Below are 224,556 nucleotides of genomic sequence, written 5' to 3' on the forward strand. Positions count from 1 at the left end.
CCATTTACAGATGCTAAAAGAAAACTGTTAATTTCTTACTTGGTAAAAGAGTTCCAAACCAACTCAGCAGAGCTGATTTGACTTGACTACTGTGAGATTGATATTTTAAGGCTAGTGCCCAAAGATTCTATTTTCTTTAAAGATTTTATTTATTTATTTGACAGTGAGCAAGAGAGCACAAGCAGGGGGAGCAGCAGAGGGAGAGAGAGAAGAGGGCTCCTGGAGGAGCAGGGAGCCCAAAACGTTGGGCTCCATCCCAGGACCCTGGGATCATGATCTGAGCTGAAGGCAGCCACTTAACTGACTGAACCACCTAGGCAGCCCTAAAGATTCCATTATTATCTCAGAATATCATTCCACTGGCCTAAAATCTCCTTGCATTAGGACTTTCCATGCCACAAGTTATCTTTCAAAATCCAAACATGCTGGGAAATGATACTCGGAAATAATAACAATGTTTAAAATTCTACTAACTTATGCGCTAGTTTGAAGGTGCTTAGAGCAATTTATGAAAAACCATAAAGACACATGGCACCATCAGATCCAGGAAGAAAAGTCTGCAGTTAAAGTAAGTAGGGACGCCCCTCTGTTGTCACCCTCTGGAAAAGGACAATATTTATTAAACACCGGAGTGTGTTCCTAGCCTTTTCATAAATTTAGACCCAGATTCAGTAACACTTGGTCTTTGTACCACATTTCGAGAACTTTAGCACACATACCTTCTTTGAGCCCCTCAGACCCCAATTACCACTGTAGTATGGATTCTGAGTGCTATAGATTCTTCTGGGGAAGGGGAAGACTGAGAGGTAATACATTATCTTGTCAGTGTCTGTCTTGCTTAATTGGTTACTGAAATGATCCCTAGTGGCCAGATTATACTGAAAGCAAATGGCTAAAATTGCAGGGGCCAGCTAGCTTTTCCTCTTTCATGACTGCAGGCTGCCCTGCTAATCTGGTCATTGTACTGCAGAGGTGTGCTTAGGTCACAGGGGAAACAAAGCAGGGGTATAGACAAGAGTGTAAAGCAAAGTGCTGTCGCTGTTGATGAAGACAAAGCAGGTAAAGTATGCATAAACCCCCCCTGCAAGGTCATTGTAAACTTGATTGTGGTAGTTCTATAACAAAGCCAAACACGAGGCATTATTATGCTCATACAAAAAAAATTATTCCACAGAGCAAACTATCTCCTCCACAAAGCAATCTGTGAAAGGCATTTTGATGAGAAATACGTGAATTAAGCAATTGCTGTAAAGACACTTTAATTTCAATAATCTAAACAGACTGCCTTCTGCTCATGGCAGATTTAATAAACATGCACTTTCCAAATCCTTTAATATGTTTGTTCAATGTCATAACATCTACGACGTAGTTATTGTTGTTTGCAGAATTTCCTTATTCTTTTATTTACAATGTCCAGTTTTTTGAGCATCCATCTTGGGGAGCTTGCAAAACATTTACTAAATAATGTATAAATAAAGGAACACCATTAAAATTCCTATGCTATGTATGTCTTGAAGATTAAACTCACATTTCTAGTTAAGAGATGACAGCTACAGCTAATCTTAGAAACATGGTGTCTCTAGAACACATGGAAAAAAAGTTTGGGATTTAATGCATGAGAGCTGAGCCTAAAATTCTTTGATCTGCAAATATCACACAGATGAGCCTACCAATTTTTTTCTTGAAAACTTTAAGTAGGTCAACTTATTAACTGCTACCAGGAATTTATATATTCACATTTGCCTATCTTTTTGATGAACTGTGTTATAATGTCTTGCATTATCAAAAACTTGGGCTTTCATTAAAGCAGATTAAACGAAGAGACAGAAACTACTATTATAAATGAAGAAACAGAACCTACTATTACCATTTAGCTTTGTTATTGTAATGGGTCCAATACTTAAAAAAAAAAAAAGTGTCATTAGTATATTTGGTTCCCAAACAAGACCTTGCAAGTCGGAATAGGTTCACTCAAGGAAAGGCTTCCACCCCAACCGGCTACGTTCTCACATTTGCAGTCAAAATCCTGGCTCACCCGTGATAAAGACGATCTGGCCGGAATAAACCTGACAAAAAAAACCAGCGAAGTGTTTGGGATATTATAAGAAAGCGCTCTGGAGGTAGGGGTGGGCGGAGAATGGGGCGAGTAGACAGAAAGGAAATATGATTTTAAAATGGGAAAAACACTCATTCTCGACTCGATTCATTTAAGGAGGAGAAAAGCACTAAACAAGGTCTTTCTCCATAACCCTGGGGCTAACCGCTTCCTTACTGCGAGGGTGACGGAGCAGCCTCGATACCCCCGCCCCACCCCGCTGCCTGCGCGCAGAGACCCGAAGCCCCGCATCTTTCCAGGTGTGCGCCCGGGAGGGGGAGGGGGGGAGGGGAGGGGGGGGAGGGGGGTTCCGAGCGGAGGGCGGTGCGGCTCCCGGTTCCGAGCCCGCCTGCCCGGGCTCGCGGTCAAGCGAGCAGCGAGTGGCGGGGCGACCCGGGCCGGGCTTGGGGTCGCTTCGGACCGCGGTCCGCCCGAGCGCAAAAGGCCTGCGTATCCGGATGGGGCCGCGGGCGGGACACCTGTCAGGGACGGGACGGGACGCGGCCGCAGAGCCGGAGCCGCAGCCGCAGCCGGCGGGCGGCGCAGGGGCTCGGCGGGCAGCACTACGGCGGCGGCGGGGACCCACCCGCGCGCTGCCGTCCGGGGGCCGGGGGGGGGGTGGGCCCGCGCCCGGGGCGCTCCGAGGGCCGGCGCAGCGCAGAGCGGGGCAGCGCCCCCGCGGCCCGGAGGACCCGCACCCGCCGCGCGAGCCCCGCTGCAGCGCCCGCCGCCCCGGCCTCCGCCCCCGCCTCCCGCCGCCTCCCGCCGCCTCCCTCCGCCTCGGGGCTGGGCGCGGAGCCCGGCCCGCCGCCCCCGCTGCCCCGCGGCCCCGGTGGAGGAGGGGGCGCCGCGCCTACCTGCTCCGGTGCGGCGGGGGCCGCGGTCGCCTCGCGGGGCCGGGACCGGCGGCGGCGGCGGCGGCGGCGGCGGCGAGGAGGGCGCTTCCTTCAGGAAGGGGTGGGACCCGCTCGCCCGCCCGCCCCTCCGCCCGCCCGCCGCGGCCCGCCCCCGACTTATTCTGGGGTCCCCGCCGCGAGGCCCAGCCCCTCGGGGCCGCGGCCGGTGCCGGGGCTGCGGCGGCGCGTGGACCTCGGCGGGCTCCCCCGCAGGGCCCGGGGACCCGCGCGCTCCGCGCTCCTCCCCCCTCGCGCCGCAGAAGCCACGGCGGAACCTGGCTCCTCCGCCTGGCGCCCACCTGCCCACCTGCCCACCTGCCCACCTGCCCGCCCCGCGCCCGCCCCGCGCCCAGGGCTTCGGCCCCGAGCAGCCAGAACCCACGTCCCTGCCCCGGCCTGGGCCCTGCCCGCGCCGCGCGCTCCCCGCGGTTCCCCGTCTCCGGCGGGCGCCGACGCGCCCACCTCCGGCCCCGCACGGAGCAGCCGCCCCAGGCCGTGCCCCCGGCGCCGCTTCCCCTCCTTCCCGCGCCGCGACTAAGTCGGCCACGAGCCCGCGCCCACCGGTGTCCCCCCCCCCCCCCAGCCTGCCGGGGCCCGCGTCCGTGGCCTCCAGCAGCCGGGACGCTGCCGTCTATACCGCGCGCTCCCCGGTGACGTCCACGCCGAACGCAGGCTTGCGCGGCTCCCTCCGTAGGACCTGCTGGGTCGGGTCGACCCGCCTCAGTCAGGACAACTGCCATTCTTTTATCCGGGGGGTGGGAAGGGCCTCGTTTCACCGGTTGCCTCTCGAAGCACAGGGTTCAAATTCTCCCACCCCACGGTTCCAGAAATCTCCCTTCCCCCACGACTCCTGCGGTCACCGCTTGCGTTGGCCTATGTTGATTTACTGTCTTCTCTTAGCCACTAGACTGGGACCCCACCTTCACGAAAGCGAATGTGATCTATCCGGTTAAAACAACGAAAACTTCATTCTAATCTAGAATCTCTTGCAAGTATGTACTAAACGCCCTGGGGTTAGCCTATGTGTATTTTTCTGAGGAGAGTGACTTTTCCGTCCCACTCTCAAGGTGATCTGTGAATCCCTCAAAGTTAAGAACTGCTTGAGTCTCATCCATGAATGAACCCCAGCTCTGATGCGAGGACCTCCCCACTCCATCCCCTCTGTGCCACACATTTCCGTCTGCAATACCCGAAGGAACCCTCTAGCTAGGCCTTCTTCCAGTCCATTCTCTTAAAACCTCTGGACCCAGCCAAACAATCCGTGATCCCTCTGGACACTGTCTGCTCACCAGAATCACCAGTGAAGGCTTTAAAAAAAAGGCAAATGCCTTGTTCCACCTCAGGCCCCCAAGTCAGATGCTGGGGGAGGAGGGGTGGAGACAGAGGGGTGGCATCTGGACATGGGTATTTTTACTTTATTTTAGCCACAGGCGATTCCGACCTGCCCATGACTAAGTCACTGCCTTTCTTGGAAAAAGGATCCCCAATTTATAGAATGTCCTTACCTTTCCATTTCTCCATGGAAAGATTTTTATTTATTTATTTTTTTTATTCATGATAGGCACACAGTGAGAGAGAGAGAGGCAGAGACACAGGCAGAGGGAGAAGCAGGCTCCATGCACCAGGAGCCTGACGTGGGATTCGATCCCGGATCTCCAGGATCATGCCCTGGGCCAAAGGCAGGCGCCAAACCGCTGCGCCACCCAGGGATCCCTCCATGGAAAGATTTTGAATCCCTGCAACTCTGTTTCATTTATCTGAACATTTTCATGTTCACTTAGAGCCAGGCCTACCTCTGCCTGAGAAACCAACTTGAATTTGTGAGGATAGCAGGCTCAGTGCCATTTGTCAGCAGCGCTAAATCACTGCCACCTTCATCTCCAAAAATGTCCATCCAGATAAACCCAAAGTGTGAAATAAATTGTTATTCCTGACAGTGATATTGACGGCTAAAATATCATGTTAAAGTATTGGCGGTGAAGGAGAGCTGGTTGCTGTAAGCAGATCTGTTCATGTCATGGGACTTCTAGAGAACTGATGACAAACAAAACAAAAAGTTTATCTATGCTTTTATCTTTCTTTTACTGCTCTTGGAATCCCACCCATGAAAATGTGCTCACCATGTCCCCAATATGACCTTCCACATTTTAAATCATGTATGGGTGTAAGATCAAACTGCTTTCCTAGAACTGGTTGTCTTCTTGAAAAAGGTACATAAAGATTCATCCTGAATTCTTAAATGATTTGTTGGCAATGTTCCAAAACGCTTCAGGCTTTGAGGAAAGGGCTAAGTACAGAACAAACAGGGTTTGAGGCCTGGCCATCGATGCCAACCACAGACATCGTGGGACAGGATAGAGATCAGTGCATAGAGACATAATCACTCCCCAGGACCACGATGAGGGACCCTGATTCTGACACCGCGCCGCTCCACCAGACCTGGGGACTAACCTCCAGTGAACAAGTGCCCATCTATCCGGGTAGGGGTGATGGTTTTTCTGATACAAGAGATCTTGTTATCTAACTGAAACCACAACAAAACATTTAGAATTAGAAAGAAATTCTATATTTTGCTCATTTCCTTTCTTTTAGGCAGCCAATTTGTGGTTTCTGATTCAAATCACTTCCCTCGTTCAGTTGGATAAAACAGACGGGAAGCGCGACTTATAAATAACACTCCCAGGATTCTGGGATCCTTGCTGCTGGTTGAATCGCGATATATCTTGTTGTAATAAAAATCTCTGTAGAACAAAGTTATGGCCAACCCTTCTCCAACCACCCATAATTCAAGTAACCTCTGACAGACAACAAAACTCTGCAAAGTTTGTTGAAGTGGCGTTTGATCTTTTCCAACATCTACCCATTAAAGAAACTTTATAAGGGTGATGGGAAAGAGAAAGAGAACATATTTGGTAACAGGTTGTTCAGATGGGAGCTATTATTTTATTTCCATTTTGACGGAGGACCCAGATACTAGTTGTGAGCCCCTCTCACATTCCAAGCAAGGCGCAGGACCTTGATGCGGGACTTGCAAATGGGTGTTCCCTTAACGTCTCACTTACCAGGAAGATGTGAAAAGCTTCAGGTGAAGGCTGGTGAGGCTTCTTGGATCCCAGAAGGGTTTCTGTAGAGGAACTGAAATGAAGGTGTTCTAAGAGGTTCCTCCCATGCACCTGCCAGGGGAAGGCTGGAGGGTTTTTTTGTTTTTGTTTTTGTTTTTGTTTTCCCCACCTTAAGTCTGGTGAGAGGTCCTTCAGGCAGAGCTCTCGGAGAGCTTGGGATGCGGCCTCTGCAGTTTGGGGAACGCCATGGGCTGGTGTCTGCCTCATGCATGAGAAATCTAAAGGGCCAGAGTTGGCAAAAGTGGCCTGAACATGGGATAGAGACCACGATAGGGGAAGTCATTTACTCCCACAGAAGAAGAGTCTAAAGAGAGTGAGACAGACAGTGTGGGCTTGACTTTGATCCTACCCAGGAGGCTTGCCTGGAAAGGCAGAGACCTCGGCAGAAAGAAGCCGGAGGTTTGCCTCCAGATGACCGGGGCCCAGAAGAAGAATCTGAGGCAACCAGTCAGAGGCAAAATGAACTTGCCCATGCCAAGGAAATGGGTGGTGAGAGATTCCTCAACAGGATGGTAGTGGTGAGAGTGGTTTTGGCAAACCTATAAAACTGCCCATGAGAGAAAGTGTCACTTGGAAACATCTGCCATGGCCAGAGAAGCTATGCCAGCTAGAGTCCCAAGGCCTTTCTTTCTCTCTCCTTGGGTCTCCTTCGCTCTCTCCCTTTCCCACTTCAACGCTAGAAAACTGAGCAGCCTCATGAGTGAGAAGGAGGGAAGAAGCCCCAGGCCTGGAGAAACACAGAAGAGGTCTACTATTACTCCCCTTTGCCACTAAAGTATGGAGTTTTTTTCTTTATTATGACCCACTCATTACTGATGTAGGACTGTATTTTTGATTAAAAGCAACCAGAGGCCCTTTTTGTTATTTGAGAGTGACCTCAAAAGTCATAAGGCCCACACTAATTCATCTAAGGAGCAGGAAAAGAAGTAGCCCCATACAGCAGAGTCAAATAGGCATGAAGGAGGAGAATAAGGCTGTTTTCTGATTATACCATGAGTCCTGCTGGGTCAGCAATACATTCAGATTTAATGCATTTATGCATCCCACCTTATGCCTTATACCTCAAAACTTCTGAGGATGTCTCATTTTGGCGTCTTACTTGAATTACAAATATGTGATATGTGTCAAGAAATCCCTTCACGTGTATGTAAATTATGACTTAAGTTTACCAACAAGAAACTTAGAAGTGGAAATACTGGATTAAAACATCCAAATGGAGGGATCCCTGGGTGGCGCAGCGGTTTGGCGCCTGCCTTTGGCCCAGGGCGCGATCCTGGAGATCCGGGATCGAGTCCCACGTCGGGCTCCCGGTGCATGGAGCCTGCTTCTCCCTCTGCCTGTGTCTCTGCCTCTCTCTCTCACTGTGTGCCTATCATAAATAAATAAAAATTAAAAAAAAATCCAAATGGATCTCAATGTTGGTTTAACCTTCTATTAAATAGTGGGCTGCCACATTTTCCTCATCTCTAAGTGGCTAGGATTAGATAAAAAGTACCTCCCACTCAGAAAATTCTGTTTTGAAAGGCTACAGCCACATCCAGCATGTCCTAGCTCAAGGACATATTAATTTTTCAGAATCTGCTCCACCAGGCCAGCAGCCCTCAAATCAGCATCTCTGCAGTGCTCTGGAGTGGTAAAAGGGAAAGATTTCCAGCATGTAAACTAATATCTACAGGGGTGCCTTCCTGTGGAGGCTGACATGTGGCGGAGGTTGATATGATCACCTTGGTGACAGTTTCCGTATTATGTACTTGGCAACTGAGATCTGGGAATCCCCAAGTACTTCTCTGTATCCTCTTGAGTGCTAGGTATCATTATCCCATTCTCTTCCTCCAGTGGGAGAACAGAGTTGCAAAGACGTCTGTGTCTGGTATTCAGAGGGAAAACCTTGAATAAACAACAGATTCCATATTTTGAAATTCACTGTGACCCCATTTTCCCTATTTGAACTAAGAGACTGTTGTTTGCTGCAAGAGAATAAGCCAGGAAGTGTGACCAGTTTTTATTTCAATCAATCCCTTCTCTTTTAGACCTTTTGCCAACATGCATTAAGTTTATGGGAGCCATCCATTATTTATCTGATAAAAAATACTTACTAAATCAGAACGCTAAAGATTAATCGCTTTATAGCATGCTAGTCTTTTGTTACAAAAAACTGTTTTTGAGGAATTTAGATCATTCTTTTTAAAAAAGATTTATTTATTTATTTTAGAGATAGCAAGTGAGCCAGTGCAAGCAGGGGGCGGGGTCAGGGGAGAGGAAGAGACTCTCAAGCAGACTCACCACTGAGCACAGAGCCCGACTTGCGGGCTCAATCCCACCACTCTGAGATAATGACCTGAGGCCAAATCAAAAGTCTGATGACAAACCAACTGAGCAACTCAGGCACCCCAGAATTTAGATCATTCTCATTTAGTCTTCTAAAGTTCTAGCCAAGAGATGTTGCTTCAAGCCCTAGGGTTTTGTTGCTCCACTCTGCTGCCTGACCTGGGCTGCCCTAGCCTCTACCCCTAGACCACACTATGACCAGCAGCTAGAGTTAACATGGAACAGAGTTGAGGGCCTCCTGGCTCCTGCTTCAGTGTACACTCTGCACTTGTTGTTAACTCTTTTATCTATTTATTTTTAAAGATTCTATTTACTTATTAGAGAGAGAGAGAGAGATCACGAGCAGGGGGGAAGGGCAGAGGGAGAAGCAGATTCCCCACTGAGCAGGGAGCCTGACTCCAGTACTCGATTCCAGGACCCTGGGATCATGACTTGAGCCGAAGGCAGATGCTTAACCAACTGAGCCACCCAGGCGCCTGACTGTTAACTATTTTAATTATCACCCCTGGATGGGGGCTTAATTTCTTTTCACAGACACACACACACAGACACACACACAAAATCTCACAAAAAAACTCTTTATCTCCTATAATTCCCTCTTGCTCTCTTCCCTCTTAGAATACAAAAGTCCTCATTCTGCTTCCAAGTTTAATTCTACCAGTTGTTATTCTTATTTCTGTCCTCTCCCAAGACTGTCTCTTAAGGGTGTTGTCTAATCTTTCCTTCTCAAGTGCCTATAAACATGGGCATATTTCCTCCATCCTAAAAACACCTTCCATACTTTCACAGTCTAATTCCTATTTCATTATTTCCCTTCCCCTTGATGAGAAATTTCTCAAAAGCATAGTCTCCTGCTACCTCCTCTTTAGTCTGGTCCTTGATGAACTCTCAGCCCCCAAAAATCTGAATTCCACACCCATTATGTCGAAAATGTTCCCTTGTAGATGCATGAGGAATGACCTTTCGGGTACCAAGTTCCACTGCCGGCTAATGGACTTCTGCTTCACCTCCCTGTCCTCTTTGAAATTGACTGGTCCTTCCCATCCTGGCATATAATTGCAATCCCCTGGATTTCCTTCTTCCTCTCTGACTATTTCCTCACATATTCCTTCACAGGAATGCAAGTACGGGAATGTGGTCTTCAATATTCTGCACTTGATCTTCTCTCTTCTAACACTGTGATCTCCCCCTCTGTATAATGTTATTGCTTTCCATATGACTCCCCAAAACATTCATCTGTCATGAGTCTTTATCTGATGAGCCAGCCAGCCAATACCTCCAACTCAAAGCCAAATTCTAGGAACACCTCCTATTTGTAGACCAGCCTGGAATCTTGAATTAGCAACAACTCCTTTTCTCTTTGAGTGATCTCATCTTTACCTGGTAACTAAGTCCTATTTCTTGCTCTACTTATACAAAGTCTTAGGAATCTGTTGCTTTGGGGCAAGGCTTCATCACCCCCAGCAAGCCTGATTGCCTTATTTCCTCTTCCTGCCTCTAATCTCCCCTACTCCAATTCCCTTTCATGCTATTCCCCAGATCTTTTTTTTTTTTAAGATTTTATTTATTTATTCGTGAGAGACAGAGAGAGAGAGAGAGAGAGACTGAGAGAGAGAGAGAGAGAGAGAGAGGCAGAGACACAGGCAGAGAGAGAAGCAGGCTCCATGCAAGGAGCCTGACATGGGACTCGATCCTGGGTGTCCAGGATCAGGCCCTGGGCTGAAAGCAGAGCTAAACCGCTGAGCCAACTGGGGCTGCCCCCCAGATCTTTTAAAACCATTTTAGTTTCTTTCTTTATTTCACCTTTTCAGGGGGATACACGGCCCTATACATGGCCCAATTAAAAAGTGAAAAAAATCCACTTTTGTATAAAGAAAAATTAATAGTCTTCCACTGTCTCTACCTTTTTCCTTCCTATCTCTCAATATTAACAGCCCAGTATAAATCCTTTGGAAACTTTTTCATGCTCATACAAACATCTATTCACATTTTTAACATAAAAATGGAGTCATAGTACCTTAGAACTCTCTTCTCACTTCAAAGTGTATCATGGTCATCTCTCTAAGTCAATAGATATAAAGCTAATTCATTTTAAAGAAAAAAGAATCATAGCTTTATTGAGATGTCATTCACACATCACATAATTTTCCATTTAAAGCGAACAATTCAATGATTTTTAGTGTATTCACAGAGTTGTGCAACCATTACTATGATCAATTGTAGAATGTTTCACCACTTCAAAAAGAACCCTCATATCCATTATCTGTCATTCCCTACTTTCCTCCAGCACCTCTCTCAGCCCCTTGCCACTACTAATCTACTTCCTGTTTCCATGGATTTGTCCATTCTGGATATTTCTTTTTTTTTTCATTCTGGATATTTCAAATAAATAATCATATAAATATGGTTATTGGTGTCTGAATTCTTTCACTTACCATGTTTTCAAGATTCATCCATGTAGCATTTATCAGTACTTACTCTTTTTTAGCTAATTAATATTCCACTGGATGGATATGCCATATTTTATTTATCCATTCATCTGTTGATAGATATTTGGATTGTTTCTACCTTTAACTATTATGAATAATGTTGAAATGAACACTTGTGTATAAGTTTCTTTTTAAAGATTTTATTTATTTATTCATGAGACACACAGAGAGGGAGAGAGAGAGAGAGAGAGAGAGAGAGAGAGGCAGAGACACAGGCAGAGGGAGAAGCAGGCTCCATTCAGGGAGCCTGTTGTGGGACTTGATCCCAGGACCCCAGGATCAGGCCCTGGACTGAAGGCAGGCGCCAAACCGCTGAGCCACCCAGGCTGCTCTGTGTATAAGTTTTTTAAATGTAGATATATTTATAAGTTTCTCTGAGGATACACCTAGGAGTGAAATTTTGTGTCAGGGTAACTATATTTAACCTTTTGAGGAACTGCCACACTGTTTTACAAAGTGACTATACCATTTTACATTACTACCAGTGGTGTATGAGGGTCCCCACTTCTTCACATCTCCCCCAATGATTGTTACTGTGTTTATTTTAAAAATTGGTTTTAAAATTATAGCCATCCTAACATCTAGTTGCCCTGATTGGACCTCCAATGGAAACTGAATAGAAATGGCAAGAGCAGATTTGCTCAATCTTGCTCCAATTGTAGGGGGAAAGCATTCAATTTTTTACCATTGAACATGATGTTGGCTATGGGTTTTGTAAATGATTACTATCAAGTTGAGAATGTTGCCTTCAATTCCTAGTTTGTTGAGTGCTTTGTCATGAAGGGGTGTTGGATTTTGTTCAATCTTTCTTCTCTATTGAGATAATAATAATTTTTGTCCTTTGTTCTATTAATATGATGTATTATATAAATTGAGTTTTTGGGTGTTAAACCTTGCATTGTTGGAATGACAATACACCCACTTGGTCATGGTGTATAATCCTTTGAATATATTTCTGGATTCAGTTTGCTAGAATGTTATTAAAGATTTTGGTATATATTATTCATAAGAGATATTGATTGGTCTGTAGTTATCTTTGCTTGTGATGTCTTTGTCTGGTTTTGGTATCAAGGTAATATTGGCCTCAACAACTGAGTTATTTTTTAACAGTTTATGAAATATTGGTAAGGATTTCTTAATTTGGATGTATCATAATTTATTTAACCAAAGGCCTATTTATATATGCTTAGTTTGTTTCCATTTTTTGCCACTATTACAATGTGTTGGGGTACCTGGCTGGCTCAGTCCAAAGAGCATGTACGTTACTCTTGATCTAAGGGTCATGAGTTTGAGCTCCACATTGGATATAGAGGTTACTTAAATAAATGAACTTTTTAAAACCCCCGAATAATGTGTTGGATATATATGCTTATGTACTTATGCTTATATTTCTGAAAGAAAATCCTATATGTGAGATTTCTGATTCAAAATGTGTATATATTTTAGTTTTTTATAGATATTTCCAGATATCTTTCCAAAAAGATTGAAACAATTTGGACCAGTGCCATCTATGTATGAGAATATCAGCTTTTCTACACTCCACCAATACTAAATGTTATCATTGTTTTAAAATATATTTTAAAAAGATTTTATTTATTTATTCATGAGAGACACAGAGAGAGAGGCAGAGACATAGGCAGAGGGAGAAGCGGGCTCCCCGTGGGGAGTCCAATGAGGGACTCGATCCCAGAACCCCAGGATCATGACCTGAGCCAAAGGCAGATGCTCAATCACTGAGCCACCCAGGTGCCCTTGTTTTTAAATATTTTTTAAAGATTTGTCTATTCATTTTAGAAAGAGAGAGGGAGGGGCAGAGGCAGAGGGAGAGATGATCCCAAGCAAACTCCATGCTGAGTATGAAGCCTGATGCAAGGCTTGATCCCGCAACTCAGAGATCACGACCTGAGCAGGAACCAAGAGTTGGATGCTCAATTGATTACTCTATCCAGGGACCCTTGGTTTTAAATGTTTTCAAATTACCAATTTGATACTTTTCCATTTTCCTCACTTCTATTTTTCTTTTTTTTTAAAGATTTTATTTTATTTTATTTGAGAGAGAGAGAGCATGAAAGAAAGAGAGCAAGGAGAAGGGGCAGAGGGAGAAGCAGACTCCCTGCTGAGCAGGGAGCCCAGTGGGGGACTCAATCCTAGGACCTTGGGATCATGACCTGAGCCGAAGGCAGATGCTTAACCAACTAAGACACCCAGGCTCAGTATGTATTTTTCTGTTAAATAATTTAAAATTTTTAAAATTTATTTTTGACATAAAAATATTTATAATTTTTTAAAAGTCAAATATTTCTCTTCTTTCCTTCCTAAGACCAAAGAGAAATATTCAACCCTAAAGAAAAATTCCCTTCCCTTCCTCCCTTCCTTCCTTCTTTCTTTTCCTTATTGCTTCTTATAGTTTACAGGTTTCCAGTCTTACTGGGGAAGGTCTTTTCCAGTCCAGTTTATACAGACATTTTCCCAGTCTTCTCTGAACATTTCTATTATTTTTTTTGGTTTTTTACTTTTAATTTTCTGATACATTTGAAGTTTTTTATTTATGTTGCAAGGTAGGGTCAAACTTGGTCTCCATCCAGTTTGATTGATAATTATGACAGTACTTTTTTTTAAAGATTTATTTATTTATGATAGACAGAGAGAGAGAGAGAGAGAGAGAGAGGCAGAGACACAGGAGGAGGGAAAAGCAGGCTCCATGCCGGGAGCCGGACGTGGGACTCGATCCCGGGACTTCAGGATCGCGCCCTGGGCCAAAGGCAGGCGCTAAACTGCCGAGCCACCCAGGGTTCCCCAATTATGACAGTACTTTTAATTAAATAAACCATCATTACATTTATCATGGACTAATTTTAATGCCAACCTGGATTTATTTCTGGGTTCTTTGTGCCAATACCATTCCTTTTTGATAATTTTAATAAAGTAAGACAAACTGTTCCTTGCCGTTCTTTTTCACAAATTTCTTCCCTATCCTTAGACAGTTATTTTGTTATATTCCAGTGAATGTTATTAGCTGACTTCTCAGCTTTCCAAACACCCTTTTCCTACTGGGCAGCAGCTATGCAGTTTGGATAGACTGATCCACTCTTGGCCATGGGGTTGGCCTCAATTGGCCTAAGCCAATCGGTTTAATCCTATTTCTCTGGCTCTGGCTCAAGAATTTGTTCTTGGGGGAGTGAGACCTAAATTGGTTTAATTAGAATGGAACTTAGGATTTTTCATTAAAGGTTGAGAGAAATAGCAAATAGCCCTGGTGGCAGCAATCTTGCAACCTGGAGAGAAGCCAGTCTGAGGATGATGCCAACACACCCACTAAATTCCCTTTTCTAAGCTCATTGGAGTCAGGTTTTCTGTTACTGCAATGGAAAGCCCTCTAACTGATATACATGTGGGGTTTTCAAAATTTTTTCTTCTAAAAACTAATATGAAAATGATCTTTCATTAACCCCAAACCCTTCCATTTCTCCACTGGATACAAAACTAGGTTACAACCATTTAACATGACCTTTGGGACTTGCTACAGTCTGATTCTATCCCACTCCCCAGCCTTGTTTCCCATTACATTGTCCTTCCCCGCCAGCGCATCACATTAAGTCCACCTCCAATGCATATCCCCATCCCCATGCCTCTACTGGCATTCTTGTATGTTCAGCATTATCTTAAAGATGTGTACAGATTTTGCCATTCAATCCCCAAACACGTATTGAATGCCTACTTCTATGGGAATAGCCTGTGCAAAGCACTGGGGACACAAATATGAGTGAAAGACAAATGCTGCTTTAAAGGACCTACTGTGTGATGGGAGAGTCAGACTCATTAACCAGAGGGCTTCAACGTGGTGTGAGGAATGTTCTCAGAGTCAGCAGTACAATGCTTTGTATACGGTAATGATGAATCAGTATTTGTTAAACAGAATGGGAATTAAGGCCACCTTAACGCAGACATGTATTCTAGATCCTTATAGTTGCATATACCCAAAGAAAAATTAGTGCATTTGAAGGAACAAAACTGTGCAGAAAAATAAACATACTAAATGAGTACAAAATTTTAACAAAGTATAGTCATTTACAACTCTTTCCTTGTGATGTCTTTGTGAGGTTTTGGTATCAAGGTAATACTGGCCTCAAAAAAGGCGAGTTGAGCTGTCATTTTTTAAAAGATTTGATTTATTTATTCATGAGAGACAGATAGAGAAAGAGAGGCAGAGGGAGAGGGAGAAGCAGGCCACAGGGAGCCCGACACAGGACTCAATCCCAGGACCCTGGGATCATGACCTGAGCCGAAGGCAGATGCTCAACCAACTGAGCCACTCATGAGCTAAGTTATTTTTTAACAACTTTATGATATTCCATGATTTGCCAGTACCAGCTCCCCTGCTCCACACACACTGTGGGACTGGGGCAGGCCCCAGGCTGCTGAAGATGAAGTGAGATGAGTGGAACCAATGGATCAAGAAAGAAGTGAGCTGTGGACACATGCACTCAGGATAGAGCCTGGGCCAGTGAAAAGATGGCTTCAGCTTGGTTCATCTTTAGCACCTCAGTCACCTTAGATACCCCAGCATCTTCGCACAGTTCCTGACACATACATACTGTAGGCACTCAGTTAGTGCTCACTGAGTTGTAAACACGCCCATCTTCCCCTCTTAAAAAGCCCTATCTTATCTCCAAGCTATTTGTTACCTTCTTCCCCATCTCTTCCTGGCTGTTTCTCCTTCAAGGCTGCATCTACCTTCAATGGAACTACGGCAACCTGTGAGAGAAGGTGGGCTGGGCCTGTTAGCAAGAAGCTGATCCACCCAGGAATTCCAAACTCTCCTGGGGCCTGTCTCCTAGGACAAAGTGAATAACAAATCTCTGGACTGTGTATTTCTGAACTGGTCCCTGAGAACCAGGGCCTGCAGTATCAGACCACAGCCCCCGCTGCGTGAGTCTGTCCAATCTTTATATGCAGCTCGGCACTGCACATACACAGTTAATTATCTTCCTCACCTTTTTGCTCCTTCAAATCCACTAATTGAAAGCTAGGCATCCAACACTACCACCTGGCCATCTCAGCCCCTGGCCTCCGCAGATTCCCCGTCTCCCCTCAGGCTGTGCCTTCAAGCCTGCAGAGCTCTGAGCCTCCAAAAGGCAGGCTGGCCAGATCCTTCCCCACGGGGGTTTGGGGGTAGGGTGCTGGCTGAACCTCCCCTTGGCTGCCCTTTGTTAACAGCTTCCATTACTCTAGATACAGTATGTGAAAATAACAGAACTCTCCTCGTTTTAAAGCGTCTTCAATGTTGCACTGGCTTAGTCTGCTCTCCCCCTGACTGTGAGTTGTTAGTGAGTTAAAGTTCGGGATTCACAAGCACGACTTTCTGAGAGGCCATCTTGCATTACAAATAGGCATGACAGGCTCCCAAGTGCTGGGTGAGAAGGAGGCCCCTGCAGGAGGCAAATCAAGTCAATTCAATTAAACTCTACCCAGCAACCTCCTGTCAGGGAACATACAAATCAAGCAACAGTACAAGTTGGTTCTTAAGCCATCAAGCTGGTTGTGTCACCTTGGGCTAGCCAAATTCTCTGGGTCTTACCTGCAAATTAAAGTCTTGGACCTTAAATGATCTAGCTCTCACAGACTATGATTTCAGACATAGGGTCATACATGCAGCATGGAGCTGAGGCCAGTCACTGTGGGATACCCTGTCCTTCCCCATTAATAGATTTGCACAGACGAAACCTGATTAAAAATCACACCAAGAGCAGTCTTAGGTAATTAATTAAAAATTCTAACACTAAAAGGGGAGGGAGCATCACTGGTTGCCAAACAAAAGACTGTCAACGGTCCTTGTCGGCAGAAGGGTGGGTCAGGCTTGGGCTTTGGTTTAGCTGCAAATGGTTGGGCTGCTCCGGCCTTCTTCCCAACCATTGCCATCCTATGGCCTCACGTGAGGGAGTTCAGGGAGACTAGTTTGCAGAGTATAGCAATGGAATCAATTTCTATTCTATAAGGGCAGCTCTACCTTTCTTTCTGTTGTATATATATATGCATGTGTCTCCTTAATACTTGAAAGACAATATTAATTAATGCAATCTCCCCCTTATCTTATGGAATTCTTCCTCACTTACTCCATCTAACTCCATCTAAGACAGTTGGGGTGTGCTCTATCTCAGCACCTGTTTCTTTCCTTTGCAACACTTATTACAATCTGTAATGATCTTGTTTATTTATTTATTAACTTATAAATTGTTGGTTTCTCCTTTCAGAATCTAAGCTCAGCAAGATCACGATGCAGTCTATCTTGTTCATGGTTTTATCCAAGTGTCTAGCTCACTGCTTGGCACATATTAATTATTCAATAAGTATTTGTGGAATAAGAGACATGCCAAGATAACATATTTTCATGTAACCACACACATACATAAGAAAATCATTCATTAGTGCGTATTATGTGCCAGGCTTTGTTCTAGGCACTTTACATGGGTTAACACATTTAGTTCTCACATAACTGTATGAAGTAGGTGTCATCATTATCCCCAGTTAACAGTGAAGTAAACAGAGGCACAAAGTGGATAATTAACTCACCTAAGGTCACACAGTGAGCTGAGTTGGGCTGGAACTGAATCCCAGCAATCTCTCTCCAGAGTCTGTGTTCTTAACCATTATGCTGTCAAAACCCTGAACAAATAATAAAATATTTAGCACATTTTGAGTCTTCACTCTTGGCTGCTCACCTGATAATCTATCTCAGCCTTCTGCACCTTTTTCTTGCTAACAGAACCTCTCTTTGGTTCAGAAAGTCAATGTGGCCAATCTCAGCACTGAGCCAATCTTGATAACTCCATGTCCATTTCCTATTTGCTCACATCCTCAGCCTCTTTTGCATATAGTAGGCATGTGCCCTCATTCTGGCCAATGAGAAACCAGAAATCAATTGAGGGATTTTTCTCTTAAAAAGAGCCCAGCAGGGAAAAAAAAAAAAAAAAAAAAAAAAAGAGCCCAGCAGGGGCTAAGAGCTCACTGATGCCATTTTTCTTCTTGCTCTGTATGTGGAGTTGTAAAGGCTGTCTGAGGATCATGAAAGGATGGATATGAGAACAAAATGCAGACCTGCTCAGGATGGTAAACTAAAAACAGAGTAAAAACACAAGTCTGGGGGCACCTGAGTGGCTCAGCAGTTGAGCATCTGCCTTTGACTCAGGTTGTGATCCCGAGGTTCTGGGATGGAGTCCCGCATCAGGCCCCCCACCAGAAGCCTTCTTCATCCTCTGCCTCTCTCTGTGTCTCTCATGAATTAAAAAAAAAAAAAAAGCTTAAAGAAAAATCACGGGTCTGATGACATCGTGGAGCTGTTGAGTCTGGGAATCACTTATTTCAACTTCTTAATATAAGGGTTAATTAAATATCTGTATGTAACTGTTTTTTTAAAAAAAAGCTTTATTGAGGTACAATTTAATTTAGGCGCCATTAAATGCACCCATGTTAAACATACACTTTTAGTAAATTTACAGAGTTGTGCAGTCACCACTACCATCCAGTTTTAGAACATTTCCATCACCCCATAAAGATTCTTTGTGCCTGTTTGCAGCCAATCCCCATTCGTACATCTCTAGGTAAGTACTAATTTGCTTTCTGTCTCCATAGATTTGCCTTTTCTGGACATTTCATAAACACCTTTTTTTTTTAGCTGAAATTATTCCTAATTGCTATTCATAGCATATGACTATGCAACTGGTAATGGAACCCACACTCAGGTGACAGCAAAATGAAAGAAACAGGATGGCCAAAATGTAGAGTAAGGGAAAAAGCCCTCGACCAGGAGATCACATTTTGGTGCCAGCTCTTTTCCTAACCAGCTGTGTACCTTCAGTAAGTTTTTAAACTTCTCTGAGCTGATTTTTCTCAATCATGAAATGGGAAAATCCCAGTGAATGGCTTTTAAGTTCCCTTCTAGATCTCAGGTTCTAAACATTTTTCTTAAGAAATAAAGGCAGTATTTGAGTTATTTCAGAAAAAAAAATCTGTTTCATTCAACAAAAACTGATTAAGACAATTCCATTCTTTATTCATCTAAACAGGCATGTTAAGGTAGATAACTGTACTAAATGGGAGAACTGAGGAATGTTATGAAATATCTGTCAAAGAAAGGGATCAATATTGGGCAGGAAGGTTGTATGGAAAAGAAAATGAATGAGTTGTTACAAAAGGTCATGTTTGTTTGGACCTCTTGTCAGAAATAAAGGTGAAGGATGCCTAGAACATGTTCTATGTATGGTACATATGAATGCCTACCCATGAATATTTCTTTTGCAAAAGGGATGCTATGAGTTGGAGAGTGTTATCTCATGATTGTAGAGAAATAGGATCATATTTACCCTTAAAAGTGTATATGTTATTTTCCATTTTTTAAAGAAGCTCTACACCCAATGTGGAGCTTGAACTGACAAGAGGTCCAAGCAAGTATGAGTCTTTTTCAAGATCAAGAGTCACATGCTCTACTGACTGGGCCAGCCAGGTGCCCCTGTTATTGTCAAAATTTTTTTTTATGATAGTCACACAGAGAGAGAGAGAGAGAGAGGCAGAGACACAGGCAGAGGGAGAAGCAGGCTCCATGCACCGGGAGCCCAAAGTGGGATTCGATCCCAGGTCTCCAGGATCGCGCCCTGGGCCAAAGGCAGGCACCAAACCGCTGCGCCACCCAGGGATCCCTATTGTCAATTTTTTTTTTCCTATTGTCAATTTTTAAAAGGTGCAATAATGTTATTATGGTTACAGATTTTTTTTTTTTTAAAAAAAACAAGAGTCCTCTAGGGGTGATGGGACTATTCTGTATCCTGAATGTAATGATGATTACATGAATCTATCCATATGTTAAAACTTATGAAACTAAACACACAGCAAAAGGGAAGTTTTACTGTATGTAAATTCAAAGATTAAAATTTTAAAAAGAGTCCTTACCTTTTAGAGACACATGTTGAAACATTCATGGGTGAAATGATACAAAATCTAGTATTTGCTTCAAATATGGGAGGGAGGGAAATGGTGGGGTGTCGATGAAACAAGATTGGCACCCCATGAGTTGATAATTGTTGAAACTGGGTTCATTATACTCTGCAGGATTCATTATGCTCTCTTCTCTCTTTCTGTTTATGTTCAAAGATTTTCATCATAAAAAATGAAAAATAAAAAGCATTGGTGGGCAACAATAAGGTTTCTTCCTGCTTTCATTACATGCTTAACAGAAGCTTATTTCTGATTTCCAGACTGGTGGCTCTCCCAAAGGGAAGGAGTTGTCTACACAGATGAAATGACAGGGAAAATACATCATCTTTCTATATAATTTATGCACATTTCATGATACGAGAAATTATTTTTATGTATATAATCCAGCTGAGCTAATTACATTTTAAAAGTTATCTTTATATCAAATGGGAAACTAATAGCTACCATCTATTGAGCACCTGCTTATGATAGTCAGCAAAACAATCCTTCGAATAAATTATCTTAAATCTTTACACCTCCCCCAGAAGATGTTATTCCCATTTTACAAAAGAGAAAACCAAGGTTTAGGGAGGACAGACTACGTATCTAGCATAGTACAATTGGAATGCAAATTCTGACCTAATTCCAGAGACTGCCTCATATCCAATGGACAGTAGGACTTCTGGAGCTGATACTCTTCTGAGTGGGATAGCTTTTTCAAGTTCTGTGCCACTTCCACCTGTTTCTCTTCTAGGATCTGGCGCCTATAACCTTCTTCAGAGGACTCCTGAGAGCTACTGGGTCAGCTTTACCCCAGCCCAGAGAGCCAAAAGTGCACAGAGCTTATATCCCCTTAAAGTGGTGCAAAGTTAGTGGTTCACTGCTCAGGGTACCAAAGTCTCTTGCTCTGATGGAGATAAACTCTGAGAAGCAGAACAGGCACCTGAAATCGCACACTTGCTCAGTGTCTCCCACTTCCCTGCCTTGCTTCCCCCCATCCCTCACTGGCTTTCCCTGGGAATGTTTGTTTAATAAGTCACTTGCTCATGATCCCCTCATGTCAGGGGCAACTTCTTGGGAGGCCAACCAAAGACAACTGCTTTTTCCTATTTCGATGCAGTTTCATTGCTAATAATTCCTTACCTAGGAAGCATTTATGAGAATGGTTATGTGTTTGCACATAGGTAAAGTCATAGATACTTAAATATTTATGTATGCAATCACTGCAGTAACTGGAAATAGGTCAAAGAAGCAGGGACAGGTATTACTTCTATAAAGATCACAGTGGCCTGTAATAAAAAGCTAAGGAATGTGCTCTCCTCTGCCACTTGTAACAGAGTTATATTAGAATGCGCTTCCAAATTGTGATCCATACCATTTGATGAACCAATACTGCTTTATCCCAGAAAGGTGGGAATAAGTGTTGGGAAGAGAGTCTGATAGTATGGGTTGAAGAGGAAAGAGAGGATGCTTTGAAAAGACTTAAAATCAGGTTGTAAATGCTTTAAAAACAACACAAGACTTTCCTGTGAGCCCCTTGCTGGAAAACAGATATTGCATTTATACAGAACAGAGCCCAATGTGTTGCATCCCCACTGAGAAAAGGATTTCAGTTTGGAAAGGATTCTTCTAGCCATCATGTTGTGTTATCCACAGGAAATGTGGTTCCATATCTAAACTGGGGGATTAGTAGTTCAGCTTCATGACTTTGCAGTTCTGTGAGGCTGCAAGTTACTTCACGTCTTGGATCTTCTATTTCCTATCCTGTAAAATGGGACAGCAATAACAACCAGCCCATATTGTTGTCTTGAGAGTTGTATACATGATATGAATTCAATGAATGATCATTATTACTATTAGGGGAGCTGTAAATATTCTTCTTGGAATGTCTTTAGTAATGACATGGGGCTGGAGAGGTTGCAAGGCATGTTTGTTCACTGCTAGGGGCACTGCTAGGGGCACCTTCTTTAGAAAGAAATATGTCAAAGGGCACCTGGGTGGTTCAGTTAGTGAAGCGTCTGCCTTCAGCTCAGGGTCCTGGGATCAAGCCCTGAGTCAGGCTCCCTGCTCAGTGAGAAATCTGATTCCCATCTCCCTCTGCCCCTCCAGCCTACTCATCTTCTCTCTCTCTCTCTCAAATAAATAAATAAAATATTTTAAATAAAGAAATCTAGCAAATCAAATACCCCTAGACAAAGTCAGAGCTTCCACAGCAATTTGTCCTCTATGATATATTGCTTTACCATGGGATATTCTGATTTTTCTGCTAACATGTCTCGCCCCATCACCATAAAGAGAACTCTTTGAGTGCCCTGGAAAATAGTTATGATGAATTGTTATGTGAAAAAGAAAAAAATTATCTAAATGATCATTATAACCCTGTAAAAATTATATGGATGCATACAAATAAGCACTAGAAGGGGATGCGGACATTTGAAAACAGGTTATTTTATTGCAGTGATGAACCTATGGATATTTTAAAAAAGATTTTATTTATTTGAGAGAGAGAGAGAGAGAGAGAGAGAGAGAGAGATAGCATAGGACGGGGGAAGGGCCAAGGGAGGGAAGAAGGAGAAGCTGACTCCCCGCTGAGCAAGGAGCCCATCTTGAGGCTCAATCAGGACCTTGGGATCAGGACCTGAGCTGAAGACAGACTCTAACCTGACTGAGCCAGTCACGCCCCCCAATTAAAAAAAATAGCTTTCCATTAGTATTGCTATAATACTGTGTGTACATGTGAAGTTAAACAATATTTTTAAACTAAAAAAAGTAGGGGACCTTCCACTGTGTAACTATCTCAGGTTTTCACAAAACAATGGCTCTCAAGGTCCACTATGGCCAAGAGTTTGGTATTTTCCAGCTCCTAGGACCACACTCTGAGACTCCTGGGACAGCTCAGTAGCAATTGCTTATGTGTAACATCTATGCTGTCAAAATCCAGTCGAAAAGTGGTTACAATAAGGTAGAGTCTGGAGCTTGGTACCATCCTAGGGAAGCCTTGTGAAAGCATTGACCCCTAATTCTAAAAGTACTATTTAAACATTTATGGAATATCTGCTATGTGCCAGTGACTCTCCTAAGTGCTGGGGATGCAGAAGATGAACAGGACAATATTCTTGCCCTCAAGGGAGTTCAAAGCCTGACCCAGGGAGGGGAAACAGCAAGAAAACAACTATACTATAATATGGTAAATGCCAAGATAGTGCTGCATGAAATAGGTGCTATGGGATGGTTAATTAGGGCGTGTTGGGACAAAGATTAGGAATGACTTTTAAAGTGGCTGAGGTCAAGAAGAGCTCATTATAAGGGCGTGAAGAAATATCATTGAACCAAGAGGAAGTGTATCCTGGCCCCTCAAGATGCAGGAATCACAATTCCTAGATATCAAATACCTTAGGAAGTAAGGTGCCTGGCTGGCTCAGTCCATGGAGGGTGTGACTCTTGATCTCAGGGTTGTGAGTTCTAGGCCCATGTTGGGTATAGAAATTGCATAAAATTAAAATTAAAACAAACTAACTGGGCAGCCCCAGTGGCGCAGCGGTTTAGTGCTGCCTGCAGCCTGGGGTGTGATCCTGGAGACCCGGGATTGAGTCCCACGTCGGGCTCCCTGCATGGAGCCTGCTTCTCTCTCTGCCTGTGTCTCTGCCTCTCTTTCGCTCTCTCTGAATAAATAAATAAATAAATAAATAAATAAATAATAAATAAATAAATAAATCTTAAAAAAAAAATAAAACAAACTAACTAACGGGGGCCCCTGGGTGGCTCAGTCAGTTAAGCATCTGCCTTTGGGTCAGGTCATGATCCTGGGGTCCTGGGCTCAAGCTCTGCATGGGGCTCCCTGCTCAGCAGGGAGCCTGCTTTTCCTCTTCCCTCTGCCTCTTCCCTCTCCCCCACTCATGGTCTCTCTCTCTTTCTCTCTCTCTCAAATGAATAAATAAAATCTTTAATTATTAGCTACTAGAGTAGCTAATAGTTTCGCCATCTCTCTCTCTCATCTCCACTTCTTTGACACTTGTATTCTCTCTTGCAATAGATTACTAATCCCATTGCTCTGTTTTCACATGGTTCACCATGGCTTCCCTAGGATGGTAGCAAGCTCCAGACTCTATATGACATTCAGATCCAATACTTAGCAGTTAATAAGAGTCACTGGGTTCTAATCCAAATTTCTGAGAAAGCGAGTATGTTAGGTGAGTCTTGAGTCAGTTCCATATATGTCGTTGGGAGCAGAGTCATGAAGTCCATTGTCCGTTTACTCGGAAAGGGCCTTGGGGACAGACTTGCTGGCAAGGGGGCATTATGAAAGCAGGCAGGTTCGCTGACATTTCACCTTGGTGGGACTAGGACACTGTGATCAGGAAGGAGGTTGTGAGTTGAGTTTGGGGGTAACAGTGAAGGTTAGACTAGAATAAGATGTGGATTTCAAATATAATTAGGAGGTAGAGCCGATAAACTTGATTGGATAATAGAAGGAGGTTGTAAATTGAATCTCAGTCTAACACACAATTGCCTTAGCTCATCATATTTGTTAAGAAACCTTTTAGGGTGCTTGGGTGGATGGTTAAGGGTCTGACTCTTGATTTCTGCTCAGGTCGTGATCTCAGGGTCCTGGGATAGAGCCAGGTGTCAGGCTCCGGGCTCAGTGTGGAGTCTGCTTGAGATTCTCTCCTTCTCCCTTTCTGGCCTTTTCCCCACTCACATGCTCTCTCTCTCTCTAAAATAAATAAATAAAATCTTTAAAAAAATAAACCTTTCAAACTTCACTGTCCTTGGAATGATCAAGGTTTTTTCTACATACAAACCCAGGGAAGTCTCACCTACTTCAGCAACCATCCCTTGTGTTCATCACTCACCCCGACTGCACTAAGAGCAGAGTTATGGAAAAGAGTGTGATTCCTCAGAGGAATTTGAGAATTCCGTGTGTAGTCTAAGCTTTTTGCCACATAACGTATTCCAAGTCCTCACGCACGCGTGCGTGCGCACACACGCACACACACACACACTGATGCATGAATGCAGCCCAAGAACTTCTACGGAATGATACAGGGCATTACAGAGCATTTCTGCCTGGTTATGCTTCTTTTATTTGTTTTGCATAATGTATGAAATAAATTCACTGCTCTATTAGTTGGAGAGAATTATAGCCAGCATATGTGGTGTGTTATACTCTGTATATATGTAAATATAGCCCATTCATAAATATGGTGATTGTATGCATATGCGTGTTTAAAGCTAGCTTTTTAAATTTTCTTAAACAGAGGATCTGTCAGCTTACAAATCCTTATTTATGTTTTGCACATTGTCCTTTCCATTCCCTCTGCCATCTGCCTAATTCAGGACATTAGCAACTCATCTTGAGTTTTTCTGGCAGCTTCCTAACTGTCTATTCCATCCACGACAACCAAATTTAGCATCTTTAGTGTCACGTGCACGATGACACTACTCCCTGTTCACAAACCTTCCATGTTTCCCTATTACCTACCAAATAAAGTCCAAAGTCTATGTCCTAGCATGAAATGTCAGTAGAATTAGTATCTACCAACCTTACAGGCTGCTTTGTTTCTCCTCCATGCTGCAGCGAAATTCAACTGCTTGAATACTAGATTCCTAAATGCACATGGATATTTTCAATAAGTATATACTTTTCCTTTTGCCTGGAATAACTACTTTTTGCTTTCCTCTTCTCTCATGAACAAGCTAATTCCATGTCTTCTACTGCATCTTTGCTAATAAATTCAGAAGGAAGTGATTCCTCTGCACCCCCAGAATATATAGCATGTACTTTCCCCCCATCATATATGTATATTTCAGTACATGTGGTCGCTTCTTCTAGATGGCATTGCATGCACTCTTTCAGGCTTCTCTGTCTTTGCATATACTATGATTCTCTCACCAACCCTCCTCCCCTGCCTAACTAACACAAGCTAACTCTTGTGTCATTCAGTCGCTTCAAACAACACAACCCAAACTTGGTTCTTTTTAAGGAATTTATTGGAATGGCTTTGGGGGAACGCACAGAATAATAGGAGGCTAGGGAACCAAGATTGGAATACAGATAGGAACAAGGGACCCAAGAGACCAAGAGCAAGAGACCTGCCACCACTCCTGCCATTGGCCACAATGGTCCTCACCACTGCACCTTCTCACATCTGCCATGGATGAGATCTGCCCATCCTGTCTTCGATCCTCTAGTACCAGGTTCAATATCCTGGGCAAGGAGTCTGACAGGTGAAACCCAGGTTGTGCACTCATGCCCCTGGAAAAGGAAAGAAGTATAAACAGAGCCTCTTACCTCTCTGACTTCCCTTTTGGGGACAAAGCTCTATGGACCCAACAGGACCACACACAATAAAGAACTTCCCCCAGAACAGAAGGTTAGGCAAGCTCACACTCTACAAAAGGCAAATAAAATAATAGCCACAACTTCTATTTACCCTTCTAACATGACTTTAATCTCTAAGAGATTGATATGAGGTTCTTCTCTTTTCAGGGGGAACTAGGGACTCCATCTCGGTTCCCAGAACATGCTGAACATTTCTCTTTTTTTAATTAATTGTTTTATTTGGACATTTTTTATTTGGACAGTCTATAAAAACACTATAATGGACTTAAAAATAATAGGTTTCATTTTTCTATCTTACAAGTATTGTTTCTTTTTTAAAGGTTTTATTTATTTATTCATGAGAGACAGAGAGAGAGAGGCAGAGACATAGGCAGAGGGAGAAGCAAGCTCCATGCAAGAAGCCCAATGTGGGACTCAATCCCAGGACTCCGGGATCACGCCCTGAGCCAAAGGCAGACATTCAACTGCTGAGCCACCAAGGAGTTCCAAAAGTATTGTAAATTTTTTAAACAGAGTATTAAGAAGAGTACAAAAGTCCATCTATAATCCCATAATTAACATTTTAGATTGTGTGTTTTCATTTTTTATTCTATTATACACATACATTATTTATCCTTTACAGAGCTTGGGCCAGACTTTTTAACATGGCATTATAATATTATGTTCATATCTCTTTCCCCTACTATACTCTAAACTCTGTAAGGCAGAGGCAGTGGTATCTTCTAGTTACATATCTACTAGCTGGTAGCTCCTCCCACAGTGTTTGGTATGTGCTTGACCAAAGCTTGCCAAATCAACAGAAAGCTCCTTGAGGACAGAAACCATGTTTTGTAAAACTTTATAATTAATATAAGACGTACCATACTGTCTTGCATATAGTAAATATTTTAACTTAAGATTTTTGAATTAAATAATTTAAGTCATATGTCAATCTTAAATTTTGAAGTTTTCTGGGGCACCTGGGTGGCTCAGTTGGTTAACTGTCTACCTTTGGCTCAAGTCATGATCTCAGGGTCCTGGGGTTGAGCCCCAAGTTGGGCTCCCTGCTCAGTGGGGAGTCTGCTTCTCCCTCTGCCCCTCCACCCAGCTCATGCTCTTTCTCTCTCAAATAAATAATTAAATCTTTTAAAAATTTTGAAGCTTTCAGTCATATGTATGCATGTTTTGTTTCTCTGGCTGCACAAATTTAGGAGTAAGATCAGGAGCATGGATACAGTAGCCATGATAATATAAATGGCCTTTGTTCCTTCTTCCTCCCCAGCAAATCATCAGGAATATTGAACTTCCCAAATTTTTTTCTTCTTCCTCCAGACACTTTCTCATTGACAACCTTCAAGTTCTACTCCAATAGCTATTTGTTCTGACATATTATGGCTGACCCTTCTTGTGGCTCATGTAGTGTATTATATTAAAGATGGTGACAAGCCTTTTTCACGTATGTCACTGAGAAGTGGGATCTGTTTCCTCACTCCACTTCATATGAGCTGGGCCTGTGACTGCTGTGATCAACAGAATACAGAGAAAGTGATGCTGTCCCAGTCTTGAGACTTGTCTTTAATAAGACTGTCAGCTTCTTTTGTCTTTCTTGGAACCTAGCTTCTTCCACACAGTGAGGGCGCCTTGGCAGCCACTTGGAGCCATAAAGGTTCATGTGGAAGAGAATCAGAGCCCCTGACTTCCAGGCCCAGCTGAGTTCTCAGCTGACAGCCAGCCCCAACCTGGAAATGGGCCAACTTGAAAGTAGATTCTCCGTTGGTCAAGATGTCCCAGCAGATGCTACATGGAACAAAGGTAAAGTGTCCCAGACTAATCTTGACTTAATATCAAAATTGTGAGCAAATAAATGGTTCTTGTTTCAAGCCCCTATGTTTTGAGATAGTATGTTACCCAGCAATGTATAGCTGAAACAATCCCTTAGGTTGATCCTGCTTCCCTCCTAGAGGTAGACACGAGACCTCTTGCCTCTGGGACAACAGCAAGAAAATTGCTCTTCCAGTTTCTAATTCCTTCTTGGTTCTCCTTCAAAGGACCCAGGAGTTTAAGTGGCACCTTTAATTATCTTATTCTAAAGAATTTCCTTTCTTTAGCAACTGACCAGTGTTTCTAGAGAGTCCTCAGGCCCTACAGCTTTGCCCTTCCACAGAGTAATCTAAATCTCTCAAAACATCCAAAGCATTGCCAGAGAGAATGAAGATAGCCTTGATGGCCCCTTCCTGTTTACAAGTCTTCATTATAACTTCTTGGGGCCCACCTAGCAATCCTCCAAATCCTCTTTGCTCTCCCCTCCCCAAAGATTTGACAGATATCTGTGAAATTAGGAGTCTATTTGGCTGCCCTGATAGACAGGGCCAGTCCCCTCTGATGCCCACATCTAAGCTATTTGTACAATTTCCAAAGTGCCTTGTCAATCCCGGGCAAGATTTGACACCTTCATTAGGTCGTAGTAAAGCAACTCAGTTATCTTTTCCTTGATTTTGCTTTCTCTACCTCTCAATTTCCTTTGCTCCATGCTTCAGCTTTCTGCGTTGAATATCACTCCAGCATTTTAAATCAAGAGATCTCTTCTGCTTCAGCAGCTTCCACAGTATAATTTCCTCATCCAATTCTGAAGGGCTGCAGCAGGATGTGCATTATCAGAGCATCCTGGGGTTAAAGGGAAGCTGGGGGAAACCATTTAGATCATTCTCCTGTCTTCAGATGGGACTACATGCACATCAGTGTGGTAAGAAATAATTTAGCACATAAAAATAACTCAGGAAATACTTAACTTTCTATAAGACATCTGAGATTCTCTTGTAACCCCCAATCTTCCATCTGAAATTGAAGGCCTCCAGGGTTCGGATTGAGCACTTATTAAAAACTCCAGCAAGCCAATTGAGTCCTCTGCAAACCTGGGCCTTCTATCAACATTGGGATAGGCATGCACTTATCCCAAATAAGGGTGAGACAGTGTTCAGAGCTTCGATTAAACTAGCTCCACTAACAGTCCTTTTAGGTAAGGTGACCAATCATCCAAATTGGGACATTTTTTTAGGGTAAGGAGGCTTGCAGTTGAGAATTATGTCATGGCAACAGTTATAAACTAGGATTGTCCCAGGCAAACTAGGATGCATAGTTACCCTATATTTGGGAGATGCTCAGAACATGATGGTGAGGGAGGTGGGGGTAAGAAAGGACTGTGGTAAGAAGGAAAAAATGTCCTAAACTATATCTTCTGCATCCTTTGGAATGGATGCTTGGAGCTTTTAGGCCAATGATGCTTACATCAAAATTGTTTGCAAACTTTAAAAATATCAAATTGCAGAGCCTGGCCTAGACCAATTGTGTCAGAATTGTGCAGGTGAAAGCCAGGCATGAGCATGTCTTGAATCTCCCCAGGCGACTTTAATGCACAGGCAAGGTTTCTTGAGATCTTAGGTGAGTACCTAATCCATATGGGTGCAGGCTGAGTGGTGCCCTTGGAGCCCAAATACTCAAAGATACCATATATAACATGAAAGCCTAAGATAGGGTTGATCTAGGCTTGCTTAATACAGTGGCTCTATCAAAAAAGTCTTATGTTCTTCTGTCTTTTCCCTCTATTATCCTAACTTTTTGGCTTTCTTCTGGGCTAGTTCCCTACATAATCACAAGATGGCTTCCACAGTTCTAAGCCTCAACCTTAGGCTTGAGGTCTGGAAGGACTGTCTCCTCCCTATGTCTTTCCCGATCTAGAAGACTTTTCCAGAAGCCTCCCAGAGGACTTTGTCTCCTGTTTCATTAGCTAGAACTGGGTCATTTGTCACCTCGAGATCAATTGTTGGCAAAGAGAATAAAGTAATAATTGACTTGGGCTGTTCAGGGCTTATAACTGAGCTGGGTGAGGGTCTTCATCCCCGAGGGAAGGACACCTGGAAAATCAGAATTGACAAGGAAGAACAAGTGTACAGGAACCAATAGTGTCTGTAGCACCTAACAGTGCCCTAAATCAGGAATGTTTATAGCAAACCTGGCCAAATTGGTTTGTGGACAGAAATACCTACCCTAATGGGGTTGTTTTAGGATCAAATGAGATAGTGCATGCATAAGTGCTCTATGTTAAGTACCATTTTTAACTGACATACTTCTTAGAATTTCATTTTACAGAAGAAAAAAGCCAAGGCACAGGAAAATGAAATGCCATTAACAAATTTACCCAAACAGTCCTGGTTAGAAGCCATCGGAAGTGTTGGCCTGTGTTCTCCACAGATGACCAATGCTACTTAAAATATGCCTAAAGCACTTCCCACCATCTGGCTTCCTGCAGCTTAGCCATGGGGTCTTCCAGAAGGTACATAAAATGAGGTACACTGTAAATATAAAATAGAAGTTGAGTCGATGTTGTTGGAGAAATACTATTTATGGTATATGAGCAGAGAACAGAGAATGGGATCATGTACAGTATTTGCTATGGCTAGGAGAAGAAGAAACAGTTAAAGATTTTATTTGTTTATTTATTTGAGAGAGAGAGAGAGAGAGTTGGTGGAGGAGCATGGAAGAGGGACAAGCAGACTCCATGCTTAGCACAGAGCCTGACAGGGGGCTTGATCCCACGAGCCTGAGATCATGACCCGAGCTGACATCAGGAGCCAGCTGCTCAACCCATTGATTCACCCAGGAGCCCCAGGAAGAAACATTTAAATTGAGGGTGAAGTAAAAACCAAAAGGAGACCCAGAGACTACATGCAGATGTCAAGAAAAAACAAAGCAAAATTAAAAAACAAAAACTCTGACAGAAGTTTCAGAAGCAGGACACGCTATTGCTTAATATCTGTCAGGCTGACAAACGGTTCATTGCACATGGTGTTACATGATGTTTTCTCCCCCTGATTCCTAGAAGTTGATCTGTCAGAACACAGATGTTGTATTAGGCTGCTTTGCCATTTAGAGGACAGCCTGGCACCTTCTCTTAAAGACTGGAGCTACTTGGGGAGTCTTTGAAGAGGAGAGGATGGGGAACCGAGGTGCACTTGAAGCTGAGATTCTGTTCTGTGGAATCATGTTGGAAATTATTAACTTAGGTCTTTGCAAATGTGTGTGTTGCTTTTCTTCCCCTCACACCATCCCTTAAAAAAAAATCTTTGTTCCAATCTAAGTTGTTTCTTCATGTTCTTGGTGTGGGCGTAATGACATGTTTGAAAATTTTGAAATCCAGACTATGAAACAAACTATTCTGTGGTTAAACCACAGTGCCAATGGGAGAGTGTCATTGAGGGTACCACCAGCAAACAGCCACATAGACCAGTAGTTACTTTCAGTTTGTACCTTATTCGGCCATTTCTAGATTCCAGTTTACAGTTGGAATAGTAAACAGAAACAAACAATACAGAGGGAAGATCCAGAGTGAAGCAAATGATGCATTCTTGGTAAACATGTCCAAATAAGCAGGGCTAGTCTTGGGTAAAATTAGAGAGGACGATGTCCCTTTTGGGACCTAGCAGACTTCTCTTCTCCATGTCTCTATCCCCCGCTTCTTTCTCTCCAAGTGGTGAGATCAGAAGAATTCTCCACCTCTGGCATTCCAGAGTCTTTCCATCTGTTGCAACCTTCTCACTTGTCTCCCCCAACCCCATTTCAAAATTACCCTGAACATCCCACCTTACCCCCACCCCAGCACACGAGCCCTCAGTACATGGCTGAAACACACTGGATGTTAGGACAGGATCACTGAGTAAATCTATTTACTTTAAGGCATGGATGACTGAAGATATTTACCTTTTAAATGAGATGCTTTTAACCCAAATGAATCTGTAATTGGTGGAATTTTAGGCAGTAACGAAGAGAAGTAAAAGTGAAGACTTTCACACAGTGACAAAGAGAAGAGAGGTGAAGGAAATCTGGGGATGTCTTTGATATCACCCACTTAGGCCACAACAAAGTCAACCTACTTAGAGTCAGTTCTAGAATCTCCTCATCTGGGACACAGTAGAGAAGAAGGTAGGGAGAAGCTGTTCCTCTAAAATTTAAGATACCTGCCCTTCTGTCTCGGATTTTGCCTCCTACCTCCCTCATTTTGGTGTCAGTGATCATGGATGTCTTTGGACTATGTCCTTAGCCAATCCAGCATAGGTTTATAATTGCATAGACTGTGATAAAGGAAACCCATATCCCAGGATATATTTTTCGAGAAGCAGTTCTTTTAATATATCAGACTTTGGGCAGTATGTCCACCAGGATCTAATTGGATAGGTAGAGTTTTAAAATAAGCAAACTGAAGACAAGATTAGTAAAAAAATGACTATAATAATGATACATCCATGGGGCTATAATTCCCTGGTCCCTCGGGGATTCCTGAGAAGACTCCATAAGAAAGGATATTTATTCTTTATTTATTTAAAGATTTTACTTATTTATTTGGAAGAGAGAGAGAGCATGCAAGTGGGAGGGAGGGGCAGAGGGAAACAGATACAGACTCCCCACTGAGCAGGGAGCCCAATGTGGGGCTCCATCTGAGGACCCTGAGATCATGACCTGAGCTGAAGGCAGACACTTAACCAACTGAACCACCCAAGTTGCCCCAAGAAGGTCTATGTTCCTTAAGTTAAGCCTGATAAACTTTATCTTGTATTAAATATCAAAAATGGGTAAGGAATGACAGCACTGAACAAAACAGGGAACTAAGAGGTTCTCCTGTTTACTATTCCTCTCATAATATACATACATAGGAACTCCGTATCTTTGTTTTTCCACAAAAATAAAATCCTGGGCTTGATTATCTGTAATAGCAAAAAATTAGGAAACAAATCTAATGTCCTTAGAGATACTATGAGGGCCCTTAGACTACATAGAGAAAGAAGGGGCCCAGCTTCCTACTTTTCCTCACCAAGGATCCAAGCACATGAATGAATGAATCTCTCTTAGACCAGCCAGGCCAACCCAGTGACAGCTTCAGTGCACATCACTGAGTGACCTATTTGTTGTACCATTCACCATTCAGCATAAGAACTGTCAAGTCAAACCTTCCCCAAATTCCTATCTCACAGGGAGTGAGCATAGTAAAATGGTTGCTGTTTTTTTTTTTTAAGATTTTTTATTTTATTTATTCATAGAGACACAGAGAGAGAGAGGCAGAGACACAGGCAGAGGGAGAAGCAGGCTCCATGCAGGGAGCCTGACGTGGGACTCGATCCGGGTCTCCAGGGTCACGCCCTGGGCTGCAGGCGGCGCTAAACCACTGTGCCACCAGGGCTCCCCTGGTTGCTGTTTTAAGTCACCAAGTTTTGGGGTTATTTGTTACATGGCACTGGACTATAACTAGAGCATGCATGTGTGCACACACACTTTAAAAACTAATGGCAGGACATTTAAACATCTGGTTATGTAAAATGTTGCAGCATGATAAAACTAAGATATAAAATTGTGAAGAGCTTGGTTCTCAGTGTGACAAAAATATTTAAGTATTTGATATTGAAGACAGCATTTTATTTTTTAAATTTATTTTAAAAAATGTTAAATTTAAATTCAATTTGCCAACATATAGTATAACACCCAGTGCTCATCCCATCAAGTGCCCTCTTCAGTGCCTGTCACCCAGTCACCTCATCCCCCCACCAACCTCCCCTTACACAACCCTTTGTTTCCCAGAGTTAGGAGTCACTCGTGGTTTATCTCCCTCTCTAATTTTCACCCCCGCTCAGTTCCCCTCCTTTCCCTTATAATCCATTTCACTATTTCTTATATTCCCCATATGAGTGAAACCATATGATGATTGTCCTTCTCTGATGGACTTACTTCACTCAGCATAATACTTTCCAGGTCCATCCACGTCGAAGCAAATGGTGGGTATTTGTCGTTTCTAATGGCTGAGGAATATTCCATTGTATACATGAACCACATCTTCTTTATCCATTCATCTTTCGATGGACACCGAGGCTCCTTCCACAGTTTGGCTGTTGTGGACATTGCTGCTAGAAACATCGGGGTGCAGGTGTCCTGCATCTGTATCTTTGGGGTAAATACCCAGTAGTGCAATTGCTGGGTCGTAGGGGAGCTCTATTTTTAATTTCTTGAGGAACCTCTACACTGTTTTCTAAAGTGGCTGTACCATTTTGCATTCCCACCAACAGTGCAAGAGTTTCCCCTTTCTCCACATCCTCTCCAACATTTGTTGTTTCCTGTCTTGTTAATTTTCCCCATTCTCACTGGTGTGAGGTGGTATTTCATTGTGGTTTTGATTTGTGTTTCCCTGATGGCCAGTGACGCGGAGCATTTTTTCATGTGCTTGTTGGCCACGTGTATGTCTTCTTTGGAGAAATGTCTGTTCATGGAAGACAGCATTTTAAAGGCAGACTGGGTCTTTTTAGTAAGTAAATTGTAATGATAAGTTGTGAAAGAATCACGTTTAGAGTCTCATTTGTTCTACTAGTCTTCATTTGGTACCAGTTTTGTTGACAAAACTATTGAAGGACACGAGACTGTCAAATCTCTTCAGAAACAAGAATGTTAGAAATAGATCCAGTCACATCAAAACTGAATGTGGATTGGTGGCCATTTTTCACAGTTTTCCATGTCATCCTTTCATTTGGTGACTCACCACAGTTCATGGAGGAGACATAGTGTTAATTGTAGTTTTATGAGCAGCCTTTGCCTCTTAACCCAGTTTAGTCATTATATGCTGGTGCAAATTGCATGTAGGTGGTGATTTCACTTAGTGGAGAGATGTCCATTTTATTTATATTCGTATGTGATGTAGTTAGCAAACAAACAAACCGGCAAACAACAAAACAAAAAAGACAGAACTTCACGTGAGTGTTGCTGTGCTAAAGAACCTGTACAGTTCACCAGATCGGGCAGGAGAATCAAACACCAGCTTTTCAATAAGGCCTCTCCCCGGCTCCCATCTGGAACAGCAACCCTCGGTACTCTATCACCTTGCTCCGCCTTACTTTTCTTCACTGTAATTACAAAGGCATACCTTTCACATTTACTTGTTTGCTGTCTTCTCTGTCACAAAAATGTAAGCTCCTCAGAGACAAGAACTTTAGACTCTTTGGGCCTGAAACATTGACTGGGACCTAGTAAATACATAACAGATATTCATTAAGTGAATGAGGATTTTTATCCCAGTTAGTCAATGATTGGAAATCACCTTAAATGTATCAATATATGGGAAAAGTTATGTAAGTTATAGTATATCCATAGGATCAAATAGTGTGCAAATTATGATGTGATGCTAAGTTTCCAAAGCAGCACATGGTTGTGATGTTGGAAGGCACTTTAACGTGATCCTAGGGGGTGCCTGGGTAGCTCAGCTGATTAAGCATCTGCTTTAGGCTCAGGTTATGATCCCAGGGTCCTGAGATAGAGCCCCACGTGGGGCTCCCTGCTTGGTGGGGAGTCTGCTTCTCCCACTCCCTCTGCTTCTTCCTCTTTCTCTCAAATAAATAAATAAAATATTTTTTAAAAAGTGATGTCAGGTACCTCTAGGTCTAGAGGAGACCACCAGCCACTTGACACGCACTTTTCTTTTTATGGGAAGAATTATTTAATAGTCATTAACTTGTTCTGAAATGTAAAAAGGCAGTCAGGCACCTGTTGCCTGAGGGAAGGACAGTATGTTTTCTCTGACTGAGCCCAGATATCTCTCCCAGTGCCTCTTAGTGCAAATCATTCCAGGAAGGAGATACTCTCATTTGCATATGGAGCCCAGGGGCCTTCTGAAGGGAAAGTGACAAGACTCCAACAGCTTCTACCTGAAACTCAACCTTAGACATATCTTTTGGGGCAGATTGCGAGGGGCCTAATTAAGGCTTATGGTCAGGTTAAGGCAAAGGTCTTTTAAAATAAGATTACCTTGGGGATCCCCGGGTGGCTCAGTGGTTTAGCACCTGCCTTCGGCCCAAGGAGTGATCCTGGAGTCCCGGGATCGAGTTCCGCATCAGGCTCCCTGCATGGAGCCTGCTTCTCCCTCTGCCTGTGTCTCTGCCTCTCTCTCCCTCTCTCTATGTATCTCATGAATAAATGGGTGAAATATTTAAAAAATAAATAAATAAAATTACCTTAAGGATGGAAAGAGATAGGACTGGTCATTTGTTGTATCCTGAGCCAACAAGTGCCAGTGATCATTCTAGGTCCACGAGCATGAAGACATGAATCTATGCTAGGGCGGTGCTTAGGAGGCAGACATATGTTGAGGCAGTAGTGGGTAAATGCTGATCTGATTAAATGGTCCATTGGATGGCCAACTCTTAGGTCAAACTTCACACTGTGACAGGGCTAAATCCACGCCATGGTCTCTGTGATTCTAGGATTATTCTGAGATTGGATTCTAGGACTCTGAGATTGGATTATTCTCCCTAGGTCCTGGATGATGTCAGAAACACCCCACCCTGCCCCCAGAGTGTAAGTAGCAGACATTCCTGGGTGGGAAGTATAGAAGGAAGCTCCAATGGACTTGGTAGGAAGAGATTCAAGTGTTTCATTTGGGATACCGCAGGATGAGGAATCCTACCACATCTTACATGGAACAGCCAAATATCTTCATCAGATGCTGTACTGGGTTGAATGGTGTCCCCCCAAGTAGTTGAGTCCATCTGAAACCTCAGAATATAATTTTGTTTGCAAATAGGGTATTTGCAGATGTAATTAGTGAAGATAAGGTCATACTCGACTAAGCTGAACTCTAAATCCAGTGCATGGTACCCTTTCACAGACGCCATGTGGGCACACAGAGGCACAGACACACAGGGGGAAAGGCCACATGAAGACAGAGGCAGAGATCAGAGTGATGCTGCCGCAAGCTAAGGAATGCCAAGGATTTCTGGCAACCCCCAGAGGCTAGAAGAGGCAAGAAAAGATCCTTTCCCAGAGTCTTCAAAGGTAGCATGGCCCTGCCAAAATTTTTATTTCAGGCTTCTAGCCTCCAGAACTGAAAGATAAATTCCTATTTGTTAAAGATACCCAGTTTGTAGTACTTTGTTATGGCAGCCCTGGGAAACTAATACACATATATTTATAGAATAATCTTACTTTTGAAAGATAGATGATAGATAGGTAGCGCTATCCACATCCATGTGTACGTGTACGTATAAGAGAAAGCATGTAGAAAAGTGGCATATTGCACACAAGAGCATGTAGCAAAATGTTACTGGTGTATATTTTTAGTGGTAGGAGAATGAATGACTTTCATTTCCTTCTTTTCTCATTTTCAATTTTTCTATAACTTACAATTATTACTTTAATAATTAGAACTAAATGAAGTGCTCACCTAATTGGTGCTTTTTACAGACTAACACCCAAATCTGTAAGTCAGATTGTTTTAAATCCCATTTAAAAAAGTACTTATATTAGCATTTAACCAATATTGCCCACCAAAAGTATTTGTCTTTCTAAGCACAGCTATAGTTTGCTTTTGTTTAGATTTTTTAAAAATTTCTTTGCTTAGATTTCTTTCTTTCTTTCTTTCTTTTTAAGATTTTATTTATTTATTTGTGAGAGACAGAGAGGGAAGCAGAGGGAGAAGTAGGCTCCCTGCAGGGAGCCCAATGAGGGACTCGATCCCAGGATCCTGGGATCATGCCCTGGGCTGAAGGCAGATGCACAACCACTGAGCCACCCAGGTGCCCCCTTTGCTTAGTTTTCTGTAAAAAAAAAAAAAATCCTCTCCAAGTTAGAGTACTTTTGAGTCTGACAGTTTCATAGAGTTTTAAATATTTCTCAATTCTCTCTTTCAATCATGTTGATGTTTAAAATCAGTTGGTGATTCTAGTCTTCTCAGGTATAAATGAAAGTATCTCAGTAATGACAATAGCCAGCCCTACTATGTGTCGGATGCCATTCTAGGTGTTCTATGCACACTGGTCTATGCCTGTACCCCCTTCTCCCAAATGTCCAGTTTGAATGATTGATGATGTGGTCACCGTGCCTCTGAGGTCCTATTATTATCTACCATTTCACAAATGAGGAAACCAAGACACAGAGAAATTAAGTGACCTGCTCAAATTCACACAAAGAGGTGAGTGACAGAGCTGGGATTTGAACCCCAGCTCCAGAATCCATGCTTTTCTAAGTGCTATGCCATACTGCCTTGCATTGTGTCTGGTAGGAGAATATGGAAGAGTATAGGTACTCTTAAAGTACCTTAAATTTCACTTTTTTCCCTAAGTATTACCAATTAGATTCTTTAGGTGTTATTGAAAATGTATTTTACATCCTGCAAATAAACATTATAGAGGGTAAAATGGATGTAATGCGTTCCCCTAAAGTCCTGGAAAATGAGTCTGGAATTGTTCTTACATAACAGCACAGCAATTAGGCAAGGACATGGTCAGAAAATCAAAAGCCTGCGGAGACCAACTGACCACAGGGCACAGATCAAACCGATCCCTGACTTAAAACCCTCTGCTTGCCTTCCTTTGCCCTTAGGATCAAGTCTAATAGTCCTCACTCAGGCTCCAACCGTGTCCACCTTTCCAGTCTTACAGTTTTTCTTTCTGTTTCTGGAACATTTCATCCTTTTGCCACTCTAGGGTCTTTCTCTGAACATACTGTTCCCTCTGCCTGAAATGTCCTTCCTTCTCCATTGAATTTGCCAGGAAAATTCAAGAGTTAAACCTCACTTCTCAGAGAGGTGTTTCTTGACCCTCGTCCCTGCCCGAGGGACCCTCTCTGGCACACGTGTCAAGGCCTCATTCTGCTCACTTTCATCACACTCACAGCTCTATGCCAGCCTCTGCCTTTTGACGCCAGAGGCGTCCTGATGCAGCTTGTCCAGTGCTGTGTCCCCAGCAGCAGCACACAGGGAGTCATCTGGAAATATTTGTGGACTGAATTCCTGACTGCCAGACAGACTAAGGGAAATACAAGGTTCATTCTCCTCCACACACACATATGCTTTGGGCTTGAAAAGTTTACAGTTAATGAAAGCCATAAACAAGAAAGCATCAGTCATCATACTGCAGAATTAAGGGGAGGGTATTGCTGTGGCTCCAGCTGTGCAATTTATTTATCCAGAAAAGAAAATGGTTAAATTCATGAAATAGGATTTCAAGAAGATGACTTATCTGTATTAATCATAGCATATTTTAATTTGCATGTAAGAATTTATATTTGTTTTTTTTTAAGATTTTATTTATTTATTCATGAGAGACACAGAGAGAAGCAGAGACACAAGCAGAGGGAGAAGCAGTTTTCCTGCGGGGAGCCCGATGTGGGACTCGATCCCAGGACCCCGGGATGACACCCTGAGCCAAAGGCTCAACCACTGAGCCACTCAGGTGCCCAGAATTTGCATTTCTTACATCTCGCATTGTGCAGAAGGATCCAGAGCCCCCATCAGTAAGACATTAAGACTTCGAACTAATGAATGATTACCTTTCATAGTGGCTAATTGTTTTTCCCTTCTGGAGAGATTAGTCATGACATATATAAATATCAGTTATAGCTATCTCTACATGGAGAGGTAAATAAAAAGCAAGCAAATTATTTTTGTAATGACATTTGTGAATTCTTTTATTAGTTTCTATAACTCAGGGATCAGCTGCCTGATTACTCCCTAGGTGTTCCAGAGTTATGGGGCTCACTCTTTTATATGATATTTAAATAAAAGTTGTCAACAATACAGGGATGTCCGAGGATGATAGGTTGATAAATGTTGGGGAGGAAAGGTAAACAGGAAAGAGGAATAGTAAGTGAGGGAACATTGCAATGTTAGAGTGGGCAAAAAAAGCCTCACCTCGCTGAGAAGATGGCTTTTGAGAAAACATTTGAAGTGAATGAAATCAAGGGTGAAGGTAGAACAGAATGAGCTTTCCAGGATACAGGAACAGCAAGTACGAAGGCCCTGGGGCAGAAGCATGCCTGGTGAGTTCAGGAACCCCATGGGGGCTGGTTTGGCTGAAGTAGACCCAGCAAAGAGGAGAGAAGCAAAAGATGACTCTAGGAGATTTGGGGGTAGGAAAAGGGAGGAGGGGACTTTGTAAGACTGTGGTAAGGTCTTGGCTTTTATTCAAGTGAGATGGAAAGTCATCAGAAGGTGTGACAAGAGGTGTGATATCATCTGATTGCTTGTTGAGCGTAGACCGAAGGGTCAAGGGTGATCAACCTGGATTCTATTTCGGAAAAGCAGGCAAGAGGTGATGGTGGCCTGGAGCAAAGAGGTGACAGTGGCTGATGAGAAATGGACAGATTATAGATCTATTTTGGAGATAGAGCTGCTTCTCTGATTACAGCTAACTCCTGAACAACATGGGTTTGAACTACACAGATCCACTTATATGCAGTGTTTTTGATACAGCATAGTGCTGACAATGTAGTTTCTCTTCCTTATGGTTTTCTTTTCTTTTTTTTTTAAAGGTTGTATTTATTTATTTGAGGGAGTGAGCGAGCAGGGGCAGGTGCTGAGGGAGAGAATCTCAAGGAGACTCTACAGTGTGTGGAGCCCGACACGGGGCTTGATCCCATGACCCTGAGATCATGACCTGAGCGGAAACCAACTGCACCACCCAGGTGCCTCTCTTCCTATGACTTCTTAATAATACGTTCTTTTCTCTAGCTTACTTTATTGGAACATACAAAATATGTGTTAATGGACTATTTATGTTATCAGAAAGGCTTCAAGTCAATAGTATTTAAAATTTTGGGGAGTTGAGGTGCCTGGGTGGCTCAGTTGGGTAAGCGTCTGCCTTCGGCTCAGGTCATAATCCCAGGGTCCTGGGATTGAGCCCCATACTGGCTCCCTTCTTAGGGGGGCCTGCTTCTCCCTCTCCCCCATCCCCGCTCGTGCTCTCTCTCGCGCTCTCTCTCTCAAATAAATAAATAAATAAATAAATAAATAAATAAATAAAATCTTTTAAAAAAGATTTTGGGGAGTCAAAAGCTCTACTCCAATTTTCAACTGTGCAGGGGGTCAGCACCCCTTACCCCCACGTTGTTCATGGGTCAACGGTACTTCCTTTTATATGCTGATACCCATAACTTTATTTTCTTCCAGAATGATTATAACCATGAATACCTCTCACCACCAATTTAGGCAGCAGTCATTTCTCCATACCTTGACCAACAATGAATTAACGTACTGCTTAAAATTTTAAAAACCAAAGATAACTCAAATTATTCCTCTCTGCCTTGAATCCATTGTTCCCTGAACTGACGGAAATGCCTCCAGGGTTGTGGGCTGCAACCTGTCACCGCATCCTGGTTCTCAGAGGGAGGGGAGGCGCTTCTGGCCTTGGCCCCAGGCCTGCAGGACGACAAGGCGCGCTGCCCTGCCCTGCCCGAGATGGCAACACACGCTGCCGCGCCCGGCCACCCTGGGTAAGGGGCCAGGTCCAGTCGCACAGCTGAAGTGCTTTACCGCTGGGAACGCTCCATCCTCCCTTCCCACAGTGAAGCAGTGTTACTTTTCGTGGATTTGCTATTGTTCTGGTGGTGTTGAACTTGAAGAACAGTTGTTTGTTTTACTTCGTACACATTTTTTTTTTTTTAATTTAAAGTAGGTTCCATACCCAGCCTGGGGCTCAAACTCACAACCCTGAGATCAAGTGGCATGCTCTACTGACCAAGCCAGCCGCACACCCCTGTTTGCTTTCCTTAAGATGCAATCATTCAGGGGATCCTGGGTGGCTCAGCGGTTTGGCGCCTGCCTTTGGCCCAGGGCACGATCCTGGAGTTCTGGGATCGAGTCCCATGTCCGGCTCCTGGCATGGAGCCTGCTTCTCTCTCTCTCTCTCTCTCTCTCTCTGTCTATCATGAATAAATAAATAAATAAATATTAAAAAAAAAAAGATGAAATCATTCAAAGTACTTTTCTTAGGTTCAGTGTTTCGAGGACTTGTTGAATTTCCTGGTCACACAGGAGACTCTCCAGCTCGTGCCTGGCAACCGCCCTTGGGCCCCCATCTGAGTGTCTGCCCCCCACCCACAGCAGTGAGTGTGCAGGGCAGTTTCATATCTTACTTCATTCTGCTGAGATAACTGCCCACTGGGGGCATGGCCTCTAAAGTACCGCCGAGAAAACAAGATGAGAGAGAGGTGACTCCTTACAGTACTTTTGTTAATTTAAGTCTTTATTTTGCTTTGCTTTCTCTCTGGCTTCTTGTTTTATGTATTTATTCCTCAGGGTTGGAGTAATTGCGTTTCTGGTCTCTCTTATTTGGGTGACCGCAGCTGGCTTAGTCATTCTACTATAACACCTCAAAGGTTTCTTTTATTACCACACGTTGGGTTTCTCCGTGTTTATCCTGCTGTCGTTTGTTGCTTCCCTGGCCCTGGCCCTTCTCACGCTGTCCACCGTCTGTACACAGGTCTCTTTCTGCCCCTGGAATTGCTGGCTGGGACATGTGGGTTCTGCAGGCAAATGGGAAAGAAGCTGACACGGGAAACTGTCACCTTCTCTCTCTCTCCCAGTGTGCTTGCATTTTTGTGACAGTTTGGGCTATGAACTAATTTCCTGGTGTTTGGCAGCACACCAGGATTGTTGAGGCACCTGGCACCCCCCACGCGCAAGGAGGTTTTTTGAAAAGAGTTGTGATTAAATCTCTCACGGCTACCTCCCATCTGCCTCTCATCTTTGCCTGGCTCCCTGCTGCCTCTTTGGGGAGGGGAATTTTGGGTTTAGATGAGAGATAATTATTTTCCAGGTTAGATTTTCCAAGATAGCCATTCAGCTGTGCTTGCTATCCTTTTTAAAAGGGGTTTCTTATTTTGGAACTGAGAAAGAAGAGAGAATCCCATGAAAAAACAGTGAGGTTTAAAACATCCACCTACCCAAACATTCATTTAAATTTAGAACTATTCACACAATATCATCCAATCACTCTTCCGTCTTCAGTATTAGAGGCTGATCATCAATTAATTGATGCCTGAGCCTATCTTTGAAGTCTGGTTCTACGGGAGCGGTTGTCAAGGCAACCTGGACCACCAGACTGGTCTCCTGAGTTCATCCTGCCAGGCTCTAACTCTGGGAGCACGGTTGTGTGCTGAGTGAGGGCTTTGTTCTGCAGCTTATTATAGTTTTACCTTGATTAAAATAAAGAATCGTTTGGTAATTTGGGGAAATTTTTTACATCTTGTGATGAGGCATTGAAACAAATGATATTATCATTTTGTTCACCAGCTAGGTTTTAATTGACGTGCCCCTCCCTCACAGTTCACTGATATTGTGTACAATTTGTCACCCCCAAAGACTTTTATATGTGAATTTAAAATGATGTCCTAATAAAAGTCTGAGTCAGGAATAACCCCCCAGATTTTCAACTCTGCAAAGATGAAAATCGTGGTCTAAATATCATTCACAGTCTCCATTTCTCTAACGATATTAATGTAAGACCCAAAGAATAAGAGGATCCTCACTCAACCTCTCAGTATAAATTTTTAAATGTTTCTTTCAGCACAACTTTTAGATTTTATTTTTTCTTAAGCCATTGTCTTCTAATGTAAGAGTTTTAAAACATACTTTTCCGTTTATTTTATTTAGGGAAAATCCATGATACTCTATTATTGGCTCTATTCTGAACTTAGCTATTCCCTAAAGTCATCTTTTATTTTTTTATTTTATTTTTATTTTATTTTAAGATTTTACTTATTTATTTATTTATGGTAGACATAGAGAGAGAGAGAGAGGCAGAGACACAGGAGGAGGGAGAAACAGGCTCCATGCCGGGAGCCCGACGTGGGACTCGATCCAGAACTCCAGGATTGCGCCCTGGGCCAAAGGCAGGCTCTAAACCACCCAGGGATCCCCCTAAAGTCATCTTTTAAATGAAACGGAGAACTTGGAAAAATAATTTTGTTTCCAATACAATAAGAAATTAGTAGAACTTTCTTAGCTCAATGACTTTGTACTAACACTTGTACTAACAAAACGATTAGGGAACATACAGAGATGAATATGATTCAGTCCCTGCCCTCAAAAGGCTTGTAGTCTATGGGACACCTGGCTAGCTCAGTCAGTAGAGCAAGAGTTGGAGACTCTTGACCTTAGGATTGTGAGTTCAGCCCCCATGTTGGATATAGAGTTTACTTAAAAAAAAGAAAGAAAGAAAAAGCTTATGGTCTACTGGAGGAGACAAAGTCTGTATTTATTCATTCAATAATTATTGAGTATTTATTATGTACCGGAATTATGTTAAATCTTAGAATGTTAAAAAAAAAAAAAACAAGACACTCATGATCCCTGCTCTCATGACATTTACACGCTACTCGGGAAGAAGTAATTATAGTACAAATTAAAATAAGCGGAAGTACAAGGAAGACTTCAGAGGGAATCTGATGTGGCAGGCTTTAAGGTATAAATAGGAATGTGCTGGATTTGCAAGGAAGGTAAGTGTGCTGTAGACCAGAGTCTAGTGTATGAGACGAGTGGAGACACGAAATGGCAGGGTGTGTTTGGGGAACTGCATGTTCGTATTGTTAGATCCTAGCACTGTGGGCAAAGGTGAGTGGGAGAGTAATCATAGAGCTGTTACTGCAGCCAGAGGGTGGGAGGTCGTATATGCAATAATCAAGGGCTTGTGTTCTTGCAGCCCATGAAAGCCCCTGAGAGATTTTGATTAGAGGAGCACCCTAAGTCACTGACAGCAGCATGAAGGATGAATCGGAGATGCAGGCGTGGAGGAGGGCAGACCGATGAGTGTGTGCGTGGTCCAGGCAAGCCTGACCCAAGGACAGGACACTCAGGACACTGCCGAGATGTTTATCAGGTGGAACTGTGGTGATCTGACCAATTGCCTGCAGGCGCAAGGAGAGGTGGCGTGGACTTCGGGTCCCAAGCAGGAGAGGAGAACAGATTTAGGAGATAGGGAGATGTGGGGCACGAGCCGCCTGGGGCCGGGTCGGGGAGAGCTGCCCGCTGGCCACCAGCTGAGCCGGGAGCGCAGGGCTCTGGGACACTCCCATCCCACTGCCATCTTCACCCTGAAGTCTCTGTCCTGGTCCTTGGCTTCACAGGCCTCATCCTCACTTTCCCAGGCCCACTGCCGTGATCTGCAAGTAGGTCTTATCCAGGTCTCAGCTCCGGTCTCTCCTCCACGAAAGTCTCTCTTCGTGCTGCCCCCACACGATACCCCTGAGGTGGGAACCTGTCAGGCCCTGATGAATTCCTTACACTACAGTTGATGTTGTTTCTTGATTCCTTCCTTTCGGTGGCCCCCACCTCGCTGCTGTGGGATAAAGGTCAAGCTATCAGCATAGCCCATGGGGCCTCTGTAAGTGGCCCTGCCTATGCCACAAAAAATCTCCAGCTCACACATTTTGCTCACATGCCAGCCACACCAAACCCCTTGCAGCTCCATGACCCCATGGTGCTCTTTTCTGCTCCTGCTGTTACTTCTTACTTGCAGGGTTGGAGAAGTAGGAACAAATGGGCTAATTCGTGTGTCCAGGACTCAGAGGAAAGAGAAAGCAAGCAGTCAGGGATCCAGGAAGAAAGGCCTCGAGAGAGCCTCTGCTGGCATTTTAGGAGAGGCCTACAGATTGTAGGGCACAAGGATGAATGTGTGGATGGTTGAAAGGGCAGGAAGTTGAATGCAGAGGAAATGCTGGCTTTGGGCCATTTCTGCCAGACACGAGCGAGATCCCTCTGATGGGCAATTTTAGCTCAGGGACTTTCTCATGACCTGACCCACATTTCATCAGAACGATGTTGCAGTCCGAGGCTCTTCCTTCTCCATCCTTCCTGCTCTCTTTTTTGCAGATGTCAGACCTGTGTCCTGGTTTGAAGCTTCTCTTAGATGACTCCTGCTCCCTCCCCCTTTATGTTCACGGGCATTTCTCCCAGTAAACTTCTCATCTGCCTGATTCCGTCGTGGTGTTTGGCTCTTTGAGGACCCAAAAGAAAATCAAGAAATAACCACATGTCTGAGGACTTGGAGGTGAGAGACACTGGTAGAGAACCATTGAACTTCAGTTGTTACATAAAAAGATCCAATAAGTGATAGGATAGAAATGAATCTTAGCATTTTGGAAGTTTCTCAAAGAATCTTTTGAAGGCTATTCTAGTCATACTTCCCCTTCCACCATTTCTTTCCCTCTCCTAAAAATGCATGAACAACACAACCAAATTTTCTGAATCCCAAAGGAAAGATACAGTCTGATCATAAGCGTGTTTTTTTTTTTTTTTCCTTTTTGACAGGAGGCCAAAATTCCTGCAATTAGAACAGATCTAGAAAATGTAGGCTTGATGTTCAGGTTCTCTAGGACATGTGCTTTTTATAACGAAGTAAATTTTATTTTTAGGATTTTGTGGTGCTCATCCTGCCTGAAGAGAATTAGAAAATGTGTAGAGTGTTGCAAGTATAGAAGCTACTCACCAAGTCATCTCCCAAAAGTGTATTAGACATCCCACGTCCCAACCTAAGCAATTCAGAGTCACCCGCCTGCAGAGAACTCCTCACTTCTTAGTCTTCTCTTCTTTAGAGCACAGACTGGCTAGGACAGGCCAAGTATCCCAGTTAGTAACAAGTTCCCAATTAGTAACAAGTTTAAGTTCCAAGGTTTATGAATAGACTTAGGGCTTTTTTCTTCCTTCCTTCCTTCCTTCCTTCCTTCCTTCCTTCCTTCCTTCCTTCCTCCCTTCCTCTTTCTTTCTTTCTTTTCTTTCTTAATTTTGTTTATTTGATAGAGAGAGAGAAAGAGAGAGCACAAGCAGGGGGAGTGGGAGAGGGAGAAACAGGCTCCCCGCAGAGCAGGGAGACCAATGTAGGGCTCTACCTGAACCCGGGATCATGACCTGAACCAAAGTCAGATGCTTAACTGACCGAGCCACCCAGGTGCCCTGACTTAGGGCCTTTCTGATGCCATTCTTGCCTCACTGCTTCAGTGACTTTGGACATTTTCCTGCAAAGGATTAGGATTAAATGCACTTTTCTAAGGTTCTGCTGAGAAAAGCCAGGGACCTATACTTCTTACTGCCATCACTGCTTATTCCCCACAGGCTGACAGGTTCTCCCCATTTCTTCAGCTTTCCCTGTTATCTGAGGATCCCATGCACAGGCCTGGCTGAGCCAAGGCAGTAGTAGCATGGACGTAGATGGTGAGGAACTGCTGGTGGGGAAGCTGGGAGGGACAGGGACTAGGGTCTCTTTGTCTACATGGGCAGGGTAGCCCTGGAGGGGCTCTGAGGCTTCTCCTCCCCAAGTCAGTATGTGAACCCATGTGAAAATCCATTCAATGGACATCAAGGTGTCTCAGTGAGGGGCCTGGTAGGGAAGATGTGCTGGGGCCAAATAGGAGCATTTGAAGAGAGTTTTAAAAAGGCATGTGTTAGTTGGATTGCCCAGGAAGCAGATGCTGAAGTGAGTGGTGTAGCTGATTTTTGGGGCGTTATGCTCGTGGAAGATAGAAGTGGGGAAGCAGGGATGAACAGGGAGAGCCTTTACTCTGATGCAGAGGAAAGGAAGAGAAAGAAGCACAATCGGGCAGGGGAGCCTCAACGCATGATTCAGATCTGACAGTTGTAGCCAGCCCAACGGGGGCTGGGAGCCATGGCTGCCAGTCAGTGGGGTGTCTTTTACTGGGTGCAAGTGGCCAGGTGCTGGTGCCCACCACATTCGGTCATGGGCTAGGGCTGCTCAGGAAGACTGTGGCAAAATACCAACCAACCAAACAACCAACCAACCACATGTTTTGAAGCGTGAAGGCAGTCAGTTAACCATAACTTTGTTTGGGAGCAGTGAGTTCTTTCTTAAGAGAAGATCTAGGGGATCCCTGGGTGGCTCAGCGGTTTGGTGCCACCTTCAGCCCAGGGCGTGATCCTGGAGTCCCGGGATTGAATCCTGCGTCGGCCTCCCAGCATGGAGCCTGCTTCTCCCTCTGCCTGTGTCTCTGCCTCTCTATCATAAGTAAATAAATAAATCTTAAAAAAAAAAAAAGAAGAAGAGAGAGAAGATCTGACAGGTGCATCTCCATGACTATCTTATGGGCCATGCACAAAAGCCCAGGCTGGGTGTCGAGCAATCACAAGCAATGCAGTTGGTCAGAGAGGGGCACTGCTAAAAAATTTTTTTAAAATAAAATAAAAAATAAAAAGAAAGAGGCACCACTACCCCTCTTAGCTCTAAGGACAGAGACAGGATGCTGATTGTCAGCCGAGGGAGCAGCCAGTGTGTATCCGCCCTGCAGGGAGGGAATCTGGAAATAAACACCTGGACCTCCCCCTCCTCCCTCTGTGCTGCCGGTGCTCCCCAGCTCGCTGATATGACATCGCAGGCCTGGCAGCCTCTCTGGGCAGAGAGCAGGGTGGAGGGGCAACCAAAATGCCCTGAGCATCCGAGGACAGCCACAGAGGAGAAACAGTCCTTCAGGGAGAGGGAATGGAGCCTTGGAGAAGGCATGAGTCAGGGGAAGAGGTTGCTGCCTTGCTGCACTGCTCCCAGCTGTCTGCTCCTGGAGTCACTGAAGCTTCTACATGATCTCTCCCCACCCTGGCAGCAGCTCCCGTGCAAAGCAAGGACCTTAGGAACAAGTGATATAGAGTGATTTATTGGAGGTGGATGAAGGGAGGGCAGGAGAGGAGGGGAGAGAAAGAGAAAGAGAAAGAAGAACAAGAGGGAGAAAGCAAAGCGGGGGGAGGGGGAAGGAAGGGGAAGAGGAGGGAGAAATAGGAGGAAAAAGGAGGAGGAGGAGGGAGAGAAGCAGATTGAGAGAGAAGAGGGGAGGGGGGAGAAAAAGGGAAGAGAGGAGAGAGATTGTACTCCCTCACACATGCCACACACATGCACACACATCCTGTTCCACTTTTTGCACTCTCACATCAGAGCTGATGAAGGGACCAGAGCCTGAAACCAGTGACACCTCTGAACTACTTATAAACCCATCTATGCTGTCCAGATTCCCCAGTTCTGCCCATCTTTCGGAGGTCTTGGGGCTTTGCAGAGTGGCCTGCAGCCATCTGTGCACTTGACCCCTTGGTTTTTTTTTTTTTTTTTTTAAGATTTTATTTCTTTGTTCATGAGAGACACACACAGAGAGAAAGAGGCAGAGACATAGGCAGAGAGAGAAGCAGGCTCCCCATGAGGAGCCCAATTCAGGACTTGAGCCAAAGGCAGACGTTCAACCACTGAGCCACCAGGTGCCTCCGCTTAGGTCTTTCTTATCACTTCCTATGAGGGCTCCTCTGTCACCAGCTCACTTTCCCCAGCTGCCTGCAGGCATTTATCTTGTGATGTTATTTCAGAGAACTTCATGGCCACAGGAAACATTCTTTCTGCTTCCAGGAGGTGGACAAGGCTGAGCAAATTACTTTTGGCAGCAAGCAGTTAAGATAATTTTTTAATGATACGAGGCCTCAGCCAATGGTGTTCAAAACAGGCCTGCTGGAGCTGAACCCAGAGCTGACAGATGGTTTCTCTCTTAACTTAGTTTGACTGAGTGAGACATTTGATTTGAGCTTCCATTAAAGGGAAATAATGTATTTAATTGTTTGATGATACTTGGCCTATTTTCAGGAAAAGAATGTAGCTCCTTTTGTCTATAACACTGACCACCTCCCTTTCCCACCCCTCATGTAATATGTCCAAATTCTGAAGTTCAGGCTTAACATATTTGTCTACAACATTTAGATAAGTTATTGTGGGGGAAAAAATGTCCAAATGATGTGATTGTCCTTGGACAATGGGATAGAAGATGGGGAAGGTTTGACTCCTTTCCTTCCAGGTGAATTTGTCTCCTCAAGAGTCAGAGGCAATATCCATTTATCTCCTCACAATACTCCATCTTATGCCTTTCCATAGTGGGAGCTAAGTAGATTCCTGTTGATTGTCAAGAATAAAGGCAAAATAGTCTTTAGTGCTGTTTTCTCTTGGGAAAGTGAGGTGATGCTGGTTTGAAGGAAGCCCTCTCCATGGAATCACTTATAGCACGAAATGAAGAGAAAGACCCTGTTGGGAAGAGGCTTACCTCAATCATCTCTTTGAAGATTCTCTCTCTATACACAGTCAGATTCTGAGGTGTGGGGGTTGGGACTTCAACATATGGACTTGAGGGGATACAATCAACCCCTCACATCATCTTTGCTTGTTTCACTTCTTAGCATCATCTTATTCTTGTGGCTCAGTGGGTGACCCCTCAGAAGGGATGTGCAGCTTTTTAACTCTGAGCTTCTCACAGTAGCTCTGAGATTGGACAGTCCTCACAAATTTAAGTGTACCTCATGCCCCTCACCATATATGCTTCTTAAAAGCTGGGAAAGACTTAAAAAAATATTTATTTATTTATTTATTTATTTATTTAAGAGAGAGAGAGAGAGAATGCACTTGCACAAGTGAGTACAGAGGGGAGGGGCAGAGGGAGAGAATCCCAAGCAGACTCCCCATTGAGTGTGGAGCCCAACAAGAGGCTTTGATCCTATGACTCTGAGATCAGACTTAAGCCAAAATCAAGAGTCAGACACTTAACTGATTGAGCCACCCAGGCACCGAAAAGTTGAGGAAGACTTTTAAAAGTTGAAACATGTTTTATTTTCTTTTAAAAGGATATTTATTTATTTATTTATTTATTTATTTATTTATTTATTTTAGAGAGAGAGCATGAGCAGGAAGGGGATGAGGGGGAGGAAGAGGGAGAGAATCTTAAGCAGACTCCCCATTGAGCAAAGAGCTTGATCCCATGACCCAGAGATCATGACTTGAGCTGAAATAAAGAGTCGGACACAACCAACTGAGCTGCCCAGGTGCCCCTAAAAGTTAAGACTTATTTTTAAAGCCTGTTTATGGAAGGAAACCTGTGCCATATACATTTGTAAAATTAAGAATTGTCTTCTAATTTTTTCTTACTTTTGTAAGTTTGGATTTCTGGGTCAACTGTTGATGAAAGTAGGGCTTCCATGTATTCCTTTTTTTTTTTTTTTTTTTAAATGCTTGTGGCTTCTTCTTTTTTTTTTTTTTTTTTTTTATGATAGTCACAGAGAGAGAGAGAGAGAGAGGCAGAGACACAGGCAGAGGGAGAAGCAGGCTCCATGCACCGGGAGCCTGATGTGGGACTCAATCCCGGGCCTCCAGGATCACGCCCTGGGCCAAAGACAGGCGCCAAACCGCTGCGCCACCCAGGGATCCCGGGCTTCCATGTATTCCTAAACAATGACAGCTCAACAAAAAATTTTGAGATCCTGCTTACAAGGTAAGCTCTCTGCTGGGAGCTCACAGTACAACTGTGCCTAAGATAGGCATGGGCTTGCCTGCCTGGGGTGTCACACTTCACAGGGCAAACAAATGAATGAGTTACAAAGATGAGACACAGCAAAGCTAAATAGAGTTTCTTTCTGCATTGCAATACATTGCCATCCACTCACCCATCCACCAATCCATCCATCCACCATCCTTCCATCCATCCACCATCCTTCCATCCATCCATCCCCATGCATCCATGTCCCTGCACCCATGCCTCCTATCTATCCATCAATCCATCTATCCTTTCATTCATTCATTCATTCGCACTTATGGAGCACCTCTCATCTCTCAGGCCCTGTAGATTGGAAAAACACTTGGTGATTAAGATCAGCACAGTTTGCACGACTCTTAAATGTGAATTGTGAATGTTTTGTACACTGTTTTTAGAGACAGTTGTAATAGATTTATAAAATTGGGCCAACTATTGCCCAAACTAGGTAGTTTGGGAAAATACTTTTCTGATGAAGACTCTTTTCTTTTTTGTTTTTTGGTCATTACTTTTTTAGTAAGTTAAATTTCAGTGACTTGAGGTGTTGTTTGCAGGCCAGTTTGCTGAGATTCTATGATACTGACAGTGGTCTATCAAGTCTGATGTGCTTTCACTTGATTTCTTTTTTGATTCAAGAAAAACTATTAAGATGCACCACAATCGGTGGCCTAGAAATTGTGATAAAGGATGTTCTACTCAATGAGAATAACCCTAAAATGCTATATATATATACATAAGCCAGGAGCATTCATCTATTTGGAGTTGGAAAGCCAAGTAAAATGGGGGTAGCAAAAAAAAATAGATAAATATGCATACTTTCAAAACAGTAATTATATTTTTATACCTCAAGCTGTCCTATTTTCTCTTTTTCTCTTCTGTGGCAGTGCAGAATTTAAAGCAAATGGAAAAACAACAGATAATATTACAATAAAATATATTATATCAATCAGATGAACAGACAAGCTTGTTGGAAAGTTTTAATTTATCTCTCTGTGCACACTCAGCCTACTTCTAACAGAGTGTAGAACTTTGGCAGCCAAATCATTATGGCATGTGATGGTTAGTGACCTTATTTTAAAGCACATTATTGTTTCCAAGGTTTATAATGCTGGAATTTCCTGGACACAGCAATGTGTCTGAGCTTTAGATTTAGGGACATCTCTCAAATGGAAACTTAAAAACAAAATAATGCAAAGTGAAACAAAAACAAAAACCCCCTGCGATTGTTGAGAAACATTTAGCCTTTGCAATGACATTCCAGGAATATCAGTCAGCCTCAGTGAATTGCCAGCCGTGTCATTGGCCACCCTAACAGGATTCTGCTTTTCCACTTACAAATGTTTACTTTGCTTCGACAGAGGCAGTTTTCTAAGTAAGGCTGTGGCCTGCAGTCTCTTCCTTTTTTTTTTTTCTTTTATAGGGATACAACGTTGGGATGGCTTCCAGCCACATGTTTTGCTCGGGTGGGGCAGAATCTAGCATTTTCCAAGCTTGCTTGCTATTGATTCCTGTAGTCTTTGATCAAAGAAGGGACCTAAGCAATCATTTGTTCGAGATCTGACATATTAGAGATGAAGAAACAAGTAACAATCTAACCATCCCTGGCTTGTGTAAATATAGACCAAGGAGCCTCATAATGTAAACAAAACCACCTCAAAATGGCTTGTCCAGAGAGCTGCTCCTGCTATGACCAAGATGCCGACATTGTGCCAGGTCCTGGTCTTAGTGTTTGAAATGCTCCAACCTGATGCTGAAGAAGCCACTCTGGGGAATATGCTGTCAACATGATGGTGTATGCTCTCGTAGTGGTGGTATTACATCCTCCTCATCACAGGAGGAATAACTTATGATGTTATTGTTGAACCTCTGAATGTTGGCTCTATGACTGATGGACATGGACATCAGAGACCAGTAGTAGCTCTCTTGGCCCACAGAGTAAATGGATGATATACTATGAAAGGATTCACATCCAGCTCCCTATTTATAATGGGAGGTTTAGGTTTCTTAATCCTGGACTAATCAGATGTGCCAAACATTCCAAAACTCAATAGATTTCCTCTTCTATTCATTAGATTTGTCTGTGTCCTATTGAGTTTTTTCATAGCTAGAGTATTCATGAAAATGGAACTGCGGGACTGTCTGATGGGTTCAAATGCCTTTTCAGAAGAAATCAGTGGATATTGGGTTTGCTCCTGTTAATAAAATTTTAAAGGCTGTATCAATCCTATGATATGAAATATGGAAAAGAACAAAAAGCAACAAAAAAGGAGCATCTAGTGAAAACCTAGGAGCATATTGACGCTTGAACTAGAATGTCTTCTTGGTATCAAAGAGACAAGCTTATTACAGTATCTTTCCTGCTGGCCTGTGCTGATGTACCAACGATGTTAAGTGGCATTTTCTTCTGAGTTTTTAATGTCTTAGAGAATACATACTCCATCTCTACAACTATAATATTGAAAAAAGTGATTATTTTTTACAGCTCCCTTAACATTTTTTGGAGATGACATTTCTGACTTTCCAAAATGAATGTAAAATCAGGAAGCAAGATCCCATAAGCTGAGAACTCTGGACACATGATCAGCTTTTACTTATGGTGCTTTGCCTTTAAACAGAATGTGTGACAGTACGTTATCTCAGACAGATATATAAGACTGTCTCCTGCCCAATAAGACGTATGAAAGGAGCAGAAATAAACGCTTTTCCTAATTAAAAAAAAAATAGCCTGTCCATTTCAGTATCTTGAAACTGATCCAGGACCCTGGCTTCAAATAGACTAAAAAGGTGGTTGGAAAGAATCCAATATACCATTGCCTAAAAATTTCCCACGTAGGTCTTCACTTTTAAAAGAGTGATCTGAAACCATTAAGGGCAACAGATGCACTTTGAGAGCATTTTTCATTTTGGTTGGCTGTAGTGTAACTGTGTATATATTCTTCCTTTTTAAAAAAAAAGATTTTATTTGTTTATTCAAGAGAGACAGAGAGAGAGATTGAGAGAGAGAGGCAGAGACACAGGCAGAGGGAGAAGCAGGTCCCATGCGGGGAGCCTGATGTGGGACTCGATCCCAGGATTCCAGGATCACACTCTGGGCCAAAGGCAGGTGCTAAACCGCTGAGCCACTCAGGGATCCCCTATATACACTCTTCCTAACGAGCTGATTTGCCTGTGTTACAAATAGTTCAGTCCAGCAGGACCTGTAGAGAACAATATAGGTGCTCATTGGCTGTCACGTCTGGACCGAGCACTTTATGATGCTGCGAAGTGCCTTGTAAATTCAGACAGCAGAGTTGTTGCATTCACGGTCAGCAACCAAGGGACCAGGAGAGAAGTGAAGTGGCCCTTCCAGATCCCTCCACCGCGCGCGAGGAGCCTGTTTGCGGGCACTGGAAAGTCCTCACCTGCGCTGATGATTCACTCTTCCTTCAAGACACTGGCTAGCCAGTTCATCCTCACTCAGGGGTCACAGAGGTCACACCATGTCCCCGACAGGGGCGCCCCCTCCTCTCGCCACCATCCTCACACATGACGTCCTACTGCCTGGGAAAAGGAGCACCCTCCACAATTGGCAGTTTTATGATCCATACACTGTGAGCACCGGCTTTTAGGAAATCTGATGATAAAAATACGACCATGTCCTGCTCCAGCAGGACCCAGTGACTTTGTCCACCCACAACACAGAGTTTGGCAGCTCTGCCCAGTGGTTGGTGCTTCTGTCAGAAAAGTAACTTTGGGGCATCTGAGTGGCTCAGGTGGTCAAGCCTCTGCCTTCACTCAGGTCATGATCCCAGGGTTCTGGGATCGAGCCCCAAGTGGGGCTCCCTGCTTAGGTGGGAGCCTATTATTCCCTCTCCCTCTACTGCTCCCCCTGCTTGTACTCTCTCTCTCTGTCAAATAAAAAAAATAAAATCTTAAAAAAGAAAAGTAACTTTGGAGATTTCTCTCCATGACATGAAAGGTAGCCTTGCAGAGGATCAAAAAAGGGAAGGACTGGGACATCAATTTAGTGAATCCTGAGTTGCAGGGATTTGAAGCGGGGGTCGAAGGCCAAGTCCTCTTTCCTGCACAGTAACTGTAGGTTTAGGAGCTGTAAGGGAGGGCACTTTCTCAGGGAAAGTCTTCCCCGCCATTGCTACCTGGGGCTGCTGTCTGCTGGTCTCTTCTTGAATCTGTGGAAGTGGAGGCAGCCTGCGGTGCCCGGGCAGAGGCGTCATGGGAGGACAGGCAAGCGAGGAGGCTGTCACCGGCCACAGTGGCCGCTGGAACACGGGCTTGCTGCCTTGCTGGCGCCAGCAGAACGGAGGCCGGAGGCCGGAGCTTTCCTTCCTCTTGCTTCTGACTTGCAAATTTAGAAATCAGGAACATTGGGGGGGGGGGGGGTAATGAATTCTACAGCCTGTGGGGAGAACAGGAGAGGAGTTTCCAGGTCATTGAGAGCATTTCCTTGACGTCGAGGAAAGGATTTTGATGAATACCCTGAACTAAAAGTGGGGAAATTAAAAACAAAAAGCATTATAAAGGTTAGGATACTTCTTTCCTTCTGTGTTCTTCACATGAGCTGCCGCTGAGAACCCAGCTGCTTCCAGTGTCTTCTGTAATGGAGCAGAGGAGTGAAATGGATAAATGAACGTCACAGATAATCCCCGAAGCTCATTTTTATCCATTAGCTTCGGCCTCTTCCTTCTACCAGTCTTCAATCCCAGCTCCCGATGAGGAGAAAAATGAGCTGCAGGAAGCACGGGTGACACCACTGGTGGGGCTTGTCCTCTGACGGAGGCCTGAAGGCGCAGGAAGGAGGCCGAGGCTCAGAACGACCCTCAGGGCTCTGGCTTCACACAGAGTCACTGCTAGCTGGACAGCTGGGCAGGACGATGCCTTCCAGTCGGGCTCCTCTACAGAAGGGCTCCCTGAGGCTCTAGGAGATACAGCCACGGAGGGGAGGTGGAACCTGCCTTCCAGCCTCCAAGGGTGAGGCTGGGCCTGAGAATTAAGTTGACAGAGACAGATTAAGAGAGAAACCTACAGATTTTATGGTTATATGCTCATAGGAGCCCTCATGGGAAAGCGAAGCCCCAAAACGTGGTGGAGCCCAAATGCTTATATACCAGATTGGACAAAGAGTACTACTGGTGAAAAAGTCCCCAGAATATATGGGGGAGCTAAAGGGAGATAAGGTTACTTGCAAACCCTTGTTTGCATTGATTCTCTGGGTGCCTCCTCTCTGTCTCTGGTAAGAATGTTTCTTTCCCTTTGGTACAGAGAGGGCAGCTCTCATATGGGGGGGGGGCAGAGTTTCATTTCCTGCTTTTAGGGAGAAAAACGGAGTCAAGAGGGTCCCTCTTGCATCTGCTGTTTCTAAGTGCTTTTCTTTCCTTTCTTCTTTTCTTTCTTTCTTTCTTTCTTTCTTTCTTTCTTTCTTTCTTTCTTTCTTTCTTTCTTTCTTTCTTTCTTTCTTTCTTTCTTCTTTCTTTCTTTCTTTCTTCTTTCTTTTCTTTCTTTTCTTTCTTCTTTCTTCTTCTTTCTTTTTTTTCTTTCTTTCTTTTTCTTCTTCCAGTATCCTCTACACCCAACATGGGGCTCGAACTCACAACCCTAAGATCAAGAGTCACGTGCTTTAGCGACTGAGCCAGCCAGGTGACCCTCAAGTGCTTCTAACTGGAAATAATTTTATGTCAAATTGGCATGTTTTGGGGCCTGTTCTGCTACCCACCATCCAGCTAGTTACTAGCAGAACCAGAACTAGAAGCTGGTCCTCTTCACTTGCAGTCTGTGGTTATTTGACTACAGCTCAGTTACTGTCTTGTGTCTGGGACATGCTACTCACCCTCAGCTGATGTCTCTTGAGGATCTACAATGCGCCAGGCCTCTTTTTGAGGCCTCTAGATTTATCTGAGCACTTAAGTGTTACTGTTCTTACTTTGTGGAAGTGCAGAGAGGATCAGTAGGTTAATAAATGGCACTTTCACGTGGTTCAGTCTAAAAATATGTGCTAGGTATCACAGTACTTTAGATCATGAGTTAGACTTTGAAATCTTGCCATTTTTGATGACATGGATGGACATAGAGGGTATTATGCTAAATGAAATAAGTCAGACAGAGAAAGACAAATAACATATGATCTTTCTTATATGTACAATCTTAAAAAAAAAACCCACAATGAACTCATAGATACAAAGAACAGATTGGTGGGGTGTAGGGGTGGACAATATGGTGAAGTTGGTCAAAAGATACAGACGTCCAGTTATAAAATAAATGTCATAGGGATGTCATGTGCAGCATGGTGACTATAGTTAATAATACAGTATGTCATCTTTGACAGTAGCTAAGAGAGTAGATCTTAAAAGTTCCCATCCTAAGAAAAAGAGTTTTCTAACTGCATGTGGTGACAGATGTTAACAAGACTTATGGTAGTGATCATTTTGCAATATATACAGACTGAGCCAGCTGGCGCCTTTTTTGCAATATATGCAAATATCAAATCATTATGTTGTACACCTGAAACTAATATAATGTATGTCAATTATACCTCAACTTAAAAAAGGAAGAATTCAAACTCAGGTCTTGAACTCGAGTCCAGTACGATTTCTACTACTCCACTAAGCCAGAGCTTTTTGTAATACTTTCTTTGATTAAATTGTTTTCCATGTATTATGTTTATTTTTCTTGTTTCATTATATTTGGGGAATGAATGAAACAGATGTATGTTCTTTATGTGTTCTCCCACTCAGACTCAATTATTTCCCCTCAATATTGACTTGCCCGGTCCCAGAAAGAATGGGCACAAACTTGAGAGGTGTTTTGAATCTGAAGTCAGGCATGTCCCTAGCTCTGTTGCTGTCGGTGACCATCACGGTTTGGTGGGACCTTAGCCAGAGTCTAGTTTCATCTGTCTTTGTAGATGAGAAAACTGGATCCAGAAAGACTAGTTTTCTCAAGGCCACACAGTTGGCTGGTAGTGCGCTTGAGCAGGCTCTGTCATATCCGACCAGCTCCATGTAACTGCCATGACACACATGGGAGAAGCACTGTTGAAATTGCTTCCCCTTGACTCCCCTCACCTAGACACATAGGTGGATGTTTCTGAAATAAACCTCATAGGGCCCTGGGGATTAAGGACAGGGCATTCTCTCATTCTAAACCTGATCCTCTCAAAAAAAAAAAAAAGTACCAACTTCTCCAGGGCCACCTTGGATAGTCTTGGGTTACTTTCTTCCCTTGGATGCTGCTGAGACCTGCAGGGGGTGCTAATATGGAAGACTCTAGAGAGATCTAACCTTCATCTACTCCTTCAACAAAATCATCCCAATTCTCATTCATGGGCACTGCTGCAGATAAATATGTGGCACTCAGGTTCAGAGGAGTGAGGTTCTGGATTTATCTGGACTAGATGGGGGACTATCCTCCTTTCGTGAGAAGATTTAAAATAGTTTTCTCCAAATGTAGCCTTTTCTATTAATTGATAAGCAATAAGATTAGTATAATTAAGGGTCAAAGAATCACAGAAATATTCTCAGTTAGAAATATTCCCAATCATTTTAGGTCGTGTTGATACAAAGCCAACTTAGAATACAATTGTACTACTAATCCTCCATACAAGGTCTCAGCAATGTGCGGCTGCAGTATGAAGCAGCTGGTGATAGCTACAGTCATACCCAAAGGGTCCATTGGCTGGAATCCCACTCAACTGCAGGCAGGCTAAGAAGTCTGTATCTGATGGCAGGGGAACAAACAGGTGCTTTGGGGCAAAAGTTAAGAGCAGAAAGTGAGGCAGCTTATGGGAAAATTTGGGAGGCAGGACTAGAGGGAGAGCTGAGCTTGTCTCCCACATCTTTGGTCACTCCTAGTGGGGCCTGGTGGGACTTGAGGGAGGAAGATGTCCTTCACACTCTTTTGGGTGACAGGTAGGAGTAGTGGTACCCATTTGTCAGCTGGAAGCAGTACAAGTGACAGTGCTGGTGAATGAGAAGTGGGGGAATGACACTACTAGGGGTGCTGCATTCCAAATAAAACTTTTCCTTGTGGCCTAAGGCAGATGGGATACAGGAGGCCTGCTCTTAGGGGCCCTGTTAGTCCAGAGCTCAAATCAAATGGGAATCACACGGTCATCATGGGGCATCAGGTACCCTTGGGAGAACATCTTCTGAACATTTAAGTAGCTAGTCAAGAACACCAACAAATTCATAATCATTTATTGTAAATCACTCATAGATGGTTATACATTATTAATGGCAAAATGGCAAAATAACACTGTTAAACACCTGCTGGATGAAGAACTTCATTATGACAATTTCCTATTGGTATCACTTCTTTCTCAAAAAACTTAAATTACTACAGTTTTCCTGAAAAGATCTATCTTCAAAGTGCTCCAACATCTTTCTTTTGCTTTAACAACTACCACAAAGGCCACGCTGCCCCATTTACTCAACATGCTCTTTACAAGGCAACTTAACACACGAAAAATTTTTAATCCAGAAGCGACATAATGATTACTGTATATTTTGCTGCAAAATCAATGAAGGCTGCATGCAGGGAAAATATTAGGAGACACTGAGTTCTAGATAACTGTCGGTTATTAAGATCTGATGGCCTGGTGTGGAAAATTAATATGCTTATTTAGTAGGAGTAGCTAAAGTACATGCATCAGTGGCTGGGATCAATTAGAATATAAATTAGGTGTCTAAACATTTAAATGAGAGCTTAATTTGAGCTTAATTTTATGTCTGGCACATCTAAGTTATACACCTTTAAAATGACAACAGCAAAGAGAATAAAATCAAACACCTATATAAGCACTGATTTATAGGGTTGGCTGGCATAATCGGGACACAGAACAAGCTGGGCAGTGGACAGATCTCTTCTGAAGCAAAGACAGTGGAGCATTAAAAAGCTGTAAACAGGGCAAAAAGAATGAGAGACTCATTTCCTGTACTGTCATTTTTTTAAATGATGAATTCTCTTATTTAAGAAAACAAAAGCAAACACACACATAGTAATTACAAAACAGAAACATTCTTTAGTTACTCTGACCCTCTCTTTTGTCTTCCGCCCTGTCTCTCAGCTCCTTCAGATAATGGGTTGAAAAACAGCACTGGGTTAACTGGTAGAAAAGAAAACAAATGCTCTCCTGAATGACACCGAGAGAATATTAAGCTCCTTCATCCTGTCAGGGTCAACATCATGTACAAGCACATGACCATGTGTGTTTGACATACTAGAACTACGGCGACTAAATTGTGTGTTCACACTCTAATGTTAAATCATAGTTACACTGACATGAAAATTTTTTTTTCATTGATAGTTGACAATTATTTTGAGACAAACAAAAAGTTCCCAAAGCACATAGATTCTGTTCCCTCTCTACTCTCTACCCCCTCCCACATCCAATGAACAAGAGAACGATAGTAACCAAAGCCATGAACTGAGATGTCGATGGCAGACATGTTGGATGGTGGTTCCAGGTTCAAGTGCTGCCATCTCCAGTCCTGGCTTTCCGGGCCTCGATCATTGGCTTGGTTGCCCGTTTGCGGTCGGTGGCTAGCCCCAGCCAGCACATGAGGTCAATGAACCAAGTGGTTGGGTTGAAATTTAAGCCAAATTCACTCGCAGAGTAGTCAAAAGGAAAGGTGTGGTGGTAATTGTGGAAGCCTTCACCTAGAAGACAAAGCGGGCATTGAAATAACCCATCTCCACTTCTTTGCAAAGATTTTTTTTCCTCCCCACCCCCCACACTTATTGAGGGTGTGCCAGGTGCAAGGCACTATGTCAGGCTCTATGGGGACCAGGAGACTTGGTGTCTGCCCCTAGGAAGCATTTACTTAGCTGGCTAGATGAAATATGAACAGAAAAATAACACTGAATTTAATCAGCATAGAGTCACGGATTAATTTCCCCACATGAACTGTAGATATGCTACCATGATTTCAGAGCTGTGCTTTGTAAACTAAATGCTAAATGGTTGATAACAGATCCTCATTTAGATGTGTGTTCATGAAAGGAAAATAGCTTCTGGGGGCTGGAGGGATTAAAGGAAGGCTCGTGAGAGAGCCTGGAAGACCCAGACGAACATCGTTCAGATAGTGAATCGAGGAAGTGGACCTTTACATGTTCCGAATCTGCCTATGTATTATTCCATCCCTCCTGGTAAATAGCGTTTCCTCTCTTACTTTTTTTTTTTTTTTAATTTTTTAATTTAAAAAAAATTTTTTTTACATTTTTATTTACTTATGATAGTCACAGAGAGAGAGAGAGAGAGAGAGAGAGGCAGAGACACAGGCAGAGGGAGAAGCAGGCTCCATGCACCGGGAGCCCGACGTGGGATTCCATCCCGGGTCTCCAGGATCGCGCCCCGGGCCAAAGGCAGGTGCTAAACCGCTGCGCCACCCAGGGTTCCCACTTTTTTTTTTAATTAAAGTGTTTTCAGGAGGGATCTCAGGGCTTCTTTCATTTGACTTTTTTTTTTTCATTTGACTTTTTAAAACAGCTTTATTGAGATATAATTCACTATATAATTCATCCATTTGAAGTACAATTTAATGGCTTTTAAGCATTTTCACAGAGTTGTGCATCCATCACCACGATGAATTTTATAACATTTTCATTACCTAAAAGGAGGCTCCACATTGCTGAGCTGTCATCTCCCAACCATCCCTCCATGCCTCCAGCCCTACTTTCTTTCTCTGTCATGGTTAATTTTACACAGCCTGAATGGCCAAGGCTTGCCCAGGTTAAAAATTTCCATGAAGCATGCCTGGGGGGGCGTCTCTGGACGAGATGATCATTTGAATCAGTGGACTCAGTAGAGCAGATTACCCTCGCCAGTGGGGTGGCCATCACTCAATCCGTTAAGAGACTGAACAGAACAAATGGTGGAGGAAGAGAATTTGTCCCTTTTTTTCTGACTCACTGACTGAACTGGAACATCCATCTCATTTTCTCCTGCCCTCAGACTGGAATTTCATCAACTGCAACCCCGGTTCTCAGGCCTTCGGACTCAGATTTAATTATACCACTGTCTTTCCTGGGTCTCCAGCTTGCGCATAGCAGATCGTGGGATTTCTCAGCTCCCATAATCATGTGAGCCAATGCCTTACAAGAAATCTCTCTCTCTCCCCTTCTCTGATCCTTCCTCTCTATACATATGCATATATACACACATAGAAACAGTAGCATATGTATATCCTATAAATATATATCTATTTATATTTATATAGGTATCCTACTGTTTCTGTATATATATGGGGATTAATAAATATATATATGAAGAATATACATATATTACAGTATATACAAAAACTGTATAATATATGCATATAATAGTATTACATATATAGATAGGTATATATATCAGTATATGTAGCATATATGTGTATACATATATATGTATACTAACGTGTGTGTGTGTGTGTGTATATATATACTGATTCTGTTTCTCTAGATAACTCTAATACAATCTCTATAGACTTGTCCATTCTAAACATTTTGTTTAAATGAAATCATACAATATGTAGCTTTTTGTGACTGGTTTCTTTCACTTAGCATAACGTTTTCAAGGTTGTAGCAGGTATCTTCATTTCTTCATTTCTTTTTTTTTTTTTAGCATTATTTTTTTTTAATTTTTTTAAAATTTTATTTATTTATGATAGGCACACAATGAGAGAGAGAGAGGCAGAGACATAGGCAGAAGGGAGAAGCAGGCTCCATGCACCGGGAGCCCAACGTGGGATTTGATCCCAGGTCTCCAGGATCACGCCCTGGGCCAAAGTCAGGCGCTAAACCGCTGTACCACCCAGGGATCCCTCTTCATTTCTTTTTATTGCCAAATAGTCTTCCACTGTATAGATGTACCATTTGTATTTCTGGATCATATGGTAACTATTTTTAACCTTTTGAGAGATTGCCAGATTCTTCCTTTACTTTTTTTTTAAATATTTATTTATTTATTTATTTGAGAGAGAGAGAGGCTTAGGTGGGGATGGGGAAAGGGAAAAGAGAGTCTTATGCAGACTCCCTGCTGAGCTCAGAGCAGGACACTGGGCTGGATCTCACAACCCTGAGATCATGACCTGAGCTGAAACCAAGAGTTGGGCACCTCCTTCTTTACTTCTTAAGTGGGTACTGGTCATCACATAGTTCTTCTGTTGACCACAATTAAAGGATTCTGCTCTTTAATGAGTACGTCAGATGGATGGATCTGTGGTTTACCGTTTTCTTTTTAATTTAGATCTTCTTTACCCTGCCCCTTCCACCGTCATCGATTTTAGTGTTTTTCCAGCCCTGGAGTATATATAGAGAAGTTCCCCCCAGGATTTTCAGAAGCAGACACTGTTCTAAGAACCCTGGATGTACTCCCCATCTACAGCACAGTCAGATGTAACAGAAGCCTTCCCAGGATCTTAATGAAGAAAACTGACTAGAAGCCCATTGTTAATCTGGGTGGATTTAAAACTGATACCCAGCTCTTCAGGGCCTGGGCTGTGGCCATATTATTTGCATTTTCTTGCCCACTGTCCCTACAGAAGAGGTAAGTCCATCTTGTCCTCTCTTCTGTCTGCTCTGAGTAAATACTGGATGGGCTCCCCACTGCAGTCTTTTCAGAAGATGAAAGGTGGGCACCTGGGTGGCTCAGTTGGTTAAATGTTCAACTCTTGATTTTGGCTCAGGTCATGATCTTGGGGTCATGGGATCAAGCCTTGTGTCAGGCTCTGTGCTTAGCTGGGAGTCTGCTGGAGGTTCTCTCTCTCTCTCCCTCTTCCTCTGCTCCCACCCCACTCTTTCCCTCCCCCCCCCATCTCTCTCCAAATAAATAGGGAAAGAAAGAAGAAGATGAGGGGTGAGGAAGAAGAGGGGAGGAAGCGGTAGAGGTATCATACTCTTTCCAAGACATTTTTCTCTCTGGTTAGCCACTGTTCCCAGAGCTAAATTTGGTGTTTATTCCACCTCAGATTGCTCTTGTCAACACAAGATCCCTGGGGTCTTAATAAGGGCATGACCCTAACAATGCAGTGGTAGAAATTCATTGCTAGGTGACGCAGATACCGTTGCTATTTAACAGTAGGATCTTCCCTTCCTGGTTTGATCTCTATGCTCAAGGCTCAGCTTGCCAAGAAGCCTGAGTTACTTCCAGAAAGATACAGCTAATGATTATTTATTACTTACTGTGTGCCAGCCACAGTGGTGAGGGCTTTAATGGGTATTAGCACCTATAATCTTCACATCTTTGAGCTAGCTGCTATGATTATCCCTGTTTTAAAAACGAGGATGTAAATGTACAGAAGGGACAAGTAGCTTGTTTAAGACCATAAAGCTAGTAATAAAAATGACATTACTGAGGCTTATTTCATACTAAGCACTGCTGCAAAGACTATGTATGAACTCACCTAACCCTCCAATGACCCCAAGAGCAGGTAAATGCTACTATTATCTTCAGTTTACAGATGAAGACACAAGGTATGAAGGAGCCAGATAACTTGCCCAGACAGTAAGTAGAGGAACCAAGACTCAAAGTTATCAGAATCCAGAGGCCTCGCTCTTAAACATTTTGTGGCACCATGAGATACCATACTCTTGTTTCTTCCTATCTCTCTGTTTGAAGTCAAATGGCACAACAGAGGCCAGAAGGGTCAGGGCAATTTGAAACAAAAGTCTGCTGCTACTCCTCCTTTAGGAAAATTTCCATAGTGAAAATAAATCACTACTATATGACAGACATTGTCCTAAGCGGTTTACATATAGGACCTTAATCTTCATGACATCCCTGTGAGGTAGACATCACTATTCCCATTTCACAGATGAGAAAACTCTAAATCAGAGAGATTAGGTGACTTGTCCCAGAGCCAGGATTCTAATACCAAAGCCCAAGTTTATCCCACCTGACTTTCACTGCATCTCTTTACAGATTCCAGAAAACCACTGGAAAGCCAAGAAAAATCTGAGCTGCTGCACTTCCCACTGGCTCTTGCACCCCTACTCACCAATGGCACCCAGAGTGACAAGTGGGTTCTGCCGAGGGCTGATGTGCTTGTCATAGGGCCGGTTTCCATACATGTGGGCAGCGCTGTTGACCAGCCAGGTGATGTTGAGTGAGATGGTATAGCGGAGAATGGAAGCCAAGAAGTAGGAATTCCACAGACTCTCTCCCCAGACGCACCAGGGCACCAGCGTGGGGATCACAAAGCACATGAGCACCACGGTGATCTTATAGTACCTGGAAGGGAGAATAGTATGCTATCATTGGGCACCTGTTGATGGTGGCAGGAATAGGCTGAGCAAGCTGCAGGAAAAGTCAGGAATTATGCCAGTCATCTCCTTCTACTATTTCTGTATAAGGAATACCCTGTTGTGTGTCACTTTGTACAGGGGTCACAGACCCATATATCTACAAGGCTAAACAGGTAACCCAAACTTGAGTGAGGCTGGGTAGAATGAATGCTGTGGGAAGTGGGAGGGCCTGTGGCACACTTCAGAGACACTTCGATATCAAACAATCAAAGTAGTGCTGGTGAAACCTATGTAGCTCAGAGTACATTTCTCCTACAGGTGACTGGTTTGACAGCTTCTAGCTACTTCTTTCACTTATCAATCAACTTGATGATCAGTTTTTCTCAAATGATTTCAAGAAATATATATTTCTTGAATAATTTCCAGACACATGATTCTGTACTAACTTAGCTTGGTAAAAAAGTAAACAATCCAATCCCCTCACAAAAAAGTTCTCTGTTCATTGCAGATTACATCCCAAGCCAGCATAAAAAACAAAGTCTAGGAACAGACTGTAAGACAGTAAGTCTAGGAACAAGCATGGCCACATGAAAAGTAATCTTTACGAAGAAATCAGCAGTTGTTTGATTTCCAGACCCATGTATCCAGCAAATATTTACCGAGCACTTACTGTATGCCAGGCCATGAGTGCTGGTGATACAAAGACAAATTTGACACGGTCCCCACCCCAGGCTTCAGTCAAGTGGAACCACTGTTCCCCACTCTGTGGCCATGTGGAACCAGCCCTATGCAGGGACAGGAAAGGGGCTGTGCTATGGATTCATAGCTCTCTCCTCCCTGGCCTCACACTGGCTAATCAAGCTTTCCAAAGGCCTCTGTTAAGATGCATAGGTACGAAATGAGAGGTGGCACAGTGTGGGAATGATATTCAGAAGGTAGAAGACTTGAACTTGAGTCTAGATCTGATTCTGGGTGTTGAACTAGCCATTAGCTTTCTTTCACCCTCCTCTTGTGCACAGTTAGCCAGTTCTCCAAAGAGCAGAGGATGAGGCAAGGGCGTGTATGTGGGTAGTCTATTTTGGGAAGAGTGAGACAGGGAAGGAGGGAATGCCAAGCCACGGGTGCCCCATGCTTTGGACCCCTGAACTAGGACCTTGATGGGACAGATTACAGCTCAGATTTATTCTCCCAAGGAATGAAAGAAGGGGCTATTTTCTCATTGTTTCAAACTCCCTCCTGGTCAAGGAATGTCACTTAGAATATTAGCTTCCTCACACTTCCAAGTTTGCTTGGGCCAGGTTCGCTGAGCATTTCTGGAAGCATCTCAGGTAGGGGTGGCAAAGAAACCAGGCAGGAAGTAAGAAGTAAGTAGTCCAGTGGAGCACGGTGCTGTTGGGTTATACCTGAGTCAGCAGGTGGCTGCAGCAACAGCTGGAGTGAAAAGAAGGGCAGAGAGTAGGAGGTAGGGTACGAGAGGGGTCCAACACAGGTGGTGATTACAATACCTCCAGGGGTTCTTGTGAGGCTCTAATACATAATGCATACTATGTGCATATTATATATCATGGATATTCTGAGACCTTTCCATGTACGGCTCATTTTATTCTAATAAAAGGTCTAGGAGAAAGTGACCATTATTATCACCATTTTACAGAGCAATGGAAAGGTTATGTAGTTGGGCCAAGGTCACAAGACTAAGAAGTAGTAGGACCACGATTCAGATCCAGGCAGAATCACTTCAGAGACTATCATCTATTTAAATGCAGCCATCTTGTATCCCAGTGACTTGGAAATGGGTGTTGATGGGTTCACCTGTTGCCCAATTAAAAAAAAAATTATGGAAACTGACACTTATGCGCAGCTATCAATCTGCAAAACACACTTACATACATGATTTGCAAATGAAGTCATTTAAGTGGAAAGATGGTGCTTGCGAGGTCAGATGAGTGGGCTGTGGCTGGAGGGGCAAAGGCAACAGACAATGAGGGACTGGTGGTCTTACACTGCACTCCCTAGAGTCACGTGTGGAAGGCTTTTGGAGAGTGCTCTTTAAAAAAAGGACACCTGGGCGGCTCAGCGGTTGAACGCCTGCCTTCAGCCCAGGGCATGAACCCAGGATCCGGGATCCAGTCCCACGTTGGGCTCCCTGCATGGAGCCTGCTTCTCCCTCTGCCTGTATCTCTGCCGCTCTCTGTGTGTCTCTCATGAATAAATAAAATCTTAAAAAAAAAAAAAGATTTTATTTATTTATTTGAGAGAGAAGATGAGCAGGGAGAAAGGGCAAACTCCCTGCTGAGCGGGGAGCCCGATGAGGGGCTGGATCCCAGGACCCTGGGATCATAACCTGAGCAGAAGGCAGACGCTTAGCCAACTGAGCCACTCAGGTGCCCCAAGAGTGCTCCTGAGAATACTTAGAAGGAAGGGAGGAAGGCAGGTTGGGCTGAGGCAGAAGCTCACCTACCATGAGTTCCAGCAGATCTAATGGGGACTTCTGGGGCTAGATGATCCCTTAAAGTTGTCCTGGGAACTGGCAGGGAGTGTGTGAAAGGGCAGAGACGGTGGGTGCTCTGAAGGGAAAATAGAAGAGGAGCCCAGAGCCATGGTCTGCTGCTGCTCCTCCTTTGCACCTCTGAGGAGGAAAGGAGGCAGCTTTACACTGCCAACAGAAGGCATTTTGTGACTTAAGAAGTTTCTTCCCTTCCTCCACTCTCTCAGTTACAGACCAGTACCTTTAAAAAGAGCCTCTCCAGGGCACCTGGGTGGCTCAGTCGGTTAAGCATCTGCTTTCGGCTCAGGTCATGATCTTGGTGTCATGGGATCAAATCTCATTTCAGGCTCCCTGCTCAGCAGGGAATCTGCCCCCTCCCTCCCCGCTCGCTCTCTAAATAAATAAATAAATAAATAAATAAATAAATAAATAAAATCTAGAAAGAGAAAGAAAGAAGAAAGAAAGAAAGTCTCTTCTATTCCTCATCTGAGCTATTGCCTTGGTCCCTTATTTTGCTCCTAAAAAGGAGAAAGAAAATACACACATTGAGGGCTTGCTCTGTACTGGGCACCGGGCTAAGCATCTCAGAGGCCTTCTTCTCTCACTTACTCCTCCCAGCAGACAGGGATGGACAGTGAGGACCCCAGGGCTTAGAGAAGAGCCAGCTCTTCTGGGACAGCTCCCCCCCAGGAAGAGGCCAGGCCCTTGCTCTGGCTCTCGGCTTTGCCCCAACCCTACAGAATCCACAGCCAGCAGGACTCTGCTTCCATTCACGCCCTGCCCAGTCCTCTTCCTTCTGAACTTCTTAGAGAAGCCACCTGCCTCTTCAAAAAAAAAAAAAAAAAAGCACTCTTTAAAAATCATTCCAATAAAGCTTTAGCATATTTAATTGCGGGCTATTCTCTGATTGTTCTTCCTGTATTCTGCTAGGATTTCTTGTTGTGTGTTCAATGGAATGAATGGAAGAGGAAGGAATTTTTAGGGGCCACAGAGAGTCTGGGTGGTGCTGCCAGTGGCATACGTCTTGAAGCTGATATCTGCGTCAAAAAAATCTCCCCAGCCATTTCAAACGGACTTGACATATCTTCCCGTGATGCTAAGGAGCCTTCCTCCTGTGCCTATTTGCTTCCAGGAGCTTAATTCCTTTCTTGCTTGGGAAGAAGGGTGGAAATGGTTCCCTGGCTTCCTTGCTTAATGACACTCATATCTGAACACCCTAGCCAGGGGTCCATCAACTAGTCCATGAGGCCTTCAGCCCCTAGTCCTTCTTCATCTGAGGGATTTCCTTTCTTCAACTGTGGTACAGAAGGAGACTGGAGAGGGGCCACTGACATTGCTCTGTGTTTTTGCTAAAGAGGATTTTTATGTGTAAAGCACCATCGAACAGTAAACTACCCAACTCCACCACTTCCTAGCTTTGTTATTTTGAGGTTATTTTGAGGTTTGTTATTACAGGTTTCTTTTCTGTAAAGCGTGGTATTAACAGACTTATGGAGTCCCCACTATCCTGGCACTGGAGATGTAAAGTGAACAAATCAGACAAAAATCCCTGCCCTTGGGGAGCTGGGGTATTCTGGTAGGAACACTTGATAAATATATATATTATGTATGTACTATATAAAAACTTATATTTATGTATATCCTGGTAGGGAAGAAAACTAAAAAACAATATAAATAAACAATATATACAGCAAGTTAGTGGTAAGTGCTAAGATAAAAATAAGGCAGAGAAGGAGAATTTGAAGTCAAGGGCAAATGCTGAAATTTAAAACAAGGTGTCTAGGGAAGGACTTTGTGACATTATAGGCTTTGAGTGACGCTGTGAAAGAAATGAGAAGTTAGCCACCTGTGGCTAAATGAGGCAGAAGATTCCAGTGAAGAAAACCACAAGCACAAAGGCCCCGCAGTAGGAGTGTTCCTGGCACATTCGGGGACAAGCAGGAAAGCTGGGGCTGAAGCAGGTGAAAAAAGAGGAGAATGCCGGAGATAAGAGAATAATAGTGGGCCTTGTGACAGAAGATCTGACAGGTCATTAGGAAGGTTTCAACCTTTACTCTAAGTGGGATGGAGGGTTGAGAATGGACTGTGGGGGGAAGGGCAGGAGCAGGGAGAGCAATCAGGAGGCTGCTACAAAATCTGGGCACGAGAGAACATCGACTTGGATCATGACGGGGCGGGGGGGGGAGGGCGGGTGTGAGAAATGGTCAAATTCTGAATATATTCTGAAAACAGAGTGACAGGACTTGTTAACAGACCAGATTGTGGAGAGAAAGGAGCCAAGGGTGACACTAAGGATGGAGATGTCATTAGTTGCCACAGGGAAGCATGGAGGGGGAGCTGGTTTTGAGCAGCACATGAGGAGCTCAATCTTAACCATGTCAGGTGGGAAATGCCCACTACACGTTCAAGGGGTGATGTCAAGTAGGCAGCTTGATGTACAGGTCTGGAGATCAGGGGTGCTCTGGAGAGAGGTTTGATGGGAACAGAAATTTGGAATTCATCAGCATATTAATGTAGGACACTCACATGCATACATTTTCTCATCTCATCTGAGCCCTGTGAAGGACTCACTGTAACCTCACTTTGTAGGACCTTTCTAGAGCTCTAGCGAGGTCATGGAACTTCCTCAGGCCATACTGGTTGTACAAAGCACAGGTAGGCTTAAAATACAGTGACTATAACCTGCTGCTTACCTGGCTTACCAAGAGCAGGGCAGAGGGGATAGGTAAATATACCTGAAAGTAAACCAGGCTGAAGTGCGTGATCTAGCCATTGCTCTAAGAGTTGCCATTATCTGATTAAAAATATTGTCACCTTGAGGTCAGAATGCCTCACTCCAGCTGGACTGAACTTCTTCCTATTCCTTAGGCAACACCTTTTCTGTCTCCTGTGTCTATGTTCTCAGCCTGCTTTCCTGACATTTCTAAATATCCTTCCTCTGAGGGGATTTCCTCGGTCCACCAGAGCACGCTCTGTCCAGGGCTCCCATTGCACATTGTACTTCTCAGCTCTCATACTTATGGACTTAGTGGGTGGCCTCACCTACTAGGTCAGTGGTCTCAACCCTGACTGTGCATTCGAATCAACCTGGTGAACATATAAAAATGACTGATGTTGGGAACCCACTGCAGACTGGCTCAACTGAATCAGAATTTCTGTTCTGGGTGTTAAGGTTTTTAAAGCCTCTCCATTGCAGACATTGACAGTAGCCTCCCTATAATTCGTCCCCATCCTCTCTTTCTTGCCAGAAAGATCTGATTTTGGTCAGATATCCAACTGTTCTCTCTGCAGCCATGTCCTTCAGGGAATGTGGACTCTCCCCAGGATGTGAGTCCTAGTTAGTTTGAAGCAATCAATGGTGATCTTATTCACTTTCCCAATAATTAATTTAGGAATTGGTCAACAGTGGTCAATAAGCTATGAGGGGGAAATGGGTATAATTTTTAAAAATGGAAATAACAAATGTTGGTAAAGATGGAGAGAAATAGGAACCTGCACACATTGCTGGTGGGAACGTAAAGTGGTGCAGCTGCTACCAAAAACAGTTTCTCAAAAAGGTTAAACATCAAATTATCATATGACCCAGCAATTCAACCCCTAGGCATATGTTCAGAAGAATGGAAAGCAGAGACTTGAACATATATTTATACACCAATGTTCATAGAAGCATTACCCACAGTAGCCAAAGGGTGGAAACAGCCCAAGTCCCCACTAATAGATGAATGGAATAAGCAAAATGATGTGTGTGTGTGTCTGTGTGTGTGTGTGTCTCTGTGTGTATGAGAATATTATTCCAACATAAAAAGGAACAAAATTTTTATATATGATATAATATGCATGGATAGACCCTGGAAACATGCTTAGTGAAATAAACCAGACAGAGAGGACAAATATTATTTGTATGAAGTACCTAGAATAGGTAAATTCATGAAGACAGAAAGTAGAATATATGTTCCTAGGAGCTGGGGAGAAGGGGAAAGGGAAAGGGAAGCTCCTGTTTAATGGGTATAGAGTTCTTGTTGGGAATGACGAAAAAGTTGGAAGATGGAAGGGTCCTTGAATGAGCTACTGAACTAACAAATCCCAGAGTGGTGTTATTCCTGATGTCTTACTCTGGGACAAGCCGTTTGAATCAGGACCTTCTGTGGAGTAGCTGAGTGCATTCTAGTATACCGTATGGACACTCACGTGCCATCAGGATCTCCTCCCAACGGAGAGCCGCTGGCAGTGCTGCTTCTGCTGGATGGAGGCGCCCTGACCTAGGTCATGCCCCATCCAGTACTAACCTTACATGAGGGGAGTAGTCCATTTCCCAGGCCTGGTCGTACTGCCTCATTTCTCAATGACTCTGAAGAGTGACCCCAACTTCAGGACCCACCATAGGGTGGGTTGAGGCCCTTGATGGGACTGATCAGGACTCAGCTTCTTCTCTTGCCCAGTTCTGTTTCCATCACTTCTTCCATAAGTGTCAACCCCAAGGACCCTCTCCAGTACACTTTTTTTACTTTAAGATTTTATTTTTATTTATTTGAGAGAGAGAATGAGCACGCACAAGCCAAGGGGAGGCGCATAGGGAGAAGGAGAAGCAGATTCTCCCCTGAGCAGGGAGCCCAAGGTGGGGTTTGATCCCAGGACGCTGGGATCATGTAGGTCATGATCTGCTGTAAGCAGACTCTTAACCGACTGAGCCACCCAGGCACCTTTCCAGTACACTTCTTACAATGTAATATCCACCTCAGAGCCAGCTTCCAGGGTAATCTGTCCTGTGACATGGATCTACTGCAGGGCTAGCAGAGTCCAGGAGAAAGCCACTCTCCAGAGCCTAGCACAGGGGCTTACACAAAGCAGGCACTCCTACATATTTGTTGAACAATTAAGTGGATGTGATTCTTTGGTTAATAAATTATGAGCTCTCAGCTTCTTAGGAAAATAAAAACACTACAGTGACTCAGTAGGACACAGAGTATGACATAAAATCCTAAGGTTTCCAAAAAACAACAGAAACTACACAATAAATATGCAGCCTGCTTTTTGGGTTCTTCATGAGATGCTTATCTCTTGGCTAGGTGCCAACACAGGATTATGAATAAGAAACCAAGAATTTGATTAAAGACATTTATACTCATCAAGTCCCAAGCCCCAGCTTCCAACAAATTTCACGTGACGCTTCCTAACTCCAGTTTTTAAAAAAATGATTTCTGAGAATGCGCTTCTAGGTCATTCTCTGAGCTGCCAAATATGGTGCAACATTGGCAATACTTAACATTAATAACCACTCTAACAGGTTTGGTCTTGGTTTGGAATAGAAGTGGCTTCTTCTCCTCCTGTGGATACTCAGACCCTGAGAAGACTTCTAGAATCATCAAGAGAGAAAAAGAAAGGAGTGGGATCCCTGGGTGGCGCAGCGGTTTGGCGCCTGCCTTTGGCCCAGGGCGCGATCCTGGAGACCCGGGATCGAATCCCACGTCGGGCTCCCGGTGCATGGAGCCTGCTTCTCCCTCTGCCTGTGTCTCTGCCTCATTCTCTCTCTCTCTCTGTGACTATCACAAATGGATAAAAATTTAAAAAAAAAAAAAAAAAAAAGAAAAAGAAAGGAGTAAGAACTAGAGAGAAGGGTTGGTAGGAATCCAAGAATGACCCAAGGATTTGAAATCGGAGATTTGAAACCAGAGACCCACAGGTTTGAGTCCAAAACACAAAAGCCAAAGCATCCAAGCTCACCCTACAAATAGCTCTGGAGCAGCTTTCTATAGCTTTAAGGTGACAGCTTACCAGAACAGACCCACAATAGATAATGAAAACCCTCCCATTCCCACCAGCAATTCCACAGTGGGAAGATGTTTCTTAGCATTTAGCTCAAGATGAGAAGTCCATTCACACAATCAAATGCCACCACACACCATGATGCCCTAATCCGAGTAAGATTCAGTGATAGCACATGAAAGAAGATATGGGCTCTCATCTTGCCACTCTGTCAACGCTTTGGAGACTATCTTTATTCCAATAAGCTGGATCACAATAAAGAGAATTGAAACACTAAAAATAGGCTTGAGACTTGGGGTGCCTGGGTGGCTCTGTCAGTGGAGTGTTTGACTCTTGTTTTTGGCTCAGGTTATGATCTCATGGGTCATGGGATCCAGCCCCTTGTAGGGCTCCGTGCTCATCTGTGAGTCTGCTTGAAGATTCTCTCCCTCTGCCCCTCCCTCCACTCTTGCGCACCTACACACTCTCCCTCTCTCTCTCAAATAAATAAATAAATAAATAAATAAATAAATCTTTAAAAAAAATAGACTTGAGACCAAAAATTTGTTCTATGGAGAAGAAACAATTTAGGATTTCTTCCTTGTTTCTCTCCCTACTTCCCCAATCTGGGTGTGCTAAGCATCTTAAAACATTTTTTCTTTAGATGAAAAAGAAATTGCTGTTCTCTGCCTACAAGCATTTCCTATTGCTTGGCTAACCCTGAGCACAGCAGTCCAGAACCAGCAGTGTGTGAGATCTCCAGAGGAGAACTATGAGAGCTTGAAGGAAGAAGAAATAATATGCCGACTGCGGACTTCTGAGGGGGACTGGCCTGAGGAAACACGAAAGAAGCAAACACTACTGTGGGTGAGAGAGAAATTACAGCCCCACAAATGTATCCTAACGATGAGCGATGAGCTGTCACCGGCATCTTGATTAAACATGTTTGGTTTTGCGATTTCACTTAAAGCCTAGCCAGAAATTCATTTTCCCTACATCTTTTGCATCTTGTAGGGAACCAGGCAAAATCATCCTATGCTCGCTAAACATTCATTTAGAGGACAGATAATATGCCCTGGCAGTTTGTAAATGGAATGGATGGAACTCTCTCTCCCACCTCCTTGTTCCCCTCTGGCATTGCCCACATGGAGGTGAAAGATGATTCCTTTGGATGCAGATCTGAAGACGGAAGCCCCCTGATGGGGGAGCCCTTTGGAGTGTTTCAGAAAATCTTCCAGACTCTGAATTGTTTAGGTTGAAAACAGGCTCTGCTGCTATGCTCTTGATTTTGCCTCCCCAGTGTTGCAGTGGCTTTAAGTGAGACAGCTCATGATTACTGCATTTGAAGTGTGCCCTGAAAGTCTTAATCATTCCAGATTTGGCTTTGACCCTCAATTAGTTTTGACATCACTTCCCCTGTGCTACTTCATGATAAGCATTCCCGTAGAAGAAAATATTTTAATTGGACTATCTAGATGCATAACATCATCTTCCGGATGCCTCTCTTCCCCCGATGGAGGGAGCAGAGATGGGGAGCGACTGCTTCACAAAAGCATCTTTGGAAATTTGCAAGGTGGTGGGAGAAAAGATGTATTTTAATTTTCTCTCTGCTTTCAGCTTTATTTGCTTTTGAGGTTTGCATGTGGAGGTTAGCTGCATCCATCCACTTGAATTTCATGGGTCTTTGTACAAACAGCTTGCATTCATTCATCACTAAGCAGCAGTTTAAGAGATAAACACAATCATTTCAGAATTTCAACACAAAGAGCATTATTTGTACCTCACTAACAATGAAGTGCTTAAAGACAAACCAGGCCTGCTGATTGCTAAGACGGAGTAAGGAGGGTTAAAAGGCCCTTTTGCCTTTTTCAAAGCTTTGATTATAAGTAGATGGCAAGTTCTTTGTGGACAGGATTTGTCTTGATCCAAGTCACATCACTCTCAGTTCCTTGAATATGAAACGCTGGTTGACACAGTGGGTCCCCAGGAAGCAGCTGGATTGTTGACTTGCACCAGAAGGAATGAGGGCGAGGATCTATCTGTCTTTGGCAGAGGCAATTAGACGAGTTCCCCTCTAATGGTTTGATACTTAGAGTCTCTCTAGTTGTCTCAACATAAAGTCAAGTTGATTAGACCCTCTTTCAGTTCTTTCCCCAGGGCTCTTTGTCTCTGCTTCTGTCTTTGTCCTTCCTTCCTCCCTCCCTTCCTAATTAGTTATCAAGTGTTCTCAATCAGTAATTGGAACACACACTAACTCCTGATGGTATATAGAACAGGATGACTAAAAGAAATACTTAAAGGCATTTCCAAAATAAAACTTTTAAACAAAGTTGCTGCCTTTCCATCTTCTCTCACCCTTAAACCTGCATTCCATTTTCATCCTTGCTACCTGAGATAAAGTGAGCACTACAGAAAGAAACATAACCACTTCTCTTAATCTGGGACCTATGGAATTGTGTACAAACTCTTTTGTGTATTTCCATTTTCTGGAGTTCAGAGTGCACAGCTTTCAACAAATTCTCAAAGAGATATTCGATTCCCAAGGCCCCAAACATTTGAGGTTGGTGTTGAACTTTGATCTTTGCTTGCTTTAGGATTTGGCGGAGGATTTAGGTAAGAACATTGAATTCAATTTAAGGAAGGTTCAACTTAGAGAATTTAAGGGGGCGCCTGGGTGGTTCAGTCAGTTAAGCATCTGACTTCAGCTTAGGTCATGATCTCAGGATCCTGGGATCAGCCCCATGTTGGGCCCTATATCACACCAGATACCCTATGATGGGCCCCCACGTGGGCTCTGCACTCAGTGAGGGAGTCTGCTTCTCCCTCTCCCACTGACCCTCCTGCTGCTCGTGCTCTCCCCTCTCAAATAAATAAAAATCTTTTTAAAAAATAAAATAAATTGAAATGCCTGGGTGGCTCAGCGGTGAAGCCATCTGCCTTCAGCTCAGGGGTGATCCTGGAGTCCCCGGATCGAGTCCCACATTGGGCTCCTGCAGAAAGCTTGCTTCTCCCTCTGCCTATGTCTCTGCCTCTCTCTCTCTCTCTCTCTCTCTCTCTGTGTGTCTCTCATGAATAAGAGGGTGAGGTCTTTAAAAATAATAATAATAAAGAATTTGCAGAACAGTACTTTTATTTTTTCTTAAAGATTTTATCTATTTATTCATTAGAGACAGAGAGAGGAGAGAGAGAGAGGCAGAGACACAGGCAGAGACGCAGGCAGAGGGAGAAGCAGGCTCCATGCCGGGAGCCGGACGTGGGACTCGATCCTGGGTCTCCAGGATCAGGCCCTGGGCTAAGGCGGCGCTACACCACTGAGCCACCAGAACTACCCAATTTTTCTGCCTTCTTAATCAGTTTATGGAACAAAACTTGACCTTCCTTGATGGTGATGAGTGTCTTATCCTGGATTCCCCAGAAGGCAGGGCTTAAGACAAAAGCTTATATGCTACTATTTTATAGAAGTTCAGTCCAAGGGAAACAGAATGTGGGAGGCAGGGAGAGTAGGGGAGCTGATAGGAATGTGTGTTACTGAGCCAGCCACTGCTTGGTGGGACCATCTTCCAAAAGACCATATGGATGATTGAACCTCAGAATACACTCCCTCTGGGAGAAGGATGTGGGAAGAATGTGTCTTCCAGCAACCTGCTCCCACAGCTCCTGCCCCCCCCCCAAACTTCTGGATTATGAACATGGCTGCTTAGTAAACATTTAACAAATCCTAATGAGTTCACAAAGCAGAGGTCCATTACAGGCTTCAACTATTTTTATCTCCAATCACTCCCAAGGAGTTTATAATTAAGATAAGGGAAATGAATTTTCACTGGTAAAATCAATGGTCGAAATATGTGTATTGGCTAGAAATACTATACAGGTGACTCTCTGCAGCATCTATTCCTTAGAGTGGCGACACTGAAACTCCTGTGCCCAACCACTGATGGAATTCTGTTGCTGGGTCTTTGCCTTGCCTCGCCTCGCCTCCCCTCCCCTCCTCTCTCTCTCTCTCACTCTTTCTTTCTTTCTAGATGTTATTTATTTATTCATAAGAGAGAGACAGAGATGTAGGCAGAGGGAGAAGCAGGCTCCCTGCAGGGATCCCGGGATCAGGACCTGAGCCAAAGGCAGATGCTCAACCACTGAGCCAGCCAGGTGCCCTTATTGCTGGATTCTGACAAGAAGGTGATACTACTGCAGCAGGCCTTCCCTGCAAGGAGTTTACTGGCATGTCTGAAAGGGCAAGATGCAGGGCTTCATCAAGCTTCCGATGCCTGGTATGGTTGATTTTGTCCCTAACTGCTAATTCTGGTAGAATTTGGTCTGAGGCAGGATTCTGCTGTAGGAAAGAGACATTTCCTTCCTCCTCCTCTCACACCAGAGTTGGCCAAGGTCCAGTCCCAGCAGACACGGCCAAAGGTGTCTCTTGTTGCACCTGTGTTTCTGTAGTCCTCTCACTAGACCTTTACGGGTCAGAGGTGCCAAGAGTCCTGGATAAGATCACTGCTGGTGTGAGGAGACGCTGTATGAATGGGCAGTATGCTCACAGACTTCCATACCTCACCCTGGGAGGTAGGACCCCAGGCTGCTGAGCCATATTGTGAGGGAATGGAACTGCACCAGGACTGGTGGGCATGTCCAGGTGCTGCGTACTTCAGCAACTGAGGGTGACAGAATCACACACAAAGTATCACCCCAAAAGCTGGTTCTTGGCTGTGGGTTGTCCATAAACTGGATAATAAACACACTCCTCAATCTGAAAGTATTTTGGGGGATGCTAGGTGTTTCATTAGACTCAATAATAGAAAGATGAATAGGACACATCATGGTCCTTAAGGAGCTTAAGGTCTAATGAGAGCAATATGAAAATGGATCATTTAAATACAGCATGATAAGCAGCAATGTGAGATATGCCCACGATTCTATAGACCTGATGAAAAGGGGTACTTAGCTCACTCTGGGACAATGGGTCTTAAACTCTTTGGTCTCAGGACCCTTTTACATATTTTAAATATTATTGAGAGCACCAAAGAACTTTTGTTAATGTGGAGTACATTTATCAATATTTACTGTAGGGGAAATTCAAACTAAGAAATGTTTTATTGATTTGTTAAATATTCAATGTTAATAATATAAAATTACAACATATAATATAAAGTAGTATCTATAATATGCAAATGCATTTAATATAAAATAAATGTGAAATTGATGAATTCATTAAATAATAAACCTATTACATATTAATATAAATAATACTTTTATGAAAAATAACTATATTTCCCAAAACAAAAAAAGTTTTAGTGTGAGGATGGCATCAGTTTACATAATTGCATATCTCTAATGTCTGGCTTTAATAGAAGTTGCTGAACTGAGACGTCTGCTTCTGCAGTGATTCTGTTGTAATATATTGTTTTGGTGGAAGTCTATGAAGAAGCTGTGCCTAATAGGGATGTGGTTAGAAAAGGGAGGACCTCACAGACCTCCTAAAAGGCTTAGGGAGCCCCCACCCAGACAGTCCTTGAACTGCTGACCTCAGCTTCCTAGGCATGAGTTTTGAAGAATGAGTAAGAGCTGTCTAGGTGAAAAAGAACATTCTAGATCAGTGCTTCTCAAACAGTCACTGCGCATCTGAATCTCTTGGGGCCTGGGGTGGGGTTTGAAATCTGCATTTCTGACAAGGCCCCAGGAGATACTGATGGCTCTGGTTCCAGAATCACACTTTGAGTAGAAGGACCTATGCCAGAGAAGTAAGAGAAACAAAGGCAGTGTCACGGACAGAAAAGCCTAAGTGTGAGAGGAATGGCATAGTTAGAGAGTGAAGTATAAGGTGGGAAATACCAGGACACGATGTAAGCATGCCAGGGAGATAATAGACTGTTGTCACTTTTCCCAAGGGGAAGTCATGAAAAGGTTTTAAGTAGGAGGCAGCTCTGGCTCACATGTAAAGCATAAGCTCTGATTCTGAATAACTTAGAACCACAATAAAGATAAAATGTACCCGCAAAAGAAGTAGGCAATAAAATGAAGTGGAGAAAGAAGAAAGATAATATTCTATACAACACAGCCTACTAGAAAGAGCACGTGCTTCGGACTCGAACAGAGTCTGCTTAAATTCCAGCTCTGCCATTTACAAAATGTTACTGAGTCAGCTTCTCAGAGGCTCAGATTCCATCATTTGTTAAGATCTGAGAGGTCCGACTTAGGCGAGGAGAACAGAGTCAGCTACCTAGTGAGGACTCACTATACTGAAATCGATATGATAAAGGATATCCTAGAGATAATAAAAAATAGCAACTGGAAGTGATCATTGTTATTCTAAGATTAGATATGGGCTTGAAACAGACAACTGAGCTTATTAGAATTTTGTATTTTCAAGAGCAAAAAGATTCATAATGAGAACCAGAGGGGAATCACCTAAAAGTAAATGTTTTGCCTATCTGCATGCCAGGCAGCATCAGCTCACAGCTGTCCATAGTGATGGAGGAGGCGGCCAGTAACTGCGAGACAAGGACCTCAGGTTTCATGTCTGTCATCCTTTCTGGCAAGACAACTTGGACTCGAATTTTCTTTTCTTTTGTCTTTTCTTTTCTTCTTTTCTTTCTTTCTTTCTTTTTCTTTCCTTCAGATTTTATTATTTATTCATGAGAGACACAGAGAGAGGCAGAGACATAGGCAGAAAAAGAAGCAGGTTCCCTGATGTGGGACTCGATCCCAGGAACCCGAGATCACCACCCAAGCCAAAGCTTAACCATCAAGCCGGATGCTTAACCACCGAGCCACCAAGGCATCCCCCGAATTTTCAATATGAAATTTGAATGGCTTAAGTCATCATTTCCCCGCTTCCCTTTCTCTTGTCCTGGTAGTACTTGGTACAGATAATAATGAGCACAGCCCCAAAGAGCACAGAGAGTCATGTTTCCATATTAAATAGAGCCACCACAGTTTTAAAGATATGTGTGTGAGCGCGAAGGACTTTTAATTTCTATTCCTCTTTTTCTCTGGAAGCACTTGGCCTTGAAGATCCAGAAATCCCCTCATCACCACCTGGGATTCTGAGACTCTTCATATCTCATTCTCACCTGGAGGCATTAGTTATTAAGTTCCAGAAGATGCATTGCTTTCTCGGTCCACTAAAACAAATATTGGTTCTCTGCTTGTAAATGAAAGTTTTCATTACCCAGGTTCTTAGTTGGACAGAATGTAAAAGCCTGTTCACTTATCTTGAAATACATGTAGATATATGGGGTTTGTCTAAATCTCTTGATAGTTAGGACACCTGAGTAATTGTTTTTCTCTATTTTAAAATGAAAGACAAGATAAGAGTAGGTTTATAAGAGAAAGCCAAATGTCAGAAGAGATAGCACACTTCAGTTGAGTCAATGAGCATGTTTTGACAAATCACATTATCTCAGCACTAAGAGTCTTTGTATCTGTGTGACAGATTTGTTATTGTTGTATATGAAAATAGGCAGTGTGAGGAGAAATTAGTGACTTGGACAGGGAAACAGTTCAAAGCTGATTTCTGACAGGATTTCCTCAGCCAGTGGGTGACAGTAAGTTCTTTGGTTTTTTTTCGTTTTGTTTTTTTTGCTGGGAATGCATCCTTTTTAATCTTTGCTATTTCAGTATTTTAGACTAAGAATTTGACTCTTAGAGTACCCTTTGCAATAAGGTACGCTCCCCAGGAAGGGAGCATGAATGCTCCTGTTCATTCATGCATGTATTTTGTAATTTTCTGAATCCGTGGAAGCATTTCTTTGACAAAAGCAAGGAGAGAGGAAAGTGAGTTTTTAATTTCTAGGGCTGATTAAGTCGGCTATCTCAATGGTGCTTCTCCATTGGAACCCTGTGCCTTGGGGCGACAATCTCAATGACAGGTGTGACGCCTGGTGGTGCTGGTGAAAAGTCTGGGCACCTTGACAGTTGTGCTGTTCACCTGGGATCTCTAGGGAGGGGAGATGAGGTGTCTATGTATCTATTCACTATCCCTCTCACGGGGATAAAACCTCAGCGATTCCTGTTAACAATGACCACAAATTTATAGAATGCCTAGGAATGCACTGAACACGAAACATATGTGTATTTAGAAAACTATGAGCACTGATTGAGGATGCAAAAGAAGTTGTAACAAAGGGATAGACTGTCCCGGGAGAATGAGAGTGTCAGAGAAGGCTATGAACCATTGCTTCATGCAGACCTCAGGGACCTCCTTCTACCCTGCTCTCCTTGGCTGTGAATTCCCTCGGCTGCTCTCATATATGAACTTGGAGGCCTCTGGCTGGTTTGTAAGTATTTGTCTTTTCCAACCCTCCCCCCACCCCTTTTTAAGAGAAAGAGAGTGAGCACAAGCGGGAGTGGGAGAGCGGGACGGGCAGAGGGAGAGAGACAATCTTAAGCAGATTCTGTACTGAGCTTGGAGATCATGATCCTGAGATCATGACCCGAGCCAAAATCAACCGACCGAGCCACCAAGGCACCCCTCTTTTCTTCCCAATTAAATGATATGATTAATAAAAGCCAAGAGTATCCCTTTTCTTCCCTTTATATCATCCACATCCCTTAATACAGAAATGCCTCTACTTACAACTTTTCCATTTAAGGAAGTTCACAGTATAAACAAAACAGTTGATTCCTGGAAAAAGGGCATCAACTCTGGAGACGGTATTAGCAGCCACAAGCAGTCATTGCCACACAGTGTTCGTTAGTCAGGGGGACGGTAGCTGGATTTGTGCTCAGAGATGAGCTATTTTGTGAACATCCGTAACATCATCAGTTTGAAAAGTGCAAAGGTGGTGAGTGCATTTAAAATGCTGCAAAAAAAGGAGACACACAGTCATGATGGAAACAAAAGTAGAAATAACTTTTCAAAACTGAAGGTAAGTGAATGCCTAATATTGCAGAGTGCTCCTGAAAGAGCTGGAAGGCTCCCAAAGGCCAAAGACCAAATAGTCATCAAAAAGGAAAGGGACAGGGATTGGTGAAATGAAAAGGGCAATTTTGGGGGGTTGTGGCTGCATGTTACCAGCAACAAATGATATCCCTTGGCCTAAACTTTGTTAATCCTGGTGAAGGCCAGGAGTTTCTGAGTGTACTTAAGCCTAAACATGGTGAAGAGAGCTCATGAGTCTGCTGTAAGGTGAGGGCGGCTCCCCAGGTTCAAAGTCGCTGGGTTCAGGGCCATCCAAATCGGCAGAGCCTCTTGTGGTGGCAAAGGAGGGTACTGTAACCACAGGAGGGCCACATGTGGGGGAAAATGTAGAATGGAATGTAAAGAAGAGAAGAGTACTCCTGGTCTAAAGCTTTGAAGGGCTCACTTATGTTTTTCTTTATGTAGGTAACATCTGGAAACTGGTAACTTAAGCCTCTCTCAGTCACTTTGCACTTACGGGCAAAAATGGACCCATGAGCGGGGTCTTAGAACTAAGGTCTTCGTAAATGGAATAGCTTCCATACAATGCTTCATGTGTGGTTAATGACACAAATATTTGTTGCACATCTTCTCCGTGATGGACACTTTCACACACATTACCTAATTTATTCACTCAATAATTTTGTAAGGTAGATATCACCACTATCACCATATTATGGCTGTGGAAATGAAGTCTAGAAGGCCAAAAGTGGGCTCTTTTGATTCCAAGATGCTGTTTTACCTCTCCATACGTAGCTGCTTCCTTGTATCAGATGAATAAATGAATGAATAAACAACCCAATGCTAATATAGATTATATTCTCCCTATGCTTCACATGGTTAAAAAAAATGGCTTGGTTTTTGAATGCACAACTATTACTTTACATAATGCCCCCAATATATACGGTATATATATATATATATACCATATATATATACACACCATATATATATGATTATATATATAATAATTATATATAATATATATAATGATTCATATATATATATATATATATATATAATGCTGTCAGTGTTACTTTGTATAATATTGCCAAGTCCCGCTGCTATGCGTCTCTCTTCTGACCTTCAAAATATCTCCCAGGGCTTAGAAGGGGCATGCAGCATCAAGAGGCACTTTGAAGAGTGGTTTCAGTGAGTACATAACAAAGTCAAACAGGACATTCCAGGAAGGGTTACTTTTCAATATGCTTCTTTGATGCAATTTACAAAACGTCTTGTAGCGCAGCCTCATGGTTGAGGACCCCTCCTTGTCTCTGGAAATCCTTTGCACTTTAAGGAATAGAGAAAATGGCTGAGCATCCTAACCAGGGCTGCTTAGCAAGGGTGTGATTTCTCCAGTGCTCCTGTGTAAATTGTGGCTAAAACAAATAGCTCATGTCTCTCAACCTAATCATTCCACAACACATTCAGTAGGATATAACATGATGAAATGAAACTGAGGAATTAGAATAAATTGTGTCATAGGAAAATCTAATAGCTCTGACATGACAACCTGCACATGAAGAATCTAAATATTCATTTTGAGTAACAGAACAGCCATCAACAACTTCATTACTTAAGGTAATATTTTCACTTCAACTGTCAGCTGACAAGGGGTCTCCATAATATATTGCCATTTGCAATTTGCATCAGTAACAGAAAAAATGTACTTGAATTTTACAAATTGCTTGAGTAACACTCTTTCAATTTTAAAAAGGGACTCAGCCTCATTGCAAATTTTCACAAAATCACTTTCACAAGGACATTAACCTCGTAAATAATTTCATGGCAAGAACTACAGGTTGGACAGTAACTAATGGATTTGTTTCCCAGTTAACCAATTTATGTCTTACTTTAAATATATGCATTTGTGCCTTCAGATGCCTCCTGTTTATTTTATTTTTTAAAAGATTTTATTTATTTATTCATGACAGACACACAAAGAGGCAGAGACACAGGCAGAGGGAGGAGCAGGCTCCATGCTTGGAGCCCAATGTGGGACTCGATCCCGGGTCTCCAGGATCACACCCTGGGCCAAAGGCAGGCGCCAAACCGCTGAGCCACCCAGGGATCCCCAGATGCCTCCTGTTTAAATGACTTCTACATCGCTCTCATTCTAGCTTAGTAGTAGCCAGATTCTTTAGAAAGAGAGTCTTCCACAAATCAAATCAGCACTAAAATGACTATTACCACTTATCGAGTGGTATATCCCAGCTCAGAGCACCATGGTAAGTAGGAGCAAGAAATATGTAAATGCTCCATGTGTGAATTTGCCTGTCTAGAACCAGATTCATCTGTGGCTGTTCTGCATTTCTGTTCTATGAAAGGTGGAGAATTCTGGGTAGGAAAGTGGGCTTTGGCATCTCACTTAATTAGATCTCTTTTCTTCAACAAAAATGGATGGAGGAGCTGAAGAGATGGTATCTTTGTCCTCAGCCAACCGTGGATTTGGAGTTGTAAGGAAAATAACTGTATGTCATGGCAAATGGCATGTGGCAAAATGGCAAAAGGCATTTTGGCAAATGGCAAAAAGACATATGAATACATATTTAGCCTCACTAGTAATCAAAGATCTGCAAATCCATTATGCTATGAGTATCACAAGTTGAGAAATTTACATATTATTCAGCTAGTCTGCTTTTTGCCAAAGGAAAATATCATAGGTATGATCAAAAATTTATGTTATTCATCTCAGCATTGTTTTAATGATAAAAAGGTAAAAATCTTTCAATGTTCATCAGAAATAATGATTCATCCTCACAATGAAATATTAAGCAGGCACTAAAACTAGAAAGATTCCACAGGATTCCACTAGGCAAAAACTGCAGGTCCTATAAAATAGGATGCAGAGTTCTGCTTCCACTTAGAATGTAGGAAGTCACAAGAGAACATTGTTTCCATAAGAACAATGAGAAAAGTTGAGCAATATAGAAAATAATAACTTCTTTTGAGCCCATCAGAGAGATGAGGTCATAAGGCAGCTAAGTGAATTGAATTCCAAAGAGTGATAGGTCCATCCATGAACTGCTTCACTTGGAGGAGCATAAAAGATGTGGCCATCATTTTAGTAGATGAGAAGAAATCAGCTAAGAATTTAATGAATCCTTAAAGGCCAAGTGTGGGCTAAGTGTGTCAATTTGGAATAGGTTAAAGCCTCAGATACAAGGGAGTTTGCACTCATCATCCAGCTCTTTTCTATAGACCTGTACTGGGTGTTCACAAGAAAGTCAGAGCAAAGTAGGAAATCGGAGAGAGCCGCCCCTCCACCATGTAGACATGCAGGAGGTCACCAGCTGCCACTGAAAGACAAGCACAAAGCCTTGACTTCTTCCCCAGGGACTTCTCTTGCAAAGTAAAAATATTAAGCCATTGGAGGAGGGCAGAAAACCTTTTGCCTCTAGGACCAGGCAAAAGCCCAATGCTTCTGTGAGAATAAGAGAAACAAAACTTGCTCATCTCTGAGGGTGAAGTAGGAAACTCTCACTCCATACCTAGACATAAGGCAGAGTCACTGCTGCTGAGGGAGAAGTGGAAGCAAAAACCTTCTGTCCCTTGGTTTGTGCCCAGGATGCTGCCCTGCTTCAAAGCAGAGACCTCTGGGTGAGAGGCAAGAATGTTCAAGAAGCCTTAACCCAAGTTTCAGGTACACAGGGCTTACTTAAGACTGATACAGGGTCAGGACAACAAAGAAATCCCAAACCCCTACAACAAGACGAGCATAGAGAGGCAAGCAATAGAAGTCCCCCCCCCCCTTACTTGGGATAGGCCAGAGCATAGAGAGACATGTCCTCTGTGGTTCAGGTATGCAGGGACAGCTGAAAGCTAATGGTAAAGCATTAATAGTTAGAAAGGCTTTCCAGGACTCAAGGGTCTACTCTAAGCATATGATAACAACAGCCATCTACTGAAGTCTGTGTACACTAAACCCAACTCTAACTTAACTCCTAATTGACTCAACCTTCACCCTCGGCCACCCTCCCCTGCTCTACTAATGTCCTGAAAGAAGAATAGATGTGGGCATTGTCAAGCATAAATTATATTTACTTTAGTACTTCGGTTCTTCTAGACATGTCCTACATATCATTTAAAATTACAAAGCACACAAAAATGTAAGAAAAATCAAACATTGTCAAGAGATAAAGCAATAATAGAACCAGACTCAAAGATGATTCAGCTGATGCAACTATCAGGGACCTTAACTATAATTAACATATTAAAGAGATCTAATGAAAAAGGTGGGCAATATGCATGAACAGATGGGAGATATCAGAGAGACAAGAAGGTATAAAAGTGTCAAATGCAAATGCTCTACTTAAAAAATAGTATCAGAGATATAGAATTCCTTTGATGGGTTCGTTGGCAGATAAGACATAGTTAAGGAAAGTATTAGTGAACTTGAAGATATGTTAATGAAACTATTCAAATGGAATATAAGTTTAAAAAGAATGAATTAAATAGAACAGCACCTCCATGAGCTGTAAACAATATCAAATGGTATAACATAAATGCCACTGGAGTCCCTGAAGAAGAAGAGAGAGAGAAAACAAGGCCAAAAATGGTTTGAAGAGCTAATGACCAAGAGTTTTCCAAAATTAATGAAAGACAACAAGGCACAGATCCAAGAAGCCCAAAGAATTTCAAGCAAGATAACTGCTTCCTCACAAAACAAACAAAAACCAAACCAAACAAAAACTCCTAATTATATATCCAGAGTCAAACTGCTGAAAAGCAAAGATAATGAAAAAATCTTGAAGACAGAGGGGAAAAGGAAATATTACATGCAGAGGAATAAGAAGAAGCAGCATAGCAGACTTCTTAAAGACTATGCAAAGTGTAAGACAAGGGATTGACATCTTTTAATCTGTAAGAAAAAGACTTGCCAATCCAGAATTTTATGTATAGTAAAGATACCTCTCAATAATGAAGCTAAGGGGTGCCTGGGTGGTTCAGTGGTTGAACATCTGTCTTCGGCTCAGATCGTGATCCTGGGGAGCTGGGATCAAGTCTTGCATCAGGTTCTCCCTCTGCCTGTCTCTGCCTCTCCCTGCGTGTCTCTCATGAATAAATAAATAAAAATAATGAAGATAAAACAAAGACCTTCAGTCAAGCAAAACCTGAGAATTCACTGCCAATAGGCATGTGATACAAGAACTGTTAAAGGTAGTTTTTCGGGCAGAAGGATAGTATCAAATGGAAACTGGAATACACACACACATAGAAAACAAAGACTAGAAGTAAAATAAAGAAGGCAAATATTAAATATATTTCTCCTTATTTTAATTTATTTTTAAATTTTATTTATTTATTTGAGAGAGAGCATAAGGCAGGTGGGGGGGAATAGTGGAGGGAGAGGGACAAGGAGACTCCACCCTGAGTGTGGAGCCTGATGCGGGGGTTGATCCCATGACTCTGAGATCATGACCTGAGCTGAAATCAAGAGTCAGACGCTTAACTGACTGAGTCACCCAGGAATTCTTGTTATTTTAGTTACTCTTATAGCATATAGAGTATGAATAAAGTTTTGTAAAAAGAAAGAAGAGCAAGATTCATTTAAACAAATTTAGAAGGATGTACAAAATTTTAACTGATTTTTCTTTCTAAATGGAAGGATTGTGGATTCTTTTATCCTTTATAAAGTTTATTTGCAATTGCTAAGTTTTCTGTGATGAACTTTTATTAAATTTTGTACTAAAAGTAGGATTTTATTCTCATGTTCTGTCTTAAATGTTTTTGAAAAATGATGTATGGATCCCAAGAGCTATGAGGTTAGAAAAATTTTGTAAAGTAATTGTTGGAGGAAATAATAACTAGAAAATAAATTTTATATTATGAAAACTTTCCCCCACTTTTTTGCCCTTCTGGTAAAAAAAAAAAAAAAAAGACAATGAAAAGGCAAAAAAGGGGTTTCTTCTCATAAGTGATTAGTAATACATCTAACTTTTAAGAGAATAAATAAGTATTAAATAAAAGCCTCTCATATGAATTATTGATGCTATCTCTCCTGGATGAAACCTTGGAGCTGGAATCACATACATAACTGAAAGTCTCTTTATTCCAAGAAAATATTAGAAGATGATCCTCTATTTGGTCTAGAAAGAGAACCAGGAATTCATAATATCTAAGTATTACTGAGAATTTATACTTGTACCAAAATGCCTTTCATAAAATTAATCTTGCTTTGACTTCTATAGAAGCAAACTATTTTTGACTTCTTAATTTTTACATTAAAACTTAGCTAAAATTTCTTCTTAGCTTTGTAGTAAAGTAGTATTTTCCTAGAGAAAGAATAATTTAGTGGAAACATTTGCTATTCTTTTTCAGTGATTAACTGAGGCCACAGGAAGCCAGAATATTGAGAATTCAAGTCCAGAATCCAGATACCATCATCTACATGATAGAGTTATTGAAAAGATCAGAGATAATGTGTAAAAAGACACAATGTGGGGGACCCCTGGGTGGCTCAGCGGTTTGGTGCCTGCCTTCAGCCCAGGCTGTGATCCTGGAGTCCCGGGATCAAGTCCCACATCAGGCTTCCTGCATGGAGCCTGCTTCTCCCTTTGCCTCTCTCTCTCTCTGTGTCTCTCATGAATAAATAAATAAAATCTTAAAAAAAAAAAAGACACAATGTGAGTACATAACAAGAGGTTAATAAATGACAGCTATTATTGGCTATTGAAGCGTATTGAAGATATATGAAGACGCCTTCACTGCCATCAGCAATGAAACTAAGATACCACTTTACAAACAGCAGTTCCAGAATCCATTGATACCTGTCAATTAGTATGTCTAACACGCTAGTCAGTGAAGTATTGAGATTCCAGACATTTAAGAAACTGTCTCCTCATCTTGCCAGGGGAATTTCACATAGAAATGGAATGGTTGGGATCCCTGGGTGGCGCAGCGGTTTGGCGCCTGCCTTTGGCCCAGGGCGCGATCCTGGAGACCCGGGATCGAATCCCACGTCGGGCTCCTGGTGCGTGGAGCCTGCTTCTCCCTCTGCCTGTGTCTCTGCCTCTCTCTCTCTCTGTCTGTGACTTAAATAAATAAATAATAAATAAAATATTAAAAAAAAAAGAAATGGAATGGTTAATGTGGGGAAAGAAAAATATTATTAATGAAGTTATATATTTTTATGCCCACAGAGGAGGGGAGGGGAGGAAGGAAGAAGACCGGGAGAGAGGCAAATTGGCAAATGCTCACAAAGTCCTCATAGGAAAAGTACCTCTTACAGAGGCAAACAAATAACAGTTTGATTTGGAAATTTTTAAAAAGTCAAAACAAGCAGTTGAATTATATGCCACACTGGTTTCTCCCTCGCCTGAATTTTTAACCACTAAAATAGGGAAATGTTGGCGTTGATCCTGCAACCTCAATATTGAATCATCTCTTTCTTGTATCCCAGAGTACGATTGAGTTCTTTGGCTATAGTAATCAGTCACTTTAGAAAGGCCAAAAGTTTAAGAGTAAAGGATCTTCTATGTCTTCCATTGATTTTTAACAAAAGAAATCTAATTAAACATAGTTTACACTTCTTTTTCTTTTTTTAAAAAGATTTTATTTATTTATTCAGGAGAGACAGAGAGAGAGAGAGAGAGAGAGAGAGAGAGAGAGAGAGAGAGGCAGAGACACAGGCAGAGGGAGAAGCAGGCTCCATGCAGGGAGCTTGATGTGGGATTTGATCCAGGGTCTCCAGGATCAGGTCCTGGGCTGAAGGCGGAGCTAAACCACTGAGCGCCACCACCCCCCCTCCCCGCCGGGCTGCCTTAGTTCACACTTCTTTAGCTGATTATATCATATCCATGGAACTTAGAAACTCAGAATTTTAACTTCTGACAACTAGGGCTGGATACAGGGACAACTATTCAAAGAAAAAATGATTTCATCCTCAAAACTCTTGCAGCGCCAGGATAAGAGGCAAAGATTTGAGGTGAGAACACAATGGGAAAGAAGATTCTAGGGCTCAAAATGTTCACCAAAGATAGATTGCTCCTCAGAAATGAAAGACAAGATTCAAGGAGAGGGCATATTTACATAGATACACAAGGAACGTGTGGAAAGACTAAATCAGAGCAAGATGATGACATGAGGAAAGAATACAAGAGGACCAAAAATCCTCATTTCCCCCCTGAGAAGAAGACAAAGTCTGCTTGAGCAATCGGCTACATGGCTTTTATTCTCTAATAAAACTATGCAACAGGAGGAATATCAGAGCCTGGAGAACACGGTGTGACTAATGAGGGAAAATGTCCCCATGCAGAGAAGGGCACAAAGGAAGAAACAAAGCCCTCTGGCAGGTGAAGACATAAGGACTATGGGAACAGAAAGAGGCAAACAGACAAGAGGAAGTGAACCAAAACAGATTCATGGGATGGGGCCTGAGCAACAGGAGAGATGGAAAGAAGAGCAGCAAAAGTGACCATCTATGGAGAGAGAAGCCCAGTCAGGCAGAGGGCAGATGCATGGTGGAGCTTCCTTCTCACATTCCCAAACCCAAACAGGGGGAACTCTAGAAAGAGGAAGCGAGTGTCCTCCAGAATCTGGTTCTCCTGTTGACTACTCCATCCTCAGCACCTAGAACAATTCCTGGTATATAGTGAGTGCCCAGAATACAGTTGTTGAGTGAAAAGTGATATATGCAGAAAAGAGGAGGAAGCTGAATCCCTGAGAAATGTCATGTGCTCATGGCTTATATTATTAATTGTGAGTTGGCAGAGAGTATACCAAAGAGCTGGACTCTGCATATAGCATAAACAAGTGATGCCTACCCTAGGGTCAGTTTGGTTTTGCTGTTGCAGGACAATCAAGGACTCAAGTGAAAGAGGCAGTGGTCAACCCAAGGGAGTAGCAGAGGATGGTTGTGCTCAGAGGGCACTGCCTCTTTGTCTGTCTCCATATCTCATCCACATGTCTAGATGTTTGAATATCTCATCATCCAGGGTCTCTCGTTTGGGGATTATTTCCATAGAGTTTTCCACAGAATACAACTAACCAACTAAGGCCTTGAGTGTACTCAGCCACTCAAAGTCACTAATATCTAGACAAGAATTGTTCTATTAACTTAGCAACAAATAGGGTAGGTCCCCAAGGAAAATGGGCTCAGAATAGAGAGACACTCCCCAGAAGTCCCACATGGAACTTTAATCAAAGAGTAATGGATTTGGTCAGCAGAGATGGGTCAGATTGGTTTTAAATTTCCAGATGACTCATCCCTCTCCCTAGGGGATCTCCCACATGGAAGATGAGGGGGCAAGATAGAGAAGTGATGAGTCAATTATAGACTTGTCTGACTGCTCTGCCCTTGCTATGTGTTGTCACCAACACAGAAATGTATGTTGGGTTTAGACAAAGGATTGGCATAAAAGTTATTAAAAAAAAAAAAAAAAGAGGGTGTCACTGAGAAATGTGATATTCATCATTAAAGAAAAAAAAAAAGACTAATGATAACAGACCAGGGGAGAAATTGAAATGAAGTAGGCCTCAATAGGTTCGAGCCATTCAAGTGTCAATCTTATTGGAATGGCAAAATTTATACATTTTCATACCTTCCTAGGGCACCAAAACAGAATTGCTTCACTCTTCTGGATCATTCCATCTATTTTCTCTCAGCTTATCCCATCACTGTGGCAATGAAGCAAGGACCTTGTTTCCATGTGTCTGGACTAGACTACTAGCATTCTTGTCAATGACCTCAAAAATGCATATGACAGTGTCTGCATGCTACTTCGAAGGAAATTTCTTATCTTAGTATGGGAATCAATGGGATAAGCAAAGCATTAAAAGGAACAATCTCTGGATTTTATCCTCACTCTGCCATCTCGGAAAAATGATGCAAGATTCCAGCTTCTGATCACAAAATGGTGGCAGAAAGGCCACTCACTTGCTTTATAATGAAAACGTCAGACTAAGTAACTTGTGATGGCCAGTCATTTTGCTTAAGTAATTAATAAAGTAACTATGAGAAAGACTGCTAATTTCTTACCCCATATCAATTCACACCATCTTCCATAAGAACAAAACCAGGATTTCATGCAAGGGTACAATGCATCAACCGAGACTACATTTCCTGGTTCCCCTTGAATGCAGACATGGCTACTGAGAGGCATGTGGATAAGCTGTGTGTCTCCCAGGAAAGCTCTTTAAAGATGACTGACTCAAGTGAGCAGTTACCCCCTACCTGCACCCCCATTTTCCTTCTGGTTGGAGCTCTAATGATCATCTTGGACCTTAAAATGGAAGGATGAAAGTCATATGCTAAGGTTGATGGAGCAGAAGATAAAGAATCCGGTTCTCAACTGACCCTGTGATGCTGCCATAACCTGGGCCTTCATGATTCTTTTATATATAAGGGAAATAAACTTCTATTCTGCTCACACAAACAAACACAACTCCTAACCAACAGACCACTGCCAACCTTATGAGTGGCCTCCTTCTAGGCTCACCCCAACATTCGGAGGGCTCAGACCAGAGGTAGAGGGCCTTAGCCTGTGGTCTGTTTTTCTCTCCACGCCTAGCTCTGCCCTCTTTCTGTGGACACCCAAGCTCATGCATCTAAGCCCATCCTCAGGCTAACATTGCATCTTGGCCACTCTTCAGGACTAGGGTACACACACCTCCCACCAGGAGGACAGAGCCCTGGGGAGACTTGTGTAGGCTCAGAGCCATTTGGGCAGGGAATTCCAGGTTCCTAGGACCCCAAGGCATGGTCTACAAGTGGGAGAAGATTCCAGGTGATATGTGCCTTTTTGCCCTGTGATCTCCTTACCCCATGGGGAAAAGCACAGCCCTTGTAGGAACATGACCTAGGGCAGGGCTCAGTTGCCAAAGTCTAAATGTGATCCAATTAGCTTCTCTCCCTCTCACCTCCTATTGCCTGTCTTCTTGCCATTCACAGCTTGACAGTAGAGTAAAAGCTGAAGTAGTCCAGTTAACTATTTGTTATTATAGCCTTGGTAAAATTATCTTTTAGAGGAAAAGTCTAGAACTATAGCTTCAATTGTGTTCTTTTCCTGTTATCTTTAATGCCACCATCTTTTCTCTTTTATTACACCGTATAAAGGAAAGCTGATTGAGCCTGGCTCTCTGGCAAACCTCTTTTTTTTTTTTTTTTAAAGTAGTCTCCATACCCAGCATGGAGCCCAACATGGGGCTTGAACTCATGATCCTGAGCTCAAGAGTCAGACACCAACTGAGCCACCCAGGTATCCCTAGTGAATTTTTCTTGGTAAGTTGTCATGAGGCTGGTTAAGTTCAAGTTTATGAGCCAACTGCAACATTTGTACTGGCTCAGGACTAAAATTAGTGAATAAGCTGCAAACCCAGGGCACCAAAATTGGGACAGGGCTTGGTGCACTCAGAGAACCCCAGAGGAACAGGTAGAGATTGTGACCAGGAGATGAGCTCTGTAAGGTGTGCCACCAAAGTGACCCAAGACTGGGCCTGTTACTCAGGGAGGGAGTCCTCCGCTCAGCTGAGGGTAGGTAGCAAGGCTGAGACCTCATGTGGCAGTGTTGCGGATGACAGGGTCCACCCTCACTCCATCTCACACCCCAAGTGCAAAGACTCAATCTTTAAGGAATCTGTGGCCTCCACATGGCCTGACCAGCAGAGGACCAGTAAAGGTGGTTTCACGGACGTAGAAATACGCAAACTGTTGCGCTATATCCATGTATTCTGGAAGCTCTCTCCTTTAGTGATCCCTGCAGTGATTCTAAGCTTTATTTTAGATTATGGATCTCTATGTTCTCCAGGCTGGATAATTACCAAAGAAAATGAGTACTCACTCATACTTTAGACCATTGTAACCCCTTTCAAACAGCAAGGTATAATCAAAAGAATATTGAGCAAATGATTTAAGATGTAGGTGGTTAGAGTAAATGTTCGGGTCCCCCCAAATTCCTATGTTGAAACCTAATCCCCAATGCAATGGTATTTGAAGGAGGGGCCTTTGGAAGGTGATTAGGCTATGAGGGTGGAGGCCTCACAAATGGGATTAGTGTCCTTACAAAAGAGACCCCAGAGAGCTTCTTCCTCCTTTCTGCCATGTGTAGAAATAGCAAGAAGATGGCTCTTTATGACCTAGGAAGAGAGTTCTCACCAGACACTAGATCTGTGGCACCTTGATCTTGGACTTACCAGCCTCCAAAACTGTGAGAAGCAAATGTTGGTTTCTATGCTACCTAGTCTATGGTATTCTAGTTATAGCAGTCCCAGAAGACCAAGACAGTACTACTATCTCTAACTTTCTATCTACATTTTGTTTATTCATTTTCCCAGAGGAAAAATGGAAGGCATGAGTTGAATGATTCACAAGGTCATTCCCTAAAGTTCAATGGCTCTATGTAGTTCCATGTATTAACAGATATTTTAAATGTCGTTTCCCCTATCTTCATCTTCTTGTCATCTTCCAGGTCTTGGCTTAGAAGCTAGTTCCTTCCATAGGTCTTCCTTCACCCTCACCATTCTGCATTGTCTTCCCATGGCACCCTGTACTACCCTATTATAGCACTACTTTCAGTAGAGTATAATTGTTTGTAAATTTATCTGTGGGTTCCCTGCTGGTCTGCAAGTTTGGGGGGGTACAGACACCAAACTTTAAGGTTGTATCTTTAGCACCAATTCTTAGCAGAAGCTCAATGATATATATGAAATGATGATATGAGTGGATGGTTTCTGATAGCTACGTCCCTTTTGGTCACTGGGCCTGTGATGAAAGATGTTTTCAGATAACTATTCAGGGAACATGCTGAAATAGTTTTTGTTCTTCTGCCTACAATTAGAAATAGTCTTTGGACATATGTACCATGAGTACACACCTAATGAATCAGATTACCACTTTTTTTTTCAAGGAAAAAATGAAAAAAATAAAAGTCTTCCATTTTATGTGGAGAGAAACCCAGATTATTATACTCAGCTCACTTCTCATTAATAGAATAGAAGATCCCTTGCCTTCTCTTCTGAGCTCTTCAAATTAATCTAAGGCCTAATTGTCCCAAAGCATTGCTAATTATATAGCAACATCATTTATATCACAGAATTGGAAATGACATACATATTCAGTCACAGAGTGATGGTTAAATAAGCTGTGACACTCAACTAGTGAACTCACACAGCCTTCAACAATGGTGCCTCCAAGATAATCACAAGTTAAAAGGCAAGACATAAAATTACATATGCAGTATGACTGCCATCATGCAAAATATATCAAATATATGGATAAGACATGGGAAGATACATTATAGATTATTAATGATGGCTGTGTTTGTGTGTTAGGACTGAACTATTTTCTTCCTACTTTTCTGAATTTTGCAAGTGTTCTTTAATGACTTTTAATATTTTATGCCCGTGGTGAAAATCAAAATGAACAAATCATTTAGCTGTCAATTGAAAACATCTTGTTATTTTCTGCTATAAAACTACTGGTGTGTCCACCTGAAAGAGCTGTGTTGAGACGCTCAAAGACCCTCAGGGGAAACCAACAGAAGGAGGGGATGGAAACATACTGAATCCTCTGGCTTGTATAAAAATAATAATTATCACTGATCTAAGCTCTTAACTATGTGCCAGGCCATTTCCCATACATTTTGCTTTATTGTGTCCTCATAAGACCTGTAGGAGATAGTGGTTAAGGGAGGTCAGATCTTTTGCTTGCACATGGAGGAGCCACGGAGTTTGATCCTAGGCAGTCTGTCTCCACCTTCAGCCACTTTATCACTAAGAGCTGTTGCCTACTCCAATGTAAAGAGAGAGACTGAAAGGAAAGCAAGCACAATTCTAAGTCATACTTCCTTTCTTACGAGAATCATTTGTGTCAGACAAAGGTACAGCCTCCATTTCTATTCTCAGGAGTTTCTATTGGGTAAGTCCTCAATGACTCCTGCTTGTCCATGGAGATGGTCTCTGGTAACCACATTTTCACCATGTTATCTCTAGGCTCTAACCAGAGCGCAATCCATAAATTGTCTGTCTTTGCACATACATCCATTACTTTAGGGCAAAAGCCCACTTATAAATGCTCATATACTGGTCCACGGTGCAGATCCAGGCCAACATGGATACATTCTATGCCAGCTTCCTGGATAAAAGGTGAAAAGTAGCCACTCTCTATTTGCCAGCACAATTACAGGCAATTTTCTCCATGTGCCTATTGAAAGTAGATTTACCCTACAAACGCTGACCGACTGAATATGCTCAGCTGACACCATTAGTACACAAAAGCACTTTGAGGCTCTCTGTTACACAGAAACCTACTGGTATAATATTTCCAGGAGTCAGGGGGAGGGAGCCCTCACAAGAGAATTCCAGCAGGACAAAGCAGGATCCCTAGAGAGAGCCCAATGCTGTTGGAGTTTCACTGAAATAAAGCAAGTCTTCCCCCTACCCCTCTCTGCTGGGAAACACGAATGGGGTGGGGAGGGGGAACTACAGAAACAGATTCCGTGAACTCAGTCATGGGGATTGGTCTGAAGGAAATGACATTGGGCTTAAAGGAAATCCATTTCGATTTAAAATTAAAATGAAAAACAAATGTGTAAACAGGGAGGACTTAAGCAAAAAAGAAATGAATAAAAAGAGGTAAATCCTAACAAGAAAGGTAAATGGTATGAGGAAAACTACTTGGGTATTACTGCACCCCATTGTGCTCTCTGTCTCTTGGTCCTGTCCCTCAAGGGACAACTCTATGGTGTCTGTTCACTTACTTTCTCTGGAATCGGACCACAGGATCAGCCAGCAGGTCAGTGACGTCAAGCTTTCTCCCCTTCTCGATGACATCTCGATGTTTGCGAACAAACAGCCACCCGATATGGGAGAAGAAGAAGCCCCGGCGGGCATTGTGAGGGTCAGCGTCAGTCTCTGAGTACTTGTGGTGGACTCGGTGGTCCCTGGCCCACTCGAAAATGTCATTCTGCAGAGAGAACACAGACCGTAAGTAAAGAGACAAAGCACCCTGGTGCCTTCTTGAAAGCTTCTCAGCCTCCCTCTATACCACATCCACCCTCCATCCTCACCACTGACTTCCGCTTTGCTCCCACAATCAACCCACAATCTCTCAAGTTCAATCCTTGGGGTTGGTTTGGAGTGGTTGCCATGAAAACAAGAGGAAATCCTTACTTTGTAGGGATCTTTGGGATGTGCCTTCTGCAGGAGGTTTGGGCTTGTTGAGTGAATGAGGGGAAACCTGAAAGTTCTGGTGGAGGCAACTGAAGTCTCCTGGGAGATCACTCATGTTAAGAAAAGACAGATCCAGTCTCAAGATGAAGTAGTGGTTGTCAGAGAGGAGGGGCAACCTCCAGTATGAAAGAAGGTTGGGGCTTGGCCTGAATCGCTCCAATCTCTTCTCTCATGCTTCCATGGCCTTCCTGTCTGACTTACAGAAAGCAGGAGGCCAGTAAGTAAAAACCCAATGAGCTACTTCACCAAATCTCTGCAAAATACCAAGACACAAATGATACTGTTTGAGGACTGCTCCAGCAGTGTGTCACAGGAAGGGAGGTGGGGTGGCTTTGGCTCCCCAAGGAGTCTGAGGTACTTGGCCTGGCTGTAGAAGCAGAAGTGTCTAAGGGACAGGCAGTACTTACTGGAATCCCAAGAGAGACTCTGGTGGCCAAGGAAGGAGAAGCATTGTCTAGCAGATTCTGCCAAACCCACAGGGAGGGTGGGGCTTGGGTATACGGTGGGGGAGGGGGACCCATCCTACAACCGTCTCATGATGGGATATTGAAGGAAGGTGTCAAGAGACTGGAGGTCCTGGGTGAGCTATCCAGGACAAGAGCCAATGGCATTGAGGAGGGTATTGGTTTTTTTTTGTTTGTTTGTTTGTTTTTTTGAGGAGGGTATTGTTAAGGAGACCTCATCTACAGTCACGGGCCGGTGAGATCTCGAGACTTGTAGTTTATACTCAGGTACGTTTTTCTCTGATACTGCTTTCAAAGCTTTGAGCAGGCAAATCACACTGAGAAGTAGGGCTTTTGATAGGAAAAATAATCTGAAAATAAAAATAAATATATATAGTACATAAGCCCTTTTAAATCAAAAGGTCATAGTGTTTTATCCTATACTACTCAGAACTTAGTCATATTTTCACTAGCAAATCTGCCATTTCACAGATATTGGCTTCATCCTGCTGATGAGAAGAAAGGGAATGGTTTTATTCTCAAAATTCTAAGTTTCCTTTTTTTTTTTTTAAGTTTTACTTATTTATTCATGAGAGACACGGAGAGAGGCAGAGACACAGGTAGAGGAAGAAGCAGGCTCCCTGTGGGGAGTCCGAGGTGGGACTGGATCCTGGGACTCCAGGATCACGAACTGAGCCAAAGGCAGACGCTTAACTAGTGAGCTACCCAGGTGTCCCCTAACAGTTTCTTTAATCAAAAGGAGGTTCGTTGAGTTTTTGGTTTCTTGGACTCATCTAATGCTGCTAGAAGGCTCCTCAACCTTGTTGATCCAATAGCACCCTGAAAACTTCTCAATCTGCTTCTCCCTCGGGTAATAGGACAGACAGAAGGGAGGTAGACAGACCTCATGAGTTACATGCTCAGCTTTGAATATCAAAGGAAAAAAGAGGTTCTTGGTAGTCTGTACAAGGCAAAAATTATATCCTGGCTTACAGAGATAAGAAAGAAGTCTTTAGATTTTACTAGAGTATTTAAACATGGTGGGTTGGAAAGAATGGAACTATTTATTAGTCATAATCACAGAATCTGGAATTAGAAAGGAATTTCAAACATCAGTCAAAGACCACTACAGCCCAAGGAATAATTTATTCCTTTTGCATTCGCTTATTGCCATGCCCACATGAACACAGCAAGGAAGGCGGATACTCTGTGCCCAGTTCACAGAAGGCAAAATGAAGTCTTACAAGACTTACTCAAGTTTGCTTGGTTGGTCAAAACAGTAATGGAAAAAAAAAATGATGTTCCTTGAGTTCCTAGTTCACTCTCTTCTTAACAAAGTATTTCCCTCCTTCTCCAAATTTAGAGGGAGGTCTTTTACAGAAAACTCTCATTTTCCTTGTTAAATGGTTATATTGGTTCCTTATCACAATGCAATTTTTTAAGAACCCTAAGTAGAGAGTTCCAAGGGACTGGAAACATTTGGGATAAGTCCTCAATGACTCCTCACACAGTCCTCAATGTTCTCACACAGTTCGGCATAACAGAATCACCACAAAAGTAGGACAATGAAGACAGGTTGGAACAAAGATGTTTGTTTGCTTTAATCCTTCTTGCCTGGATACCTTCCCAACAGAAGCCACTTATACTACAACAGTGAGATGAAGTGAGGGTTTGGGTCACTTCCCAATTGGTCAAGCAAGTAATTGAGCCCCAAATACTTTAAGATGTATTTTTTCAAAATCTTCTGTTATAGTTTTTATTTATTTGTTTGTTTGTTTGTTTATTTATTTATTTATGATTTTATTTATTTATTCATAGACACAGAGAGAGAGGCTGAGACACAGGCAGAGGGAGAAGCAGGCTCCATGCAGGGACCCCGACGTGGGACTCGGGTCTCCAGGATCACAGCCCAGGATGCAGGCGGCGCCAAACCGCTGCGCCACCGGGACTGCCCCCTTGTTTTTATTTTTAATGCGAAAGCTGATTCCAATGAAAAAGTGACTCAAAGAACAAGAGGTAAACCAACAACAGGGAGAAGGGAGCAAGATTCACATGCTTATGCAAGGGCCTTTTCCTTCCTACTTATCTGATTTTGCATCTATCCTGGAGTGATTGGGAGTGGGAGCCAACCAGGAACGGCATATGTCTTTGATGAAAAGCTGTGTGTACCTAGGGTGTGTTTGGTACAGTCAATATGTGTGCAAGGGCGAGTGGAGGGCTGACGAGGAGGGTGAGGTGGCTGAGCAAACTTCAGGAGGTGGGGAGTGAGAGGGAACAGCCCCAGCAATCTCCTGCTAATCTCTTTTCCCCCCAGTGTTCCCAAAGTGCTGACTCCTCTTGTCTGGAACACTGTGCACTGCTCCATCATCCTCGCTTCACAGGAAAGAAAAAACAAAATCAAGGCATAGAGAGATGGCAAACTTCTATCAATGAACTGACCCTCTTAAGTATGTGGATTCTCTATGGTCTGTGCGCCGTGTGCACAGTTTGGTAGGGGCATGATATTAAACTCAGCAGCAATTTCTGAAGCCTAAATACCTACATGTTCTAACAAATCAGTTGACAAATGATTCCATTTGCGACTCAGAGTTTATGCCTAACTTCTGGGAGATCACAGTCTCAATGCATAGCCCCATCACCTTCAAAAGTGGACACTCACCTTTATCGAGTTTATTGATCATTCCTGGCAAAGAATTGGAGTGGTGAAAAGTGCTACATTAGGTCTAAAAGCCCAGGGTCGAACTGAGGCACAGGCAGCTTTGGGGAGTGGGAGAAGAGGCAGAGGAAGAGAGCAAACCAGGAGTATACAGCTCAGGTGGTAGGTTTTATTTTATCAGGAGCCAGACCATGTCCTACTCCATGCTGTCCAAGAGAAATATAACGTGAGCACATATGTGATGAAAACTTTCCTGGTAGCCACATTAAAAAAAGTGAGAAGAAATAAGTAAAATTAATTTTAATAATATATCTTACTTATTAACATGTTCAAAATATCATTTCAATATATGATTAACATAAAATTATTAACGAGGCTTTTCACATTATTTTTTGGTACCAACTCTTTGAAATTGTGTGTGTCTTTTACACTTGTAGCATACTTCAATTCAGACTAGCCACATTTCAAGTGCTCAGTAGCCACGTGTGATTAGCGGCTACCATATTGAACAGTGCAGGTCCAACTCGTGGCTTGTCCACTCCTCTATATGTGTATTATCAAAAGTCTAAAAAACGCCAGCGTTAGAAAATAAGAAAAAATTTAAAAATTTCATGTTGCTAATTGATTAGAATGGCAAATTGTCACAAACATGTGAAGGGCAATGGGCTGGGCATACCTAAAGCATTAAAATCATGCCTATCCTTCGATGTAGCAATCTGCTTTCTAGAATTTATTTTAACAAAATCATCATGGTTGTGTGCAAAGACTTAACCACAAAGATGCTCATTGCATTGAAAACTGGAAAAACCCTGAATTTCCACATAACAGGATTTCATTGAGTATCTTGTGATATATTGACTGAATACTATTCGTGTGTGTGTGTGTATATGACAGAAAGTTTCTGGGGAGAGAAATACTAAGAAAAAAGTCTTAGGGTTACCTTAGGGGAGTGAGATTGGGAAAGAGGAGATGAGGAGAACCATCTTTACATTTTACCTCATACTCAGAAATTTTTAACAAAAGCATCTATTGGTTTTGAATTAAAAAACAAATAACAAAAGGATATTGTTATCCTGACATAGAGTGATGAAAGGGAAAGTAGTTAAGAGAAAAGTAGTTTTCACAATAATAAATATAATTTTTGTAAAAATGTGTGTGTAAGCATAGGAAAAATAAAGGAAGTAAGTTAGCCAACCTGTTTAGAGTGATTCTCTCTGGGAAGCAAGATGGTGGGGGATTTTTTAATTTTTTCTTTTAGTTTGCCTGCATTTTTTACATTTTTATAATAAACAAGTTTGTCTTTTATAATATGGGGTAAACAGATTTTAAAAACATTTCTATACTCCTGAAGTGAAACCACTCAGCTTCTGCCATCAGCCCCCTGTTAGGAGAAGCTCCACTAGAGTCAGATTCATCTAGTACTCCAGTCAGTTCCACATCTTTCCATCACTCTTCTTCTCTTTGTTCTTAGTAACACTCAACCAATCACACATCAACTAGTGCTACAGTGCCTTTGCTGAAATGCACCCTGTGTGTCATACCTTTAATACTTCACTCTCCGTCATAGATAACATCCCTAAACAGGGCCCTGCTGAGACTGTGGAAATTGAAATTGATCGTGTGGTGATTTTTCTCCATAAGCACAGCCTTTGAGTATTATCTGGGACTTTAGCAAAGATAATCAATCTCAAAAGCTCCATTGAAGCAGATTATGAAGCAACGGGCTCCATCAGGACTACTTTCCCCTAACTTCCTTTTATGTTCAAAGTAAATTCTTGAATCTAGTCCTCTAAAATGGTGATAGGGGAATCTGTCTTTTGAGGCTCACATAATTTCCACTGGTTAGTAAGATGAAGGCTAAATGTAAACAGCATTTAGCTTGTTCTACTCAACAGATCTGAGGCCAGAATCACTGATCAGCTTTCCCCCAGCCTAGCTGCATGCAAGCTGATGTGTGCTTCTGACCAGACACCACCACTGTGGTTGTACTGTCTCCTAGTTCAGTTCAATTGTGTCACTGACTTAATATTTCAAAAGGGGAAATTTACCAGGTGGCCTCAAAACATAGCCAAAGGGAATTCCACTTGTGTTCATAACACATCTTTGTTTCTCGTCAGTAGTGAAAAGACAAATTGGGATCAACACATCAGCTCCAACAGGCAGGTTATAGAGGAGAGAGAGAGAGAAAGAGAGAGAGAGACAGAGAGAGAGAGAGACAAAGTGTGTGTGTGTGTGTGTGTGTGTGTGTGTGTGTGTGTGTGTCTTGTGAATGAATGACATCTTGTCTGGAAAAAGAGTCATTCTATCAAGAGGGTCAAAGAGAACACTCCTGCCTCCATTCTTTAGGGACCATAAAGCTCATTTGAAATTGACTTTATTTCGGTCTCTGGGGTCTGAATTCAATCTTCTCAAGTTCAGATGCCAACATTGTACTTTTCAAACAGTGAAAAACATTCAGTGCTTTCCCCATTGTTGATACTGGGTCAGCACTGATATCCTTCCAGATAACATTGATGATCTGTAAGAAGAGCTCAGAAAGTCCCCAAGAAGGGCCTGGCAGAAATCTATACCACCTGGAAAATTGTAGCTTCCAGAGGACAAGTTCCCACCTGCTGTGTAGCCTTCATTTGGCACTCGGCTGGGGGAGGTTTTATAAGCTGGGCAGTGTGAAAAGCCAACTTGTTTGCTGACAAAACTTAAAGTTTGCAAAGAAGGAAAGGGGCATTTTGTATTTTCTTTTATTACTCCATTGTTTAGCTCTCTTACGATGAGAAACACATTTTTAACACACATTTTAAAAATGGCTTGGGTAGTCAAGCTTGGTAGACAAGTTGGCCTCCTGTGAATCTTTTCAACTTGGCTTTTGGGAGTTTTTTGAGTAAGTCATGTTCTAGTTTCCTGAGCTGTATGTCCTTCACTCGATGAGTCCAAATTTCAGAGAAGAAAGGCCTAGAAAACAATGACAGCCCAGCAGCAAAGGGCATACCTTGTTCCCAGATTTTGCTTTTTAAATATCACTCCCCATTAAAAGGAGTCAAGACTCCGATGAAATGGCAGGTGTCAGGATTAGGGCAGGAAAAGTACAAGAGAAATGTGATATATTTTGTTGTTGTACCAGAAAGTAAAGAATTGCTCAAAAATAATGGGGATGTGTCAAAAAAGGACACAGTAGTCTATTTGTGGTGCCTCAGTGGGAGGCACTGAACAAACCCGGAAAAATAATTTGGGGCATTAAGACAAATAACAGTAATGGATTTAAAATGATGTAATAAAATAAGAGTACATGAGCCCATAATAAATAAGTAAATAAATGTAGGGGTAGAAAATAATGAGTGAGAAATCACTGTTTTGCAGGTGCCATGACAATAATTGATTCTAGCAAGAATTGCCCATGTATGCTGAAACTGTTGGGCAAAAGGTTAATGAAGGAAAAATATTTACATAGGCTCTTAGTATCTCAGCATAAACTGCTTATTATTACAAAAGGAAAAATGGTCATCTCGTGGGAGAAACTGAGTAAACACTTTAAGTGATCAAAGTTCATACCACCTATAATGGTATTGGACTAAGTGATATCATTAGACAAAGTAATATCATGTGCATCTTATTTGATGCTCAGGACACAAGATCATTAATGTAGCATTTCCGACAAAAATGTACAGAATATAGGTATGAGAAAACATGAGCAAACCAAAATGGGGACATTCTACAAAATAACTGGATTGTGCATTTCAAAAATGCTGAAGTCCTAAAATCAAGGGAAGACCAAGGAGATATTCCAGATGGTAGGAGGCCAAAGGGACATCACAACTCATTGTAAGGCAGGATCTTGACTTGGTTCTTGGGCTAAGATCCTAGATATAGCATTTTATCAACATTAAATCCTCTGATTTTGGTCCATTTTCTATGTTCTTATAAAATGTCTTTGTGGGATCCCTGGGTGGCTCAGCAGCTTAGGGCCTGCCTGCCTTTGGCCCAGGGCATGAACCTGGAGTCCCTGGGATCCAGTCAAGCATCAGGCCCCCTGCGTGAAGCCTGCTTCTCCCTCTGCCTGTGTCTCTGCCTCTCTCTCTCTCTGTCCCTGTCTCTCATGAATAAACAAATAAAATCTTAAAAAAAAAAAGTCTTTGCTATTAGGAACTACATAGTGAAGTATTGAGGGATGAAAAGGCATGATGTTTTTAACTTAAGTCTCAAATGATTCAGAAAAACTAACACAGAAGAATGTATATTCATGCATATGGAAAGAGAAAGAACAATAAAGCAAATGAGGCAATATGTCAACCATTAGTGAATCTGGGTGAAGGGTAAACAGGATTCCTCATGGTATTTTTGCAAGTGTTCTGTAAGTCCAAAATTATTTCACAATAAAGCGTTAAAACTAAAAAAAACTTTTTTCAAGGGAAGCTTTCTATAAAAATCTCCAATTTTCCCCTTCTACTCCATTTCTACCCCGCCATTCTTGCTCAAGTTGTTGCCAGTCTGCCTGACTCCTGTTAACAGCCTCTTACTCCTCCTGCCTCCAGTCCTTAACCCCTGTGCAATACATCTGGTACACTGCGACCATCCTTCCCGGATTCATATTCCCCAAATACCTACCTTGCTCATTATCCAACAATCTCTTCCTACTACTTTTCTCATCAAGTCTAAACATTTCTTCTTCTTGGCAATCAAAGAGTTTCAACTGGTCTGATAATCCTTATCTTTCCCACTTTGTTTATTCTTTTTTTTTATAAGATTTTATTTATTCATGAGAGACACAGAGAGGCAGAGACACAGGCAAAAGGAGAAGCAGACTCCTCACAAGGAGCCCGAGGCAGGACTTGATCCCAGACCCCGGGATCACGCCCTGAACTGAAGGCAGATGCTCAACGGCTGAGCCTCCCAGGCATCCCTTTGTTTATTCTTTAATGTGACAAATATTTACTGACTGTTGGTATGTGCTAAGAGATAAGGAATAGGACAACCAAGGCTCTGTCCTCAAGGAATATATGTTGTATGGAGAAGACAAACATAAAGTTAATGGAGTCAAAGAAATAAAATCATTTCAGACTGAGATTAGTGTTTTGAAGTAAATACATATGGGGAATAACAAGGGGACGCTCAGCAAGGACTTTCTAATCAGGTAATCCTCAGGCTGGGAAGAGCTGGGGGCAGGGGAAGAAGTGAAACATCTGGAATAGAGGGGAGGACTGGGCACAGTCCGGGAACCAGACCAGTGTGTTGTGGGTGCAGCAGTAGGGCAAGAGTGAAGTCTGAGAGGTATTACAGCGTAATGAAGAATGTATCTGGTCTTTGTCCCTGGTGGTTCCTGGCACAGAACTTCAAAAACCCTTGGAATTTCCTGAGTGATAAGAGTCTCTTTATTATGCTAGTGGCATAACAGTGGTGGGCCCCCTATATAGCTTCCGCATCAGGCTGGTCACCAAAAAGACCCACTTCGCCAGGGGAGGGGAACTAGACACTGAGTTCAGTCCTGGGGCCAGTACAGACTCTGGACACAGACTTGGAGGAGTTTTTTGGCTGACCAATGCATGATGTGCAGGGCAGGTGGCACACCTTGATTCTACCGGGAGAGGGCACAGAAGCTTTGCCTGAGGGATCCTCAGACCTCGCCCTATGTGTCTCTTCCATTTGGTTGGTCCTGATTTTATAATCAGAATCTTTATAATCAGATATCCTTTATAATTAAAACTGCAATAGGAAGTACAATACTTTTTTGAGTTCTGTCTAGTGAATTCTCAAACCTGAGGGAATTGTGTGATTTTGGAGCCAGTAGGTCAGAGGTAAAAGGGGCCTGGAGATCCTATTTGTGGCTGGGACCTAAAGTGATGGCAGTCATGTGGAAGGTTGAGGCTCGACCTTGTGGGATTCAACACCAACTCAGGTGATTAGTGTCACAACTGTAGTGAAATATGCTTGGGGTGGAAGCAGAGCATTGGGATGCAAAAGCCTGATCACTCAGGGCCTTTGAGGCCAGAGTAACAAGCCTAGATTTCATTCCAAATGCAATGCTAAACCACTGAAAGATTCTTTCTTTCTCACTGGAGAGTGGTTTAATTTTCAATAAATTCTGTCTGGCTGCAGTATGGCAAGGGGCAGGTGCTGAAGGAGGAAGACCAGTTTATAAGGCATCTGCAGTATAGGCAAGACATGGTGGTGGCTTGGACCAGAGGGTGGCACAGATGAGAGGCGTGCAGAGCAAGATGCAAGTGGAACTTGAAGATGTTAGCTAAAAGACTGGAGTGAGGGATGATTAGGGAAATAGAGAAATCCTGAATGATGCCCAGATTTCTGGCACCATTAGGGGGAGATGAAAGACTCGCAGGTTTGGTTTTGGCACATTGATTCTGAGAGGCCTAAGAGACATCCAGTGAGAGATATCGTGCAGGTAGCTGGGTTTACAACATGCGAGAGCAGACTGCAGTCCGTTTCCTTCGTTAATCAGACTAATTTTCAACTATGCAGGGACCCCATACAATATGCCTTGATTATTCCTCTCTGTCCACCTCTGCTCTCGTGTTTCTCTTACCTTCCCCCTTCTTCCTCGCCTCTGCAAATCCTTCTCACCCTTCAAGTTCCAGCTCAAAACTCCCTTCTGCATTAGGTTTTTTGTTTTTGTTTTTGTTTATTTTAGATTTTATTTATTTATTCATGAAAAGCACACACACACACACACACACACACAGAGAGAGAGAGGCAGAGACACAGGCAGAGGCAGAAGCAGGTATGTCCATGCAGGGAGCCCAATGTGGGGCTCGATCCCAGGTCTCTAGGATCACGCCCTGGGCTGAAGGTGGTGCTAAACCGCTGAGCCACCCAGGCTGCCCCGCATTAGGTTTAATCCTAGTCATATTCACATTTCAAGCCATAGGAGTCAGTATGAAGCTTTCAAGCAATTTAACTCCCTGTGGTCTTGTAAGAGTTCCCCTTTATTATATAGAAGTCTAGCCAGCTCTATCAGATTGCAAACACCTCTGACAAGGGCCATTTCTTATACATCTCTTATATTCTTCACAAGCACGTAGGGGTTTATGCACCTTTAAATTAAAAAGGAATTAACTAGGGGATGCCTAGGTGGCTAAGTGGTTGAGCGTCTGCCTTTGGCTCAGGCCATGATATCAGGGTCCTGGGTTAGAGTCCCACATCTGGCTCCCCACAGGGAGCCTGCTTCTCCCTCTGCCTATGTCTCTATCTTTCTCTGTGTCTCTCATGAATAAATAAATAAATAATCTTAAAAAAATGAAAAGGAACTAACTAGAGATTTACACAAAAAGCCACAGAAGAGTCAATAGTAGAAAATGATCACATGTGTCTGTCTTCTAAAAGAGTTTTTAAAAGTAAGGCTAGAAATTTCTTCTGGCAAATGAAACCATAAATTTTGCTATTAATTAAAATTGTTGATTTGATGGCTCTTGTAGCCATTATAACTTCAAAGCTTTATAAAAGATGTAAAACAGCATCCCTGAAACACTCCTGTAACAAGAGCTCTGATTGGCGCTAGTAGGAATATGATAGGATGATTGAAAGCCTGAACTTTGATAAATAAGGACAAGAGATGAAAATAGCTTCATATCTAATGAAAGGTGGGGGCAGGGAGGGAAGCTAATGGAAGGCCCCAGTGGATCTGTGAGATCTATTTTTATTTAGCACCTTCATTAATGACTGGGAGCAAGGGTACACATTATGTTAATAACGTTTTTTGGTTGTTACCAAATTAGGAGGTGCTGCAGACATCACTGAAGACAGAGAAATAACACAGATGGATCTAAAGAGGTTGGAAATATGAATAGAAATTATCACAATGAGATTTGATTTAGGAAAAATGCAAATGAAGGCAGCTGGGAAAGAAATCATCCAAAATGCAAAATAATCAGTGGGTTGGGAAACCTAGAAAGCGACAACATGGAATGTCTGGCAGGAGAGTAGTGAGAATAAAGAGTAAAGAGTGACAACTCAGTGCTAGCTTAGCCCAAATAGTCAGTAGCAGGTCTGGGAAGAAACAGCTTGTCAAGGAGTTACATTTTGACACAATGTCCTTGGACATCTATACACAGTTTTGGAGACAATGTGGGGAATAAACAAAAATCAGCTCAGACATTTGAGCCTTTGTTTCTTCAGTTTAAAACAAGGGATTAGACTCTGCTTCTGAGGCCCCCTGATGTCAACCCTCTGGCAGGTTCTAAGAGAGGAATTGAGTGGTGGCAGAGAAATGCCTGGCTACCGCGAGGTGCCCAGTCTGGATGCCTCATCCCAGGATCTTCCTTGTGAAAAGTAAGCTGAATGAAACAGCTTGAAAATATATGTCAGAATTGGTTCTGTATGGACAGCCCTGCGTGTGGAATTCATCATAAACAAGTGTTGGAGCACCTGGGTGGCTCAGTCGGTTAAGCATCTGCCTTCAGCTCAGGTCATGATCCCAGGGTTTCGGGATGGAGCCTCACGTTGGGCTCCCTGCTTACCAAGCAGTCTGCTTCTCCCTCTCCCTCTGCCTGTCACCCAATTCATGCTTGCCTGCTCGCTCTCTCTCAGATGAATAAATAAAATCTTAAAAAAAAGAAAAAGTTCTGCCAATAGAGATGTGAAGCCAAATGAACATATAAAATCGGATAGCAGAAAGTTTCCAGAACACTCGGTGAGATGCATAGGAGTGGTGGCTGCCCAAGCTGAGCCCAGCAACATGCTCCATGTTCCTTCCTGCTCCCCTACACCAGCCTCGGCCCTCTCACTGGCTGTAGAAAATGGTGAAGGAAACCACTTACTGTGATGTTTTTGAGGGTCAAATCCAGTGCCACCCAGGAAGAATTGAAAAAGGCTTACAGGAAACTGGCCTTCATTGAAGTACCACCCTGGAGGATTTAGCCCCTGACTTTGGCCCAGGGCCTGATCCTGGAGACCCGGGATCGAGTCCCACGTCCGGCTCCCTGTGTGGAGCCTGCTTCTCCCTCTGCCTGTGTCTCTGCCTCTCTCTCTCTCTCTCTCTCTCATGTTTATCATGAATAAATAAATAAAATCTTAAAAAAAAAGAAGTACCACCCTGATAAGAATCCAAATGAGGGAGAGAAGTTTCAACAGATTTCTAAGCTTACGAAGTGCTCTCTGATACAAAGAAAAGGGAATTATATGACAAAAGAGGAGAACAGGCAATTAAAGAAAGTGGAGCTGGTGGTGGTTTTGGCTCCCCCACAGACATCTTTGATATGTTCTTTGGATGAGGAGGAAGGTTGCAGAAAGAAAGGGGAGGTAAAAATGTTGTGCATCAGCTCTCGGTAACCTTAGAAGATCTATAGAATGGTGCAACAAGAAAACCAGCTTGCAAAAGAATGTATTTACGATAAATGTGAAGGCCAAGGTAGTACGAAAAGAGTAGTTGAATGTTGTCCCAATTGTCGAGGTACTGGAATGCAAATAAGAATTCATCAGATTAAAAAAAAAAAAAAGAATTCATCAGATAGAACCTGGAATGGATCAGCAATTCAACCTGTGTGCATGGAGTGCCAGGGCCAGAGGGAACAGATCAGTCCTAAAGATAGATGTAAAAGCTGCAACAGAAGGAAGATAGCTCAAGAGAAGAAGATTCTAGAAGTGCATAATGACAAAGGCACGAAAGATAGCCAGAAGATAACATTCCATGGTGAAGGAGACCAAGAACCAGAACTGGGACCAGGAGATATTATTATTGTTCTAGATCAGAAGGACCATGCTGTGGGAATGTGAACTGGTACAGCCACTCTGGAAAATTGTGTGAAGGTTCCTCAAAGAGTTAAAAATAGACCTGCCCTACGACCCAGCAATTGCACTACTGGGGATTTACCCCAAAGATACAGATGCAGTGAAAAGCCGAGACACCTGCACCCCAATGTTTATAGCAGGAATGTCCACAACAGCCAAACTGTGGAAGGAGACTTGATGTCTTTCCAAAGATGAATGGATGTAGAAGATGTGGTCTGTACATACATGGGATATTACTCAGCCATTAGAAAGGACGAATACCCACATGCTTCGACGTGGGTGGAACTGGAGGGTATTGTGTTGAGTGAAGTAAGTCAATCGGAGAAGGACAAACATTATATGGTTTCATTCATACGGGGAATATAAAAAATAGTAAAAGGAATTATAGGGAAAAGGAGAGAAAATGAGTGGGAAAAACCAGAGAGAGAGAGAGACAAAACATGAGAGACTCCTAACTCTGGGAAACGAACAAGGGGTAGTAGAAGGGGAGGTGGGCGGGGGGATGGGGTGACTGGGTGATGGGCATTGAAGGGGGCACCTGACGAGATAAGCACTCGGTGTTATACTATATGTTGGCAAATCGAACTCCAATAAAAAAAAATATACAAAAAAAGTTATTTCAAAAAAAAAGTTAAAAAAAGTTAATAGTTCACTTTCACTATGTTAGGACATCAGAAAGATCACAGGATGTTAAAGCTGGACTCCTCTCCAGTGTGCTCCCTGTATCTGCAACACTAACTACATTACTATGGGTGACAGCATGCTAAGTGGAAAAACTATCTACTGTATTTTGAATCAAATCTATCTGAGCTGCAATCCAGACAACCCATTCATGGCCAATTTGTCTTTGCTCATGTTATATAAATTCTCTGAGCCTCAATATTTTCCTTTGCAAAACTGAAACAATAAAACTTACTTTGCAAAGCTTAAAAGAAAAAAAAAGGGACCATGCTGTTTTTACTCGATGAGGAGAACACTTTTTCATGTATATGGACATCCAGCTGGTTGAAGCCCTGTGAGGCTTTCAAAAGCCAATATTGACTCTTGACAACCGAACTCTTGACACTCTTGACAACCAAACCATCATCATCACCTCTCATCCAGGTCAGACTGTCAAGCATGAGGATATCAAGTGTGTGCTAAAGAAAGGCATGCCAATTGATCACAGACCATATGAGAAGGGTTGCCTAATCATTGAATTTAAGGTAAACTTCCCTGAGAATGGCTTTCTCTCTCCTGATAAACTTTCTTTGCTGGAAAAACTCCTACCTGTGAGGAAGGAAGTAGAAGAGACTAATGAAATGGACCAGCTGGAACTGGTGGACTTTGATCCCAATCAGCAAAGATGGCACCATGATAATGGGGAAGCATATGAGGATGATGAACATCATCCTAGGGGTGGTGTTCGGTGTCAGACCTCTTAATGGGGCCAGTGAATAACACTGCTGGCATTTTATATGCAGTAGTGAAGTGCTGACGGACTTAATCATAGCTCACTACCGGCTATTGTTTCTGTTTTAATATTCAACTATAGTAGTATTTTAAGAGTTAAGTGAAGAATAAACTCAGATTAAGAAAAACACCTGATAGCTATATGTTCACAAAAGTACCCTCTACTCTACCAAGTATTTCTTTGAATAAACACTCTCTGTGTGCTTTTAAAGTATTTATGGTTTTGTTTACAAAGGCTTGATCACCTCGCAATGCTTAGGAAAAGCCCATTGTACAGAGGGTGAAATCTGCATGAAGAGTCTCTGCTCTGTCTGGGGTTGGGTAACCCGAGAGGCAGGCGGCCCTCCGGATTGCGCGCCCATCCACAGGGGGACACCCCTTGCTCCGACGAGTACATTTTCATTCCCTCGAGGTGTGTTTTCATGGGTGGTTTTCCTCGTCTCCCCAGCTCTCACTGACCTAGATCCACAACAAGGAAGGAGGCGAGGCATCTTAGCATCTTAGCTGGAGCCTGCACAGAGAGCCCCCCAAGGTCAAGGATTCTGGAGCCTGAAGTAAGCATTCTGATGTTTCTCCTACCTGACTGCCACCGCGCCGCTAGTGCCCGAGGTGTAGGCGAGGGCCCCCCCTCACAGGCAAGTCTCTCTCCTTGACGTGCACATGCACACAGAGCCAGCCTCGGGCGGGGGCTGGTCTGTGATCCCGAATCTGGCACAATACCTCCAGCGTCTCATGACTGTGGTCTGAGGCTTCATTGTGTCCCTGAGATGTATGAGGCCGTACTGCTGCCCCAACTACCATTCTGCCTTGCCATGGCATGTAGGCAATACCCAGACTCGGTGCTATGTCTAACAGAGCCCTGCACTGAGGTGGCGCCTGTCCCCCTCTCTGTAATCTCTTCTACAGCCATCCCCCTCACCCACATGGACCAGCCGCACTGGCCACCTTTCTCTTCCTTGAACACACCATATCTGTTCCTATCTTCAGCTCCTCCTTCCATCTGGATTGCTCTTCCCCTCTCTGGTCTCTCCCCCAGGGCTCAGCTCTAGGGTCAGCTCCTGGGGGAGGGCTTCTCCAGCATCCTCTCGGAAGCAGCCACTTCCCTGGCACCCTGGCACATGGCTGTGTTTAAATGCTTCACATGCTTTTCTCTCTCTGAGTAACTTTGTCCATTCATTTGCTTACTTGTTGATTTGCTCTCCCTCCTACTGAAATATATATTCTATGAGGACAGGGACTGGTGTGTCATGTTCTTCAATGCCTGCTGAATGGGAGGATAAATAGACACTTTGATCCTGCTAGAGGCTCCGAAGCATTGCAGTAAGAGGGTGACCTCTTGAGTCAGCTGCCTGCACTTAAATTCCCCATTGGTGACTTCAGCCTGTATGTCCTTGGACAGGTTACACAGCCTCTTTTCTTTCCATTCTCTCACCTGTCAGAGGAGGAATATAACAGTATCTACCTTTCAGGGGTAGTGTCAGAGGACTATGTAAAGTACTTAGTGAAGTGCTTGGTATGTAGTTATCACTAGATGATTGTTTTGTTTTGTTGTAGTAATTATATAGCTGCCAACGTTTATGGCCCATGACCATGTGATTTACTTGACATATTTATATGTAAAGTTTGCTCCATTTGCAAATCACAGTGTAGCTTCCACTTTCTGGTCTGACATATAAAGAGCTTGAAAGTAATCAATCACTCTCCTTACAACAACAACAAAAGGCTAAACGAACTGAAAACAAGGGACTCTTAGATCCATCAGAGAATTGAGGTCACAGGGCAAACTGCTGCACCAGAACTAGAGAGAAAAATGGGCAGTTATAGAGGAGTACGGCCTACCAAAAGCAGAAGCCCAGAGCAGAAGCCCACAGCTAGAGCCCGGATGCGTAGGTACACTTTAAACTGTAATCGATGAATTGCTGAATGTGGGCACGCCTGAAGGTTAAAGACGACAGGGGTCCAGGACCACAGGGCCTCAACTTTCACCTACCAGGTTCCCACTATGAACAGCTGAGAAAAAAACCTCTGTTCTCCCAGTAGGTGGAAGAGAAAAGTAATGATTCTGAAATACACAGAGCTCTCTGTTCTCTTTCCAAGATCAGTCTTCAAGAGAAACTATTTTATCAGCTCCTAATCAACCAAGGTTTTAGCAAAGCCTAAGTGCCCCAGGGAAGGGAAATACCTCAGGCTCACAAACTGAGACCTAATTACAAGGCTATAGAAAGCCCCTCACATCTCCATATCAATAGTGCTCCTGTATAATGACAGAATTTCAAAGGAAAGAACTAAAAGCCTTCAATGTCATTTAAGAAAAAAAAATCTCTAGGAAGACTCAAAGATAAGGGGAGAGAGAAAAAACAAGGACACTAGAGGAAAGTTAAGCCCTTGACACCATAGCTACAGCAGACGGTAAGCACACAGCCTAATTCCTAACCAGATAAACACAAAACCTCATACTAAAGCCCTCTTTCCTCAGTTCCTTTTACCCAGGACATCGTGTCCAGCTTTCGACAAAAGATTACAAAGTATGCTAAAAAGGCAGAAAATGCCATCTAAGAAGAAAAAGCAAGCATCAGAACTAGATGCGGATATGGCAGTGATGTTGGAATTATCAGACTGAAAATGTAAAACAACTGCTATGGGTATGCTATGAGCTTTAAAAGAAAAAATGGACAACATGCAAGAACAGATGGATAATATAAGTGGAAATGGCAACTCAAAGAAAAGATGAAAGAAAAATGCTAGAAATCAGAAAAGCTGTAACAAATGAAGAATGTCTTTGTTGGGTTCACCAGTAAGACTGGATATGGCAAAAAAACAAACAAACAAACAAAAAGACTGGACATGGCTAAGGAAAGAAACAGTGATCTTGAAGATATATAAATAGCAACTTCCCAAACTGAAATGCAAAAAGAAGACATGGAGAGTTAAAAACAGCAGGGGCCAGGACCAGAGATAGAACAGTGTCTTGAGGAACCATAGGACTATTACAACAGGTGTAACAAATGTTTAACTGGAATAGCAGAAAAAGAAATAGAGAGAAAAGAAAAAACAAATAGCAGTAGAAATATTTGAAGTAATAATGGCTGGAATTTTTCCAAAATTAATTACAGACACCAAACCACAGATCTGGGAAGCCCAGAGAGCATCAAGCAGGGTAAATCACACACACAAAAATCTCTACTTACACATATCATATTCAAACTGCAGAGACCCAAAGGCAAAGAGAAAATAATGAAAGAACCCAGAGGGGCAAGGTAAGAAATCCTTATAAAGGAGCAACATGCAAGTAAGAAGAAAATGAAGTAAATTATTTAATGTGCTGAAAGAAAACTCTCAAAACCTAGAATTCCACACCCAACAAAGTTATTTACCAAAAGTGAAAGAGAAATAAAGACTCTCAGAAAAACAAAAACTAAAGGAAATTTGTTACCAATAGACTTGCCTTGCAAGAAATGATAGTTTTTTAGAGAGAAGGAAAATGGGAATCGTTAGAAACCCAGGTCTACATAAAGAAAGAAGAGCTTTAGAGAATGAATAAATGAAAGTAAAATAAAACCTTCAATTTTTATTCTTTTTTTTTTAAAGACTTTATTTATTTGAGAGAGAATGCTAGCATGCGCATGCATGAACTGTGGGGGGAGAAGGAGAAGAGAGGCAGAGGCAGAGAATCTCAAGCAGACTCTGCATGGAGCAGGGAGCCTGACCCAGTCCTCAATCTCTCATCCCTGAGATCATAACCTGAGCCAAAACCAAGAGTCAGACACTTAACAGACTGAGTCACCCAGGTGCCCCCTTCAATTTTTCTTATTCTTAATCCATCTAACAGGTGGTAGTTTGTTTGAAATAATAATAGCAACAATGTATTTGATCATAGCTTAATGACAGGGATGTCCCTTAATGGCAGGGAGGAGGAATTGGGAATGCTCTGTTACAAGGTTGCTGTAGTACTGGGAAGTGCTATAATGTTATTTGAAAGTGGATTTGGATTAGTTCTAAATGTATATTACAAACTCTAGAGCAAGCACTACACACTTGTAAAGAAGTATAGTTGATATGCTAAAAGGGGAGAGAAAATAGAATCATGTAAATGAGCAGTTAAAACCAGGGAAGACAAAAAAGGTACAAAGAACAAAGCCAATGAATAGCAAACAGAAACACGGTGGATATTAATCCAACTACATCAGTAATCATTTTAAGTGTAAATAGTTTAAACACACCAATTAAAAGACAGGATGTCGGGGATCCCTGGGTGGCTCAGTGGTTTAGTGCCTGCCTTCAGCTCAGAGCGTGATCGTGGAGACCCGGGATCGAGTCTCACGTTGGGCTCCCTGCATGGAGCCTGCTTTTCCCACAGCTTGTGTCTCTGCCTCTCTCCCTTTCTCTCTCTCTGTGTGTCTCTAATGAATAAATAAATACAATCTTAAAAATAAAAAATAAAAGACAGGATGTCACAGTGGATTAAAACAAAACAAAACAAAAACAAAAACAAGAGCCAACTATGAGCTATTCACTGATCACATTGTTGGCCATCACCCAAGAACATCCATGGGTGAGCCTAAGGCTCCCTGGCCTGAGGGTCAGGAGACAGGATGCGGTCTGGTCTATCCACCCACCAGCTGTGTGACCTTTCACAAGTCACTGACATTCTCTGGGCCTCTCTTTACCCTTCTTCTTGCCCTTTATTGCAAAATAAGAGGATTTAGACCAAATCCCTTAACCTCTCTTCCAGTTCAAAATACAAAGCCTCTGTACTAGGATCTGATGAGAAGTCTGGGCAGGCAGAGAGGAAATTGCAGCATCTATCAGGTGCTCTTGGACTGAGTTCATGAGAGACCTACCTGTAGCCAGAAGGGGTGTGTGCATGAGTATGAAAACACAAACCCAAAGTCTGGCTACTGCTTGCAAAAACTGAACTCTTGGAGACTACTGGATGGCAGGAATATCTCACTTGGGTCTATATTTGACTAGCAGAAAATGATAAGGAATTTGCAAATCATATTTAGGCTGAATTGTATCCTACTGATCAGGAAGGAGAATGGTCCAGAGAGGAACTCAGGGAGTCTCTGCTGAATATAAGGTTCAGAGGATTACCAGAGCCCCTTGTCTTGCATTCCTGGCCCATCGTCATCTTTTCAGACTAAACTTCCACCTTTCCCACTATTACCCCTGCCCCATGTACATACATCCTTTGCAGAAGAAACAGAAGAGAGAATTTCAAATGTTTAAGTTCCTGTGTTAAGTAAGTTGTTCTTGAAGATCTCATTCAGCTTCTAGCAAAAGCCCTGCTCATCTTCAAATACAGAACCATGGCATTGACTGTCCATTTTGGCCAGAGGCATGACCACTCTGATCGAAGAAAGCACAGGAGAATCCTTGAAATTATCTTTAAAAACCCACGAGGACATCAAAGGGAAACTAAATCAATGACTCTGCATTAAATCAAGGTTGCAGGTCAGCACCCTAGATGGACAGATCACAGCACATTTTTACTTTCCCAGGTTGTTCTCTGCCCAGGGTTAAGTGGTCGGGATCGACTGTATTCTGTCCCACTGACACAGATATGCACTGTATGGAAGCTGGCCCAATGCTAATCTTACATACTTCCCATCTAGTTCTTCTTTTACTTTTTCTTCTCCTTCTCCTTCTCTTCTTCTTCTTCTTCTTCTTCTTCTTCTTCTTCTTCTTCTTCTTCTTCTTCTTCTTCTTCTTCTTCTTCTTCTTCTTTTTAAGATTTTATTTATTTATTTGACACAGAGAGAGAACACAAGCAGGGGCAGAGAGAGAAGGAGAAGCAGGCTCCCCGCCCAGCAGAAAGTCTGATATGGGACACTACCCCAGGACCCTGGGATCATGATCTGAGCCAAAGGCAGATGCCTAACCAACTGAGCCACCTGGGGTCTCGAACCTCTCACCTAGTTCTAAGTGACACTGTTATAAACCTCAGACCCATGAAGTACTGACATTTCCAATGGAAAACTGTAAGAATTTTAATATTCCACTAGATGGAAGGCTGTATGAAGGCAAGGATCGTGACTATGTTTGCTAATCATTATGTCCACTGTGCCTAGCTCAGTGCTTGGCATAGAGTAGGTGCTCTGTAAACATTTGTTAAATGAATGAAAAAAATTCCAGCATACATGTGGGCCTGGACAAAGTATGCATCATTCAAATTTGTTGATTTCTAAAAATACTTTTTAAAATAATTCATTCATTTCTCATTTTTTTTAGCAAGCTGTCATTGAGTAAGCCTTCTATATGATAGGGACCAAAACACAAAAATGAATGAGACAGTATGCTGATTCTCATAAAGAAGAAGGGGACCAGTATTTACCGAGTATAGCTATAAGTTGGGCACTTTTTATTCATGATATCATCCTTCTAGCAATCCTGTGAGGTAAATATTACTTTCCCCCACCCCCCCGCCTTTGCATATAAGGGAAGAGAGGCTTGCACAAAGACCCACATCTGGCAAATGGCAAAGCCAAGAATTTATTCCAGGACCTGGGTACTTCCCTCTGTGATGTACTATCTCCCCAGAGTAAAGTTAAAATCACAGTGTGATGTTCTGCTATGAACAGATGTGCTATGATGTTCTGCTATGATACTACGTTAAGGAAACTTAGCTTATCAGAAATTGAGTTGTAAATAAATAGTTTCATGGGGAAAAGAGAAGAATTTTATGTTCTCAATTGCAAGTTACTTATGTGGGGAAAAAATTTAATAATAGAGGTGCTTTAAAACCACATCAAAAGTGAGTACTTGAAGGCTAGAAATAAAAAATTGCTCAAACAAAACACATGAAAATTACCAAGTTAAGTCCTAAATAGCATTCTAGACCCAAGTCAAAAGAGTTTCTAAATTATCATTATCATAACTCATTGTTGTGATAAACAAAGCACAGAATTGAACTAAGATGGTTGAAGTCAAAATAAACCATGCTCTCACTTGTACTACCAACGGTGAAGAAAAGAACATACAACCAAGAAGCTGCCAGCTACTCCTTCGTGCACAATAGCTTTTTCCCTAGAACCTTGGTACTAATTCCCAACTGTGCTTGAATTATAACCAGTAGATACCCATTATATGAACTGTGTTCCCTGAGCAATCTATTGTGTTACAGCCCATGTGCCTCATAAAGGCTCAAACTGTGGGAGGAAAACAGGGAAATAATCCTTAGACATAAGAAAAACTTGAGGAAACACTCAGGGTCAGGCCATCTTGTAGGGGTGGGAGGCCCCCTGCAGAGGTGGCCACGTGACTTGCACATCTGAAGGTCACAGACAGGCTCTGGGGTTGCCTGCTTCCCTGGACCCTGAAGCAGTTTTGAGAATTGCCATCTCTTCCCGATGGGTGAAAATGCATGGGGCCCAGAATTATCTGCATTCATGTCTCAGCAGAAACTTTGAAAGTAAGTTGTTCCCACCCACCTTACCTGGATCAGATGAGGAACTAGGAAAACAGAAATCCATAATCAACTCAAACTCCAGCAGCTCAGATAGTCCCAAAGGTGGCGGGGAATGATCTACTATTGGAATAGTCCTAATGGATTTGGCCCAATCCTAGCGCAGCAATGATCCTCTGTTACGCTTTTAGAGTTCCCTGCAATTTTCAATGATTTTATAACGACTCTGGAAGAGAAGTCATATTCTGATTTTTACAGATGAAGAAACTGGAAATGAGGAAGTAATTCACAGCAGCCAGCAATCATCAGAGTGAGACTCAAATCCTGTCTTCCAGCATCATATTTTTTTTGAGTTTAAAATATTTTGTATTTAAAATTTCATTCATATATGCATTATACTCGAGCCAACACTATTGTGTGCTAATGGAGTTTTAGGAATGAGGATATAAAGGTGAACAAACCAAATGCTTACATAATAATATAACATCAAGTAGAGCTAATGATCCAGGACCATATTCAATAGACCTCTCTCTACCACAAACTTATAGGGTGACCTCAGGGATGTTTTCTAGGAGCAGTGGCTTTAGAGTCATACCTACATTTGCCTATCCTGGATGTATCACTTTTAGCCATATAATCTGTCAAGTTCTTTAATGTCATTAAACTTTGGTCCCCCACCTGTAAAACGAGGACATATATAACACCAAGTTCATGGGGTTACGTGAGGGTCAAATGCAATGTGCAGAGAGCATGCTCAGCACAGAACTTGGACCCGGTTAGAGCCGGACAAATGTGGAGGGTTTCAGGGCATGGGCTTTGGGTGGAGGTATCTCCTTCATCCTAAGTGGTTTAGTATTCCTAAGGATGCAAAGCCCCGATGGGACATTTTACCATATCTAAAGCTATAAGGAGACAAACACTTAGGACAGACCACAGACGCTTGGGAACCTGAGCAGTGAGGCAGGCATGGGGCTAGAGGAATGACTGCCCCACAGGGGGCAGGTCTATGCCTTCTCCTGTGGTGCCCTCTGTGCTGGGGCCCTAAGGCAGACAGGACCCTCCATCTCCACCTGGAAAGCCATGGAGTTGGCAGCAGCCAGGAATATCCTCAGAGGCAGCTTGGCCTTGTAGGATCTGTGGCTCCACAGGCGATGGGCACCAGCTGTGACACCCAGAGCAGTCAGGAGGAAGCAGAAGTAGGCTGCAAGACACAAGTAGGGAGAATGTCAACAAATGTCTCCAAGCTTCGACACATCCCCCATGCTTTTTTTCTTTTCTGCATAGGGACCCATGGGAAACGGTGGGAGGAGAAGAATCTGCAATGTGAAGGAAGAATTGATAACTTGGGGGAAATGCAGCCTTTTTGTTGATTTGCAGCTTTCCCATACCAGGCAGATGTGGAGAGAACTTTCCTCAAGGAACTTTGACCTTTGAATGTCATTTTTTCTCTATCGAACAAATCTTTTATTTGCTAATGCTCCATGACAGTTTTGATGCAAAGTCATAATCACATTAGTGTGTATTTGTCACTCAGTCTTACATGCCCACTCTGTGGAGCTGAGATTGATCTCTGTGTTGCCTGTTGCTGGCACCCACGCCAGGAAGAGTGTTATACGAAGGCCATATTTCTAAAAGGCAGTGCCCTTATCATGGCTCCATAGGCCTTGGTTTGAACAAAATCAGGCCAGACCTAAAAGCAGTGAAGTGTGGCTCAGTACTAGTAAGAATGAAAATAAAACTAATGGCAGAGACAACTGAGATTTGCCTCCTCAAGATCCCCACTTACACCATCACTATGACCTGGGATGGCAGAGATGGCCAAGTGGTGAAATTTTTAAACCCACTCTAAGTGGAGCTTATTATCTGCCAACACTTAAATATATTATTTTTAAGCCTCAGAGCAGGTAGTATTAGCTCACTTTGCAGTTGAGAAATTGGAACTCTGAGAGTTAAATCCTGTATATAAACCCAAGTCAGCCTGGTCTCTGCCAAAGACCCCATGCTGCCCCCCACGTGGTGCCAGTGGATTGCTCTTTGTATAAAGACTTGGGAGAGGTTATAAAACATGGTGTAAAGGAGACACACAGGGACCACCCAAAAAAATTACGATTCCTGAGATTATTACAACTACTCTAGTGTTTTCACAGCAATATGCTCACACAATGTTAAATGCCTTGCTTGGATTACCTTATTAAAAACACTTCAAACAATCATATGGGTTTAGATTATTATTATTAGCCCCATTTTATAAATGAGAAAATCAAGGCTTAAAGAAGTTAACTAATTTCCCAGTGTCACAAAGCTAGGAGGTGTCTTTGCTAAGAGCCAAACTCTAGTGTGTCAGAACCAAGAATTGAGTTCCTAAGCACTATGCCTTTGGGTGATACCAGGTAGGTTTTATCTGTACTTCTCTACACCCCACTATCATCCTTAATATTGGGTCCTAATCTAAATTTAAAAGTGAGCTGCTTCCTTACTTAGGGGGAGAACTCAAAACCAAGCTCTAAGTAGGCAGGCTCAGGCAGATTATCTTGCTATTGCTTCTAGCACTTAGAACATACAGGGCCCTACAGAAAGAACTGGCAAAGAACAAGTGATCAGCTGTGAGTACATCCTTGAACAATTGTGAATTGTACCAGGACAGAATGAGTTTTTAGAGAGCTCACTATAGCACTTCTTTAGAAGAATCACTAGGGTAACTGCAGTGTCAATATATATATTTAGGGGAGAACCATATTACATCTCCCAAAAGTCAAGTCTGACAGATCTTGATCTCAATCCATATTTATATGGGTCTAAAAGCAAGACATGCCTCTGGTACTAAAATTAATGAGTCTCTGAATACATGTGGTTTTCATGAACTTGACAAATCATTCCTTACTTGAGATGTTAAAAAACAATCTGCTCATAAATCACAGAAAGTAACAGTATATAAAAAGCTCTGGTATCTTTTGTTATTATAATTTAACTTTGGTCATAAGACAATGAAATGGACAGCTATTTTCCATGTCATCCCTGGCCTTCATGTCTCTACCAAAAAATTTTTTCCCCAACTGTCAAGGAGTCATGGAACAAGTGAAATCTGTAATGGAAAAATTCAGTGTGACCCTATTTTTCCAGCAGATTAAGACACTGGACCTTGGCTAAAATAAAATAAATCCCAAGACTCATAAAAAACATTGGCAAAAAAAAAAATCTGTTCAATGCACAGTTCCCAGACAGGGCCTTATCATAGATGATGGCATTGTCTTATCCTATTTGGGATCTCCAGTATTTCAGGAGTCACTTACATAGTTGGTCTGCCATGGACAATAGAAGCTGTTGGTTTTTCATGGTCTTTCTTCTGGCAACAGGAATGTGGCCATGTAATCCACAGATGGCCTAGTGTAGTACTCTATCTTCTTAGCTCTGGGAGTAAACACCTACCCAATGCTCTCTATTCTGGCTCAAAGACTAAAGGTCACATACCAAGGTATGATTACAGCAGTAGAGAATGAGACCAAGAAAGTGAGAGGCATGAAGATGGTGGTGATGCCAAGAAGACCTAGAAGGAGAGCTCCCTGCTCTGAGCCACTGGTTGTAGCCCCTATAGTTCTACAGCTCCTTTAATCCTGTGAGCCACATGGTACTTCTCCTAGTTATGTGAGCCAGCAAATTCCCTTTTCTTTTCTTTTTTTTTTCAAATTCCTTTTTCTTGCTGAAGTTGGTTTGCTCTGGATTTCTGCTACTAAAATTCTGTAGAATCTTTAAAGAAGAAAGCAAACTTCTAGCCATCATCCAAATGAGAACAAACTACAAAAACCCTGGCCTGAGTATGAGGCTGTTCTATTAATAGGACTCAGTTTTCCTATTTGGATAGGAAGCAGATCCTTCCCCAGTTAAGCTTTCAGATAAGATAGCAGCCCACTGGTAGCATGGCAGGATACAAAATCAATGCCCAGAAATCAGTGGCATTTCTATACACTAACAATGAGACTGAAGAAAGAGAAATTAAGGAGTCAATCCCATTTACAATTGCACCCAAAAGCATAAGATACCTAGGAATAAACCTAACCAAAGAGGTAAAGGATCTATACACTAAAAACTATGGAACACTTCTGAAAGAAATTGAGGAAGACACAAAGAGATGGAAAAATATTCCATGCTCATGGATTGGCAGAATTAATATTGTGAAAATGTCAATGTTACCCAGGGCAATTTACACGTTTAATGCAATCCCTATCAAAATACCATGGACTTTCTTCAGAGAGTTAGAACAAATTATTTTAAGATTTGTGTGGAATCAGAAAAGACCCCGAATAGCCAGGGGAATTTTAAAACAGAAAACCATAGCTGGGGGCATCACAATGCCAGATTTCAGGTTGTACTACAAAGCTGTGGTCATCAAGACAGTGTGGTACTGGCACAAAAACAGATACATAGATCAATGGAACAGAATAGAGAACCCAGAAGTGGACCCTGAACTTTATGGTCAACTAATATTCGATAAAGGAGGAAAGACTATCCACTGGAAGAAAGACAGTCTCTTCAATAAATGGTGCTGGGAAAATTGGACATCCACATGCAGAAGAATGAAACTAGACCACTCTCTTGCACCAGACACAAAGATAAACTCAAAATGGATGAAAGATCTAAATGTGAGACAAGAGTCCATCAAAATCCTAGAGGAGAACACAGGCAACACCCTTTTTGAACTCAGCCACAGTAACTTCTTGCAAGATACATCCACGAAGGCAAACGAAACAAAAGCAAAAATGAACTATTGGGACTTCATCAAGATAAGAAGCTTCTGCAAAGGATACAGTCAACAAAACCAAAAGACAACCTACAGAATAGGAGAAGATATTTGCAAATGACGTATCAGATAAAGGGCTAGTTTCCAAGATCTATAAAGAACTTCTTAAACTCAACACCAAAGAAACAAACAATCCAATCATGAAATGGGCAAAAGATATGAAGAGAAATCTCACAGAGGAAGACATAGACATGGCCAACATGCACATGAGAAAATGCTCTGCATCACTTGCCATCAGGGAAATACAAATCAAAACCACAATGAGATACCACCTCACACCAGTGAGAATGGGGAAAATTAACAAGGCAGGAAACCACAAATGTTGAAGAGGATGCGGAGAAAAGGGAACCCTCTTACACTGTTGGTGGGAATGTGAACTAGTGTAGCCACTCTGGGAAACTGTGTGGAGGTTCCTCAAAGAGTTAAAAATAGACCTGCCCTACGACCCAGCAATTGCACTGTTGGGGATTTACCCCAAAGATACAGATGCAATGAAATGCCAGGACACCTGCACCCCGATGTTTCTAGCAGCAATGTCCACAATAGCCAAACTGTGGAAGGGGCCTCGGTGTCCATCGAAAGATGAATGGATAAAGAAGATGTGGTTTATGTATACAATGGAATATTCCTCAGCCATTAGAAATGACAAATACCCACCATTTGCTTCAACGTGGATGGAACTGGAGGGTATTATGCTGAGTGAAGTAAGTCAGTCGGAGAAGGACAAACATTATATGTTCTCATTCATTTGGGGAATATAAATAATAGTGAAAGGGAATATAAGGGAAGGGAGAAGAAGTGTGTGGGAAATATCAGAAAGGGAGACAGAACATAAAGACTCCTAACTCTGGGAAACGAACTAGGGGTGGTGGAAGGGGAGGAGGGCGGGGGTGGGGTGAATGGGTGACGGGCACTGAGGGGGGCACTTGATGGGATGAGCACTGGGTGTTATTCTGTAAGTTGACAAATTGAACACCAATAAAAAATAAATTTATTATAAAAAAAAAAAAAGACAGCAGCCCAGGCCAACACTGTTGCCTTGTGAGAGATCCTGGAGCTGAGGACCCAGGTCCAGTAGTACCTGCATTCCTACTCCACAAAAACTGTGAGAAAATAAATGTATGTTGACTTAAGCTGCTAAATTTTGGGTTAATTTGTTCTTCAGCAATAGTTAACAAATGCAAGACCTAAGGAGGAACTTTACCCTTAAGGGAAGGAAGGTATAGTTAGAGTCTTGGTTTAAGAAGAGTTTGCTATCTCTAGGTACAGAAAGTAGATTTGTCTTGCAAGGGGTTGGGAGGGTAGGAAGGGGAGTGGGAAGTGACTGCTAACAGGTACAAAGATTTGGTGTGAAGGGTGATAAAAATATTCTAGAACTGATTTTGGTAATGTTTGTACAATTCCACGAATATACTAAAAACCAATGAATTATATACGTCAAATAGATGAATTATAATGAGTTATGACTCAATAAAGTAGTCATTATTCCTATTAGACTTTGTTATTATGTATATTTTCTCAATGTAAAATAAAATAGACATGTCACAAAACAAAACAGAACAAAACAGACAAAAATCAACCACTTGCCTAGGATGCCACCGTAGGCATCATCACCCCTGGATACTTGGCACCACTGGACACTCATGTCATACTGTGGCCCCTTAAATCTTCCATGGCTGCCAAAAAGAGTCTCATTTGACCCTTCGCCTATGCCTGAATCTGTCAAGGCCCAAGATTCCAAAGAAGAAGCACTGATTTGTCCATGTGTAGATCACAAGCCCAGCTCTTACTGCCAGCAACAAAAGAGGAAGAATCCACAGTCCCTTTGGTTTTCAAGATGGAAGGCAGAGCCTCCCATCTATTCTGAGTCCTCAACTGGAGCAATGTTTAGAGAATTATTATAGTGAAACCCTCTGGACCACACAACCAGAGAACAGTCCTGGAGAGATGTTAAGGATCAAAAATTTAAACTCCCTTAATTCTGGACCTGATCAGAGGGAGAGACGGACAGCTCCCTTCGAGATCCATCTGTGAGCACCCGACAGAAGCAATTGGCAGAAGTCTTAACTGTGTGTATTGTCTATTTCCCTCTAGCACCAGAGTGAAAGCTACTAAATAATAATGATAGCTACTATTGACCCAGAACTCTCTATGTGCCAGGCCCTATTCTAAACAATTTATACAGATGAGCCTGAGTGGCTCAGTTGGTTAAACATCTGACTCATGATTTTGGCTCAGGTCATGATCTCATGGGTCATGGGACTGAGTCCTGTGTCTGGCTTCTCGCTTGGCAGAGTCGGCTTGAGATTCTCTCTTCCTTCTCCCTCTGTCCCCCCCTCCCCAATCATGTTCTCTCCCTCCCTCTCTAAATAAGTCTTGAGAAAAATAAACAATTTATACATAGTAACTCTTAGAATACTCACTTCAAGTCTAGGGGTGGGTAATATGATCTCCATTTTACATATGAAGGCAATTTGACATGAAGTGATGCAACCAGGTTGCAATCTAAGGCAGGAAGAGCCCACACTCAATAATACCCCTGCAGGCTGCTTGACCTCTTGGGGTTGCCTTAATTCTAATGGGAGGAGCCTAAATGTATCATGTCCTTTTAGTCAGCTCAAAACATAAGCTGGAAGTCAAGACCCTTGTTTTCTGTTTTGCCTTTGGCAAAGTTCACCAACTGGCAAGTTCACTTCCAAGAATGCCATCACCATCATTCTGCATTCAATTCAGCCACAGCTTGCCTTGGGAGCACCAGACAACCCAAGGATTCATGAGATAGTTTATTGAGCTCTTATTATAGACCATACACTCAGCTTAGCACTGGGTCTGCAAGTTGACCGTGTGAACATGGGTCTTGGTCTCTGAGTTGATAGGAGTTTGAAAAGTAAATTACTTAATATATAATTATAAATTACAGCAAGTGCTGCAGAGGAGACAAACAGAATAATATAAGAGAGATTAAAAGGGGGATAATTTAGGGGCATCTGGCTGGCTCAGTTGGAAGAACGTGTAACTCTTGATCTCAGGATCATGAGACCAAGCCCAACACTGGGTGTAGAGATTGCTAAAAAAAATAAATAAATAAAAGGGGGATAATTTAGTTTGGGGGACTAAACTAAACTAGTGGGAGTGAGAATTAAGCTAACCCCTAAAGGATGAGGAGGAGGCAAGATTCAGGCAGAGGGACCCACGTGTGAAAAGACCTGGGCTGGAGAAGGAGAGCTGATAAAAAACCTGTATCTGACCACCTTACACCCACTCAGAGTGCTACTAGAACAAAACAAAAACAGAAAATAACAAATGTTGGCATGGATGTGGAGAAATTGGAACCCTTATGAATTGACAGTGGGAGTGAAAAATGATGCAGCCACCGTGGCAAAGTTTGGTGGTTCCTCAAAAAGTTAAACATAGAATTACCATATGATCCAGCAATTCCACTTCTGGGTATATACACCCAAAGAATTGAAAACAAGGACTCAAACAAATACTTGTTCATTCATGTTAATTGCAGCATCATTCACATAGTCAAAGGGTGAAAACACCCTAAATGTTTATGAACAGATGGATGGATATACGAAATGTGATGTACATACAATGGAATGTTCATTGACCATCAAGTGGAATAGAATTCTGACCCATGCTACAGAACATGGATGAACTTTGAAAACATTATGCTAAGTGAAATCAACCAGACACAAAAGGACAAGTATAGTATGATACCGCTTACACAAGGTACCTAGAAGAGGCAAATTCATCAAGTCCCACATCGGGCTCCCTGCATGGAGCCTGCTTCTCCCTCTGCTTATGTCTCTGCTTATCTCTATGTGTATCTCATGAATAAATAAATAAAATCTTTTTTTAAAAAAAGATACAGATACACATATTTATATATGATTGTCATCACAGCATAATGGTTGAAATGAACCTGGGATTGAATCCCTGGTCTATCACTTATTAGCTTGACAATCTCTAAATCTTGGTTTCTTCACTCATAAAGTGGGGGAAAATAGTACCTGCTTTATGACAAACCTGTTATAAAGATTAAAGGAGGTAAGCATGCAAAATGCAAGTCACGCCTGGGGAGCAGTGAGCACATATCACATATCATTACGAATGCCCTTTAAAGTTGGGTTTATAAGTTTCGAGAGTCTGACACAATTTATTTCCAGGTACTATTTCAACAATTCCCTCAAAAGTGGAACATTTTCACCTCCTGCTGAAAAGCAAAGGGTTTCTCTTTACTGTTGAAACCTGCAAACTTCTACTATACTCACAATAACCACCAGCCTCTCTTTACAATTCCTGCCTCCCTCCACTAACCATCTTCCCTTGTGCTGTACGTGGGCTGCAAGAAGATATGTTCTCTCTTCCCATGGCATGAATCTTTAGGCAACCGCCTGCATCTTCTAGGAAGATTGAACAGATAAAGATGGAATAAGAGAGAAAAAAAATATATTTCATGCATTTTACATATACTGCACGTTTTCCTCGAGTGTCCTTCCTGCCTTCACTTAGGTCCAGTTGGAGTGCTCTAAAGTTCTAAGCAAATGCTATTTCTAGAACCTCATTCCATGTATACAAGGCTCATTTCAGACACTCAGGCTAAGTCAGGCAGCCATGTTGGAGGCTCTCTTGCCCTGTTTTTCAGTATGGCAATGATCACATTGTAATAAATAAGGAATTTTTATCGATCTAATGCCATCCTCCCTTTGAAAACAGAATCTCCAGGAGGGTGGAGGTCATATGTCCATCTTTCCATGTGTTCCCTACTGATACCTATGCAACTAAGAGAAAAATATACATCCATGCTGATAGGTCTCACTTTAAAATTCATGGCAATTAGCTTCATTTGGATGTAATATTACCCAACAACATCATTATATCTCCTTGGTCCACATGAGCTCTCTCTCTCCTAGACATCACTTTCACACCTGCTCCAACCCCCTCGTCCCCTACACCTCCATCCCCCCTCATCCGATAACTTTGTTTTCGATTTCATTGAGAATAGCAGAACTCCTCAGGCTCTACCACCTGTCCCCACCCTCCAGCATCCATGCCTGTGTACCTTAGATTTCTCCATTACTAGAGAGGGCCAGTCCATACTCCCTTTAAGGCTGGTCCTCCTTGTGCATCTTACCCGTTGCTATCCTCTCCCGTTGCTCTGCAACTCTCCTCTCCTCTCTCTGTCCTCAATACCCTCCCACTATATGATTCCCACCCACCTGCAACCACACTATTTCCCTCCTGTTAAAAACATTAAAGAACTTCTTTCGACCCCACGTCTCCACCTAGATCCTATTCCATTTTCCTGTTCCCCTTCACAGCAAAGCTTTCTGCAGGATTGTCTCTTAATAGCAGGAAGTTGTTCACTTCCCGCTCTCTCCTAAGTCCACCAGGTTTCTGTGCCTCTTCCCTCATGTCCATTCCCAGTCCGAACTGCTTTTGCCCAGGTCCTGACAAGACAAAGCTTGTCCCTTCCGTCATGTCTCTAGAGGCATACCGAACCTGTCATCACGTGGGTGATGGGAACAGTGAAGGAGAGGCACCTGCACTGTGAAGTATCTGAAGGATAGGAGGAATGGCATGGGGAGAAGCATGTGGGGCGACAGTTGTGAAGGCTTTGTGCATTCAAGCAGTGGCGAGTGATTTGGTTTGGCTTCTGGGGGGAAGGTGGTTGGGGGAGTAAAATGAAATGAGAAGATCGGACAGGGACCTGATCAGAAGGGATTTAAATATGATGCGGAGAGATAGGGTATATTTGATCGTGACCACGGTAAGGTACCCAGGAAGAATTTCCCATGACCAGATTTAGAACGGCAGACGTGGAAGCACTGTGGAAGACAGTCTAGAGGGTGAAGGTGGAGAAGCTGTGCTGGAAATTCTCCATGTGCCACTGCAGACATCCCTCCCCTCTCACGCTGCCCTCCGCCCTGGGAGGCTGGCCTCTATACGGGGTACTGGGCAGGGTACTGGGCGATAGCTGCGCCAGATTACTTGAGCAGCTTTATTTATTTATTTACTTACTTACTTACTTATTTACTTATTTACTTATTTATATTTTATTTATTTATTCATGAGAGACACACAGAGAGAGCAGAGACATAGTCAGAGAGAGAAGCAGGCTCCCTGTGAGAAGCTTGATGCGGGACTCGATCCCAGGACCCTGGGATCACGACCCGAGCCAAAGGCAGACACTCAACCACTGAACCACCCAGGTGCCCAAGCAGCTTTAAACTCTCTACATATATTCTAGGGCCTTACACTGACCAGGCAACTCTAGGGCCTCCAAGTGATCCTGTGACACAGCCTACTACGGGAGTGATGGACAAAGACAGTGCTTCTCAAACAAATGTGCCCACAAATCATCTGAGGATCTAGTAAAGCTGCAGCTACAACTTGGGTAGGTCTGGGTAGGGCCAGAGATGCTGTGTGTCCACCAAGCCACCAGGTCGCACCACTGCCGCTGTCGCGAGGACCCCATGTTGAGTTGCAAGGCCAGGGCAATCACTGCAGAGACTCATTTAGGACCAAGGAAACCTAGCTTCTCTCTTGGCTTAGTGATTCAGGCAAAAGGGTTTTTTTAGTGACAGAAGCCCAAGATAGAAGTCTTATCTCCCCACCCTCTGCCTTACATTCATTCTGACTTCCTTCTTTTCTGCTTGTTTTCTTTTCCCAGGTACAGAGTGGATAAAGTGTACTTAAGGCAGATTTTAAAATTCAGAAGATGAGACAAGGACTGCCTTCAAAGCATCACAAAAACAGTTCTATAATATAAAAACACAAGAACTGAGCTGCTAAAAGAACCAAGGCTAAATAAAGATCATTTACGCCTTACAGTTCCACCTTCATACCTCGGTGTGGGAAAGGGTCTCATTAAAGCAAAAATATCCCTTGATCAAATAAGAATTTGTTAAACAGATGGGGCATCTAGGTGGCTCAGTCTGTTAAGTATCCAACTTCTAATCTCAGCTCAGGTCTTGATCTCAGGTTCAGGAGTTCAAGCCCCGTGTTGGGCTCCCTGCTGGGTGTGGAGACAACTTAAAAAAAAAATGTGTTGAACAGAATGTTAAGGGCTCTTAATCATCATGGAATGGTGTTGACAACCTTTCTCCTGTAGGAAAATATGTAAAACAAGTTGACCAAAGTGAAAGATTGGGGGAAGGGAAGGGTAGAGTTATTTTCTTCTGTTCTTAAGAAAATGTCAGAGACCAGTACTCTTCTGCTTCCAGTCCACTTTTGAAAATGTTTGGCATTTGGTAAGTGCCACACAAGCGTAAGAAAAGTTATATTCAGAGTTGTCAATTGCTTAACATTTTACTAAAAATGCAAAAAACAAACAAAAATCAAAGTTACTGGGGCAGCCCAGGTGGCTCAGCGGTTTAGCGCCACCTTCGGCCCAGGACATGATCCTGAAGACCAGGGATCAAGTCCCACGTGGGGCTCCCTGCATGGAGCCTGCTTCTCCCTCTGCCTGTGTCTCTAACTCTCTCTCTCTCTCTCTGTGTCTCTCATGAATAAATAAATAAAATCTTTAAAAAAAATCAAAGTTACTGTATTATTTTGTTATCTGTTAGTATCTGTTCAGTATGACACCAAAGCAAATCCTTGAAAGACAACTGTTCTAGAACACAAGCTAGTTTTGACTTGGATCTTTCCTCTATTCTGTGTTTCCCTTATGTCTTCTTATTCTCTTCTTCAAAGTCTCTTCCTCTCCCTCAAATGACACAAAGCTTCTCTTGGGGGATGAGGAAAATTAGGCAAGGAAATCAGACCTCGCTGGAACAAGTCATGGAGGATGCAGGCTCCTTTCAGAAAGTGAGGGGGCACACAGGTAACCATATTGCCCACCTGCCATTTCCTACCTGGGAGTGGGGGGTGGACAGGGGCATCATACTCTTTCTTAGTCTCAGTTCTCTTATCTGTGAAGCAAACAAATCAACCAAAAACAACACTATCTCGAATAACTTTGAGACAAATGAAAATGTACATAAGGGAGTTAGCAAATAGTAATATCTCAATAAACATTACTGAAAACTCCATTATTCTTATCACCAGGCAACCTTTGCAAGATTGAGGGTGGGTGACCAGGAAGCAGGGCCTTCAGGGGGAAAGGGGGCACCAGGTCCAGCAGGGACCCTTTTTCCTACCCTTCCTCAGCCCTCCCAGGTTCTCTGAGGTGAATTTAGGAAAAGCAAACTCACTCAGAGTTTATGACTCAGGATAACTCCCATCATCCATCTCTCTCTGTTAACCAATCAAAATCAAACACAACTACTGAAATTAGAATTAGAGATAACAGAGCCCAAAGAGAATAATTTACTACACTATGGATTTACTTTTTCATTAAGTATTTGGTTCTAATTTTCTCTTGGGCAGTAGGTGAGAGAGAGAGGGAGGGAGGGAGGTGTGCATAGGTACATTTTGCTATAGCTACGTACATTACATGCTCATGAATGTCTCTGGACATAAATGAGAAACTACAATGTCAAAAATGTTGGTCCCTCAGGCCCCGTGGATGGCTCAGTCAGTTAAGCATCTGACTCTTAATTTCGGTTCAGGTCATGATCTCAGGGTCGTGAGATCAAGCCCTGAGTTGGGCTTGTGGACTCAGCTTAAGATTCTCTATCTACCTCTCCCCCGGCCCCTCTCCCTCCTCATTCTCTCTTTCTCTCACTCTAAAAATAAATAAATAAATCCTTTTAAAAAAATGTTGGTGCCTTGAAGGAAGACTAAAATTAACATCATGACCCAAACTATCCATTTGAGGGAAGTGGCAAAAAAAGGATCATTTCTGCCCTCATTGTCTAAATTATCTGAATTATTACAGGTCCTCCTCTCCCTCTTTTTTTTTAACAAGCAATTTCTGTAAGGAGATCAAGACAGCTAGTGGTTGGAGCCCAGGCCCCAGAAGTTTGGGCCGGAGTTAGCAGGCACCTTCTCAGCAATGAAGCATGAAGACTGGGAGACCCAGACTCTCAGAAGGCTGAGCTTTGAATGAGCATTTTGACGAAAAGTTCTGGCAAGAGAAGCCCAGGACCTCTCTGTTGCCTTGTGTCTGAGTCAAAAGAGCTGGTGATTAAAGTTTAAGTTGATGGAAAGCCCCGTGGGAGGCTTTCTGTCCCCATTTCTCCTCAAGGATCTCCTCATTCTCCTCACAATCTCTTCTGACCACAGAAATGTCCTCCCTGGGGCTTAGCATGAACACAGTGGATTTTGATCCAACTTCCCCATCTAGCAACTAGAGGCCAGACACAGATGAAAAACGTTTGGTGGTAAGGTGTACTTGGTGATCGCAAAGGGAAAAATGACAAGACACAGTCTTTGCAAGATTTTTTTTACCACAATAATGTGTCTGCCTTACATTTTTGTAGGACAAAAAATTTAAAAATTTAATTATACAGCATTCTCTCAAGATACCAAGAAATCCCCTTTGATTGTCTGGTTAGTGACTGCACCGTTGAGACAGCCTGACCTAGTTCATGAACTCTAGTTTCAAGGGTTTTCTTCACACATTTTTATTCCTGCCAAGTCTCTGTAAGTTGCTGTGAATAACCCAAAGCAGATTTTTAAATTTTGCAGCACAATCCAGGACCTGGTTTTCTGATCTTCCTTGGTTTTGATGCAACCAAAATTGGATTAAAATCCAACCTAATTCTAATAGGTTGCCTTAGCAAAATGTAATTATCCATTCATTTGTTTCTGAGCAAACATGTCTAAGTACCTCCCATGTACCAGGTTTTCTGCAAGGTATTGAGTACGGTCATGGTCAGCATCTCTCCCCAGGGAGGCTCATGGCTAACCAGCTCCTCAGAGTGACAGCCCTCTAGCCACAATCAGCCCATGGATTATTGTTTTTTTTAAACTGAGCCAACAATGAAAAATAAACAATTTAAAAAATTAAAAAATCTCTATTTCTGGCTTCTCTTTACAAATGGAAACATGTAACAATACCAGGCCACCTCACTTTCTTGTATGGCCACTTGCTACCGGAGCTAACTGCCATCTACAAGCCAAGGAGAGAGGGGCCGGCCTGGAACGGAGCCTGCCCTCACAGCCCTGCCGACGCCTTGATTTCAGGCTGCTACCATCCAGAACTGTGAGCCAATAAATTCCTGTCGGTTAAGCCCCCAGGTCTGTGGTACCTCATGACAGCAGCCCCTGCAAACTAACAAACATGCTGAAGTCATTAGGTCAAAGGATTGCCAGGAAGCAGGAAGCAGGATATTCCTATGGTGTCAAAGCAGCATCCTCCAGATTGTTTACTAACAGTCAAGGGGGAAATCACATTTTACCATGGAGGAATCTGGCACTTTACCAAGAGATGTAACAGCGTCAGTAACCATGGAAGAACTCAGCACCAGGTGCCATTTGATGTGATAAATATGAAGCACACAGCATCACCCTAAAGGCATTCTCACCAAATATGCTTAGCTTTAATATAAATATGCTCCCAGTTTACAAGAAACAAAAGGAAAAAAAGGAAACAATCAGACAATCCAAAATGTGAAACATTCTACTGAAAACTGACCTAGTCTCTTCAAAAAGTCAATGTCAGAGGTGGAAGGTCTGTTCTAAAGACAGTGAGCACAAATAAAATTTAAATGCAATGCAATAAGCATGACTGAATCCTGGTTCCCAAAAAACCTATTATAAAAGGTATTTTAACAAAAACTGGAGAAATTTGAATATAAACCAGATAATGGATTATTATTAAGTTATGATAATAATCATAGGGGATGTGTGTAGAATTATTTAGGGATAAAGGGCCATAACAACAGCAAATTACTTTTAAATGATTGAGAAAAAATTACAGATAGATTAAAACAAATCAGTGGCTCAGTTGGTTGAGCGTCTGCTTTCGGCTCAGGTCATGATATGAGGTCCTAGGATGGAGCCCCACATTGGACTCCCTGTGCAGAGGGGAGCCTGCTTCTTCCTCTGCCCCTACCCCCGCTCATGCTTTCTCTCTCTCTCTCTCTCAAATAAATAAAATCTTTAAAAAGTAGAACAGGGATCCCTGGGTGGCTCAGCAGTTTAGCACCCGCCTTTGGCCCAGGGCGTGATCGTGGAGTTCTGGGATCGAGTCCCGCATCGGGCTCCCTGCATGGAACCTGCTTCTCCCTCTGCCTCTCTCTCTCTGTGTGTGTCTCTCATGAATCAATAAATCAAATCTTTAAAAAATATATAAATAAATAAATAAAAAGTAGAACTAATGTGGTAAAATGTTAATAACTGTTAAATCTAGTAGTAGACATGCAGGTGCCCACTGTAGTATTTTTTTAAAATCCTCTGTGTTTGGGGTAACTGGGTGGCTCAGTCGGTTGAGCGTCTACCTTCATCTTGGCTCAGGTTATGATCTCAGGGTTCTGGGATCGAGCCCAAACACCAGGCTCCTCCGCTCAGTGGGGAGTCTGCTTCTCCCTCTCCTCCTGCCCCTCCCCTCTAACTCCCCCAGCTCATGCTCCTCCCCCCCCCCAAATAATTAAACACAATCTTTAAAAATATCACCTGTGTTTGAAAATGTTCGTATTAAGCGTTTGGGGAAAACAAATGTCACTGAGAGTTAACACACAGGTGCTAAATCAGCTTCTTTTACATCACACATTAATACACAGACCAAACTTGAGGATCAGAGCACAGAGGGCCAGCAGGAGAATCTGTGGGTTAAACCTTGCCTTGTGCTGGCTTTATGATACTAAAGTGATTACAGTTAAATATAAACATTCTTCTCCTCTCTGCCTACAAAAAAAAAAAAAAAAAGAAGAAGCTCTAAAATAAGCAGGAAAGATGAAGTCAGACAAAAAAAAGAAAAGAAAAGAAAAGTAAAAAAAATATGCATGTGGCTATGTTTAGCTCTTCTCTGATCCCTTCTGCTTCTGTCCCATCTGTAAAACGGAGAGAACAAACCAAATATGGGGATTGTTTCTGGGATTAAAGATGAGGAATGTCAAGGGCCTGACACACAGTACACAGGTGATCAATGTCCTTCTAACGCTGTCGCTGGGACGGGGCGGTGGGAGTCCCCAGGGGCAGCAGAAAGCTAAGCCAGACTTTCTGGCCCTGGAGCCCACCTCCAGCCTGTCCTGCGCTGTAACTACCTCTGAACACAGGGCATTTTTTCTAGTACAATAAAGGTAACTACTTGCCGTACAAACACAACAGTGGACACATCTTGCTTTACATTTCAGGTTATGCCTTGTATTTAGGATAATAATCAGGAAAAATTCAAGAACCATTTCTTGAAGGCTTAATACAGCAAAAAAAAAAAAAAAGGAAAATCAAGGCAGAATAGCTCCACAATAAGGAGGCCAAAGCTTTCCTGTAATCTATGTCAAGACCTTGGAATATTTTAATGCTTGAAATAAATAACTTCCCTGAGCTTTACGAATAAATAGATGTTTCTATTTCACATGCAGGGTAGATGGTGTTAAGAGGCTTTCCTCAGAGCTGAAGAGGCTCAAGGGGCAAAGGCTTTTGATATTTAAAATAAAACCCAGTACATAAATTCAATTCAAACCCCAAGAAGGCTTTCACTCCTGTCAGCCAGCATAAACTTCCTGAAGGTAAAATCTGGGTTTTATTCTCATTTCACCATCAACTACTCCCTGTACCTCAATGGCACCTTTTTGTCTCTCCAAACCAACAAAAATGACAGCTTTGGGTGGTGGCATAGGCCTGCTTCCCCCCCACCCCATTTGTTACTGTGACACCTTTGCTCATCCATGAAAATTCTAAGACATGCTACCTTATGAAACACTTGATTTTGACCCAAATCAAAGGGGAGTAGAAATTCAAGTGACAAGGAGAGTCACAGAAAAGAAGTGAAAAACCTGGATGGTCTCTATGCTTCTGAGGCTCGGGAGGCCCTGCGTCAGTAAAGTGGAGACAGCCTCCTTCCTGAAGGCTCTTCAGCAGAGGCAGGAGCAACTACTTTCTGTTACCAGCATGTTTGTAATGAAAAACAAAACAAAACAAAACAACCTTGGAATTTTTTCATAAGGCTAATAGGATTTTCCCAACTGGGCAAACGAGTTATGTGGACCCCAAGATTGAAAGACAAGTTACTGGGGTGCCTGGGTGGCTCAGTTAAGCAACCAACTCTTGATTTTGGCTCAGGCCATGGTCTTGGAGTTATAAGATCAAGCCCCACATTGGGCTTCTCACTCGGTGGGGGGGTGGGGGGGGAGAGGGGGAGTCTACTTGAGATTCTCTCCTTCTCTCTCTCTGCCCATCCCCCAAGCTTGTGTGCTCTCTATCTTTTTCTCAAATAAATAAACAAATCTGAAAAAAGAAAAAAGAAGAGTTACTACTTCACTTGTTAAGGAAGCAGCTGTTCAGTTTGTTTTTTAATAGAGACTTGCAGTAAAATATCATATACACTGCAACCTAGAAAACGCACAAATAGAACACATATAATTTTCATAGGGATCCCTGGGTGGCGCAGCAGTTTAGCGCCTGCCTTTGGCCCAGGGCGCGATCCTGAAGACCCGGGATAGGGTCCCACGTCGGGCTCCCGGTGCATGGAGCCTGCTTCTCCCTCTGCCTGTGTCTCTGCCTCTCTCTCTCTCTCTCTCTCTGTGTGTATCATAAATTTAAAAAAAATAAAAAAAACATCCTTAATCCTTACCTTATGCCATGCACTGATACTTTCTATTTTTTTACACTCTAATGTCAGTCACAACACAGACTACAGTGTTTCACACCCACTAATAGGTTATAGTCTGCAGTTTGAAATACTGAGCTGAATGAAGCCCATGCTTCTCCACACATTCCTGTCACATACATAACCCTCCTCATCCTGCTCCTTTCCCCAGGAGCTGCTGCAAATCAAGTTTGATTGGCCAGGAAAAAAAGGACAGTTTTTCTTTTCCCACTGCATTTGTAAAGTTCTGAAGGACATCCATCATTGCTGCCAGGCTCATCCTATAAGGTGGAGACTATCCCATTTCTTTTTTTTTTTTCTTAAAGATTTTATTTATTTATTCATGAGAGACACACACAGAGAGAGGCAGAGACATAAGCAGAGGGAGAAGCAGGCTCCTCACTGGGAGCCCGATGTGGGACTCGATCCAGGCATTCCGGGATCACGCCCTGAGCCAAAGGCTCAACCACTGAGCCACCCAGGTGTCCCGAGACTATCCCATTTCTAATGGAGTGGGGTCGATTTTTCTTCAGTCATCACAGATTACACAGGGGTGTGTTAGGCTCACCCCATCTCATATCTTTAGGCTCTCGGGCTCACATGCAAGGGGGAGAGATTTCCCCATCAAGCAGGCCCATCAGATTCTGAACTCCTCATCCTTGGATCCAAGTGAAACTCCAAGCTCTGCTATGAAATGTGGGCATTTGGGTATAACCATGGCATGCAGTGGACAAGGCCAACTGCTGCCCAACTGCCAAAGGTACAATCTGCAATGTCTCCGGAATATTCCACAAAGAGATGCCATCCATGTAGAGTACAATGAGAACGGCACCTTTGGAGATGTGGACCCTGGCCACTGGTCCGGGGGGTAGAATATATTTCCAATGTTCTGAGGCATTTGTCTTCACTCTCTTTGTGGCACAGGCCTCACCCCTGGGTTATGGTCTCTCCCAAATCAGGGTATATTGTCCCTCCATGTACCTCCGGCCTCTGTGAATAGTTTTTCTTTCACTTCCCAGAGGCAGGGGCAGCTCCAGGCTTTGGTTCCCTTTTGATTCTTTTGAGAAGTAATGGGTTTTCCTGTCTGCCCCTTGGACATCCCCATGGACAGCCAGTCAAAACTGTTCTGGTTTTATAGGTAAATCCCTTACCAACCGGTGTTGTCTTACGTCTGGGAAGGTCCAGCTTCCCTTGCGCTTCCCTTTTTTCACCTTGATGTTTTCAGTGAGCAAAACTATCTATCTCCTTTGACTCCTCTGCATCTTTTCCATCTTCAGCTAATCCAGTAGAAGAGGGCATTTAAATCGTCATCCCAGGGGCACCTGGCTGGCTCAGTGGGTAGAGCATGGGACTCTTGCTCTTTGGGTCATAAGTGCAAGCCCCACATTGGGTATAGAGACAAAAAGAAGGGGAAGAAGAAGAAGAAGAAGAAGAAGAAGAAGAAGAAGAAGAAGAAGAAGAATCATCCTGATTTTATTTATGCAGGTCTTGTTCGGCCTACCTGTCCCTTTCCCCCATTTTTTAATGAACATATTTTAATTCTCACAATTCTTCCCTGGCATAGCAGGTCCCCCAGAGATACTAATTAAGGGTCTCCTCTTCCTGCAGATAGTCACCAGGTAGCTTGGTTGGCAGCTGTTCTCAACCTGGGTGGCACATCAGAATCACCTAGAGACCTTTCAAAAGTCCCTAGAGCCCAGGCTACACCTCAGACCAGTTAAATCAGGACCTACGGGTGGGGCCCAGCCGTGATTTTTTTTTTTTTTTTTACTTTTAAAAGATTTATTTATTTTAGAGAAAGAGAGAGAGAGAGAGCAGGCACATGACTAGGGGGAGAGGCAGAGGGAGAGAATCTTCAAGTAGACTTGCCACTGAGTGGGGCTCAATCCCATCATCCACGAGATCATGATTTGAGCTGAAACTAAGAGTCAGATGCTCCACTGACTGCACAGCCACCCCCAGCTGTGATATTTTTAAAGTTCTCCAAGTGATTACAAAGTGTAGGCAAGGTTGAGAACCACTGTTTATTATTCCCATTTACAACACGTTTCCATATTCAAGACACTCCTCTCACCAGTAGAACAGAAGCTTCAACTTCCAGAGTGAAGATTATTTCCATCCCCACAGTCCAAAAAGGTCACTTGCAAAAAAAAAAAAAAAAAAAACAGAGGTCTTGCAAAGGTCACATCTCAAGCTAAAATTTGCTTCTCTGAGAAACAGTCTTTTAAGCCAAAACCCGTATTGCCTAGCACAACACAAATGGGAGGGGACCCCGGGGGACCTAATTTGCCCACCAGTGCCGGAAGCTCTGGCCCCGGGGAAGCAATACTGAGGGGGATTTCATCTCTGCGAGTGAGACCCTAAGGGCTCCAGGATTAAGATGGCAAACCAAAATGATGATGACAAGCTATAGGCAGTAGCTAAGTCCCTCTGTCTGGAGGAGTGAGGAGGCTGCAGAGAGGATGTGGTTTCTGACCTGGGTGTTTGAGAACGAATGGGAATTTCCCAGGCAGAGGGAAGGGAGAAAGCATAGAAGTGCTTGGAGAAGGACCAAGGGAGACATAGCTCTGTCAGCCAGATCTTACCAGCCCCTGCAAGTGGCAAAAACAGCTTTGGGCTTCTGAAAACTGAAACTGCCATACTGAAATTAAAGAATCCAAGCCACCAAGAGGTATCCATCCCAAAGGAGTGATAAGCAGCCAACTCTGTGAAGATGAGCAAGTTGCTGCTCAGGAGCCAGGGGGATTTGCTTGAGGCTGGAAAGGTGAAGCAGGGTTTCCTGGGAAGAGGGTTTCCTGGAAGAGAGGAGGAGCTGTACCTCAGCAGGTGAAGACAACCAAGAAAGCCATTTTGGGGAGCACGGAGATTGGGCCAAGTTGGAGGTTGGGTAGGTGGCTGTTGAACCCCAGGTTAGGACTACCGAAGGTCGTGGACAGGCACCTTTCCTCGCATCTATGCCTCGTCTGACAAGGTCCCCTGGGAGCTCCCTGAGAGCCGCAGCTCTGGATGCCCCTTCACCTCCAGGAGCACCAGCACACAGCTGTGCATCTGACAGGTCTAAGTAAAGAAAACTTTGCCAGTGGAATAGTAAATATTCCTTGGAATCAGCGGAAGTGGGAAGGACAGAAGGGATGTGTGTGAGAGAAATAATTTTAAATATACCACCATCTTTTTGTACACGACTTGCTTTCTCTCCTGAAATACTTCTAGGGAAGGTTCCTCAAAGCAAGTCTCACCTTCCTGCCTGGGATGCAAGGAGGCCTCCAGACCCACTACCAACCTGGGATGTTCAGCCCATCCAGATATCTCACTGCTTTACAAGCCTTTTGTTTCATTTTCAGCTCTGTGATAGATATGCAGAGGATCCACCAAGCCTACATTCTTGAGTGCAAAATCCAGGATGGGGTATGGAGGATACAGCGGGTTTCTTCTGGGTGACTTCTCTTGCTGGCCAGCTGGTTGTAGCTGGCAGCAGCAATTATTTTGCCTCCGTCAGGAATCCAAGGTGTGGGACGCAGCTGCTGGGCTGAGGCCTGGAGTGGGTCAAGGCCTGAAGTGGGTCACTCTGAGGAGCCCGCAGGGCCTGTGAGTGAGCCCAGAGCCACTCAACTGGAGAGAGCACCAGCTGCCTCCTCTGACCTTGTTCTAATCCAGAGGTGACTTTTTCAAAGCCTTTCAACCTCAGCACCATGAGACTTGCTGTGAGCCACTCCAGGACAGGGCTTGGGGCTGTGAGAGCCCAGAGCAGCTGCCAGCACAGCTGGCACAGAACATATCCAGGGGGGCACGTGGTCCTGGACTTGGAGTCACTTCCCAGCTCTGGCCTTGCAGCCTAGAAGTGGAAGCCCTATTTTCAAAGCTGTTCTGTGTCCCATGCAGAGCCTTCCAGGTGCTTGCAGGCAGATCAGTTCCATGAGAGTCTGGAGTCCCTCATGGGGAGTGCTGTCACACTCTGTCCACCAAGATAGAGTGAGCTGAAGAGAAGTCAGACCTCAGAGCCACACAGATATAAGGCCCCCAAACCGGCCAAGCTACTCCTCACTCTCTTTCCCTCTCCTGGTAGCATCATGACTACAATTCCCACCTTCTTCTCATGTATACCAGGCTACTCTGACTTTGGAAAAAGGTGAGCTGTCATCACCCTGGATCAGACCAAGGTGCCTCTAGTTTTTCCTTCTTACAAACTCTACAATTCCAACCATAAATGTTGTAAATTAGGGTCTCTCTCCCTCCTTTCTTCATTTACCTTCCTCATCTCCATCTTTGCTTGAAGGATCTCTTCTCAGAAGGAAGATTCTTGTCTCTCCTCTCCCAGGGTCCCTCCCACTCCAGGCCAAGTCAGGAAGTACAAGGACCCCAGGGACAGAGCTCAGGAAGAGAAATGGAACTCTGTTCGCTGGGAAAGGGGGAGCTTCTGGATCCTCTTTATCAGTGGTTCTCGGTGTGGTTCCCAGACAAGAAGCAGCGGCGGCCCCAGGAACTTGATAGAAACACTAACCATCACCGCCAGTCAGGGCGGTGGTTCCTGCACATCCACACAAACAATGGTGATGGTAATGACAATGGTCGATGTTGGTTAAGCACGGTGACCCTGCACCAGCCACTGTTCTTTTTTTTTTTTTTTAAATTTTTATTTATTTATGAAAGTCACACAGAGAGAGAGAGAGGCAGAGACACAGGCAGAGGGAGAAGCAGGCTCCATGCACCGGGAGCCTGACGTGGGATTCGATCCTGGGTCTCCAGGATCGCACCCTGGGCTTAAAGCAGGCGCCAAACCGCTGCGCCACCCAGGGATCCCTAAGGATTTTAGTAACACACTGAAGCATCACAAGAGCCCTCTGAGGAGTTAAGTACCATTTATATTCTTGCAATTTTACAAATAAGAAAACTGGAAACAGAGGGTTAGGCGAGTTGGTGTAATCACAGAGTAAATGATAGAATGACAGGTCAGCCTCTACACCCCCCTCCCCCCGCCACGCACACACACTTGCTCCTTCACCTCACTCCTCACTTGGCTTTGGTGTCTTCCTCCCAGAGCAAGGGCAAGCTCGGCCTGGCTCACTGTCATGAGGCAGTACAGCTCAGTGGCCAAGAGCCTGCACTTGGGCCAATCACTTGGGGTTGAAGCTTGGTTCTTCCATTCTGTAAACTTGGACAACTAACAAGGGGCCTGTTTCCTTGGTTGTAAAATGAAGACAACTGTACCCATCTACCTCATAGGGCAGTTGTAAAGATTAAATAGGTTACTATACAGAAGTGTGCCTGACACATAGCACACACTCAATCAATGTCACCTTATTATCTTGAAGCTTTCTAATTTGTAGGTGGTGGGGGTAAGGAAGAAAAATATAGGAAGAAGAGAGGGGGGAAAAAAGAATCTAGGAACAGCAGCCTGAGAATTCTGTGACAACTTCTCAGGTAAAAACTCACCCGGGGGCCCTGCCCTTTCTCCCCTCTACAGGAAGTGGGCATGCTAATGAAGCACTTTGTGCACACCTGAGGAAGGAAATGTGAGTCTCTTTATTCTGGGGCTCAGGCACAGATTTAATCTTTCTGTGAAAGCAGATGGTGTTGACCCAGGACCATCACCTCTGACTTTGAGAACTGCCTGGCATAAGCAGAATTCCATGTCAAAGCACAGAGACTCGTGGACGTTTGCTCTCCACAGAAGCAAGTAAGGTGAGACCTGTGAGATTCAGTGCCCTGCTTACACTGCAGCAAGGACAAAAAGAAACATGGCCATGAGTCAATAAGACGGCTAGTTTGTGTCTACACCCTTAAGAACATCTAGCCACTTGAAAGGAAACGTGTGATGCTTGTTTATTAGGCTTGTTGTCACTCTCAGAGGTGGGTAAGATAGCAATAATAACCATCAGAGGACGCCAAGCTTGCGGGGCAAGAAGAATGGGGCCCGAAGGCAAAGGAAGCCTATGATGCCAAAATGTATGGACTTAATTAAGGGAGAGATTTTTCCAAGTGGAGAAAGGAACCAACACTTTGCCTCCTTCCTCTCTCCCATACTGGGCTGCTTCTCTTCCAGAAATGCCCAAATGATCCAAGCACCAGGTACCAGTAGATAAAGCTCTGGCATCAGATGAGCCAATTAGCTAATTCAACATGATTTTCTCCTACCATCACTCAAGACTCCCAGCGATCACACATCCCCTCTGCATAATCAGCACGGCATCTATGCAGCAAGGAGATGCAGCTTCTTCTTCTTCTTCTTCTTCTTCTTCTTCTTCTTCTTCTTCTTTTTTAAAAGGTTTTATTTATTCATGAGAGACAAGAGAAAGAGAGAGACAGAGAGAGACAGAGACACAGGCAGAGGGAGAAGCAGGCTCCAGGCAGGGAGCCTGACGTGGGACTCGATCCCGGGACTCCAGGATCATGCCCTGGGCCGAAGGCAGGCGCTAAACCGCTGAGCCACCCAGGGATCCCCCGGAGATGCAGCTTCTGTGCTGCATTTTTAAGATCTGGGCAGCTGTCAGAAACCACATGACGAAGGGCTAAGAATTTATCACATTTCTGTCCTTGATAAATTATGTATTAAATTATATATTCATATTACATATAAATTACATAGAAAGCAGCCTTTAAAATTGTGTTTTGAGAGAGAGAAACACAAATGTCAAAGCAACAGAAAAATCAAATTCACTTCTCACCCTTTCATGTGACAAAACTGAATAATCTCTTGTTAGTTTTATTGTTTTTTTTAAAATATATCTATAGTCGATATTCACAAAATTTGGGTTTAACTTTTTCATTTAACCATTTAAAAAATATTTTATTTATCTATTCATAGAGAGACACACAGAGAGAGGCAGAGACAAAGGCAAAGGGAGAAGATGGCTCCATGGAGGGAGCCCAGGATCATGCCCTGAGCCAAAGGCAGACGCTCAACTCCTGAGCCACGCAGGCGTCCCGAGCATTATTTTATATATGCATTTCTATGTTTTCATAATACACAAACATAACATTCTTAATAAGATGATATCTCATTTTATACCATGGTATGCTCTTATTTCATCAGTTTTAGATATTTTTTTCCCATTTTTATTCTTTTTGTGTGTTTCAACCCGCACCAACTATTTTTCTTCTTTTGAGTTATTTATTCAGAATACAGTCCCAAGCATATGTTTACCAGACCCAAGGATGTGTTATTTCATGGCTCATTACACTTTGCCGTGTTGCTTTCCAGAAATATTGTACTAATTTATGTTACTATGAGAATAAAACCTTGCCAAATTTTTATTTTGTAATTATAATTTGCTTTTACCAGTTTAACTGGCATTGCATGACTTTGTGCTTTAAGTTCCTATAATTACTAGGGAGGTTGAATCCTTTTTCCTCACGTTTGTTTTCTCTTTGCTTTGCCCCTTGTGTGAAAGACACACATTTTTTTTACTGTGAATGCAATAGAAAGAGTATTGCCCTTGTGGGTTTGGCTTCATTCTCTAGAGATTCTGGAAGTTCATTTCTTCCATCCATTCTATTTATTACAAACAATTGCCCCCCTAAGTCACTTTGATTCAAGCAAGTTTTACTGGGTCCATGCAGGCCTCAGTCAGGCAGAAGATCATCAATTCAGGAGAGGTTCTTGGTGTCCTATTTACTGGTGGCTGCACACTGTAATCCCCTCATAAATTTTCCTGAAGGCAGCCTGATTTTTAAGCTCCCCAGCTCCCTAACATCGGTTCCCAATCCGTCAAGTATACCCAGCAATGATTCAATGTTGCATCATGTGCTACTAGAAAAAAAAAATCAGGGAAACTATTTTCATGTCTGCCTTTCTGGGCATCTCTGATTTATGGGGTGCCTTTCTGGATGGGTATCATTTACATAATGTGATCCAGAAGCATTCTGTGCCTACTGGATCAGATTCTGAAGAGAGGAGGAAGAACCAAAGTCAAGATGATATCTGTGGCATACTGCAGTAGGACGGCCGGGAGGAAAACTAGGTCAGGGACAAGACAAGATTAAATTAAATCAAAACAAAACTTAAGTATTTGAAATACGTGATGGAATGGACATAAGGCCAATTTAATTGGTTCGAAGGATATATGCCATCTAGAAATATATTTGGCGGGCATCACACAAAATTGTAAAACAACAACAAAAATTAAGAACTATAAGAAATGCTAAACATCGCACAAATTATTTGATTAAAATGACCAAAAGATATTTATTTTCTTTAAAGTTGTTATCCATCCCTTGGGGTTTTGGGGGGTTGTTTTTTGCCTATAAGAATGATCCCAAGTTGGGGAAGGAGGCATCCTGCATGCTTCTTCCCTCATTCAGTTCTTTCTCATCACAAGCTTACATTATGTAGCTACTCACTCACGCCTTCTACCACTCCATACTCCCTTCCCACTCCCTCAACCTGGCTAACTCCTGGCCACAACTTTGGGTCTCTGGAAAGGAACCTGGAAGATGGTAGACAAGCTCCTCTGCAGAGCTACATATCTAACTAGTGGAGAGAAGGGGCATTTCTCCCTTGTAGACACAACTACATTGTAGTTCCAAGTTATACGTGCCCAAGAATTGCCATTATTATTATTATTACTATTATTATTATTAATATTTATTGAGCACTTAGAATATGCTGTGATCTAAGATAAGCACTTAAATGTCTTATCTCGTTTAATCTTCACCCACACTCTTATCCCATTTTACAGATGAGACAAAGTGACATTTACAAACCTGGCCAAGGTGGTGATAACACCAGCTGGTAGAATGGGTGAATATTTTGATGGTTTTTAAAAAGGTTTTATTTATTTATTTATTTATTTATTTATTTATTTATTTATTTATTTATAGAGACAGAGAGGCAGAGACACAGGCAGAGGGAGAAGCAGGCTCCATGCAGGGAGCCCGACGTGGGACTGGATCCCGGGACTCCAGGATCACACCCAGGCTGCAGGCAGCGCTAAACCACTGCGCCACGGGGGCTGCCCCTATTTTGATTTGTAATAAATTGTAACTTTTGCCAGAAGTGTGCTATCTTTAACTATCAAAAAACAAAACAAAACTCCACACAGTTTAATTTCATCCCTGCTAGTTAAGAGTTGACTATTCCTAGGACAAATGCAAAACGCCCCAAACTGTGCTTTCCCAGGCAAACAGCAGCAAGCACCTTACTATGTTCTGTTCTTTCGTAATAGTTCCACATGCCAGTCATGTTCCTCTCAACACTAGTAAGGTATCTGAGACCACACAAGGGCTGGAAGTGGGGATGGGCCAAGAGGAGGAGGAAGAGGAGGGAGGGAGAAAGGGAGGGGAGGGGGAGGAAGTGGAGGGGAAGAGGGAGGAGGAGGAGGAAGACCACAGGAGGGTAGGGATTCCAGTGTGAAAGTCAAGATTCCTGTGTTGGTCCAACTTCTACCACTGACTCATCTCTCTAGACCAGAAGTTCCTCATGGGCAAAGGAAACCCCCAGGTGACATGGGTTCTAATGTCCTCTTCAGTTACAAATTTCTAACAATTTAACCACCACCCAGTGGTGTCAGCATACTCGAGCCACAGGTGTAGACACAACACCCCCTACCGGCAGCCTCTGGGCAATGAGGCCATGGTCACGGGCTCAACACTCTAGCCTGCCTCCCCTTTGGGGGGGGGGGGTGTCCTGCTGTGGGGACTGTGGGGGAGGGCAGCGAGGGGGGAGCGATGCAGGCACACTCTGAACTCACCCAGCTCTGCTCTAAAGTATATACCGCCCTGTGTTTGCTGAAAGAAATGTGCTTAAGATTCAGATGAGCAAAGGTTTTAAAGAGGACAGGCGGATTACAGAATAATTTAGGAGGCAGTCAGGTGGTAGAGGCCAGGGCCAGCTGTCAAAGTTTGAGCTTAGCTTTTTTGAAAATGAAAAGCCACAATTTATAAAATGCCTTAAAAAAAAAAAGCATGGGGTAGCCCGGGTGGCTCAGCAGTTTAGTGCCGCCTTCAGCCCAGGGCGTGATCCTGGAGTCTGGGGATCCAGTCCCAACATCAGGCTCCCGGCATGGAGCCTGCTTCTCCCTCTGCCTGTGTCTCTGCCTCTCTCTCTCTCTCTCATGAATAAATAAATAAAATCTTTAAAAAAAAATAATAAAAAATATTTAAAAAGCATGGAATATTCTCCTAAATCAGGCATATATCTATTCTCTGAAAGTGAAAAATAAATCCTATAGATTTTGTGTGTTCGTGTAAAATATAAGGCAGGTAAAGGGTCTGCGCTTCCCCCAAAAGGGCTTATCAGTGTCAACAATCTGCTGTGTGAGTCTTTGCAGCTGAAAACAAGCCCTGAGCACTTTATTTCTCAACAAAGTGACCTGCCCTTCCAATGTCTCAGTCTCTGCTCCCTTCCTCCGGTGGCATCTGATGGGAAACACAGGCCCTTTCAACTTAGACTCTAAGTCAACCCACATAATACATTCACATTTCAAGGCTTTAGAAATGGTTTTTAAAAATGGAAATCCTGAGCATTGAATCTGCAGCCCACAGCAGAGCAACGGAGCTGACAGCTGCCTGGGTCCCCTAGCTTCTCCCACTCACCTCTTCCAGAAACCTCACACCTGAGAATGGAGTTGTCTGCCAGTACCTCGCACCTCTCCTGGGACTCCCCTTCCCTGGGAGCACATCAGAGAAGGAAAAGGATGGGGGTAGGAAACGCATCCAAGGGGCAGGTGGGAGAAGAGGAATCCAGTCTATGGTCAAGTCTCTTTTCACAATAAGCTCCAGAAGGTCTCCCCTGCCCCAATTCACACAGAGATATGTCTGCTCCTACCTTCATGAATGGAAGAGCCAGTGTGGCCTGTTCTCTACAATAAGGGATTCTAGTTCCCAGCCTGTGGTCCATTCCCCCAGAATGCTTCCCCAAAGCCGCCTTGGCTGGCTCTGCTTCTTCTCTTGGCACTTTTCTCTTCCCTTACTTTCTACCTTTCCACATATAAGCCCATCAAACCAACAGAGACTCATTTTAATCCCTCCCCTAACCCTCCACTTACATCTGCCCCAGTTGGCAGAGGCAGAAATCCCTGTAGTGAGTTGGGGAGAGCCAAAGACTGTAAATGCTAAAGGCAGAGTCTTTTTTCCCCCAACCTGTTGAGTCTCGGCTGGTGTTGTGGTTTTACTTTGGCCAAAAAAATGTAGGATAAGTGATTCTGTGTGATTTCCAGAGCCAAGGCCTCAAGAAGCCTTATAGCTTCTGCTCCGGTCTCTTGAAATGTTGCCCAGATCACCAGGAAAGGAAGCTGGGTTAGCCTACCAGACAATGAGAAGTCATGAGAATGAGGACTGACGCACCCAGTCACCAGTCAGCACTAGATGCCAGCTGTGTGAGCGATGGCTGACCCTCCTGCTCAGTGCAGGCACTGGAGCATGCCCTGGTGAAACCAGCAGAGGAGTGACCCAGCTGGCCCACAGGAACATGGACAATGATATATGGATGTTGTTTTAAGCCATTCGGTTTCATGGTGTTAAGCAGCACTAGACAACTGAAATGCACACTCTTACCTTTTTCTCTATTGGTTATGGAATAAGAATCCTAGAATGGGAAGGATTCTTTCTGCTTCTGTTTTGGCTAAGGCATCGATATGATAGGTATCAGATACCCACAGGAATGGGGAACAGGCCCCCTTATACGGAATTCACAAAGGAAATTTTGAGACCTGGCTCCTTCACTCTTGGAGTGGTCAGGGCATGGTGTGGTGGGGAGAGACAGGCAAAGAGCTTTTTTTGGAAAGAGCTGTTAATGAGCTGTGCATGTCCCCTTAACATCCCAAGGAAAGAAGGGCTATCACTGTATCTCCCTCATCTCAAGCCCAGGGAAGCAGGCTTATGCAGACCACTTGGAGTATTTTGAAATACAGACGGGAAATAGCACACATAATAGGTCCTAGCTTTGTACCTGTGGCACCCAGAGTGGGCTGTGATAGTCAGAGGGGCATGGGAGACTGATATAGTTCTGTGGGGTTTCTCAGGTAAGGTGTATCCTATGGACCAAATATATTCATTCAGGAGAGAAGAGCTGGTGTGTGGTCAGTTTGGGTGCCATCTCACAGAACCACCTAGAAGGACAGAGAGACCCCAGCAGCCATAAGCTGGAGGTGGGCACTGGATTGCCGGGTCTTAGGAAGAAATCCAGAGGGACTTCCTAGAATAAATATGCATCAGCCCTGAGAACTGTAGGAGAGGGATAGCCAATAATGGGAGTTTCTAAAGAACCACACCACGACACTCATCAAGGGAAAGGGTCCACATGAAACACTAGCCAGGCACAGAGGGTGGTGAACTTACCTTGCTAACTCCCTTGTCCCTAACTCCCTACCTATCACCCAGTCTTGGGGGTTCAGAAACTAGCTCTCAGACAGAATGGCAGGCAGGAGTATAAGTATAAGGCAAAGACGGCACAGAGGCCGTCAACTACCCATCAACCCTTCCCAGGGCTCCCCCCCTCCCCCGCCCTGCCTGATGCAGGCTTCAGATGGGGAAGGAATGGGGGTATTGACATTAAATCAGGTTCAAAGTTTTGATCCTCATCTTGGGCTGGACATTCTGATTTCTGACTTGAGACACAGTTCAACTTAGAACAATACAAGTACTATTTCCTAAGACTGAGTTGAAAAGTCATAAGCCTGCTGAGTTTTCACATCAACTTTCCCCTATTAAATAAAATTGAAAAGGGCAAGGGAGGGGAGGGGGAAAGAAATATTCTGATTGCATTGCTAATTGTGTTTATCAGATATGCCAGTTACATTTACTTTGTCTATTCACCATTTCTCGGGAATACAGTTCCCAAGAGACAAAATTATCTTTGTGCAGTCCTATTTTCCCCAGTGACCCCAGTGTATTTCTCTTTGCTCACATTATCCTCCTACTCGTGCAAACTAGGTGAGTTTCTACCTTATCTCACCGTGTGATTATATTTATCCATGCCCAGAAAGCATCTAGCTGCTCCTTGGTTAGGACAGAGCAACCCCTGAGGCTACAAACCTGGAAAGAGGTCTCTCCGGGTGCTTAAGACCTTGGCAAACCTCACCCCAGGACCGTGGGAAGGGTCAGTACAGGTGTCGTTGGCTCAGGGCCGGTCTCACTTGTCGGGCATGCAGGACTTCATCTGGCTTCTTGCCCAAAAGCTTTCAAAGACTGAAACCCGTAGGTGAGTTTTCGGACTTCGTGCCGGGAAGTTGAATTCCAGTAGAGACAATGGGTTGGCAGAACTTATGTCAGAACTTCCAGCAAGTAAATTTTTATAAATAAAAGATGCAATCAATTATTTAGCATAACAAAACATGCTTGAAAAATTTAGGCATCAATTTCTCAAGAAATTAATGCATAATCACATAGATGCATAATGCGTGAAGACATGGCCCCATTGGGTACCATCAGCTTAGGAGGGAGACTGGCTGCGTTGAGAGGGACAGGATCACGTTTCAATCAATTATTTGCAGAGGAAGCACCGCATTTATTCATGTAGTGTAATAGAGCTCAGGTGGGAAAGCAGCATGTTTCTTTTCTCACAGACATGTGAGTCAACGAGGACATGTACTGATGAAGAAAAGGGGGCTGGGCCCTCTTTCCTACTGTGGAACACATGGTGCTCAGTGCCTTGGAAGTTTAAACGATGTTCAGTGTTGTTAATCACCACCCCTGGGAGAAACTTTGTGGGCTATCCTACAAGAAATGTCACAGCATGGACCTGGAAGATTTTTGTCAAGGTTCAGGGCACAGCCTTCAGCCTCACCAGCACTGACTCTGATCTATGACTCCATTTCTCAAGACCCACATTTTGGGGGCAGATTTGCATTATCCAGTCTCACAGCTTCAACCAGAGAGACAGGTGTACTAATTCACAAAGATACTCAAAGTCCACATACCCCATGCATTCTTTCCCAGCAGGCAGACCTCTGTGGAGAACCAAATCCTAAGCGCTTGGGTTGCTGGGTGAGCATGACACCAGAAACAGGGGAGACATGAATGGAATGTTCAAGCATCCAGCTGAAACAGGCTGATGTGTCCATCTCACAACTGAGGAGGTCTAGCCAAGGGTTTTTTCAAACATCATGTTGGTGCCCATTAGAATTATGAAAGCACTGGGACACCCAGGTGGCTCAGTGGTTGAGCATCTGCTTTTGGCCCAGGGCGTGATCCCAGGGTTCTGGGATGGAGTCCCGAGTCGGGCTCCCTGCATGGAGCCTGCTTCTCCCTCTGCCTGTGTCTCTGCCCCCCGCCCTGTGTCTCTCATGAATAAATAAATACAATCTTAAAAAAAAGAATTCTGAAAGCATTTCGTGAGCCACTCCCAGACACCATTTTAAAAACTAAAATAATGAAACATAAAATAGAATAGAAAATATCAGAGTTTTGCATGTAACTGAGGTAGGTAAGAGGCAGTATACAACAGTGGTTAAGAGGACAGATGCTAAATGCAGGCTACATAGGATCAAATACCAGTCATACAACCCTAGGCAAGTCACTGAATCTATGCTTCAGTTTGTTTGCAAAATGGAAATGGTAATAATATCTCCCTCCTAAAGGTATTGTGAAAATTAAATGGCTTAATACCTACAGAGGGCATAGAGCTATGCCTGGCTGCTAATGCTATATGAGTTTTCATTATTAGTAAGAATTGCCCTGTGAAACTGTTGCCCACCAGCTGAGAGACCAGAAACGAGTTCCTATGACAACTGGAGTCAGGCATGCTGAGCAGTACATGAGAGAAATGGGGGGGATGAGTGGTTTCCATTGTATTTGAATTAGAAAATTATGGAAGCAATACCAATTGCAGGAAAATGAGAACTCGAGGAAATTATCCAAAAGGATATCCCAGATGACCAGGCTAGGGCTCTCCGAAGCTGAGGAGTACTTTTCAGTGAATTAAGATGAAAGTGCTTTTGTTGCAAGGAGATGCTATAAATATCTTTTTCCTGGAGAGAACTCTCATTCTCTCATGTACACTTTCCTCTTGGCTTTCATCTGAGACCACGAATTGACATATTTTGGTCCACTAGAATGGATCAAGGTCAAAATTTTTTTAAAAGATTTTATTTATTTATTCATGACAGAGAGAGAGAGAGGGGCAGAGACACAGGCAGAGGGAGAAGCAGGCTCCATGCAGGGAGCCCGACGTGGGACTAGATCCCAGGTCTCCCGGATCACACCCCGGACTGAAGGTGGCGCTAAACCGCTGAGCCACGGGGGTTGCCAGATCAAGTTGAAATTTAAACTTGAACTTGAATTTCCTCTCTTAGATGTACTGATGAATAAAGGGGGGCTGAGCCCTCTTTCCGACCATGGAACATATGGTCCTCAGTGCCTTGGAAGTTTACACGATGCTCAGTGTTGTTAATCACCACCCCTGGGAGAAACTTTGTGGGCTATCCTACAAGAAACGTCACAGCATGGACCTGGAAGATTTTTGTCAAGGTTCAGGGCACAGAATCAGAATTCTCATCTCCGTTTTTAAGAGTATCAGCTACACCAATTGATTGTTCCACTCTATACCAGTCCTTCTTTCATATATTTTTTCCACATTCCACAGGAATCTAGATAAACAGAAGGTGACCGATAAGGCAGAGGCAAGAGACTAAACTATATTTCAAGAAGAAAACATATCTTTGAAGAAGATATGTTCCCATTTACTAGTGGGAAGAATTAACACTGTCCAAATAGAAGTAAGAATAGTTACAATATTTACCATAGATTGAGAGCCTACTATGTGCCAAGCACCATGCTAAGCACTTCATAATCCACTAACCATATTTTCCCAATGACTGTGAAAGGTAAATGATGCTATTTACAACTACAGGTAAGGAGAAGGTCGAGGACCATCTGAGGCTCAATGCAGGCACATGATAGAGCAGTATTCAGACTTGAACTCCCTGACTCCGGCCTTTCACTTACCCACTGCTGCAAGGGTTTTAGAACTAGACCCCCTGGGTCTGCATTTCAGCTGTACCACTTACAAGCTACTCAACTTCTCCAATCCTCGCTTAATTTCCTCTTACAGAAAATGGGGGTGATAACACCAGCTTCCTCCCAGGATTTTGTGAAAATTAAATGAGATGTTTATTCAAGTATTTAACATAGTGGCTGGCACATAGTAAATGTTCAAATAGATGCCAATTATCATTATTGCTATGCCAGCCCTTGCAAGACTGCCTGTAATTGCAAACATTAAATATAGATGATCAGTAGACCAGACCAGCCAACAATGTGACATTTGGCCAACTGCCTTTGGACCCCTCTCTCTATTACAGGCATTTCCCATGGCACCTTGTTCCTGCCATTGGCACTAGGAGGAAACAAGACAGCAATGAGGGCAAAAGCGGGGAGCAGCAGGGTAAAACCAGGAACCCCACACCCATCTGAAAGGTTTTATGGTTCAGGCCTCTGGCATCAGGAAGAGAGAAAGGAAGAGCTGCCGTGTGAGACCACCGTGGGACTAGTCTCCTAAAGGACAAATTCAATAAACTGTGGAACGCAAGAAGATTACTGCTAGGGGAAAACAAATTACTTAGGGATTTGAGTGGAAGCTTTTGCTCATGTTACTGTGTGAAGCAGCAGTCCCACAGAAGAAGTAAAGGATTAGGGTCGGGAAGAATTTAATCAGTTTCTTGAGCCCATTTTAACCTAAATAAAGATTTAATTTCCAAAGTCTTAAATGGGAAACAGAATTTAGACAGAATCAAACTAGGGGAAGAGAAAAGATGAGGAACTCACTCACTTTCCAGAAACCAAAAGGAAAATACTTGCCCATGGGAGAATCGCCCAGGCTCAGATTTAAAGGCTAATTTGACTCAGCAAGCACAGGGAATGGAGAGAGGTGGAGGTAAGAGGGCACAAACACGAACCATCATTGTTTCCACTCTTTTTGAGGGGGGCTGGAAATCAGCTAGCTGAGGACGTCAGATTCAGCTGCGTTCATTTCTGCTTTGCCAGGCCAAGGATGCCAGGATTTTAAATTTAAGTTTAAATCATTAACAGGAAACGGCATTCATTTTAAACACCTGCTGGCTGAGAATTAACACATCTGCTGCAAAACAGTTGCAAGGCATCTCTATTATCCCAGCAATGTGGAATTTATAAATATATCATTGAATCTGCAGGCGGTTGGATATAATATATTCTATGAACCCTGTCATAGAGGGTCCTGAGCAACCTTTACTGTACTGTACCCAAGAAACAGTGCAAGTGAATTTACAGAGGTTAGTGGAAGAAGAAGAAAAAAAACAAAAACGGGAAGAAGGGCACCTGTGTCTCTCATAAATAAATAAAATCTAAAAACAAAACAAAACAAAACAAAAAAAACACCCAAAACAGGAAGAAACAGAAAGAATTGAGTGTGGTAGGGCAGCCCGGGGGGCTCAGCAGTTTAGCACCGCCTTCAGCCCCAGGGCGTGATCCTGGAGACCCGGGAGGGATCCAGTCCCACGTCAGGCTCCCTGCATGGAGCCTGCTTCTCCCTCTGCCTGTGTCTCTGCCTCTCTCTCATGAATAAATAAAATCTTAAAAAAGAATTGAGTGTGCTAACTTTAACCGTAGACTGCAAAACTGGGCTGAGTAGTGGTCAGCCAGGCAGGTGTGGAGTGAACAACCCTGTTCAGTGGCAGAGGGCAGAGGCAGGGGAGGCAGCAATTTCTGTTGTTATCGGCACCATTGGCAATAAGCATTATTCACAACAGTGTGTGTGTGTGTGTGTGTGTGTGTGTTCGAAGGACACTGTTCTCAAGAAGCTTACAATCCATCTAAGCAAACAAAGCATGCACAGAAACAGAAAAGTAAGGAACAATTCTCAGAAGCTGCTGAGTATCTTCATGTTACAAAAGCAGATATCCACCTTGCTGGTTATAAGCCTCAGGTTGATGCGAGACTCACAGGAAAAGCCCCAAATGCCAACATGATACAACGTCATTCTAAGTCATCCAACTGCGCACAGACCCTGTTTAAAGGAGAGCTGGGATGTTACAATGTGAGGAACCCCTGCTCTGGATCTCCTTAAACAACGGCCTGATGTGCTGTTGAAAAATCGTCCATTTTAGCCTCATGCTGATTTGGGAGTTACTCATTTAAAATGACATTAGGTGTGGTGCCTGCCTGGGTGGCTCCATCAGTTAAGAATCTGCCTCTGGCTCAGGTCTTGATCCTGGGGTTGCAGAATCAGGAACCTCCATGCTCAGCGGAGAGCCTCGCCTGCTTCTCCCTCTCCCTCTGCCCCTCCCCTCTTACTCTCACTCTTGTTCACTCTCTCTCTTGCAAATAAATAAAATCTTTAAAAATATGACATTAGGCTCTAAAGCCTAAGCATATCTTATATCTATTTAGGCAGGCAACAAGTAGAATAGCTTCAGAGTCAAGACTCTGGAATCAGGCTTCCTGGGCTCAAATCCCAGTTCTACACTTATTAGCTGTGAGTGTGGCAAGTTACTTCTCCCAGCCTTGGTTTCCTTGTCTGTCAGTGGAATAACCATAGGATTTGCCTCATATAGTCACAGGAGGATTACATAAAACAGTCCTTAAGGTAGGCAGCTCAGTGCATGGCACATGGTCAGCCCACCAAAATGTTTGCTTTCATTGCCGTGTGCAACCAAGGTGGCTGAGAGCCAGAGTTGGTGTGCAATGGCCCCTGCACAACCACAGATCCCATACTGATGCCACTCAGCCCCACCTCCCCGTTCTCTGTGTTTAAAGGCAGGGGCATGCACAGAGACAGGAGGAGGCAAGTAACCGTTTGAGGGAGTAACACATGAGGAAATACTCTATCCAATATATCTGCTTAAAAATTATCGGTTCATGGGCCCCTGGGTGGCTCAGTTGGTTAAGCGTCTGCCTTCGGCTCAGATCATGATCCCAGGGTCCTGGGACCCAGCCCCACATTGGGCTCCCTGCTCTGCAAAGAGCCTGCTTCTCCCTCTCTGCCACTCCCCCTGCTTATGCTCTCTCCCTCTCTCTCTCTGCGTCAAATAAATAAACAAAATCTTTTTAAAAAATTACTGGATCATATACACAAAAGGTGATAAAAAGAAATTTGAAATTGGAAGCAAACAAGCACACTTTGTGAAGATTAATAATGTGATGGGCACAATGGGTGAGAGCATTCAATAAAATTAATTCTGGAATAAGCATTCCTAAAGATCCAGGGAAGTCATGAAGAGCCCCTGAGTCTCAGAGAATACAGCTTTATTTCTGCCCACTGCCAGAGAACCATTTGTAGCAAAGGAGCTGTGAAATCAAAAGGCTGTTAATTAAGTCTGTTTTAAGAAAAAGTATGGCAGGCAAAGAGAGAAGCTCTGATAAAAAGGTCTGGGGTGGGGGGCGGGTGGACAGGTGGGGAAGTTTGGAAGCCCACGTTACACCTTACACATTTGCCCAGGGCTCCGTGGTAGGAGTTCCTCTAAAGCTCTGCAGTAAATACCAGAGCAGATGCCTGCCCCAGAGTCCCCCAGCTTAGTAAATCATGCAGGGATGGCAGGTCCAGGTCCTGCAGCTCTCTGGTCCCTCCTCCTACTGCACATACTAACTCATCTCAGCCACTGTTTGTCTCCTGTGCCATTCTTCAAACTTCATGAGAACAGGGACCAGAGTCTATTTTTGTTTTCCATCGTATCTCAACTGCTTAGCAAAGAGCTGTGTAAGCATAGCATAAAGCAGATAAAAATCCTGCAATAAATATCTGTGGAATAAATGCCTAAGCAGGTGAACAAATGTGTCAAGGAGAGCAGTAGCTTGAGGACTGAACACCTGCTTTCTAGTCCTCACACGGACATGGACTTTGGGCCTAATTATTGATATTGCTTTAAATATTTCCATTCTATCTCACAAAATCTCTGGGTCTCCCAGGACTGAGAAAAACCAGATTCTATGAGCATTACTTAGGGAGGTAACTTCTCTCTATATGCAATTTTCAAGTTACGAATGTCTGTCTCAGAGCAGAGGGCTTAACCAAGTAAATCTTTTCAATTTCTACTTTCTAAAAGGAAACCAACTAGATTAGCCAAAAAGCATCTTTCAAAACCATTTAGGGGTGCCTGGGTGGCTCAGTTGGTTAAGCATCTGCCTTGGGCTTAGGTCATGGTCCCAGGGTCCTGGTACTGAGTCCTACATCCTACATCCGGCTCCCTGCTCAGTGGGGAGGCTGCTTCTCCCTCTCCCACTCTCTGCTTGCATGCAGTTGTTCTCTCTCTCTCTTGCTCTTGCTAGCTCTCAAGTAAATAAATAAAATATTTTTAAAAAATCATGTATGGGATCCCTGGGTGGCGCAGCGGTTTGGCGCCTGCCTTTGGCCCAGGGCGCGATCCTGGAGACCCGGGATTGAATCCCACATCGGGCTCCCGGTGCATGGAGCCTGCTTCTCCCTCTGCCTGTGTCTCTGCCTCTCTCTCTCTTTCTCTCTCTGTGACTATCATAAATAAATTTAAAAAAAAAATAAAAAAATAAAAAATCATGTAATAGGTCGAAGTCTCATTTAAATAACCTCATTAGCAAATGATAACTATTTATGCTTTTTATTATAATGAGGTTTCTTATTAATGGAAAAATCCTAATAAAGGACGTGTGTGTGTGTGTGTACACGTATACATGCATACATAGAGAGGCATACCTACACAAACACGCATATGCATATTTCCCATTTCCTAGAGTTAGTCACACCCAGTAAAACCCAGCCTGCCTGGGCTATAACCAGGCCAAGTACTTCACCTACTGGTAGCTACTTTTATTGCTTGCGTAGTGTTTTCCACAGGGATGGCAAATACAGAGACAGTGTGACCCCATGCCCCTGCTGTAAGCCCATGTTAAACATTGTTAATCCATGATGGCACTTTCTCTCTGAGTCTAGACACTGCTTCTGAATTGTTTTCAATACAGTATCCTGGCCAGCCACTACAAATCAATTAACGTTGAAATACAAGATGAAATATCTTTGTCTCCTTGGCCTACAAGTATACATTCCAAAGCTCTTAAAAAGGCATTCACATCAAAGAGACACAAGATTCACTAAATAATACTAACCCTTATTTGTATGATGTATTCCGATTTTCTCTTCTATTTCATTTCCTAAAATGCTATTTGCAGCCTACTGATTCTGTAATCTATATAAAAACTGCTACAAAGGACTACTTTTGCAAATTCCACATTCTAAGGTCACGGTGAACAACACGAGGAGCCTTAGTTTTCTTAGTTGGACACAGCACTGGGCTAATGTGACCATAAGCTCACCCCCACCAAACCCTGGAAGCTCTGAGGTTCTAAGCCATCAGTGAATGCCTAGCTCTACACAGTCAACTCAATGGGGATGGGATAGGAGGCAAATCCTTTACTCTATCGGAAAGAATAATTTAGAATACCCATCCTGCCACAACAGGTCAGAAAATCACTCATACCACATGACAGACAATACTTCTTGGGAGAAATTGCATTATTGATTGCTTGGTTCCCATAAAAACTATCCAAACTATTTTCAGCTTGCTGAAATCACATGTTCTCTCACTACTGTGTTCCCTCTGCCTGGCTAATTCCCACTTATTTCTCCAGATTGGAAAATGTCTTCACTAGAGAACCATTTGTCTCTAAACTACAAGCTGGAGGAACTGCTGAAAATAGGACAGCGACAAAATCCTGCACTGTGGATTTTACCAAGAAATAAACTTCGATGTTAGAGACTTGTTCTAAAGCAAAAGAAATCCCCATAATTACATGGGGAGGAGAATTGCTACCATAGGTCTGAAGTATCCAATCTTAATTAAATGTAATTTTAAACCCAGAGAATTTGTTCCTGTACAGAATTGGTAGTTCTATAAAGATCAGAAAAAACAGAAGGCAGAATGCAAGCAACATCTTTAAGGCTGACTTCGACTTAAAAAAAAAATTATATATATATATATATATATATATATATAGCAGCCCTGGTGGCTCAGCGGTTTAGCGCCGCCTACAGCCCAGGGCGTGATCCTGGAGTCCCGGGATCGAGTCTCATGTCCGGCTCTCTGCGTGGAGCCTACTTCTCCCTCTGCCTGTGTCTCTGCCTCTCTCTCTCCTCTCTGTGTATTCTCATGACTAAATAAATAAAATCTTTAAAAAAATATATATATATATATGTTGGGCAGTCCGGGTGGCTCAACGGTTTAATGCCGCCTTCAGCCCAGGGCCTGATCTTGGAGACCTGGGATCGAGTCCCATGTCAGGCTCCCTGCGTGGAGCCTGCTTCTCCCTCTGCCTGTGTCTCTGCCTCTCTCTCTCTCTCTCTCTCTCTCTCTCTCTCCCCCTGTGTCTCTCATGAATGAATAAATAAAAATCTTTTTAAAAAATATATAATTGTGCAGAGGTTAAGCAAAATCTTGCAACTCCAAAATGGTGTCTGTGGTTCACAGCAAGGCTGGAGGGGCATGGACGTGGAAGACATGCAAAGGAGAGAGCCTCTTATTTTATTTTTTTTTAAAGGCTTTATTTATTTATTCATGAGAGACACAGAGACACAGGCAGAGGGAGAAACAGGCTCCATGCAGGGAGCCCAATGCAGGACTTGATCCTGGGACTCCAGGATCACGCCCTGGGACAAAGGCAGGCACTAAACCGTTGAGCCCCCCTGGGATCCCTGGAGAAAGTCTTTTAAAAGCAGCCAACTGAAATGTTCTTTTTTTTTTTTTTTTAAGATTTTATTTATTTATTCATGAGAGACACAGAGAGAGAGAGAGAGGCAGAGACACAGGCAGAGGGAGAAGCAGGCTCCATGCAGGGAGCCCGATGTGGGACTCGATCCCGGGTCTCCAGGATCACGCCCTGGGCTGGAGGCGGCGCTACACCGCTGAGCCACCCGGGCTGCCCTAGCTGAAATGTTCTGACCAAGAATGGCATGATTTTATTTCTGCTCCTAGGTTCAGATGATTTGAAGCCCTGCATAAACCAAAAGCTGTCACTATAATTCAAAAATAATTGGAGCAAATGGTTGCTTAGCACAGGAAAAAGACAGGGCTGAGGAGATGGACTCTTCTGGGTTTTGAGTTGTTCTGGGAAGCCAGAGCTGCACCTGAAATCCCAGCTGAGTAAAAACTGCCTCTTCTCATCTCTTCACCATAACTGGACTGGGAGAAACCTATACATCTGTCGCCCTTTGATCTTCCCAACCCCTAAGATTCATTCAACACAGAATATTCAGCCCATGAGCACTCCTACATCTCTCTCTCTCTCTCTCTCTTGCACACATACACCCACACAAGCACAGAGCCACCTCTGTCTTCCTTTTCCTCCCTAAATACCCCTGCTCCAATGTTGAAAACGGATACGACTGACCCTTACTCACCAAATATTGAATCACATTTTCCCAAAGACGATGTCACTTTGCCCCAGTGACAAAAGGGAACTCATCCCCGCTACCATCAAAATGTCTCTTTCACTGATTCCCTGCCTTCTCCCCACCAAAAAAATAAGGAACCTTATACTGTCAGAGCTGCAAAGAACTTGAAGTCCAGCCCGGCCTTTACCACCCAGAGGGTGGATGGAGGATGAGCACCTGCCATGTCACCCAGGAGCCTGCTAGAAGGGCAGAACCTCTGGCCCCACTGGAAGCCGCAGAATCGGAGTGTGCATGGAACAGGATCCCATGTGACTCCCGAACACAGTCCAATGTGAGAGCCACTGGGCTGGGCAGCACTTCTCAGGCCCGGCTGCACCTGAGAATCACCTGGGGAGCTTCAAAAGCTACCCAACCAGGCCTCCTCACCTGCGAGCAAATTCATCAGCAACGGCAGGAGCTGGTGTCAAGGCTCCCAGAGGTTCCGCTGTGCAGCTGGAACTGGGTGTCAGTGCTCCTGTCCAATTCTCCCATTTCACAGAGGAAGACACGGAATTGCAGAGAGGCCAAAGTCACCAGGTAGGCTAGTGGGAGGCTGAATTCAAAGCCACGAAGCAATGGGCTCTAGGGCTCCTCAAGAGAATGGACCCCCACAGTGGGAGTGTCTGCTTCCCCGCGCCCTCGCCCTCGGGAGCTGGCTTTCCCTGGGCCGAGAGGCCTGTGGAGAAGGCTCCATTCATAGACAGTCAGCCACATTACTCTCTTTTGAGCCCTCCTCTACTGTCAGAGAACTCATTTACTCTGGCCTGGAGTATGACTTTAGAAAACCAAAGAACCGGGGCAGCCCGGGTGGCTCAGCGGTTTAGCGCCGCCTTCTGCCCAGGGCGTGATCCTGGAGACCCGGGATCGAGTCCCACATCGGGCTCCCTGCGTGGAGCCTGCTTCTCCCTCTGCCGGTGTCTCTCTCTCTTTGTGTCTCTCATGAATAAATAAATAAAATCTTAAAAAAAAAAAAAAGAAAACCACAGAACTATTACATTTCTATGTTACCCACCGCGTGCGTGCGTGTGAGAGGCCTCCCTCTCAGCTGGCTTGCTCTTTCCCCTCCTTCCTGTCTATAGGTAAAAGAGCCAGCACACATCACCCTGACGGAAATCTCTGAGAAAATTCAACTCAGATGAATTAAAAGACAAGACAAGGTATATTCCACTTCCTTGAAGCCCTGGGAAAAGGCTTCCACTGGTGCCTGCAAACATGCAAACAAAACAGATGAGCTTCGACAAAAGAAAAAAAAAAAAAAAAAAAAAGGAAGTGTTACTACCACCTGTGGGTAGAAGGCAAAAAAGCTGGTTATGAGATTTGCTGAGGCATCAGAGATGGTTTATGGAAAGCCCAAATGGCAAAGTATCTTTGCTCCTTAGGATCATCCCACAGAGAATGTGAGTCCTTGCTAAGCACAGATGAGCCTGAAAAATGAGACCTGAGAAGATGGCAGGCGTGAGGCATCTCTTCAAATTCAAACTCTCAGAGACCCAGGGCTTTTCATGTGGAAGAAAGCTTGTCTCCGAGTTTCACAGGATCTAGAAGGGCAAGATGGATGAAGGCAAAAGGACTTACATGGAAAACTCAGAATAGAAGGAGAGAGAGGGAGGAGAGGAGGAAAAGAACAAAAGAGTTCAGGGGGAGAGAAATGTGCAGTTATTAGAAATATATCATAGGCTCTGCTTTTCACTTTCTGAATTTTGATGTCATAGAAAAAGGGCTGTGCTTCTGAGATAGCTCTAATGCAAGCATGAGGAATGAGAAAGGTGAGATCACAGGTCCTTTTGGCAAAATGTAGAGAGATTCCCCTGGAATGCCTGGTGACGTGGCTGCTGCTGGAACCGCATGCTGGGCAGTCCGGGGAGGGAGAGGGGCTCCTTTAGGGCTCCATTCCAGACCCACTTTCCCAGAAAATGGGACTGAAGCAGCTAGCATTGCCCCCCTCTCTCCTCACTCCCACAACAGGGGGGAAACCTGCTCTGTGCTTCTACCTATGACTTCCATTTAGGCCATCGTCACATTTGTGGATGGAGTCAGCTACAGGAGATAATTTCAGTTCCTCTTCTATTTTCAGGTTCTGTCTTACGTGAAGGGTAGCATCAACCAAGCTCCAAGAAGTCATTTAGAAGTGGGGGTAGTGGGGAGAGGGGAACCCCTGCCCATCTACAAACCCACAGAGCCCAGGGATGAAACCTTTATTTTTAGCACTGGATTGACCTATATTTCACTTCTCACATTGACGGAAATGACAAGCCTTGGAGGCCAGGACACGGAACCCAGCAGCCGCCCCTGGAGGGCTGTGCATAGAGGAGTAGGAGGAGTAAGACACCCAAACCCCAGCATGGACAGAGAATGGGATGAAAGCAGATGGAGATGGAGGGTCTGAGTATGGGGTGCACTCAGGTAGACCAGAGAGAAAGAACCAGATGTCAGCTTTAACTTCACAGCTGGAAATTAGTCCACAACCAGAATGAACTGCACAGCCAACAAGAAAATTGGGGTGGGGGTTGCACAGATTAAAGAGGAGAAAACTCATAGATGTAGAGAGAATTAGAAGTGAAAGAGATGAAAGGAATATTCAGGGGATGGGGATGGGGGTCCCTGACTGTCCAGATTTCGGTAAAAGAACCAGTCCAACACATCAGAGTTCCTTGATCAAACAGGCAAAGAAAAAGAAAAAAAGAAGGCAGTATGAAACAGTGTGATCGAAAAGGATTGCTTCACACCATCAGATCTGGTTTTTAAAATGTGTCATCTCTACAATTATTTTATTCCATATTTTATTTCTCCTATTCATTTCTCAAAACCTAACCCTCTAAATCATATTTGTCTGGCCAGCCTTACAGTGACAAGCCTTTAAACGAGTAATACAATGTTAAACTTAATTATATGCCTAAGACACTGAAGGTTGGCACAGCTACATTTTTTTTTTTCAAATCTTCACATTTTAATCTGTCATCCAGTCAGTAGACTGGAATCAGAGAGAAATCACATCAGCTTAGGAGAGATTTTAGACCTTGTACCACCAACTTTTTTTTTCTTATTAACTTGTCATGTAAATGGAAAGAAGAATAATAATGATTTAGGCCCCATGGCTCAATGAAGAGAGGCTCCAGGAGAAAGGGCCAGAGCTGGATTTCTTGACTGGGAGCTCCACGGGCACTTCACACTAAACACATGTAACATGAGGTCCAGTTCCTTCTCAGCCGCCTTCTGGAATCCTTGGTCAATGGCACCGCCATCCATTTGGTCACATGGCAGTGGAGGCAATGGCAGTGGTGTTGGTGGCTCATCTAGATGCCTTCCCCTGCCCCCTCTCCCCAAGCTCACTCAGGAGTGGTGCATCATGGTGATGGAGAGAGCTGAAGTCTCAGTTTGTCTCTTCTTGGCCATGACAGTGCCCTTGGGCCAAGTACTTGGCCTCCCTGTGTGTCGCCTTCCTCAACTGTAAAACCTTTAACGTCATTGTGGGGGTAAATGAGTTAAAATAGGTCATACATCTAGAACCATACCCTGCATATATCAAGCACTTGGTATTGACTATGATATCCTGTTCCTTGAGCCCACATCCACTCAATATGCATGACCTGTCAAATTCAAGATCCTCTCCCTCCCCACACTCTTTCCTACCTGAAGCCCTTATCACCTCTCACCTAGACTCACACAACACCTTCCTCCTGGTCTCTCATCTCTAAGTGTCTGTCCTCTTGCCCCCTCAAACTATCCTCCACAGAACTACCACATTGATCTTTCTACAACATGAAGCCCACATTTCACTCTCATTCTCAAAACCCTTCAATGGCTCCTTGCCCTCCACAGGGGGGGATATCCAAATTTCTTAATGTGTCATGTGAGGCATCTTCCCCATCCTGACCCTCCCCACCTTCTCTCCCATCACCTTGCCTTCCACCCTAGTTACATCGAGCTGACGACATTCAACCCCAATCTTGATGTCTTGAGCCTCCACACCTTTGTCTGTGTTATTGCTCTGTGGAGCAATCTGGCCTAGTCATCATTTCTTTCAGACAGCCGTTCCAGAACCCAAACCTGGGCAAACTCCTCATTCTGGATTCCCAAAGCCTGGTGCATTTCTCCTGTTTCATATCTACCAAGTCATACTGCAACTCTCTGGAGCTTGAGGGTGGGACTCCTCTCAAGCACCTTTATACCTTCAGCATGTCCATCCAAATCCAAACTGGCTATTATGATATGTGCCAGTTAAAAGCATGGACTCTGGAGCCAGAGTGCTGGGCATATACCCTGGCACCATCATGTACACTGGCTACGTGACTTTGGTCAAATCATTTACCTTGTAGAGCCTCATCTGGAAAATGACAATGTGTTAGTATCTCCTTCACAGCAATAACATGAAGACTGAACACAATGAACATATAGTCCTTAACTTGGTATCTGGCACACCCTAAGCACACATATAAACCTCAGGGCAGCAACGTCTTGACAAATAAAAATACCAACAGGGTGCAAATTAAAAAAAAAAAAAGATACAGCCACCAGCTTCAAACATTTTTGTGGTGCAGAACTCATTAATGGATATGGCAAGATAATCTTGGATATGATGTTCATTTGGCTGCTTCTGAAACTTCAAAAAACAAAAGAACATAGTAAACAAGAGAAAATAGTTGAGTCAGCAGGTGGGGTAAGAGTCCCATTGCTCAGAGACTGGTTAATGACAGCATCCCTGTGAGGAGCAAGTGGAGACATTCTGGAGGATGACAGTGGATCCAGAGCAAGCTACTTACTCCTTGCAGAAGCCAGAGAGTAGTGGGTGGTGGAGGGGAGTGGAGGGGGTACAGCAGTCGACAGAACCCTAGACCCTCCCTGCCAGTCTCTAGAGATCAACTCCTCAGAATTAGACTTTGCCAAAGTTCTTTCCAACAACAGCTTATTGATCTGAACTTTGTCCAGAGGATCTGCTTAACTAATAATCTCTGTTTCCATAACTTCCTTGCCCTTCAGCTCCAGCAGAGTCAGCCGCTACTGATGGTAATTGGAGATGATTCTCTGCCCTTTCTGCCAGGAATTTAAGTGAAAACCCTCACGGCTCATTAAAATGCTATATATCCCCTTGTCAAACCTGCCAAACACCACCAGGAACCAACCTTCTCACAAATCTACCACTCATCTGGCAGAGTGTATCTTGAGGTTGTACCACTTTTAGTAATGAGAATCCTCAGAAAAGCAAAGAGCTGGGAACAGGGACACACGTATGTGGCCCAATTGTCTGAAGGAGCTGAAGGCCAGTCAGTCACAATTAAACTTTTGACTGAGACTCTCAGTGACCATACTGAAAACACTGATTTCGACAACATCAGGGAGTTACACTCTATGTCGGCAAATCGAACTCCAATCAAAAAAATACAAACAAACAAACAAACAACAACAACAAAAAAACAAACAACCCAAAACTAAACATACTCTTACCATACAATCTAGCAATCATGCTCCTCGGTATTTACCCAAAGAAGTTGAAAACTTATGTCCGCACAAAATCCTGCATATGGATGTTTATAGTGTCTCTATTCTTAATTGCCAAAGCTTGGAAGCAACCAGAACGTCCTTCAGTCAGTGAATGAATAAGTAAACTGTGGTCCAGCCAGGCAATGGAATGCTATTTAGCTCTAAAAAAAAAATGAGCTCTCAAGCCATGAAAAGACATGGCAGGGGTTCCTGGGTGGCGCAGCGGTTTGGCGCCTGCCTTTGGCCCAGGGCGCGATCCTGGAGACCCGGGATCGAATCCCACGTCGGGCTCCCAGTGCATGGAGCCTGCTTCTCCCTCTACCTGTGTCTCTGCCTCTCTCTCTCTCTCTCTGTGTGACTATCATAAATAAAAAAATTTAAAAAAATTAAAAAAAAAAAAAGAAAAGACATGGCAGTACAAAAAAGTCTGAAAGCTACCATAATGATGGGTGTTGGCAGCCGCCTTGCCGCCGTCACTCGCTGAGCCCCAGCCAAAGAAGGGGGGTCAGCAAGGAGGTCTCTGGACCGTGGCTCCTTCAAAGCAAATCACCCGGTGGTAATGCACCAGGAGGCAACTGGCTACAAAAGCTGCTCGTAAGACTGTGCCCTCTACTGCACAGGTGAAGAAACCTCATCATTACAGGCCTGGTACTGTAGATTTAGATTTTTTTTTTTAAGACTTTGTTATTTATTCATGAGAGACACAGAAAGAGGGAGAAGAAGGCTCCCTGTGGGGAGCTTGATTCAGGACTCGATCCCAGGACCCTGGGATCACGACCTGAGTCAAAGGCAGACGCTCAACCACTGAGCCATCCAGGTGCCCCGCAACGTTTAGATTTCATGTGTCAAGACCCAACAGGTGCTACTGCGGGTGCTGGGAACCTGCAAAACACACTTGTCTTTTCCTACTGTGGCACTCCGTGAAATTAGACGTCCTCAGAAGTCCACTGAACTGATCCGCAAATTTCCTTTCCAGGGTCTGGTGCAAGAAATTGCGCAGGACTTCAAAACAGATCTGCACTTCCAGAGTGCAGCTATTGGTGCTTTGCAAGAGACAAGTGAGGCCTATCTGGTGGGCCTCTTTGAAGACACCAACCTGTGTGCTATCCATGCCAAACGTGTCACAATTATGCCAAAAGACATCCAGCTAGCACACCGCATATGTGGAGAATGTGCTTAAGAATCCATTATGATGGAAAACATTTCATTCTTTAAAATTTTTTTTCTCTTTTTCCTATTATTGGTAGTTCTGAACGTTAGATATTTTTTTCCCATGGGGTCAAAAGGTATCTAAGTATATGATTGCAAGTGGAAAAATAGGGGACAGAAATCAGATATTGGCAGTTTTTTTTTCATTTTAATTTGTGTGTGAATTTTTAATATAAATGCAGGGACATAAAGCATTAATGCAAGTCAAAATGTTTCAGTGATCACGTTTCAGCAGTTCAACTTTATAACAATTATGAATAAACCTGTTAAAATTTTCTGGACAATGCCAGAATTTAGATTTTTTAAAAACAAGTAAATTTCTTATTGATGGCAAAAAAAAAAAAAAGATACCATAATGATGGATACATGCTATCATACATTTGCATTTGTCCAAATTTAGGGAATGCACAACACCAAGAGGCAACCCTCATGTTAACTGTAGACTTTGGGTGACAATGATGTGTCAGTGTAGGTTCATTTGTAACAAATGGACTGCTCTGGTAGAGGATGTTGATAATGGGGTAGATTATGCCCGTGTGGGGCAGGGAGTACACGGGAGATCTGCAAATTTTGCTCAGCTTTGCTGTGACCTTAAAACTGCTCTAAAGAATAAAGTCCTTTAAAGAAGCCAAAAGCACAAATGCTGCACTTGATGGTCATCAAACTCCCTCCAGACCAACACCCCTGGGCCTGGATAACTGAACCAGCTGGACTATTTTGACTGAATCAACCTAACATTTAATTTCATTTTTGTAATACTTAAATTTAATAAATACATAGGAAGAAGGGAGAAAAAAAAACATCAGGGAAAGGACCTCACAGACTATGATGGTGGCATAGGTCAGCAGTGGGAACAGGCCCCCGGGACTCCCGATTGAAAGACTTCAGAGTTACTGACTCACTGTGTTGGTTTGCTAGGGCTGCCAAGCAAGTACCACAGACTTGCGGGCTTCACCAACAGAAATTTACTGTCTCACAGTTCTGGAAGCTAGGTGGCCCAAATCAAGGTGTCGGCAGGATCGGTTCTGCTGAGGACGCCGAGGGACACTGTGTCTCATGACTGTCCCCTAGCTTCTGGTGGTTTGCCTACAATCTATAGAAACATCATCCTCGATCTCTGCCTTCGTCTTCACATGGCATTCTCCCTGTGTGTCCAAATGTCCTCTTTTCATAAGGACATCAGTTGTACTCAATGAAGGTCCACCGTAATGAACTTCATTTTAATTTGATTACCTTGTGAAGACCCCATCTCAAATACAGTCCCATTCTCAGGTACGGGGCAGGGGCGGGGTCCAGGCCTCCAATCCATAATACCCACTTTCTTTCCAGAGACCGCTCTGTAAATGCCAGTAAGTAAGCCTTGGGTCAGTGTGACAGCACTTGGGTGACCGTGCCGGGGACACTTCTTGGTGGGTGGGCCCTCTTTGCTGGTTTCTGTCAGCATTCGAGGAAACACAGTGAGAAGCAGCAGCACCTGTAAAGCCTGGAGCCTCACCGAGAGGGATTCCGGGGGTGGGGGGGACACAGAACACGCAGGGTCGCCCATGGCTGGTTTTAGCTGCCACAGCTACGAAGATGCCTCCCTGGTGAAACCACAAGCGCCTCACCTCATCATCACGGGGCACACAGCCACGCCGCATTCAGTCTGCAGCCCGACCTGACCCTGCCTCCGGACTGACCTCTCCAACTGCTGCTTAATGAGACTGTCATTCACCTCTCACTTCCCGGCAGCACAGGCCTCTCAGCGATGCCCCATCGGAACCCTGCTCTTTTTCCCCACTTTCCTTGAACCCATCTTTCACGACTTGGTCTAATACTGCTTGCTCTGAGTCAGTTCTGAACTAGAGTGTGGCTCCGGGAGGAGGGGGAATTTAGTCTGTTCTGTTCCCTCCTGCGTTCCCAGCACCCGCAGTAGCACCTTGTCGGGTCTCGACACATGAAATCTAAATGTTGGGGGGCAGTGGGCGGCTCAGTGGTTGAGCGTCTGCCTTCGGCTCAGGGCATGATCCCAGGGTCCTGGGATGGAGTCCCCAATCAAGCTCCCCACAGGGAGCCTGCTTCTCCCTCTGCCTATGTCTCTGCCTCTCTCTGTGTCTCTCATATATAGTCTTAAAAAACACACACACACACACACACAAAGAGAAATCTAAATGTTGGTATAAACAGTCTTTTCCCCCACTAGATGCACAGTTTCTTAGAGGCAGGGAGAAAGCCTTATTCACCTCTTTTTTGCTAGGGTTCCTGCCTCATGTGGGGGTCCCTCCATAGCAATGAACCAGTGAATGGATGCTTCCCACTTACAGGTTCTGCTTCACCTCAAAGGGAACTGTGAGGTTAAATATATCTTGTACTTCCTCTTTAAACTGCCCCTCCATTCAGCTCAAGACCATCTCTGGTGAAGACACCCCTGTCCTTCCTCCTCCCCGGGACTGACCACTCCTTCCCGTAAACCCCTCACGGTACTTCGTACATGCTTCTACCCCAAAGCCTAAATCACACTTGTCTTTTCCTACTAGGCTGTGAGCTACTTGAGGGCAAGATTTTCCCCCTTTGTGATTAACAGAGGGCTTGGGGAGCATCATTTCTTTTAACGCTACAGGCTCCCTTCCTACTAACCCAGGCTCAAACCTTGACACGTCCCCCTGCCTGCTCTGCTACATGCCGTAGGTCCAAATCTACGTATCTCTGGGGCCCATCCAGTGGATCCATGCATCTACTCATCCCTTTTTTCCATTCCCACAAACTCCATGCTAACCCCTGAAGAGGTTTCCTACCCAATCTTTCTGCCTCTTTTTTCCCTCCTTCAAACCATCCCACACAGGGCTCCCGGGTTAAGAATCCCACAGCATTACTTTGCAAACGACAGCCCCCTTGCTCTAAAACCTCGGACAATCCTTCCCACTCTTGAGGTCTAAGCTGCCGTGCCCCTGAGAATCCTGACAACCTGAGCCCTGACTCTGCTTTGTCAATTTTATTTTCCGACTCTCCTCAAGTAAGTCTGCTCCTTTCCCCAAACAGACACACACCTTCATGCCTGTCTCAATACTTCTCCCGCAACTGTCCTTATTCCCCGTGACCCCAGCCCTGCCCTGCATTCAAGACAGTTCAAGCTCCTACCCCATCCCTGGGCTTCTCCCTGATTCCCCCAGCCCTGGCAGGAAACCTGCTCTTTTGAGTTCCCATGGAGTTTATTGTCTGCACCAATGATCTGGAGCACATGCCACCTTGCATTATCATTTATTCTTGTCATGCCAATATTCATCATCCCACTCAGACTGCAAGCCTCCCAAGGGCAGGACCTTTGTCTGGTTTCATTCCTTTTCCTGATTTCAATACCTAACACAGTGCTCTAAGCACAGTGCAAACACACACACAAACACACACACACACGAGTGTGGGTGAAAAAAGCAATTGCCCGTTTGGAAGATTAGAAATATTAGCCTTTATTTGCCGCAGGTCTACACAGGAAATGTAAGCAATCGGCATGCATCACGACAGTCATGCATTTCACCAGAGTGATGGATGCTTTGGGTAGAATTCGATGCAAGGTAAATATTTTATCTATAAATATTTTATCAAATGAATAAATTATAGATCAGCACGTGTCCTCTTGCTATCAAAGCCTGGAGGCAGGAAGGAAGCTGCACTGCCATTCCAACAAAAAACAAAAAACAAAAAAAAAAAACTACTGTCACCATTCCCCTAAAGATCATGAGAGGAGGGGACTGCTGGCATCCCCCATGATGGCTTGAGGCCTGACTCTAAGGATGATCTTACTGGGGCCCAAATAGCTAACCCAAATTTTGTGTACTCTTTTCTAAGATTAATCTGATTTTTCTGCCTTGGGTCCCCTCCTTCCAACTGACCCCAAGGCTCTGTCCACACAGAGAGAGAACACTTTAGAGTAACTGACAAGAGCCAGCTGAGATGCTGCCATGGAAACACAATGGCGGTTTCAGGAAAACCATCTGTTTTTAAATTGTTCTATAGACTTGCTCTAACTTCTTTTACAGATCATGTAGCTCAAGGCCCCCGGAGCCTTCTCTCCCACAGAACCTTTCTACGGCCTCCTCTTTCTTTCAAATTTCAAGTCTCATCTAGAAACCTCTTACCTCCAGAGCTGAATTGATGAGCTAGCTCCAGTCTCCTAACATATAACAAAGTGAAGCCAGAACTAGCATCTCCATGCTAGCAGAGAATGAATGTTGTCATGGCAACAGGAGGCAGCTCGTTGTGGATGGGAGAGTTGGTGGGCTCATGGAAGGGTCAGCATTATCAGCTGCTCTTCTGCGTGTCAGGAGAAACATTGTTTACTTGATGTTTTCCTTTCATTAATTTGGGAGGAAAAGATATATAGTACTTTTAATAAAAAAATATGCAGCTCAGAGGCACAATTTGTTGTTCGAAGGTTCAAGAGAATCAGCAGAGGCAGCACAAGATTCTGGGCAGACATCATGATTCTCTTCCTCCCCATTTTATCATCCTCCATTACTCCCTTGAGAGGTGAACCACACCCCTACAACTTTGGCTCCTTCCCTTCTGAGTTGATTCTTACCTCATAGTCATCGTAAGACCAGGAGGGCACTCTCTTCTCTGGACACTTGTACTGCACCGTGGAAGCCCAAAGACACTGTTCTTGTAAGGACAGTTATGATAAACAATGTCCTTAGCTGTTACGGGTTGAATTGTGTCCCCATCCAAAAAACTTATATGAAGCCCTAACCCCAGTACTTTAGAATATGACTGTATATGGAGACAGGGCCTTTAAAGAAGTGATTAAGTGAAATGAGGTTGTTATGGCAGGCCCTAATATAATCTGACTGGTGTCCTTGTAAGAAGAGGAAATTTGGACACACAGAGAGACATCAGATGTGCATATGCATAGAAGGATGACCATGTGAAGAGGCAGAAAGAGGGTGGCCACCTGCAAGCCAAGGAGAGAGGCCTCAGGAGAAACCAACCCTTCTGGCACGCTGATCTTAGACTTCTAGCCTCCAAAACTGTGAGAAAATAAATTTCTGTCATTTAAGCCACCCAGTCCGTGGTATTTTGTTAGAGAACCCCTAGCAAACTAATGCACTCCCCTTCTTTCTCCAGCTGCCCCTATAGCACCAACGTAATGCTAAGGATGGCTAAACAAAACTTCTGTCTTCAGAGGAGTTATATCTTCTTGATATCTACTTTGATATTAATATATCAACCTTTATTGATTAATGTTTGCATGATATCTTTTCCATCCTCTGACTTTTACTCTATTTGTCTTCATATATTTTTTAAAAGATTTTATTTATTTATTCCTGAGAGACAGAGACATAGGCAGAAGGAGAAGCAGGCTCCACGCAGGGAGCCCGACGTGGGACTCGATCCCGGGACTCCAGGATCACGCCCCGGGCCAAAGGCAGGCACTCAAACATTGAGCCACCCAGGCACCCCTATTTGTCTTTATATTTAAAGAGTTTCTTTTGCCAACACGTAGTTGGGCTTTGCTTTTTAACCCATCTGACAATGTCTACCTCTTCATTGAGGTATTTAGAGTTATGCTCTCTGATAGGCCACTAACCACATGTAGATATTTTAAATTAATTAACATTTAATAAAATTTAAAATTCAGCTCATGAGTCATATTTCAAGTGCTCAGTAGCCACATGTGACTAGGTATTAAAGAGCAGAGATAAAGAACATTCCATTATTACAAGAAGTTCTATCAGACAGCCTGCTCTAGACCATTTACCTTTGGTGAGATTATTAATATGGTTGGTTAAATCTACCATCTTGCTATTTTCCATTTATCCAAATGCCTTTTTAAAAAAGATTTTATTTATTTGAGAAAGATAGAAAGAGCACAAGTGGGGGTGGGGAGGGCAGAGGGAGAAGCAGACTCCCTGCTGAGCAGGGACCCCCCCCCACCCACCCAATGCGGAGCTTGAACCCAGGACCCCAAGATCGTGACCTAAGCCAAAGGTAGACACTTAAGCAACTGAGCCGCCCAGGAACCCCCAACTGCTTTTTGTTCTCTCATTAATCGTTTTCTTTCTTTTTTTTTTTAAGATTTTTAAATTTATTCATTTGAGAAAGAGAGAGAGTGCAAGCAGGAGGAGAGGCAGAGGGAGAGGGAGAAGTAGACTCCCTGCTGAGCAGGGAGACCAATGTGGGGCTTGATTCCAGGACTTGGGAGATCATGACCCGAGCAGAAGGCAAGAGCTCAACCATCTGAGCCACCCAGGTGCCCCTCGTTAATCTTTTCCTGACCACTTTGAATCAATTGAATATTTTTCCTGATTCCATTTTATTCCATTTTATCTCCTTTGTAGGCTTGTTAGTAATACTCTTTGCCTTTTTCCTTTTAGTGTTCATTGCATACATCTTTAATTTATCATCTACCTTCAAGTAATATTAACCACTTCACATATTATAGAAGAATCTTAGAACAATCTATTGTATTGCCTCTTCTTGGCCTTTATGCAATTACTTCTACAGATATTTTAAACCCCAGAAACATTGTGATTATTTTTTGCTTTCAACAGTCATTATCTTTTAAAAATATTTTTTAAATAAGAAAGAAGGCTTTTGTATTTATCCATATATTTACCATATTGATGTTGTATTCCTTTATGTTGATCAAGATTTCACACTGGTAGATTGTTCATCTAACTGAAGAACTTCCATTAACATTTCTTGTAGTGCAGGTCTGCTAGTGATAAATTCTCTTGGTTTTTATATGTCTGTAAAAGTATTTTATTCTCATGTTTCAAAGATATTTTTTCCAGATGCAGAATTCTCAGTTGATACTTTTTTTCTTTCAGGACTTTAAACATGTTCAACTGCCTTTGGTCCTGCATTGTTTCCAACAAGAAGTCTTCTGTTTTTCTTGTCTTTGTTCCTAGCTAGGTGATATATTTCCACTGGATATTTTTAAGATTTTCTTATTATTATGGTTTTAAAACTTTTCACTTTGAAGTCTATGTGGAGATTTTTTCATATTTTTTGAGCTTGTGTTGAACTTAAATCAGTGGATTTTTCATTTCAATCAAATTTGAAAATTTTGGCTAGTATTTCTTCAAATATGTTTCTTTTCCATTCCCACCTTATGGATCCCAATTACACTTAATATTAGGCAACTTGAGGTTGTCTTATAGCTCACTGATGCTGTTCTTTTTTTCTTTCAGTTTATTTTCTCTATGCTTTATTTTGAATAGTTTCTGTTGTCATGTCTTCAGATTCACTAATCTTTTCTTCTGTAGTATCTATTTTGTCATAAATCCCACCTAATGTATTTTTCATTGCACATATTATATTTTTTATCTCTAGAAATGTCTTTTTAAAATATCTTCCATGTCTCTACATTTCATGCTCAATCTTTCCTCTTATTTTTTTTTTAAGATTTTATTTATTTATTCATGAGAGACACAGACAGAGAGCAGAGACACAGGCAGAGGGAGAAGCAGGCTCCCTGTCTGGAGCCTAGTGCAGGACTCGATCCCAGGGATCCCGGGATCACAACGTGAGCTGAAGGCAGACACTCAACCACTGAGCCACCCAGGTGCCCCTTTAACTTCTTTAACATGTGATATAGTTTTAGTGTTCTTGTCCACTAATTCTATCAGAAGTGTCATTCAGGGTTTGTTTCTTTTGATTACCTTTTCTCATTATGGGTTTTATTTTCCTTCTTCTTTCATGCCTTCTAATTTTTTATTGGAGGTCTGACATTTCAAATATTGCCTGTTGGGTACTAGATACTTTTGTGTTCCTATAAACATTCTTGAGTTATTTGGAAACACTTTGGTCCTTTTGAGGCTTCCTTTTTCATGTGGGCTACTTTACCTTTAATTGTGCTGAAATACACATAAAACATAATAACATAAAATTTACCATCTTAATAATAGTTCAGTAGTATTAAGTATACTCTCACTGTTGTGCAACCAGTCCCCAGGACTCTTTTCATTTTGTAAAACTGGAACACTATGCCTGAAGGCTTACTTTTTTTTTTTTTTTTGGTTTTGGTAGGTGGAATTAGAGTAGCTTTTCTTTAGGCTAAGGCTAATTTTACCCCACCAAAGAGGCAATATCTCTAAGCAATGCACTGAATGACCCATGAATTATGTGACTTCCCACTGTGGCTGGTGGGAATACAACTAACTATTCCCAGCTCCATGTGAGCTCTGAGGATTGTTCCTTCTGCTCCTTTTGGGAGGTCCTTCTCTGACCTCAGGCAGTTTCCTCACATGCATACACTGATCAGTACTTAGTTAGAACACTTGTACTGGGTATTTTACTGTATTTGGTAAATTGAATTTAAATAAAATTAAAAAAAAAAAAAAAGAACACTTGGAGAGGACTTCCTGACATCTCCAGAGCTCTCCTTCCCTCTGTGAAACTCTCTTCTCTCTGGTACTCTTTTCTGTGAACTCCGGCCACATTGGCCTCCCTGAATTCCTACCTTCGTATCCTCAACTCAAGGAGGTGGGTAGGCTTCACTTGTGTTCCCACTCCCTGCTCTGCAGCCTGAAAATTCTCTCTAGCAGTAAGCCAAAGCAAGTGTAGAGCTCACCTCATGTGTGTATCCTTCTCAGGGATCATTGTCCTGTGCCTCCTGATGCCCAATTGCTGAAAACTGTTCTTTGAGACTTTTTTTTTTCTGGTTTTGCAGTTTCAGTCAGGAGGATAAATCCAATTCCTGTTACTCCATCTTGACTGGAAGCAGAAGTCTTAACACATTCATTCTCTCCCAGAGGATTTTCTGGGTACCATGTTTCTACATATCTTTGTCTTGTATCTGTCTTTTTCTCTTCTTCCTTACCTCTTTCTATTCTTGTAAAAATAGTCTTTGATACATTATCTTTTCCTCTTCATTCTTTGGTGGGTACTAAAAACTAACAACACATGGAAGGTGGTATCACTCTGAAATCCCATATCACAAGATAATGGCAGAATTTACCAAAAGGAATGTTAGCAGCAACAATCAGGCTGTCAACTCCACTGGCATGCTACAGAGGACCCTCTAGTTCCACCAGTTACCCACAGCAAGCTGCATAAGCATTCTACCATAAATCCACTTTTTGAAAGGAAAAGTTATTCTAGTATATTATATGATTCAAGTACCAATCTGACAACAAAAAATGCCCCATATTTTAAAGATTAGATCTTTCTCACTTATTTGGCTGAGATTAATGAAAAATTGCTCCTATATAAAAATAATAATTAGTGAATACATACCATTACATTATAGATACTCATTACATACCAGATATTCTTATTAGTACTTTATGGATTGTAATTTAATATAGCAATCATATAAAATAAATAGTACAACTATCACTCTAAATTGCACACAAGAAAAACTTAAGACTGGCCAAGAGACATGTGGTAGTTTATGGTAGATCTGTGAATCTAAAATCTGTTTGACGCTAAAGCCCATTGTATGTGGTAGTGGTGTTGCAAATTGAAAACACTATCATCTTACAAAGGAAAATTAACTTTGGTCTAAAATAACTATTAGAATAACAAGTCAGGGCAGCCCGGGTGGCTCAGAAGTTTAGCACCACCTTCAGCCCAGGGTGTGATCCTGGAGACCCAGGATAGAGTCCCACGTCAGGCTCCCTGCATGGAGCCTGCTTCTCCCTCTGCCTGTGTCTCTGCCTCTCTCTCTCTCTCTGTGTATCTCATAAATAAATAAATAAAATCTTAAAAAAAAGAATAACAAGTCAAATAAGGAATGATATTCTCTATTAGATAAAGAAGAAAACTCTGACCAATAATTAGAAAGAATAATGTAATAAAAAATAAGGTGTCATCTTTTGTAAAGCTCTTTAGTGAAGGAGGAAGGTAAGGCTTCCAAAGTTTAGTGTTCTGACTTTATAAATCAGAGCAGTAGTTATGTGAATTATTTGTAATGAAATGTATGTTTATGAAGACACTGCAATAATCTGGGAGGTATAGGATTAGGGTCCTGGCTCAAGAAGCATGTCATGGGAATCTCGGTAAGTGCAAGAATAAAGGTACATATGGAAGAAGAATGAACGGTGTAGAGGGGGTTTTGGAAAAATGAAGTCCTCCTTTGATAAGATGAATCCTTTTTTTAAAATGAGTTTTGCTCCTAGTTTCTCTGGGCAATGATTTTTTTTCCTTTGAAAAGAAGAAGTCAAGCAAGATTAACGAGAGGAGGCTCAGCAATGTGTAGATGGAGCTGAACATATCCTGGACAGAGGTGGAAGGGTCAGGTCCTCACCCCAGCTATGAATCAACTTGCTGGCTAATAATGAGTCCATGTTTAAACCTCATTAGGCCTATTTTTTTTTAAGTAGGAAGGCCCCTTTTTCACAAGAAATTTTATGCAGAAGCTCAATACACAAAACAGAAGAGAAAACCAAGCCATCTGATGGAAGCTGTAGGTTGAGGGCTGTGATCTTGGTCATCCTGCTCACCAATCACCCTTAGGATCCTGACTGATTTCAAAGAGCCCATGGGCTCCCCTTCTGTCTGAAGGGCCTTCCAAGACTACAGTGTGCATCCCCGGGTTCCAGTTCCAACCACCACCCTGAGACTGTCAAGGCAATGTCCTTCTGGTCCCAATTTTGATTAACTGTAAAGCAGAGCTAGAAGAATCTCTAAGATCCCTACTGGCTCTAACACTGCCTCTTAATAGGAATGTGATGGTTAATAAATTAATAAGATGCCTTTGCATTGCAGCAGACTATTAAGGGAAAAGGATATTAACCAAGTAGGCAGTGTTTTCCAAGGCCCATAAATATTCCATTACTTTATAGATCAGATTTTTTTCAGAATGAAATAAAATCAATAGAATTTAGAAGGTCTGTGAGCCCTAACCTGTGTTTCCGTAACTCACTGAGTAAAACCTGAAATATGCACCAATTCAAACCATTTTGGTGCATGGGTTTTGGTTGTTTTTGTTTTGTTTTGTTTTGTTTGTTTGTTTGTTTTTTGTTGAGGATTTCCTGTGGTAGGAAGTCACTTAAAAATACTGCAAAAGTGATTAAAAATAGAAATAATTGATTCTGGTTATATAAGAGAACAACCTTGTTCTTAGGACATACATGTGGAAGTATTTAATAGTGAAGGGGCCTAATGTCTCTCACTTACTCATGAATGGTTTAAAAAATACGTATTGATACACATGTATTACAGGGGGAAAGGGAAGGGAGACAAAACATAAACATGGTTAATCTGGGTGAAAGGCATACAAGAGTTCTTTGTACTATTCTTGCAACTTTATGCAAGTTTAAAATTATATCATAGCAATAAATAAATAACAAAAGTTACAAAACCAAAATGCTCAAAACAATACCTGACTGAAAATGCACCTCTTTCCCTCAAAGGCCTTATTGTAAACTTCCTGACATATCCAAATATAAAAGAGAGTATCTGTGACATTTTCCCATACATAATTTTCTCTTCCCATCCCCTTTTGTCCTCGCTTACTCTGCTGGAGCAAGAATGCCAGAGAGCCCTATAGGCTGAAGACTTGCAACTGAGAGTCTGCTTAACCCCACCTCTTCTGCTGCTCTCATACACTTCCAAAGTATAGTAAGGAAATTATTGAATTTTGAAAGATCTCACCCATCCATACTGATTATAGAAAGCAGGCCACTTGTATTTGAATGCCAGGCCTCCTTATTCAGTAAAATATTTGCTAAGTTTAAGCAAGGATGAGAAAAAATATGAGAATTATGAGAATTAAGAATATTCTTTCAGAGAAAAGGTAGTATAGCTGACGTGGTTGGTGCTCCCTTGGTTCTCACCATTCACATGGGTGCCCATGGCTTCTTACTGCAAACTCCTCCAATGCTCTACCTGAGAGCTTTCCCCAGTGCAGCAAGCTGAACAGATGTGCTGGGAATTAATGTCCCTGAAAGCGCCCCTCAGTCAGTGATGGACAGTTTGGAGGATAAATATGCCCCACTTCTTCTCCCTCTCAAGCATGTTCTAATCTACACAATCTCCCAAATGTCCCCGGAAAGGCTGACCCCCAGCCACGCACAGTGGTAGTCAATTTATTAATATACCCTGGGTTAACTCCTTTCTCATTCCTATCTCACTTACCTCCCATCCTTGGGTTTTCTTCCCAAATAAACTACTTGCAACTCAGATTCTTCTTTCAGTCTCAGCTTCTGGGGAGCACACTGCAATGGCAGGTGCCATTTCAAGAGGGAAAGAAAATAAACTAAGCTTCACTAAAGTATAACAGAGGTATAGCTATGTTTTGGATGTTCAGCTGTTACCTTGTTTGACTTTCATAGCAACCCCATAAGAAAAATATAATTACCCAATTTTTGTGGATATGGGGACAAGTGGCTCAGAAAAGTAAACGTCTTGCTCCAAATTACACAGTTTGGGGAGGCTGGAGAGGAGCTAATTTTCAAACCTACACCCATCGGACTGCAAGACACCCATGCCTGCCTCAACATTATGCTTCCTGAATTTCTTCATTAATTGGCAGCCCACTACTGATCAGCTTCTCCCCTCAAAGACAAAAAGTTTTGAGGTCATTCTTCTTTCTGGAGTCTGAGTAAGTCAATACATAAGAAAAAAAAAAAAAAAAAGGCTGCATCAGAGCATTTCGGTTCAGTTCCACACTGGAGTTGTATTGCATGCTCACTACCACATCCTGCCACATCCTATGAGTGGGACACAGTTCCTAGCCTCAGAAAGCTTCCAGTCCAGAGAGGCAGACTGCCCATAATAAACAGCAGCCACCTAAGGAGTTAAGATATAAAGCACAAGTATGCATTGGGGAAGGTTACTTAGCCCCACTTGGGGTTTTAGGAAAGTTTCCTAGGAAGGTAAAGTCCAATCTGAGTCTTGAGGAATGCAAGAATTTCCAGGGATACAATCAAAAGATATTTGAATGGTAAAATCAGCAGAATGTAGTGACCAAAGGTGAAAGTTGAGGGAAGGGTAGGAGTCTAGGGTGATACCCAGAGTTTTGGCTTGAGTGTCCGGGTGGATGATGGTACTGTTAACCAAGACTGAGAATACAGAAGAAAAAACAGGTTGGAAGACACTGAGGCGGGCAGCCCAGGTGGCTCAGCGGTTTAGCACCGCCTTCAGCCCAGGGTGTGATCCTGGAGGCCCAGGATCAAGTCCCACGTCGGGCTTCCTGCATGGAGCCTGTTTCTCCCTCTGCCTGTGTCTCTGCCTCTCTCTCTCTCTGTGTCTCTCATGAATAAATAAATAAAATCTTAAAAAAAAAAAAAAAGGAGGACACTGTGGCCTTTTCAGTTCACGCATCACTATAGTGGACAGTGGCAGGCATCCTCTGAGTCTGCCTGGCAAGCTTTCCCACAATCTGTCTTTGGTGCCAGGGCAGTTTCTTGGCCATAGGTTCTTGACCCAAGCCTGACCAACTGCTGCCCCACCCCCCTCCACACACACACTTTCATCAAGAATACCTGAGCAAGTCTCTCACCTGTATCAGCTTTGATAGCTTAACAGGCCATCCTCCCCAAAACTCGGCAGCTTAAAACAACAATTTATCATTTCTCACAATTCTGGGGGGTGTCTGGGTGGGTCTTCTTGGTCTTAGATGGTTTAGAATGCCACCACTCGGGATCCCTGGGTGGCTCAGTGGTTTAGCACCTGCCTTCGGCTCAGGACATGATCTTGGAGTCCTGGGATCGAGTCCCACATCGGGCTCCCTGCATGGAGCCTGTTTCTCCCTCTGCCTGTTTCTCTGCAGGCACAGATGTCTGTGGATGTCTAGGTCTCTCTCTCCATGTGAAGTCTCATTTTTTAACAGGCTAGACTGCTTCCTCACATGGAGGCAGAGAGGCTCCCAATAATGAAAGCCTAATTCCAATGCATAAACACTTTTCAAACCTCTGCTTGTGTCATACATATTACCAATTGGCCAAAGCAAGTCACATGGCCATGGCCAGACGTAAGAGGTAGAGAAATAGACTCTTAATTCTCAGTGGGATGAGTGCAACATGTTGTGGCCAATTTTTTTTTTTCATTCAACCACATGACCCTACAATGGCAATCAGAGCCCTTCCCTGGGAATGAAACATAACCTCTGAGAGAATGATTTCACTTTGTGCTTATATTGATAAGCAGATGCAAGCTGGGGCCATCTTTCCCACCACACAGAGAGTACCTGCCTGCAGGATGAAATCAAGCAGAAACAACCAAAGCTGTGAGATGTTAGGGGGCTTGGCGGCCTCAAGGCTGGAGTTCCAGGGTTCTAAGTCTTGGTTCCTAAAGCTATTCCATCTCTCCTATGACACCTTCCCAGCTACTTGAGCAAATACATGCCTTTCTGCTAACATTTTTTTTTTTGTTTGTTTTGTTTTGGTTTCGTTACTTATCATGGAAATAGTCTAATTCAACCACCTTCCTTCAGTTGCTTCTGATGAAGGCAAGTGCCTTCCCCAACCTTTCTTCCCTAAGGCTGTTCTCCTGAGGCAAGCTCTTCAAGACACCATCTCAGGTGTCTCAGGGCTCCCAGTATTCATCTTGGAGCACTTGTCAAATGAGGCCCAGTGAAGGTGGACAGAAGGTCTAGATTCAGACTTGATAAAAACAATCACTTTACAGATCTTGGCTTCAGGCTATAAAGTTGAAGGTTCCCATGGAGCAGATGGCTAATCTCTCCTTCTCCCTGAAGGCAAACCCCAAACCATGCAAGGTAGCCCCAAGGAGACAAGCCACTCCGGACTTATAATAGAAGACCAGTAACCCTGGGTGACTTGTCCTGCTCTAAGGGAAGCCCAGCCTCTGTCATGTAGCCTATGGGATGAGGTGTACTTTCTGGTGTGGAAGCAGGCAGTGAATGGGTGACGTGAGGAGCATAAAGGTCAGCTATCCCCAATTCTCTGACCTCAGGGGATTTGCTGGGCCTCCTTTATGAGCTTGGTTCAATTTTGCCAGCAAAGTCAAAACAATTCCCTCAGGTCAGGATGTCTCAAAGGAGGCATCTTCCACTTCAGTGGAAAATATCATCTTCATACTTCAGAACTCAAGTCTCCTGACCAAAGCTCTTCCCTTTCCTGTCATTCTTTTCTCAGTTCATAGCCTGACCATCCTCCAACTGCCTAAACTGAGAACCTCAGACCCATCTTCTCTTCTTCTATCATTCCTGAACAGAAAGAATGAACAGGACCAAAGAGCGACCAGTAGAAAGATGAAGGGTGCTACAGCCGATCTGTCCTATTTAAACTTAGGCGACTTTTTCAACCTCTCTGGGTCTCAGTTTCCTTATCTGTAAAATAGGGCTGATATATGGCAACCAACATCAAAGGCATTTTGTAAGGGCTAAAGAGTTAATATGTAAAACACTTAGAACAGTACCCAGGACATGGTAGGTGTTCAACAAAAGGAAGCTGGAATTTTGAAGTCCTTCCTCTTCCCCACTCTCGTTACCATTGCAATTCCTCTGGCTCTATTGATCTCCTGCTTGGATTGTTGAATCAGACTTGTAAGCCAGTCAGTTTCCCAGCAGGAAACATAGGGTGCACTTTAAAGCGGTGACTAAGGGGTGCCTGGGTGGCTCAGTCAGCTGGGCATCTGCCTTAAGCTCAGGTCATGATCCCAGGGTCCTGGGATGGAGCCCTGTATCAGGTTCCCTGCTCTTTGAGGAGCTTGTCTTTGCCTGAGCCTCTCTCTCTCTCTGTCTTTCATGAATAAATAAACAAAATCTTTAAAAAAAAAAAAAAAAAAAGAGGGGTGACTAAAATGACAAAGGTGTGGGCAGGGCCAGGAAAGCCAAAGAGAGTGCTGAAGCACCATAAGGACTAGCAAGGCAGGAAGCCACTGCAGCCTAACAAAGGGCATGGGCTATGTAGCCCAGGAGAGGAGCTGCCTGATGGGGGCTGTCGTCTTACAAGAAGGGCCATGGCCTCAGCCATCCTGCAGTTCAGCAGAGAGGGAGCCACAGGAATAAGTACCCTGCCTCCTTTCCTTCCCTCTGGGTCTCTGAAATTGCACGGATGTAGCAGAAGCCCAAGGGCCAAGGAACCCCTGCTACAGTCCATCCAAGTCAGTCTCCAGGGCTTAAAGCAGGGTGGGGAAGGATGGAGAGCAGATCTAGAGGGACAAACAGAAGATATTCAGCACAACTCCTAGCTAGTATTCCTCCTTCCACTTTCCATCCGCTGTATGGTCCTCTTCCACATTAGCACCATACCTATCTTTGTTAATCTTATCATATGTCTCCACTGCTTAAACTCCTTCAGTGGTTCTCATTCTTCACAGCATCAAGGATCCCGTTCTTAAGATCAGATCCAAATTCTTTAGCGTGATGTGCTCTACTTTTCCAGTTCCACTTTACACCACACCTCTTCCCCAGAACCAAACTGAACCACTCATCACTGCCTAAACCCACGAAGCCTTCTCACCACCACGCCTCTCCTCATGCCATTCCTCATATCTGGAATGCTGGTCCTTTCTTCATGAACCCACCGTCAGGTGTTCCCTGTGCCTTTCCTCCACTGTTCTGGAAACAATCGGTTGAACTTGCTTCTAGAGACTGCCAGTAGGCAGTAGGTCACTCAACTATAACACTTACTATCTTTTATTATGGACATTTGTGTGTCTGTCTCTCTCCCAAGTTATCCTCTCACAGGCAAGGATCTATCTTGACTACCTCTTAGTTCCCATCATGTTCCTGTCATGAGCAAAGCTGGTTGAATTAAGAAATGAAGGCATGACAAAACTCAGTGTTGGGTATAAGGATTCATTCAGGGCAGCCCGGGTGGCTCAGCAGTTTAGCGCCGCCTTCGGCCCAGGGCGCGATCCTGGAGACCCAGGATTGAGTCCCACGTCGGGCTCCCTGCATGGAGCCTGCTTCTCCCTCTGCCTGTGTCTCTGCCTCTCCCTCTCTGTGTCTTCCATGAATAAATAAATAAAATCTTTTTAAATAAAGGATTAATTCATTCAGCAAATTGTTATTGAACACCTGTGTGCTAGGCACTATTCTAGAACTCAATAGTAAACAAAAGAGAGAGAAACTCTTGCCCTCATGGAGCTTACATTCTTAAAAGTGGAGGTAGTAGGATAAACAATAAACAAAATAGGGATCCCTGGGTGGCGCAGCGGTTTGGCGCCTGCCTTTGGCCCAGGGCGCAATCCTGGAGACCCGGGATCGAATCCCACGTCGGGCTCCCGGTGCATGGAGCCTGCTTCTCCCTCTGCCTGTGTCTCTGCCTCTCTCTCTCTCTCTCTCTCTCACTGTGTGCCTATCATAAATAAATTTAAAAAAATTAAAAAACAAACAAAATAAGTATAGGCTCACTGGTAAAAAGTGCTAGGGAGAAAAATAAAGCAATGATAGGGGATAAGAGATGATGGGGTGCAGACTGGGGTACAACTTTAAATACAATGATTACAACAGTTTCCTGTTGTTGCCACAAAATAGTGGTTTAAAACAACACAGAGGGCAGCCCGGGTGGCTCAGCGGTTTAGCGCACCTTCAGTCCAGGGTGTGATCCTGGAGACCTGGGATCGAGTCCCACATCCGGCTCCCTGCATGGAGCCTGCTTCTCCCTCTGCCTGTGTCTGTGCCTCTCTCTCTGTGTCTCTCATGAATAAATAAATAAAATCTTTTTTTAAAAAATAAAAATAAAACAACACAGATGTATTATCTTATATTTCTGTAGGTTAGAGTCCAACATGGTCTCACTGAGTTACAGTCAGTGTGCTGGTAGGATTGTGTGCCTCCTGGAGTCTCTAGGGGAGAATCATGAATTTATTCATGAGAGACACACACACACACACACACACACACACACACACAGAGAGAGAGAGAGAGAGAGAGACAGAAAGTGGCAGAGACACAGGCAAAGGCAAAAGCAGCTCCATGTGGGAGCCTGACGTGGGACTGGATCCCAGGTCTCCAGGATCAGGCCCTGGGCTGAAGGCGGTGCTAAACCACTGAGCCACCCGGGCTGCCCCCTTTCCAGCTTCTTGAGGTTGCCATAGTCCTTCCTCCATCTTAAAAGCCAGCACCAACAGGTTGAATCCTTCTCATATTGAATCTCTCTCTCTCTTTCACTTTTAAGGACCTGTGTGACCACACTGGATCCACCCACACAATCCAGGATAGTCTCTTCATCTCAAGACCCTCAACTTAGCCACATCTGCAAAGTGCCATTGGCTCTGCAAGGGAACATAGTCACAGATCCCGGGGATTAGGATGTGGACATGAGAGGGAGGGCATTTTTCTGCCTACCTCCACGGTCTTCCAGAAAGACCTCACTGAGAAGGTGACAGTTGAGTCAAAACTTCAACGTGGGAAAGAAGCAAGCCTTGTCACTACCCAGAAGAGGCGTGTCCCAGGCAGAGGAAATAGGCTTTATGGGGGCTGCACCCAGTGTGCCTACAGGACACCAGCAAGGTCAGTGGGATGAGGCAGATCAGAATCCTGAGAGGCACAGGCAGGGAGGGGCATCAGGTAGGACCAGCCCAAGGCTGAGGGAGATGGCAGCAGTAGGAGGGTTTTGAGCAGAGAAGAGACAAGATCAGAGTTACATTGTAACAGGGCCACTCTGGATGTCATGTCAAGAAGAGGCTGAAAGGGGTGAGCGCAATAGTGGACAGGTCTTGCAGGACAATCAGCCAGGGTGCCTTGGACCAGGGCATTGGCAGGAAAGGTATTTGCTGTATTATTCTACTCACTTTTCTATAGGATGGAGGTATTCATACTGATAAAAAGATGCCTGGAAAGGACTTTGATATTTTGAAGGCATATTTAGTCCAATTGCATTCTTTCCTGGAGGACCACATTGTAATGGCCTTGGGGAGGCCGGAACATTTTGTGTTTTCAAAGATTTCCAGATAAAAGTCTATATTGCTCTGCTTTGGGCCAACTCCAATTGGCCTTCAGTTCCTGACTGAGGAGTTTTCCTGACATCAGCCCCTTCCACCCTTTCCCATACCTCAATTGGATGAGGTGCTCCCACTCTGTGCTCCACAGCACCCTGTAGGTTCCTCTTCAGAACATTTGTCCTGCTTGGTACAAATTGCTCGAGGTTCTATGCTCCATGAGGGCAGGGACTGTGTCTATCTCATTCATCGCCTCTCCTGGAACCGACATCTAGTAAGTGCTTGGCAAATATTTGTATATGAATGAATGACTGTAACACTTTCCAAAGATGAATAAATGAAGTAGCCAGTGTCAGTAAGTGTCATAGATTTACCTGAAAAAGGGACTTCAAAGATAGGGCAACATTTCGGATCTCACAGCTCTATAACATACGGTGTGCGGGGCACTGATGTGTTTCATTTCTGATGAGGTGGGGCCCTGGTCATGGTCAGCATCCCCTGGACACAAGACCTCACACTCCCTAGACTTGCTTCAGGCGAGACAATAGACTCTCTGAGCTGCGCCCTCCTTCCGCCCTCTGCAAAGGCCTGTGTTCTCCCTGGGTCCTTAGTGCCTTCAGGTCCCTAAAGAGCTGCATACAATTCTCTTTTCATTGCAACAAGGATTGCATTGTCCAGCACTGCACCACCCCTACCCCATTTCTTCCCTTTCTGCTTTTCTGTCTGTTCTACACCTCCTCTCAGGGTGCCCCTCCTTCTCTCTTGGATGCAAGGCCAGGCTCCAAGTGGCTCATATTAGTCACTTCTCAACTCTAAACAGCTTAAGCACTCAAGCCCTTCTCCAAGTGAAAGACAGGATGGGGCTGGGCTGACTTTGGTTGAGCGCCAGTTAAACTGAATACCTAGACCTCATTTTCTTTCAAGACTTAGATACTCCAGCACCACAAATATTACCAAGAATAAACATATCTGTGTGTGTGATGGAAGATTACTCAGCCATGACAAAGGAGAAAATCCCGCTGTTTGAGACAAATTGGATGGACCTTCAGAGCATGATGCTAAGTGAAATAAGTCAGAGCTCAGAAAAACAGACACTAAAGTGGTGTTACCAGGAGCTGGAGCTTAGGGGAACGGGGAGATATTGGTCAAAAGGCACATACTTTCAGTTATTATAACATTAGTAAGTTCTGGAGATCTAATGTACCTACAGTGATTATAGTCAATAAGACTGTATCAATATACTTCAAAATTGCTGAGAACAGATCTCCAGCGTTCTCCCCCCACAAAAAGAAATAGCAACTAGGTAACAGGATGGAAGTGTTAGCTAATGCTACGGTGATAATCATTCTGCAATATATAAATGTATCAGATCAACACTGTATACCTTAAACTTATACAATATTATGTAGCCGTTGTATCTCAGTAGAGCTGGGGGAAATAATGTGTCTAAAGCAGAGTTTCTCAACCTGGGTGCTAACTCACATTTTGGACTCGATAATTCTTTTGTGGGAGACTGTCCTGTAATTGTAGTACCCCGTTTCCACCTACTAGATTATAGTGGCAACCTCCCCTCTGGCTATGACATCCAACAATGTCTCTAGACATTACTAAAAGCCCCCCTGTGAAGGAGGGGTCACCCTGATTGAGATCCACTGGTCTACAACCTTAAAAATGCACACAGAAATGGAACCTATGGAAATCCATGTGGAGTTTTATTCTGAGGAAATTGGGGATGTACATGAAGTTGTTGATAAGAGGAACAACTTCACCAAGAGGATTACCTAATTTTCCAACATAGGGGAGATAAGTACATCCAAACTTCAGAATATCATATGCCATTTAAAACGATCTGTGATCCACATCTACAGGCACAAAATATGTCTATGGCCTGTCAACAAGTGAAAGAAGCTGGTAACAAAAGAGGATTATAGTATAACTGCAGAGTGAGACTACAGTTCTGCATTGAGAAAAAAAAGTCTAGGGATCCCTGGGTGGCGCAGCAGTTTGGCGCCTGCCTTTGACCCAGGGCGCAATCCTGGAGACCTGGGATCGAATCCCACGTCGGGCTCCCGGTGCATGGAGCCTGCTTCTCCCTCTGCCAGCGTCTGCCTCTCTCTCTCTCTCTCTCTGTGACTATCAAAGATAAAAAAAAAAAAAGTCTGGAAGGATACAGTCCAAAATGTTCACAGTAGGCATCTCTAAAATGGGGAGATACGGGTGACTTTTTTTCTTTTGCATTTTTGTATTTCCTAGGCTATCTAGAATGAACAAATACTACCTAATTTATGAGATGTAAAAGAAAATTCTTTGGAGAGAAAAAGAGTGGTCTCAGGCACTCCCTCTACCCTTTGCTTCTCCTAGTAGATAAAAGAAACTATTGCAGGCAGCCTGGATGGCTCAACGGTTTAGCGCCTGCCTTCAGCCCAGGGCATCATCCTGGAGACCCAGGATCGAATCCCACATCGGGCTCCCTGCATGGAGCCTACTTCTCCCTCTACCTGTGTTTCTGCCTCTCTCTCTCTGTGTGTCTCTCATGAATAAATAAGTAAAATAATAATAATAATAATAATAATAATAATAAAAAGAAATGTATTGCTTGAGGAGACTCTCAACTAGACCCAGTCTTCTTATTTTGCTTCTCTCCTACCCTGCCCACTTCTCTACCTACTCTGTCCTCCCAGAATTCCAATTAATAGTGAGAAGAAGAATTTGTCATTCAAGTGTAGGCACAGCTTTACAGATGGCTAGTGCGGGGGGTGTGGGTGGGGTCACTAAACCCATGTCCTAAATACCCCTGGTGTGGCCTGGTCACCTGGGCTCATGGTGGGCCAGCTCTCCGCAGCAGCCAATATTTCCTTTGGCACATTCCAAATTCTCAAGGCCAAAGAGTCTGGATCCTTGGTTCCTTCCTTCTCACCTACAGCCTGTCTCTTGACTGTTCATTAGCATCTCAGGCTCAGCGAGGCCACGGCGGGCAGAAGAGATGAGAGACAAAGCAATTGTTTCTGCCTCCTGCCAGCACTGCCAGTAAACTGACTGCTGGGAAAGGGGTGGCAAGCACTGGTAGGGATGAGTTTGTGGCCATCCTCCAAATCCACTGGCCTGGGGTCATCTGTTTTTCCTCTCCCATGGCTTCTCTCCCCTGTCCACTCCCTGAGTCCCTTGGACCTGGCTGGGATCTGCCTTGCAGGGATATTTATTTATCATAAATAAATAAAAAAATTAAAAAAAATACTTGGCCATTTCCATCTTAAAATTCTTTTTTTCTTTTTAATTTTTAATTTTTTAAAAATTTATGACAGTCACACAGAGAGAGAGAGAGAGAGAGGCAGAGACACAGGCAGAGGGAGAAGCAGGCTCCATGCAGGGAGCCCGACGTGGGATTCGATCTCGGGTCTCCAGGATCGCGCCCTGGGCCAAAGGCAGGCGCCAAACCGCTGCGCCACCTAGGGATCCCTTAAAATTCTTAATAAGTATTGAACGTGGGCCCTTGTATTTTCATTTTACACAGCACCCTGTAAATTATGTAGCTGGTCCTGCTTCTGGGAAAACTTCCCGGTCACCTCTCCCTATCTTCCCCATCCCCAAACTCAGTGCTTCATGAAGGTTCACAGTAAGGGATGCTTTCTCAGCAAGTGTTTGAAACCAACCCAAAACAAAATAAATAAAAGCCCCTAATCCATGCAATTAGCCAATAATGTCTCCTCCCCACCTCCCACCAAAGCTGACACTTGTTCCCTTGAAACTCACTACCTCTCCCAAGGTCTTACTATCATTTTTATGTGACTCACAGATAAAATTACCAGGGGCTCTTTTCCTCTCTGTATTTTCTGGCATAATTTTGCACCTGTTTCTGCTGCTCTTGTCTTTGTTGGGTGTGCTGTTTTCCCATCTCTGTCCTCTCACCTCTTCATATATACTGTACACACAATCATAAAGAATATTCCAGGCAGGTCAAGAATCTCTGTACCCACACCACCAATTTTTTTTTTAAGATTTTATTCAAGAGAAACACAGAGAGGAGAGAGAGAGAGAGAGAATGAGAGAGGGGCAGAGGGAGAAGCAGGCTCCATGCAGGGAGCCCCACGTGGGACTCGATCCTGGGTCTCCAGGATCACACCCTGGGCTGAAGACAGCACTAAACCGCCGAGCCACCAATTTTTTTTTTTTAAGCTGATGGTTTTAAGACCCTAAACTGGGGATGCCTGGGTGGCTTAGCGGTTGAGCGTCTGCCTTTGGCTCAGGGCATGATCCAGGGGTCCTGGATTCAAGTCCCACATCAAGCTCCTGCATGGAGCCTGTGTCTCTCTCTGCCTATGTCTCTGCCTCTCTCTGTGTGTCTCTCGTGAATAATTGAAAAATAAAATAAAATCTTTAAAAAAAATAAAAGACCCTAAACTGGCTCCAGCCAATTTTTACTAACGTATGTCACCCCAGGGACTGGGGCTGGATGGTCAAATGTTAGCATTGGCAGATGTCCTTTGGAAGGTCCCTAGAAGGGTTACACGCCCTGAGCTGTTCTTGGCAAGTGGGCCGTAATCTGTGAGATAGCCAGACCATCCACAGGAAGGGGAGGATAAGGAGAGAACGTGAACTTCAATGACCCTTTGATATGCCCATCAAAGGACAAGTCCTCCTCAAAGGAAGGTCAAATACAATTTCTGTCCAGGTGGTGCCTATAATAATCATAGAAATTAACCCAGGTTAGTTTTCTTTGGTGTCTGGGAGTGGTAGGCAGAATAATGGCTTCCTGGTACCTGTGAATATGTTACATTACATAGTAAAGCGGAAGTAAGGTTGCAGGTGGAATTAAGGTTACTAATCAGCTGACTTTAAAGATGACAAGATTATCCTGGATTATCCAAGTAGGTCCAAAGTAATTACAAGGGTCCCCAAAAGTGGAAGAGAAGCAGGTCAGGGTGCTTCTATGTGAGAAGGACTCAAGCTGCTGAGTCAAGGATAAAGGCTGGCTTTGAAGGTGGAGCAAGGGGCTACGAGCCAAGGCATGCAGGCAGCCTAGAAGCCAGGAAAGGCAAGGACACAGATTCTCCCCCACAGGCTTCTGAAAGGAATGTAGCCCTGTGGACACCTTGATTTTAGCCCAGTAAGGCCTGCATCAGACCACTAATCTACAGAACGATAAGATAATAAATTTTGTGTTACTCTAAGTTGTTAACTTTGCAATAATGTGTTACAGCAGCCATGAGGAACTAATCCACTGGCTCCTGAGGATTTTTATCACCAGAGTGTTTTGAACAAGCAGAGCTAAGCAGAGGCAGAGAGAGGCCCTCAGCAGTGCCATCACTACTCCCCTCACAATGAGGACACTATGGCAAAATTGTGAATTACATAAAAAGATTAAAAACATCCTTCACTTTTTGTCCTCAGGCTGTCCCACAACCCAAGTGGATCGCTCATATGGGAGGAACTCCATTAAGACCTACCCCATAAAGACCAACTTAACCCAGAAGCTCCCAAGTTTTCCCTTCATCCTATCAAAGCTTAATGATCTTATTTATTTAAAAAAAAGCACAAAAATGATTATATTGCCTATAGATACACTAGGGGATAATGGATGATGATATATAAATAAATATTCATTTATTGTTTATCCTTTTAGAAAATGCTGGCACGTTTAATGTGGCTCACTCTGGACCAGCAGCACTTATCCTTTTTATAGTCACAGGCTCTCCTAGGAATCCAACGGAAGAAAAATACCAACATGCACAAAATCTATTTTAGAGGCTCATGAAACCCCTGAACCATCCAGCCCCAGCCCAGAACTCTGCTCCAATTGCTAGGACAGCTGAGGAAGGTAATCTGAGGGCCACTTAAGGCCTGTGTCCTTAAAATCATTTCTCACCATTGGCTACCTACTTACTGCCTACACATTAGACAGACTCTAACTCTGACCTACAAAACTCCAGAATCATTGATAAGTATCTTTCCATCTTTCCTGCTGGTCTAAGAGACCTTAGGGATTACAGACCAGAGGCCAGTGATGGGAATAAGATGAGAAAAGGATGAAGAATTGGGGAAAGGAGCTATAAGAAATAACCAGGGGGTAGCTTTTTGACAAGCAAGAGCGCTCTTATAGACAGAGAGGCACAAAATCATCATGTCCTGTTAAATAGTACCTGACTACCACCAGAGTGAAGGTGGCTGAGCCCAGGCCAAAGGGAGAGGTCAACACTCGTATCCCTGTCACCGTCACCTAGAGGGCAGATCTCCACCACCAGGGGTGTACCCGTGCGCAATGCTATCCCAACCCATTCCCACTCCAGAGCTGTGCACATGTCTGGTGTCCAAATCACAGCTGTGTAGGAAGTCACTGGCCCTCAAGGGTGTGTGCCCTGGGGGTGGCCAGCAGGACACAGGTGTCAGACGGACCTCCATGCAAGCCCTGACCACTCCTTACCAACTCTGTGATCTTGAGCAAATGAGTCCTCCCTACATTTTACTTCCTCAAATACAAAATACAGATGATACCAGGCCACAACCACAGTCTCATCAAATCATATGCTTCAAAATTCAGAATTTTTCAGATTTTTGAAAAGTAATAGAGTACAAAGGCACATAATGGTTCTGTCATCAAATACATGAATATGAATATTCACACTAAATAGTTTAGGTAAGATTTTGCCACCAAATGAATTCATTGGGTCAAGTTTTCTCTCTAAATTAGTTGTGAAATAATGAGGTATCTGGGTGGCTCAGTCAGTGAAGCTTCTGCCTTCCATTCAGGTCATGATCCCGGAGTCTGGGGATCGAGCCCCGAGTCAGGCTCCCTGCCCAGCGGAGGTCTGCTTCTACCTTCTACCTGGCTCACTTGTATATTCCTATAGCACCTGGCCCACCCTAGGCACACATCCCCACATGTGTGGAAAGTAGAATTTAACTCGATATCTAACATCTCTCAACCTTCCTGTCTCCAAGCAGGTACAGAGAAGGGCATCCCAAAAGTGCTCCCTCACGGCTCCTAAATTTGAGCACCGATAAAAACACCAAAGTAGGGACACCTGGGTGGCTTAGCAGTTGAGCATCTGTCTTTGGTTCAGGTTGTGATTCCGGGGTCCTGGGATCGAGTTCCGCATCGAGGTCCCTGTGGGGAGCCTGCTTCTCCCTCTGCCTATGTCTCTGCCTCTGTGTGTCTCATGAATAAATAAAATCTTTAAAAAAAGCCCCACCAATGTACATATTCAGCATCACCACAAGGGTGCCTGGAGAACCACTTTTGCACTTCAAAATACTTTTTTTCAAAAACCCAATTAATATCCACTAAGAATGGCCCTGGGCGGGGACACTTAAGGGAGATTAGCCCTTTAGCTAAAATTTATTTCATTTGAGTCCAAAATCTTCCCTCCAACCTTTAGACTGCAAAAGCATCTGGCAGCCCCAGGAGGCCTGGGAAGCCAGCCTGGGCCTCTGTTCCCCCAGTGGTCACTGCCATACATCAGGTGCTCTCTGGGCACAGAGCCAAGGACAGCTTTGCTTTTAGTGTTTTGTATTTCTTCCCTATGAAGACTCCAGTCTTTAGAAGCAGGGCCAGCAGAGTTTCGAAGGCTCTCTGCCTGCCTCTTTGCACTGGCATCACTGCATGTGAGAAACCCAGGGGGCCCCCCTATGGAAGGCTGAATGAGCCCTGAGGTAAACAAACACAGGCTATAGCCTGAGAAACACACTAAAAGATTTTGGAAAGTGCCTCTCCTTTCTAAGAGAGGGGAAAGGGAAGACTCCATGGAGGAGGAACTGATGTAGCCACCTGGATTATTGTCCTCGGTGAGGGTGGTCACTGGCTCTTGTCATAACACACACCCCTACGGCGGCCCAGCCAGGCCAGTAAGACCACCCAGGGCATGCAGCCTTGTTTATAGGATGCAGGTTAGGATTAATTCTCAGTCCCTTCAGGTGTGCTGTTAATATCTCGAGCCCAGTGGCTTCCCATTCTTCTCATTTGTTGGTATGTCAGAAATGTTTATAAAGGGCATTTATCTCAGGGGGGCAGAGGAGCTTGGGTCCCAGATGTCCCCCAAAATGTCTTGCCCCAGGACAGATGCACTTCCAACCCTGAGGAGCAGGGGCATCATGAGAAGTGTGTGCTCTTCGGGAAATGGAGATGACAGTAAAGCCACTGACCCTCAGAGGTGAAAGGGGCCTTGGAGCAGGGGCTCTAGCAGCCTCTGTATGTGGAATGAACGACTGTGCTAGACCAGACGTAACTTTCCAACGGATTTCTAGCCTCGATGTCCCTGTTGGTTCTGGGAGCGATGGTGGACTGGTGCATGGGGTGGAGATGGGAATGTAGGGTACTGACGCTGGGCAGGCAGCTGTTGCACCAAAATGAGTCCTCACAGCAGTGCCCACGAAAGGAGGCTTGGGCACTCTCCCTTGCAGGTGAGGGTGTCTACGTAGGGCTGATGGAGGCTTTCTCTAGAGGTTTTTTTGTTTTGTCTTGTTTTGGTTTTTATCTCTTTCAAATAGCTTCTACCCCAGGCATCTAATCCAAACAGCTATCCTCGCTCCCACTACCAAGCCTTCCAGGTCCGATATCCCGTCTTCTTTCCTCTCTACTCTCCTCCCTGCAGAGAAACCACAATCGAACACGCTGTCAGACCCGTGTTAGAAGATGTGTGTTGTTGAAAAAAAAAAAAAAAAAAAAGGAAGGTGTGTGTTGAAAGCAATTCGCAGGAACATGTGGATTTCTAAGGGGAGGTGCCTGCAAGCTACTCACATTCCTAAAATGCTGCCTCTTATCAACCTAAGGAATCTTGGGCTGGTGGAATTTCAAGCAATACAAGAGGGAACCATAGGACAATCTGAGCTGGGAGCATGTGATGTTAAACTGCAGGGAACGCAGGGTCACTCCCAGGCCACCTGCCCCCTGGGACAGCACCTCGGACCCAAAGGGTCTAAGAGCGACCTTCGGTGCCTGTAAAGGCAGATCCCAGGGGCCCGCTCCCAAAGGCTCTGGTTTTGTAGGTCTGGGTAAAACCCCGATGACCCCAATTCAGACAGTCCACAGACCAAACGGAGAAGAACAGACAGGCCCATTACCTATGCCTGCTTCTTATTTTTCAGCCTCTCAATGCTGTTTTCCCCCAAGGAGCTGAAGGCAAGGTAGTAGGGGAACAGTGGTCCCCTCCATTTCCATGCAGACAACATAGTCAGAATTACCCCAACTAATCCTCAATACTTGGATATTTACAGATCCAAGTGTCTGAAATTTGCTTCAACCCGGTCCAAAGGAAAAAAGAAAGCTCTGAGATATTACTAGGAGACCTAATCTAATGACCTCTGTCTTTTCACCGCGGATGAGATCATATCAAGGTTAAATTCCTGGTGTTGATAACTGTATTGTGATTATATTCTTATTCTCAGGAAATACATGCTAAAGTATTGAGAGATAAAGGGCGCGATGTCTGCAGAGTTTCTCAAACAGCTCAGAAAAATAATACACACATAGATGTGTACACATACCCATACAGAATATGATCGAGTGAAGGGGACAAGATATAAACTGTTGAGTCTGCATAGAGCATAAAGGAGTTCCCCACACTATTCTTAGAACTCTTTGATGTGCCTGAAATTACAAAGTAGAAAGTTACAAGGAAAAAAATCCCAGGCCGGTAGGGGGTGTCAGTGAGTAGACTCCACTCTCTTTCCCTCAGTATGTATCTGAAATTTTCTACCATGAAGACAATTCCCTGTGCCAGGCCCTGGGTCTGGCGCCAGAGGCACCAACCCTGGACCAGCCAGAGAGCCTCACACCGTTTACAACATTATGGCCAATGAGGTGTGAGCTGGGAGTGCCACCTCAATCTGTGGTGCCACCTTGCACATCTTGTCCTCCCAACCCTCAACACTGAAAGGAAATAACTTTACAATCTGACTTTTGCAATGTTACTTTTTTCTGATGGTACAATTAATATCAATATTTTAGTAGAGAAGTCTTACATAGAAGCAGTTATAAGCCAGAAAAAAAAAATGCCTTTCAGACACACATTGCCCCTATCACAAAAGATTTTTTATTAGGGGAGTTATTTAAAACTCCAGAGTTGGGATCCCTGGGTGGCGCAGTGGTTTGGCGCCTGCCTTTGGCCCAGGGCGCGATCCTGGAGACCCGGGATCGAGTCCCACGTCAGGCTCCCTGCATGGAGCCTGCTTCTCCCTCTGCCTGTGTCTCTGCCTCTCTGTCTCTCTCTCTGTGTGACTATCATGAATAAATAAATAAAATCTTTAAAAAATAAAAAATAAAAAAAAAATAAAACTCCAGAGTTTACACTGGGCTTTAACACCTTTCCTTACATGGTTTTGGGGATATAAATTTAAGCTGAAAGGACAGATGGATTTCTTTTTTTTTTTTTTAGGTTCTCATTCAATTAGAATAGAAGCAAGAGATTAAATGGATCATATGATATATAACAAGAGGATGCATATGCAGAGGTAATATTAAAAATCTTTGACCAGGGCACCAGCCAATCAAAACCAATCAGAACGGATGTAGATATAAGTCCTGCAGCTGGGCCTGGCATTGACCCTTAAGCTCCCGGATTGTTGGAAATTCCAGTACCACGGAAGGCACCAGCTACTCAGTAATGTATACACTTATTGAACACCAGCTCTGTACACAAAGGAATATTAGCTCTAATAGCTGTGGTCTATTCCGATGCTCATGGGAGCTATGCCAAATTTAGGTTCATATCCAGTCTATACTCAGAGGGTGGTGACTTCACTCTTCCCAGAGATCCACATAGAGTTAAGACCCCAGAGTAATCTGAGTACAGCTCAAAAATGTTAATGACTTGGAGTGCCAGGGTGGCTCAGTCGGGTAAGTGTCTGGGTTAAGCATCTCCCTTCAGCTCAGGTCATGATCTCAGGGTCCTGGGATAGAGCCTGGTGTCAGGCTCCCTGCTCAGTGGGGAGTCTGCTGCCCCCTCCTTCCCCACCCCCGCCCCACCCCACCACTCATGTGCGAGCTCTCTCTCTCTCTCAAATAAATAATTTAAATCTTTTTAAAAATGTTAATGACTCACCCACTTTTCAAGAGCTGCTGAGCCAAACACAATGGATTTGGGGGTTAGAGATAGAGAAGGGAAACATGTGGATATTGTTCACACTCACTAATAAATACCTCCTTTTGCTTATAGTGACTTCAGGGCAAAACAAATGCTTTTGGGGACACTCCAGTGAGTCATAGGCTGAGAATAGAAACGAGCTACATTGTAACCATCTGCAAAACCTTCTCATAAATGTATTTATTAGAGGAGTGGGTAACAAACTACTCCATGAAACAGTTAAGTTTTAGAAATTTATTTCTAATTTCATGCACGGGACTTTTGAAGAAGTAAGGGTATGTTCTATCATCTTCCCACGCTGAGAGAACATTAAGTTGGTTACTCTACTGGGAAAAATCACAGCTGTTCCTTTGAGTTATAAAAAGTATGAGGGTAGAGACCTGGTCTTTGTTTTGTTTTTTGTTTTTTGTTTTTTTGTTTTTTGTTTTTTTTACACAGTGCCTGATTCAAGACCAGAAGTAATTAACTGCTTGCTTGATCAATACTTTTTGGTGCTGAGGTAGAGAATGCTAAGGGGAATGACCTTGCCCATTCAGGTCACAGGGTACTTTTTTTTTTTCTCCCGTAGCAATTATTGTATTTAATATAAGACAGCTGTCTTTTCCTGGCAGATGAACACGATGGCAGACCTTGTGTAGTACTTACTTATTTTTCCGGTACAGTTGCCTGTGGCAGGGTGTTCAGCCCCTGGGGAGGGGTTACACGCCTCCCAGTACTGGTCTGTGCCAGTCACAGGTAACATTTATAAGTCACTGTCTCTTGAAAATCAACACAAAATCAAATTGCGAGTGTATGATGACAGGAAGAAAATAAAATTTAAACCTGAGTTCCAAACTCTTTTCTGGTCTCATTTCATTTCAAAGTCCATTGGTATTGGGTTTTTTCTTCCCTATTTTAAGGGCAATCTCAGGAAACTTCCACAATCCCACAAGACCTGGATTCCCACCACAGTGTCGCATACATGTATGAAGAGGAATGATCAGCCTCTATGGCATCCAACAACCACCGCAGGCCATCGATGAAGCACTTCCCTTAAGTAGGCACTTCACACGCAGTGTTTGACTGGAAGGTTTTATACAATGGCCACGTGACAAGCCTTCTCTAGACATTCTCTCCATGTCTGCCTTTAAAACATTCCAAAATCTCTAGCCAAAAGCTGTGGCTTTGTTTCCTTGATCCTGTAGCTAGCAATTTCCCCGAGTGTGAGATGGCTTTTTGTAGGTTGTTTGTGCAAATAAAAGGTACCTGCTAGGTGAGGTGAAGTGGACTTCTAAATACCCTACTAAGTAAAATTCGAAGCAAGAGAACAGAAATCTGGACATGGCTTCATCACTGAGATTCTGTGTCATCTGAAGGATGAAGACACTCCAAGAAAACTATCAGCCTGGGGCAGGTGTGTCACCACGGAAAACCCTGGTTAAAAAAACATTCTAAGTCACTCGATTTCCATGTTCTTTTTAATTCAGCTCTCCCACAGCAGATTTAGCAAACCTCTCCTGCCCCACCTCAGCCCATAAAAACCCAGCAGAGCAACAGGGAGCCCTGTAAGCATCCCCAGTGAGGTCAGGATGGATGGATGCATGGTCAGAGGGGCATGTGGGTTTCGGGGGCATTGAGAAAGGCTTCTCGCTCCCCAATCCTTCCCCCAAAATCACATGGGAAGTTCTCTAACAGGGGAAAAAACATTTTTTTTAAAGTTAAAGAATAAAACGTTTTCATCCCTTAGAAAGAAAGGCCACACAGTGATTAAACTCACTCATTCATTTATTCCTTCATCCATTCACCCAACACTGATAAGTTGAGCAGAGGCTATGTGCCAGGTCCTGGGAGGTAGGAGTGCCACAGGGCCTCATGGAAAAGATGAACCTTTACAACTCACTGTAATGACAGCAGGATTTGAGAGAAGTGCGGGTGATGGAAAGTAGGGAGAGTACGCTACAACATGAAACCAGAGCCCTTTCAGGGGATGGAGGTGACACCAAAAAGGGAAAGTCAGGACAGGGAGTGAAGGAAGCCCCTGGGGTGGACGTGTTAGCTGTCTGAGCAGCCAAGCCATCTTCTTCATTTGAGCAGAGCCTGGGTTTTGTTTGCCTCTTAATCTCCACTCCTTCTACTCCTACCATGTGTGGCTTACTGGCCAACATTAGTGTTCAATCCTTTGCCAAGGCCTGATTTAACAAGGCACTGGGGAGATAATCCTGCAAGGGAGACTGGAGGAGACCTAAGCTGTGAGGTGGCCAGGAAGATTTTCTCTCTGATGAGCCATCAGGAAGGGGCATCCTCTCTCTTCTTCTCTAGGACATTGCTGTAGCTCCACTGTGCTGCCTGACATTCTGGCAACCATTTTGTAACCATGAGGAAAATTAAATTCGACAGGACAGCCATGGCAGAAATAAAATCTGCTCTTTGGTGACAAGAGTGCCCCGGACCTTGGGATTTATATCAGTTGAAATTAGAAAATTTCCTTACCATTTAAGCCACTTAAATTGAGTTTTGTGCTATCTGTGGACAAAAGCATCCTAACTGATATGATTTACTTCATGATTTTGTGGAAGACAGCCCTCCCCTGAGGCCTCCTCACCTCTTCCAGTTCATCTGTTAAATAGACAAGCTGAATTCCCAAGGGCCATGCACAGAGCCTTCCTGTTATTTTTTCCCCAGCTCTATTCATGAAAATAAAATTAATTTTCTAGCCCATGAATTAAACATTGCTGCTGCCGGCTGAAAGATTTTAGCAACAGCCTTTTGTTGGCAAGAGAAGCAAGATCCTGACATGTTCTAAAATAAGCCGCAAGAAGGCAGAAGGGTAGGAAGTGGAGGCAAAGGGGAGGAGGCCATTAAAAGGAAGAAGGAAGGATTGCCAGATCCCACTCATGTCCAGCTTCTCTGAACTGCCAGCCTGTGGCTGGACTTAAGGGAGTGCATCTCTAACTTTAGCATACAGATGAATCACCTGGAGATCTTATGAAAATGCAGGTCCCGATTCAGGATGGGGTCTGAACATCTCTTTTTCTAACAAGCTCCCAGGCGACTTCGATGCTGCTGGTCCATGGACCACAGCCTGCCAGGATCCACAGAGCCCTCTAACTCATCCTAGGAAGCTGCAACAAGGGAAGCATGATAGAGGAAGGACGACTCAGCAGGCCTGAAATGAGGACTGGTGAGAACCAGCTACTTAAACTTGGGCTCAAGGGAGGAAGAGAGGTAAGGACAAGCCCCCTTGTGTGGACACACAGGTACCTTTTAGAGACCAGGAAGAGTAGAGAACGGGGGAAAATGGGTGGAGGATGGCACTCAGGGTCTGGTACTCTAATACTTCTGGGCGTTTTAGTGTTTAGTCTCAGGACAGTACCTTTGAGTCTGTGAAATCAAATACCCAACTGAGATGTTACTCTTGGCCTCCCCTCAGATGCGGACAGCCTGAAGGAGATGGCCCAGTGGCCACCTGCTCCAGGTGTGTGCCCCAGGATCTTTCCTGGAAAACTTTAGACTAGTTTTAGTCTAAAGTGTCTAGTCTAAAAATTTTGCTCCAGACCACCTCATCGTAGCAGGAATTGGTGTGTGCGATGGGCTGAGAGGAGGAGAAAGTTAGGTAGAGGTGGAAGGGCAGGCTTCCTGCAAGCCCAATCTCCTCCTGGCCCTGCTTTTCCCTGCCATGGATTTGGTCCCTGACCACCTCCAGCCTTGCTGGACCATCAGGTTTCTGCTCTGTCTCCCCCCCACCCCCCTCCGCCTCCACTCTTGCCTGTGGCCACAATACCATGTCACCCAAACCCCGAGCAGGCCAGGCACAGGCCTCCTGCCAGGCTCAGCACAGCTGCCTCCTCCTGCAGGGAGCCTCCCCAACTTCCCCAGGCCTGCGTGCTGTAACCAAGGCCGCCTCAGCCTTACCACTGGTGTATCTGTCTGTCTCTCCAACTGACCTCTGAGTGCCATCAAGTCAGGGATTGTGCTGCCACCTGGCAGGTAATGGGTGAGTAGTAAATATTACTAAACAAGTGAATTAAATAATGGTTCTCAGCCCGTTGTGCATCAGAAATATGCGAGTGGTAAGAAATAATAATAATAATAAAATAATAGTAAGAAGAAAAAGCAGCAGCAGCAGCCAGGGCATCACTCTTAGAGATTCCAATTTAGTAGGTCTAGGTGAGGGCCAAGGCTTCCAAAAATTGTAAAGGATTCCCAAGTGATTTTGATGTGCAATCAGTTTTGACAGTCACTGGAATGGAAAAAAAGGAATGAATTTGTGGATGGATGAATACGTGACTGCATGTGCAACCGTGAGGACCTCTCTCAGGGCCACTCACACATAATGAACAAAGGATAGGCACTGAAGAGGAAGGACAGCTGGTACCTATTGTTGCGGCCACCATCTCATTAGCAGAGGAAATAAAATCAGAGACAACTGCCTTGACCGCATGACCGGGGCTTTCACGAGCTGGCAGGCTGGAATAAGGCTCAGCCTCCAAAAGATGAGCTAAACAAAGGGAAGGAGAGAAGGGAAGCAGGATACGAATGGCACAGGGCTCACACTTCCTCTGTGCTGGCTTCCAGGCTAAGTTCTTTTTTTTTTTTCTTTTTAAATTCCGGTATAGTTAACATACAGTGTCCTGTCAGTTTCAAGTGTACAGTATAGTGATTCAGCACTTGGGTACCTCTCACCCTGTGCTCACCACAAGTCAGGCCAAGTTCTTTACTATGTTGTTTCATTTCACTCCAGATGTTATACTGTTAATTATCCTCATTGTGCACTTGGGGAAGGTTAGGGGGGTGAGTGATCTGCCCAAGGCCAAACTTGGGGGGGTGGTTTTTGATCCCCGACCCTCACTCCAAAGCCCATCCTCTTAACCTCGGGGTGAAGAGACAGTACACGTCATAGCAGGGACAGGTAGACCACAGGCCTGAAACTACAGCATGTCAAAATAAACACTCGAGTATCATGTCACCCAAAGATATGGTTCTGTTTTACAAAATCTTAAAAAACCATCATGGCTGTGTCGCCTTTTGTAAATTGATCAATGGCTTTTCCTGGCAATTATTATCATTTTATACTATCCAAAACCTAGTTAAAAGGCAAAACCAAAAATGTTACAGCAAGGTCATGATTGAACATTTAGATTTAAAGGCTGGGCCTTATATTTGAGCCACAAGTGCTCCAAGCCCCAGACAGACGATGAAGCCAGGGCTGGGTTCAAGACGTAGGCCCCCATTGTGGGAGGTAATGACAACAGACGCACTGAGTGTCTACCCCCTGGCAGGCACTCTCACACGTGCCCCAGTTCTCAAAACAACTTTCAGCTCCATGTTACTGTCTCCCTTTCACAGATGAGAAGGCCGAGGCTCACAACCTGGAAGGGGACTTTGTATGAAGTTGAATCAAGTGGCAGCACCGGGATTCCAGCCCTGGTTTCTACTCAGCAGCACTGCTCATTTCAAGATCACAGTACTGTCTGCAGTGACCTTGACTGGTTTTAGAAAAAACTGAGTTAATAATGTTAACCTCAAACCTATATTTATAGTTGTTGGGACTATTAAGCTAGCAAGAGTGTACTCTGTTCTCCGGTTCTGCTGCTCTCCAGCCTCAGTGAGGCATTTGGTGCTTGCCCATTTATTAAAAATGCAAGAGTTGCAACAATGGCCTGGGAATTACAGGGCTTAAAGGGAAGATTCATTTTTGTTTTTTGGTTTTTTAAGGAGTTTGGGCGTTAAAGTGTTGGTTCATTTGTTTTAAACACTACTCAAGAAGACAGGGATGAGGGGGAAAACCAAGTCAAAATTAAGACCCAAAGAGATTCAGAGAAATGAGTGAGCCCGGTTTCTACAGCAATGCTAACTGGGCTGTGCTCAAAAAACCCTAAAGAAAACACTAAAGACCAGGTGAGTTGTCAGCTAAACAAAAAGATACTTATCTACAAACTAGTCACCTTTGGGAGGAAAATAGGAAAAAGGTAGAATCCAAGAGAAGGGAAGGGGTGGAGGGAGGAAGGACTAAGAGGGATTCATGTTTATTTCTCTGTGGGAACTTTGAGAAGGAACCTTTTAGTTTCCAAAGCCAAAGCAATCTTTTCCATTCAAGAGAGTCAACAAAGCCAAGTTCTGTGTCAGCTTCGTAGAATTTGTTGTGCTGCAGGAAGGCCTTTTTCCCTTCTACTGAAGAAAAAGAGCCAGTATCAGGACCTATAATAACGGCAGCTGATAATTACTGAACACCAACCAAGGGCTGGGTACTGTGCTGTGATTTACACATAATCTCAAATTTAGTTCTCACAACTTTCTAAGCAAGAGGTATTAATACACCCATTTTACAGGTGAGAAAGCTGAAGTTTAGAGATGTTAGCTTGTCCAAAGTCATGTGGCTGACAAGTTAGAGAGCAGGGATTCGTGTTCAGATACATCTCTCTCCTGAGCCACGCTCACCCTAGAAAAAACCTAGAGGCAAGGCAGAAGTCTGAGGCTACATCTTCTTGGGGTTCCTCAACAATTTTAGGGACTTGATAAAAAAAAACAAACAAACAAAAAAACAGCAGCACAACCCACTAAAGGCATCAAGACCAACCCAGGTCATGGAGGCAGGTAAACTCGGTGCCTGACAAGAGATAGCTCATCTTCAGTCAACTCTCAGAATTGCACAGAATCTGATTGATGGGGACACCTGGGTGGCTCAGCGGTTGGGCACCTGCCTTCGGCCCAGGGTGTAATCCTGGAGTCCCGGGATCAAGTCCTACATTGGGCTCTCAGCATGGAGCCTGCTTCTCCCTCTGCCTGTGTCTCTGCCTCTCTCTGTGTCTTCCATGAATAAATAAATAAAATCTTAAAAAAAAAAAAGAATCTGATTGGTGGACCAGCACTCTCCAAATCCCAGCCTCTCCTGATGCTCCCATCCCCCAGACGGCTTGGTTAACCCCTGCCTCCTCTCAGCTTTAAACCCAAACCCTATTTGTCCCCAGGCAAGATAGAGGAAGGGAGCAGGGCAAATTACTGCTTTTCCTGCCTCATACTTCCAATGACGTCATCCCAAGAGGGGGGGAAAAAAGCCATGATGTCACCATGGGACATAATCAGGGGACTCAGATGACACTTAGACTCCGGAAAAGTCCCTGACATTTCTGAAAACCAATAGCCAGAATGCCTGGAGACAGGCGAGGCCAAGCTCACTGGAAAGGAGCCCAGGACTCTTCACACCATGACTGCTGCTACTCGCTCTTCTGTTCCACTCATTTTGGGATTCAGGGCATGGGCTAACCGTGCCTTTGGCCAAAAACTCTTCACGTAGGCACTTTTGTGAGCTCAAGCCTTCAGGTGAAGATGTTTCTTCCAGTCAGAGTTTATGTTTTTCTGTCCTTGAAACACATAAACTCATCCCTCAGGACCTGTGGGCGCCAAGAGCATTCTGTTCTGACAGGGCCGCCCACTCAGAAAAGGGCAAATACAAGGAGGGGAAACAACTTGCTCTGGCCCCAAGGAGAGTCAGCAAAAGGTGGAGGGACTAGGCAGTGGAGGAGGCTGGACTGAACAACTTGATGGATCTTTCACAGGTGACATTCTACCACTCCACACATTACTCTCTCTGTGCTGCACACCTAACACAGTCTCTGCTGGGCGCACTTAATTGATGCCTCTTGTTTCCAGAGCAACCTCACCTAGGGCTGAAGGGTGGCCAGCAAGGGAAGGGCTAAGCCTATGTCTTTGAGAACCTATGTCTCTAAAGTGGGTGAAGCAGCCCATTAGTGCATGAACTCAGCCCTAAAGCTAGGTAGAGGGCAGCCCCAGTGGCACAGCGGTGTAGCGCCGCCTGCAGCCCGGGGTGTGATCCTGGGGACCCTGGATCGAGTCCCACATCGGGCTTCCTGCATGGAGCCTGCTTCTCCCTCTGCCTGTGCCTCTGCCCCCCTCTCTCTGTGTGTCTCTATGAATAAATAAATAAAATCTTAAAAAAATAAAAATAAGAAAATAAAGCTAGATAGAACCAGTGGCAGAGGTAGTGAAACAGGGCATCCAGTGGGGGAAATTGTGTGAGTTAAGACCCCAGGGCTTCCACTGAAAATAACCCTATATATCCTAGCAATCAGCACAACCAATCTCAACTAGTCTCTGTCTCTTTCCTCCCTCACAAGAAGTCCATCGGATGACATTCATTTGTTTAGAATGTATCGAAGTCGAAATTTTGGACTCTGAAAGGACAACAGTCACCACTGTTCTTTTCTTTTTTTCCTCTTCCTCTCTTTTCTTCCTTTCTTTTTCCCCCCCTCATGATACAATGAAGCACAGGTAGGGAGAGAATCAAGATTCAGAAAACGGAGCCGATAGAAGGTAGTTAAGAGAGAAGACTCTCCAGGGAGGTATAAGACTAGGCTTCAGCAGCATCACCCACAAAGGGAAAGCAGATTCCTGCAGTGTGTGGGCTTCTCCGGGGAAGCTGTAAGAGTCTGGGGCTGAGGGAGGTGTCCTCTGGCCAAGGTCTTTCAGAAACAAAGATTCTGTCTTCACCGCAGGAAACAGCCTGGAAAGGGCAGAGCCGACTTGGCCAGCCTGGAGAAGAAGCCTTGTTCTTGTGGCTCCCGGTGGAGTGCCGGGGTCAACAGGGTTTGGGGGCTGTAGGGAGTGAAGCCTGTGAGCCCTGTGGCACTCCAGGCAAGTACAGAAATGTGGGAATGTTTTATGTGCCCACTTCTCCCTGAACCTTGGATGGCCCTGCCCTATTAAGGCTAAGCCCCAATTCCCTAGAGGCAGGTGGGCTCTGAAGTTCAAAGGTACGGTCCCAGCCCAGGAAAGGGAGGTCAGAGCTCCGCGGAGGCTCTGAGGCTGCAAGGGCTTCAGCTGGCATGTCTAGTTAAAGGGATGTGTCCGTGAGGCACTGGCTGAACATCTTAGAATCTAGTCATTTGGAGATAAACGAAGAAGGAAGACAGAGTTAAACCAATACGTAAGGGCACCTGGGTGGCTCAGGGGTTGAGCATCTATCTTTGACTCAGGTTGTGATCCCGGGTCCGGGTCCAGGTCCGCATCCTATGTCTCTGCTTATGTCTCTGCCTCTCTATGTCTCTCATGAATAAATAAATAAAATCTTTATTTTATTTACTTATTTATGATAGTCACACACAGAGAGAGAGAGAGACAGACAGACAGACAGAGACATAGGCAGAGGGAGAAGCAGGCTCCATGCACCAGGAGCCCGATGTGGGATTCGATCCCGGGTCTCCAGGATCGCGCCCTGGGCCAAAGGCAGGTGCTAAACTGCTGGGATCCCCAGATAAAATCTTTAAAAAAAAGAGATCAATACATAATCACAAAGATGATGGTGAAAAGAACCCAGAATTGAGGTGGCGCACTGAATGGGGGAGGCACAAGCAGGGGGCTGCCAAGAGCTTTTAGGGGACTTAAAAAAGGCTTCACGGCCGGGGCACCTGGCTGGCTCAGAGGAGCAGGTGACTCTTGATATTGGGGTTCTGAGTTCCAGCTCTGGAGCTGGGCGTGGAGCTCACGTGAAGGGGGGAAAATGGTGCCATGGATTCCCAAAGACTCTGGACCCTCTCACCATCCTTCAACGCCCCAGTCTCTCTCAGCCACACCCCCCCTAAGAGTTATCAGGCTCTGGATGGATTTGCTTCCAATACAGAGGGGCTGTAGGGTTTCAAGGGAAGGCTGTCAAGGCAACCCCAGTGGCTCTTGATCTACCTAGGCATTTGAAGCTGGCACTTTACCAAATAAGCTCTATAGAAAGAAGTCCTCTTATTTTCTTCCTTTTCCCGTCTGGAAACAAAAGTAGGTTGTGTTTCTCCTGCCCCCATTCCTTGGAGATCCCGGAATGGAGAGCTAAAAGGGCTTCTTGGATTACCTCATCAAATTCTCAGCCCAGGATATCAGTGCCTGTGCCTTTGGCCCTGGCAACTGAAACCAAAAGCAGTTCCTGGGGCCAGGGGGACCTGCCAGGTGGTTCAGAGACCAGCCACCGGAGTGCTGCAGGGCAGCCGCTGAACCCCTGGGGCCCAGGAAATGGGGGAGTGGGTGGGTGCGATGGGCCTCTCCTGGGCTCCCTCCCCTGCCAGCAAGGAGGGTGGCGGGAGAGCCACGGGTGCGGCGGGGACCCGGCAGACCCGCGCTGGCCAGAGAAGGGCAGGGCCTGGAGGAGGCTCCACGGCCACAGCTACAGCTTTGTGCTGCGGTCGGAGCGCGCTCGCCGGGGCCTGGGTTTGCTCGCTGAGAAACTTCCCGGACGGTGTAAGCGCAACTGGACACAGCGGGGGGCAGGGACGTGCAGGGCGGCAGCGACAGGGCCCGTGGGGTAGCAGGGAAACTGGCTTCTTCCATCTCATGCATGAAAATCAAGACTGATTCTGTGCGGGTCTTTCCACCTTGCTCCGCTCCTTTTCTCATCCTTACCTCGGCCCGCGGAGGAGGCGGCGACCCTGAGCGGCGGCAGACGGGAAGCCCGCCGCGGCCCGCACTGGCGACAACCGTCCCTCCTGCCGTCCCTGCTGCCGTCCCTGCTGCCGTCCCGCCTGCCGTCCCTCCTGCCGTCCCCCCCTGCCGCCCCCCCTGCCGTCCCGCCTGCGGTCCCGCCTGCCGTCCCGCCTGCCGTCCTCCCTGCCGTCCCGCCTGCCGTCCCGCCTGCCGTCCCCCCTGCCGTCCCGCCTGCCGTCCCCCCTGCCGTCCCGCCTGCCGTCCCGCCTGCCGTCCCCCCTGCCGTCCCGCCTGCCGTCCCCCCTGCCGTCCTCCCTGCCGTCCCGCCTGCCGTCCCGCCTGCCGTCCCCCCTGCCGTCCCGCCTGCCGTCCCCCCTGCCGTCCCGCTGCCGTCCCGCCTGCCGTCCCGCCTGCCGGCCCCCCCTGCCGCCCCCCCTGCCGTCCCCCCTGCCGTCCCGCCTGCCGTCCCGCCTGCCGTCCCGCTGCCGTCCCGCCTGCCGTCCCCCCTGCCGTCCCCACTGCCGTCCCCCCTGCCGTCCCGCTGCCGTCCCGCCTGCCGTCCCCCCTGCCGTCCCGCCTGCCGTCCCCCCTGCCGTCCCGCCTGCCGTCCTCCCTGCGTCCCTCCTGCCGTCCCCCCTGCCGTCCCTTCTGCCGTCCCCCCTGCCGTCCCGCTGCCGTCCCGCCTGCCGTCCCGCCTGCCGTCCCGCCTGCCGTCCCTCCTGCCGTCCCTCCTGCCGTCCCTCCCGCGACGCGCAGTTTGCCCTCTGGACCCCAAGTCCCTCCCGCTCTCCCGCCGGGAGCCGGCCAAGGCGCCCACCGGGCCAGAGGGCGCGGGAGGCCGAAGCTGCAAATCCCTGGACAGAGAGAAACGCCAGCGGCCCCGAAGGAGCGGCCACTGCAGGTCCCGCGCGGGGCGGGGCGCGTGGCAGAAGCGAGCGCAGGGCTGGGGGCGGCCTGGCCTGGCTCGGGGCTCGGGGCTCGGGCTCGGGGCTCGGGCCCGGGCCCGGGGGCGCCGGCGGGACTTACCCCAGAGCAGGGTGAGCGGCTGGGCCGCGGGGATCAGCGCCAGGGAGTACAGGGCCGCCAAGTGGAGCAGGCTCATCAGGACCACGTTCCTCCAGACGACGCCGTGCCGCGGGCCGCCGCCGTCCCCGGGGCCTTCGACCCTCGGCCGGATCTCCTCCTTGGCGCCGCGGAAGGGGACCTGCCCCCCGTCGGCGGCCGGGCCCGGCATGGCTGGGAGCGGTGGGCGGCGGCGGCCACAGCGGGCGGGTCCCGGCCGGCGGAGCCCTCCGGGGGCGGCGGGGGGAGGTGGCCCTCTCCGGTTCCCTCCCTCTTCTTCGGCCGTTCAGCGCGCACTGAGGATGCAGGTCCCGGCGCGCGGCGTCTGCTGCTGGCGAGCCTCCCGCGCGGCTGCAGGCCGGGCTCGGCTGCGAGGAAGGGGAGGCGAGCGCCGGGGCGGGAGCGGGAGCGCGGGGGGGGGGGGGGGGGGCGGAGGGGGAGCGGGAGGGGCAGCGGGAGCGGGTCCCGGGGGAGCGGGGAGGCAGGCCCTGCAGAGCCACAGCCAATCAGGATCGCCTGTGGACTCTTAAAGAGGAAGGCGCCCTCCTGGCCTGGCTGGGCTGCCGGGCTCCGCGGCCCCGCACCGTGAGCCCTCCGGGCGGGCGGTGGGATGGGGCTCCCCTGACCCGGAGCTCACACAACTTTTGTCGTTTTTGTGTGCTTCTCCAGCTCCAAAAATACCTTTCCCTTTTGGAAGGTCTTTTTTTTTTTTTTTTTTTTTTTTTTTCTTTTGAAGGCAAAGTCCACTAGTATTGGAAAATTTAAAATGACCTGTCTGGAGTCGCAACACAAGTGAAGGCCGAATCCGTATCCGAGATGAGAATGAGAAGTCCAAGTGTCTCTGCCGGTGGAGGGATGGAGGGATGGAGGGATGGAGGGATGGAGGCAGCTGCTCAACTTTTAATTAGGCAGCTGCAGCCAGATGCCCAGGAGGTGCTCAGTTCAGTTCGTGCCTATCAGAGGACGCACACACGGTGTATCAGCCCACAGTGCCCTGCCTGCCCACCGCGCAGCCCCAGATCTGCGCAGCTCTGCTTCCGGCCTATTCTGGGCTAACCAACGCACTTCTGGACTATCTCCTTCGTTCTCAGTTGATGGAATATTGTAAATTCAGCACCATTGTGAATGGGGCTTTAGAAAAATCACCCAGAATGTTTCAAGGAAAATTAACCCGTGAAAAATGTGTGTGTGTGCACTCTTCTCTTTGCAGATAATTTAGAGCTGTGAAGAGGGGGCCCTAATTGCACAGAAGTGCTAGGAGGGGTGAGCTGGTCCTGTCCCAAGCAGGCATGGTTGCACCTAAGGCTGGTGCAGAAGAAAAAGGCCTTAGGACTGGAAGTCCGGGGCTCTGAGTTCTAGTTCTAAGTCAATGTGACCCAGCTTTGCCCTCCAGACACAAATTTCCTTATGGGGGGAACAGAACTAATTTTTACTCTTTTCTCCCAACTTGCAAAAGTCTATGAATGTGAGTTTGAAGGAGCACCATTATGTTGACAAATAAAGCTGATGTTTGGGTTACCCATTGTTAGGAATCCTTTCCAGGTTTCTGGGAAAGGGGGAAAAATTAGAACTGACTGCATAAAAGGGCCATACATGAGTATCTTACTGTTAGCAGACCTGAACCAGTCCAATCAGCTACATTAAAATAATGTCTGATTTAATGTGGCTGTGGAATTGGGGCCACTGAGGCAGTGTTACAGTGGCACTTCAGATGGAGCTGAAATTATAGAATGAAAGGAAATTTGCCTGGTGACCAGCTGGATAAATATTGGTACTGAATAATGACTAGTGAGACAAGGGAACATGAAACTAAAGGATGTCAATTTCATTAGCCTGCTCAACCTGGGCTTTATAATGAACCACTTTTTCTTCACACCAGCCCTCTCCTTCCCATTCCTACCAGACCCACATGCTGCCTGCAGGTCTTTAGTTCAGACTGCCCTTTCTCTCAGAGATGGGCTAGTTACTTAGCCAAAAATCTCTGGGTATTATAATGACTCTCCTCACACTCACTCTAACCATTCAGTCATTTATTTGGGATTTATTGGGCACCTGCTATATGCCAGGAGTAGTGAACACTGGGGATGCAAGGATGAATAAGTTTTGGTCCCTGCCCCTAAAGGAGCTCCTCACAAGGGAGGGAAGAGATTCAAACAAATGTAACTTCTTGGCTATGACTTTGGAAGGATAGGAAGGTATAGTCCATTATCAGAAAAAAAAATTATTATACATCAAGCATAGATCCCAAGAGTCCAAGGGAGACAGCAAAACAGTTCTTTACTTGACCCCTGGGTACATTGTCTATTGGATAAACTACTCCGTCTTGAATCTATCTTGAATGAATATCTTCCTCTCCTCCCTCCATTGAGTCAGACTGCATTGGCCAATCATTTGAGCAGGTTGGACTCAGGATGGAGGAGGGGATGTTTGTAGGTGTTGGGGGTGGGGGGAAGTGCTCTTTAGGTCTTTCAGACCCTGCCCACAAAAGGATAATTGAAGGAAAATGATTTTTCCAGATCTAATCTCAAAGTGAAGTCTCTACAGATACAAAATATACTTTTGTTGATAGTGACTGTCCCCTGTAGCATATTATGCCATCAGGGCTACTGTCTCTTCCCATCTAAGGTCTTTCTAAAAGACCTTAGTATATTTTCTTAGCTTTGGTCTAGAACCCAGAAGTGAATGAGTGTTCCACTTACTCCTTAATGGGGGCAATTGGGAGAGTAAACCTTATCCTGTCAAATAAATACTTACCAAAAATGTGGTTAAGAGCCCTAATAGTAATATATACAAGATAAAGTAGAGGAACAAAGGAAGGAATGGTTACAGAAGGAGGGAGGAGGAGGGGTAATATCCGAGTAGCTTTTTTTTAACTTGATTTTTTAAAGTTTTTTTTTATTTGTGGTAAAATGTGCATAAATCTTAACCATTTTTAAACGTTCAGTTCAATAGTGTTAACTATTAAATAATAAATATATAAATCTCCACACCTTTTTCAACTTGCAAAACTGAAACTCTATGCACATTAAACAATAATCCCCTATCTCTCCCTCTCCCTAGCCGGACAACTGTCATTGTACTTTCTATTTCCATGACTTTGACTACTCTAGATACCTGATATAAGTGGAATCATACAGTGTTTGTCTTTTTGTATGACTGGATTATTTCACTTAGCACAATGTCTTCAAGGTTCATCCATGTTGTATTATGTGTCAGAATTTCCTTCCTGGGATGCCTGGGTGGCTCAGTGGATGAGCGTCTGCCTTTGGCTCAGGGCGTGATCTTGGGATCCGGGATCGAGTCCCACATTGGGCTCCTTGTGGGGAGCCTGCTTCTCCCTCTGCCTGTGTCTCTGCCTCTCCCTGTGCCTCTCATAAATAAATAAAATCCTTTAAAAAAAAAAAAGAATTTCCTTCCTTTTCAAGGCCAAATAATATCCCATTGTATGTATTGCCACATTTTTCTTACCTATTAATCCTACAATGGACATTTGGGTCCCTTCCATCTTTTAGCTATTATGACTAATGCTCCTATGAATATAGGGATACAACTATTTGAAACTCTGCTTTCAATGCTTTTGGGTCTATACCCAGAAGTAGTATTGATGGATTTATGGTAATTTTATTTTTAATTTTTTGGGGGAACTCCTTCCCATAGCAGGAGCAACACCATTTACATTCCCACTAACAGTGTGCGAGAGTTCCATTTTCTCCACATCCTCGCTAACGCTTGTTATTTTTGTCGGGGTTTTTTGTTTTGTTTTTTGGATTTTTTTTTTTTTTTTTTTTTTTTTAGATTACAGCCATGGTAATTGATGTGAGGTGATATCATATTGTGGTTTTTATTTGCATTTCCGTAATAGTTAGTGATACTGAGCATCTTTTCATGGTCTTGTTGGCTGTTTGTATGTCATTGTTAGAGAAGCATCTATTTTAGTCCTTTTCCCATTTTTTAAAATTATTTTTTAAAAGATTTTATTTATTATTTATTTCAGAGAGAGAGCACACAAGCAGGAGGAGGGAGAGGGAGAAGCAGACTCCACCCCCACTGAGTGGGGAGCCTATCTGGGGCTCACTCCCAGAATCCGGAGATCATGACCTGAGCCAAAGGCAGACTCTCACCCTACTAAGCCCCCCAGGCACCCCCCTGTTCCCATTTTTTAATCGGATTTGTTGTCATTGTTCAGTTATAAGAGTTCTTTATGTACTCTGGATATTAACCTCTTATATAGATAAATTGTTTGGAAATATTTTCTCCCATTCCAAAGGTTGCCTTTTTACTGTTGTTTGTGCCCTTTGATGCATAGAATTTTTAAATTTTGATGTAGTCCAATTTACTCATTTTTACTTTTGTTACCTGTGTTCTTGGTATTGTATCTAAGAAATCATTGTGAAATCCAGTACCATGAAAATTTTCTCATTTTCTTCAAAGACTTTTTTAGTTTTAATTCTTATGTTTAGATCTTTGATCCATTTGGAGTTCATCTTTAGATCTAGTGTAAGATGAGGGTTTAACTTCATTCTTTTGCCTGTAGATATTCAGTTTTCCAAACACCATTTGTTGAAGAGACTCTCCTTTCTCTATTGAATGGTTTTGGAGAGCATTTGACCATATACTTGAGGGTTTATTTCTGGATTTTATCTTCTATTCCATTGGTCTGTATGTCTGTCTTTATGCCAGTGCCCCACATTGTTTTGATTGCTGTAGCTTTGTGATACATTTTGAAATCAAGAAGTATAAGACCACCAACTTTGTTCTTTTTTAAGATTATTTTGGCCTTTTGGGATCCATTGAGATTCCATATGAATTTAGGATAGATTTTTCTATTTCTGCAAAAAATTTTCATTGGGATTTTGATAGAGATTGCCATACATCTGAAGATCACTTTGGCTAGTATTGACATCTTAACAATATTAAGTCTCCAGTCCATAAACATGAGATGTCTTCCTATGTGTCTTCTTTAATTTTTCTCAGCAACATTTGTAGTTTTCAGTGTACAAGTCTTTTGTCTCCTTGGTTAAATTTGTCAAGTGAGGACTTTCAAGGAAGCTATCTAATAGAAATATAATGCACATCACAAATTTAAGCCACGTGTATAAATTTAAATTTTCTAGTAGCCACATTGAAAAAGTAGAGAATAAATTTTGATAGTTTCTTTAACCCAATCTATCCAAAATATTATCTTTTCAATGTGTGATCAATATAAAATTATTAAGACTTCTATACTTTTTTCCCCACACTGTACCTTCAAAATCAATTGTTTATAGTTATGGCAAAGCACATCTTAAAATTCAGGTTAGCCCTATAGCAAGTGCTTAATAGCCCCGTGTGGCTCCTGGCTACCATATTGGAGAGCACAGTTTTGAAGGATGTGTAGTTTATTAGACAAATAAATGGCAGAGGACATTCCAGCAGAGAAAGTAGTGCAAGCAAAAGCTGTTGCATTTGGCATTTAGGGAGGTATCTGGAATATCTAAAGTGAAAGTAGGGAAACAGTGGGAGATGAAGCTGAAATGTCATGTAGTGGGCAGCACATGAAGGTAGGTGGGTCTCATGAATGTCATGCAGAAAGAGCTATGTGGTAGGTGAGGGGAGCCATGGAAAGGCTTTATGCAGCATAATAAGCTAATCAAATTTGTATGACAGAAAGACCACTCTAGAGGAGGTATAGAAAATGACTGGATTGGAGGTAGAGAGAGGAAAGACTGAAGGCAAGAGGACCGGTTAGGGCACTATTTAAAGAGTCTGATCAAGTGAAGAAGAGGGTCAGAAGTAAGGCAAAGTCACAGATTCTGGAGAAGAGGGATAAATCCAAAGAAACTAAAAGAAGAACCAACAGGACTTCATGTTTGATTGAACATGAAAGAGGAAGAAAAAAGAATAGAAGATTCTTTTTGGCTCTCTGGATTTGGTATTCAAGTGAAAGTGTCACTTACTGGGATACTAAATCTGTGCTTATTAGCATCTTTGTAAAATGGGGATAATAATAACTACTTTATAGTATTTTTGTGGCAACTAAAGGTTAGCACAGAGTCTGGCATGTAGTAAGGAGCCCATAAATATTAATCATTATTGTCACCATAATCATTCAAATTATCATTTTGGAGACTGGGACCAAAGAAACAAGAGCAAGTTAAAAAAGGAAAAGAAGTCTTGCTTTATCAGACATCCAAGTAGATGTGTTCAGGTCAAGGCTGGAAGAGAATTTAGTCATAGTTCAATAGTAAAATACATGGCGATAGAAGTAGTTGCCCTGGAAGGTAGAAAAAGTCTGGGTGGAATTCTTGTGAACTACTACTATTCATGAGAATGGTAAAGAAAGAGAAGCCCCTGGTGTAGACTGAGAAGACGAAAAAGGTAGGAGAATCAGCAAAATGTGGGAGAGGATTCACAAAATTAAATGTTACAGAAATGCTATCAAGGAGGGAAAATGAGGAGCTCACTACATACAAAGGTCATTGCTGACCTTTGCCAAGGCCTTTTCAGTGAGTTATAGGAACAGACTTTACACAGAAATTTAAGAATAAGGAGGAGGAGACAAGCATAGCATATATATATAAATCATGGTTTCAAGAAGCTTGGCAGTGAGGAAGGATGGAGAAGCAAAACTGAGTGTGTGTCTAAGGGTTCAGATAAGAGGAATTCCAGCACAGTTGTTGGCTAGTGGAAAGATCATGAAAGGTCAAAGGTCAAAAACAGGAGGAAGAGGATGCTTGATGGAGCTAGTTTTCTAGGGTTAGGGAGGGGGTTAGGTAAGATGATCAGGTGATCAGATGGTTGCATTTTGAACAGAGGAACAGCTTATTCTTAGAGACTGGAAGGAAATGAGACTGAGGGCAGATAGAGCTTCTGGAGTCAGTAAAGAGAGGGAGGGTGCCACGATAGCCTGTTTCTTTTGCAGGGTGTTGGGCTGGCTGAGAGACAGGGGCACCCAAAATGGTGGACATCTCAAATTGGGCCAAAATGGCTGATCTTCCCGCCAAAGCAGCCATGACCACCACATCATCTCCAGTAAATCAAAGCCTAGACAGGAAACCGAAACTTTCCATCCTGGACTTTCCAGCCAGGGACCACCTCCCATCGTCTGTACTATCCCTACCCCCAGCCAATCACCTAGGGACAAGGTGTTAGGCAAGGGACCCACCCGGATCCAGACCCGGAACCAATAAGGCTTAAAAACCCTCACACTCCCCAACTCCGGTGCAACTTCCCTGACTCGGGCCACCTCTCTGAGTCACGAACCTCGCCCAGGAGTGCTCCCCATTGAAAGCACTCTTGAACCTATTGCCTGGCTCTGCTGTTTTTTTTTTTTTTTTTTTTTTTAATTTCTCCCCATTCATTTTGGAAAAAACCTAACACAGGGTAGGTCAGGTCATCTGTGGTGTAAGCAGAGTAGGAATTTGGTAGAGAGCTGGAAAAAGTGATGAAGGCTTCCAAGAGCTGTTGAGCAGAATGAAAGGGGAAGCTGACCAAGGACTCTTTAAAAGTTGTTGAGCCAAATTAAGGGCCCAACTCAGAATGGGTGCTCCAAGCTTATAATGGCATCAGTCTGCACAGTTACAGTTACACAGCCTCATTCAGCAGTCTGATGCAATATCCAAATTGAAGTAGGTATAGGGATTTGATGGGAGGACAGGAGAGCCAGGTAATCAAGGTGTTGGTGAGAGAAGTTTGTGCAGAGCCCAGGCTGGGGAAAGGAGATGTGATCAGAAGGAGGCTAAAAACTCATATACAGTAGAGGAATCAAAGGCATCAATATTTTGAAAAAAGTTGATGAGCAGATTTCTTTGTTAGGGAATGAGAATAAAGTTACTAATGGTCAATGTGCTCCAAGAGTAAGATTTGGGACTTAAGATCTCTAGTGGTAGAAGAGTTTCCAATGATCCACTCCAAGGTGAAGCTACAGGATTATAATAGGAGTGGCTGTTTTTTTTTTTTTTTTTAAGATTTTATTTATTTATTCATGAGAGACAAAGAGAGAGAGAGAGAGAGAGAGGCAGAGAATTAGGCAGAGGGAGAAGCAGGCTCCACACAGGGAGCCCGACGTGGGACTCGATCCCAGGTCTCCAGAATCATGCCCTGATCTGAAGGCAGGCGCTTAACCGCTGAGCTTTCCAGGCGTCCCAGGAGTGGCTGTTTTGGAGATGAGAAGGTCAAAGGAACACTGGTGCTGAGGAGGTTGATATTTACTGGACAAGACCTTCCCAAGAGTTTGAAATCACACATGATGGGTGCCCAAATTTAGCTGAAGAAGACTGTGAGCCAGGTGCCCAATGGTTTGAGGGGAGGCTTCCTTCACAAGACCAAGTAACAGCTTTCAATTGTCAAGATCATGTGGGTATTTCATTATTTTTTAATCACGCTGGAGAGATGGACTTGCTGCAGTTATAAAACCTGCCTGATCTAGAAGCCAGGGTGCATTTGAGGGGTCCAGACTGGGAAAAGAAGCATAACTGGGTAGGTTGGAGGGATTCAGACCTTCAAAGAACAAATTGTAGCTGCAGCAGGGAACTGTGAAATAAAATCACCTGCTCTATCAGAGGTAACCATTTAAGGCAACTCCCTTAGCACCAGGAAGGGCTACATCTGAAGTTCTTGTGGAATTAAACAAGGAGGCAGGGGACGCTGCCTTTTGGATGAGATCCATGGACAACAACTTCAAATGTAAACAATCTTTGTGCACCTCGGGGTGAAAGAAACACTCATAGGCTTTAGGTTAATTTCAGAGTAGCATAAAGTTGGGAAGTTAGCATCCAAGATTACTAGATTGGTTTTGAGAGGCAGTAACACTATGGGCTTAATAGAAAATTAGTCTTCTCAGCTTCTTCTAGTCACAGAAGGGTCGGTCCCTTTTTCTGTATTAAATGGATTGGAAACATTTCTCATTGAGATTTTATAGCAGTGGATGAGAGGGGAACTTGTTGCTGTAAAATGAATGATTCTATTGCTTTGGATGTGAAGAGAGTGGGGAGTATTTTTTTTTTTTTTTAACAAAAGCCTAGCTTTATTACTTAAAACTTCCCACATTTCCTGACCACCCTTAATAAAGTGCTACAATTTGGCAGCACGAAACCAGGCATGGGAGATGGCCAGATTTAAAGGCCTTTACTTCCTAATTTTTAGTTAAGAGTGTCTACTTGATAAAAAATGCACTGGAATACTGAAACCAATCAAAACCTGTCTCATCTGCTGCTCTTGGCATCTTCCCGAGTCATCTTCAGTTTGAATCTCGTAACATTCTTTCATTCAATATCTATTTATTGAGCCTCTTCTAGAAGCCAAGCATAAGCTCAGCTGCATGGACAGAGGAGTATATGGCTATGCTTATGGTCCAGTAGGGAAGCCAGATAGCAATCAAATACTCACTATAAGAAGACTACAACACAAACTCTAACAGATGCTGTGGAAGGATCACTGATCATCTTTTAAAGACCTGGTTATGGCAAGGTAACATTTGTGAATACCTACACTACATTCCCCTTTGATCAACACGTGGCTGAAACCAAGGTGCACAAACCAAAGCAAATCCCCCCCCCCATGTCTCTCTCTCCCCCTGCTGTGAAATCCCAGCTCTCTGAAATAAATGAATAATCCTTATTATTGTGACAGAAGAAAGACAGTATTGACAAGGTTTTCACCCACATCTCTTCCAGCTCTCCAGTTCCCCTTCACCCACAAACATCTGCCCCATTTTCTTTTAGGATCCTTATTTTGGTTTCCAAGGGCAGATAAACGTAGAGAAGTTCTTATTTACTTTTCAGTATTAGCAGCGTGATTGTTTCTGTTTCAATGACCTCTTTCTCTCCCTGCTGTGTCAATGACCACAGGCTGCTCTTAAAAGGCAAAGGCCCCTGTTGTTCTCAGGTGGGAAGGGGGCATTTGTAAATAGAGTTCAGGAATGTCAAAAGGGTGACCCAGATTTGCAGCACCAGAGAAAAAACTCGTTCATTGTTGAGTATCTGTCGTATGTAATCAAACGTGGCCTATTCTTGATGTGGGGAACAGGTGTGTAGAAGGGTTAATTTCATGGTAATATAGATCATTACAGAGGGGAACTCACTACTTAAGGACCTCAAGGCCGAGCAAATGTATTTATTCCAAGTCCTCAAATTAGAAACATTTTTTTTTTATTGCCTGCATACTTATTTCCAACCAAGGAAAGTGCTGCATTGATTTTTCTCCAAATTAGCAGTGAAATTAATTCTACAAAAGGAAAAAAAGGTATCCAAATATAAATAGGCCTGAGCTCTGTCATCTTTCTTCAAAGCTTTGGTGCTTATCCAAATTTGTTTTCCATTCCCTTTGAGGGAAAATACAAAGTTAATATACAAAGATGCTGTAGGAAAGATAGATGGAAAACAGACTTCCAGAGCTGGAAGTGAAATTAGAGATCATCTAGTCCTACCTCTCATTTTACAAATGGGAGGCAGAAGTGGTGGCATTTGACTGACAATGAGTGGCAGAGAAGACACTCAAACTGTTTTTTGACTCTCAGACAGGTGCTCTTCTACACTACCCCCTATGCAACTTTTTACTGTGACCATCCAGGGCTTCCCTCCAGTAGGTAAGGGTTGTTTTGGTCTACTCTCTCCCTGCTTTTCTCTAAATTGCACCCTTTCCTTTGGGAAACTGTCCCATGGGGGTTCTGGTGGGAGCTTCAAATCACTGTGCTCATCCTATATGTGGGCCAGCCAGTTCTGGTATCCTATCTCTCTGGGCACAGAACTCAATTAGGTAGTGAGCATGAGACCCAGGAGGAAGCAACTGGAATTGTCTTTGTGATCAGTTTTAGGGTACTGTGAGAGGTTTCCTCTCCCCTTGGTATATCACAAGCCATGGAGATGTAGGCTTTGGACTGCCAGGCGCCCTTTTCCCTAGCACATAGAGAACCTGCTTTAAAAAAGCCAACACGCAATGCTCAGTAACTTTATCCACTTATTATAACCATATTCCTTGTTTGTGGGAAATGCCAGGTCTCTGCAGACTAATAGGAGGGAAAAGAGCGAAATTAGCAGAACTCATTTTTGTTGCAGCAGCAGTTATTTTGAATAAAATGTGGTTTTGTGGAAGCAATATGCTTACTAGGCTGAGGTCTGGGGTTGAATTCAGATTCTACTGCTTACCAGTTGCACCAGGAAAGCTGAGGTCCCTTCAGGGTGTTCAAGCAGCACCTCTCAGTAGAGGACTCTGTGGACCTGATCTCTCCTGAAGACTCCTTTGGGCAAAAAAGGTGGTCAGGAAGGTTATCAGTTACTTGGAAATAGTCAGAGGGACAAGAAGTTAAAATGAACTTTGGTCACTTTTAGGAGATGGTTGCTTTCCTTCTACGCTATTGAAGTCTGTTTTGATATTCCATTCCACCACACATTCTAGTCCTCCTAGAGTGTGAGGTTCCTTTACTGAGCGAAATGAAATGAAATGATTTCTCATCATTAACCAAATCATACTTGTTGGCCAGCCTTAATGGTTTCCTTGAATTACTACCCTTTTACTTACCAGAAAAAACAGTCTGGAACTTTCCTTTCTAATCAAATTTGAATCCATTCTGTTCCTATAGTAAACTCCCAGCTGGTTCATTTTTACGTCGCCTACTTGGAAATGTTTGGACATCAAGTTTTCCTACAGAACTGTATGAAACCTGTTATAAATACCTACTGAAGTAAAGAAACCAAGTTAATGGGGCGCCTGGGTGGCTCAGTCGGTTAAGCATCTGCCTTTGGCTCAGGTCATGATCCTAGAGTCTTAGGATCAAGCCCCATGTGGGGCTCCTTGCTCAGTGGGGAGTCTGCTTCTCCCTCTGCTTCTGCCCCTCCTCCTACTCCTTCTCTCTCTTTCAAATAAATAAACAAAATATTAAAAAAAACAACAAACAAGTTAATAACAGCACTAAAGTGCTACTCTCTAGAGCTGAGAAGTGAAAATGCCTTTAAAGGTATAAAAGAGGGATCCCTGGGTGGCTCAGCGGTTTGGCGCCTGCCTTTGGTCCAGGGTGTGATCCTGGAGTCCCGGGATCGAGTCCCACGTCGGGCTCCCTGCATGGAGCCTGCTTCTCCCTCTGCCTGTGTCTCTGCCTCTCTCTCTCTATGTCTATCATGAATAAATAAATAAAATCTTAAAAAATAAAGGTATAAAAGAGATAAAGGAAGATGTTTGAGACAAAAATTTCATTAGGATTTACTTCATATACACTAAAATTCCGACAAACTCTTGTATTTTTTTGAAGTAGAAAGTTTCCTGTACTTCGCAAGGCTTCTGAAGCCATCCCTGCTCTGACCCCACATTTGCACAGCATGAACCCACTAATTCACAAAAGGTGGTTTTAGAAAGGTCATGGACTGGGAAATTATTATAAGGCACAGCAATAAAAGCAGGAACAGGCCTACCTGATGAACAATAGCCTTATAGGTCTATGGAATGTCAGGCAAAAATTGAATTCAAATTCAACAGGGAGTGCATCTCCATTAAAATAAAGACTTCAGACATTACTGGGTAATGATGTTTATACAAAGTCATTCTAGGTGTTTCAGACTAACAACATTGCTTGCTAAATAAATACGTTAGCAGATCTCTGGAAACATGAGTCCAGAATGCAAAAAACATGTAACATAGTTATACCAAAGTCTATTTTCGGGGTGCCTGAGTGGCTTAGTTGGTTGGGCATCTGACTCTTGATTTCAGTTCAGATCACAATCTCAGGGTGTGAGGTCTGACTCAGGCCCCATGTCTGGCTCCTGCTCAGCAGGGAAGTCTGCTGGAAATTCTTTCTCTTTCTCCCTCTGCCCCTCCCCCTATGAATGTGCACACTCTCTCAAATAAAAAAGTCTATTTCCTTTTGCTGGATTTTATTAGCTTTTTTCAAGATCTACACCAACCACGTTAAAACTCACACATCCCCTTCCTTTCCAACTAGGGCCTGGCAGAATGGCTCCCGCAAAGAAGGGTGGCGAGAAGAAGAAGGGCCGTTCTGCCATCAACGAGGTAGTGACCAGAGAATACACCATCAACATTCAAAAACATATCCATGGAGTGGGTTTCAAGAAGCGTGCCCCTCGGGCACTCAAAGAGATCCGGAAATTTGCCATGAAGGAGATGGGAACTCCAGATGTGCCCATTGACACCAGCTCAACAAAGCTGTCTGGGCCAAAGGAATAAGGAATGTTCCATACCGTATCCATGTGCGGTTGTCCAGAAAACGTAATGAGGATGAAGATTCACCAAACAAGCTCTACATGCTGGTTAGAGAGAGAGGCAGAAAGGCAGAGACACAGGCAGAGGGAGAAGCAGGCTTCATGCAGGGAGCCCAATGTGGGACTCGATACTGGGTCCCCAGGATCACGCCCTGGGCCGAAGGTGGTGCTAAACCACTGGGCCACTGGGGCTGCCCAGATTTGGCATATTTATCTGTAAGACTAAATAGTTAAGATTTTCTGTGCATAGATAGTCCCTCTTATTGAGATGCTACCTGCGACATCCTCAGCATTTGGTGAACACCCACAGATCTGTCAGCAGTTCCATGGGAATGCTGCCATTATAGAGGTGGAACAGAATCAAGAGCGGCGCATGCATACTTATGTATGTATGCATACACTATTTGCTGAATCTTCAGGACAGTTCCAAATGATGTCTCCACCAGCAGAAGAGTCAACAGTTGACCTTGCAGTCACTCTTGGGTGAACCCAAATCTGGCTCAGGAGACAAATAGTTATCAAGAAAAGTGTTAACCAGTTACCATCCCTCCCTTTGCCTTCTAGGTGGGTGTTAATCAGGGTACATCTGGTTGCCAGGAACTCTACTGTATCTTTCTGTCCTCCTGAGTACATGGGAGTTTTCTGAATCCAAAGTAATATATAGGCTCATTGGGCTCTCAGTCAAGTTTAAAGCAGTTGTTCTCAACTTCTTCCTGCTGCCACACTATTCAAATGCACAACTACCTCTATCAGCTATGTTTCCCATTACATACAGATTCTCCAGTGGGGCCTAAGAATACATCCATCCCACTCAGCACAAAGGGCCGCATGAAGAAGAATAGAGAAGAGGAGGTGCGATATAGAAAAGCATCTCCCAGAGATCTGACACACCTCCTGGCTGACACCCAGGCCCACCTATCAGGTTCCCTCTCACCCCTTTGTTTCAAAATTCAGTAGGTTAAAGAAATAAAAAGCACCCAACAAAGGGCAAAACTGAACAAATTTGGGATTCAGAAAGAATGACTCATCACTATGCATGAAGTAATGGCAAGGGTACAGCTATAATCTTCCCAAACTAAACAACAGATCCACTACAACTTTGTGTAAGACTAACTTTATACAGAGGTGCCTGAATTATCCAGGTATACAATGCAATGTCTTTGGAATTGAAAACGTTAAAAACAGGCTCATTTACAAAATCAAGTTGAAAATTTTTCTCTAGAACACAAACTTTTTGAAAGTTGTTCTGTTTTCTTCATGAAAACAAACTACACTCTTTCCATAATCTTCTTTTATCTTCATACTTCAGAGACAACACAATATTTTGGGTTCAGCTCGTCTTACCACACTGTCCATTTATGTGGAATTTCTCAAGGTTACAAGCCATGTGGAAAAATGTCTCCACAGTAGGGAGAAAAAAATATCACAATGCTGTATTGAAAAAGGAAAGATAATGGCTGCTTAGATGTCAGTGACAAATTATTTTTTACACTTATACTTGTAAAATCTTTGGAGTTGGCCAGGGCTCTACTGCCACCTACTCTTGTTTCTCATCTTTTGGGAATTTGTTCTTTTTGTAAAATGCTGCCAATTATGCCATTATCATTTCAGGGTAAACATAACACAAATTCTAACTATAAGGGCAATGGATGAAAAAAATTACAAGAGGCTAGCCTGCTGTTCTGATGGAGTCTTGGGCTGACCCCATAATTGAGGGTTAGCTGTAGAAGACCAAGCTGCCACTTTAGTCAGTGAGTCACAGAACTAAGACTACTATATACTCCCAGGAGACAGAAGGCAGGGTGCTGAGAGATCACCCCAGTCCTGAGGTTCCAATGTTTACACACGCTATCAAGATCCACCTTTTTTTAGTTATAAAACTATTCTGAGCTAAACATTGAGTGATTAATTTTTAAAAGAGAGGTTTTATTTGGTAAGTGGGGAATCCCAGCAAAACAAAGTGAGAGGTTCTTGCAAACTACTTCACCCAGAATGTACAAAACCTGAGGAACACTCTTACTCACTACTCTTACTCCTTGAAACAGCAACTCTATCTCCATGGTAGTCAGAATGTTT

General features: G+C 43.8%; 4 protein-coding genes and 3 long non-coding RNA genes across 11 annotated transcripts in view; 5 read left to right on the forward strand and 2 right to left on the reverse strand.

The window, feature by feature from the left end:
• LOC112646486 (uncharacterized) overlaps nt 1–4,582 on the forward strand; it is a 264,641-nt gene extending 260,059 nt beyond the window's left edge. The window contains exon 9 of the mRNA XM_049105001.1: nt 4,553–4,582. The gene's annotated coding sequence lies outside the window, so the exon portion shown is untranslated. The remainder of the gene's footprint in view (nt 1–4,552) is intronic.
• TMEM150C (transmembrane protein 150C) overlaps nt 1–17,765 on the reverse strand; it is an 89,731-nt gene extending 71,966 nt beyond the window's left edge. Inside the window, exons 1-2 of one of the 5 annotated variants that reach the window (XM_025426264.3) lie at nt 17,501–17,719; nt 6,054–6,126 (exon numbers count right to left, since the gene is read on the reverse strand). The gene's annotated coding sequence lies outside the window, so the exon portion shown is untranslated. Of the gene's footprint in view, nt 1–2,035; nt 2,067–2,952; nt 3,060–6,053; nt 6,127–17,500 lie in introns of those variants that run through there. The other 4 variants (XM_025426273.3, XM_025426281.3, XM_025426253.3 and 1 more) reach the window with 4 other exon arrangements.
• A 41,755-nt stretch (nt 17,766–59,520) lies between these two features.
• Nucleotides 59,521–209,653, reverse strand: SCD5 (stearoyl-CoA desaturase 5). Its single transcript, XM_025426216.3, has 5 exons — nt 209,258–209,653; nt 120,620–120,750; nt 97,390–97,595; nt 65,318–65,550; nt 59,521–60,998 (listed from the first exon to the last, which is right to left on the reverse strand). The coding sequence occupies exons 1-5, from the start codon at nt 209,463–209,465 to the stop codon at nt 60,808–60,810; spliced, it is 969 nt and encodes a 322-aa protein (XP_025282001.1). The 5' UTR covers nt 209,466–209,653; the 3' UTR covers nt 59,521–60,807.
• Nucleotides 62,140–65,550, forward strand: LOC112646322 (uncharacterized). The gene is made up of 2 exons (XR_003127574.3): nt 62,140–62,420; nt 65,242–65,550. It is a non-coding gene; the product is annotated as an uncharacterized LOC112646322 (long non-coding RNA).
• On the forward strand, nt 99,012–102,154 carry LOC112646327 (uncharacterized). The gene is made up of 3 exons (XR_003127575.3): nt 99,012–99,570; nt 100,123–100,320; nt 100,619–102,154. It is a non-coding gene; the product is annotated as an uncharacterized LOC112646327 (long non-coding RNA).
• LOC118353143 (uncharacterized) lies at nt 207,725–210,811 on the forward strand. The gene is made up of 2 exons (XR_007407791.1): nt 207,725–208,048; nt 210,030–210,811. It is a non-coding gene; the product is annotated as an uncharacterized LOC118353143 (long non-coding RNA).
• Nucleotides 210,812–222,169: 11,358 nt separating this feature from the next.
• LOC112646307 (60S ribosomal protein L31-like) lies at nt 222,170–222,518 on the forward strand. The gene has a single exon (XM_035709675.2). It carries the CDS (start codon nt 222,215–222,217, stop codon nt 222,443–222,445), a length of 231 nt encoding a protein of 76 aa, XP_035565568.1. The 5' UTR covers nt 222,170–222,214; the 3' UTR covers nt 222,446–222,518.
• Nucleotides 222,519–224,556: the final 2,038 nt, after the last annotated feature.

Source organism: Canis lupus, chromosome 32 (genome assembly GCF_003254725.2).
Source record: "Canis lupus dingo isolate Sandy chromosome 32, ASM325472v2, whole genome shotgun sequence".
Taxonomy (NCBI): domain Eukaryota; kingdom Metazoa; phylum Chordata; class Mammalia; order Carnivora; family Canidae; genus Canis; species Canis lupus.

What these genes read in the sequence shown, in the direction of transcription:
- SCD5 (XM_025426216.3), bottom strand. Translation starts at nt 209,465, where the DNA reads ATGCCGGGCCCGGCCGCCGACGGGGGGCAGGTCCCCTTCCGCGGCGCC. An exon ending in CCAACTCCATGGCTTTCCAG is followed by an intron (nt 97,596 to 120,619) that starts GTGGAGATGGAG and finishes TTCTCTCTGCAG; the next exon opens with AATGACATTTTCGAGTGGGC. An exon ending in GTGGTCCGATTCCAGAGAAA is followed by an intron (nt 65,551 to 97,389) that starts GTAAGTGAACAG and finishes TCTCCCTTCCAG; the next exon opens with GTACTATAAGATCACCGTGG.
- LOC112646307 (XM_035709675.2), top strand. Translation starts at nt 222,215, where the DNA reads ATGGCTCCCGCAAAGAAGGGTGGCGAGAAGAAGAAGGGCCGTTCTGCC.